Source organism: Gorilla gorilla, chromosome 6 (genome assembly GCF_029281585.2).
Source record: "Gorilla gorilla gorilla isolate KB3781 chromosome 6, NHGRI_mGorGor1-v2.1_pri, whole genome shotgun sequence".
NCBI lineage: Eukaryota > Metazoa > Chordata > Mammalia > Primates > Hominidae > Gorilla > Gorilla gorilla.
Window position 1 is genome coordinate 38,146,733 of NC_073230.2, and position 284,036 is coordinate 38,430,768.

At 49.1% G+C, this 284,036-nt stretch overlaps 4 protein-coding genes across 13 annotated transcripts; all 4 read left to right on the forward strand.

The window, feature by feature from the left end:
• The first annotated feature begins 44,283 nt into the window (after nucleotides 1–44,283).
• On the forward strand, nucleotides 44,284–49,727 carry INMT (indolethylamine N-methyltransferase). The gene is made up of 3 exons (XM_004045264.4): nucleotides 44,284–44,619; nucleotides 46,064–46,271; nucleotides 47,715–49,727. The coding sequence occupies exons 1-3, from the start codon at nucleotides 44,388–44,390 to the stop codon at nucleotides 48,142–48,144; spliced, it is 870 nt and encodes a 289-aa protein (XP_004045312.2). The 5' UTR covers nucleotides 44,284–44,387; the 3' UTR covers nucleotides 48,145–49,727.
• Nucleotides 49,728–63,656: 13,929 nt separating this feature from the next.
• On the forward strand, nucleotides 63,657–180,117 carry MINDY4 (MINDY lysine 48 deubiquitinase 4). Of its 5 annotated transcripts, XM_063708443.1 has the most exons (19): nucleotides 63,673–63,836; nucleotides 70,711–70,830; nucleotides 74,264–74,499; nucleotides 78,042–78,285; nucleotides 83,452–83,861; nucleotides 109,404–109,475; nucleotides 116,678–116,736; nucleotides 124,679–124,785; nucleotides 127,229–127,345; nucleotides 128,786–128,874; nucleotides 138,543–138,644; nucleotides 140,305–140,368; nucleotides 141,478–141,543; nucleotides 147,054–147,121; nucleotides 159,984–160,047; nucleotides 163,216–163,377; nucleotides 169,902–170,082; nucleotides 170,642–170,714; nucleotides 179,688–180,117. In XM_063708443.1, exons 1-19 carry the CDS (start codon nucleotides 63,774–63,776, stop codon nucleotides 179,734–179,736), a joined length of 2,346 nt encoding a protein of 781 aa, XP_063564513.1. In that variant the 5' UTR covers nucleotides 63,673–63,773; the 3' UTR covers nucleotides 179,737–180,117. The 5 variants fall into 5 exon arrangements, with proteins under 5 accessions (XP_004045311.3, XP_018886661.3, XP_063564513.1 ...); XM_004045263.5 differs by lacking the exon at nucleotides 109,404–109,475 and having other exon boundaries at nucleotides 63,657–63,836; XM_063708444.1 differs by lacking the exon at nucleotides 169,902–170,082.
• A 19,157-nt stretch (nucleotides 180,118–199,274) lies between these two features.
• On the forward strand, nucleotides 199,275–213,110 carry AQP1 (aquaporin 1 (Colton blood group)). Of its 3 annotated transcripts, XM_019031117.3 has the most exons (5): nucleotides 199,403–199,957; nucleotides 209,656–209,820; nucleotides 210,154–210,234; nucleotides 211,044–211,202; nucleotides 211,421–211,741. In XM_019031117.3, exons 1-5 carry the CDS (start codon nucleotides 199,574–199,576, stop codon nucleotides 211,601–211,603), a joined length of 972 nt encoding a protein of 323 aa, XP_018886662.1. In that variant the 5' UTR covers nucleotides 199,403–199,573; the 3' UTR covers nucleotides 211,604–211,741. The 3 variants fall into 3 exon arrangements, with proteins under 3 accessions (XP_004045314.2, XP_018886662.1, XP_055203268.1); XM_004045266.4 differs by having other exon boundaries at nucleotides 199,275–199,957; nucleotides 211,044–213,110; XM_055347293.2 differs by lacking the exon at nucleotides 199,403–199,957 and adding an exon at nucleotides 208,951–209,428 and having other exon boundaries at nucleotides 211,044–213,110.
• A 43,349-nt stretch (nucleotides 213,111–256,459) lies between these two features.
• GHRHR (growth hormone releasing hormone receptor) lies at nucleotides 256,460–272,996 on the forward strand. 4 transcript variants are annotated; one of them, XM_019031118.4, is made up of 12 exons: nucleotides 256,460–256,662; nucleotides 256,789–256,896; nucleotides 257,603–257,700; nucleotides 258,855–258,952; nucleotides 259,698–259,830; nucleotides 261,719–261,872; nucleotides 262,163–262,223; nucleotides 262,709–262,778; nucleotides 263,514–263,605; nucleotides 264,170–264,299; nucleotides 265,020–265,061; nucleotides 266,857–267,250. In XM_019031118.4, the coding sequence occupies exons 1-12, from the start codon at nucleotides 256,572–256,574 to the stop codon at nucleotides 266,980–266,982; spliced, it is 1,203 nt and encodes a 400-aa protein (XP_018886663.3). In that variant the 5' UTR covers nucleotides 256,460–256,571; the 3' UTR covers nucleotides 266,983–267,250. The 4 variants fall into 4 exon arrangements, 3 of the variants coding, with proteins under 3 accessions (XP_018886663.3, XP_018886664.3, XP_063564515.1); XM_019031119.4 differs by lacking the exons at nucleotides 256,460–256,662; nucleotides 256,789–256,896; nucleotides 266,857–267,250 and adding an exon at nucleotides 271,349–271,502 and having other exon boundaries at nucleotides 257,243–257,700; XM_063708445.1 differs by lacking the exons at nucleotides 256,460–256,662; nucleotides 256,789–256,896; nucleotides 265,020–265,061; nucleotides 266,857–267,250 and adding an exon at nucleotides 271,349–271,502 and having other exon boundaries at nucleotides 257,243–257,700.
• The last annotated feature ends 11,040 nt before the right edge of the window (nucleotides 272,997–284,036 follow it).

The following is a 284,036-nucleotide window of genomic DNA, read 5'->3' on the forward strand; positions in this document are numbered from 1 at the left end:
TGATCTGAGCAGGTTAATAACAACCTGCTCATTTATAAGCTTTGTGTTACTAAGGGTAGATTCCGTGTGGAAAGGAGGCTTTATATTTTTGAAAATGCCTTCATGGGCCTTTTTGGTGATGAAAGACAAACTCAGCATGATCTAAAAGAGAAGTGTGTGGAAAGAGACCTAACTAGCTTTGTAAAGCAAAGCTATTGAAATGACTAGATTGAGCATGGCATTCCAAGATGGAGAAGGTGTAGAAGGGCTAGGAGCTGGGCTCTAGAAAGGAGGAGGAAAAAGAAGAGGAGGCACGGACTGGCACAGGCCAGGTCGAAGCATGGATGAACCGGGAGCTTCCCTATGGTGGTGAATTGTCAATGAATGTTATGCCTCATCTTCAGAAAAGTCTACAATACACAACAGCCTGTGCCAGCAGTGAAGGAGGAGGTGCTGGGGCTTGTTGGATACAGGGTTAGGAGAGGTGAGAGGTTGCAGGAAGCGGGAGCTGAACTGGACATTTCTTTGTTTTGTCCCAAGATGGTACTGTCCTTCTGAGAAATGCTCCATCCTCTACTCCAACACTGCTCAGCCTTTTTTTTCCCATTATTATTTACAAGGAGGCTTTTTAGATATTTATTTTCCTAATTGCCTTCCCTCCTACCATGAAATTTTAATACCACAGACATACTGTATATGTGTCATGTACTTGCCTCTTTGGAGGGCCACAGACCATTCTCATATCAGATGGTTCTGCCTCCTAAGAACGGATTTTGTTCCCTTGGGAGCAAAGAACAGGCATGCTCTTTTCCAGCCACGTGATCAGGCTAGCAGCCAGCCACTGTGGATTGGCCAAATGCTATTGACCAAGCTGGACAATGAGAGTGTCTCACCCTGCTGACCATGGTTGGTTGGTACAGGAATGGACAGCTGATCTGAAATTACCCAATCATAGCCCTCCTCTGGGATTTTTATTTTTATTTTTTGAGACAGGGTCTTATGCTGTCGCCTAGGCTGGAGTACAGTGGCATGATCATGGCTCACTATAGCCTCTACCTTCCAGGATCAAGTGATCTTCACACCTCAGCCTTCTGAGTAGCTGGAACTACAGGCATGGGCCACCATGCCCAGCTAATTTTTAAAATGTTTTTTGTAGACACAGAGTCTCATGATGTTACCTAGGCTGGTCTCGAACTCCTGGGCTCAAGCGATCCTCCCATCTTGGCCTCCCAAAGTGCTGGGATTACAGGTATGAACCATCTTGCTCAGCTGGAATTTTTAAACTTTGTTCCAAAGAGAGAGCCTATTCCTTTCTCATGAAGAACCAGAGATGCCAAGTGTAGCGGCTTCATCGAGAGCCAAGCCAAGGGCATGGGCAGAGAAGAGAGGAGGAGAGAAGGGCCTGGTAGCCTTTAAGGCTTCAACTCCAGCTGGACCTGAGGCTAGCCTTGCCCCTGCCTCCAGTAAGGGAGCTTTCTAATAAACCTTCCTTTATGTTTAAAGTTTGTTTCTGTTGCTCACTACCCCTGGAATTCTGACCAACACAGAAGTATTCAGGAATTGAACAGGAGTAGACTTTAGAGTAAAAAGTGACCAGGAAAATATAAGACACCCCACCCACTTGCCTGGGAGCCAGCACTGTTGCAGGGAGCCTAGACCTTCTGTAAATCTAATAGGATGGGGTGGCTCGGTCATTGTATGTAGTTGTGAAAGGAAACGGTGACTTTGAAGGGCTGGAGGACTTAGGGACACATGTGTCCCTGAGCAGGGGAGGGGCAGGGGAGGGTCTGCGTTCTAGAAGGTTTGCTCAGGCAGCAGGGTAGTCTTGGGTTGGAGGTGGCAAGTCTGGAGTGAAGAAGTCAGTGTGGGCGAATGCAGCAGCCCAGGCAGGAAGGGATGAGCTGGTCCTCGCAGTCCAAGGAGGAGTCTAAGGAAAGCCAGCACCTGTCGAGAAAGGGACCTCTGCCCTGCCTTTGGGGCCACCACACAGACCACATCTCTGCCTGTGACTAAGACTGCTCAGACCCAGTGCCATAGGAGACGAGGTGCCTTGGGTCCCGCAGAGGGAGCTCCCGGCTCCACCCCAACCTTGTGGCCAGGTGACATTCCCCAGGTTTCTAATGCTGTCTCCTTAATTTAGCTGCGGTCACACCAATTTAGCCTCAAGCTGCAGACTCTGCTCTTGCCATGCAATTTCAGAACACAATTTTACAGCATTGTTGAAAGAACAGACATTGATTTGGGTCAGTTTTAATTTTCATTTTTACCCCATGGTTTCCATGGGATGTTACTTTGATTCCACTCTCTTTTTTGCCTCCCAAATCCTGGTTCAGGAAGGCCAGGGCAGAGCAGGAGTGACGATGCAGTTCTGTTGTCACTGGTCTCTAAAGAAAAACAGGTCACATTTGATTAATAGAGATTAAGTCAGCTCTGGTGGAGCTTCTACCTGCTCATGAACGAGCCCTGAACTTTGTGCCCGAGAACAGCTGTGGAGCCCGTGTCTTCGGGAATAGTGCAGGCTCCGGTGCCCAGTGGCATCAGGCCTGGCTCTGTTTGTCCTGTCTGTGGTTTCACAGCTGTGCCCTGTCCCATGTGCAGGCTCCTTCCAGGAGCAGGCGCCATGGGCTGTCCTGGGCAGAAACCCATGGAGGGGATCCCAGGTGGCACAGGGAGGCTGAGGCTGCCCTGGAGGGCTTGGCCTGTGCCAGGGTCTGGGCTCCACCCCCGCGGGGCCTGTCCCTGCCCCTGCTCCAGCATCTTTTGTGGCTCACGAGATGCCTAACTTGCTCTCTCCACTCTTTCCCCCTCGGTTCTCCTGCCTGTAAAACAAAATAATACCTGTCGTGGGTGGCCATTGTGAGGACCAAGTGAGGACCTGTATGGACAAACTCTGCCTAGAAATGTGAGAGGTTGCCGTTATTGTTATTTTGTTTCAAAGTCAACAAACGCTGAAGGCCTACTATGTGCAAGACCCTGTGCGATGCCTGACCATGGGTGCTTAGAACAAAGTAGATTATTAGATGTCAAGTGAACAAATGGACAGGGAGGACCCCGGGAGCCTCAGGGCAAGGGGCGTGGAGTGGTCAAGGGCAGGGTCACACAATGGGCAGGTTCTGGATGCCATTACCTATGCCTGACTTTCCTGGACCCCTACAAGAACACTGGGCCGGAAGGCAGAAGACAGTGTTTGATTTGAACTTCACACAATTTTATTTATTGAGCAACTATTAAGTGCAGGAGGCAGGGAGAGAAGACACAGTGGTTGCCCCAGCTTGGTGGGGTAGACAATAAGTAAACAGGCAAGGCCTATGGGGGGAGGGGTAAGCATCACCAACCCGTGCACCCCGCCAGTGGGGCTAGGGAAGGCAGCTTAAGGAATGAGGGGACCTCAGCTGGGTGAGGCTGGAGGTGTCAACAGCAAATGAGCGAGAACAAGGCAGGCCCACGGACCAGCATGTGGTTTGTATGGGTGGCATCTGTCATAGATGGGTGCCTGAGGGGATGTTTTAGCCAGTTTGGGCTGCGGAACAATACCATAGACTCAGCGGCTTATAGAAAATAGGACTTTATTTCTCACAGTTCTGGAGGCTGGGAAGTGCAAGATCAAGGTGCTGGCAGGTGGTGTCTGGTGTGGAACTACTTTCTGGCCTCCAGATGGCCATCTTCTCCTCATAGCCTTACAGGATGGCGACAGAGCAAGCTCTCCTGTCCCTTTATATGAGGACAAGAATCCCATCATGAAGGGTCTACCCTCCTGACTAGTCACCTCTCAGAGGTCACATTTCCTAAGACCGTCACAATGGGGGTTAGGATTTCATCATTTGGCTTTGGGGTGGGGGAGTGGTACACAAACATTCAGTCCATAACAGGGGGACTACTAGGGTGAGGCAGGGCCGTGGGCAGAGCGCAGGCGTGGGGCACGTGGGCTGGGTAAGGCAGCCTTTGGAGGTTTCCACCATGGGAGTGACAAGGGCTGGAACGTGGGAAGAATAGGGTGGAGGATGGCTTGGCTGGGACACGCCCATGGGCAGGGAGATCAGGCAGCAGACTCTGCAGGGACGTGGTGGTGGCCTGAGTCCTGGTCCAGATGCTGCTATCCAGAGAACACTGCAGCCAGAAGGGACCTTGACAGTCACTCAATTCATGCTTCCATCTCACAGGTGGAGAAACCAAGGCCCCATGAGGCCTGGGACCTGGCATTTTCAGGAAGGCCACCCCCGGGAAGGCTTCTTCCCCAGCCACTTAGCTGGCCCTCTCCCCAACCTTTTTCTGCCTGCTCAGTGAGATAAATCAATGGCACATGTCTCTTCCTCTTGTTCTGGGCCACGCTGCCTCTGCGGCAGGGTGATGTTGTGGGGCCTTGAGCTTGGGGCTCCCCAGAGGGCAAGAGCCTGAGACAGCAGGTCAATAAAAGGTGAGTGGTCGACGGGATTGGCAGATCCTGGACTCAGCCCTTCACTGGGCAAATGTCAGGCCCAGTTGCTGGGCAGCTTGGGGACATTTCCACCTGAATGCGGGGACAAGGCCACTGGCCAGTGGCATCAGACTGGCAAGGCGAGGAGGTGGCCTTTTGTAATGGAGTCACCTGTGTCCAGAACAGCTGTCCTCCCCTTGGGCCATGGGAGGACAAAGGAGTGAGCCAGAGGAAACCAGAGCGGAATGCCACATTGACCTCAGAGTGCTCTCCTGGTGGCTGGTGGGGCTGGGTGGGGTAGTGTGAGAGTGAAGCCAGCGGCCTGCAAGGTTTGTCTTCTGCCTAGTTCACTTGGCCTGGAGCCTGAACTGGGAGGGAGGATTCCAGTCTGGCTGTATGACTTACTGGCTGTGAGCCCTTGGAGAAAAGGGATTCATCTTCTGGACCTCAAGTTTCTCATCTGTGAAATGGAATCGTCTCCATGGCTGAGCTGCCTTACATTGCCCCTGGGTCATGTTTACGTTCTTAGGGGTCCAGCCTCCCTGCCAGGGGTTCCCTGGTCTCTGCTTGGCTACTCCCTGGGCTGGGGCTGATGGCCTCTCAGGCAGACACTCTGATCATCATCATAGCCTGCCGGTGAGTGATCTGAGCTAGCCTGTCAGTAGAGAAGGGTGGGATCCACTTCTTTCCACTCTGATCTCTTCTCCACAGCCCTCAGTTATTCCTGGAATTAGACAAAGCCCTGAAAAAATGTGAAGTAGGGGACGTGGAAGTATGATAGCTGCAACTAGCACCTCCTGGCTCACCCCTCCCGACTTCCCAAGATACACCGAAGTTATCAATAATGCTGAAGGCTAGAAATAAGCCAGAAGCAAGGGGAGATGTTTAACTAATTGAAGCCCAAAGAAAGGAGTGAAACAGAACAACACCGAAGCCACTGTTTGCCCTGCCTTCCGTCTGGGGAAAGGAGGAAAGCCGTGTTCCTACTGTGTGAGGGCTGCATTCTCCTTGGCCTCCCTCATCCATATCTCTTACCATGTGGTGACAGCTGTCCTTTGAGATTTAACTCAAGTTGCTGTGAACACGCTATCCTGCCTCCCTGAGGGGGTTCAGTGACCTCCATGGGCATGTATGTGTTCCAGGGAGCTCATGTTCTCATGGCCCCCTCCAGTCAGAGTCCCAGCTTCTTCTTTTTTTTTTTTTTTTGAGACAGAGTCTTGCTCTTGTTCCCAGGCTGAAGTGCAGTGGCATAATCATAGATCACTGCAGCCTCCACTTCCCAGGATCAAGCAATTCTCCCACCTCAGCCTCCCAAGTAGCTGGGACCAACCGTGCCCAGGTTTTTTTTTTTTTTTTTTTGGTAGGTAAAGGGTCTCACTATGTTGCCCAGGCTGGTCGCGAACTCCTGGACTCTGATTTCTTCTGTGGGCCCAGCTGTGTGCCAGCTCTGATCAGGAAATATGGGAAGAGGAGACCCAGGCCCATCCATGAAGATGAGATCGGGGGAGGAAGAGAAGCAGAGGAAAAATCCAGCCTCATTCTTGGGAGGCTGACTTACCCACAGTCAGGGAACAGCCTAGGCTGGGTGTGAGCTGGAGGCTGCGAGATTGTGCAAGAGGGATGGGAGGTCGCAGGGGCTGGAACCTGTGGCAAAGGATCCCAGGGGAATCAAAGGATGGAAACGATTGGGTGGTGGAGAAAAGGGAAAGAAACTCATTCCCATTGCGTCACGCTCCGGGAAGGCCATCACAATGCTATTCTTAGAAGGGAGCATATTTAATGGGAAAGTTAAATCCCACACCCATCTAAACCCTTGACTTCTGCATTTCCAAATACAGGGCTTGGTGAGTTACCTGAAACTGTATTAATAACAGCTAATGCATACATAGCCTTGGTCCCTGGTAGGCATAATTCTAATCCTTTCAGATATACCCTATAAATGTATATAATCCCTATATAAAACCATATTGTTATCTGTGTTTTAGGGACGAAGAAACTGAAGCACAGAGTGCTGAGGTCATGGGCCCAAGGTCACAGCGCTAATAATAAGCAGTGGATCTAGGAGTTGACCCAGCATTCTGGGTCAGGAGTCCATGCTCTTAACTACCATGCTATGGTGCCCTTCTGTGGGAAGGGCCACACAGCGCCTGCAGGTCCTTAGAAATACCTCTCTTGTTTTCCCAGGGCTTGCTATGAGAGTATCACTCTCCCATCCCCCGCCCCTAATCCTCCTGCTGAATTTCAGAGCCCATCTAGCCATCAACTACCCGCCCCTCCACTGCTCTTACCGGGAGGCTGTTTGTGAAGGCAGAATTGGAATTTTTGAGTAAAATTTTCCTTCTCTTTATTTAAGAAATATAGTTCTCTCAAACTGAGCACCAGAGCTATTGATTCAGCAATAATAGAAAGTATTTGTGTGGAGAACCATTCCTCCTTGCACAATCTGCTAATGTTCTCGTTGGCAGGTATGTAGAATATTGACAAAGGAAATTCAAGTTGTCCTGAATTTCCCCCAGCTTCTCAGGAAGAAGGGGAAATTAGTTTTGAACATGGCATAAATACCATCACAGTTGTCCCAAAATATTGATTCTTTGCAGTGTCTTTTATTATATGCACAAAATAGGAGCTCAATAGGAATTGACTAAAGCCAGATTGCCTGGTGAGAACTCTGTCTGCTGTGCTCTAGCTGTGTGACCTTGGGCGAGTGACTTCCGTTCTCTGGGTCACAATTCCCTTTGTAAAGTGGAGCTGACAATAGTACCTTTCATGGTACCTACCTCTTTGGATCATGGGGAACTACATGTATGAATCTAGGCCCAGTGGTTAAATCAGCGCCTGGCCCATCGTACACCCTCAGTCAAAGACTAGCTGCTACTGTGACAGGCTTCAAGTGGAAAAGTGAATGCAAAATATGGCTTGGATGGAAGAGGTCACCCTGGCCACCTTGCTCCTGATGAGTGGCACCAGAAGTGACTTTGATCTTTTACAGATATTTGCACTGTTGATGAAAATCTAGCAAGAACTGGCAAATTAATACAGTATACAAAAATAGAGAATTTTGCAAGTAACTTTAGAGAACATCTAGCTTAATTCCCCTCATTTTAGATGTGCAAAGTGAGGCCCAGAGAGGGGAAGGGCTTGCTCAGGCTTCTACAGTTGGTCCCTGTCAGAGCTGGGACTTAAGTCCCTCTAGGGAAGAGGCTATGCTGCTTCTCCAGGTTCATTTCTTTATCCATGGCTGTGACCAAATAAAAGATTCAAAGGTGAGAGAATCAACATACTGCCTTTGGGAAAAGAAATCACAGCTCCAGTTGGCACGTTTGGCGCTGAGGTACCAGCATACACTGCTAGGGAGGGACAGCAGCCATCAGTTTAATAACCTCTAAGCCATGTGAGTAGTTAACCAGGGAATTCTTTTTTTTTTTAAATTATTATTTTTTGAGATGGAATTTCATTCTCATTGCCCAGGCTGGAGTGCAATGGCGCAATCTCGGCTCACCGCAACCTCTGCCTCCCGGGTTCAAGTGATTTTCCTGCCTCAACCTCCTGAGTGGGACTACAGGCATGCGCCACCACGCCTGGCTAGTTTTGTATTTTTAGGAGAGACGGGGTTTCTCCATGTTAGTCAGGCTGGTCTCGAACTCCCGACCTCTGGTGATGCGTCCACCTCGGCCTCCCAAAGTGCTGGGATTACAGGCATGAGCCACCACACCCAGCCAACCAGGGGATTCTTTCTGAGAAGTTCTCACCATGATTTTCTTCCTGGTCATTGATGACTGATCCCATGGGTAATATGTGTTTCTAATCATTAGAACCATGGTGATGACATTGCAGGAACCAGAGATGCTTTTCTACCCAGTTCTCAGGGAGGATGCATGACACCCTGAGAAATATGATTTGTATCTTAGCTAGTTAGTGGTAGATTTAAAACCAGAACCCAGAACTGCTAACTTCCCAACTAGGAATCTAACTACAACAAAAGAGTACCTCTCTAAGCAAGCCTTCTGCCAGTGATTTTCTGCATTGCAGTGTTTTTATTTTTTATTTTTTGAGACAGAATCTTGCTCGTCACTCAGGCTGGAGTGCGGTGATGCGATCTTGGCTCACTGCAACCTCCGCCTCACAGGTTCAAGTGATTCTCATGCTTCAGGCACCCAAATATCTGGGACTAGAGGCATGAACCACCATGCCTGACTAATTTTTATATTTTTAGTGGAGACGGGGTTTTACCATGTTGGCCAGGCTGGTCTTGAACTCCTGGCCTCAAGTGATCCACCTATCTCGGCCTCCCAAAGTGTTGGGATTACAGGTGTGAGCTACTGTGCCTGGCCAGTGTTTTGTAAAATATTTCAGAAAATCCCCCAACTCTGGCCCTTATAAAGACAAACCCCATAGACACAGGGAAGAGGATTTGATGCCCATGTAGATTTGAGGCTGTAGATACAGATAGAGACGCAAGATATTACTCCCCTGGAGAAAGCTAGGTTAAGCCGTTGGTCATCTTTGACTTGTGACCGGCTCTGAGATTACAGAAGTTCTAACCTAGGACTACTCAAAAGAGGGTGCTCCTAGATGCTGCCAACTTGTGAAATTTTGGCCACTAGCCTTCAAGAAGTACAGAAATTGAGAGTAAGTCTTTAGAAACTTTTATGGCAAGTGATAGAGTAGTTTTGTGTTTGCTGAATCTAATAAGTACAATGTGAACATATATTTTGTAGATCTTTATGGTTTGTTTCATTTTTTTCTGAAGATCTGTTTTTGTTGTATTTCTCAGAAATATTCATCCACCATTGATTGACAATAATGAAAGAAAATTCTGGCCCTTCACCTTAGGTGAGGTTTGAGAAGCTCTGCTGTCTAGGTCTCTTCTCCAGAGATTCTGAGGCAGTTGGTCAAGGATGCAGGCTGAGAACCTGCTGGGGTCAGGGCTATCCAGGTGATTCCACTGTGCAGCCAGGATTGAGAAATTCTGCCATCCCAGATCAGCAGCAGCGGCATCACCCGGGAACATGCTAGAAATGCAGACTCTAGGGCCCACCTCAGAGTCACTGAATCAGAAGTTCTGGGGGTGGGGGAGCAGCAATCTGTGTTTTAAAAGTCCTCAAGTTTATTCTAATGCAAGCTGGCGTTTGAGAACTATTGCCCTGGACTAAGTTCCTGTCTCCCAGCATTGCTGTGGGTCTGGCCTGACAGGCAGAGATGTGCATATACTGATCCAGTGAACATCTAGAACTGAAGCACAAACATGCCCTCCAGCTGCCCAGAACCTTTCTCCTCCCTATACAAGTGTGCCACCCAAGATTCAGCCTGAAGAGCAGGGCGGAAATCTCTTCATATCCCTGAAGACGATCTCTTTCTTCTTTCTTCTCTCTGATGAGAAATCCAGAATTACCTATTTTTTACTTATTCATAACTCACTCATTCATTTACTGAATCATTTGTTGAACCAAAGATTTTTGAGTTCTCTCTGCATGCAGGTGTGATGTGGGTCTGGGATACAGAGTTGAAGGAAAGATATAGGTAGAAAGGATAGGTGCAGGGAGTAAGTGGATTTACCTGGCACCTGAGTAGTCCTGGTTCTGGCCCTGCTTCCTATGAGTAAGTCACGGCCCTGTTCTTATCTATAAAATGGGTGAAGTTTGGACTAGATGAACCCTTAGGGTCCTTCCATCTGTAGTGACCTGGGCCTCCAAAGGAGGGCTAGTGGCTGAGGCACAGCACTAGGCCCATAGCAAGAAGGCACATAGCAAGTTCTGAATCATCATTGGAGGAGTCAATGGATGGACGGGTGCCAAAATGGCTGGATGTTATGAAGACGAACATAAAGTCTTTCTGAGGGCAGAATAAGTCGTGTGTGTGTGTGTGTGTGTGTGTGTGTGTGTGTGTGTGTGTGTGTGCGCTCCTGAGCTGTTAGCAATGGTGACCCATCAAGTCCTGCATCCCTGCTGTCCTGGTCCTGGCTGCCTAGCTTCACAGGCAGAGCAACCCAAGCAATCAGAGCATGGGGGCGGCTAGGGGCAGGGCAAACTCTCCAAGGTTGCCCAATCCCATTTCCTGTCTGAGCCAGAGGCTCCCTATGCAGCTCCCCAGAAGCAAAGCACCCTGCTTAGGCTTGTACAGGTCCTCCTCATCAGCTACTCAGCTCCCACCAACATTTTGTTGGGGGGATGGTTCTCCTCCAGGCTGCCTTCCCTAACTGCGCCAGCCCTTGGTAATCTCCCAGCCCCGTGCTCCTATAGCCCCTGAAGTCTTGCTCTCCAGCCCTTGCTCTCTCCCTAGCCTGGACTCTTCTCAGCTGCCCCCACTATCTTGGAAGCTCCATGGACACTCATAAATACTTACTTCAAGAATTATTTTTAATAACATAAGAAATACATAAATACATTATCATTATTAAAAAATAGAAATAAGACAAATGTCCCCCTTGGCCCTCCCGATACCATCTGCCTCCCCTGAGAAGACTTCTTATCAGTTTCCTGAGTTTCTTTCCACACTTAAAATTTTGCATTTACATTTGAATTTTTGTATTTCCATTTATTGTGAGGGTGTTTACACAAATATACTTTATGGATGCTCTTTTCACTCAGCAATGTGTCTTAGAGACCTTTCCAAGCCAGTAGTTTTGTGCTATATATCACATGTGTGTCATCTATATGTTACCTATGTTATGGCATAAATATGGCATAAAATACCATTTATGTTAACAGCTGCCTTTTGTACCAGAGCAAGGATACATGCCGCTTATTAGTGGAGGTGTGGTACATTTTCAGTTTCACAGTGATGAACTCTGCTGCAGAGAACATTTTTCATGTGCCCCCTTGTGTAACATATGTAAATATTTCTCCAAGTTGTAAACTCAGAAGTGGAATTGCTGAATTGGAGGCTATGCACACTTTGTATTTCAATAATGCTGCTAAACTACCCTTCAAATTGCTTGCCTCCCAGCACCTGAGGCCCCCAATATGTCCCACCCCAGTCTATAACAACCCTCAATCTTCATTTTGCCAATCTGATAAGCAGGAAGGTGAATCTCATTCTTGCTTTAATTGGCATGTCTCTGCTTACTCATGAGGTAGAGCATATTTTCATATTGGCCGTTGGTAGAGGAACTGCTCGTGGAATAAATTAGGTGCTTAGTAAAGACACTGGTAAGGGAGGAGAAGAGTGGTGTGGCTCTGGGCAGGTTGTCTGTGAGGTTCCAGATCACTGACCTAGTCCAGGAGGGATGTTCATGGGACCAGGCTGGGGTGCAGGTGAGGAAGACATTTCTGACACATAGAATGACAGAGTGGCACAGCCAGAGACCAGGCTGGGGCCCTCACCTCACCTCCTAACTGGATGTCCCTCACTATCAGAACTGTCACTGTCTGAACTCAGGAGCCCAATAGATGTGCATAGTGAGGATTATAGTGTTTTTGACTACAACTTGCTTCAATTATTTATTGCCACATAACAAACTATCCCAAGATGTAGCGGTAAAAAAAAAAAAAGTTATTTGCTCATGTTTCTGCAATTTGAGGAGGGCTCAATGGGGGCAGCTCAGCTGTCAACGTGTTTCCGAATGTCAGGGGTTCAGCCTAGGTTGCTTGCTGCGCAGAAAGCCAATCACTGAGACACCAAGTATTGCCAGGAAAGAAAGGCTTTATTATGGGTGACATCCACCAGAAGATGGGATACAAGTCTCAAATCTGACTTTCTCGCTGACCAAAGTTAGGAGTTTGTAGAGCAGGGAAGGAAGAGGAGCTAGTGAACAGGCAACAGTTGGTCAGATGAGAAGTCTGGCCTCTCGTTGTCTGGATAAGGTGATCTGGAATGTATCAGTTTCTTGATCCTATCTGGGAGGCCTGATGGTCGATTTCCTGAGAAAGGAACTCATAAGACAAATGTAAGTTTCTCAAGCTTCAGTTCTATGGGAAAATTGGGCCAGTTTCAAATGGACAGTTCCATGAGTTGTCTGCTGGGGTTGGAACATTCAAGAAGGGTTCTTCATTTACTGTCTGGAAACTGGGCTGGGATGGCTGGACTAGCCAGGGACAACTCTCTGTATATGGTCTCTCCAAGTGGGTTAGCTCAGGCTTCCTCACAGCATAGTGGTTTCAGGGAAGTGACACTTTTTACATGGCAGCTGGCTCCTCCAAGAGTGCAAAAGTGGAAGCTGCCAGGTCTTCTTGATACCTGGACCAGGAATGCCCAGAATGTCATTGATGCTTCATTCATTGCAAACCAGCAACAGGACGGGTGGAGCGGAAATAGTTTCCACCTCTTTAGCAGAGAAGTGGCAAGGGCCCTTTGTAAAAGAGCATGTGGGCCCTACCCCACATGGAAACACACTTGAAATCTTTTCTAAGCAAACTGAGAAAAAAAGGAGAATGTATTATAAGGACATGGGGTGTCTCAGATAACCCTGGGCTGGAAATGCAGCCGTGGATTGGGAAGAGCCATCAGTAACCAAGGCTGCACCTCCCTCACCTCCCTGAGGGCACCCTGGTCTCCCTCAGGCGTCCTCCTCCTCTCCCTGTGAACCAGCTTTCTGTGCTTTTTCATGTCCATGGACTCCATAGGTTTCCCCAGAACTGCACCCTGAGCCCCCCAGTTTTCAAGTTTCTGAAAGTTTTTCTGAATCCCACTTCCAAACCCCAGATTGACCCAGCCTGGTCCAGTTGTTCTAGATGAGGAAAGTGAGGCTGAGAGACTTTGAAGGTATTGCCCAGCACAGCTCAGCGGCAAAGCTAGGTTCTGAATGTGGGTCCCCCATCTCACCCCAGAGTGAAGGCTCAGTGCAGGCTTAGCACTCACAGGGCCCTGCCCTTCTTCTTCCTGCAGCCCTTGTCAAGCTCAGATCTGTGGGGGCTGAGCAGAACTGGGTCTGCTAGGCCAGGCCTCTGCCTTCTTGGCAGCCTCCTTTGTGCCCTGCTTGGAGGGGGCAGCATCCTGCCATGTGGAAGAGGTGGGTCCATTTTGAGTGTAACTCTTCTAGAGGAAGGGCTTCACTCACCCCAACTGAATGCCTTCACTCTAGCTCCAGTGTGGGCTGGAGGTTCTGAGGCTCAATGAAGAAAGGGGCAGGCAGGAAAGCTCACTTCTGCATCTGCTCAGTGCAGGCCATCCTTCTTGCTGCCACGCTGATGGAAAGGCTAGCTGCACCTCTCTGGGTCTGCCTGCCTGGCTGGGATGAGACTCTCCAGGGCTGCCTCTGACCTGGCACTCTCCCCTACAGTCTGTGCAAAAACCTAGCTCATGGCACTACAGTCACCTGTACCACTTTCTAAGCTTTCTCCCTGAAACAAGGGTTGGCCTGTTTTAAGGGACCCCTGTGCTGCACATCATCTGACCCTTCCTCTTTGCAGGGCCTTGGCTGATGTCAGCCATAGCCTGGAATGTCCCCCACCCCCAGCTCTACCTAAGGACATCCTCTTCACCCTCTAAGACTCAAGGAAAAGGCTACCTCCTTCATGATGCCTCTCTAGGTTTCTGAGAACTGTTTCCACTTCCATTTGGATGTCTGCCTCCTTTCAACTTTGATTAGAGATTTTGGACATAGGCAGCAAGGCCTGGAATATCCTCACAATATATCATTTATTCATTCAACAACTATTTATTGAATGCCTACTCTGCGCAGGCACTGCTCTAGCACTGGGAAACAGAAGAGCTATAACTCACTGCCCTCATGGATCTGAGATTCTGCTATGGGAAGTTGACAATAAACAAGATGACTAAGTTAAGCGCATGGTGAGTCACATCTTGGTAGGTGCCATGGGGATAAAGTTAAGGCAGGAAGGGAGATTAGAGTGCCAGGGATAGGGCAGAATGGGCAATTTAAAAGGGGCGGGGGAAGACCTCACTGAGAAGGGGATATCAGAACAAAGACTTGAAGGAGGTGAGGGAGTGGGTCATGAGGCCCTCTGGAGGACGAGCCTGGTAGGGAGCAGTTGCCAAGAGCCTGAGCAGGAGCATGCCTGGCATGTTTGAAGCACAGTGTGGCAAGAGCAGAGAGGAAAAGAGGGAGGGAGATAGAAGGCAGGGCCGGACAAGACATGAGGCAAGGTCATGCAGGGCTCTGTGGGCCATTGTAAGGCCATTGACTCTAACACTGAAGGAAATTGGGCTACTGGGCAGTATCTCTGTTATCTTATTATTAATAATAAAGAAAAGGACACAGTAAGCAACCATGAAATTAATAGTGATTTATAATAATAATTAATATTATTTTTAGCTTTCTCTATCCACCAAGCACTGTGTTAAGCACTTAATATAAATAATCTAATTCTCGCAACCACCCTATGAGTTGGTACTCTCATTATTTCTGCTTTGCAAATGAAGAAATTGAGACTCAGGGAGGTTTAGCAACTTTCCCAAGGTAGAACAGCTAGGAAATCTTGGAATAGGAATTTGAATTCAGGCAGCCTGACTCCTGAAGCCACACCCTGGATCATCTCTTATGCTGCCTTGAATTAATGAATAGGGATTAATTGAATCCTTCCTAGCTGTCATACTGGGATGTTTAGTCCCAAGATGAGACAGTGTGGTGCATGCCATGACTGTATCAGAATCCTGTAGATGAGTGCCCATCTATTCATCCATCTGTAGGGAAAAGAAAGAGAGATCAGATTGTTACTGTGTCTATGTAGAAAGGGAAGACATAAGAAACTCCATTTTGACCTGTACCCTGAACAATTGCTTTGCCCTGAGATGCTGTTAATCTGTAACTTTGCCCCAACCTCTTTGCCAATTTTTTCCCAGTCTTTTAGATCTAAAGTTCCCTGTTCTGGAAACCATGAGCAGAATTGTTATATTGTTTGAAATAGCGTAATTAGATTTTCTGTAGAAGTTTTAACTCCCCCTCTTCCTAAGAGAATTTTAATGAAGCTGAGATAAGAGGCATATTTACTTTCAGTTTGCCCCATTGTTACCCTGGGTACCTCCGAGCACACAAGCTTACCGCAAGGCTGACCATAGACATACTCGGGAATCTCTCCTTGGCTGTCCTCAATGCTCACGTTCTTAGCGTACCTTCACCCTAGAGAAAGGCACCCATGTTGGGAGGCAAATGAAGGGGTGGCCTGCCCCTCCACACCTGTGGGTATATCTCGTCAGGTGGGATGAGAGACTGAGAAAAGAAATGAGACACAGAGACAAAGTATAGAGAAACAACAGTGGGTCCAGGAGACCGGCACTCAGCATACCAAGGGCCTGCACCAGCACCGGTCTCTGAGTTCCCTCAGTTTTTATTGATTATTATTTTCACTATCTCAGCAAGAGGAATGCAGTAGGAAAGCAGGGCGATAATAGAGAGAAGGTCAGCAAGAAAACATGTGAGCAAAAGAATCTGTGTCATAATTAAGTTCAAGGGGAGGTACTATGCCTGGATGTGCACGTAGGCCAGATTTATGTTTCTCTCCACCCAAACATCTCAGTGGAGTAAAGAATAACAAAGCAGCATTGCTGCCAACATGTCTCACCTCCCTCCATAGGGTGGTTTTTCTCCTATCTCAGAATTGAACAAATGTATAATGGGGTTTCATACCAAGACATTCAGTTCCCAGGGGCAGGCAGGAGACAGTTGCCTTCCTCTATCTCAACTGCAAGAGGCTTTCCTCTTTTACTAATCCACCTCAGCACAGACCCTTTACAGGTGTCGGGCTGGGGGATGGTCAGGTCTTTCTCATCCCACGAGGCCATATTTCAGACTATCACGTGGGGAGAAACCTTGGACAATACCCGGCTTTCCAGGGCAGAGGTCCCTGTGGCTTTCCGCAGTGCACTGTGCCCTTGATTTATCGAGACTTGAGAATGGCGATGAATTTTACCAAGCATGCTGCTTGTAAACATTTTGTTAACAAGTCACATCCTGCACAGCTGTAGATCCCTTAAACCTTGATTCCACGCAACATATGTTTTTGTGAGCTCAAGGTTGGGGCAAAGAGGTTGGGGCAAAGTTACAGATTAACAGCATCACAGGGCAAAGCAATTGTTCAAGGTACAGGTCAAAATGGAGTTTCTTATGTCTTCCCTTTCTTCATAGACATGGTAACAGTCTGATCTCTCTTTCTTTTCCCTACACCATCCATCCATCATCCATCCATTCATCCATTCATCCATCATCCATCCACCCATCATTCATGCATCCATCCATCCATCCATCCATTCATCCATTCATCCATTCATCCATCCATCCATCCTTCATCCATCCATCCATCCATCCATCCATCCATCCATCCATTCATCCATCCATCCATCCATCCATCCATCCATTTACTCTTTCTTCCCTCCATTTCTCCCTCCCTCCCTCCCTCTCTGTATCTATTCATGCATCAACTCACCCAACTATTTAGCATTCATTGAGGTTTCCTATGTACTCAGACCATGCTGGACCAGGGGTCCTCATCTGTTCCCTGTTGTTATTTTCTTATTCTGTAAAGGAGGGAAGAAGGAACTGAAGAGGAACTTCAGATTCCACCCCAGCTGTATCCTACCTAGCCCTGTGACCTCTCTGGGCCTCAGCCTCTCTGTCTTCAGGAGGGCTTTTTCTTATAGTTGTCAGTCCACTCTGATGTTTCCTGGCTATGGGGACTGCTCATTCGGGGCAGGGGAGCCCTGCCTGCATGCTGTTTCTGCTACCTGGATGTGGGGTCTCAGGAGAACCCTGGCTGCATACGTGCCTCAGCCTCCTTCTGGAGGCCAGGTGGGAGGTCTGCCCTTAGTGTGGGACACCATGAGCTTGCCCTTCCTTTTGTGTGAGCTCAGTGCTGTAGGAACCAGGCCTGGTGTGGTAAGAAATTTCATTTCCACCCTCTACCTCCATCCCTGCCTGGATAGCTCAGCCCTGCCCAGAGCCTGTGTGGCTATGGAGCTGCTCACCTAGGCAGAGGTGAGACCTGGGAGGGAGTAGGGATGGCCTCCAGCCAAAGTGGAGGCCTGCTTAGTGGGGACAGGATGATAGAGCCCAGCTCACTGCCCTGCCCTGCCTTTAAAGTCCTGCTCATATTTTACCTCCTTGGGGAAGTCTGATACGAGACAGTTGGAAGGGTAAGGAAGGATTATACATGCATGCACATACACAGGCATGTATGTGTGTGTGCACACATACAGAGATATACAGACAGATGGGACACACACAAGCAAACACACCCACACTTCCTCGGGCAGGGCATACCTGCTCGCTCAGCCAGTGTCTCTGAATCAGGCCATGTTGTTTGTCTTTCCTTGCCCATCCCTTCTGCTTGTCCTTCTTCTCTGGGCTGGTCTGGGTTCTGTCATCTCTCCTCTGCTCGAAAACAATCTCTTAGGCCTCTGGGCATCCATTGTGATAGGCAGAAGAATGGTTCCTGAAGAGGTCCACATCCTAATTCCAGAACCTGTGAACATTAGGTCACATGGCAAAGGGAAATTAAGGTTCACATGCAATTAAGATTTCAGTCTTAGTCTGTGTGTACTGCTGTAACAAAATACCTGAGACTGGATAACTTGTAAAGGACAGACATTTATTTCTTACAGTTCTGGAGGTTGGAAGTCCAAGATCAAGGCACGGGCTGGTTCACTGTCTCTGCCAGAAGCCCAGTCTCTGCTTCTAAGATGGTGCCTTGTTGCTGTGTCCTCTGGAGGAGACATACACTGAGTGCTCCCATGGCAGAGAAGCAAAGGGCTTAAACTAGTTTCCTCCAGCCCTTTTACAAGGCACGAATCCATGACTGAATCACTGCCCAAAAGGCCCCATCTCCCTCTCCCAATATCACCACCATGGGGATTAAACTTTAATACATGAATTTTTGGAGAAGACACATTTAAACCACAGCAGTTGCTAATCAGCTGACTTGAGATGGGGTAATTATCCTGGATTATCCAGATGGACCCATTGTAATCACAAGAATACTTACAAGTAGAAGAGGGGGGCAGGAGAATGAGAAGCAGAGAGACGGCAGTGTGGGAAAGACTTGGGGCAGTTTTGCTGGCTTTGATGCAGGAAGGGGCCATGAGGCAAGGAATGCAAGCAGATTCTACAGGCTGGAAAAGTCAAGGAAGCAGTTTGTCCCCTAGAACCTCCAGAAGGATTGCAGCCCTGCTGACACCTTGATTTTAGCTCCATGAAACCTATTTTGGACATCTGACTTTTAGAGTGGTGAGAGAATACATTTGTGGGTTTACGCCATTAAGTTCATGGTGATTTGTTACAGCAGCAATCAGAAATGAATACATTCATCCATTTAGCTGGTCTTTCTCTCACTTGACACTCTGATTTGTGTTACAGTTTCTTGTGACTGGCTGCAGGGACATTATTGTCCTGTTAGTTGACAACTTGCAAAACCATACACAATGGCTCTGACTGGCTGTGGGACTCTGGAAATGCCCCCCTTGCTCTCTTGTCCTCATCCCTCCATCTCTGCAGTTGGGGCTGGGTTAAGGGCCCTTCAGCTTCAACATCCTGGGTCTTGGAGTTTTCTATAAACTAGGCATGAGTTCCACTAGTATGTTGGAGGAAGGGAACCAGAAGCCACCAGAGTGACAGGTCAGCCTGGGGTTTGCCTCTCCAGTCTCAAGTGTAGGACCAGCCTGTCTCAAAACAGCCTCATTCTTGGGGAAACATCACTCCAGGGTCAGAGGCCACCAGGGTTGTTTCTTTCCTGCCTCAAACAAACTTTCTTGAGGCTGGAAGACTGTCTTCTGGATGTGAGCCTGGATGGTGCTATCATCTGAAAAGTGGGAAAACTTGAGGGCTTAATGCCATTGTCAGAAATCCACCAGAAGACTGGAAAATGCTCTGGACAGTTTTCCCTTCTGTTGCCATCTAACTCCCTGCAGCAGAGGCTGAAGTAGCTGCCCACATCTCCCTGGGCCCTTCACTTGTTGTGCTGTAAACATTTGCAACTCTTTGCCTACAGACTTATCCTGACAGCCAGAGTCTCCTCCCCACAAGCATGTCAGGCCAAGGGCTGGAGATTTAAAGGTTTCTGGAGCAGCCTTCAATCTATGACTGGCAGGCAACTACCTCCACTCCCTCGCCCCTCAGGTGGGATAACTGGAAGGCACGTGTCCTACACTGGCCCTCAGCATTCCCTGGCAGGAGGAAGCTCTACTTACTCAGAGGGACAATACTATTTATTGTGGGGCTATCCAAAATATAACCTTGGATCCTTGTTTCAGGATCTGCTTTTGGGGAATCCAAACCAAGATATCCACATTTCCTCACTACTTCCCCTTCCTCTAGTTTCTGCTCTGCCACTTACTTGCTGCTGGGGAGCCCTGAGCCAGGGTCCTCTGTGGAATGGGGCTTATGCTATCTATAGCTTGCCTGCCTATATTGCCTTCCCTAGTGCCCACCACCCTAGGGGAAGCCCCAGTCTGGAATCAAGAGGTGGTTGCCTGCACTCCTTTGGAGCTGAGGGCAGGGGGCCCTGTCTCAAGGCCATGATGGCATCAGAGGCCAGCATTCTCTGCTTGTGACCTGCTCAGCTTTGGGGGCCCAGACCTATCAGTCACTCACCTCTGAGATAGTGAATGAGCTCATCTGCCAAGTTCAGCCTCCTGGGAAGGACAAGGGAAGCAGAGGGGAAGGAGAGAAGGGGTGCAGGTGGAAATAAACAGTCTGGCTTTAGTCCTAGGACCAGACGGGGCAGGGAGGGCTGAGACACTAAGAAGGGTCAAGGCCTATGTGGCTTTGAACAGGAAGAACCTCACCCCTCCTAGAAGCCAAGGCCATCAACCATGGCCCGGATCCTCTTCTTTCTGTTTCAGAACATCATTTAAGCCCCTCTAGCTAGACCCATTGCCTTCATCTGAGCCCATCTTTTCATTCTGCCTCATTCTCAATCTATTCTCAACTGGACTCTCCCCAGATACATTCCACATTTCCCACCTGTAGGCTTGGGGGCAGCCAGGAGTCCTAAGCTGAGGGAAGAGTGCATACAAAGGCCCAACAATGAGGACAAGCATGGTGAATCCAGAGACCACTGGGCTGCAGTGCTTGACCCGCTGCATTGAGAAGTTTGGAATTATAAAAGCAATGGGGAGCCATGGAAGGCTTTATGGTTGGGGGGAGGAGATGGGGCTCAGCTTCTTTTCCATCAACTTGGGTCAGATCCATCCTTTAGGGATGGTGGCAGGCTCAAATGCTCACAAGTAATTTGGAACTTTCCACATCTCTTATCCTGGCCCCTAAATGCCAGTAGCACTCCATTGGCATTTTGATAATGGAAAATACCTCCCTGGAGAGGGCTATGCCCTCCCAAGTTGAGGACCACTGATGGGGAACCTCACTGGTACCCTGGGCAGTGGCTGGATGCATGGAGAGGCAGTGAGGGCAGGGGCTGGAAGGGTGGGCAGGACCCAGAACCGGGGCCTGGGAACCAGGGAAGGGGCTACCTCCTGCCTACCCAGTGCCCCTGAGTCCCAGAAGAAAAGCAGCAGCCTCATCAGCACCCTTGGGGCCGGGTTGGGCACAGGACTTTCCCTCTTCCCTTCAAGAGCTGCTCCCTCCACCCCCTGCTCCCCTCCCTCCCCTGCTGCTTCTACTGAGGGCTTAATACTGGGTGTCAGAAGGCAAGTTCCAGCCGATAGGAGAGGAAAGAGTGCGAGGACACCCAAGGACACTTGAAAGCCTGGCTACAGTGGTTGTTGCCTTCGGGTGCCTAGGGATCCTTTCTGCCTTGTAAATTTTGTTGCATGTTCATGTGTGACTTGTTTTATATTATTTAAAAAAAAAAGTAATTTCAAATGTCAGAAGAGTTGCAAGAAATGTACAAGGAACTCCCATCTACCCTTCACTCAGATTCATCGATTGTTGCCATTTTGCCATCTCTGTGTTAGCATCATTGCCCTGTGTATATGTATAAATATATACACTTAACAATATTCACAGCCATGCATACACATATATGTACATTATGCCTTAAATACTTCCTACTTCTGTGTGCATTTCCTAAAAACAAGGACATTCTTTTACATAACCACAGTACAGTAATCACAATCAGGAACTAGAACCCTGACATAGTACTATTAGCTAAGCCACATGGTCCATATTCAGATTTTGCCAGTGGTCCCAATAAAGTCCTTTCCAGTTGCGTTTTCCCTGTCCAGGATCCCCTCCAGGATCAGGTGTTGTGTTTACGGGTCCCATTTCTTTGTCCTCCTTTAATTGGGGGTGGTTCCTCAGCCTTCCCTTGTCTCTCATGACCTTGCCACTCTTGTTATTTGGTAGGGTGCCCCTCCATTCGGAATTGTCTGATGTTTCCTCATGATTAGCTTCAGAAAACAAGCAGTGTTTAAAAGTAACGATGAGGAGTTGTTGAAGCCTAGGAGCCCAAGAAATGGAGGAAGCCTCATGTAAGAGGTTTTGGAGGCTGGCAAGCCAGGTTTTGAAGCTCAATTTTGTCACAATTCATTCACCCATTCAGGAACGATCTATTGAACATGTTTGATGAATCTGGCACTGCTCTGGTGTCCTGGAATATATGAGTGAACAAAAACAAAACCTTCACCCTGTAGAGCGTTGTGGGTTGAAAAGTGATGCCCCTTCCCTGCAGCCTCACAGTGGGACCCTGTTTGGATACAGGGTCTTTGTAGATGTAATTAAGCAACGGATCTTGAGATCAACCTGGATTACTAGGATGGGTCCTTCTTCCAATAATGAGTGTCCTTATGAGAGACAGAAGACACAGACACACAGCGGGGAAGGACGCGTGGAGACGCAGGCAGAGGTTGGAATTAGGCTGTCACAAGCCATGGGTTGCCAGGAGCTACCAGAACCTGGATCCTCCTCTGGAGCTTTTGGAGGGAGCACGGCTCTGTCGGCACCTTGATTTTGGACTTCTGGCCTCCGCGACTGTGAGAGAATAAATCTCTGCTGTTTAAGCACCCTGGTCTGTGGTGCTTTGTTACAGCAGTACCAGGAAACCAATACCTGCAGGCTCCATTCTAGTGGGTGGTGTAGGGGCAGCCTACACCCCAGCAATGAGCTTCAGCAAATTTCTTTACTTCACCAACTTTTCATTGCCTTCGTTAAAAATCAGGATAATGGCACCTGACTCAAGTGGGGATTAATGGATAATGAAAAGCAAGCACCTAGAACATAGGAGGTGCTTTATAATTGACAGCAGTTACTACTGTAGCCTGCCAATACCTCCAACAAGAACCTAAAAGAAAAGTTTGCCCAGGCAATGCTCTTCTGGACAGGTAGCTGCAGAGCAACTTCATCTGATCAGATTCTAGCTCCCTAGGAGCCGGCAGGTGGTACAGAATTCTAGAGAGTTCTGTTCCTTTAAGCAGACACAAAGGGGATAAATCGGCCTCTGCAGCCTCCTGGCTCAGAACACCTAAACCAGCATGCTTTTATGCTTCCAGGCAGGCCGGGGTCTGCCACAGTCCATTGTCTCCTAAAGGGTTGATTAATTGGGAGCCGGTAATTGGTTTTGGCTGCCGGACTGGGGAGGTCACAGCCTCTCGGGGATGGACAGCTCTATGTGTGAAGACACATGGGGCAAGGTGGCTGGAGCCCAGAGCTGTGAGGGAAGAATGGGACTTCTTCCGTGTGTGTGTGTGTGTGTGTGTGTGTGTGTGTGTGTGTGTCTGAGGGAGAGAGAGAGAGAAATTGAGAATTATGACTCCTCTCTGAGCCTCTTTCAGGACAACATGTGGTGCAGTGATTTTTTTTTTGAGACTGAGTCCCACTCTGTCACCCAGGCTGGAGTGCAGTGGCATGATCTCGGTTCACTGCAACCTCTGCCTCCCTGGTTCAAGTGATTCTCCTGCCTCAGCCTCCCGAGTAGCTGGGATTACAGGTGCGCGACACCACACCTAGCTAATTTTGTGTTTTAGTAGAGATGGGGTTTCTCCATGTTGGCCAGGTTGGTCTCAAACTCCTGACCTCAGATGATCTCCCTGCCTTGGCTTCCCAAAGTGCTGAGATTACAAGTGTGAGCCACCGTGCCCGGCCGGGGTGCAGTGATGTTCAGCAAGTGAGGCTGCAGACCCCAGAGTAGTTATTCTGCGACCATCCCCTGGAGAGCCTGTAGGGGTTGAGAACTTGGAAACCTCCCCCTTGGCCTTCTAGGCCCCAAGAGTTTCCCTGGCCTCTTTCATGTAAAAGGTGTCCTAGCCATGGTGTAGGCGGTGATTGGGCCAGTGCCACTGTCACCAGCAGGTGGGGGCAGAGGCCACAGGGTCCTGTTCGAAGGTGCGGGCCTGGACCCCATAGCTTCTTGAAGGCTCTTCTGGGGCCAGGACTCCTGGTCCCACCAAAATGGCCCCATCTCCTGGAGAAAAAATGTCTGCTGAGTGGCAAGAAATGTGGGACTTCAGATGGTTTACCAGCTACCCAGAAGCAACAGCCTGGTGTCTGTTGATATTTTAGGTTACATAATGCAATTCCACCTTAAATTTGCATAGCCACTTTTTTTCCTGCTGAAGCCCTGTCACATCAATCCATTCAATGCCAGCACCTCTTCCTGCCGTGTAGATCAGCGAAAACCTCTTTCTGTTCCCCTAAATGGTAAACTGAGGCTCCACGAGGTAAAGGGCTTTCCCGTCACCACTCAGCAAGTCAGAGGAGCTTGAGAACTACTGAGTGATCCGTATAGACAGCCCCCCACCACCAACAGAGATGTGCCTCTTAGTGAAGGATGGGGACCTTATTACCTGGGAAATTCCCTTTGCCTCATCTGCATGGACAGCACTTAGGGTTCAAAGGTTGTTGAGCACAGAGCAGGGAGAGCCTCTGCAGCCAGAAGATAGAAGATGCCACACAGGGCGGCACCTCAGAGCAGCACATTTGTATAACCACACGACAGTCCACGGGCATCTTCTGCAAAGATCCTGGCAGCTTACACTGATAGCTTGAGTCATGCAAATTGCTAGATTTGGTTTCCATTTATTTGCAGATGAATATCCCTCCCCAGAGGCAGGAGGAGGGAGGAGAGCACTGTCTCTTTTTAATTATTCGGGGCATTATTTTCAAAGCCCTCTGAGCTGAGGCCCGGTACTGAGGGTGATTTTGATTCTCCAGTGAGTCCTGTTCTGACTGCTATTCACAATAACACGCCCTGTAAATCGTCCAGGACCCAGGCTGATCCTAACCACTTCCTCCCACCCCTAACTGCTGCCTCATCCCTCCCCTTCTCTTTGCAACCCCTGCCTCTTGCCTCAAGCAATAAAGCATTGGGAAGTACTGCTGCACACAGTCCTAGGTGTAGGTCGGTGGGGGGCCAGGGGTCAGCAGGCAGATGCCATGCAGAGGAGCAGGATCCCCTGGGGGAGCAGCTTCCACACTTGCTGCCTTTAGCCAGCCTTGAAGGATAAGTCAGATCAGGTCACTCCTCTGCTCAAGTGCCTTCAGTGGCTCCCACCTCACTCACAGCAAGAACCATGGGCCTTACAGTGGACCACAAGGCTCTCCACACCCATGAACTCCTGCCACCCTCTCCCTCTTTCACTCTCCTTCCATGGCACCAACCTCCTTGCTGTTCCTGGAACTTGCCGGGTGCTCTCCCATCTCAGGGCCTGTGCCCCAGCTGCTCCCTCCGCCCAGAAGGCACCATAGCATTGCCCTTGCAGAATGAAAGCTGCCTTGCCTAAGAGGTTCCTCTACCTTCCCCCTTCTGTCAGAGGTGTGTGAACCAGAGCAACTCCATCTTGAATAGGAGCTCGGTAAAATGAGGCTGAAACCTACTGGGCTGCTTTCCCAGATGGTTAAGGCATTCTAAGTCTTAGGATGAGACAGGAGGTTGGCTCAAGATACAGGTCATAAAGATCTTGCTGATAAAACAGGTTGCAGTAAAGAAGCCGGCTAAAACCCTCTAAAACCAAGATGGCCAAGAGAGTGACCCCTGGTCATCCTCATTGCTACACTCCCACCAGCGCCATGACAGTTTATGAATGTTATGACAATGTCGGGAAGTTACCCTATATGGTCTAAAAATGGGAGGCATGAATGATCCACCCCTTGTTTAGCATATCATCAAGAAATAAGCATAAAAATGAGCAACCAGCAGCCCTCAGTTCTTCTCTGTCTATGGAATAGTCATTCTTTTAATTTTTTCCTTTCTTAAAAAACTTGCTTTTACTTTACTTTATGGACTTGCCCTGAATTCTTGCTTGCATCAGATCCAAGAACCCTCTTTTGGATCTGGATCAGGGTCTGGATTGGGAACCCTTTCCTGTAACACTTCCACCTCTGGGCAGCTCACAACCACGGGCTCACAGACTCAGGGTTTCACAGGCTTCAAGTGGGGACTGAGTGCGTGCAATCCATGTCCTGGGGCTCCCCGTGGGACCAGACTGAAACTGACTCCAGTCCCTGCTCTGCTGCCCCCTGTTCTGCCCTGCTTCCTCGCTTCCTCACTTCCCTCAATACATCACGTGCCCAGATCCTCATCTCAGGCTCTGCTTCTAAGGAACTGGATGCAAGACTCGCATTATTTAAAATTGCAAACCGTATCTCTCACCTGCATCCCCTTCACTCCCTGCTTTATTTTTCCTAACTTATCATCTTCTAATACATACCTTCAGTTATTTCTTGGTTTTCTTCTTTTGCCCTGTGTAGCAGGTAAAGCCTTAGTTAGAAGGCAGGAATTTTGTCTGTTTTGTTGCCTTTGTTCACAGTCTGCAAACAGTAGCTGCTCAATAAATAGTTACTGCATGAATGTATGCATGGATTAAGCATTGCTATAGCTGTGAGTGCAGTGGGTACCTAAGGGCTGGGCTCAGGGAGTACTCCTGGGATGGACAGGATGGGGACTGGTATTGAAGTACTGGTGGGGACCAGCTACAGGAGGAGGAAGAGGAGGGAAGTCTGGGGAGGGCAGAAGAGTGGGACTGCAAGCAGGGCATTTGGGGTTCAGGGGGACGCCACGGAGGGCAGGCGAGGGAAGAGCTGCAAGGGTGTGCTAGACCTTTAGGCTCTGTCCTGCAGCAAAGTCCCTTATGCTAAAAGCACAGGCCGGGCACAGTGGCACAAGTCTCTAATCCCAGCACTTTGAGAGGCAGAGACAGGCGGATCACTTGAAGTCAGGAGTTTGAGACCAGCCTGGCTAACATGGCGAAACCCCGATTCTACTTTAAAAATACAAAAATTAGCCAGGTGTGGTGGCATGCACCTGTAGTCCCAGCTACTCAGGAGGCTGAGGCTGCAGTGAGCCGAGATCATATCACTGCCCTCCAGCCTGGGCAATAGAGAGAGACCTTGTCTCAAAAATTAAAAAATAAAACCACAGGATGCCTTTCTGAAAGGTCACCTCTCCTAATCATGGCAGCAGCAGAGGGGAGTTCCTAGAAGTGGGAGGAAATTTTCCTAGCACCATGCCAGCACCATGTCTGCCAGCACCATGTCTGCCAGCACCATGTCTGCCAGCACCATGTCTGCCAGCACCATGTCTGCCTCTGAGGTCTTTCCTCAGACCTAGGACAATCCTAGGAATGAGAGGCAGTTCTTGCTGAGATCCCTGCGGGCTAGGGCCCAGAACACACTTTTCCCCATAGCCCCTCATCTAATCCTTACCCAACCTAAGGGGGTGCTCTTAGGATCACCCAGTTTATACATGCAGAAACTGAAAGCTCAGCCATGATGCCTGCACACCAGAGCCAGGATTCAAGCCCAGTTCTGTTTGTCTGTCTGTCTGTCTGTCCATGGGGTTACGCAGACTCTGGGAGCACCTCTCTGGTTCCTTCACCCTGGTGCACAGAGCCCACCTGGTTACTGAGCACATGAACCAACTGCACTCACCCATCCACCCACTCTGCTTTGCAGCTGGGCACAGCTAGGATGGAAACTCAGCCTGCGCCTTGCTTACTGTGTGGCCCTAGGCAGATTCCTTAACCTTTCTGAGCCTCAGCTTTCACATCTGTAAAATAGGGATAGTTGCAATCACTCAGCAGGCACTGTGCTAGGCGTTGGGGATACAGCATCAAACATAGACAGTCTCTGCCCTTGTGTACTTATTAGACAAACTAGACAAACTCTTCCAAATAATTAAATGCCAAGCAAGAGCATAAAATACAGCACCTCACAGCCTGGTTTTATGGATCGCATGGCTTAGGAAAGGTGTACGTCTATCTCAGCAGAGGGACCTCAGTGCAAGTGAGGTGACTTCTCCTCTGCAAACCTGCCCCTGGAAATAGAGTGGAGCTGAGAAGCAAGTAAACGAAGGAGCAGGACCCAGAAGAAGCGAATAGTAGGGCCAGGAGGAACTGCTGGGGACAGCCCAGCTGAAAATGGCTAAAATCCTGCCTCCAACTTGGCACTTTGTTTCTGACTAAGCCTGGGCTTTTTCTTTTTTTATTTTTATTTTTTAATTTTTTTTTTATTTTTTATTTTTTATTGATCATTCTTGGGTGTTTCCCACAGAGGGGGATTTGGCAGGGTTACAGGACAATAGTGGAGGGAAGGTCAGCAGATAAGCAAGTGAACAAAGTTCTCTGGATTTCCTAGGCAGAGGACCCTGCGGCCTTCCGCAGTGTTTGTGTCCCTGGGTACTTGAGATTAGGGAGTGGTGATGGCTCTTAACGAGCATGCTGCCTTCAAGCATCTGTTTAACAAAGCACATCTTGCACCGCCCTTAATCCATTCAACCCTGAGTGGATACAGCACATGTTTCAGAGAGCACAGGGTTGGGGGTAGGGTCACAGATCAACAGGATCCCAAGGCAGAAGAATTTTTTCTTAGTACAGAACAAAATGAAAAGTCTCCCATGTCTACCTCTTTCTACACAGACACGGCAACCATCTGATTTCTCAATCTTTTCCCCACCTTTCCCCCCTTTCCATTCCACAAAACCGCCATTGTCATCATGGCCCTAAGCCTGGGCTTTTTCTAGCTTCCTGCCTCTTTTGCTTCTTTGGTGTGACCGGGGAAATTGAGGCGAGGAAAGTAGTCGGGACTTGCTGACCACATAGCTGCAGCCCTCGGTACCTGGCCCTCCTGCCGACATTTGCACAGCCATGGTGGCATCACACTGCTGATGCTCGTCCACCTCTCCTGCCCAAAGCCTTGAGATGAAAGCCTTTCTTGTGCAAGAGGGGCTGAGATGGAGAGGAGAAGCAGGGCTGAGAGGTCTGCAATCCTTGGAGGAGATCCTGGGCAACATCTTCCTGTAACCACTTAACCCATGGAGGGCATGTGAGCTCACCCAAGGCCACACAGCTGATGAGAGATGTGGCTGGGTCTAGAATCCAGGTGTCCCAACTGCAGGCCAAGACTCTGCTGCACATGGTAACCACCAAGCTTCAAACCCGCAGGCTGCTCCCTCCCTCTCTGAGCCTCAGTCTTCCCATCCATGAATTGGGCAGCTGACTCCCTGGTCCTCAAGTTTCTGTCTGCATGGGGACCCCTCCCCCTTTTTGCCAGCTGTTGGGAAGTTGAGGCAGTGGGCGGGCTCCACTCTGGGTGCCCTCCCTCCCCACGACTTTGGGGTTCCCAGCACACCTTTCTACTGTCATTCCCCCACGGCAAGGCAGGAGCGAGGGGCTTATCTGGCTGTCTGAAAGCCGAACGGCTGGCCTCTCTGACTGGGTTTTCAGAAGCTTTCTGCCTTTGCTGCCGCGGTAGAAAAGATGACTTCCTTTGCAGTACTGAAGGAAAAGCAAGCAGTTATGCCTTTTGAGGTCTAAAATGGGCATAGGACCCCAGGGGAGAGGCGGAGCAGGTATTTTGCTGGCTAGCAGAATGGACAGCTGACACCGTTCTTGGGATCTGGAAGTTATCATTACAAAGAAAAAAACACATTGCTTTCTTCTCAATGCGTCGGGTAGTCAGTTTGCAGTCTAACAGCGGGAAATGGATGGCTTGCTTAATTACAGGATGTGTGCTCGCTCTGTTTACAGCCACGTGGCCCGTCGGTCACAGCCATGCTGAACTCTTCAGCAGATGGTCAGCATCTGCCACCCTAGGTATTTTGAGGGGGTGTCCCCTCCACCCAGGCACGCTCCCGTCCTGCCTTCCTGATGCTGCTCACATCTTGCCTGCCCACTGAAGCTCAGGCCTACTGCTGCCGCCTCCATGAGAAAGTCTTCCATCGAGGAGTTCAGTGCACACTATGTCCCCCACTGCAAGACCCCAATTGCAGTGGTTAAAAAAAATCGATATATTTTTATTTTTAAAAAAATCATCCACCTTCCCAAGAACATGCTCCACCGTTCTCCAAAAACACAGAAAGTCATCTCCGCCTCTTTCCCAGGGAAGGAACACCAGGAACCCTGGCAGGGGAGGCTCTGCTAACTCTGACCCCATGCACTTCTTTTTTTTCTTTTTCTTTCTTTCTTTCTTTCTTTCTTTCTTTCTTTCTTTCTTTCTTTCTTTCTTTCCTTCCTTCCTTCCTTCCTTCCTTCCTTCCTTCCTTCCTTCCTCTTTCCTTCTTTCCTTTTCTTTCTTTTGAGACAGAGAGAGAGTCTTGCTCTGTCATCCAGGCTGGAGTGCGGTGGCACAATCTCAGCTCACGGCTCACTGCAACCTCCGCCTCCAGGGTTCAAGTGATTCTCCTGCCTCAGCCTCCTGAGTAGGTGGGACTATAGGCATGTGCCACACCTGGCTATTTTTTTAATTTATTTTATTTTATTTTTATTTTGAGTAGAGACAGGGTTTCGCCACGTTGCCCAGGCTGATCTTGAACTCCTGTCCTCAGGTGATCCACTCACCTCGGCCTCCCACAGTGCTCGGTGGCCCATGTACTTCTCCAGCTCTTGTCACTGTAGCTCATCTCACCAGCTGCCCTGCCTTCCTAAAGCTGTGCATGCCACTCCTGCCCACATCCCGCCACCTTTGATCACAGAAGTGCCTATGCCAGGACATCAGTTCCTCCCCACTGCCACCTTTTCCAGCCCCCAGCTCCTTGGCTGTCACCGCTCTGCCTGTGGAAGCCCGTCCCCAGCCCACATGGGCCTCTACAGGAGCCCTCAAGGACCCTCCGAGTGGCTGTGCTCCTCCGGTCTCTCCTGGTGCTTCTCCTGGCTGTGCCTCCTGCCAGAGGCAACCAGCCACACCCAGGCCACGTTCCCACCCTCTGCACAGGTGTTGAGCTCCTCAGGCCTAAAAGGAGGACCAGAAGTGATCTCCTGTAGACCAGCGTCCCACTGGGTGCTGGGCTGTGGGAGCCCTGCTTCACCATCCCAGCAGGAGCCCACTCAGCCTCTGCTTGCACACCCCATAGTAGTGGGGAACTCACTCCCTTTACATGCTCTGCTGGCTCCCCAGGCAGCCCTGCCACGTGGGGCAACTCTGTTGTCCTTCCTTGTGCTCAGCCCTCATCACCCTGCCTTGAGAGACCTCCCGACCCCTCAGATATCCCAACTTTGGTTTCTGTTGGGAGGTGGTTCCCATCTGCTGGGAGAGCAAGCTGGGCAGGAGGTCATGGCCTTCACGGCCACACTAGGCAGGGGTTCTGGGCGCATCTTCACCACCGCTGTCCTTCGCTCAGACCCTCCAACAGTGCATGTGGTCTGGGCCATAGGGAGCCTGGGGCCTCCCTGACTGCCCCTGTTGACTGTGCCCCACTGAGCCGGGGTGCAGGACCCACCTAGCACCATCCAGGGGCCCAGTGGCCTCACAGCCTGGCCTCACCCAGGTTCCTGCTTTCCTCAGAAGAATCTGAAAACCAGATTACTTTCTGGTCTTTTCCATACCAGGTTCCTACTACCCAGGCCAAATCTGGGAGAATCTGTTTGGCTTTGAACACCTCTGTCTTCTGGAGGTCTTTAGAACACTCAGCTTCGGTGAACATGCATGTTGGATTCTTGGACTCTGGAAATATTCATGCAGTATTTGACCCTCCCAGTCTGGATTCCAAATTCAGTCATTCCCAGAGCATACCCTCTTCTCCGGTTTTTGGCAAGTGGGCTGGGGAGCAGGTGCCAGGCTCCATCTCGCACATGCTGTGTGCATCCCCAGGGAAGTCAGTGGCTCCTGTGACGAGGGCAGTCATGAAGCAGGATCCCACGCCACCTGCACAATGCTGCCCACCACAGGACAGTTCACCTGCCAGCCTATCCATGCCCGCCACTGGACGGCTCACCCGCTGGCCCATCCATGCCCATCAGAGGACGGCTTGCCTGCCAGCCCATCCAGTCCACTCCACTGGCTGGCTCTGCCACCTCTCATGTCCCTGATTCCTCTCCTGTTATGCCCCATGAAGCCTGTGCCCCAGCTGGTCTCCTCACCCTCATACCCCAGGCACTTGCTCTCCTTCCTTGTGGTCATGCTTTTCTGGAAACCTCCAATGCTCACCTTGCCTTCCTTCTTCAGGGTCAAGCTCTGGGCCCTCCCCTTGCCTCCAGATGGGCTCCCCACACCCCACTGACCTTCTCAGGGATCCCTCAGGGATCCGCTGACCTCTTGGGGGCTCCCCAGTCCCCCTGACCTCCTCGGGGCTTCCTCTAGCCCACCTTCCAGCCCCGCTCTGATGGAGCCAGTGTGATCACAAGATTCCCCCCCAGGGTGGGGGCTCCTCCTCTGAGCTCACTGAATGTGTGCCGGATTTAGGGGAAAAGCCTCACACCGACAGCTAACACTGCATAGCACTTACCTTGGGCCAGGCCTGCTGCTGCATGCTTAATATGAACTCATTTCATCTCCCCCATTACCCTTGTTTTGCATGTGACGAAATAGAGGCTAAGAGAGGTTAGGTAACTTGCCCAGGATCAGAGCTGAGCATCAGGGTCAGGGTTGAAACCCAGGCAGGGATGTCTTTGACATTGCCTCTCCACTGTCCCCTGTGCTCTAGCAATGGGAAGGACAGGTGGCGGGGTCTCCAGGGGCCCTTTCTGGAGCAGGAGCACTGAGGTCAGTGAGCATTTGCTGGACAATGGCAGAGAGAAGCGCTCACTGGTGCAGCATTTTGTGTAAACACCCCCAGTGACACAAGCAGGGCCTGCCCCTCCCATTCCTAGCTCCCTCTGCTGCCTCAAGTCCCGGGCCTATCAAGACCTTAACTCTCACTGCCCTCTGGCCCGGGGGATGCCGGCAGAATGCAAGCTCTCCTGCTGCAGCTTCCCTGAGAGCAGAACCTGAGACCAGAGCTTGGGGAGAGGTGATGGTTTGGGGGGTGCCCCCAGGAGGCAAGGAAGCAGGAATGAGGGAGGAGGGAGAGCGAGACAGGCAGGGAGGAAGAGCTAGCACCAGCAGCCAGGTTTGTGTATCCTATTCTTGTTTCATGCATTAAACATCTTCTATCTCCCAGAGCATACTGATGATCCTTTACAGAAAGTTTTCTTCTCCCTGCACAATCTGTTTCTTCCAGGTTGCCTTTGTCTTGTTTCAGGCCAGGAGTTTGAGGCCAGCCTGGGCAACATCGTGAGACCCCTAATTCTACCAAAAAAAAAAAAAAAAAAAGGAAAAAGAAAGAAAAAGAAAATTATCTGGGTGTGGTGGTGCATGTCTGTGGTCTCAGCTACTCAGGAGGCTGAGGCAGGAGGATTGTTTGAGCCCAGGAGTTCAAGGTTACAGTAAGCTATGATGGGGCCACTACACTTCAGCCTGGGTGACAGAGCGAGACACTGTCTCTCTTAAAAAAACAAAAACAAAACCAAAAACAAGCAAACAAACAAAACCCAAAGAATTTGATCAGCCCAGGAGAAATGATCTAAGAAATCGACATCAGGGCTCTAGGGCCAGACTGGACCCCCAGTGAGTACTGAGCTTCTAATCTCCGTAGTGCCCCACTGCAAGTATGAGCAGGCAGCTGAGGATCGCCATACATGTGATGAAAGCCCAATAGCAGAGAAAACGAGTTCGAGACCAGCCTGGGCCATGTGCAGTGGTTCATGCCTGTAATCCCAGTGCCTCAGTCTCCCAAAGTGCTGGGATTACAGGCATGAACCACTGCACCTGGCCTAGTGCTGGTTATATTATCTAGAAAAGACTTTTCTGGTCTCCTGTGTAAGGATAGGACACCTAGAGTCCACCATCCTGAGAGTAGAGTGAGAGGGAAGAAGGCTGGGGCACCGGATGATGTTGATATCCAGCATATAAATCTTCAGCTAATCCTCTTATGTCAAGAACAGTGCTTCCAGCATCAACTGTGTCTGGTGGCCCTTGGCGCAGACACCCTCTGTTTTGCCTTCCCTAAGGAACAGGATTTTGGTCCTGGGTGTGGTGGGGCAAGGAGCACCAGCTGCTATGGGCTGACAGGCAGGGCATGAGAACTTCTTCCTACAAAGCATTCAACAGTCCACCTGCTGGGAGCCCACCTTCAGCCCACCCTCACCCTTTCCAGAAGTAGCCAGTCCATTCTCGCAACCTTCCTAGAGGAAGTCAAGTTGCTTACCAACTTACACCATGGCAAGCTTACGATGCAGCTTGCCCTGGCCTGGTAAGTTAAGGTACCTGCTCTTCAACCTGCTCCCCAGCTTCCAACATTGTGTTGCTGTTGTCTCCTCTCCCACTTGTCATTACCAGTTTATTGCTTTTAAATACTCTACTTATTGTCCATTTAGTGGGGTTTTAGGAAGGATGAGGCTCAAATGTGCTCAATCTGCTGTCCTTATCTGAAAAAGCTATCTGTATTTCAGTTATTTTTGTGTAGTGACAACTCACCTCAAAATAGAGGCTTAGTACATTTATGATTTCTCAGGATGCTGTGGGTTGGCTGGGCCATGCTGCGGTCAGGGCAGCACAGCGGTCAGGGCTGGTTGGGCTACTCTCTGCACTCAGCTGGAATCTTGGCTGGGGCTGGGGGTCTGCAATGCCCTCATTCACATGTCTGGCAGTGACTTGATGTTGGCTGGGGCAATGGCATGGCACAGCCCTCAGTGTCCAGCAGGCCAGTCTGGGTTTTCCCACATGCTGGGTGATATGGTTTGGCTGTGTCCCCACCCAAATCTCATCTTGAATTGTGGTTTTCATAATCCCCACAGGTCATGGGAGGGACTGGTGGGAGGTATTTGAATCATGGGAGCAGTTACCCTCATGCTGTTCTTCTGATACTGAGTTCTCACAAGATCTGATGGTTTTATAAGGGGCTTTTCCCCGTTTTGCTCAGCACTTCGCCTTGCTGCCATCATGTGAAGAAGGACGTGTTTACTTCCCCTCCTGCCATGATTGTAAGTTTCCTGAGGCCTCCCTAGCCATACTGAACTGTGAGTCAATTAAACTTCTTTTCTTTATAAATTACCCATTCTCAGGTATGTCTTTATTAGCAGCGTGAGAATGGACCAATACGCTGAGGGCCACAGGGTTCCTAAGAGCCGCAAGGAAGGGAACAAGTCCCACTGTGAAAGTGCTTATTTTTTAATAGAATTTGTTTTTTAGAGCAGTTTTAGGTTCACAGCAACACTGAGTGGAAAGTTCAGAGATTCCTCATATGTTCCCTGTCCCCACCCCCAACTATTCACATCCCCCACCAGAGTGGTACATTTGTTATAATCAATTAACCTATGTTGACACATCATTATGACCCAAACTCCATTGTCTACACTAGGGTCCACTCTTGGTGTTATTCATTCTATGGGTTTGGACAAATGTATAATGTCACATATCCACCATTGTAGTGTCATATAGGATAGTTTCACTGACCTAAAAATAAAAATCCTCTGTGCTCCACCTGATCATTCCTCCTTCCCCCAAACCCCTGGTAACTACTAATCTGTTACTGTCTCCATAGTTCTACCTTTTCCAGAATGTCATATAGTTGGAATCATAGAGTAAGCAGCCTTTTCAGATCAACTTCTTTCAATTAAGAAAGTTTGTTTCCTCTGTGTCTTTTCATGGCTTGATAGCTCATCATTTTTTTAGTCCTGAAAAATAACCCATTGTCTGGATGCACTATAGTTATGCATTTATCTGGACAGTCCCAGATATCCTGGTTGCTTCCAGGTTGTATCAATTCATAAATACAGATGCTATAGACATTTGTGCATGAATTTTTGTGTGGACATGAGTTTTCAACTTCTTTGGGTAAATACCAAGAAGGAAGAGAGGGGAAAAGTTCCAGTGTGTAAGCACTTTTCAAACCTCTGCTTGCATCACTTTTGCTAATGGCCAAAACAAGTCAAGTGGAAAAGTCCAGATTAGGAACAGGGAGATGGTGGAGAGAAATAGCTCTACCTCCTAATGGAAGAAGAGGCAAAGTCATATTGCAAAGACTTGTGCCCACTGGAAAGGGAAGAATCTGTGGTCATTTTTGCAATCGATCCCATTCTGGTACATGCTTGCTTTTTGAAGTCTTGATGTTCTGCTTAAAGCATCAAGTTGTTACATCATGGCCCATTTGTGATATAAAGAATAAAACAAAGCTATTGGACTAGATGGCTTCAGAAACTGCTTAGTTCAAAAGATGAAGTTTGCAGCAGCAGAAGTCCATAATAAGTTTCACGTATTCAATTTATTTATTCAACATGTACCATGTGCTAGGCACTAGGGATGCAACCACGAACAAGGGAGAGCAGTTTCCTGCCTCAGAATTTCTATGTCACTGAGAGACAGAAAATAGAATAACATGTGAGATGAAGGATATAAATGGGTGATGTGATAGTGAATGGAGAAAGAGAGGGGGAAACATCTACTCTATGTGGTAAGAGTAGGGATAGGTACCTTTTGAGCTGAGATATGGAATATGAGGAGGGAGCCAGGAATGGAGGCTGCTAAAAAGGACCTCCCTTCTTCTCTTCTGCTTTCTCTTTCCCTTCTTGTTTCCTGTCATCATCTCTCTATTTCTAGATCAGTGCTTCTCAGACTTTAATGTAGGTATGAATCACCTGGAGAGCTTGTTAAAATGCAGATCAGATTCAGCAGGTCTGGGCTGGGACCTGAGATGCTGCATTTCTAATAAGTTCCCTGGTGATGCTGCTGCTGCTGCTCCATGGACCACCCTTTACACAGCAAGAGCCTGGAGGTGGGGTAGGTGCTGAGGCGAGATAATAGAACCAGAATCAGGGCAGTGGCAGGGCGATGAGGGCCACTAGGTGGATTTGAGAGCTGTTTAGGAGGTAATGTCAAGGCCTGGGGAAGCTGGTGGTGCAGACCAACGGTGACAGAGGAAGAGGCTAGGGTGGCAGTCATGTGTCTGGCATGGATAAGGCTTGCACAGGAGTGTCCTTGCTGGGCTGGGGAGAGGGGAGGAGAAGCAGGGCTGGGGGACCGGGAGATGGGCAGTGTGCCTTTGGACCTGCTCAGTTTGAGGGCCCTCGGGCTAGGCCAGTAGAGGCAGCTGGATACTGTAGTGGTGGGGAGAGGACAGCAAGTAGGTCTGAAATACAGAGCTGCTCTATGGATGAACTTCTAGAAGGAGTGAGTGATTCTTGGATGCTCCCAATGACATATCAATAGAGGCAGCACAGATGGCTCTGTCATGGTTCAGAAGACCTTTTCGAATCATTCAGGAGCCTAGGCCCTGAAGGATCTAGGACATCAGGGATCATCGGTCTACACTCAGACCACCTTATCATACAGTCCTGCTTTACTAACAGTGTGAAGCCTGGGCTGGGGGTAGGTGGAAAGGAAGTACTTTGTGCTCTGTTCCCTTGGTACCCAGAATGGGTCTTGGATCAGCAACATCAGCATCCCTAGGGACATTTCAGAAATGCAAATTATTTGCCTCCCTCAGATCTGCAGATTCAGAATCTGCATTTTGACAGACTCCCAAGTAATTCGTGAGCTCAGTACAGTTTGAGAAGCACCAGCCCAGGCCAGCAGTTCTCAATCTTCCATACATTTGAATCACCAGGGGAGCTTTACAAGGTACTGATGCCTGGGTGGCATCTCCAAGAATTTCTGATCTAATTGGTCTGGAGTAAGGCCAAGGATTCAGGACTTTTACAGCTGCCTAGGTAAGTCTAATGCATATCCAGGGTGAAAACCCCTGCCCTGGCACCACCCAACCTTCTTTGACTGACTACAGCTGGGGATATTGAAGGTGAATGACATTGTAGAAGTAACTTTGCATCTTTGGGCCTCAAGTTGGAAACCTGCAACCCCTCTAACTACCCCCATCCCCATTCCCATGTGCCTGGTGGGAGCCTGGAGGAGGGCAGGCAATGTGGGAGGGTTCTGGGCAGTCCTAGAAACCTCAGCCGTAAAGAGCCAGGTGGTTCTTCACACAAGCAGCTGCAAGCCCCCCCACCAGGCCCCTACTGCCTGCCAGGCCAAGACAGGGAACTGCCAAGGTGAGGAATCTGGGAGGGCATCCTTAGTCCTTGCCCTGGGAAGTTCTAGCTGGCAGGGAAGACCTTCAAAGACCAAAGGGAAGAGAGCCCACCACGCCGGGGTAAGAGAAGGGGTAGGGATATTTTCTGGGTAGAGTGCCCAGGTCTTCCTCCCTCTCTCACCTGGAGAGAAAAGCTGGAGAAATTAGGTGCCAACTCTAGGATGTGCCCAGGAACCTCATTATTTCAGGGAAAATCAGATTTTAAGATGCATTCCTTTCTATTATTCCTTGCTACTCAAAGTGTGGTCCCTGGACCAGCAATGTCAGCGTCACTTGGGAGCTTGTTGGGAATACAGAATCTCAGCCCTACTGGCTCAGATGTACCGGATCAGAATTCAAAGTTTAGCAAGATCTCCAGGTGATGCACCGGCACATTAGTTTGGAAAACCTTGCCTCCTGGTCCCCAGCTGAAATACAGTGTCCAGGACCACGAGACAGGTGGGTCCAAGCTTCTTAGCGGCCCTGCCTGTTGAAAGGGTTCCAGGCTCCTCCCGGTGGGCCGGCTCATGTTTCCTCTGCCTGGTTAGGCCTGGCAGAACCTCCATGAATCAAAAGGTGGCAGGAAATGGACCTTTCTCTCCCAAGGAGGATCCAGACAGAATCTCCTTTCCAGCCTCCGCCTGCTGCTTCCTGCCCTGCACTGCCCTCTGGTGGCCATGGAAGCCATTGCCACCCGGCATTGCCCCCGTCTCCAGGAGATCCAGGACCCAGGGATGAAAGTCTGTTGCTTATGGTGGATGGATGAAGACTCGTCATTGTCCTCTGATATAAGGCTCAGGGACCCCAAAAACATGATGGAGGCAGTTTGAAAAGCACCGAGCTTCAGCAGCAGGATGGCAAATGTGCCTGGGGTGCTGGCTCAACCCTTCTCCCCATCACAGCTCTTTCCTGTACCACTTGCTGGAGTCTGTTCAGAGGTGGGGCATGGGCTAGAGAGGAGGGGAGGAGTTCTGTGTTGCAAGGACATGCAGGTAGGGGGTTGCCTGTAATCCCAGCACGTTTGGAGGCTGAGGTGGGAGAACTGCTTGAGCCCAGGAGTTTGAGACCAGGAAACCAGCCTGGGCAACACAGCAAGACCACACGTCTCTCTAAAAAAGAATAAATAAATAAATAAATAAATAAGCAGCTTGTCCTTAACTTGATTCACTATTCTCTGCTGACTTTAATCCTGTTTATTTACTTGCTTAATTAATCTCTTTTTTTGACTAGTGCAGAAGTAAACTTAGCCAGGGTCCATATGTTTGGACAAACCATTTATAAAGTGTTGCCATTCATGAACAGAACATGTGATAAAATTGCGAAGAACTTACTACACACCACACACAAACCCATCCACCCACACGCGTGCATGTGCACACATGCATGCCCACAGACACACAAATGAGGACAAGTAAAACTCAAGAAACCTGAATAAGATCAGTAGATTGTATCAATGTCAATATCCTGGTTGTGACAGTGTACTATCATTCTGATGTTATACTAGATGTTACCACTGGGGGAACCTGGGTAGGGGGTGCACTGGATCTCTCTGTATTATTTCTTACAGCTGCATATGAATCTACAATTATCTTGAAATAAAAAGTTTTATTAAAAGAGTGTTGCCAAAGCTCTTTCCAAAATTCACCTTATAGTGATTTCAGGCAGCAGACTGTCATGTCTTTTGCAAATGGGCAAGTCTGGGGCCTCAGCTGGTGATGAGCTGCCCCTCTGCAGATGCTGTAAGAGCAGATGAAGGGAGACACCTTGGAAGGTCCCTCACACTCACAGAGTACCTACTGTGTGCTGGGCATCACCTTGTCATCTTCACAACAATCTGCACAGTACGTGCTGATGCGCCCCCTTAGAGATGAGGAAGCTGAAGGTGACGTGCCTTACCCAGCAAAGGATGGAATTCAGATTCCAATTCAAGGCTCTATGCCCAAAGCCAAAATAAAGACGAACTCCAAGCCTCATCCTCACATTGCCCTCCTGTCTTCATATCTTCATAGAACTGCTTAAATGTTAGCATGCCTAGGAGTCACCTGGGAACTGGGTTATAATGCAGGCTCTAGTTCTGAGGTTCTGCATGTCTAATAAGCTCCCAGACACTACTGAGGCCACCACACTTTGAGCACTAAGGCCCCGTCCCACCACCCAGAATCAAAGATGGTCAATATTTTTTTTTTTTTTGAGGCAGGATCTCGCTCTGTCACTCAGGCTGGAGTACAATGGCACGACAACAGCTCACTGCAGCCTCGACCTCCTAGGCTCAAATGATCCTCCCACCTTAGCCTCCCAAGTAGCTGCGACTACAAGCATGCACCACCACACCTGGCTAATTTTTTTTTATTTTTTGTAAAGGTGGGGTCTCCCTATGTTGCCCAGGCTGGTCTTGAACTCCTGGGCTCAAGTGATCCTCCCACCTTGAGATCCCAAATTGCTAGGATTATAGGGGTGAGCCACCACGACTGGCCTTATTTTTTATTTCTTTAAGTTTTGAGTTCACGAGAAAACATTTCAACAGAGTGTAGATTTTAATCCATTTTTTAATCATAATTCTTATCATTTTATTGTGTTAAATGTAAATTTTCCTCTTTTCTAAAATTAACAGAGCTCATACTCTGTGGAATTTCAGTTCAGTGAGAAAAGTGTCAATTACATAATAAATGGTGATGGCATAACTACCTATCTGGTTGGAAGAAAATAAAATTAGATGTCTACCCAGTTTATTAAAAATGAATTTCAAGCCTGGGCAACATAGCGAGATCCTGCTTCTGTAAAAAAAATTAAAAATTAGCTGAGTGGGATGGCGTGTGCCTACAGTCCCAGCTACTCAGAAGGCTGAGTTAGGAGGATTGCTTGTACCCAGGAGTTCAAGGCTGCAGTGAGCTATGATCCCACCACTGCACCCCAGCTTGGGAAACCAAGCAAGATCCTGTCTCAAAAAAAAAAATTCATATTGAAATCCAATTAATGTGAATTCTAGGTGGGTTAAAATGATTGGTGACATTGAGGGTCTTATATTTGTCCCAGCATTTCTCATGTCAGAATTGGCCTCTGCCTCTGCACTCTTGCATCTGACAAGTCTTTGCAGGGCTGTGATCTCACTGTGTGTACCTATCTGGATCGCTTTGTTCTCCTAGCCCTGGGCCAAACTCACTTCTCCATGTCACCAGGAAGGCTCAGGAATGTCAGTTTTGGGGGCTGTGCAAGTAAGGTTGACTTCATTGCTCTCCAGTGCTTGGCAGGTAAGAGACTTGCAGGTTTTCCTTGCTGTAAATAATGTTGTAATTAATACCCCTGTACATTTGCTTTTTCTGTATTTGGATTATTTTTCTGTATTTCTGCATTCTGTATTTTTCTGTATTTTGGATTCCTATACGTAGGATTCCTTGGTCAGAGTTCTAAAAACTTTTAGTATAAATAATTTAGGCAAATAATCACCAAATTTTTTTCCAAAAGGAAAATAGTGTTTTTTCTTTTTAATTTTTTAGGAAAAATTTTTAATTTTTCTCTAACAAAATATGAGATAATGTAATATAATGTAAAATAATAAATGTGTTTTTTTTCTCTTCAGGCTTTCTTCAATCTAGATTTAGAAAATCCTCTCTTACCCAGAAGTTTGATAACAATTTGACCATGATAGCTTCTGTGGTTGATTTTTGGAAAGACATTTTAGCCTTTATTTTGGTGTTTTGTGTGAGACGAGGGTCTGAGTAGCTGCTTGCAACTCACCAGAGAAAACTGTCTCATTTACACTGGCAAGTTCCCTCTTTGGACTCATTTCTTCACCCCACAGAGCCAGGCAGGAAGAGAAGTAGCAAGGTATCAGGGAGCGTGGAATGCTGAGATGGTAGTTTCCCTAATCTTGAAAAGGAGCTTGATCCTTTTCTTATCTGCCTGACTTTTCAAGTGGTCTTAGTTTCTTGATAGGCAGTTTGAAATTTGCCCCTTTGCTTACTATTGCAACAGAAGTCCTCTTGAAAGGAAATTTCCTTGCTCTATTTAAAAAAAAATCACTGTATAGAAAGGTGCCTAAGATGAGGTGCACATTCTTAAAAGGGCCTGAAGCTTAGCCCTGTCATGAACAAAGTGTTGTCACATTGATGAAGGCAAACCTAAGGATAGTGGTTCTCAACCGGGGACAATTTTGCCTCCCAGGGGACATTTGACAATGTCTGGGGACATTTTTGGTTGTTGTAACTTCGGAGTGTACTGGCATCTAGGGGGTAGATGCCAGGGATGCTGCTAAAAATCCTATGACACAGTTCCGCACCCCCACCCAACAAGGAATTACCTGGCCTGAAGAGCAAATAGTACTGAGGTTGAGAAACTCATTCTTAGAATATATCTGTAAGAGGCTTCACTTTGAGAAGATTGCCATAGTGCTGTTAGGACCCTTGGTTAGGCCAGAGTCACGAGGCATGTAGGGACGGAGAAGGCCTGAGTGGTGGAGAAGCAGGTGGAAGCCAGAGGGTAGAGACTCTGAATGCCAAAGGGGAGTTTGGATTCATTCCTCTGGCAGCAGGAGGCACTGGAGGCCTTGCGTTAGGAGGGGCATCCTCTATCCATCCAAGGACATCCAATTGCAGCATGATGTGTAGTTCTGGGAAGGATGGTCTCTTCCCGCCCTGTACAGACCCCCTAGATGCTGACGTCCTGCTGCAGGGGCTCTGGGTAATCCCTGGATAGTACATGCATGTCCACAGTTCAACTCCTTAAGTGTTAATGCTGGGCATCTTCCATGTGCCTCTCCATTCTGCTTTCCATCCTCTCCAGGCTACTGCAAGTGCCAGGAAGCTGACATGTGCACTGTAGTCACCACTCCCTTCCCTCTAAATTTGGCAGGATATTGGAGGAAGGTAGGAGAAGGAGGTCTGGGTATTTATTCTTTAGCTACTCTATTAGTCCGTTTTCATACTGCTAATAAAGACATAACCAAGACTGGGTAATTTATGCAGGAAAAAGGTTTCATGGACTCACTGTTCCACATGGCTGGGGAGGCCTCACAATCACGGCTGAAGGCAAGGAGGAGCAAGTCATGTCTTACATGGATGTCAGCAGGCAAAAAGAGAGCTTGTGCAGGGAAAGTCCCCCTTATAATATGATCAGATTTCAAGAGACTTATTCAGTATCATGAGAACAGCATGGGAAAGACCTGCCCCAGTGGTTCAATTACTTCCCACCGGGTGCCTCCCACAACATGTGGGAATTGTGGGAGCTACAATTCAAGATGAGATTTGGGTGGAGACACAGCCAAATCATATCAGCTCTTTTGCTATTGGCTGCTGCAGGAGGCCCTCTTTGCACAGCTCTGTCTCAGTCTCGCTGGGATGATGGCTTCTCCGTGCTGCTAGCCCTCAGGTTCTGTGATGGTGCTTTCTATGAGTCAACTTGGCTAGGCCATGGTGCCCAAATAGGTGGTCAGTCATGATCCTGGCTGTTTGTGTGAGGGTGTTTTTGGATGAAATTCACATTTAAACTTTGAGTAAAGAAGATCGCCCTCCATAATGTGGGTGGGACTCATCCAATCAGCTGATGGCCCAAGTAGAACAAAAGACTGGCCTTCCCCGAGCAAGAGGGAATTCTGGCAGCAGCTGGTCTTTGGACTTGAACTGCAACATTGGCTTTTCCTGGTTCCACCCTTCAGAGTTTGGACTTACTGGCCTCCACAATTATACAAGCCAATTACTTAAAATAGATCTGATTCTCTCAGTGTACACAAGCTGGGTTCTCTTTCTCTGAAGAACCCTGACTAATAGAGGTACCATATGTTTTCCTTCCACCCTGCCCACAACTTAGTTAGCACCGTGCCTTTATTGCACACTCCTCCAATCATGTAATGCGAGCCCTGCAGTTTCCTGCCTGCTCTGTATGCCTTTTGCAGGCCAGCACGACAGCCGCAGGCCTCCCTGGAGGCTGCCCAGGCACCCGCCCCTTGGAAGCCAGGCCCTGGAAGCCAAGCTGGGTGTTCCTGCCTCTGTGGCATCCCCCGTCTATTGGGCCCTGTGGATTCAGAATTGTTTGTTTACTTAAAGCCAGAACAAGGCATTCCTGTCCTTCCCACTTTCAGGGCAAGAGGCCTGAACCTCCAGTGTAGCGGATTCATTTCTGTCTGGTTTGTGGCCAAGTCAGAGCCATTTCCTAGTGCCAAAAACAGAGACTGAGCTTTTTTCTGTCTGTGGGAGATTTTACAACCCAGTCCCATTTCAAAGAGAAGACTGAGGCCAGGAGTGTCTTACCTGGAGTAGCCTGGTGAGTCAGTGGCCAGGAAGCCAGGACCCCTCTGACAGTTTATGCTTTATGACCGGGCGCCTTTGTTCTCATTCATGGAGATTGACGACAATTTCTGCTCTTCTCCCACTGACCTGCACAGTGATGCCAAGTCAGCCATTCTGCTCTGCCTCCTGGGGTCTGAACTGTGTTCTCCAGCAGGGATGGGGGATGCATGAAGCTGCACCCACTGCCTGGCCTAGAGAGAGCCACTGGGCCCCAGTGACCACCAGGCGACAAGATGGGGATCTCACTGTGCGCTCAGGTCACAACACCTGTGACTTAGAGGAGTGACTTTGGTCCTTACAGTCAGTGAAGTGGGCACACAGGTGGGGAAACATAGGTCTGACACCTACTTGGAGGCCACACAGCAGCATGTGGCTGCCAGGGCTGAGAGTTGCACCCAGGGTTGGGCACCATCAATTGCCTTTGACGGACATGGGTTGGTCCCTAGAGGCAGCAGGGCCAGGGCGGCTGCAGCCCCAGCTGTCATAGCTCTGCGGTTGGGGAAACCTCAGGTGTGTCAGTGTGGCTGGGAGGTGGTGAGAGATGCACTGCCTTCTGCATCCCCCTAGAAGGAGAAGCTCAAGGAGAGGCATACTTGGGAGGAGCCATGGGATGAGGCTGGAATGCTGGGGGTGGAGCCTGGAGAGTTTGGAGCCCTCATAAGACCTGACAGCAAGGAGGGGGCACATTTCAGGGACACCATGAAGGGTGGCTTCACTGGGGGTGACGAGTACCAGAAGCACTTCCTGCCCAGGGACTACTTGGCTACTTACTACAGCTTCGATGGCAGCCCCTCACCCGAGGCCGAGATGCTGAAGTTTAACTTGGAATGTCTCCACAAGACCTTCGGCCCTGGTGAGCAGAGGGTGGCCCTTCCCCTCGAGCCTCTCTCCAAGGAACCTGGATGGGGATGGGGAGACGGTGTCCTTGGGGCAGTCTGGTCTCCTCTAGGGGTTTTTGAGGATGGGCTGGGGGAGCTTCTGGGGCCCTGCCCCTCTCTTTGGGCAGCTGTTATGCTGGAGGTTGAGTCTGTCTCCCCATGGCTCAGGAGCTCTGTGCCAGCTGAAGGATTAGGACCTATGGGAAGAGCACAGCCCCGTGCAGTTCCCACACTGCTCTCCATTAGCCCCCAGGTCTTTGGGGTGGAGCAGAAAAGGCTCTCCAGGTCATCATCAAGTTCAGTCCTGACCTTGCACAGCCAGGCCTCTGGGGCCCCCAGAAGGCCAAGGGCAAACAGCGGGGTTGCAGTGGGACGGGATCGCCTGTGCCTGGAGTGTGTAGCCTAGATGTGTCCGTGATGAGGACCTGGAAAAGCCCTGCCCTGGGACAAGGATTGCTAGGTGGGGTCTCAACCCTGAGCAAGGGGCTCAGACCCCAAGGACCTCAACTGAGCCATCTGCACGATGGATGGTGACTTCTGCCTGTCTCCCGATGATCACTGCCCTCCCCATGGTGACCCCATGATTTGATCATGTCTTCTAAACTCAAGCAGCCATGTCCTCACTTTGGGCACTTGACTGGGGAACAGTAAGGGTGAGTCTCCTGGTGGTCTGCGGGATAAGAGGGGGTTAAAAGGCTGCTGAGCCTGGAGGAGCAGGCCGGTGTGGGAGCCAGAAATCAGAGAACAGCCGGACTGGGTGTGACCAAGCTTGGAAGGCCAAGTGATGGCCCCACGCCAGGGCTCCAGACAGAATGTTGGAAGTCATGTTTCATTCCAGCTTCCAGGTGACCCTGGATTCACTCCTGGGGCCATCTTCCCAGATCATCTCCTTAGCCCCAGCTTCCTATTCCTGTATGCTTTCACCCCTCCCCCCTCCAAGGAACAAGAAACCCATCCAGGAAGGGCTGGACTTCCAGGGGAGGCTCCCAGCTCCCAGTCAGCCTGAAACTTAAAGGGCCACTGCCCCCAGCATGTCCTCTCTGAACTCTCCAGCCCGAATCTTCCCCAGAGCAGGGCTTGGGCCTCTGTTCTCTGTCCCAGAAATATTATACTCTTGGCTTATGTTCTTGACTGAAAGATACTGGGCTAATTGTTTAACCTTTTACAGACTCAGTTTTCTAATCTGTAAAATGAAAATAGTGATAGTAGTCACTACACAGGGTAGTTCTGAGGTGTAAGTGGAAATTAACGCATATAAAATATTTGGCATGAGGCTTGGCTTACAGGGAGCTGCCAATCCATGATAACCACCAAGCACGTTTGCCCCCTGGGTAAGACCAGGGTGTGTGTCCTCATCCCTGTGTCTGCCTTGGGTCTCGTTTCTTTTACCCATCCGTTACGAGTCTTTCCCTCCCACAGGAGGCCTCCAAGGGGACACGCTGATCGACATTGGCTCAGGTCCTACCATCTACCAAGTTCTCGCTGCCTGTGATTCCTTCCAAGACATCACTCTCTCCGACTTTACCGACCGCAACCGGGAGGAGCTGGAAAAGTGGCTGAAGAAGGAGCCGGGGGCCTATGACTGGACCCCAGCGGTGAAATTCGCCTGTGAGCTGGAAGGAAACAGGTAGGGGTGCAGAAGTTGGGGAGGGGGTTCCCAGTCAACCTTCTTTCTCAGAAGTCTCCCTGGCCTCTTTGTTGTCTCTGACATTTTCAGGACAGTAGGACCTTCAGGTATAGGACCAGTTGTCCTGTGGTGGGGATAGAGTAGATGGAGTCCCAAGTTTCAGGATTAAGCAGTTTTAGGGGCAAGTCTCTGATCACAGGACTATGTTGAGGTGTGGTACAGTCAAGTATGAACACTGAAAACCAGATGATTTTCATCTCTTCCTTCTTCTCTTCCTTCCTTACCCTCATCTATATATCTACCTCTCTATCTTCTATGTATCTAACTATCCATGCATATCCATCCATCTGTCCACCCACCGGTTCATCCATCCCATCCATCCATCCATCCATCCATATTCATGCATCCACCCACCCATCCATATCCATCCATCCATCCATCCAGCTAGCCGTTCACCTATCCATCCATCCATCTGTCCATTCATCCATCCATCAATATTCATCCATCTACCCACCCATCCATTCATCCATCCATATCCATCCATTCATCCATCCATCCATCCATCCATCCACCCATTCATATCCATCCATCCATCCATCCACATACATCCGCCCATCCATCCATCTATCCATCCATCCACCCATCCATCCATATCCATCTATACATCCATCAATCCATCCACCCATCCATCCATATCCATCTATCCATCCATCCATCCATCCACCCACCCATCCATCCATCTTTCCTTCTTCCCTCTATTGTCTGTACCTGTGTGACTGACTATATAATGTATAATGACGTGAACTCACCACCCAACCTGAGTACTCGAATATAATAAAGACTTACCTGTGCTTCTCTGTGACTCCTTGCCTCTGCCTTTCCCAACCTCAGGTAATCACTAATATGAATTTTATGCTTATCATTCCCTTTTCCAAAAAAATTTTTTCTTGCATACTTATGTATATCTAAACAATCTATAATTTAGTTTTAGTCGCCTTTGAGCTTTATAGCAGAGTAATTTGCTCTGTGTCATTTGCGATTTGCTTTTCATCACTCAAAATTATATTTTTAAGATAGCTATATTCATACATTATCTGTAGTAAATTCATTAATTCATTCATCCATCCATCCAATAATGTTTGTTAACTGCCCCATCTGTGCTTGGGGTGGCTTTGTCCATCCTGGGGATTAAGGGAAGGGGGCTCACATGGAATCAGAGAGAGAAAGTTTCCTATAATTGTTCTAGCCATTCTCCCTAACCATTTTTCTTTGGGAGAAACTGAGGCTCAGATTGAAGAAGAGCCTGCTGTCAGGTCACACAGGGACTCAGGGACAGCAATCCTTTGGGGATCCAGAGATCATCTCCATCTGCTGGTCACAGTGGACTGAGAGTTCCCTTCAGAACCTCAAAGGGACTCCCCGACTCCCTCTCTCTCTCTGCAGCGGCCGATGGGAGGAGAAGGAGGAGAAGCTGCGGGCAGTGGTGAAGCGGGTGCTCAAGTGCGATGTCCACCTGGGCAACCCGCTGGCCCCGGCTGTGTTGCCTCCCGCCGACTGTGTGCTCACCCTGCTGGCCATGGAGTGTGCCTGCTGTAGCCTTGATGCCTACCGCGCTGCCCTGTGCAACCTTGCCTCACTGCTCAAGCCGGGTGGCCACCTGGTGACCACTGTCACGCTTCGGCTCTCGTCCTACATGGTGGGGAAGCGTGAATTTTCCTGCGTGGCCCTGGAGAAGGAGGAGGTGGAGCAGGCTGTCCTGGATGCTGGCTTTGACATTAAACAGCTCCTACACAGTCCCCAGAGCTACTCTGTCACCAATGCTGCCAACAATGGGGTCTGCTTCATTGTGGCTCGCAAGAAGCCTGGGCCGTGAGCCAGGAGGGCCAGCCAGAGGTCTGGTCAGGCTGTGAGGCCTTGGCCATCTGTATGCTAGAGAGGGGTTAGGAATGGATACTGTCTAACAGTCTCTGATTTCAACACTAACATTCCATCTTCTGAAATTCTGAGATTCTAACATCCTTGTTTTAGAATTCTAAGTTTCCAACATTCCTCATTCTAGGATCCTAGGAGTGGAATTTTCCATTTTCTAATATACTAAGCCTTACAGCTATCTTAGATGCGATCTGACTCCTGTGTGACTGTGGAGCACCCAGGGACGTGGTTTCAGAGTCTACCTAATATGTTAAGGACAAGGAAACCTCTGAGTCTACCTAATATGTTAAGGACAAGGAAACCTCTGGACAGTGGTATATTGGGGAATGTTTTTTTTTTTTTTTTGAGACAGAGTCTGGCTCTGTCGCCCAGGCTAGAGTGCAATGGCGCGATCTCGGCTCACTGCAAGCTCCACGTCCTGGGTTGACGCCATTCTCCTGCCTCAGCCTCCCGAGTAGTTGGGACTACAGGAGCCCGCCACCACGCCCGGCTAATTTTTTTATGTTTTTAGTAGAGATGGGGTTTCACCGTGTTAGCCAGGATGGTCTTGATCTCCTGACCTGGTGATCCACCCATCTTGGCCTCCCAAAGTGCTGGGATTACAGGCATGAGCCACCGCACCTGGCCAGGGGGAATGTTCTATAACCAGCTCTGTAAAGGAAAAGCACTGATGTGTGGTAGTCACCAATTTCTGTGGCGTAAATACTCCCACCATGGTTGATTTCAAGCCACCGGTGGTTTAATAACCAGCTCATAAATCTCCTAAATATTTTACAGTTGATGCTCATGAGCTGATTGGAGTCAGCTGGAACATACCACTGCCTCTAGACTAAGGTCAGCAGATTTAGCAAATACAGACTGCCCCAGTTCATTGAATTTTAGATACATGAAATAAATCTATAAGGTTAAGTATGTCCCCAGAACTGCATGGAACATGCTTAATCTAAACAATGATTTGTTGTTCACCTGAAATTCAAATTTAGCTGGGTGTCCTGTATTTCATCTGGCAACCCTACTTCAGACCCAAGTGTAAGGTACATGCATATGCTTTGGTCAAGGAATAGGCCAAGGCAGAGATCCATGCCTGTATGACTCAGTGGGTTTGGTGCACGGGCACACACCTCCACTTGTTATATAACCTGTTTGTGTAAGTTCATACTTGGTCTGAGCCACTGTTGTCTGTAAAAGGTAATTGTCCTGCTAATGCTGTACAGGGGCTCTTGGGATTCGGCTCAGCTCAACATGGCTTGACATGGCGGGTGTGCTGGCGCCCAGTAAGAGAGAGAGAGAGCTAAAGCTGTCCGTTTTGCAGATGGACAGGAAGGAGCCAGGACACAGCTCAGCTTGCTCACGCCCAGAGAGAGAAAAAGTTAAGCTGCTGACCCTGAAGGCAAGGGAGAGCAGGCTGCACAGCTGTGTGTGGAAGCCACGGGCTCAAGCAGCCAAGACAGGGTGGACAGTGTGAGAGAGCTAGTGCAAGCTGTTGATGAGAGCTGTTGCTGAATAAAACCATATTCACCTGCCTATGGGCCCTGAGTGTTCTTTCTGTCCATCTACCCACTCCCCTCAGACTTTAGCATGGGCTGGACCTGGACCCCAGGACCTGACACCAAATGAGAAGAGGAGCAGCCCAGGGATCAAGGGTATTCCTCGTACATAAGGTGCCTTTGTGCAAATTAGGAAGAGGTGCTCCTGCAGATGGACACATTGCAGAAAGGAGTGTTCAGGGCTGATTAATTGAGGAAAGCTGTTCCATCTCCCTGTGGAAGGGCTATGAGAACAAGGTGCCTCTTCTGGGCAGACCAATTAGAGAAAGATGTCCCTTCCTTAAGGCTGATTGGGTCACACTACTGAGCACCTGTCAGCCTCCCTTTTCCCCTCAACCCCAATCTGTGCCTTTGTGTGGGTACACCCTGGGCACAGCAACCTTGATAAGAGCCAGGAGACCTGGAATCTACTCTCAGCCCTGCCACTAATTGTTTCACTTTTCTGGGCCTCGTATTCCTATCCATGAGATTTAATCTAATAATCTACAGGAACATCTAAGAACAGCAGGAAGTCATTGATGTGGAAGTGCTTTTTTTTTTTTTTTGAGACAGAGTCTCACTCCATCGCCCAGGCTGGAGTGCAGTGGCGTGATCTCGGCTCACTGCAAGCTCTGCCTCCCGGGTTCAGGCCATTCTCCTGCCTCAACCTCCCCAGTAGCTGGGACTACAGGTGCCCGTCACCACGCCCGGCTAATTTTTTGTATTTTTAGTAGAGACGACGTTTCACTGTGTTAGCCAGGATGGTGAAAGTGCTTTTTTTAAGGTGTAGTTTCACTCTTGTTGCCCAAGCTGGCGTGCAATGGTGTGATCTCAGCTCACTGCAAGCTCCGCCTCCTGGGTTCAAGTGATTCTCCTGCCTCAGCCTCCTGAGTAGCTGGGATTACAGGCATGCACCACCATGCCCAGCAAATTTTTGTGCTTTAAAAAGTAAAAGGTTTTGCACAAATTGACCCATTGATGTTATTCCCCCAGAGGGTCAGGGCTGAGATGGTCTTTCAAAATTACCCAGTCTAATCTCCGGGTTTTTTGTTTGTTTGTTTGTTTTGAGACAGAGTCACACTCTATCACCCAGGCTAGAGTGCAGTGGTGCAATCTCAGCTCACTGCAACCTCAGCTTCCCACGTTCAAGCGATTATCTTGCTGCAGCCTCCCAAGTCGCTGGGACTACAGGCGTGCACCACCACACTCAGCTAATTTTTTTATTTTTAGTATAGACAGGGTTTCACCATGTTGGCCACGCTGGTCTTGAACCTCTGACCTCAAGTAATCCTCCCTCCTCGGCCTCCCAAGGTGGTGGGATTACAGGCGTGAGCCACCATGCCCAGCCAAATCTCCATTTTTTTTATAGTCGGGGACGACGAGGTCCCAAGAGGGAAAGCGACTTGTCCAGAGACACACAGCAAGCTGGTGACAGAGCTGGAGTAAGAACTCAGGTGTTCTGACTCCTCGTTCACCCAGTGTACCCTCATTCCACTAGGTCTCCCCACCTGGCTTGGAAGGCCAGGGGGTCCTGCTTCCCTTTGGCTCTCTTTTAGCATAGACCCGTTTCTGTGATAACATCCCTGCCAGCAGTCCTTCCCTTCCTGGCTCATGCTTTACCCTAGAGAACATGTGGACCCCAGCTCTTCTCTCAGTACCACCCTCTCCGGCCTTGTCTGGAAAGGCATTGAATATGGGTAGTTTTATTTTTATTTTTATTTTTTTGAGACCTAGTTTCGCTCTTGTTGCCCAGACTGGAGTACAATGGCATGTTCTTGGCTCATTACAACCTCCGCCTCCTGGGTTCAAGTGATTCTCCTGCCTCAGCCTCCTGAGCAGCTGGAATTACAGGCGTCCACCACCATGCCTGGCTAATTTTTGTATTTTTAGTAGAGACAGGGTTTCACCATGTTGGCCAGGCTGGTCTCGAACTCCTGACGTCAGGTGATTTGCCCACCTTGGCCTGCCAAAGTGCTGGGATTACAGGTGTGAACCACTGTGCCTTGCTGAATATGGGTAGTTTTAGATATGCTCATGGCAGAATGATCAACAGGCGGAAGAAGCAGGAGGTCCAGCCAATGTGGATCCCTGAGAGCCCATGTCCACAAACAGGGGAAGAATAGTGGCTAAAATAGGTCTTGTAGGGAATTTTAAAGACAAGTGAAGTGTCTGTTGAGGCAGCCAAAAAGGGGCCGGCTTCTGCCAGGTGGCAGCCAGGCAATGTCCAGGAGAGGAGATTGCCAAGGAAAGGAGGCTACAAATGCCCGCTCCTTGTGATGTCAGGACCTCCCTTAGCAAGCGATCTGGCCAAGACACAGGGAAAAGACACAGGATCCAGACCCAGGGCTCTGCTCCTTGGACAGCTCAGTGCAGAGAGTCAGCGGGCTGCCTAGAAGGAGAGAGTGGGCAAGGGTGTGAGGGAATCTTTGGGGGCTGTGGAAGCTGTTCTACCTTATGAAACGGGGCTGGGATGGACTGAGTGACTATGCTGTGCTCTGTCATTTGTCCATAAGTACTCTCTACATGCTCTAATAAAACATTTTGTTTTACTCTATCCAGTGGGCAGAACCTGTGATATTCTGTCAAGACTATGGGGGAAGGACTCTTTAGGGAAGAAAACCCTATTGTGACTAAAAGAAGGAACCTTCTGTTTGGGGCAGAGAGGCAGACTTGTAAGTCATGACCATTGGTCCACAGAACTGTTTCATCATGCAACAGTGAAACTCTGTACCCGTTAGACGGTAACTCCTGTTCTCCCTTCCCCTCGCCCCCAGCAACCGCCATTCTACTGTGTCTTTATGAATGTGACTACCCTAAGTACCTCATATAAGTGGAATCATACAGTATTTGTCCATTTGTGACTGGCTTATTTCACTTAGCATAATGTCTTCAGGTTCATCCATGTTGCACTGTGTCAGAATTTCCTTCCTTTTCAAGGTTGAGTAACATACCATCGTATGGATATGCCACATTTTGTTTATCCATTCATCCACTGATGGACACTTGGTGGTGTTTGTGTTTGGGCTATTGTGAATAATGCCGTTATGAGGCCAGCCACAGGTAAAACTCACTGAATTCTCACAACAGCTCATGTGGACAGTATTATTTTGAAATTCCATTTTACAGGTGAGGAAACTGAGGCACAGACCTTCTCAAAGTAGCTATTAAGTAGAGAGCTGGGCTTATGAACCCAAGCACTGTCATTCCAGAGCCTGAGCTTAACCTGGACCCCACACTGTCATCTCACAGGGGTGCAGAAGAACATCTAACTAGGCTTGGGGGAAGTCCAGGAAGCCACGGAGGTGATCTGTGAGCTGAGAGTGAAGAGTGAATAGTTCACTGATGGCTGATGGAGAGAAGGGCTAGCCATTCCCAGCAGAGGGAAAACCTGTGTGTTGCGGCTAATTACACAAAAACCCATCTCCACTCCTAAGTCATGGCCCCTGTGGTCCTGAAGTAACATGAATTTGAAAACAGAAGACACAGGAGATTTATTATCTGTGTGGTACCCCCTGCTTCCTACCTATCCACCTCCACCACATCATAGGAATCAAGTAGCAAGGCCAAGCCAGACTTGGAGAGATGCCAGCAGAAGCATTTCATAGGCTCAAAAGGACGTACATTTCCCAGTCTCTTCCTGACCTATTTCTAACTCCCGTATCCTTATGGGGGTGGAGCTGGAGGTTGAAGGGTCTGTGGGGGAGGTGGGGAAGAGGAGGATGAAACCCCCACAGCTCTTTTGCCCTCTGCCTGTAAGTTCAGCTTATCTTATCCTAATGCATTCTTGGCTCCTTGCTGAGAAATGCTGCTTATCTTTCGACTCCATTCTAGTCTCAAAAACCCTGCATTTATTCTTTTTCCTAGAACTCTGAAAAAAACCAAGCTCGGGGAACATGGTTGTTTACCAGAGTCATTTTAACTGCTTATCTAGAAAGGAAAGGAACAAAAGTTGGCCATTCTGGTCATCTCAGCTTAGGCAGCACAGAGGTCATGGAGAAATTTTCATAGGCAACTGCCTCTACTTACGGGAAAAGCTATAAAAACATACAGTTGTGTACAAGCACAGAAGTGAGACAGGCCCAGGCTCGTGTGGAGATCAAGGACTGCAGGACTTGAGTTCTGAGATCCTGCACATGTGGGCATGTTATATGTACAATAAGCGTGTGGGGTGTCATGAACTGAGATCCTAAGAAAAAGAACCAGAGGTATAGAAACATGACATCTTGAAACAAAAGAACGCCAATGTTCCAGAGATTGCTAGTTGTTCTCCCGTGCCCACTATGCCCATTAACTTCTTCAGAGTAATAGATTTTTTAGCTGGACTCCATTTAGTTGGGCAAGGCTGCCTTAAACAAAGACTATATTTCCTAGTCCCCTTTGTAGCTTTGTGCGGTCAAGTGAGTGAGTTCTGACCGAAGGGATTTGAGCAGAAGTGTCGTACCAGCTTCTGGAAGCCTTCCTTAAGATGTTGTAAACCTAGACTCTGCTATTTACTCTTCATCCTTTACCCCGTCCTGTGATCTGGAATGTGGCTGCTGGCATCTTTGTTTAGGAGGTCAAGGCCACACATGGCGGAGAAACAAGACAGAGGGAAACTGGGAAACTAATAATGTGAAGCACTCGTGAGCCCTGGGTTTTTATGTGAAAGACAAATAGACTTTCATCTTGTTTAAGTCACTGATATTATTGTTACCCTTATTATTATTATGGCAGAAATGCCAGAGAAGTGGTGTTGTGTCTCTTTCAGTGCATAAGGAGGTATGTAACATTGATAGTCCTCCGGCTGGGGACAATAACTTTGATCACTTGGTTAATGGGTTGGCCAACTTCTCCATCATAAAGTGAACATTTTTCCCTTTGTAATTAAGCAGTATCTTATGAAGAGATTCTTTGAGATGACAGAAATATCCTGTATCCACCAGTTTTAGCATCCATTGATGATTCTTGTCTGAATGAATTATTATCATTATCCTGGTTGCCAAATGATGACTGGCAAATTCTGTCATCCTTTCTACATTTATGAGTTCACATTCAAATGTAAGTAGAGGCTTTCCCTTCTCCTTTATATATATATATATATATAAACATGGACTCATGGGTTCTTATTTTATTCAGTTGGTTATAATCTGTGACTATCATAACTTACTCTGATATACAGATTTAGCCAGTAGGACCCCTTTTAAGCTGGGTGGTTTGTTCTTCTGACATGATTCCCTTATTTTTTTGAGTACTTCCTTACTAAGTTACTCTTATTTTGAGTTTTTCTGTCACTCTGAATGGAAATGGGTACTAACCATTATAATCAGGCATAGGAGTAAAAGAAATGGATGAGGGCTCTGGGGCTGCCTCCTTCAGCTCTGGACCTAGAGGCCCAGCACTTGGCATGCCGGGGACAGGAAGGGGTTCACAAAGCAGCCACCCTTCAGCTAGAGTTGAGCTGGGAAGGCACTAGTTGCTGCTTGCTCCAAACATCCTTGTTTTTGTGAAGGACTCAAGCCAGGAAACCTGGGATAGTCACAGAGAAGAAACCCTGTGACTATCCTCAAGGCCTGCCTTAAAGCTGAGGATATATCATGGTCTCTGCATAGAGACTGAAGTAGAAGGGAAAAATCCCTACAACCATCAGCCCAGGTGCATGGAGTTCAAATATGCAGGTAACCAACCTAGAGGAAGGTGCTCCAATTGAACCATCAGAGCAAGGGAGCCAGGTTTGTAAAGAGCTGTAGACTAAGAAGTCAGAGAACCAGGGGAGAGGGAGAGCAAGAGGCAGAAGATTAAAAATTGTGAGCAGCAGGAGGCATCTCCAGGGCACATATAGAAAATCATATTTGTACAGCCTGAGATAAATGGAGAAGACTGTTCATGGTAGTAATGGCCTATGGTATCTGGCCAGATAGGCTCCATTTAGCTGTCCTGAGGCCTGAGGAGATTGTGACTCCAGCATCCCTATAATCAATTTGTGATACATCAGTATGGACAATCCCTGTGGGAATATCTGGTCTAGCAAACCCTGGAGAAAGAGACCACTGCCCCACAACTGATTGAGCTTTTACTCATTCTTAGAGATTCATAGTATTTAGGTTGAAAAGATAAGCTGCTTTAACAAAAGACTCCTTAATCCCCACTTCCAAAAATAGAAAAAAAAGTAAAAAAAATAAAAACACTAAGCTCAAACCAGATGAAAGTGTATTTCTCTCACCTGTAACCATCTGAAGTCCATGTCACCATGTGACTGCTCCATGCAGTCATTCAGGGAACCAGGTTCCTTCTATCTTATTTCTGCCATCCCCCAGGATAGCACACTTAAACTTGAGTGAGCATCAGAAGTACCTGGAAGTCTTATAAACACAGATTGCTGGGCCCCATCCTCAGAGTTTCTGATTCAGCACATCTGATGTAGGGACTGAGAATTTGCATTTCTAGTTTTCAAGTGGTGCTGATGCTGGTGGTTGGCGGGCAGCTACACTTTAGAGAATCACTGTTCCTAGGTGTTGCTTTTGTCTTTAGGGTCACAGCACATACTCATTGTTGCAGCTGGCGCTCTGGCTTACAGGAGAGAAAAGAGGATGAAAGAGATAGGGCCTGGTTTTAAGGTGCCGGCCCTCTTATTCTGCTGGTGACAAACTTAGTTCCATGGCTGCCTCTGACTTCAAGAAAGGCTGGGAAATACCACGTGGCTTGGAAGTCTTTTGCCCAGCTCCAAACATATAACCATGCATGAAGGAAATAATGGATTCTGTTGGGCTACTAGCAGATTTCACACAGGACTTCACCACTTTGGGAGCAGTTTCAATTCATTTACTCAGACTAGAATTTTTATGCCGAATCCTACTTCGGAGGAGACTATGTTATGATTTCCAAAGAATGTCTGCACTATTTCAACAGGAATTTTTCACAGGGAGGCACTGACAGCTATGTCTGAAGGTTTGGGGTCTATACTTGCTGGTGAAAACATTAGAATGTCAAGCAACTGCCAAAAGTCTCTGCTTGGCCCCAGAGAAGGCACATTTATCTGGACAGCATCCAAGGAGCTTTGATCAAGAATTTCCCAGGGCCATTCCAGGGCAAGTGCGCAGCAAAGTAAGTTGGGTTTATATTATCCAGGGGTGTGTGTGTGTGTGTGTGTGTGTGTGTGTGTGTGTGTGTGTTGTGTGACCTAACTGGTTCTTTTTCTCTGGGGACAACCTTCTTCCTCCCTTGATTTATTTTAAGGAATTGGCTCACATGATTGTGGGGACTGGCAAGTCTGAAACCTGCAAGGCAGGCTGGCAGGTTGGAGACCCAGGGAAGAGTTGATATTGCAGCTTGAGTCCAAAGGCAGGCTGAAGACAGAACACTCTCTTCCTTGGGGAACCTTAGTCTTTTGCTTTTAAGGCAATCAACTTATTGGATGAGGCCCACCCACACTATGAAGGATAAGCTGCTTTACTCAGAGTCTACACACAGCAACATCCAGGCTGGCATTTGACCAAAGAGCAGGGTATCATGACCTAGCCAAGTTGACACATGAAATTAACTATCACATTGGTGGAGAATTATACATTCTTCTTGATTAAAATGGACATTTTCTCAAAACCCCATGGGATACCTCTGCTATCTTCTTTTCTCTCCCCAGTCAGTCCCCGTGCACAGACCTGCACAAATGGCTGAGCCTCATCATTCCTGACAGCGAGGAGATCTTGGATGTGCCAGGCCTAGTGAAAGACCAACAATCTCACTGCAGGGGTGGCTGTCCCATCTCCTCCTACTGGAGCCTGGCTGGGGCCTGGGTCCCCCCTCCATCTCCAGTCTCATGTTGGCGACCATGTGGATACAGCCTGGGAGCAGAGATTGGGATGTGGTGGATAAGACAGAACTATGGGGGGAGTGTGCAAATAAACTGTTTCTTCATATTGCCAAGGACAGTGGCCTGGGCTGGACCCCCGTCCTGATCTTTGGGGATGGTGGCCAGACAGCTGGGAAGGTCTGAGAGTCACATCATTAGAAGGAGTTTCACAATGTTCTTCCAACCCCCCTAGTCCAGACATGTTGCATTTGGTCAGATCCCTGTTCCCAGCCCCCAACCCTGACAGCCAGTCCCTGGGAGGACATGGTTATGGGGACAAGCATGTATGCTTCTATTCTCTGGAACCCCCTGATCCAAGCCCTCCAGACACTCAAGGAGCCCTTGGTTGGGGAGGGATTCATTCGGTCAGTCACCTCCCTGGAGCATCCTGGAGGAGGCAATGCTTGATCCTCACAGTCTTGCAAAACATCTGGCCCCCATGTAGTAGGCCTCACCTTCCTGCTCCAAGTCTCACAACACACCGGATGCATCCTGCTGCCAGAACCAAACAGGGCACCAGACAGAATTCAGGGAGTCCAGAAATTCCTGTGGGTAAACTCATACAAATGCAGGAGCTTGTCGACTCAGAGATGCACAGAGCCACAGCTGTATGTGATGGATATGATTTCACACACACACACACACACACACACACACACACACACACACACACACCTTTCTTCTCTGTGTGACAGATGTGTTATGAGGCAAGGCCATCTAAATTGTCCCTCCAGTGTAAAGTCCATTGAATTTTTCTCCCTCCCTTTCTTTTCTACCTCAGAGACATGGAGTTAATTAATAACACGACTCTTGTCAATTCATGACATCCTGCCATCACTGGTCCTTGAGAGGCCATCTTTTATTAACTAATGAATCAATACAAATAATATAAAAGATGCTTAAGAAACAAATACACTCATGACACCCAGAGCACTGACGGATACTTATCATTACCTGCGTTGTTCTCATCTGCCATGTCCTTGACCTTCCCTTTCCCAGGTAACTGCTGACCTGAATCATAGCTTCATTTTCTTGCTTTTACTTTTATAAAGCTTTACCAAAGCTCTATTTTCCTACCAAAAATTATAACTTCTTGGTTTAAGTTGTTTTTAAGCTTATACAAAGATTTTATGCTATCTGTCATCTTTTGGGAGTTAACCTTTGCACTCATATTCCCATTGTTAAGATTTCATGTGTAGGCCGGGCGCGGTGGCTCACGCCTGTAATCCCAGCACTTTGGGAGGCTGAGGCGGGCGGATCACGAGGTCAGGAGATCGAGACCATCTTGGCTAACACGGTGAAACCCCTTCTCTACTAAAAATACAAAAAATTAGCCGGGCGAGGTGGCGGGCGCCTGTAGTCCCAGCTATTCGGGAGGCTGAGGCAGGAGAATGGCGTAAACCCCGGGGGGCGGAGCCTGCAGTGAGCCGAGATCGCGCCACTGCACTCCAGCCTGGGCGACAGAGCAAGACTCCGTCTCAAAAAAAAAAAAAAAAAAAAAAGATTTCATGTGTAGTCCATTGCATTGTTGAGAAGGTGAATGAAATGATTGCCCATCACTAATGAGGTGCATGCTCATCTTGGCTAAATCTGGCTTTAGGTCAGTGAGTAACACAGAGAAATTATTACTTTCTGGGTACCGGGCAAGCGTGTTTTATAGTTCTTGCTTATTTAGCAGGCTTTGTGGGTTTATCCCTATTTTATGAAACCTGGAAAAGCATTTTCTTTTCTTTTTAAGTGATTGTAGATATTTACAATGATTGGGTCCTTATTTTGATGGCATTGCTGTTTTTATCTCCAGCATGTTTTTTTAATAAGAAGACCTCAATTACCATTCATGTTCAGGCAGGACAGCAGGGCTCCCTTAGGTTTGTGAGAATGTTCCAGCTCACAGGAACACAATGTAGAGAAATGAGGATTCCTTGTGGAGGATTGGTGGGAAAGAATGGGACACATGATGTGATCTAGTCTTTCCCAGATGTCTGGTAGCACACCCTCTGCCCTTCCAGGATGACCAGATTGCCCCTTTTACTTGTCACCTTAAGGTTGTGTTAAGGTTCTTTTATTCCCAGGAGCCAGCTATGTGCCTGGAAAAAGAATGCATTCCTGCACTTCTCTTGCTTAACCTTTCATTCCAATGTGAAAAAAGAGTTTCAGGGCCAGGAAAGTGACAGACACACACACACACACACACATACACACACACACACACATGCACTTAACCATGTCTAGCCTAAGTTTTACCTGGACCACTGATTGATGCAGTTGTCTCCCAGCTAGTCTCCCTGCTTCCATACAGTAAGTCCTAATTTAGCATCATCCATAGGTTTTTGGAAATTGCAGCTTTCAGTGAAATGACATATAACAAAACCAGTGTTACCATAGGCTAATTGCTATAAACAAGAGTTGAGTTCCTGGCATATTTCTGGTCCCAAAAATATCACCAATCTTTACCCGCTTATTCCAGTTCAGGATCATGAGTGGTCAGGGCAAAAGGCCTGCCCTGGACAGGACAACATTCCATCACAGGAAGCACTCACACCCACACCCACACCCACATCCACAATCACTCACACTGGGACCATGTAGACACACACATTCACCCAACGTGCACACCTTTGGGATGATGGAGGAAACCCGTGCAGACATGGGGAGGACACGCAAACTCCACACAGACAGTAGCCCCAGCTGGGAACTGATTTTTTTTTCTTTTCAACGTCATGGTGAAACAATGTTGAAGGAAGCAATGTTTTTTGAGGATCCATTGTACTTGCCCTTAATCTACAATCTATTCTCAAAACAAAAGCCAAAGAGATCCTGTCAAAACCTAAGTCAGATCCTGTCTCTCCTCTGCCCAAAATTCTCCAAAGGATTCCCCATTCAGAGGAAAAGCCAAGCCCTTCTGATGGCCCTATACCACCAGGTCCCTGTTTCTGTCTTCTCTCTGCTCCCTGTGGCCTCAAAATTTCACAAGCACTCAGGTTGGTCGCCCTTGCAGGGCCTCTGCATTTGCGTTTCTTCTGCCTGCAGTGCTCTCCCTCCAAGTCTCTGCATAGCTCACATCCTCTCTTCCTTGCTGAAGTTCTACCATCGAAGTGATGTTATCCAGTCAACTTTTAAAAATTATAATTTCTGCTTGCCTTAAAAAGTCCTCCTATACTCCTTCCATGCTTTTTTTCCTCTTTAAATCTATGATTTTTGGGGGTCAGCTGCAGTGACTCACTCCTGCAATCTCAGCACTTTGGGAAGCTGCATATCTTCAAGCCATCCTCCAGACAGGAGGATAGCTTGAGGCCAGGAGTTGAAGACCAGCCTGGGCAACATAGTGAGACCCTATCTCTATAAATAAATAAACAAACAAACCAGGTAGGGTGGGGCATGCCAGTAGTCCTAGCTCCTTGGGAGGTTAGGCAGGAGGATCATTTGAGCTCAAAGATTTGAGCTTACAGTGAGCTATGATTGTGCCACTGAACCCCGCTTAGGTGACAGAATGAGATGCTGCCTCTAAAATACATACACACATACATCTATGATACCCTTTAAATCATCTGCAGTGCTCTGTGTTTTGTATGCATTTATAAATTTTTTTTTCTGTCCCTCTCCCCATTTCCATCTTTCCCCATTCTCTCTTCAAGAAGGCATATATTTTACAGTGTTAAATTTGCAGCACCCATACACCTGGCACGTGGTAAGGGCTCAACAAATATTTTTAAAGGAGTAAATGAATGGAGGAATGAATGATGTTTTCTCTTTTCACCTTCGTCTGCCTCCACGGGGGAAATCTCTCTTTCTTCTGACCTACTATATAACACCTCCTATCTGTGATACACAACAGTAGTCCTCAACATTTTTGGCACCAGGGACCAGTTTCGTGGAAGACAGTTTTTGCATGGGAGGTGGGGGATGGTTTTGGGATGAAACTGTTCCACCTCAGATCATCAGGCATTAGAGTCTCATAAGGAGTGCGCAACCTAGGTCCCTCGCATGTGCAGTTCACAATAGGGTTCGTGATTCTATGAGAAGCTAATGCTGTGGCTGATTGGACAGGAGGTGGAGCTCAGGTGGTAATGCTCCTTTGCAGCTACTCACCTCCTGCTGTGTGACCTGGTTCCTAACAGGCCACAGACCCATACTGGTCCACAGCCCGGGGGGTTGGGGACCCCTGATACACAATCTCTTATGGAGCATAAATCTCTCTCATGTTATTCTTTCATTATTACACATCATCCATCAGTATGTCTTCACAGCTGGAACACGAGGGCCCCTGGACCAAGCATCACACTGTCTCCTGCAACTCTGCCCTTCTCTGTCTACATATAAGAGCATATGGCTCTTTCTCACATAGCACAACATGTTCAAAAGAGGCTTCTCAAAGAACCGTCGCACGTTGAGAGGGGAAATTGCCTGGAGATTATGGTGCAATCTGCCACATTAAAGCTACGTCCTACGGAGACTCTATAGGGTGAGATAGTTGCTTCCCAAGTGTGGTACATGTGCCAGTGGTGGTTGTAAGGTGATTTAGGTGAATGCATACCTTTCTGGTTTTGTGTTTGTTTTAATGTGTATTAGAGATTTAATAAGCACATAAAACCCAAGATCTTGTGGCTATTACTGCTTGGGAACACTTTCCTTTTAAAATAAATTGTAAAACATGTATGTGGATTTAAAGAAAATAATACATAAGTAACAGTATAGGGGTTAAGGGCTGAATTGTGTCTTTCAAAACTCCTGTGTTGGGCCGGGTGCGGTGGCTCACGCCTGTAATCCCAGCACTTTGGGAGGCTGAGGTGGGTGGACTGCCTGAGGTCAGGAGTTCAAGACCAGCCTGGCAACATGGTGAAACCCCGTCTCTACTAAAAGTACAAATATTAGCTGGGCACGGTGGCGGGCGCCTGAAATCCCAGCTACTCAGGAGGCTGAGGGAGGAGAATGGCTTGAATCCGGGAGGTGGATGTTCACTTGGCAGTGAGCCGAGATTGTGCCACTGCACTCCAGCCTGGGCGCCTGAGCGGGACTCTGTCTCAAAAAAAAAAAAAAAATTCCCGTGTTGAAGTCCTAATGCCTGGTACCCCAGAATGTGACTGTGTTGGATAGGGTCTTTAAAGAGGTAATGAAGTGGAAATGCAGTCATTAGGGTGGACCCTATTCCAATACAACTGATGTCTTTATAAGAAGAGATTAGGACACAGGCACACACGGACGGCTAGCCACGTGAAGACACTGGGAGAAGGTGGCCATCTATAATAGAGGCCAGGGAGAGAGGCCTCAGGAGAAACCATCCAGCTGACACCTCGATCTTGGTCTGTAGCCCTCAGAACTGGGAGACAATAAATGTGTTGTTTAAGCCACATGGTCTGTGGTACTTTGTATGGCAGCCCAAGCAAAGGAATACAATAGGTAACATGCGGAAGTGGCAAAGATTGTGAAGGTGGAACCCAGGTGACTAAGTTCGGGGAAAATGTACTGGGCTTGGTTAGAAACCCAACTTTCCCAGTACCCAGCTGTGTGGGCCTCAGCAAAATCTTAGCCTTTCTGAATCTCAGTGTCCCGTTTTAAAGAATGGGGCCAACAGTAACCACCTAGCCAGGAAGTTGTAAGGATTAAAAGTGCAGTCGTGAGTTAAGAGCTTGGTGATCAACAAATGGCAGTCTCATTACGGGAAAGCAGGCACCAAGGGGGCGAGGAACATGTCCTTTAATTTCGGTGCCCAAGAAGCAGAATCCTGGGCTTCCTTGCCCCCACAGTCAAGGCCCGCCAAGGTCAGTAGCGTTGGTGGCCCCAGAGGGGGCCGTGGTGCTGAGGGTGGACCTGAGGGGGTCACTTCCCTGTGAGTTTAGTCCTCCAGAAACAAGGAGGCAGGCATTCTTCCCATTTTATGTCTAGGAAAATGGAGCCTCGGAGCGGAGCGGTAATTTGTCCCAGGCCTCTCAGATGACCAGGGCCAGGGTCAGAGTGAGGCCCTAAGTCCGGAGCCGTGGACGTGGCCCTAGACGACACCAGTGCGCCCTGACCGCGGCCTCTCACTCCGAGACGCGAGTTTGCAGGACGCTCCACCCCTTCCCTCCAGCCCCAGCCCGCCAGCCCCAGGGAAGGGGAGGAGTTCTCGCCGCGCCGACGCCGCCGTCGCCACGGCAACGCGGCCATACTGCGCCGGACAGACCCAGCTGGCTGGTGCTGCGGCCCGGCGTGGGCCTCGTGGGCAGAGCCAGAGCCAGAGCAATGGACAGCCTCTTCGTGGAGGAGGTGGCCGCCTCCTTGGTCAGGGAGTTCCTCAGCAGAAAGGTAACGGCTCGCCCCCTCCAAAGCCCAGGAAGTGGCTCTAATTTGGGGGGATCATCGGGGTCTCCCCTGAAGGCTTTGCACCTTCTGGGAGGGCGCCCGTTCCCTGCCTACTGCCTGCTCCAGAGATGCCCCAGAAGAGCGCCGCTTTCCCGGGACAGGGGAAACTACATTTCCCACGAGGCGTTTCTGCCGTCGTCACCGGGCGCTTCCGCAAGGCAGGGTTTGGGCCCCGTCCGCTGCCCTCCTGGGGCATCCGCGCTCCGGGGCGGCGGCAGCTGGGGAGGGGGCCCGGGGGCCGCGCCAAGCAATCCTAGCGCGGGCGCACAGCGGGCAGGCCTGCGCCCCAGCCTGGCTGCCGGCCTCCGTGCGCGACTCACGCAAGTCAGGGTCCCACTCGGAAAGAACTTCTCCCAGAGGGAACCCCAAAAGCCCAGAAAAGTTCTTGACGGTCAAACCCTTAGTCATTTAGTCAACAGTGGGAATTCCAGTGGTTGCTTTAATTTTTGTAAGTTTTCCTATTGTCTTGTCCCAGGAGAGTTTTTGCAGTGTTCACAAGCTTGGAAGGTCCTTAGCTGTCATCTGGCCTCAGGGTGGAGATGGAGACCTCGGTGGGGAAGGAGCTCGCCGGGGGGTCTTGGGCGTGGTAGTGGAGGGGGACATACATTAGCTCATTCAACACATGGTGACTGAGGGCTGCACTCTGTGTGTTTTGTCTGTCCTTGCAGTGTCATACTGGGCTAGGGCGATGGGCACTTGTCTGGTATGAAAACACATACACGTAATTTTTTGAATGGAGGAAAGGGGAAGGACTTTGAAGTCAGACGGAGACGATTCAAATATTTGCTACTAGTTTGCAGTGTGAACCTCAGTACTTTACTCACTGCCTCAATTTCGTTATCTGTAAAACAGGAAAATAAGACCTACTCTTTGCAAATTTATAATGAGGATTAATATTAACGTATGGGCAGCTCCCAAGCATTGGATCTGACATATAGATACAATGTGCACGTAGGTGTTCAACTTTATACCTCCTCCCACCCTCACTGTTTCTGACACCAAACAGGTGTTTCTGAAGTGCACCTGTTTGGAAAGTGTCTTTGTGTGTTTTTTATGATTTATTTTTATTTGAAAAAATTTTAAATGCATTTGGCTTTGTCGCATCTGCCCTGTCTTTATGGCTAATTGACCTGCCATCACCTGTCCTGGCTGCATGTTGGATATCAATTGACACACCCTGGAAAGCTGACTGTTAACATCATTTCTTTTAAGTCTGGGTCACTGAAAAAAACTCTTAGAGAGGGCTTCCTCGTGTTCTTTCTTGAGTACAAATGAAATCCAGTGTCCTCACTGACATCCAAGCCTGCCCTGTAGCTTGACCCCAGCTTACCATCTCAATTTCATTTCTAGCCTCTCCCACATCCCTCCCCACCACCCCCTACTTGACATGGCCAAGTTCCCCTGGTCTCCTCTCCCTCGCATGTTTTATCTGGGCACACTAAGGCCCTAAGAGTAGAAAGGAGTTGCCCACAGTTACTCAGAAGGTCACAGTGAGCTGGGACTGCAGCCCAGGTATGCTGCTTTCTCATCGCCTTCTGCTCCAGGGCAGAGACCACGTGCTCCCCACAGGATTTTGCACAGACAGTCATTGCACCCAGCAGTCGTAACCAAGAGAGCTGCCAGGTACCTAGAAGGTGCTAGTTTGTTGTCTCAGATCCTCGTAACAGTCCTGAAAGATAGGTATAAGTATTCCCTTTCACATAAGATTATTGTGAGACCAGGAGGCCAAGAAACTTGCCCAGGGTGAGCAGGTCAGACCATGTAATTCCCCTGCTCAAACCCCTCTACTGGCTTCCCATCATAATTAGACTTCAAGTCTCTCCATTACTTGGCTCTGGCTACCCTCAGACCTCATCTTCCATGACTGCTTGCTCCGCCCTCTACCCTTCAGCCACTTTGGCCTACTTGAACTCACCAAGTGTGGTCTTCCCTCAGGGGGAGTCATGATAGTCTCCTGGAGATGGCAGGGTCTGCTGAGGTGACTCTTCTGCTGCCCCAGCTTCTTGAGTCTGTGGCTCCGCTCCTGCAGTGACTGTGCCATCCTCCCTCTGCCACTCTGCCCCATGGTCATGAGCTGGGCTTGTTGTTACCAGTACTGCGCCCTTTCTGTAATCTCAATTCCAAGCTTCCCACCTGTCAAAATTTCTAGCTTGTTCCCCATCATAGCCCCACGTAAACTCTTCTCCAGCCTCACCACATCTATATTGCATTGTTCCTGCCAACTTTTCACAGTCCCTCGGGCCTACCATAACCCGCCTACTTCTCACCCACCCATCCTTATAATTGCACCCTCCATAACAGGTGCAGCTCTTTTGCGCTTCTCTCCCTTCATCATTCTCTTCTGACAGTAAAATTCCACTCGTCCTGCTCCACACTTGCACCCATAGAGCTGAATGAGATTGGAGAGAAACACACACCACTATGCTGATGGTATCACTCTAAATCCATGGCCACTCACCCTTATGGTGCCTTATGGGTGCCTGCCCACATGGTTGCAACTCTCCAGCCTGTTTACCCTCTCAAACCCTGGATGACCATTTCATACCTTCTCTGTCTTCAAACCCTGAAGCTCCTTCCCCATCTAATGTCACTGAGAAAACAGAAGTGTTGAGAGAAGTCCAGCAGGCTCCCACTACCACACTTACTCACCTTCCTGGGCTGCACCATTCACTCTGCTCTCTCTGGTGTTCTTGTGGGTGAATTCTCCATACCCCTGGTTAGGCCCACCCCTCCATGTGTGCATGCTCTCTCTTGTGTGCTCAGGGATGTCGCTGTCTCCTGCACCTTGCATTTCCCTCCTCTACTAGGTTACTCCTATCAGCACATGTCGTGCTCCTGCAGAATCCCATCTTGACCCCCAAACCCTAGCTACTGGTTTATTATTTCCTCCCTTTCTATAGAAACCCCATAAAGGAGCTGTGTCTACTTTCATTTTAATTCTTTTCTCTGCTTTCTCGAACCCATTTTAATCAGACTTTTGTCCCCACCATTGCATGGAAATAGCTCTTCTTAGGGCCATTATTAACCTGGAATTTTTAGTCCTCGCCCTTCTTGATCTAATGATTATGTTTGTCACAGTTGATTGTGTCCTTCTGCTTGTCTTCTAGGAGACTGTCCCTCTTAGCTTTCCTCCTACTCCTCTGGGTGCTCCCTTCAGGGTCTTCGCTGGTCCCCCTAGTTTCTCTGTCCTGTGCACTCTGGTGGGCTCAAGGACTTAGTTTATGGCTCTCTTCTCTTCTTCTGTCCGTTCACTCTCAAGACATCTCAGCCAGTTTTGTGGATTCCCATACCATCTATATGCTGACAATTCCCAAATGTCTATCTCTAGCTGAGACCTCTCCTTGAACTCTTGAATTCTTACAACTGCTTATTCTACATATCTACTGGGATGGCTAACAAGCATCTCAACATGTCTCTGATAGTGTTTCTGCTCACACTTCAGACACCAAATGTATGGGGGATTTTTCCTCCATACAAACTAAATCTCCAACTCTCCAGACACCAATTGGGTGTCGTACAATTCAAATCAGTCCTGACACTACCAAGAGTTAGTGCAGACCCTGCAGGTTAAGTCAGGCTCATGACTGCCCCCACTTCAGATGCTAGTCAGAAGTCCCAAGTTGCCACCTGAACTTCTGACCAACTAGCTATAAATTGAGGGTTCCCACAACCCCCTCCACAGTTTTAATAATGTGCTAGAATGGCTCACAGAACTCGGAGAAACACTTTACTTACATTTACCAGTTTACTATAAAAGACACAATTCAGGAACAGCCAGATGGAAGAGATGCATAGGGCAAGGTGTGGGTGGAGGGTCATGGAACTTCCGTGCCCTCTTCAGCATGCTGCCCTCCCAGCACCAACCTGGGAACTGCCTGAACCCCATCATTCGGGAGATTTTATGTCGATTCTGTTATATAGGAATGTTTGATTAAATCATTGACCATTGGTGGTTAGCTCAATCTATAGCTTCTCTTCCCTCTCTGGGAGATTGGGAGGTAGGGCTGAAAGTTCCAGCCCTCTAATCAAGGTTTGCTCTTTCTGGTGACTCAGCCCCCATCCTGAAGCTATCTAGGGGTCCCCAGCCACTAGTCATCACATTAGCATACAGAAGACATTCTTATCACCTTGGAGATTCCAAGGATTTTAGAATCAATGTGCCGGGAACCTGGGACAAAGAACAAATATATATTTATCATAATGTCCAAAACTCAATTTCTGATTTCCTGTTCCTCCTGCAACTGTGCCCATTGGAATAAATGGCATCTCTGTCCTTCTGATTGCCTGGGCCCAAAACTTTGGAATTATTCTTGGCTTGTTCCTTTCTTGTGCACCTCATATCCAGTCCATCAGCAAATCTGTTGGCTTTATCATCAGAGCACATACAGAATGTAGCCACTTCTTACCACTTCTGTTGCAAACACCTTGCTCCAAGCCACCCTTTGTTTCATGTGATTTGTGAATTGTTCAATAGCCTCCTAAATGGTTTCTCCTTAATCTCCTGCTTCCTACAGTTTATTTTCAACCTAGCAGCCAAGTGATCTTTCAAAAATATGTCAGTTCAAAATAGTAGCCTTCCCATTTCATAAAAGCCCACAAGACCTTTCCTTATGAGTCTCTGGGTGACTTCTGACTTCCTTACCTCCTTTCCCCTGCCATGCAGCTCTAGATGCACTGGCCTTTTGCAACTGGCTCAGGGCCTTTGCACTTACTGTTCCTTGCCTGGAACACTTTTCTCCCAAGTGTCTGTGTGGCCTGCTTTTTTCATTCCCTCATCAATCAGTGATGCCTTTCTTGACCACCTTTGATAAAGTAGCAGCCCATCCCCACACCCACCCTAGCCCTCTCTGTCTCCTTATCCTACTTTGTATGTTTTTTCCCCATATCATACTATACTTGTTGTCTCTCCCCCTATAGAGTGCAAGCTCCCTGAGGACTGGGACTTTCATCTGTTCACTGCTCTGCCTCTAGCAACTGGACTTATGGACTAGTGGTCTGTTCCCTTCGTTTCACAGATAGGGAAACTGGGACAGGAGTGAGCATGTGGATGATGCTGAACAAATAGCTGACCATCTAAAACAGTGGCCTTCATCCTTGTCTTCCCTCTCCCTGCTTTGTCTCCCTAGTAGTGCATATTAGCAGCTGCCACACTATACATTTATGGTCTGCTTTCCCAACAGAACATCAGCTCTTATTCCTTCTGTCTCTCCTGCATCTAGAACAGAGCCTGGCACATAGGAGGTGCATGACAGGTGTTTGTTGGGCGAATGAAGTTTGAATGGGCTGGATGGGACTGAGGACTGGCTGACTCCCAAGGGCACCCTTGTCCTCTACCCCAATGGTATTTCTTTTCTTTTCTTTTTTCTTTTCTTTCCTTTTCTTCTTTCTTTTTCTTTTTCTTTTTTTTTTTAGAGATAGGTTCTCACTCTTTCATCCAGGATAGAGTGCAGTGGTGTAATCATAGCTCACTGTGGCCTTGAAGTCATGAGCTCAAAGATTCCTCCTGCCTCCGCCTCTCAAAGTTCAGGGACTGCAGGCCTATGGCACCATGCCCAGGCCCCCGGTGGTTTTCAAATGCTGGTGTGCATCACACTCTAGAGCCAGGGTAGGGGTGAGGTTTGTTAAATGTACAGGGCTTGCTGATTTGAACTGTTGACAGACATAAAGAATTATCCATCAGAGAGAGACCCTCGTTATAGCATGTTCCACATCACTTTGACTGGAGGGAAAGCCATGGTTAAGCCCAGATGAAATGCGGGTGGTTGGTTTTGAACCCCACCTCTCCTTCAAATGGACTCTTCCTGATGCACCTAATCCACCTTTTTTCTGACACATATATCCATTTCTTTCCATTTCCCTTCCCTACAGCCTCCTCTTTCCTCGGTTTGTTTCAAGATTGTGTTCTTTTAGTTTCCCAAATTGACCTTCTTAGCTAAATTCATGGTGGGCATGGGTTTTGTCATGTTTCCCCAGCAGCTACAGCCTCTGTAAAATTCTGAACACAAAGGCTCTGGGAGAAGCTGAAGCCTGTGTAGCACTGGGGGTCTGGAATCCATTAAGAACAAGGAACACCCCTAACACCAGGCTGAGCTGTTGGTGAGGCATGTTCTCAGCCTCCAGCCATTTGACAATCACCATGGCCTAGTGAGGTGGGCAGAAAGCAACTGCTGTGGTTGTTTTTCAAATAGAGAAGCCAGGCGCTTGTGAACAGGACCCTCACTTCGCCAACCCCAGATTTTCCATTGCTAGAGCATGTCTCAGCTGGGCCTTGAACCTTGGTCTTCTGGCAGTTCAGGGTGGGATGATGGAAAGTGGCTTTCCTCATGACTTAGCATTTACCAAGAGCTTCTCATGGGCCTGGGTCCCAGAGTCACGGACTCACAGTTTGGGATGGTTACAGCCCCCACCTGTGATGTGATTCCATTGTGTTACGTTGGGCAAGTCAACCCCATCTCCTGGTTTCCCCATCTGAGAGTGAAGGGAATGAATATTAGCCTTTTGTTTACGTTTTTTCTTTTGTTTAATTTTAAAGCTTCATATACTATGGTTCCAAATCTAGGGCCAAACCCGGGACTCCTGTGCGCGAGTCCTGAACTCACTGCTTATCTGCGAAATGGCCTGAAAACTTCAGCCTTCACTTAGCCCATGGGGCTGTTGTAAGAATCAGAATAATATTAATTATTGCAAAGGTGATGTCAAGTGTAAAGGTTATATGAGAATTATCTTGGTGAACATCAGGAATCGTTTGCTTGTGCTTTATGAGAACAGCGGGTTTTGATTTAAGATGGTAAACAGCGATTCAGCTTTCTTCCCTCAGGGCTTAAAGAAGACATGTGTGACCATGGACCAGGAACGCCCACGCTCTGACCTCAGCATAAACAACAGAAATGATCTTCGAAAGGTTTTGCATCTTGAATTTCTCTATAAGGAGAACAAGGTATGTGCTTTCTAAGGTGTGGTGTGGAGTCTTGGAACTGAGTTTGGCACTGCCAAAGCACTCACGGGCCCTGCCAGTGACAGGAGAGGCTTGAGGTGCTCCTGGCCTGTCACACTTGTGGTCAGAGAGAAACCGACCCCCCAAATGTGGACAGATCCCCAGCGGGAGTGGGTTTTCCATCTTGGTCAGCTGGTGCTGCCCATTGGCATGTTGTGTGTGTGTGGTTGTCGGGCTCATTTTGAACAGAGCCTGTGGCAGTGCTCAGCCTCCCACAGTTATTCCCTGTGCTCCCTCCTCCCAACATGAGGCTATTTTTAGTAAGACTGTACTTAAGAATATCGTATCCAGTTATACTAAAATTTTCCATTCCCTGCTTATGTAAGAGTTTCCTTCTTCAGTTCTGAGTAATACCTTAGTCTTGAGTCTCCTGTGACATATAATTTAGGTAGAGGAGGGAATTGGGTTCAGCTAACCCAGGTGCATTAGAGTTGGAAAAGCAAATGGAACTGTGTTTTCCTGGGCGGGAAGGGGGCTTCTCTGATCCCCCAGACTTGATCTCCCCCAACCTGCTATTATAGGCTTTCATGGCACCCTCTAGTTTTCCTGTTTTTGTGTTTATCACATTGGCAATAGAATATTTATGTGATTTTAAAATTAGTATCTGCCTCCCCCAATACCTTGGACACAGCAGAAGCCAGAAATGCAGTCTTTTTTGTTCACTATTTTATCCCCAAACATAAAGTGTTGTCCGACGGCATAGTGAATAGTCAGTATCTATTTGTGGAATAAATGAATGAATGACTATACGAATGAATGAAACTACACTTTCTACTTAAAATTTTAATCTGTTATGAAGACAGAAAAAGAATGGGCTGTCCAGCAAATGTTGCTGTGTGGCTGGGCATAGTGTCAGAGTCAAAAAGAAATGATATAGTTCAGCATTTATCACAATTTTTTAAAAAAGCAATAAAATGATATCTCATGTGGAAGTCCAATATGCAAAGCAAAGAAGGGAAAATGCCCTATTTGAAGTTGGGAAAAGGAGGTCTTGCTTTATCGTCTAGCCTCTCAGCGTCCAGCTTTAAGCCACTGATCAATTCCCTTCTCTCAGGAGGGGGAGCTGTGAGCCCGAGAGAGTTGGCTATCCAAGGTCTCACAGTCAGTTACCAGGTAGGAATGAGGCTAGAACCAGGTGTTTTGATTCCCAGTCCTATTGTAGGAGTGATGATCAAGCATATTTTAATTGTAATCCTTTTTTCAAATGAGACTTCAGCAGATTGGATTCGTATGGTGGTAGGACCAAGGCTGTTTTTTAAGACACCCAGAAGATCCACTGAACCACTTGAGAACTATGCAAGTACATGTCATAGGCCAGGGAGGAACCTATGCCAGGCATCTCTCAATAAAGTAAAGGATGGAATTTCAGGCAGACATATAAACTAAAAACAACTGGCACCTACAGGAGCACTCAGGTTGCCAGAAATTCTCTTGCTCCCCTTTGAGGAGAAGTAGGCAATGGCAGCCCCGTGTAGTCTATCAGAGGCTCAGTAAAGACATCAAATAGAAGGCCTTTGTCCTCTGGGTCCTGGGGTGACATGCAGGCACCTCTGTCTCCTGTCCTGTAGCAAGTACTTTCTAAGTCCTGTGGAAAGACTGGTGACCCAGGCAGCAGATGCTCTGCAATCCTCCGTCTGCTGTATTCTAAGGCAGGAGAGTGGACTGTACACTTTAGGAGAATTTTGCACAGAGAGTGAGACAACTACCCAGAAAATTCAGTTAACCATTCTGGTTACATTGGGCTTTTAACGTAAATGTACCTTACCTAATTTCCCAAAAGTGTCTTTGACATTCAAGCTATTTTTATTCCCTCATTGTAATATAGTCTCCCTAAAGTAGTTGTTATCTTAAGATACTTAAGATATTTTCATGAGATACTGATAAGTGCCCTGATATATACAGCAGTTATTAGCTGTTATACAATGAATCGGAGTGTATATTTTACAGGAAAATTACTCATTAATATCTACTACATAATAATTTTGACATTCATTCAGCACAAAGCTAGCCCGATTCCAGGAAAGCCCTGCAATTTAATGTTAATATTTCCAGTAACTTGTTCTAACCTCTTAGGTATAGGATAGATAAAAATGCCTATGTAAATTGAGATTTTGAAAAACAATATCTAGATTCATATAAAGGCTGTGTCTGTTGTGAGCCAAGTGATGTGAAAAAGCATAAGGGATAATCAGGCAATTCAGGGGCTTAAGTCTCTCTTACTGAGAGAAAAGAAGGCTACAATAAATATAGGATCTTTCCCCTAACTCTCTTTATTGTAAGCTTCATTTAATCTTAGACAAAATAGTTTTTGTTTTTAATCTCTTACTGAAAAGAATAGTAAGACTGTCCCGGGTTTTGTCTGATGAATCTGTTGAGTTTGGTTGTAGTCCATGGGCTGTGGGTCTTAGTCCTGGAGTCCTGCTGCATGGATGAGAGGAGTAGGAAGGGGGAGGACTTGGCATGCCCTGAGGGCCTGCTCTGCCAGACTCCTTGTCAGGTGCTTGGCTAGTCTGCAAAATCACAGAGAGTGCCCCATGTCCAGCCACGGCTCGACAAGACCTGGGTGTCACTGGGAGAGTGGGTTGGGGACTGACACATGGCTGGGTCCCTGAGGCCAGCCTGCATATTGCTGCATGAATAGCTGTGTTTATCCAAATTACTTAGGGGAATTTAAATCCTTGCTGTTGTGGTGTAGTAAGTGTCAGTAGGGTGAGAGAATCTGTATTTTTAAAAAACGTCCAAAGGGAATATTTGGTATAGGCAAGGATGGAAAATACTGGTATCGTTTAATTCCAAAACCTACTACTGAAGACTTTCATTTGCCTTTTGTTTTTAAGGTTGGGGTGTAAAGTGAGTCAGTCCTGACTGCCTCTCTGTGCTCTTCACGTTAACCTTCTGCTGCAGTTGTCTCTATCATCGCTGGTGTCAGTGTTAGATGCAGAGCTTACAAGCTAAAAAAATATTCAGGCTGCAAATACTTATGAATCTGTAGGGTTAGTGTTCCCTATAGACTCCGTTTTTTAAATGAAGGGATATATATTTTATAAAGTTATTCCTTGGAGCAAAAAATCAAGAGGAAATTTGCTTAGGCATGCCTCTATTCCTATCACATTTTATTCTAGTTGTTTATTGAATCACCTGCCTCATGCGTTGGATGCTAGTTCTTTTAGGGTAGAGATTTTGTTTTTGTCTCTGTGTCCCTACCCAACATAGTACCTGACAAATATAATATGTGGCCAGTAAATGTTGGCTGAAAGCTTGTATGAATGAGTGAGAAGTTGATAAACTTAGTCAAAGAAGTGGAATAGTTGTCTTTTCCACTCTTCCCTGAAGCTGTATATAAATTAATGATTTTTTTTTTCTCTCCCAATGATAGGCAAAGGAAAATCCTCTAAAAACAAGCCTTGAACTCATCACCAGATACTTTCTGGATCACTTTGGAAATACGGCTAACAATTTCACTCAAGATACCCCAATCCCTGCACTCTCAGTTCCAAAGAAAAATAACAAAGTGCCATCGAGATGCTCAGAGACTACACTGATAAATATATATGACCTTTCAGATGAAGATGCAGGATGGAGAACATCATTGTCAGAAACAAGCAAAGCCAGGTATCTTTTCCCATTATTATGTTTATTAGTTTCCTATTGCTGCCATAACAAATTACTATGTACTTCATGGCTGTTTCAGTCAGTATTCTCCAGAGGAACAGAATCAATATGGTCTCTGTGTGTGTGTGTTTGTGTGTGTGTGTGTGTGTGTGTGTGTGCGTGCATGTATCTATATGCATATGTACCTGTATGTATACATAAAGAAGTTTGGCCAGGTGCAGTGGCTCACGCCTGTAATCCCAGCACTTTGGGAGGCCAAGACAGGAGGATCATTTGAGGCTGGGAGTTTGAGTTCAGCCTGGATAACATAGAGAGACCCTGTCTCTACAACAACAACAAAAAATTAGCTAGAGGTGGCAGTGTGCACATATAGTCCCAGCTACTTAGGAGGCTGAGGCGGGAAGATCACCTGAGCCCAGGAGTTCAAGGCTGCAGTGAGTTACGATCACATCACTGCACGGTAGCTTGGGAGATGGAGTGAGACCCTGTCTCTTAAAAAAGAAAAAAAAAGTTTATTTTAAGGAGCTGGCTGATGGGACTGTAAGGGCTGGCAAGTCTGAAATCTGTAGGGCAGGCTGGAAATCTGGAAACTCAGACAGGATTTTTATGTTACAATCTTGAGCAAGAATTTATTTGAGAAACATCAGATTTTGCTCTTAAGGCCTTCACCTGATAGGATGTGGCCCACCCACATCATTGGGGATAATCTGCCTTACTTAAAGTCAACTGATTGTAAATGTTAATCACATTTACAAAATGCCTTCACAGCAACAGCTAGATTGATACTTGACTAAACAATTGGGTACCATAGCCTAGCCATATTGGCATATAAATTTAATCCTCACAGTAGTTAAAGCAATACCAATTTATTCTCTTTCAGTTCTGGAGGTCTGAAGTGTCAAATCAGTCTCACTAGACTAAAGGCAAGGTGTTAGCAGGCCTGGTTCTGTCTGGAGGTTCTGAGGGGAAAATCCATTTTCTTTTCTTTTTTAGCTTCTAGAGGCCACCTATGTTCCTTGACTCTTGGCCCCTTCTTCCATTTTGAAGGACATCACTCCAGCCTCTGCTTGTGTTGTTACATCTCCTAACTTTACTGCCTTTGATCCTCATGTCTCCTTCTAAGAAGGACCCCTGTGATTACATTGGGCCCACCAGATAATCCCATTTTAAGACTCTGAATTTAATCACATCTGCAAAATCCTTTTTACTGTGTAGCTAGCCCACTTACATAGTTAACCAAAAGTGGGTTAGCCCACTTATGCCTAGTGTTCCATTATTGGAACACTAAGCATGAGGGAGTTATTGATATCCTACTGCTCAAGGTCATTGCCAAGGTCTGATTTTTCACTCATGCAAAAATTTAAAAAATTGCAACCTCTGGCATAAATGAATTAATAGATTCTGGGGATCAGGATGTGAAAATCTTTGGGGGGGTCACTGTTCAGCTTCCCACACTTTGTGTTTTCAAAATCTCTGCTGTGAAGTGCTGTTATTTTCCTGTTGAGGCTGTGAGAATGGACTACTTTGTGATGAAGAGTAGTTACAATTCACTGTTTATTTTAAATTCCATGATCGTAAGGTTCAAGCACTTGCTTTATTTGATTTTCTTAAAAACAGGGGTATGGTATTCTAAAAGGCAACAGAACACTGTAGAGATGGGAAAAATCTGGAAAATAAGCTCTTTTAAAAATCTTATAAAGAAAATGAATTGGCATTCTTGATTGAACCTCTATTATCTGGAAAACAATGACATTAAATTATGACCTTAAGACACTGCAGTCCCCAGTAGTGAGCTTAACTTCCTGGGAATGGGTGCTTTCTTCTGGTTCCATTGAAAAGCACTTCCTTTCCTGAGGGTCGCTGAAGCTCAGGGTATGGGTGTCGAGCTGCCAAAAGGTGGCACCATGACAAGCAGTTAGCACAAGGATTCAGAGGTGGAGGGTCATAAGGGGCTATGAAGAAGCTCTTCCTCCAAGGCACTTACTACCTGGCTGGGAAGTGAGATACTTCTGGTACAATAAAAAGGCAACTAGGAATTTGAAGCTCCTGAGTCCCACCTATTACCCAAGCCAAAAATTTGGGTGTTCTTGCCTCCGCCTCGTCTGTCATCTTCTGCATCTGTGAGTCCTGTGAGCTCTTCACCCAGAGTGATAGTAGGCACTTTCCTTCTTTCCTCCTTTCTCTGCCCACCGGCGAGGGCCTCAGTTCACACTCCCATCCTCTTTTCCTGGTTAATTCCCACAGCCCCTCACTGGTCCCCAGGGCTCTAGTGATCTTCCCCTCAAATCCACCCTTGCCCTAAGATAGCGTGAGCTTTCCACGAAAAGAGTCTGGCCATGCCGCTATCCTGCTGAAGGGCTTCAGACGTTCCCTGCAGCTTTCATGGCAAACTCCTTAGAATACCAGCCCCGGCTGCTCCCCTGAGCACATTGTGCCTTAGAGGCCTGCGTGCTGGGGCTGGGCCTTCTGGGGACCTCTTGCTGCCTGGTTCTCTCAGACTCAGGTGCTGCCTTCTCTGGGAGCCCTTCGGAATTTCCCCAGGCTGGTTCCAGCCTCTTCCTCTGCCTGACATGCCGCAATCACAAGGCTGGTTCCAGCCTCTTCCTCTGCCTGACATGCCACAATCATAGCACACATGACTGCCCCTCCCACATGTGACCCAGTGCCTGGTAAGCAGCTTGGCATAGGGTAGGGGGCAATACCCATTTATGGCAGAGCCCAGTGGTAGAAAATAGCTGAGCCTGTGTCACAGGAGTGCTGGCTTCTGGGTGATCAGAGGTAAGATTCCCCTTTGCCTAGGTCTCTCACTTTGTCTCGTGGGCTCTCTCACTCTTGTTCTTTCTCACTCTGTGCTTATTCTCACTGTCTCTTGCCTTCTTTTTTTTTTTTTTTTTTATTGATCCACACTTTATTCAATGCTGTGCCCAACACAGTCTCAGAGACAAAGAGCAGTCTGAAATTTCCAGATGCTTTGGTAGGTCAGAAGCACATGCCATCCACCCTCTTACACTCTGCTCAACTCCCCTCACCTTCTTTTGTTCTTTCTTGCTCTCTTACTTCCTCTCTCTCTCTCTGACACACACACACACACACACCCATTGGCACACCTGACTTCAGCTTTAGCTGAACAGTGGGGAATGCCAAGTTTGCTATGGGTCTTCTCCACGCCTCTCAGTGGTGTGCGGCAAGGCTGGGCTTCGCATACCGCATGACTGTACTGAAAGGTTATAGTTTTCCTTAATCATTCAGGTCTGGAAGACTAAGGATGCTCTTTAGTCTTAAGGACTTGAGGGGTCCTGTTATGGATCATCATCTCTGAATTTGTTTGCTTGTTTACTGGTCTTATTTTGTAGGGCAGACTTGCCTTGATACCAGAGTATTTTCTGTTCCTTGTCTTTCATGATAACGCACTGGCTGGTTAGAAGTCATCATAGATTTATTAATGGGCTTGCTTTGAATGCACATTGAATGTGGAATTTGCTATCTTTCTTACTGATTCCTTTTGGGGAGTCTGTTTTAATGGAAATATTCCTTTTTCACAGACATGACAATCTTGATGGAGATGTACTTGGTAATTTTGTATCATCTAAAAGGCCCCCGCACAAAAGTAAGCCCATGCAGACAGTCCCGGGTGAAACTCCTGTGTTGACTTCTGCATGGGAGAAGATGGACAAGCTTCACTCGGAGCCTTCCTTGGATGTGAAGAGGATGGGAGAGAATTCCAGGCCAAAGTCTGGTCTGATTGTGCGAGGCATGATGTGTGGGCCCATCGCCAGCTCCCCACAGGTGGGGCTGTTGCTCTTTCTGTTGTTATGGGTCTGGAGGCTGAGAACTGGGCTGGGCTTAAGGCACGCCTGGGTTTATTTGGGGTACCCCACAGGGCAGTCCAAGAAGAGGGTCTGTGTGTGGGGTGGGAAGAACAGTGCCTCTGTTTTCTCCCTGGCTCTACTGTCAATGACACATGGGGCCTTGAGCAGGTCTCCTTTCCTGCCCTTAGCTTACCCATTTTGTTTGTGAGGTGGATGCCATGGTTTTCTGTTCCTCTGCTGGGTAAGAATACCTACTCAGCTTTGTCTTTGCAGTTCAGGAGTGGAGAACCTATCCAGGTTCAGAGAGCATCTTTAGGCTGAGTGTGGTGGCTTACACCTGTAATCCCAATGCTTTGGGAGGCCAAGGTGGAAGAATTGCTTGAGCCTAGGAATTTGAGACCAGCCTGGGCAACATAAGGAGACACTTGTCCCACCGCCCCATCTCTACAAAAAATCAAAAAGTTAGGCAGGTGGGGTGATGTGCATCTGTAGTCCTAGCTACTCAGGAGGCTGAGTGGGGAGGATTGCTTGAACCTGGGAGGTTGAGGCTACAGTGAGCTGTGATCATGTGACTGTACTCTGGCCTGGGCAAGACTGAGACCCTGTCTCAAAAAGAAAAAAAAAAAAAAAAGGAAAAAACAGCATCTTTTAAAATAAATCTAAAACACAATAGTTAAAAGGGACTAAACCCCCCAAGCCTTATAGTTTCATTTATTCTGCTTTTATTTTTTTCTCTTTCAAAGAAAGATTCTAAAAATTTCACATTATTGTTTTATAGTCTCTCTTACAGGGTGACCATGGTAGAATTCCATTAGGCAGAGAGACAAAACAAAATGAGAGACAAATGTAAAAGAAGTTTGTAAAACAACAATCAGAAAAGCAAAACAAAAGCAAACACCAAACTCAAAGTGCCATATCAGTCAAATCAGGGAGTCTGAGCCAATCAAAAACAGGGTGTCTGTGTCCACCTGCACTCTCACTTACCTGCTGTATGTTTAGGTGTGGGTGTAGGTGCTGGCACTGTTCTCCCAATTCATTTGGAATTAGGATGGAAAGAAGTGAGTCCTCTCCCTGCCCCTGGCTCTATCTTATGGGATCTTTGGTCAGGGTTTTTATTTCTCTTGGCTGCAGTCTCTTCTATTAGACCAGCTGTCTAAGGCCCCTTAGGGCTCTGGGATTTCATTGCTGTCAAGATCATGCAGTCTTGGGGTCCAGATCAAGGAAGAGCCTTCCCGCCACTGTGTAGTTCAGGCCACATCTTGATGTCATACCCCATTCTAGGCCTTCTTGTTGGAGAAGGACATTCATAAACTGAACCCTGTCCAGGGGAAAGGGGCTAGAATGGTGAACAGTTTGGAGGAAATTAAAAGATTTGGAGATGTTTAATCTTGTGGGAGGTTGGCAGAATGTAAGAGATTTCTTCGAATATGGAGGTTGGAATAGCCCATCTCCATGTGAGATAAACTCTATTTGCAATCTTGAGCTTAGTCTGTAAGCCTCCTGAGAGCAGGACACTGTTGTGTTTCTGTGTAGTGCATCATGTGTGCTTGCTGGCACCATTATTGGGTTGAGTGGTGTAGCCTTGCCTAGTAGCTCCAGACAGCACAGCTGGCACCAGCGGATGGAGGTTGGTATGGGAGCCTTCCATTAGTCAGAGCCACCTCAGCAGTGGAAAAGGTTGTTTTGGAAGGGACTCGGCTAGTTGTGTAAAACGGAAGTTAGGTAACCCATCTGCTGGGGACACTGTGGAAGGAGCCCTGCCTGGGTGACAGTTTAGACCACATCAGTGGTTCTTAGACTTTTAGCCTCAGGCTCTCTTTATACTCTTAAAATTATTGTGGAGTGCAAAGAGCTTTTGTTTATGTGGGTGTGTCTATTGCTATTTACTATATTTGAAATTAAAAGTGAGAAGTTAAAAATATTTACCTACAAAAATCATTAAAAATAACAGTAGTAAACCTGTTACATGTAACATGGTATATTTTAATGAAAAAATAACTATTTTTCAAAACAAAAAATTAGTGACATGAGTAGCATTTTTTTGCAAATCTCTTTAACGTCTTGTTTAGTAGAAGACAATTCAAGCCTCATATTTGCTTTTGCATTCAGTGCGTTGCAATATGGTGTTTTGGTTGAAGTGTATGAAGAAAATCTAGCCTCACACAGATAAGCAGCTGGAAAAGGGAAAGTATTTTAATAGTCTTTTCAGAAAACGGAGATATTTTTCTTTGATACTACACCGAAACTAGACAAGTTGTAGTTTCTTACTATGAAATCTTAAACCATATCAGTGAACTTTTTGTACCTTATTAGTTTCCCTTGGTATGTCTTGCACTTTGAACTTTTTACCCCTGAATGATTTAGTAACATAATATATTGGCTATTTGGAAAATATTGGTTAGTGAGTTATATAGATCTTCCAAATGTGGACACATCTCATTAGACAATAAGAAAATCACACCAAAAAATTTCATTCATTGATGTCACCCCAAGCTCATCCAAGAAGTTTTTAAGTATTGCAAAGCTCTCAAGCTCATGGTGTCAGATAGAAGTTTTCCAAAATTCTAATTTTTACCTGACAGCTTGTGTTTTATCACTGACAAAAATACACTATTTGTTTCCCTTGAGGTGACAGGCTCAATTGATTTTCAAGAAAATGCCTGCCAAATACCCACGCTTGAGTAACCATAGTTTGTCTGTCAGTGGTTCCATGAAAAAACCAGCAAGTTCACTCGCAGCCTAGATGGTTGTGCAGTGCCAGCTGCCATCCTCCATGGTCAGCGGAATGCCTGCATGTCCCTCCCACTGTGTCACTCAGGGTGTTGAAGAGGTGTGTGCTGGAGAGTCTAAGGGCATAAAATGAATAATTTTTGTGTCAGCATGGACATTCCTCGGTGAAGTCAGCACTTTATTCACCTATTTTCATTGTGAGTGTGTTGGTGGTAAAGAGGGCCTTGGGCACTAGTGGAGTTTGTTGCCACTGCCTTGATTCATGCCTGGGGCCAGCAGTTTTTCCCACTGTTGCTTTGTGCACAAAGTCAACACAGTGGAAAAAGGCAAATTGTGTCATCTTACTACTATGAAAATAGTTTTGAATTCCCTAAAAGGATCTGGGGACTCTTAGGGGTTGGTGGACTACTCTGAGGACCGGTGAACCAGAGGAGCACCAGGGTCCTGTCTTAGCATGACGTCCTGATCATCAAGTGTGTCCAATGGAGACCCCCTTTATACCTGTGGTGTGAGGGAGATGGCTTGGACCTGCTTTGCTGCCAAGTGCATTGCTGCAAACTTCTCCTTTTGGTAATTGTTTTGGGATGTGGTATCTGAAACCCACAAAGGATGTTGAAGGATGGGTTGCTATAGAATTTCGCCAGATTCTCTAGAAAGGACATTGTGGCCTTTGAGTACCTTGGCCATACTTATTGGTTGCTCAGGAGAAAAGCTCCAAAGATTGTTGGGTATTTCATCATATTTACTACATCACTTCTGTATTTAAGAATGACTTAAGAGGCTGGGCTCCCTGCAGCAGCTCCAGCTCCCTTCAGCCAGAATTTTGAGTCTCCTCGGGAATGGTGACTAATGTCTTCCTCACTTTGTGGAGGGTATGTCCTGAGTGGCTTTGGGAGGAGGTTTATAGTGCTTAGTAATGTCTGCTTAGCCAGAACACTACAAAATTAAGGTTTCCTTATTCCAGCCCAGGCTTTACTATTTGGTCTTGGATTATTTCTGGAAATATTGAGAGGTTCAGAATTTTAAACCAAGGAAAAGCCTGGTAGGTCTGTTTTTGTCTCCCCACCCTCCCATTAATAACAACGTGAGTTCCCATTTCCTCCACTCATCTTTGACGGTAAGGGAGGATATTTGGATATTTCAATTGACTCCTCTAGAATTCGTTCATTTCAAAAACTAAGCAAATCTTGAGTGCCTATTAGGTATAGGCTGCTGAGCTGTGTGCTCTGTGAACACCAGAGGCAAATTAAGAATGACCTCTGCCATCAGGAGGGGGTTGAGACCATATGTAAGTGGGCACAGGGCAAATACGCATAGGAGTAGTGAGCGTTTGCTGACTGCTGCAATACGTCTGGCTCTGTGCTAGTGCCTTGCACAGGTCTCATTTCATCCTCCCTACAGTCTTGTTGGGGAGAAGTAATACAGGTGCCTCATCCCTCATCCAAAACCTTTGGGCTGGATGTCTTTTGGAATTTATAATTTTTTTTGTAATTTTGGAAAGGAAGTACAGTGCATGAGCCACATAGCACATACTGCCTTTACTAGGGTTTGTGGTAGCACCCATAAGCAAAAAACATGACCATTTCAGCAACTCCATGTATGAATATTCACACTTTAAAAAGACTGTAAGCAGCCTCACAACAGTTAAGAATTTACCACAGGATTTTAAAAAACCTTTCATTTTCAGAGGTTTTGGGATTTATTTATTTATTTTTTTGAGATGGTGTCTTGCTGGCCCAGGCTGGAGTACAGTAGTGTGATCTCGGCTCACTGCAATCTCTGCCTCCTGGGTTTAAGTGGTTCTGCTTCCACCTCCCGAGTAGCTGAGATTACAGTCATGCACCACCAAGCCTGGCTATTTTTTTGTATTTTTAGTAGATATGGGGTTTCACCACATTGGCCAGGCTGGTCTTGAATTCCTGACCTAAAGTGATCCACCCGCCTTGGCCTCCCAAAGTGCTAGGATTACAGGCATGAGCCACCATGCCCAGCCTGGTTTTGGGATTTAGAAGTGACAGGTAGTGGATTGTGGACTAGTTATATTACAGGTGAGGAAATCAGGGACAGAGAAGTTAAGCAGCTTGCCACAGGTGACACAGCTGGTAGGTGGTGATGCAGACTGGAGCGATGGCTTCACCTGCTGCATGAACCTGCTCTCTGTAAGGGCTGCGAGACAAAGGCCCAGGCCTGCTCTGAGGTTCCAGCAGGCGGGGTGTGCATCACTGAAAGCCCAGAGGTGGGAGCATTTGAGTAGCTCCTTAAATAATAGGCAAGATTTTAAGGGAAAGAGTCCGAGGTGGGAAAAGACATTCCTGGGAGAGACATCACATCATGGGCAAATGCTTGAAGTGGGATCTTTGTTTTCCAGCTCCCCTCAAAGGGTCCTCACTGCTTTTGTCCTTACTCCCTTTAGGATTCTTTTCACAGACACTCTCTGAGACGGTCCTCACCGTCAAGCAGCTCCACCCAACCCCAAGAAGAGAGCCGGAAGGTCCCTGAGCTCTTTGTCTGCACCCAACAGGACATTCTGGCTTCGAGCAACAGCTCCCCCTCCAGGAACTCCCTGGGTCAGCTTAGTGAACTGACCGTAGAAAGGCAGAAAACCACTGCCAGCAGCCCTCCCCATCTGCCCAGCAAACGGCTGCCCCCACGGGACAGGGCCAGGCCGAGGGATCCCTCCGAGGACACCCCAGCAGTGGACAGCAGCACAGACATGGACAGGATGCCCTTGAAGCTCTACTTGCCTGGTGGTAATTCCAGGATGACCCAGGAGAGGCTGGAAAGAGCGTTCAAACGGCAGGGCAGCCAGCCCGTACCTGTCAGGTGAGTGTGCTATGCAAAGGTGACGGCTTTTCAAAAAGAAGCTCCACCTCTTACATGTTGTCTAGTCCCTAATGGCTCCGAAGGGAACTTCTTAGTCTCCTTGGTCTCAGAACAAGCCTGCGAAGTAACCGGCAAGGTAGAGTTTGTTATGGTCAACCAGGAAGAAAACTCAGCCAGAGCTCACATACCTGGAAAGCTGAAGAATGCTCTAGACAGGGGTGTCCACCCTTTTGGCTTCCCTGGGCCACATTGGAAGAACAATTGTCTTGTGCCACTCATAAAATATACTAACAATAGTTGATGAGCTAAAAAAAAATTGCAAAAAAACTTCAATGTTTTAAGAAAGTTTATGAATTTGTGTTGGGCTGCATTCAAAGCCATCCTGGGCTGCATGTGGGCTGCGGGTTGGACAAGCTTACTTTAGCAGATGGTCCCAAAACATACCTGCAGCAACATGGCCAGGCAGATGTGGCTAAGAGTTTCTTGTGGGAAGCCAGAGATACAGTGATGAATCAGCTCCCACAAGGCTCCCTTTGGGCATTATTTCTATTTTATTTTATTTTTCATCCTATCCTTCCTTTTATTCTTTACAATAAGCCTTAATGATTCCTACATTGATTGATTTTTGAATGTTAGGCCAACCTTACATCCTAAGAATAAATCCCACTTGGCTATGATATATTATCTTTTTATATATCACTGGATTTGACTTACTAATATTTCGTGTAGGGGTTTTGTGTATAGGTTTATGAAGAAGATTGGCTGGCAGATTTCCTTTCTTGCAACAGCTTTGTCAGATGCTGATACCTACATTATGCTAGAAGTGGTCCCTCTTTTTCTATCCCCTTGAAGAGTGAGTGTAAGATTGATGTGATTTCTTTCTTAAATATTTGGGAGAATTTACTGGAGAAATTTTCTGTGCATTAAGTTGAAAGGTTTTAAATTATGTGTTCAATTAAAAACTTTTTAATTCAAATTTCAACTTTCTTCTTGTGTAAGTTTTGGCAAGTTGTATTTTTTCAAAGAGTTTGGCCACTTTATATGTGTGTTTTAAATTTATTGGTATAAAATTATATAATTATATTATCCTCTTATTATCACTTTGAAGTTTGTGAGATCTGTAGTTATGTCTTTGTTTCATTCCTGTGATTGGTAATTTATGTTCTTTCTCTCTTAACTAGTCTCACTGGGAATTTATCATTTGTGTAATATACTCAAAGAAAACTTTTGGCTTTATGTTTGTTTTCTCTTTCATTGACCTCTGCTCTTATTTTTATTATTTTCTTCATTCTGTTCTCTCTTGAGTTTAATTTGCTATTATTTTCTAGTTTACTGATTCTCAGCCTTCTTCTTTTGTAATATGTTTTAAAGCTGCAAATTTCTCTGTAAGTAATGTTTTGTCTGTATTCCGTAAGTTAATATGTTACATATTCATATAACTTAGTTAATATATTTTCTAATTCCCATCATGGTTTCTTTTTTTTTTAACCCATGGGTTATTTAGGCATGTACTACTAATTTCATACATTTAGGGTTTTTTTTGTTTATATTTATATATATATTATATATATTGTTTATTTTTTGTTTATATAATTGTTTATGTATTATTCTTTATGATTGCAATCCTTTGATATTTGCTGAGATTTCCTTCTAGTATATAGTTAAAGCCTATCTCTGATAAACAGCATGTATTTGGAACTTTAAATCCAGTCGATAATTTTTTATTCTAGTTGGAATAATTATGGCATTTATATTTTCTTTTTACTCGAATAACTTCCTTTAGTATTTTTTTTTAGCAGGTATGTTAAATTTTTTTTTCTAGTTTTTATTTGGAAATGTCTTTGGTTTGCTTTTTTTTTTTGGAGACAGGGTCTCACTCTGTCACCTAGGATGGAGCACAGTGGCGCAATCACAACTCACTGCAGCCTTGACCTTCCACGCTCAGGCAATCCTCCCACCTTAGCTTCCTAAGTACGTGGGACCACAGATGCACTTATTTCCACACACCTGGCTAATATTTTGTATTTTTTGTAGAGACGGGGTTTTGTTATGTTGCCCAGGCTGGTTATGAACTCCTGGGCTCAAGCGAACCTCCCATCGTGGGCCCAGGGCAGGTATTCTCATATAATACATGGTGGGGAGGGGCTGCCTGTGGAAGAGCAGCCCACTTCTAAGAGGAAAAAGGGCAAAGCTGAGCCTAAATGCCTTTTATTTTTTATGGAATTTATCAGTCATATAATTCACACTTCCTCCCTTAGGGTGGAGTGATTAAAGAGGGGAAGAATGGCCAGGTGGGCCAGACCAGCAGAGCCTTCTTCAAACTTCTAGAAAACACTGGGAGTTGAGAAAAAGCATCCTTCAACCCAGCAGTTATTATCCCCATTTCACAGATGAGGAAACTGAGGCACAGAGAATCCAAGGAACCTGACAAGGTTCTGGGTGGGTGCAGATCCAAGGGCGCACAGACTGGCAAATGGAATATGGGCTGGATTTCAGCTCTCTCTCACTGCCTCAGCGAGGCGTCTTTGTGTAGTGCACATACTACACAACTCTACACAGTGCTCTTGATTTGAAACCAGGGCCAAAGTAATCCCAATGGTAAATATATCTGCATCCCCTGCCCTTCCCAACTCCCCTCCATCGGTGCCCCCTTCCCCTTGTTCTTTGTTTAATTCAGTTTGGTAAACATGGGTCTCAGTCCTAGTGTGTACCAGGTCCTGTGAGTTCCTCAAGGGGAGACACACATGTGCACATATAATTCTTCTAAAGCGTGGGAAAGTGCAGTGAGATGGCATCAGAGCTGGCCATATGCACAGAGCCAGCTCCACCGCTCTGTCCTAAGGAAGCTGGAGGAGAGGGAGCTACTTCGGGCCCTTTTTGGGCCTCCAAACATCAGGTTCAGAAAAATCCATGGAAGTCACACCTAGGGGCACAGGTGGGGTTAGGGGGCAGGTGGAGGATGCAACCTGCTGAGATGTTAGGGGGTGTGAGTATCTGTGCAGTCAGGCCCTCCTAACTCTGACACTCCTCAGATCTGACCCGGGGAGCTGAAGGGACTATTTTCTGGTTTATTTTTTGTTTTTCTTCTGTGCCCTTTGATATCAAGAGATGCTTGGAAAATATGTCACCTGGAGTCCCATTGTGGGGGTTGTGGCTGTTTGGGGCCACCTGTCACTTGTCGCTGGCTTGTCAGGGCTGCCCTTGTTGGGTTCCTTTCACCATCACTCAGAACCATGGGGACTCTGGCCCTGACTGGGCAGTCCTCTAACCCTCGCCTCTCTCTCCCTCTCGCTAGAGTGCTGTGTTGCGGGCAGGGGCCTTTCTCTACACATTTATGGCTCTTGCTGTCACCCACACACCTGACCTGAGTAGACTCTCAGGAAACTTCAGATGTAGTACGGAGCATGGGAGAGGAAATTTTTACTTACAACCCCCCAGGGCTAGGTCTTCCAAGCCTTTTGGCTCCTCAGGGGCACTTTGTGAAGGTGGGTTCTTTGGAGGCACCTCACTTGTGTTGCTCACAGCCCTCCATTGGGGTGTGCTGGCCTATGATTTGTCTGAGGGTACCTCAGAGTGAGTTTCTGGACCTGCAGATGGCCACATGGACACTCCTACAGTTGGCTTTCTGCAGATTAACTCAAAACACACCATGCTGGGCATCTAGCAATAGGTGTAGGCATAGGCTGCACAAGTTCCAGCCACTTAACTTGCTCAGTCAGTTTCAGAAACCTGGGTGTAACTGTGGTCATGAATTGAGAAGAGTTTTATCCTCCCTTAGGAATTCAACCCACAGCAGTTGCCACAGCACTGACATCTAAGGGTCAGGGCTGGTGAGCAAATGTATGCCCTGTCACATGGCTTCAACCATGGAGCCGTGGGATCCAGGGGTACCAAGACATGAAGGCCTATGGTATAAATGAGGGTGCTGAGGCCCAGAGAGGGGCACAGACCTCTCCAGGGTCACACAGGCCATCAGGATCAGGGACCAGATGACCTGACAGTATAGGCAAATAGAGGGGTGCATGTGTTTCCTGTTGCTGGTGTAGCATTACCATAAGCTTAGTGGCTTGAGGACAAACACAGATTGATGGTTCTGGAGGTCAGAGGTCTGAAGGATGTCTCACTGGTCTGCAATCCAGGTGTCAGCAGGCTGCATTCCTTCTGGAGCCTCTAGGGGAGAATCTGTTTCTTTGCCTTTTCCAGGTTTAAGAGGCCACCTGAATTCCTTGGCTCCCTTCCTTCACCTTTGAAGCCAGTGACATTGGCTGCATCCTGCTCAGGCTGCCTTCTTTCTGCTTTTCCCCTTCCTGCTCCCTCTTCTGCTTTTGAGGACCTTTGTGATTACCTTGGACCCACCTGGTTGATCCAGAACACTCAGCACATCTCAAGGTCAGCTGATCAGCAACCTTGATTTCATCTGCAATCTTAATCCCCCCTTGCCATGTAACCTAACACATTCAGGGGGTCTGGGATTAGGATGTGGACATAGTTGAGGGAGGGAGTCATTTTTATGCCTGCCACAGAGGGCAGCTGTTTGTTGGAGCACTGTACGTTTTTTTTTTTTTGTCTAACTACGGTTTTTAAAATATTCATCTACTCTCTCAATCTCCCTTCTGACCACTCTCAAAAGATTTTTTTGTGTTTTTCACATTTCCCCCTGTCTCACTGTCACATCTGTCTCTGTTTTATCTGGGCCTTGTGTGGAAAAGGCAACAGGAAACCCACAGCCATGCCATCCCCAGAAGCAGCAGGCTTAGGAGGAGAGGATGTCTAGCTTTGGGGCCTGCTGTGGCGGGTCCATGGAGCTTAGGGTCGTCATTAATTTCACGAAATGGATTTTGTCCTGGAGAAAGTGAGTATCTTCCCAGAATACAACCTTGAAGTATGATATAGTCCATGCAATTGAAGTCTAATTTAGACTTTTAAAAAAGGTTTTAAATTAAGCATTTTAAAAAGCAGGGTGGAATACATGCATCTTTAGGACTTGTTTACATTCTTAACTTCATAGACTGTCAGTGCTGGAAAGATCCTTAGAATCCAAACCCTTTATTTGGCAGGCGGGGAAAATAGAGCCCCAGAGAACAGAAAGGAAATGACTCACTTGAGCTTTTGCAGGTGTAGCAAAGTTTTTTTCATAAACTCTGTTTTCCCTTTGCAGTTAATGTTTAAACTTTCTTTTTAAATAGGCATGCTCCTCCTGTATTCACTTAAAGCCTCCATCACAGATGTCACTAACCAACATATGATGTCTTGCTCTTCATGTTACAGATCCTTTGGTTTTGGGTAGACTTGATTTCAGACTCTGAATTCCTGGAGTCGTACCCTCTAAAAAACAAAAAGACCCTGTCAATTCACAGACATACTCATTTATTCAGTTAATTTATTCAACAACTATTTAGCAAGGACCAGCAGTATGTTAAAGATGGCTTGTACTGGCTTCGAATGCTGATTTTTAGTGCCCCTTCTTAACTTTGCGTTCAGTGACATCACATTGGTAGCTTGGAATTGGTCATGGTTAGAATATTTATACCATGGAGATTGGCAAATGCAGCAAATCAAGGTCCCCATCCCTGGAGAGCCAGTTGTTAACATTTACCAGCACACCACCTGCGATGGCCTACTGTGTGCCAGACCCACTAGCCAGTCAGCTGTGAACAAAGCAGATTGAGTCCCTGCCCTCTTGGAGCTTCCACTTCCAGTGAGACGAGGCAGCCCACAATAACACCAAAACAAGGAAATATATAACATATCTGAGGATTACAAGTGCTAAGGGGAAAAATAAATCATGGAAGAGTGACAGGGAGCCCTGGGGACAGAGCTGCTATTTTATAAAGAGGTAGCCAGGAAAACCTACCGGAGAGGGTTACACTTGAGAGGAGGCCAGAAAGGAGACAGGGAACACGCACTTTGATATCTGGACATAAATGCCGAGAGCAGTTGTGCGCAGGCCCTGCAGTGGGAGCATGTTATTGATTGAGGCTGGACCACATGAGGGAGAGAGGAAAAAAAGCAAGAAAGGAAGCAAGGGCTTGGTCATGTGGGGCCTGGAAGCTGCTGAATGCATTGGCTTTTACTTTGGATACTCCTGTATCTAGGAGATATGGGAGCCTTTGGAGGTCGAGCAGAGACATGCTGTGATCTCACTTGTGTTTTAATAGGGTCCCTCTGGCTGCTGTGTTGAATAGATTCAAGTGTGGAAGGAGGAAGACAAGTGTGGAGGCAGGGAGACCAGTTAGGCAACTGCAGTAGTAGAAGAGAGCTGATGGTGGCTTGCATCAGGGAAATGGCAGTGAAGGTGGTGAGACATGGGCTAGAATATGCGTGTGTACATATATACAGATATACATCAGCAGGGCTACGTTCTGAGAAGTGCGTTTTCAGAAGCGCATCCAAATCTGTGGGCCCCTGGAGGCACTGAAGGACCTGGGAGAGTTTGGGGTGCACCTGTCTCTCTCGAGACTGCTGAAGTGGAAACATCATAGAGTGTACTTACACTGACCTGGATGGTGCAGCCTACTACACACCTAGGCTAAATGGCTTAGCCTGTTGCTCCTAGTATACACACCTGGACAGCATGTTGCTTTATTGAATGCTATAGGCAATTGTAACACAATGGGAAGTATTTGTTTATCTAAACACATCTAAATTTAGGAAAGGTACAGTAACAATATGATACTATAATCTTATGGAACCACTGTCATATATGTGGTCTGATATTGACCGAAACCACATATCTCATTGGGATTTGTGTATGGATTTGATGTGCTGTGTTAGAGAAAGAAAGGAGGCAAGGATAACTGCAAAGATTTTGCTGAACAACTGTAAGAGGGGGGTTGCCGTTCCCTGAAATGAAGACTGTGGGAGAAGCAGGTTTAGGTCATGGTCATTGGGCCATAATTTATACCTCTGGTCTGCATGTTACTTTCTTTTTTTTTTTTTTTTTTTTGAGACAGAGTCTCGCTCTGTCACCCAGGCTGGAGTGCAGTGGCGTGATCTTGGCTCACTGCAAGCTCCGCCTCCTGGGTTCACGCCATTCTCCTGCCTCAGCCTCCCGAGTAGCTGGGACTGCAGTCGCCCGCCACCACGCCTGGCTAATTTTTTTTGCATTTTTAGTAGAGACTGGGTTTCACCATGTCAGCCAGGATGGTCTCAATCTCTTGACCTTGTGATCCGCCCGCCTCGGCCTCCCAAAGTGCTGGGATTACAGGCATGAGCCACTGCGCCCAGCCCTGCATGTTACTTTCTATCAGGCCAGTGGTGTTTCTTTGTGAACTGGCCTTCCTGTGGCCTTAGTTCAGGGTCCATGTGCTTGCAGTCCACACATGTGAGCAGTGAGCTGTCCTGTTACTGTTGTGCTGTGACATTTCTCCTCTGGCACTGGGGTTTTATTGAAGCTGTTAAGAGGCTTCCACACCAGGACTATTACTAGAGCCCAAGTTAGTAGGATTGCTCACAGCTACTGTCTGAGGACAGTAAAAGCAAGTCCCCATCTTGCCTTTATGTCATGCACTTCTTTGTCTTGTGCTTGTAGGTTGCAGTCTGCTGAGCAGACCTCCAGGCCTCTCTGGGCCTCTGTGCTCCTGTCTGTAAATGAAGGGGTCGGATGGGCTGCTCTGTAATGGCTCCCCACTTCTACCCTCTACACATGCCTAGACCAGACTCCTGACTTCTTTTGTAATCTCTGAATCACCTTGATTCAGTTGACCTCTAAGGCTCATCTTATGTAAATAATGAGCCTGTAAACCAGGGTCCTGTGACTTTGGAGTCCTTCCTAGACTGTGGGCTCCTCTGAGCACCTATGGGTATATAGTAAATGGATTTAGGACACAGCAACCTGGAATCACTCCCAGCCCTGAGTATGAGCATCTGTCACTGGAGGCCTGTTCCAGGCTGTTCCTGGCTGCAGCATTTTGAGCTGAAGGCAGGCTGACTAGGGCAAGGTTAAATTCCACCATCCCTAACCCCTTTGCCTATTACTTGTTGAGTGGTTTCTCAGGTTAGGTTCCTAAGAACAATGGTTCTTAAACTGTGACCTCTGGACTGGCAGCATCTGCATCATCTGGGAACTTGTTAGAAACAGCTTGTCTGACCCACTGAGTCAGAAGTTTGGGGGTGGAGCCCAGGAATCTGGGTTTTAACAAGCTTTTTTGGTGATGTCATGCGTGTCAAGCTTTGGGAAGCAATGCCCTAGGGGCCAAGCCTGAGTCAGATTCCAGTACATGTAATTTATTGGGGGCATGCTCTCAGGAGGAAGTGGGGTGAGGAAAGTGGAACTGGGCAGGGGAAGGAGCTCAGCAAAGGTGTGAGGGCTAAGGGCTCAGGCTGATCCCCTGGGGAGATGTGGAGCATGAATTGACTCAGAGTTAGTCCCATGTTTAAGCAAGGGAGTGAGCTTTTGTGCCCCTCTTAGTCATTGGTTGTGGGCTGCCCATCCTGGAGTGGGGCGGGCAGTGTGCAGCCTCCTAGATGAGTTTGGCAAAGGACAATTCTCCAGAAAAGGATGCAGCTGTGAACCCTTAGCAGCTGGGAAGTATTTACCTGTCTGAGGCAGCTGGGCGGGACACCTGTGGCCTCCATGTCAGTTCTCATGGCTCCTTCTGCATTCACCCAACCCCTAGGTATTACAGTAAAGATAAACTGCAAAGCCTGTCCCTGGATATCACCTTAGGGTGCATTGGATGCCCTGGTGAGGTGGGCCAAGCAGGGATCTTTTACAGGTTAGGATACAGACTCCAGAAGGGGAGACTGAAACGAAACTGTTTCCAGGCTCAGACAGCCTTTCCCATCATGACATCTGCAGCCCTCTGCAAGAGCATCATATTGCTCATTACTGGCTTTGTGGCTGGGTCACGTCCTTTTGTCTTAATGAGTTGAGAGGTGTCATAGCTCAGGTAGGCACTGGGGATGCCAATGCATGATATGGTTCCCTGCCTCCAGAAGCCCAGGGTGCACTGGGATGCCCTGTGTAATTGGGTGCTAAATTGTGGCCCTCACAAAGGAGTGGAAGTTCAGGGAGCAGTTAAGGGACGCCATTGAGGGGGCAGGAGGGCCCTGGGCTTGGAGAGGCAGTGTTTAATGCAAAAGACTTCCTGGTAAACCAGTAACATTGGAGAAGGAATGGCTGTACTTTTAATTCACAGATCCAGGGGAAGATTAACCTGCCTTGTTCTGCTGTGGGTCTCTGCAGCCTTGATACAGCCAAGGCCCCAAAGCCTCAGTGTTTCTGCCTTTGCATTGAAACACTCCTCTGACATTGGGGATGCCTGGCAGTTTTTCAGGTTTTGCAGAAGAATGGACAGTAGATGGCAGCAGATCTTCATCAATCCTCCCAACCCCAGCGATTTAGTCTCGTTGCCCTTGTTGCATAATTTAATTCAGTGGACACTTACCAGGCTCTACCAGACCTTTCTTAAGCAGTCCAGGGGGAGAGAGACAAGTGCATCCCAAACTCTCCCAGGTCCTCTAGTGCCTCTGGAGGCCCCCAGATCTGGAGTGAAAGCCACGGGCGCACAGATGCCTCTCTGTGTCCTGAGGGGGAATGAATTGTGCCAGCCGGGACTTGGAGGAGGCTTCACAGAGGATATGGCATTTGCGGTTCATTGACTGTTCCCTGCTTCTGAGCATCCCAGCTCTGAAAACATCTGCACCTCATGGGATGAGTAATGGGGAGAATTTTCATTTTAATTTGTCTTTATGCATTATTTGGACTTCACATCAGACTATTAAGGTTCAAAATCTGACTCTTGAGACACACAATACCTAGTTCCTTTCTAGCATGCCGGTCATCCTATGTGGATAGTGGCCTGCTTGGGCTCTTGCACTGGTTCAGCCTCACCTTCTTAACCTGTTCTGGGGACCTCTCTTCTGTGGTGGATACAGCTGTCCTCCACACCTGCCATTGATGCCTGATGCTCAGCCACTTCTCCCCACTTCTCAGCCTGTTGATCACATTTTACCCTATACATGTGCCCCCAGTCCACAGTGGAACACCATTTCTCTCTCCTGATTGCTGGCCTCCTGAAAGTAGGCACAGGAGATTAAACATGAGAAACAGCTCCAGTGCATGTTACAGGCCACTGTGAGCCCTCCAAAAATGGGGTTGATGACCCCTAAACCTTGTGTGGTTATTATAACCCCAAGGTACCTTCAGTTCCATGGTTTCCAAGTCTCTGACCTGATGCATCTGTCAGAGGAAAGAGATTTCCCTTGACTCAGATTTCCTTTGAGATCCAGAAAGTGCAGCTAAAGAAGTGAGAGAGTGGCCACACATCTCCCTGGAAGGGAAAATGAGTGATCTTATATTGTCCGTCTGTGGACATCAGCATGGCAGCTCTGAGATCTCCCTTGGACCACACCTGGGCCCTTGCCAGCTCCATCCTAGGTTCTGAGTCCTGGGATACAGGCTGGGAAGATGTTCCATGCAGGAGAAGTGGCAGCTGTTAGATGGAAGGAAGTTGTTGAGGCTCTGAGATAATATTTGGGAGATGAGTGTGAGAGAGTAGGAGTGGTATTATGGAGAATCTTTCCTGTATTCCTTTTTTTCTCACTCCAAGATGCTTTTGTGCTGCTCTGTTAGCTATGTTCCAGCAGTTCCTGGCTACCACAACCCCAAATAAAGGCCCACATAGAGGTTAATAGGACCTGGACAAGGCTGAGTGAGGTGAAGCATCCAGGATGCAAAATGTAAGGAGCTGCTCACTCTCACAGTTGTTCAGCTGCAGTCTGGACACCTGCATGAACCTGAGAGGGAAGGTATCTTAAAATTTTGCACCTTAGGCTTCTTGATTATCTCACCCTAATCCTATCCTGGTTAGCAGAGTCTGGCTGCTTTCTTTCGTTCCCTCAGTATCTTGGACAACCCTCAGTATAGAACAATGATTTGATAACTCATATTTATATTCATGAACTTTTTGAGGCCTGGAATGGGGCCTTATTTCTCTGTCTTTACTTAGCCATGTCTCTGGACCTGGCAATAATAAGTGCCAAGCAAATGAGAGAGTGCACTTAGCAAGGAGAATGGAAGGGAAAGTTATGCTAATCTGTCTGGGATAGTATCATGAAACTTAAAAGTGGTAAGTCTTTCATATAATTGAAACAATTTGAACTTTAGTTTGCCTGTTGGCATTCATTAATTTACTCAGTAATTTTTTTGTTCATACAAAACTAGTTACATGACTGCCTGATCACCCAACAATCTATCTAGCAAACCAAACAACTAACCAGCCATCTGACCACTCAACCAACCAACCATCCCAACCGACCAACCAAACCAACCAACCAACCCAACCAACCATCCAACCATCCATTCATCCAACAAACCATTCCACCCATCCAATCATCTCACCCACCCAACCAACCAACCTAACCAACACAACCAACCAACCATCTAGTCAGCCAACAAACTATCCAAACATCCATTCCATCCAACCAACCAACCAACCCACCCAATCAAACCAGCCAACTCACTGTCCCAACTGTGATGCCCCATCTTTAAGTCGTCTGGAATGTTGCCTTCTTCAAGAAGCCTTTCCTGATCTCTTCACTGTACCTATACTTGGACATGATCTGTTTCTCAGACCTCTCATGGCACATGTCACGCTGGAGAGAGTTGACAGCTACTTTGTTCCTCCTGCTGGACTGTCAGCTGCTTGAGTATAGGGGTGACTTGTCTGTGTCCCTACCTTTTTGAGTTTTGCTCAGAATTATTCCAATAAATAAGAATTGAGATGGATTCTTGACTTTGCTTGGAATTTGGGAAGGGAGAATGAAGTATGAGGTCTTTCCTTAACTCAAGAAGTTCATAGAAGAGCAGAATTAGTGACTTAGCACACAGAAAAAGTCAACTAAAAATAGCAGGCAGATCTGTTTCAGGGTCAGATGGATGGTGCTAATTGAGATGCCATAGGAGCTTAGAGGAGAGGGAGGGGGTTTTCTGGATGAAGCAGGGCTAAGCTGAGCCTTGAAGGCTGAGTGGGTTTGAATAACCCAGTTTTGTGTGGCAGGGGGCAGTCTTATTCTTCAGGCCTTATTGCTGTGCCTGGAACGTATTCATCACTCTTCTCTGCCTTGCTCTAAGCCTGAGGTTTTGTTTTTGGGGTAGGGGGGAAAGTTTGCTGGTATCCCTGGGGTCTCATTCCTAAAGACTGAAGCAGCTCTCTTGTTCTTCCCCAGCGTGTTTTTCTACGGCCTGCATTGGGTTTTGCTGCATTTGCAGACATTTTTGGATAATGTACACTTATGGTGGGTCATGGAGAAAACCTAAGCTCATAGCTCCACCTAAGGATCATGGCATTTATTTAGGGAAAAGATAGGCATCCTTGTTCCTACCCTGTGATAGGCTGGATGCCTTGGGGCCTGACATAGAGAGAGCCAAAGTCGTTCCTTTGCCAAATCCCATTCAGTCCTGCTGGAGTACTGGGTGTATGCCTTCCCTCATGACTCTTGGGCTGGTTTTCTCAAATGGTGGCTGAGGGATGGAATTCTGCTGTGACTGTCAGAGCTGGTGTCTCCATTTCGGAAAGATGGCCCCTGATGCTGAGTTATGTTAGGGGCATATTGGGCAGAGTTCCTCAAATCACAAAGATGATCTGCCAGGGCAGCTTCCTGTATGGCTAGATTCCATGTGTGTGCCTCATTCCAGAAAATTCTACTTTGTTTTCTCTACTCATTCCACAAGAAGTTAGTAAAGCCATGGGATTTCTTTCATTTCCTGTTGAGGCCAGTTTTGTGGTCATAGGTCCCTCAGAAGTGGGGCCTTTTCCCAATAAAGTAAACAGTTTTTGATCTCAATCTAAATACATGGTATTTAATTTTATTCAACAAAGCATTTATAGAGTGCCTCTTGCTTGTTCGAATGGTGTTGGGGAGAGAAATGCTGAAGATGAGGTTCCTGCTCCCAAGAGGCTGAGACATCCCGACAAATATGTACTACAGGATTAAGAAAAAGATGGGTGTGATAAGGGATCTGGCAGAGTTCCACAGAGATAGAGTCTGGATAGTTTCAGGGATAATTATGCTGTCGATATCTGTTGAGTCCTCACTATCTGACTGGCCCTCTTATAGGAGCTTTGGATGTATTACTTCGTTTAATCCTGACAGCAACTTTACATATTTACAAGTGGGGAAACTGAGGCACAAAATGACCAAGCAGTCTGAGTTCATGCAGGTTTTCTGGCTCTTGGGGCCTTAGTCTTAATCATTATCCTTGGCCCTGACCTGGGGGAAGAGGACTGTTGAGAGCTGGCATTAGCAAGGACATAGAGGGCAGGTCTGGCATTTCAGAGAGTGGAAGAATCCCAAGCCCAGGGGATGCTGTGAGCAAAGAGGTGGGCAAGTTGGTGTAGCTGGAGCCCAGGGGATGTGTGAGTGGTGGGAAGAGGGTAGACTGCAGGCCTGACAGGTGCCCCAAGAGCCAGACCTTCTTCTCTAGGCAATAGAGAGGGATAGAAAGTTCTCTTGTGTTTTGGGTTCTGTTGTTTTTTAACCAGGAAGATGTGCCGCAAGGTGAGTCTAGGGGTGCAGCAGGTCTGAGCAAGGTGACTGGCAGCAGGGCCCCTGCCAGGAAGGCAAGTGGGCTCTGGCCTGGATGTGCCAGAGGGGTGAGGAGCCAGGGAGCTGAGGAGGAGAATCCAGAGGACGAGGCAGTCAAGGAGGACTGTGGGCCTGGAGGAAGGGGAGGCTGGGCAGGCAGTTAGCAGGAGTAGGGGCACCTGAAGGGGAGGTGCTGCTTGAGTCAGGAAGAAGATGAGTTGTTTCTGGATATGTCCAGTGGAGCTTTTGTTTCCACAGTCAAGAGTGGGGTAGAAACGCAGATCCCAGGGAATGTTGGGAGGAGCTGGCATGGGCTGAAAGCTGAATTCCTTGGAGGGTGGACATTGCCAAGGTCAGTATCTTGCAGTGGAGACCACGTGCTTGGTGTGGGGCAGGGCAAGAAAAGGGAGTGGTCAGAGCAGAGCCCCACCCAAGGCAAGGGAAGAGCCAGTCTCCTGGAGGCAGGAGGTTGCATTTTCGGACCCTTAGGAGAGGTTGGGAGGTCACTGGGCCTGGTGATGGCAGTTCCCAGGTGGCTTTGGAGAGAGCACCTTGAGCAAAGTGCTCGGGGGCAGAAAGTCAACTGTCGTGTATTGAGGAATGGGAGGAGATGAGGACATGTGTGGAGAGCCTTTGTGAAAGAAGTTTAGAGATGAAGGGTACACAGGGACAGGGTGGCAGCTCAAGAAAGAAGAAGGTTAAGGAATAGGGCCGTTTATTCAGGACAAGAGAGATGTGTGCATGTTTGTGAGCCATGTTTGCACCAGCAGCAGAGACAAGAAATTCACCATTCACAGAGGCAGGGTGCACGTGCTTGGGTGGGGCCCGGAAGGGGACAGTGCTGACAATACCAGAGTCATTTTCTGTTACGCTCAGTAACGATAATTGATGTCTGTAATGATGGGCCCAGGGCATTACAAGTTCCTGAAGTGCCTTTTAAATCTCTAATGAAAGAGTCAATTCTACTCAGCAGAGTTGTTGAGTTACTTGAAATTTATTCCAGTTAAGCAAAGCTTTGTTAAGTTGTTGAGATCTGCTATTTGGGAAACATTGCATTGTATTGTATTCTGAGACTTTGAAACTTGGCTTGCCATCTTTCACATATTTAGTAACTTGGCATGGTGAGGTTGAAAGGGCCCCGCTTTAGAATTGAACAGATTTGGGTGCAAATCCTAGCTCTGCCATATACTAACAGGGCAAAGGCAAAAACTTTTTAGCCTGTTTTAACTTTTTTAGGATTGTCATAAGGAATAAGTAGAATAAAATATATCAAATATTTGGCCCACAATGGTTATTTTAATAAATATTAGCTTCCCCCCACTCTAGCTATTTGGTTAGCCAAAACACCCATTTAAAAAAAAAACAGATGGATATATTCCTGAATAGATGGGGATTTTGTGGGAAGGGTGGAAAGTGAGGTTGGAGTCAGATTATGGAAGATTGTGATGGTCAAAAGAGAGATGTTCAGGTTAGTTGTGAGAGCCATGGCCAAGGGCTCCTGTGCCCTTGGGCATGTCTTTCCCCTGGGGTCAGGCATATAGCAGGCTTTTGGAAAAGTTTGTGGATTGAATGAATTTGCCTGCCTTGAGGCATTTCCTTCTTTTTTTATTGAAGGCTAGGGGAAGGTGGGTCTGTTTGAAAGCTCTGGAGGGTGAGGCAGATGTGTCTTCCTACCCTCTTCTCTTCTAGAAGGTTTTCCCAGGTCAGGTCTGGACAATGGGCTGGCACAATTGGCTCCACTTGCCTAGGCCCATGTGGCTGTGGTCCTCCATGTCCCTGCTTCTGCCTTGAGCCCAGGGTTTCACTCAATTGTTTGAAGGGTCAAGATGCATGGAAAGTCTAAGGGAGGACAGTGGCATTTCTATAACTGATGTTGCTTCCTTTGGTCCCAGTGTCACTTTGTTTAGCCTTTCTTCTTTAAATAAAATTTCTTTTGAATGAGAAGAAAAGGAAATCATGTAAACTGAAAAAGTCCCAGATGGAAACCGAGACCAAGTACTTTGCCACCATCTGAGGATTAGAGGCTGTTTGGCAAGGCTGAGAGCCACGTCCATTATTTCATGTCCACCTCCTCATGGAGCAATGGCACACTGAGTGGCCGTATTCCAGAAGCTGCTGTATGGAGGGCAAATGATCTTATAAGGGCATTTTGACAGGTATCTGGGAATCAACCCCTGGATCTGCCAAAGAAACCCATCCACACAGAATTCTCCCACCCATAGTCTCCCTCTGCCCCTGCTCAGCTCCCTAACAGATCTCAAGTCACTTTGTAGCCTTGACATGGAAGATCAGATATCTTTAAAATTCAACACACTCCTAGGAGTATATTAAAAGAAGAAAAGAGAAGTTGAAAGTATCCATTTTAGATTTAAAAAAAAAAAAGCCGGTCTGGTCTAAGGGAGGAGACCACCACTCATGTTGTCTTATGCCCAATTTCTGCCTCCAAAGAAAGAAGAAGTAAAAACTAAAAGGCAGAAATGAAATCCACAGGCAGACAGCCTGGTGCCACACCCTGGCTCTGGTAGTTAAAGATCGACCCCTGACCTAATCAGTTATGTTATCTATACATTACAGACATTGTATAGAAAAGCACTGTGAAAATCCCTGTCCTGTTCTGTTCCGTTCTAATTACTGGTATATGCAGCCCCCAGTCACATACCCCTTGCTTGCTCAATCGATCACAACCCTCTCATGCGGACTCCCTTAGAGTTGTGAGCCCTTAAAAGGGACAGGAATTGCTCACTCGGGGAGCTCAGTTGTTGGAGACGTGAGTCTTGCCAAAGCTCCTGGCCGAATAAAGCCCTTCCTTCTTTAACTCAATGTCTGAGGGGTTTTGTCTGTGGCTTGTCCTGCTACAGTCCATTTAATATTTAATAAAGACATTACTGCTGATTTATTATTCTTCTTTTTAAAGAAAATAACTACAAAAGGGCACGTGTACCAGATGCAAGGATCTGGGAGAACTTAGACAAGGATCCTGGTTTTAAAAAGTGTTGTCGTACAAACAAACCCCAAGTGGATTTGGCAGGAGAGCGTCCTTATTCTAAGGAGATGCAGGCTGAAATATTTAGGGATGGTATATCATGATGTCCACAACTGGCTTTCAAATCGTTCAGCAAAAAGAAAAATAATGTGTGTGTGTGTTGAGTCGGGGGGTGGTGTATGTATGTATGCATTGAGAGAAAAAAAAAGTAAGGCAAATGTTAACAATTTGTCACTATAAGTGAAGGGTACATGCTGGTGTGTGTTTTATTTTTCATTCAGTTTTCCTGTTAGTCTAATATTTTTCAAAATAAAAAAAGAGAATTAAAAAACACATGGAATAGATAGGAAAAATGATTAGTTAATAGGATCTATCTCTTATCTCTGGGTAATGATCATAAAGAAGTGGAACCAGGTTTGTTATTCAATGCTGGAATCTGGGTGAGGTGATGGTATAAAACCCAAGGCTAGCCCAAAACACGCTGAGGGAGCAGCTGATGAATTTCTTGTTACATGGGCATCCACAAGCTCTTGCACTCCAAGGAATCAGTGGGTACAGAAACAACAGCTCACACATGTTTTTCCAGGTGCATAGCAAACAGGCTTTTTCATGTAGGTCTGCTGAGCCCTGGGAAGCTGATTCCCACCCCCCTTTTCCAGACCAATCTTGCCCCCTCTAACCAGCTGGGGCTGGAATCCTCACCCAGCCTTCTGGTTGTTTTGTCAAAACTTCTGGACCTTTGATTCCACCCCCATCCTGAGGCTCAACATGACATTTCCAACAGGAGATTGCCTAGAATGGGTCCAGCTGCTTCCGATGGTTTTCCATTTGTTCTGGAAAAAGCTCCAGATACCTTTGGTCAGCGCTCTTCCCAGCCGTCTGCCTTGCTGGGGCCATTTCTTGCCCACACCATCCGGAAGGGGTTGCTGTCTGTAGGTACCTGCACATCTGTCCCACTGGGGAGGAAGACGATGGTGGGAGAGTGCAGCTTGGAGAACCAAGGACACGGGATTTTGGAGGGGGTACTTTCAGCCTCATGCTTGCATTAGATTCAGATCCTTAAAAACCAGAGAACCAGAGCCCTGCCAGAGGGCTTCATTCCGCCTCTGTAGAAGTTTCATTGTCAGGAGAAAAGGGATTGTGATGCTTCGATTTTTTCTTTTCTACTTCTACAAACTCATGTGAATTATTGTTACCTTTTAAGGATCTGGGAGGGAAACTTGCCCTGTGTTAAAGTGTTCAATCCCCAGGTCCTGAATTCTGTGTGAGGCAGGCCTTGTGCTCCCGTGCTGTGGGGTTCATGGAAAGTTTCAGTACAGCCTTTCCACCCTTGAGTGGCTGGATTCTCAGCCATGTCCAGCCCCTCAGTGAATGCCCTCACCTGCTGGGCTTTCCATTCACAGCCACCTGTGCTGAACAGCTGAGGAACCTCAGCAGAGGCAAGAGGCAGTAACCCCAGAGTGGGGGCAGGGAGGAATGGGACCCACGGTTTGCTACCCAAGGACACTCACAACCCATTTCCAGGGAAGATGACTGCCAGGAGAGGCACGGGGGGCTGGGAGGCTGGCTCAGGGACACAGCTAATTTTAGCCCAGGGTGTACTTGTCCGAACTGGGGCTGGCTCCCTCATGGAAATTCCACAGCTCTCTGGTTTTATGTGTATGAGTGGTGTAATGCTCAAAATTTGCAAAGCTAACTTGGGTTTAAAGCAACATGTTTCTTTCTCCTTCTTCTAAAAATGCCCAGAAAACAGTCATTTCTCTGTGCTTTGGGTGTAGGTCAAAATTTCCTGGAGGTTCTTTTTTCATGATGGGGCAGTGTGGGGTGGAAGGAAGCGTAGCTCTAGGAACCAGTCTTGACTTGATCTTGCTCTGGCCAAACCAGGGCAGGACAGAGAATCACAGTCTCTGTGCCCAAGGAGACCTTTGGGTCATCCATTTGGTGCAGTCAGTAAAATAAATTACTTTAAAAAATACTGGAGGACCAGCGTCAGGTTCAGAAGCAGAGTCAGACATTGTGGGCCTGAAACTTACACAATCTGAGTGACCTCTTTAAGAGAAAGAATATGAAAGTATTTAATTTTCGCAAATTTTCCAAAAATACAAGACCGTGTGAACACACATTTCTAGGGCCTCTTAGAAAGGTCCCTGAAGCTTAAGCTTCATTAGCTTGATGGTAAATCAAATGCTATTTGGGTTGTTGTTACTATTTTTTTCTGACCAAGTAAGGACATTGAAACAATTTCATAAAATTTTACCAGTTGAAGTAGACATAATCTTATTTCAAGATTATGTCAACCTTTAGAATGAACAAATTAAGCTTTGTGAAACATTTCGCTGCATTGTTTTTTATTTTTGTCACGTCGCCATGGACCTGTGTGTCCTGGACAGTTGGTAATTTTCCAAGCCTCAGTGTCTTCATTTGTAAAAAAATAGGGCTAGAAAGTTCTTATGCTGCTTTCTACACAGGACTTTCGTGAGAATTAAATTTTAAAACGTGCTTAGCAAGTGCTAGGAAAAGTAGAAGGTGCTGCTTAGATAAGCAATTATTATTGTAAGGGCAAAGCTATAGAACATTTAACACCCTTAGAAGGTCACAGAAAGGTAAATCAAAGCCCAGGGAAGGTGAATATTTGCCCAGGGTCGCTTGGAGAAAGGCATGAGCTCCAAAAATAAGTGTTATTTAAGTGTAAGCCTCTTCACCTTTCTAAAAGTAAATGAACTCAAATCTTTCTTTTCAAATGGCTATGAGGTCAACCTTGGACCCAGTCAGAGCCGTTTCGAACATGTGGCTCACAGCTCTTATATAAATGCTTACGTAGGGGAATGCCTTATAAGTTTGAAAGGAAAATACTTCATCCTAGAAGTTGTTTTAAGCCATGCTTTGACATATTTAACCAAACAGAGCCTAAGTGAGTTTAGTGTTTTGTGGGACTCAGCCTCTCGTTGGTGCAGCTTACTTCCCTGACACGTTGGTTGGCCTTTATTAGGACAGTCATGGGCAGGATTGGTGCCCCAGAGTGGCTTCTCCTAGCAGCTAACTAAACATCTCCACACAGCTTTTCAGTCCACTGTGGAAACTGGCAGCAACTCCTTCAGGCAGCCACTCCTTCAGGCAGCCTGTCAGAACCTTCCCTTTTGTCATGCCAAGGATGACTTTAGACCTCCCTGGGACAGGGCCAAGGCTGTAGAGGCAATCCTTTCCATCCTGGGCCCTTACACCATCCTTGGGAGGCAGCCTCAGAGACCACTGGGGAGGGAGGCTGGGCTGCCAGGAAGCCCTAATCAGAGGCAGCCTTAGTGGCCCCGCCCGCTGGGTGTGCAGCCTGTGGCCCACCCACACCTGGGACACCTCATGCTGTGGGCCAGGCACCCCATCACATCTCTAGCACTGGCCCTGGTCACTGGTCTCATCCAGCATCTCATGATGGGTGGGCTTGGTCAAGTCCAGTAGCCATGGGCTAGTGTGCAGAGGGGTGGAGGTGAGACCAAGATGAAGGGAGATCATGGGCTAGCAACATTTTGCTTGGTGAACTGCATACCCCAGGCCAGAGTGGTTACTCAGTGAATTTGAGTGTGTTCCAGAGACATGCTTCATAGAGATCACTTTTCCTTCGAGAAGATATTTTTCTCTCCCTGGGGTAACATCACATCTACCCACCCTTTCACTGCCTGTTGAGCAACTCCTGCCTCTTGTACCAGTCACCTTTTGGAGGTGACTTCAGCCGTGCCCAGGAAACCAGCCTGAGAGAAGGGCAGGGAGGTGTGAACTGGGAGGGCCACAAAGTCCTGGTGTGTGTCTCCCCAAGGGAAGAGCAATCAGTCCTAATGCATTTTTGGGTCTTAAGAAAATGAAGGCAGTGCCTCAAATATCCAGCATGGGATAGATTAAAATAAACCAAGATGAGAGTCAGGAGCTTAAAACTTATTTCTGCCTACTAACCAGGGGCCTTGGGAAAGCTCTGTCCTTGACTCCCACCTCCAGCAGGGCTGCAGGATTAGACTAGATGGTCTGGATTAGCCTTTTCAGCCCTTCCAGCTGGATGAGCTGTATCTAGGTGATCTCTGAGTACTCCTCAGCTTCCAGAGGGAGCATCCATTGAATACCAATTGCGTGCCCGGGTCTCGTATGCCAAATTGGAAGAATAGGGAAATAATATGAGGGAAGGTCACATCTTTGTACAGTTTTGTTTTGCAAACTGTATGCCCTTGAAGAAAACTTCTGAGTCTGAGACTGTGGTAAATTTCTTCTCCGTTCCTGGAATGTTCCAGAATCCAGCCTGACTCAAGGAACAGAGATACAGGAAGGAGAAATGTTGGAACTGATTTCAAATCTTGCTCTGGCTCTGCGTACTTCTTGTGAAGGACGTGTGCCAAGGCCTGTCGGGAGGGACACATACGGAAAGAGAGTTAAGCTGAGAAACCATCACCCCGACAGAACAATGGCTTAGGAGGCTGGAGTACAGCATGTGTTCTCTGCAGCCAAACAGCCTGGGCCCGATGGCTTTTCCAGGAGGATGCGGGGCCATCCGTTTCTCCCTCCCTCCTGCCCCCCTGCCTCCCAAATCTGTCCTCACTGGGCGATCCCTATCTTTGTCCACCTTTGTCATCATGGACCCAGATGAGAGAGACTTGGGTATGCAGCCCAGTTCCCAATTAAGGGATTCACTGGTTTCAGGAAGATAATTTATTTGAGCTGAATTGTTAAGGCAGATTGTTTTCACAGGATTCCAAGCAGAGAGCTTTTCTCACAGGAAATGTCAGGCCAGCAATTCTAGTCAGGTTTTCCACATCCTTAAGAGGAAAGAAAAGACAGAGAGAAAAAAATATTCCTTTTATATGTTGTAGGTCAACCGTTTGAGAACTGGCAACTGCAGGGTATAAACTTAAGATCTGTTAAAATAGCTACACATTGTGATAGTTAGTGCACGCGATGACTTCTCGATAACCCAACCCTTCATGAGACCTCATGTTCTTTATGGCTTAATTTGAAAAATGCATGTGAATATCCAGTGGCCAAGGGAGGTAGAGGAAGCACCTCCAGAGGCTCAGAGTCCCACTGAGCTCCCAGGAGATGAAGACACTGAAGAACTCCCATCCTCTCCCTGGAGCTTGGTTTCCTTGTCTGTAACACCAAAGGTCATGCCAGGTGACGTCTAAGTGCCATCCAGCTCTAACCACAATTCTGTACTCCACCTATACCTAGAGGAGCTTGGCTGAGGAGCTACAGGAAACCAAAGAAAAAAGGAGAGCAGGAAAGTGAAAGGAAAAAAGCTTTTCTTCCATGGAGAACTTGGGTTTGTCTTTTTTTTTTTTTTTTTTTTTTTTTAGCATTCTACATTAAAAAAATTTTTGTTTAGTCTTTTTATATCAACTTGCCCTCAGGGATCTGACTCACAAAAACTTACTGCTTCTCCAGCAGTTCAGTCATTCATGAGAGCTGTTGAAGTGATGGGGGTTATACAGAGTCACTGATGGAAGCGAGGAAGGAGTACAGCACCGCAGTCCCTGGTGGGCACCTCCAGTGTTTGCTGTGTACATACATGGCCAAGAAGTGCTTGCAGGTGGGGAGGGGCTGGGTCTGAAAAGCAGAAGCCCGGGTTCCCGAAGTTTTGTGGTTCTTATAGCCCCTCAAAGACAACTCCGGCAAAAGGGAGGCTGAGACTAGAGGCAATGCGTCTGTTGCCAGGTGATGCCAGTCTTACCTAGCATGTGCATGTCCATCTAGTTCCTATATGTCTGTCCATGTCTGAACAACTCTCTCATTCATTATAATCTAACCCTCTTGTTCATTGCAAAATGATGTTCTGTTTCACATGGGAGAGTGGTAGGAGTGCCGAATTTGTATTCAGGAAACCTGGACTCTGGTCCTGGGGTTTTCAGTTTCACTCGCCTTGTTGCTTGGCCTCTAGTATGTATACCACCAGCATATTGGGTATGTGTGGGATGCTGGACATCCTCATCTTGTTACTGACTCTAGCAGGTATGCTTCCAATGCCTCAGCGTTAGGTAGGATGTTCTTTAGGGTTCAAATAAAACCCTTTCCTTCCCTTGAGCATGCTAAGAATTATTTTTAAAGAAACATATATGGATATTTATCTTTATCAAGTGCTTTTTCTGCATCTATTTAGATTATTTTATATTTTTTAAATCTCTTGATATGAATTACATTATTAGATTTTCTACTGTTAAAATAGTGTTGCATTTCTATTTGGTCATAATTTCTCTCAAACTCATGGCTGATACAGTTGTCTATTTTATTTTGTATTTTTGTATTTTATGTTTACAGGTATTAGATTTTTAGAATCAAGGTTGTGGTAACCTCATTAATCATCATTATCTCAACTAACACGTAGCAATTTCTGTATGTAGGGTGCTATTCCTAGTACTTGATGTATTAACTCATTTAATTCTCACAACAATCTTTTGAGGGAAGACTATTATTAGCCCCATTAGATGAAGAATAAAGAATAGATGAAGAATCTGAAGCCCAGAGAAGCTGGACACTTGCCTCTCCTGCACAGACTTTTAGTGTGTCAGTGAGATTCATAGCTGGGATGGGTGGTTCCAGAGTCCGAGTGCACTCTATTTGGGAATGTAAACTGGGGAGATTTTCTTATATTTGGTGGAACACATCAGTAAAACTCTTCGTGTATATGTTGGGGCTGGAAATGGGGGTGAATTTTAAATTAATGATTTAAGAAAATGATTATAGGTAGTTTCAGATTTTCTGTTCATTTTTTCGTCAGTTTTGTGATTTTTCTAGAAAATGGTCCCATCTGTCAGTTTTCAGATGTATTGGTTTGAACTTATTCATACTAGTTTCTTCTTACTGAAAAGCTCCTATTGATAATGTTTAGTTTTATCCTTCCTTTTCACTCTTAGTATTGTTTATTTATACTCTCTTCTCTTTATCAATCTTGCCAAAGGTTTGCCTTTTTACTAATCTTTTAAAAGAATCGGTTTTGAAGGTTTTTGAATCTATTATTTTTTATTTCATTAACTTTTTCATCTTGCATTTATTTTTCCTCCTTCCTACTCTCTTTTGGTCTATTCTGTTGTTCTCTTTTGCTGGGGGATGCTTACTTTGCTTTCCACTGTTCCACAATAATAGGTGCCTTTATGCTATACACTGCCCTCTCCATATTACTTTAACTGCTTCCCGTAAGACTTTATAAGTTGTGTTTTTAATGTTAACCATTTTGAAATATTTTCTGCCATTATTTCTTTAAAATTTTCTAATGCATGGGTTATTTTGGGGGAGTGTAGAGGAGCTCTTTATCATTGAATTCTTTTTTTATTTCTTTGTAATCAGAAACACAGTTTGGAATTTTTTGAGACATAATATGTGGACTGCTGTATGGTCAATATTTATACATTTGTGCTTGACAAGAATATATTATTTAACAGTTGGATGTTTTGGATCAAACATGTTATTTTAATGTTCAAATAGTCTTTATTCTTATTAATGTTATTTTTCTGCTTGATCTGTTAGTTGCTGGGAGAGATGTGTTAAAATTTTCTATTATGCTCACGGATTGAAGAGTTTCTCCTCGTAGTTCTGTCAAATTTTTGATAATATGTTTTGAAGCTTTGTTGGTAGCAGCATAGAGTTTCATGATGGCTACATTTTTCTGTTGAATTTTTTCTTTTATTATTCTCTAATAAGTAAGTTTATCACTAATAACACTTTTTATCCCAAAATCTGTTTTTATCTGATAGCATTTAGCTACATCACCTTTTAAATGGCTAGTATACAAGTGGTATATTTTTGCCACGCTTTACTGTTAAGCTTTTGTATCATGTGTCTTAAAACAGCATATAGATAATTTTTAAAAGTAAAATTCAATCTGTGTCTCTTTTAACTGGCAAGTTTAATTTTTTTTGCCTTTAGTATAATTGCTGATTTACTGGAATTTATTTGTCCTGTTATATTTCATACTTCCCTTTTGCCACATTTTTTCTTTATATAATTTCTCCTCTTTTCTTGCTTTCTTATTTTTTAAGTTAACTATTTGAAAGTGAACAATTCAGTGGCATTTAGTACATTCACAGTGTTGTATAACCACCACCTCTGTCTAGTTCTAGAACGTCTTCATTTCTTCAAAGTAAAATCCCTTATGCATTAAGCAGTTTTTCTCCATTCTTCCCCCAATCCCCAGTCTCTGGCAACTACCGATCTGTGATATTTCACATAAGTGGAATCATATAATATATAAGCTTCCGTGTCAGGCTTCTTTCACTTAACATGTTTTTGAGGTTCATCCATATTGTAGCATGTATCCGTACCTCATTCCTTTTGATGGCAGAATAATATTCCATTGTATGGATATATAACATTTTATTTATTTACTCATTTGTTGATTGACATTTGGGTTGTCTCCACCTTTTGGTTATTGTAAATAGTGCTGCCGTGAACATTTACACACATGTATTTGTTTGAGTCCCTGTTTTCAGTTCTTTGGGGGTGCATACTGAAAAATGGAATTGCAGAATAATTCTATTTTTAACTTCTTGAGGAACTCCCAGGCTGTTTTCCACAGTGGCACTTACTTGTGAATTAACTGAAATGTATTTTTTTTCTACTCTTTTCACATTTAGAAATTATACACTATGTTTTTACTGTTCTAGTGGTTACTTCTAAATTTTTAATCTTAATTGACTTTAATCAATCCCTCTACCCCCTCAAAAAAATGTGAGATTTTAGGAAGCTTTAACTCTGATGATTGTTTCCCATTCCCATGCTCCTGTTTATTATGTCTGGTGTTTTAGTTTCACTTTGTTTTTAACTATTCTTAAATTAGTTGCTATTGTTATTATTTTAATTGTTTTTATTGTCGGTTCTCATTTAGGTTTATCTAAATGCTTGCTGATTTCTTTTCTTCCTGGTATGAGTCCTTAATTGTTCATTCAGTGAAGGTCTGTGATAGTAAACTGTTTTAATCCTTGACTGAAAATGTCTTAATTTTGTTCTTACTTTTAGTGATGTTTTAGTTGGGAATTTCAAAGTTGACAGTTTTTTTCTTTCAGCTTTGAAGATGTTATTTTATTGTCTTATGCCCTTGCCATTGCTATTGAGAAGTCTGCTGTAACTGTTTACAGGTAATCTGCCTTTTCTCTAAGATTTTTCTCATTGTCTTTTGTATTCCAGTAGTTTTAAAATGACATGTCTAGGTATGCATTTATTTTTACATGTCCATTTGAATCTCATGTTTCTATGAGAATGCATGTCTGGAAAGTTCTTAGCAATTACCTTTTCAGGTATTTCTCTTCCTAAATTCTCTTTATTCTTTCATTCTGGAGCTTCTTTTATATGTATGTTGGACTTTAGAAGTTTTTCCTCCATTTCTCTTATTTATTTGCTCCTTCATGCAGTTTATCTCTCTCCTGATTGGTGATATTCTGAATAATATCATCTGATAGCTCTTAGTAGTTAATGATGTCTTCACTAATCTACTGTTTATGTTTACCAAAAGATTTTTCCAAATTTTAAAGAAGTTCAAACCTGTAAAAAGCTTGAAAGAAGAGTACAATGAATATCTGTAGACTTTTCACTTAAATTCAGCAATTGGTATGATTTTGTCACATTTGTTCTTTCTCTCTCTTTCTCTCATCTCCTCCTCCCCAATATATATTAATTGTATTTATATATACACGTATTTTTCTGATGATTCATTCTAAAGTAAAATACAGATATCCTGACATTTCACTTGTAAATATTTCAGCATGCGTCTCCTAAGGGCAAGAACATTTTCCTCCACAACCACAGTACCCACAAAATTTCTTTCTTTCTTTCTTTTTTTTCTTTTGAGACAGAATCTTGCTCTGACACCCAGACTGGAGTGCAGTGGTGTGATCTTGGCTCACTGTCACCTCCATCTCCCAGATTCAAGGGATCCTCCCACAGTCCTGTAGATGGGACTACAGGCTCATACCACCAAGCCTGGGTAATTTTTGTGTTTTTAGTAGAGACAGGGTTTTGCCATGTTGCCCAGGCTGGTCTCAAACTCCTGGGCTCAAGTGATCCTCCTGCCTCAGCCTCCTAAAGTGTTGGGATTACAGGTGTGAACCACTGTACCTGGCCCAATAAATTTCATAGTGATTCAATAACATTATCTGACATGTAGCCCATAATCAAATCTCTCTCAAGTGTTCCCCAGATATTCTTTTAGGCTTTATTTTTTTTTCAATCCAGGATCCATTCGAGGTTTGCGCATTGTCTTGGTTGACGTGCCTGTCTATTTTATTTATTTATTTATTTATTTATTTATTTATTTATTTATTTTCAGACAAGGTTTCACTCTTGCTAGGCTGGAGTGCAGTGGCATGACCACAGCTCACTGCAGTCTTGGCTTCCCAGGCTCAAGTGATCCTCCCACCTGAAGCCTCCCGAGCAGCTAGGACTATAGGCATGCACCACTACACTTGGCTAATTTTTGAATTTTTTTTTTTTGCAGAGATGGGGTATCACTATGTTGCCCAGACTGTTCTCCGACTTCTGGGCTCAAGCAGTCTGCCCACCTTGGCCTCCCAAAGTGCTGAGATTACAGGTGTGAGCCACTGTGCCCAGCCTCTAGTCTATTTTAATCTCAGTTTTAGTTTTTCTTGAAGAGAATGGGCTTGTTGTCCTAAGAACACCCATATTCTAGATTTGTTGGTTTGTTTCATTATTAGGTTTACATTAAGCATTTTTTTTTTTTGGCAGGGACAATACATAAGTGATGTTGTATATTTCCTGTTACATCACATCAGGACCACATTAATGTCAGTTTGTTTTATTTTGATGATGCTAAGTTGGATCACTCTGTTAAGGTGGTGTATGTCACTCTGTCTATCATTGTAAAGATAACTTTCCCTTTTGCAATTAATAAGTAATCTGAAAGTTTTAGACCATATGAATATCCTGTTCCTCAAAAACCTTCCATCCAGTTGTATTGGCATCTACTGATGACCCTTTCCCATATAAATGATTAAATTGGAGTATGTAAAATGATGGTTTTCTAATTTTATAATTCCTTCTACATTCATTGACGGTATTCTGTAGAAAAGAGCTTGTCCATCTTCTCTCTCTTTTCCTTGCACTCCCCCCCACCTTCTTCCTTCTTGTCCTTCATTCCTTCCTCCTTCAGTAGCAGACTCATGAATTTTTTTCAATATTTAATGTATCATCTATCAACGTTGTTATATGCCCATTATTTCAATAACTGCATTTACTCTTCAAAACTGCCTATTCTTTTTTCATAATGTCTAGCTCTTTTCTTATGATTTCCATTCCTGTTTTTAAAAAGTTTCTCTAATCTTTCTAATTTACAGCCTCTCTAAGATTTTTGCTCCATCTTGAGTCTTTGGGAGTCCTATTTGCTGTGTCTGTTGGCTTTCACTCATGGTACATCATTTCTCATGTGTTTAAGAGTTTTTTGTTTTGAGCATATTTTAGTAGGACTTAAAAAAACAAATAAAAAAACAAAAAACTTCTCTCTTCTAGGGAATCTTGTTTGAACTGGTTTGTAGGAATGCTCTTCCAGATAATTTTACATTGCTTTGGTTAGGTGTGCTGGGGTATCACTGACTTGGGAAAAATTTATGTTAATTTCTTATATTCTAGATTCTTGTGCCATATAAATGGGGTCAATCTGAACTCCATTGACACTGGGTTCTGATATTTCATCAAATATATAGCAAATGTCTTAGTCTGTTTTCTGTAGCATATAACAGAAAACCTGAAACTGAGTAGTTTGTAAGGAAACAAAATTTGTGTCCTACAGTTCTGGGGGTTGGAAAGTCCGAGGATGGGAGGTCACATCTAGTGAGGGCCTTCTTACTAGTGGGGGCTCTCTGCAGAGTGCTGAGGTAGCTCAAGGCATCACATGATGGGGAGGCTGAGTGTGCTAATTCAGGTCTGTCTTCCTCTTCTTAGAAAGTCACCAATCCCACTCCCATAACAACTTGTTAATTTATGAACCCATTAATGCATTCATGAGGGCAAAGCACTCATGACTCAATCATCTCCTGAATGCCCCACCTCTCAATACGGCCACACTGGGGATTAAATTTCAACATGAGTTTTAGAGGGGTCAGATATTCAAACCATAGCAGTAAGTGATCAGTATCTTTATTTTCATGAGATGCCTTTCTTTTAGAACCCATAACTAATTTAGCCAAGAATCTAGTAACAAACACAGAGGAATAAGCATCTCCTCTTCTCAGTTTTTATTTTTTTGCTATTTATTTTTATTTTTATTTTTTAGAGGTAGCGGCTTGCATGATCATAGCTCACTGCAGCCTTAAACTCCTGGGCTCCAGCGATCCTCCCATTTCAGCCTCCTGAGTAGTTGGGACTACAGGTGCGTGACACCATGCTCAACTAATTTATTTATTTTTTGTAGAGAGAGGGTCTTGATATGTTGCCCAGGCTGGCCTCAAGTGATCATCCCGCCTCCACCTCCCAGAATGCTGGGACTATAGGCATGAGCCACCACACCTTGCTTCTTCTCTGTTATTATGTGAGAGCGGCTCTTTCCACCAAGCCAAGGATTCAGTTATTCAGAGATTGAGTCCTGGTCCCATGGAGCCCAGAACACCAGCAGTGATCCAGCTCGTGCCTCTCTCTGGGGGGTCATAAGAGGACCTGTGGTGGGAGGTGGAGGCCTTAGCAGAGGGGCGAGCCGAGTTCTGCCACTTGGCCCCCATGAATTTATTAGTTGCATGCTTTGATACATGTCTCCGGGTTATCAGCACAATCACACTTTGAAAAAGTGTTTTGAGTCCCTTGATTTATCTTTTTGTCATTGTTGTTCAGAATAGTTTTCACTCAAAGGCAAGAACATGCTTTTAAACTGACCTTTTAAACTTTGTAAAGCTTATGCCACAAAGAGACACATGAAAGGAACAATAAGCACATTCTCTATGTGGAAGCATAATTGAAGTCTCCTCTGGTGATGAGATCTATGGGAACCCGGCACAAAGCATCTGAGCTGGGCTCTTGTGCTGATGGATGGCCCTCTGGGTGGAAGTCCCATGACCAGAGAGAGAGGCCAAGCTGTACCCTACCCAGTGGAAACATTATTCCCACCATCTCAGCGGGCTCATGGCCACCTGCCTACCCTCAGGAGCCAAGGGAACCACTTGGGAGATTTGGCCCTTGTCCTGTGGTCTGCAGGAAGCCATGGAAGTTTCTGAGCAGGGGAAGGATGTGGAAAATAGAGGCAAGAGCAAAGTAGAGCATTTGAAGCCAGCAGCCTGGGTTTGAATCCTGACTCTGGCACTTCTAAGTTGTGTGACCTTGTGTAAGCCACCTAGCTTCTGTGAGAATCATCTGGCATTGAGCACCCATTTATGGAGCACTGGCTACATGCTGGACACCTGGGATCCAGAGGAGACCAAGAGAATACTGCAGTCGTTTCTTCTTCCTTGCTTATAACTGTTACCATGTGTATTAGTTTACCATTGCTGCCATAACAAATTACCACAAAGTGGCTTCAAACAACATGAATTTATTATCTCATAGTTCTGGAGGGCTGAATTTCCACTGAGCTAAAGTCAAGGTGTTGAAAGGGCTGGTTGTTTCTTGAGGATCCAGGGGAGAATTTGTTTCCTTGCCCTTTTCACCTTCTAGTACCCACCTGGATTCCTTGGCTTGTAGCTCCTTCCTGTCTGCAAAGTAAATCACTCCAATCTCTGCTTCCATGTTCACATCGCCTTCTCTTCTCCCTTTACCTCTTTATGATAAGGATTCTTATAATTACATTGGTCCCATTTAGGTAATATAGTATAATTTCCTCGTCTAAAGATCCTTCACTTATTCTTATTTGCAGAATCTCTTTTGCCGTGTAAAGTAACATTCAGGGATTAGGATGTGGATATAATTGAGGGCCGTTATTCAGCCTATGACACCACGTGACATTGCATTTAGCGTCTGTTCATTTTACGTATCTGTGTTATGTGTTTCTTCTGGGCAGTGAGGTAGGCCTGCCAGATAGCCTCACATGTGTGCTGGGTGAGTGAGTGAATAAATGAATGAATGTGTTCTTTGGAGCTGAGAAGAAGCTGATGTTCCACTTGGGCTTTAGAGGATTAATGTGAGTTTGTTTGCCAGAGTATTCTAGATGGAATGAGCAGCTTATGAAAAGATATAGAGACATGAGCTGAGACGTTCAGCTTGGAGGAAATGCAGGCAGAGTGTGATGGCCCAGAGTGAGACGAGGCTGGGCAGTAGGTGGCCAGATCATGGAGAGCCTTGCAGGATACCTTCATGGGCCTGGATTTTATTTTTATAAGGAAGCAGTAAATGTAGTTATTGCCCTTGTCTTTGGAGTTATCGCCTGGGTTTAAATTCCTGTGCTGCCACGGGATAGGGTTACTTGCTGTGTAACCCTAGGAAAATTACTAAACATCTTTGAGGCTCAGTGAAATAAGTGCTTCATAAACCTGTTCTGAGAAGCAGATGACTTTTGAGGCTTGCAAAGCACTTAGCACAGTGTGTGGAATGGTCAAGGGAGCCTTTAGGAATGTATTGGCATTCTTGCTGTTATTTTAATACATGTGATTATTGTTATTATTGATGGTGATGATGGGGACTCTTTGAAGAATTTCAGCCAGGCTTCAGTGTCGTGGTCAGATTTGCTTTCTAGGAAGATGACTTTGGCAGCCACATAAAGATGTCAGGGGCCACGGGTGGGTGACACTAAGGGTCGGGAAACCAGTTCAGAGCCTATTAAAATAATCTAGGTGAGAGGTGAAGAGGCAGAGAGCAGAGGTGGGGGTTCAAGAGAGATGTTATCGGATGCAGGATGTTGGAGAGATGTCTTTGCTGCTGCTGTTCCCTGCTTGAAATGGTTCAAGGAGGATTTTAGAGGCTTAGTACCAATGCCTTAGTCCTTGATTTTCAGAAAGGGACACTGAGGCACAGCAAGGGGAGGATGCCTTGCCTTCATCTCCAGATGAAACAGTGACAGACGGGATAGGCAGGGTAGAACCGAGGTCCTCAGCCCTTTGTTGCAGAGCAGGCGGAGGTGGGAGAAGTGTGGCTGGAAGAGGCTTCTGATGGAAGTGCAGTTCTTCATGGGTGGGGGTGCTCTGACACAAACTCAGTGTCGACTGCCCCTTCCACATCCCTCTAACCACCCCTCTATGCCTTAACTCCTCTTTCCAGCTCATTCTTCCACCAGTCCCCACAAGAATGCCTGTAGAATCCTGGTGGTGTTGGGCAGAGGGGTTTTGTGGTTTTGAATTAAGGCAAATGACTTGACTGAGTTGAGGAGGACACATGGAGGATGAGGACTGCCTGGGAGGGGGGGTGAGGGAGTTCTGTGTTCTAGTGCCAGTGAAAGAAACCTGGAGTCTGAAGAAGTGTGTACTCAGGGATTTGGTACTGTGCGTCCTCTAGCTCTTCCATTCACGCCCCTTCATACATCTTCAGGAGGAAACCAATTCAATGGAGTGCACCAGGGCAAGATTACGATTGTTACTTCAATCATATCTTACCCTGCAAGGATGTTGAAGGAAAATATATTTCAATGCCACACTCAAAAGAGCTGTCACTTTTTAACATAGTAAATGGGTTTTCAGAGAGTGATGTAATATTGTTATTTTTAATACATTCTGTTTAGAAATGATTTTACTTTAGTTCAGGTCAATGTATGCTGGAGAACAGAAAAATCTAAAGGGAGCTTTAGAAAATGCTCCCTCAAAGGGTCCACCTTTTAAGGGTGGACCCTTTTAAGAAAGCTCTGTGTGCACATACCTGAATTTACAAATCAGAATCACAGGGCAACCTTTTAAGTAACAGGAAGATACAGGAGGGTTCCTTTAAACACTTTGGTGCATGTCAGAGGTTTCTTATAGATAGCTGCTGATGGCTTTACAAGAAAGCTAGGAGAGAGGAAACAAACAAACAAAAAACATAGAGATGAGATGAACAAATTCTGGGCAATGATGACAAGAACTCGATTTGTTTGTGTGTGTGTGTGTGTGTGTTTCCCAGAAGTATTGCAGTGAAATTGGCGAGATAGCCTACATGCAGTGCTTGGCAAATGCCAACCTACAGAGCTGACCATCCTGTATTGGCTGGTGTATGAGTCTCTTTGTGAGAACACAGAATCGACAAGCATCATGGGGGCTATTTGGTCCCATCCCATGTGGAACCTGTGGCTGAGAGAGGGGGAGTATTCAAGGCACACAGAGGCAAGGCCAAGACTAGAGAGACTTGTCTCCTGAATGCCTGTCCATCGCTCTTAACAGTCTTCTCTGCCATTTACATTTCTCTGTCAGTCTCCTCTGGTACATTGATATTTTCTATTTTCCAGGAAAAATCAGTTGCTGCCGTCTGACAAGGTGGATGGTGAGCTGGGTGCCCTGCGGCTCGGTAGGTGCAGCGGGTGCCTCTGTGCTGTGCCCATCAGGGCCCAAGGGGTCCTCGTTGGCTCTGTCTGGGAGATGGGTGGTCGGGGGCCCCTTTTCTTCCACCTGACCTCAGCAAGTGGGGCCGGTCAAGTGAGTAGAGCAGACTACTCTCTCTCTGATTGATGTCTTCTACTGCTTGCCCTTCTCTCCTGGGGACATCCTTGTAAGAAGACCAGTCATTTCTGGATCTACACTGTGGGGCCAGAGAAGCTCTTTCTGCTTTTGGTATTTTTTTAGGGCCATTCAGTAATGGCCTCTTAGTAAGTTAACTAAGGTCTCCAGAAAACAGTTCTCATTCAAAGTATCAGTATAGCTCTGGCTGGGAAGGCCCATCCTTTTTAAAAGTTTATCAGTGTATTATGGAGGCATAAGACACAAACAGTGAAGGCATTAAGTGTATAACCTTAAGTGCCCTGGTCTGCATCTTCACTTCTGTGTACATCTGTGTAACTGCTCTCTAAGATCAATATAGAGCACATTTCCTTCCACTCTTTAGTTTTGAAGCAAACTTTTTTTCTCTCTCTTTCTGTAATTCCCTACTCTCCAAAGACATGCATTTGCAGGGTTTTGCAGAAGCAGCTAGAGACTGAGGATGTTGAGACCAAGGACTGGCCGTGAGAGGATGAGGCTTGAGTGCTGCCAACATTTGCTCCTTTTCTGGAGCCAACAGTTTACCTATTGCACCATTTGGGCAGACAAGAGCTGTTCACATGCTCTTCATCTCCCTTTTGAACTCTCCCTTTTAAACTGAAGGAAGAAAGCAGTGCCCCTATTTAGAACTCTCTTGTGTGAGACGTGTAGTCTGACAGTTTGCTTTGATGAGATTGAAAGAAAGGTGCAGGCCTCTGAGCTGCGGAGGTGGAGGTGGGGGTTTGTTTACTCTGCCTAACTGATCCTAGAAGTAGCAGATCCTCAGAGCTCCCCAGATGGGGTAGATGTCTGTGCATGGCTATGCAGAGTACAGCATGGAGTCAGGAGGTGCTGGCATCCAAATCCTTTTTGTGCACCACTGCACTTTAAGATTTTGCAGTGAAAGCTGCTTGTGTTTGGACACAAGAAAAGCGGTTCCTGGTCTTCAGAACCCAGAGAGCTTCTACTGGAAGGAAGGCTGTTAGCAATTCTCAGAAGCAGCTGTTTGAAGTGTGTGTGTGCATGTTTTCTGGAGGGAGGCCGACCCCTCTTTGCTAATGGCTCAGCTAATGATTTAGGAAAGAAGAAGGTGAAGGATAGGAGGCCATGGAACCCAGTCACGGAGAGAGTTCATGAAAGGAAAGGAAGGAGAAGTCTTGTGGGGGCCAGGGGGTTGGGGGTTGAACAGTTCAGAAACAAAAATCAAATTTGGTTAGAGGAACAACACTCCTCCTCCACCCCAGTTCATTTTACTTTGGTTCGATTCAGTAAACTCTTGTCAGCAATTACCTGCCAGCGCATATGCAAGGCTCGGTAGAAGGCAGACCAAGGTGAATAAAAGGTGGCCTTGCCTTTCTGGAGGGTGGGGTGGGTAGGACAAAGGAAGAGAGGTATCTTCCCATAGCAACACATGAAGCAGATGCCCAGCAGTGCTTAAGTGCTTTAATAAGCCAAGTTCTATGATGGGTTTCTGTATTAGTCTATTCTCATGCTGCTAATAAAGACATACCAGAAACTGAGTAATTTATAAAGGAAAGAGGTTTAATTGACTCACAGTTCAGCATGGCTGGGGAGGCCTCAGGAAACTTACAATTGTGGCAGAAGGGGAAGCAAACATGTCCTTCTTCACATGGTGGCAGGAAGGAGAAGTCCCCAGCAAAAGGGGGAAAAGTCCCTTATAAAACCATCAAATCTCATGAGAACTCAGTATTACAAGAATAGCATGAGGGTAACCGCCCCCATGATTCAATTACCTCCCATCAGTTCCCTCCTATGACATGTGGGGATGATGGGAACTACAATTCAAGATGAGATTTGGGTGGGGACACAGCCAAACCATATCAGTTCTGGAAGCTTCCATAGTGTGTAGGTATTTAGTCTGGACTCTGAAGAATGGGTAAGGTCTTGTCAAATAGCGATGTGGAAGGAGCCACATGGGCAAATGCCTGGTGTATATATGAGAAAGATTGGCTGGAGGTAATGGCCCTGTCGGGGAGGATGTGGGGGTCAGTGTGAGATGAGGCTGAAATGAAGACTGGGCTGGGCAAGATGATTTTGAGTGCTGTGCTAAAGAGCTGGACAGCAAGTCATTGGGCAGAGATTCTGTGCTAGTGAGATACCTAGGGCTGCGCATTTGGGGGCTATATCTGGACTTAGGTGTAGAATAGACTTTAGGGATACAAGCTTAGATGTTGGGATACTGGTGAGGGGCTCTTGGCATAGTCCAGAGAAGAGGTAATGAGACCCCTCTTACCTGGGAAATCCAATGGGTATTTCAGGACCTGCCCGAATTTCACCTGTTATAGGAAGTTTCCCTGAGCATTTATAGCAGAATTAATTGCCTCCCTCTCTGCTCTGAAAACCCTTGCACTCGTTCCTTTTTCAGCACTTACTAGGTTATGTTGTAATTTTTCAGGGGGCTCTATCTCTCCCTTGTCAGGGAGCTGCTTGAATGAAGGGGTGGGGCCTTAGTCATCTCTTACCTCTGTCCCACATCATCCCTAGTACATCATGGGTGCCAAAGAATGCACTTGCTGAGCAAATAGAAAGATAAGGACATATTCCTGTAACCGTGGAGAGAGAAAGGCAACAGGGGGGCAGGATATGAGACATTCTGGAGGCAGAGTGATCCAGAGGCTGGACGGGCATGGTGGGTGAGAGAGGGTGGAGGGTTCAGCCTGGGGCTCTGGTAGAAGGGTAGAGGAGAGATGGGGTCTTTTATTGAAACTGAAGCCAGGAAGGGTTCTGAGTTTCTGGTGTTGGGACACTTCCAGAAGATATCTTGTAGTCAGTAGGAAATTCTGCACAGGCTCCCAGAAAAAAGCTGTGTGGCCCATTCTCCCTATGGAATCTTCCTATGAACATCATTCCCCTTGGTATCTTTGACTCCCTATGGAAATAAAATCCAATTACTTTATACCTACGTACATGTATCCTACAAAAAGCACATAAAATAGTATGGGAAACAAAACCCCTTGCTTCTTTTCAATCGGACATTTAAACCAGGACCTTAGAAATAGCATTCTCAAACCACTGACATTTACAGATGGCTTTGTCTCCCTGGCCAACATGTCGTTCTGGAGTGTGTTGTTTTTCCCTTGCATGGCATTCCCACCACATCTGGGCCCGAGGCCTGCTATATGGTCCTAAACCAACTCCCTGCACTTGGGCCAATTCCTCCCTGTAGAAGCCAAAGGAGTTTGCCTTTTCCAAGGGGCTTACTCTGGCCTATGCTCCATTGGCGTCTGCTTTTCCTGGGCCCCCAGCCTTCATTCCCAGATTTACTCCATGGGACCCAGGCAGAGCATGTTTCATGCCTGGCTCCCTCCCTGACAACCTCAGATTAAATAGAAACCTCTAAATAGGCTTAAATACTGTCACTTTGTGCCTCCAGGAAACAATCTGGCTCAAGGCATTGCAAGAAGCCCTTCAGGGTCAGTCCTCCAGTAATCTGGAATCACTCAGGTTATCCTGCCCCTTTGTCTGGGGCCTCAGATGTCTAAGGTGGAATTAATCACACATCTCTTTTCCTCCAGAGAACATTCTCAGTGTTGGTCTTTGCAAAGCCTGCCTATCAGTCTTCTTCCCTTTCTTCCTTCCCACCCTTTTTTTTGAGATGGAGTCTTGCTCTGTTGCCCACGCTGGAGTGCAGTGGTGTAATCTCAGCTTACTGCACCCTCCGCCCTCTGTTTCCTGGGTTCAAGTGATTCTCAGGCCTCAGCCTCCTGACTAACTGGGATTACAGGCCCGTGCCACCATGCCTGGCTAATTTTTGTATTTTTAGTAGAGATGGGGTTTCGCCATGTTGGCTAGGCTGCTCTTAAACTCGACCTCAGGTGATCCACCCACCTCGGCCTCCCAAAGTGTTGGGATTACAGGCATGAGCCACTGTGCCTGGCCCCCTTCCCTCCCTTTTACATTTCCCTCTCTCCTTCCCTTTCTCCCCCTTAACTTTCTTTCCTTATTTATCTTTAGCCCTACCCCTTATACTCTTATTACCTTCCTTTCCCATAAGCAACCATTCTCTTATGCTGAATCTATATCTTTTTCTTGTGTATGTTCTTGCAAAATCTATACTGTTTTGTATGCATCATTTTTACTTGACATAGATAGCATTGTGTTATATATCTCATTTGGTTTCTTACTTTCTCTACCCAGCACCATGTTTTTAAGTCCCATTCTTGTTGCTGGGTAGACATCTGATCTTTGTTTTAGGTTATTTATGTAAGGCCATGGTCATAGGGTAGCTTTTCAGAGACCCTAACTAAGAAACTGTATTAGTCCATTTTCATGCTGCTGATAAAAACATACCCGAGATTGGGCAATTTTCAAAGGAAACAAGTTTAATAGAGAACTCACAGTTCCACGTTGCTGGGGAAGCCTCACAATCATGGTGGAAGGCAAGGAGGAGCAAGTCACATCTTATGTGGATGGTGGCAGGCAAAGAGAGAGCCTGTGTAGGCAAGCTTCTGTTTTTAAAAGCCATTCGATGTCATGAGACTTATTCACTATCACAAGACCAGCACAGAAAAGAGCCACCTCCATGATTCGGTTATCTCCCACAGTGTCCTTCCCACAACATGTGGGAATTATGGGAGCTACAAGATGAGATTTGGGTGGGGACACAGAGCCAAGCCATATCAATCTGCCCCTAGCCCCTCCTAAGTCTCATGTCTTCACATTTCGAAACCAATCATGCCTTCCCAACAGTCCCCCAAAGTCTTAACTCATTTCAGCATTAACCTAAAAGTCCACAGTTTAAAGTCTCATTTGAGACAAGGCAAGTCCCTTCCACCTAATAGCCAGTAAAATCAAAAGCAAGTTAGTTACTTCCTAGATACAATGGGGGTACAGGCGGTGGGAAAATGCAGCTGTTCCAAATGGGAGAAATTGGCCAAAACAAAGGGGCCCAGGCCCTACGCAAGTCCAAAATCCAGCAGGGCAGTCAAATCTTAAAGCTCCAAAGTGATCTCCTTTGACTCCATGTCTCACATCTAGGTCATGCTGATGCAAGAGGTGGGTTCCCATGGTCTTGGGCAGCTCTGCCCCTGTGGCTTTGCAGGATACGGCCTCCCTCCCAGTTGCTTTCATGGGCTGGTGTTGAGTGTCTGTGGCTTTTCCAGGCACATGGTGCAAGTTGTTGGTGAATCTACCATTCTGGGGTCTGGAGGACAGTAGCTCTCTTCTCACAGCTCCACTAGGTGGTGCCCCCATAGGGATTCTTTGTGGAGCCTCCATCCCCACATTTCCTTTCTGCACTGCCCTAGCAGAGGTTCTCCATGAGGGCCCCACCCCTGTAGCAAACTTCTGCCTGGACATCCAGGTGTTTCCATACATCCTCTGAAATCTAGGCGGAGGTTCCCAAACCTCAGTTCTTGACTTCTGTGCACCTGCAGGCTCAACACCACATGGTAGCTGCCAAAGCTTAGGCCTTGCACCTTTGAAGCCACAGCCTGAGCTGTACATTGGCCCCTTTTAGTCATCACTAGAGTGGCTAGGATGTAGGGCACCAAGTCCTTATGCTGTACACAGCACAGGGACCCTGGGCCCAGCCCATGAGACCATTTTTTCCTCCTAGGCCTCCGGGTCTGTGATGGGAGGGCCTGCCATGAAGACCTCTGACATGCCCTGGAGACGTTTTCCCCATTGTCTTGTGGATTAACATTTGGCTTCTGGCTACCTATGCAAATTTCTGCAGCCAGCTTGAATTTCTCTTCAGAAAATGGGATTTTCTTTTCTATTACATTTCTTTTCTGTTGCAAGTTTTCTGAGCTTTTATGCTCTGTTTCCCTTATAAAACCAGATGCCTTTAACAGCACTCAAGTCACCTCTTGAATGCTTTGCTGCTTAGAAATTTCTTCCACCAGATACCCTAAATCATCTCTCTCAAGTTTAAAGTTCTGCAAATCTCTAGGGCAGAGGCAAAATGCTGCCAATCTCTGCTAGAACACAACAAGAGTCACCTTTGCTCCAATTCCCAACAAGTTCCCCCTCTCCATCTGAGACCTTATTGTTCATACTACTATCCGCATTTTTGTCAAAGCCATTCAACATGTCTCTAGGAAGTTCCAAACTTTCCCACATTTTCCTGTCTTCTTCTGAGCCCTCCAAACTGTTCCAGCTTCTGCCTGTTACTCAGTTGCAAAGTCACTTCCACATTTTCGGGTATCTTTTCAGCAGTGCCCCACTTTACTGGTACCAATTTACTGTATTAGTCTGTTTTCATGCTGCTGATAAAGATACTCCTGAGACCGGGCAATTTACAAAAGAAAGAAGTTTATTGGACTTTAAGTTGCACATGGCTGGGGAGGCCTCACAATCATGGCAGAAGGCAAGGAGGAGCAAGTCACATCTTATGTGGATGGCAGCAGGCAAAGAGAGCTTGTTCAGGCAAACTCCTGTTTTTTAAAGCCATCAGATGTTGTGAGACTTATTCACTATCATGAGAACGGCACAGGAAAGACCCACTCCCATGATTCGGTTATCTCTCACTGGGTCCCTCACACAGCACATGGGAATTATGGGAGTTACAAAATGAAATTTGGGTGGGGACACAGAGCCAAACCATATCAGAAGCATTCTCATCTAAGTTCAGATTCATATTTAAATTCCAGACTATTTTCCCCCAGCCCAGCGGTAGAATCTATCTGCTTGTTCAGTGGCCTGAGTCTCTAGGAGTTCCCCTTGTGCTGTGGCTGGGTTGCCCTGGGGAGAAAGGAGGCTGTAGCATAAGATGTAAGCTGTGTGTCCTGGGAATGGTGGCCTTTGATACCACCCCCGCCCACACAGGCCCACTCTGGCAGGCCCCTCTAGGGAGCTGGATTCACAGAGCCAAGCCCTCAGCTACCCTCTGGAGTTCACTCTGCTCAGCCTTGCCGGCACCATTGCCTTGGCATTGTTTCTCCCTGGGTCCTTTATCACTGTGTTCTGGTGAATGCAGCGGCAGCAGGTGTAATGACAAGGGGGCCTTAGCTAACTGGGAAGTCACAGCTGGTGCTACCAGAGACCCAGGTGGGACCCTCTCTAGGCCTCAGTTGTCCCACTATGAGAAAACAATATCTGGAATATGGCTTACGGTCCCTGCTGGAGGTCCAGGACAGTGGGATGGTAGAGTTACTAGGAGTCACTCTCTCTGCCACTTTCCATTTGACTGATTTGGGGCCAGTTACTTAACTCCTCTAAGCCTCAGTTTCCTCATCTATAAGTGGGGGTAATGATAATTACTTTCTCATAAGGCTGTTGTGGAAGAAGTTGATCAAATTCAAGCAGTCAACAAATGCAAGTTACAATAGTGATTATCTGCAATAATTATTTTATCAGCAGTGGTTCCATTTTCTTTCCCAGTCCTGTCCTCTTCACCTTTGTCCTTGGGGGAATGATCTTTCGAGTCATGCCCACCTTTTGTAAGAAATGTGTCAGAGCTAGGCTTTCCTGGTCCTGGTTCGATGGCTTAGGACCCAGTCACTTGTTCCACTGTATGTCCATGCGTGGAACTTTCTAGTGGACCAGTAGCTAAGTCTCACTCGGCAACATCCTCGTGGTATGAACAGAGCAGGGTTGTGACAAGGAGCATGGACTCTCTTGATCTGGTTGCTTTCCTTCCGCTGAGGGTCTGGGAACTTCAAAACAGAGCTGGGGTGAATGAATGCAGGGAGGAACCCTCCTTTCACTCAAACCTTCTACAAACTTAGCAATGTCTGTGGTGTTCAGTGACTTCATGTTCTGTTCTCCGTGAGTCATAACGAGGGGCTCACATGGCCATGGTTTTCTTTCAGAGGATGTGGAGGATGAGTTGATAAGGGAAGAGGTCATCCTGTCGCCAGTCCCATCAGTGCTCAAGTTGCAGACAGCATCAAAACCAATTGACCTCTCAGTAGCAAAGGTAAGTGTAAGGAGACTCCTGGGTTAAATGTGTCTTGATTTGAATGGATATGGATGGCGTGATTTTGGTGTTTCTGCCCCAATCCAGCTCATTGTAATCTCTTGGTCATTGTTGAAATGGAAATTTGGGTGTGATATAGAAGAAAATGTGAACCTAGAGTCAGGAAAACTGCAGTCTAGTCCTGACAGCTCTCATTCCCTCTCCAAGACAAAAGGTGAGGGAGGAGGTTATGTCCTCCCCTCCAAATACCGTGGGAATAGAGCTGCTTCATCATGTCCCTGTGGGCACTGTTAGGGTGTGATGGAAATGGTCCAGTTGTCCCCATTAGAGCAGCGTTGCTCCTGTACTGGTCTCCTAAGCCCTGGCCAGGTTGCAGTGATGGAAGGACAGGGAGGTGTTAACAATTCTTCAGCACTGTTCAGGTGCACTCCCTTGGCCACTTAAAGGGCCCCGTGGTCACAGGGGACCAGGAGCAGGTTCCTGGCCACAGCAGCCTCCTCTGCAGGGGTGTCTGGGATTGCTCACCATGCTCGGCTACCAGGGTGGCCTCACCACTCCCGTGACCAGAGGCTCCTGCAGGATGGAATGTCATTCCCGCTGTCCTCTTCTGGCCTTTCACCAAGATCCAGGAGGGAAAAACAAAACTCCTAGGGACACAGCTGACTTCCTTCTCTTCCTACTTACTACATATTTACTCAGCATACAAATCAAAGAGCAAAGTATTTTTCTAGAGGTTTTGTCCTTTCGTTTCCTTCCCCTCTCCTCCCCTCTCCCCTTCTCTCTCATATCTCCCCCTTCTTCCATTCTCTCTTTTGAAGCTTCAGAGGGTCAGATACACTTAAGTGGCCCCAAACCTGGGAGGAGGTTCTCTGTCATCTGTCACCATGCAATGAGTCTTTGGGTCTTTGCAGAGCGCACTTATGCTTGGGGCAGACCCCTCAGGCTCCTAAAGACTACGCAGCAGTAGCGTCTCCAAAAGCAGCTGGAAAAAGTGAGGCCTGCAGAGAGAACAAGAAGGCCCAGGGCACGTGGCCTCTGGAAAGCAGAGTCCAGGTTCCCAGGCTCTGTTGACCACACTGTGCCTAGCGGGAGCTGTCATTCTGAGCCCTGACAGATGAATCCACACATCCTTTCTCCTGTGTGCCACCAGCCCACATTTGATGACATGTGGACAAATGCTTCTGTCAAAGAGATTTTTCCTTATATTTAATGAAAAGGAAAAAAAGAGCTGATTCTGGTGGAAAATAATGAGTCTGTAGGAAAGGTCTGACCCAGAGAGGGGGTGCAGGGGAGTGGCTGTAGAATCCACCTGCTGGTCTTGGGGCTCACTCAAGGCTTCAGAGACCCCCTCAGATGTAAAACCATGGCAGAGAGAGGGCGGGCCCATCATGAGGGGAGTGGGCGGGGACATGCTGCCTTTCTCATCTGAGGGCCTGTCCATGGGGAAGGGATTGACCATTCTGGGGGCTCTGGAGGGTGATGCGTGGGTTGATGGGAAATGAACAGTGAACTCATTATCAGCCAGAAGTCTGGAGAAGACAGCCGTGAGAAAGTAGAGGGGCTGCCTTGAGAGGTGGTGGGAACCCCTTCACTGGGGGGTTGGGATGGTTCAAGCAGAGTTCACGGGGGACCACTCATGGGCGGCATCACAGAGGAGGTTCTTACACATGGTAGAGAGTTGTACTAGACCAGGAGTTGGCAGGTGTTTTCTGTAAAGGGCTCAATAGTGTATTTTTGGTTTTGCTGGCCGTGTGATCTCTGCTGCACCTATTCAACTTTGCCATCATGGTATGAACGCAGCCATGGATGGTATGGAAACAAATGGGCTTTGCTGTGTGCCAGTAGAACATTATTTACAAACAGGTGGTGGGGGCAGATTTAGCCTGTGGGTCACAGTTTAGTAACCCTGCACTAGAGCACTGGCTCTCAAACCCGGCGCACTGTGGAATCACCTGGGGGAATCTTAAAACTACTGATACTGGAGTCTCACCCTCAGCAACTGGGGTTTAATTGGCTGGTGTGTTTTCTGAACATCAAGATTGTTTTTAGGAACTTCGTATCCTAGATGGTTCTAATGTGAGGTCGAGTTTGAAAACCCCTAGTCTTGCCTGTGGAAGATCAGTGGACCTCCAAGATCTCTTGCAAATCTAAAATTTTGTTTCGCAAGGCCCCTGTAAGGAGCTTACAAAGATTTTGGCCCATGTCAGCACAGGCTAGCTTGGTTTAAAGATGTTCCAGAGGTAAGACCCTCAGGACTGAGTTTCTCTTTCATCAAATATAAGAAGAATGAGCTTGAAAAATAAAAAGAAAAGAGATGAACCATGCTAGAAAATGGACTTCCCTGCTAGAATTCAAGAACAACTTCTGCAGGAATATGCACACTGAACATCGTATTGTTGCTTGCTTTTAAAACAACCAGTAAAACTCTCTCTTCTTTTTATAGGAAATAAAGACCCTTCTGTTTGGTTCCAGCTTTTGCTGTTTCAATGAAGAATGGAAACTTCAGAGTTTTTCCTTTAGTAACACAGCCTCATTAAAATACGGCATAGTGCAGAACAAGGCAGGTTGCTCCTAGGTTTCCTTGGGACCTTTCTGCTGGGCCATCATGCATAGGGGTGGGTGTACCTCCCAGTTTTGGTTAATCCTGTGAGCGTTAGCTGGGCTATTCTGGACCAGCCAGCCCCACATGTGCTGAGTTGTCACTTGGTGCAGGCACTTCAGATGTGGCTGGTGCAGCAAGAGCTGGGGAATAAGACCCTCTGCTTTGGAGATGTTCAAATTGAACATGGATTTAAGGAGCACTTGCTGTGAGTGGTGCAGGTGCTGGGATCCTCAGCAGGAGAGAGAGCAATAGGAGGCCTTCAGTCTGCTTGGGGCCACTAGAGGGGCCTTCTTAGGCTGATCATTGAGAGATTCACAGGATTTTGCAGATAGAGCTGGAGAAAGGGCACTCCAGGCAGGTGGCAGCATTAATGAAGGGGAGGCGGTTTGAAAGTCTAGGGGCTGCATGAAAAGGCAGAGGGATCAAGTGTGCAGAGCAAGTGCTTGAAGAGAAGGATGTAATAGAAACTGGGCCAGTGGAGGCCAATGGTTGCAGGCCTAGAACATGGCTTATGCCCAGTTCCCACATTATACTCATGGGCAGAAAATAAGCTAAACCCAGGATCAAGAATCAGCAGATGAGCAGGGCAGCTTGGTCCGGTTCAGTTTCTTAAGCCCCAGGAACCTCCCCTGCCCCACACTGCCTGATGTCGAGCCCCAGGACCACCAGCTTCTGTCCCTCCCTCTTGTGGCCAAACTCAGCTGGTCTTCATGAGCACCCCAACCTGCCATTCAGACAATCCTTAAACCTGGATGAGGTCTGTTTGTGTTGTTCAGTCCCACTAGCCTTTGCCAATGTGTCCCAGGAGTCAGATCCTGTGCTAAGCCCCGTGATGCCTATAGAGATGAGCTCCTCAAGAAGCCTCTGCACCACAGGGTGGGAAAGGACAAAGATACACCTAATGTGCTGAAGCAGGCCACAAGTGGGGCAGAAGAGAGCGCAGAGCTCACGTAACCACAGGCTGTTGAAGGGGCTCACTGCCAGCCGAGATGGTCAGGAAAGGCTTCTTGGAGGAGGAGGACTTTAGGATGGGCCTTGAAGGCTGGGTAGACAATTAACACCCTCAACCTGTAGACACAGAAACATTTCCCTAGATGATAGAAAACCTATGGTGATGTCCTTGGCTTCACAGCTGACTGGTTATGAAGAGTCACTTTCCTCCCGTGACACACTGCCAACTGGCCCCTTCCCCTAGGAGTGGACACAGGGTCTTGTCACTCCCTCTCTGTGGCCCAAGGTTAGTGTGTTGTAGAAGCAGTTGCCACATCAGAGGCCCTTCTGTTGCAGAAGGCAGGGCCCCTTTACTCTATCAGGTGGGTTCTGGGGTGGGTTTGGGTGAAACCAAAAACTCTGCCCCAGGCCAGTTCTCACTGGCAGCAATGGTCTCATTCTTTGCAGGGTGGTCCTTGCGGAGTCCTGGCAGCTGTCCAAGGCTGTGTCCTACAGAAACTCCTGTTTGAAGGAGATAGCAAAGCCGACTGTGCTCGGTAAGTCAGTGCTCTTTCTGGCAATATCTTATTTTCCCAAGTCTTCCCCAGAGTGTCCAGAAAAAACAAGCAAGGAAGCATGTGTGTTCCCTGATATTTCCTGTCTTCTGCAGGTCAAGAAAGGAGAGGTTAATGGCAGCTAGCTGACAAGGCCTGCGCAGACCAGTGTTAAGGGGACTTGTGCGCGTTTGTTTCTGAAAGCGGGGAGGGTTCTCAGTGGTGCTCCACCTGGGAAGGGGCTGCAGGAACGACATCAAAACCAATTTCCCCTCCTCAGATGGCAAGCTGCCCGAATCCCTTCCACCCACCAGGTCGACCTGCTGACCTTTTGACTGAGTCCAGGCCTCCCTTCCCTCCCCACGCTATCTCCCCTCTGCCAACATTCATAACCACACATTCCAGGCCTCCCCACAGATCATCACTTCCACTCCCTGCAGCCGTTCAGTTTCCATTTCACACATTAAGTGTTTGCACATGAGCACCTTATTCTCATTCATTCAGCACACATTCCTGGAACATCTCTGTGCAGGCACAAATGATACAGGGGAGAATTAGATGAGTTCTGTCCTCTCCAGAAATGCTCCATGAGGCTGAGAGGCAGATAGAAAACCCCAATCCCATACCATCGTTGGTGCCAAGATGAAAGGATTGGCAGGGCAATGGTGGGGCTGGAGGCGAGGCCTCCTTGAGGAAGTGACCTGCCTCTCCTTCCCTCCCTGCAGGCCCGGTTACCAGCTTGTACCGAGTCACCCTCAGAGCTACAGAACTTCTGGCAATTGGCCTTTAAAAAAAAAAAATTTAGTTAAAATATAACATATACACAGTAGTTATACTATATGTGTTCTGCTCAATGAATTATCACAAAACCGCACACCCATGAACACATTGTCTAGATTAAGAAAAAATATTTCTAGTACTCCAGAAGCATCCTCTGGTACCCAGCAGGTACCCCTATTCTCCTGAAGTTATATTAATAATTAAATAGATTTTAAAACCATAGCTTAATCTTGCCAGTTCCTGAACTTTATTGAAAGGTACTTGTTCTTTGAAATAAGCATTTGAGAATCTTTTTTAAAAAAGCCTAGGTGTTACCCAGACAACAAGACCCATTTCCCATGCATTCCTGGGAAAGACACTGTTCACTAGGAGAGCCATCCAGCCAAGCTTGGTACTCCAATGAAACACATTTCACCAGCACGGATGATTTTTCCTTAGATAGGGTTCAAGTGAAGGTGGCTTTTCATGCTTGGCATCTTAAAATTTTTTCCAGTGGTTTTGCACAGTAATAATTGAGGTGTTTCCTCTCCAACCAAAAATGCTAATCAGAAGCACAGCAATGTAACACTTCCGTGGCAAGATCTCACCTGTCCTTGTTCTTCTCTCTGCTTCCCCTCCCCTTTGCTCTCCGGTCTATCCTTCGTGGCTCTTGTCTATACAGGATCATGCCCCACTGACTGCTCTGGAAGTTCAGCCCCACAAAGGGCTGGGAGGTTTGAATGTCATAGGCAGAGACCCTGCCATCAGCTCTCCCTGGTGGGCTCAACACAGTCCTGTATGCTCAGGAATGCTCCTAACTGGGTGGAACTTTGCTAAGTGAGAACCGCTGGCTGCCCTCAGAGGGTACAGGGATACTGAGCACATATGCACCTACCTACCTACCTACCTTCCTTCCTTGCACTGAAAAAAATGTGCAGAGTGTGCTTAGCAGGTCCTTAGCAGGGATACAGGGCTGAACAAGACACATACAGGTGCCCTCATGGCACCTATGATTGAACAGGAGAGCCAGACAGGAACAGGTGGTTACAGGGGACATGCACGGTGCTAAGGGTTCATCTGGACATGAAGTGGCTCAGGGCGGGCAGCCTGGTGGACTGACATTTTCATCTTACAGAGATAGGAAGGATGGACAGAACCCCTGATTCACCTTCATTTGCATCCTTGCACACTCTTATTCCCCCTCAAATTGTTTTCACCTTCCCGGCAAATATTCTCAAACACCTTCCTGAGCCCTCAGGCTCTGTGCTTAGGCACTGTGCCTGCTGGCTCCTCTCATTGCACAGAGGCCACATCTTTGTGGAGGCCTCCTGGGACCTCCCCCATTAAGATAAAACCAGGCCCTGCCTCTAATAACTCCACTGCCAGTTGGTGCTCTTGCTCATCGATGTGGTTACCTGTCCACATCTGCTGCCACCTACTACTGCCCACCCCACTCCAGAACACAAGCCCCATGAGAACAGGGACCTTCCTGAGCTGGTTCACAGCCAGGGCCCTGGCATCCAGCCCTGTGCCTGGTCCACAGAAGAGGCCCTCAGAATTTTTGTTGAGAGAACACATGGACAAATGAATGAGTTATCCAAACAGGGAGGGGAGGCAGAATGGTATTCCAGTAAAGAGAACAAGATGTGCAAAGCCTGTGGGCAGTGAGAGGAGTGGAGGAGTCACTGGGGGTGGTTAGGGCAGCATTTGGAGGAGGAGGGTGGGAGCTGGGGTAGTGGCAGGTCAGCGCCAGGCTGCCAGAGGGGCCTTGGGTGCTGCCAGCTGCTTGGATCAAGCCTTGGCCCTTGCAGGAGATTGTCTCTAAACTCATTTCAGCCTAGTGCTCCTTCAGAGTTGCTTTTGAACTTCAACGTGGGCTTCTGGGGGAACTTGTGGATGGTTTCCCAACAGTCAGGACAAGGCATTTAAGCATGTTCCAGGAAGAGCCAACTCTGCTCAGGGCACAAGGCAGACTTGGTTTTTGTTACCCCACCCCCATCCCACTAAGGGGATGCGAGAGCTTCTATATCCCCCAGGCCACATCCATGGGGTGGAAGCCCACTGCTGTCCACACCAGGGAGGGAAGCCAACCCTTAGAAGGCAAAAGCCATCCAGGTTGGGATCCCAAGGGGGTGTCTGGGTAGAAAGAAAACTGCTAAGCTGGAGGAGTGAGGTTTTCTATCTGTCATTGCCGGCCAGGCAGGTACCTCCTAGCTGCAGGCCAAGGATGGTGCAGCCCAGCGGGTCCTGGGGCTGTGGGGGTGGGCAGAGGAGGAGGGAAGAAGGAGCTGCTGGCCTGTTGGGGGTCATGATGTGTGGAGGTGTGCCAGGTGCCAAGGAGCCAGACCTTATGGGGGGGCCTGCCTGGCTGGACTAGAGGAGGTCTGTGCCATGCAGCTAGGAGAGCATGGCCTGCTGGCCAGGGCCACCTTCTCCAGCGAGCCTGGAAGGATTCATGGTGTAGGAGAGTGACCTCGCCTTTGTTTGGAGCCCTGCAACTCTGGGTGCTGCTTGTAGCCAACCCCCTGGACTGGGTGCTGCTTGTAGCCCACCCCTACCGGCTGCTGCCCCATCACAGAGGTGCTGTGCTATGCAGGTTGAGTGAAGCGGTCTGACTTCCTGCTCCCACAGACCTCCTAGCAGGCCTCAGGGGACATTCTTCAGACTCCCCTGAGAGGGAGAAGTGGAGAGCCTGGCTTAGTTATGGAGCTCGCTGAAAAAGCCTCAGGGGACTCAGGCAGAGTTGTCACAGGGAGACAAGCTGGGGAGGCCCAGAGACCGTCTCCCCTGACCCCAGCAAGGACTCGCCTCCTCCTGGTGATGGGCCCTGGGCAGCAGGCACCAGATGCCCTCCCCAGCCCTCCCACCCCAGTCTCCTCCCACTCTCCTGCACTGGTCCTGCCTCAGGTCGCAGGTAGATAGGGGTTGGGGAGGAAGAACCCTCCTGAGGACAGGTTAGGGCTTCTGTCAAGTGAAGATCTGGAAGACCAGGGAGTGAGGGCCTGCTGTTGGGGGCCTGGAGAAGAGAAGGGAGGTGGAGTCCATGTCACTGCTTTGCCAAGGCCCTGAAGGTCAGAGGCTACAGAAGGTCGTCCTTGCCAAGTGGGTGGGTGTCTAGCCTGTAGATGTTGGTGCCCAGGCTGGGAGGGGGAATGCCTGGCTTTGTGCCCCTCAGCCACCCTGGGAGAGGGGAAGGGTGCTGAAGAGGGTACCAGACCGGGTCAGGACCTGGATTATGGTTGTGTGGAAACAGGGCATCCCTTTCTCCGTTTGTGAACTAGGAATAGTCATCTCTGGCTTGCCTAAATTGGACTCAGTAAGAAAATGCAAAGTCCTTTGTAAATCTTCAAGGACTCTACAAGTGAGTAGGGCCATTGAACTCAGCCTGCCATGGTACAGATGGGGAAACTGAGGCCCAGAGAGGGAAAGATGGTTGTTCAGGGTCACATCTGGCATCCTGGCAGAACCAAGAGTGGCACCTGGTGCCCCTATGTCACACTGTGCTGCTGTGCCCTGCAAGAGGCACGGAGCAGTGGGGGCCCAGAGAGGCCAGGAGGGAGGCTGAGGGCTCTTGAGTTTTAGACTTCCATCGCTGGACACCCACACAGACTCCTAGGGACCAAGGGGTGGCTCTGTTCATGAATGGCTTCACGGTGGAACCTCCCCTTTGGCTTTAAGTTAGAAAAGATGAACACAGAAGAGTACAGAGAGCAACATAGCAAACACCTACAGAGCCCCTGCCCCACACGAGCAAAGGGAAACACTGGGTCACGTGGGCAGGAACCGCTCTCAGTCCTCAGCTCCTCGGTTTCTTTGACTTATATAGTTTTCACATTGATTGATTGTGTTATTGATGTTCCTTCAAAAGCCATGTGTGAATGGTTGGGTGTGAGGCCTCAGCACTCCCTTTTGACTCTGAAATTCTAGGATTTCAGACATGATCCAGCTTAAAAAAAAAAAAAAAAAAAAAGGCAAGCTCTTCTGTTCTCTTCAGGAACACCATGATGACCTGCCATCAGCTGCCATCTGCTCTGCGGCTCTGGGGAGCTCAGGCCCTGTGGACCCAGAGGCAGCCCCTGCACTTTCCTGCCTGTGTGCAGGGTCTGCCTTGGCCCTGGAGGCCCCCACCTCAGATGTTGCCCACCACCACTGGTGGGGAAATGGTTCTGTGAAAGCAGATGGAGGATGGGATCGCACCCTCCAGGGAAGTCACGCTGAAATAAAGGCATCTTGGCAGTGGTGGTGTTTTTTCTGCAGGACTGTCTGGCTTCATTACGACTCATTCCATCAGGCCGGCAGCCGGCCTCTCCTCAGTCGGGAAGGATGGAGCTGGGCGGCAGGACTTGGTGTTTTTCCACTTGAGAAGATGCTGTGCCGGCTTGGCTCACAGAAAGAGATGAAGAGCTCTTGATCCCCCTGAAGGCCTGGAGAGAGCCACAGGCCAGGAACGCCCCTCAGAGGCGGGTGCAGATCTGAGAGTCGGGGAATCCAGGAAGTCCTCCTCTCACTTCCACTTCCCCTCTGAAGTTGGGGAATTCGAGGCCCAGATAAGGAGAGGTGCTTGCCCAAGGCCTCTGTGGACATTGGTAGCAGAACCCATGGTCCTGCAGCCGCAGGCCAGCCTTTCTACCCCCCATTGCAGCTTTTGACCCTGAGAGGGAGCAGACAGGGAGCTCCCCCAAATTGTCTATAGACTCTGTACATGGCTCCATGGGCACGTCACAGTGGACAGGTGAGGCTATTTTGAGAAAGTTAGGGTAGAAACATCTCTTTCATCTGAAACACTTGGGTAATTTAGGTAAAAGCAGGATGTAGTATTCCCTCAAGATCATTTAGTTTCCCTATCTCTAGATAAATGTCTTTTTCCTGCACTTCACCTGTGAGGAATTCGACTCTTAAAGAAACTTCTCTTGGTTTAAGAGCCTGGCCAGGTGCCAGCCTCCTGGGAGGAGTCTGACTGATCAGGAAATGCAGACCTGTTTGTCACCCGGGTTCTGCCAGTGAAGGCGTGCGCTGAGCTATCTGGTAAAGGCCTGGGTGATTCAGACGCAGCACCTTTCCCTGTCATCATCTGTGGGTGCGGGTTCTCACGCAGGCACATACAGCCCTGGCTAATCTGGGGTGGGTTAAATCCACGGTCCCCAGCCTTTTTGGCACCAGGGACTGGTTTTGTGGAAGACAGTTTTTCCATGGACTGGAGGTGGGGGTGGGATGGTTTCGGTATGATTCAAGTGCATTACATTTATCATTAGATTCTCATAAGGAGTGCGCAACCTAGATCCCTGGCATGCACAATTCACAGTAGGGTTCCTGCCCCCATGAGAGTCTTATGCCACTGCTGATCTGACAGCAGGCAGAACGCAGCTTCACTGGCTCGTCCGCTGCTCACCTTCTGCTGTGCGGCCTGGTTCCTAACAGGCCACAGACCAGTGCCAGTCTGTGGCCTGGGGGTTGGGAACTCCTGGGTTAAAGACAGAATGGCAGTGTTGGAATGATGCTTTGGGGGCATCTGGCCCAGTGTCTGCATTTGTAGGTGGGCAGGGAAACAAAGGCCAGGGAGGGCAATGGTTTCACCAGAACCTGTGAGCCAGGAATCCAGCCCAAGCCTCTTACCTGTCTGATCACTGTACTTTTTCCAACTCTGCTGTGTTTTCTAGAAAACTGTGTCTCAAAAGAGAAAGATGGAGAAGGCCCAGGGAAGAATAGAGAGACTGGCAGAGTTACTAACTGGAAGCCAATGAAAAGAATGAGAACTTGTGCTTGGAGACATGGTGGTTCAAAGGGGCTGTAAGCAGAGCCTGTAGGATCAGGGGACAGGCCCTGCCCAAGAGCAAGATCTCTTGATTGTGTTACATGGTGCTGAAAAGACAGGGTCAAAGGCAAAGGAGGCTGGTTCCTGAAACCAGGTGCCCACGGCAGTTGGTTCTACTTACCCAAGCTCTCCTTCCTTCCTCGTGTTTATTTTTTCCAGTTTTTACTAACTATCTGATCTGAGTAAATCACTGTGTCTCCATGGCTCAGTTTTCCCATTTTACAAAGAGGATATAATAGTACCTCCCTCATAGGGTTGCTTTAACAATTTGATGAAATAACATGGAAAGAGTTTATAACAGTGTCTGGCACATGATAAATACTCTATATATGTGTGTGTGTTTTTTGTTGTTTGTTCGTTTTTGTTTTTGTTTTTGTTTTTTAGAGACGGTATCACTCTGTCACCTAGGCTAGAATGCAGTGGCACGATCATGGCCCACTGCAGCCTCCAACTCCTGGGCTCAAGCAATCCTCCTGCCTCAGCCTCCTGAGTAGCTGGGACTGCACATGCCACCACACCTGGCTGATTTTTTTATTTTTCTAGACAGAGTCTCGCTATGTCGCCTGGGCTGTTCTCAAACTCCTGGCCTCAAGCGATCCTCCCACCTGGGGCTTCCCAAAGTGCTGGGATTACAGACATGAACCACTGCACCTGGCCACTGTTGGCTTTTAAAATCTTATTTGTTGCTACACTGAGAAGCTTCCAACTGAGAATTACCTGCTTCAGTAAGTTAGTGTAGAAGTGTTTGACAGGGGGTCTCCTTACTTCCAGATATGGAGTTTTTCCAGCGTAGGTGTTCTAGGCAGAAAGTACACTCCAGGCACGATTTTGTGTAACGTCTATCCATGTTGGGGAACACTGGTCACACCTGTGTTGTAGGAAGACACGCCCCCACCCCCACCCCATGTGTATGTGCAATGGTGATTGGACGGTGGGGTGAGATGGAGCAAAACTGCTGGTGGGGCACTGGCTGTAACAGCTGAACTGAGGGCAGAACGCCCTGGCCTGGGCCACACAGCAGGGGAAGGGTGGGCATGAGGTACTCAGGATGTGCAGTTGACAGTACATGGCCATCATTTGTATGAGAGCAGGGCATGAAGCAGGAGCTGTGGGGGTGATGGAGTCACATTTGCGGGTTCTGAGTCCAGTCCTTTCTCCTTTTTCTAATAAAGCTCTGCTTTCCAGGGCCCCCTTAGTCCTTGGTCAGGGCCCCCTTAGTCCTTGGTGTGGGCTCTCCTGAAACCTAGAGCAATGTTTTCTCGTGGTTGTTTTCATAGTGAACCGTGACCTGGGCCAGTGCTCCCAGCAGCTGGGGCATCCGGTTCGGTGAATGCTTGGTAACTATTTCCTCCAAGGAACATGATGGGCTTCCTGAGGCCAAAGAAGTGTCAGGCAGTAGCTGTTTTATTTTCTTAAGTGCTTGAGTGCTTGTTGCTTGTCTCATTGGATTTGAAGGATTTCCAGTGTCAGAGGCTTGGTGTCACTTTCATATTAGATGTTGGAAATCCACTTTCCCCTTGTCGTGGCCCAAGTGGGGACTTAATGGTTTCATAAAGACAATAGTCATACGCGCCATTGATTGAATAGTCACCACGTGCCAGCCACTGGTCCATGGACCTTACAAACATCTCCTTTAAAGCCACGAGGGAGATGCAGCGGTCATTGCCAGTTTATGGATGAGGAAACTGAGGGGCCGCTGTGTTCTGTCACCTTTTAAAGTAATTGGACCACAGCAGCCTAGGTGTAGGTCACTGGCTATGTGTCCCAGGCACCGGGCAGTGACCACATGCTGCCCACTGTGGTGGGCTGGGTTCTGGTCTGGTTTCTTTTCTCCTGTCCTGGAAAAGAGGGACAAACTTCAATATTCTTCCTCCCCAGCACAGTTCCGCATGGAGCTCAGGAATTATTTGGTGACTGAAGGCAGAGAACCCCCTCCTCTGTATTCTTTTGAGCCCTAGCAGGCTCTTCATCAAGTCCTTTTGTTTGTTAGGGAGAGACCAGCTAGCTTCCGTATGAGTTTTTTAAAAATTTGCAGAATCCAAGAGAAGCCTAGAAGTACACCTCAAAGGAGTCCTGGGAATGTGAAATGGAAAGAAATATGTATATTCGGCTGTTTCCCTTCCCTCTCATTCAGTTCAGGCACCAGGGACCTCTTAGTTACCATTTTTATTATAGAGAGGTCTCTGCCATGTTTGATACAGCTGACTGCCTGTCCATTTGATCCTATGACTGTGTTGTGGCACTCTCTCCTCATTCTGCCCCTCTGACCCTTCTTCCTGTACCTCCGCTGATTCCTTAGAGTTCCACAGGGTTCCACCCTTGGCCACGGTCTCTGTTTTTCCTCATTCTGTCTCTGGGAAATCTGTGCCCAGCCCCAGCTGCTCTCTTGGGCTTTCTACATGTCTGACAGCCTTATCTAAAGATCTGAGTGCATCTCAAACTCAGTAAGTCTGAAGTGTGACTCATTATCTACTATCTCCAGCTACCTCTTCCCAGCCACATTGTCCTTATTTTGCTTGATGGCACCACCATGTGCCCACTCAAAACACAGAGCTCATCCTTGAATCTGTCCTGCCACTCATCCCCCACTCTCTGTGTCTAAATGTCCAGCAAGTGAGGCTGCTGTCCCCTTGGCCCTGGCAGTGAAGAGCACCTGCCTGTACATGCTACTGACTCCAGGGGCTTGGAGGTGGGCATGGCCAGGGCCAGGGCAGGGTCTTGAGATGGCAGTCATTCCCGAGCACTGCTGGCTGGGCCTCCCAGTCCCTGCCAGAGCTCATAGCACTTTCTCTCACACACTTCTGGGCCCCACCAAGCCTGCAGAGCCCTCTTTGCTCCTGTGGGCCCTTTCCTCTGCCTCCTCCTTCACCAGCCCCACCCAGGGCCTCCCACTTGAAGGCACCTCCTTTGGCCCTCAGCTGTGGAGACCCCTCTTTCCTGGGCTTTGCCTTGGGGCTCCTGGGCTGCAGGTGGCCCCTCTGCAGGCCAGAGAAAGAACAGGCCATCTGCGGAGGGGGCTGCCTGACCACACTAAGTAGAGCTGCACCATCTCAACCTTGTGTCCACATGGGCATAAATGCCTTCCTTTTCTTGTCCGCAGGGGACTGCAGCCTTCAGATGCCCACCGGACCCGCTGCCTCGTCCTGGCCCTCGCAGACATTGTGTGGCGGGCAGGGGGCCGAGAGAGAGCCGTTGTTGCACTGTAAGTGGTTCCGAGGTCTGTGTTGCCATGGCTCATCGTCTGCTGGCAGCTGCCGGCAAGCTGGCTGTGTATGCTCCTATCCTTGGGTTCTTCCGTTACCCACCCTGTGCCACATGCTGGGATGAGCCCTGCAAGCCAGCCTGATGTGCTGAGCAGCCGCAGACTCAGGGAGAGCCCTGGCCTTCCATGCAGCCCTGCGATGCCCTCTCTGGGCTCCAGTTCTCATGTTGGAAGGCGTGGTCTGTCTGCCCTGCCTTCCTCCTGAGGAGCTCTGGGGTGACCCCTCAGAGGAAGCCTCTGACCCCTGCAGCCAGCTCCTCTCTATAGTTCTCTGATCTGGAGGCCTCAGGAAATAGCCCCTCAGGTCGAGTCAGTCCTGACCCCACTGTACTGCTCTTCCCAGTCCCCAAAGCACACTGCCATTTGCTCTGTCACTTGGGTCCCCATCCCATAAAGACTCAGGGAGGTGAGGTGGAGCCCAGGCCCTGGACCCAGTTATCCTGACCTGCATCGTCTCTTCACCGCTGGCCCCATTCTACTGCATATAACCCACATGCAAGTTTTGCTGGGTCTTCAGCCTGATCCGTCAGAGTGGAAGCATCGCCATCCCAGCTGTGAGGCTAAGCGGTAGTATAAGGAGATCACTTTTGGGGCCAAGGACCATACTCTGGGGGCACGTTGGTCACTGTAGCATATTGCTTCAGAGAAAGGACTCTTAGGTCAGACTCCCAATGCTGTTGCTTATTGGCTGTGTGACGTTGGGCAATTGATGTAATCGCTCTGTTTACTCATCTGGAAAATGGGGATGATTATAACAATTACTTACATGGATGGCTGTGAGACCTAAATGAGTCAGTATAAAGAAATGATATAAATATGATTATCAGTTTAAATCATTTTATCAATATGAATAGCTGATAAATAATAATAATTGCGAAGTGCTTAGGACAGTGTCTGGCACATACTAAGCACCACGTTTTAGATATTCTTATTTGTTTTTGTTATTATTACTGTCACTTGTCTTTGGTACTCACCTTCCAGTTAACTTATTAACCCCGGCCCTTAGGATCTGCAGGGCAGCCCTGAGAACAGATGGGGCAGGAATTCAATTTCTCCCTGTTTTACAGATTAGGAAACAGAAGCCCAGAGAGGGAGGGTGGCTGGTCCAAGGCTACACAGCCACTAAAGGAGCACAGGGCCCCAAACCCGGCTCCAATTCCCGGACGTCTTGGGCTGCACACCCCTGGGGACTGCACACCCAGGGGGAGCCTCAGAGAGGATGGAGGTGGAGTTCCTCCATCAGTGAAAACAAAGGGCAAGTCAGCATTCCGCAGTCTGGAAACACATTTGTCAGTTGTGGGTGAGAGTCAGACTTCCTACTGCCAGGGCTTGGGTTTGGGTTTGGTTATTCCAAGCTCTCCCTTTGCAGTCTTTTTTCCATTTCTTTTTTTTTTCTTTTAAATCCTGCTATTGGAGTTCTCTGGGCCCAGCCTAGTGGGTGAGTTCAAAGTGGGGAAAAATGAGAAACTCTTGGCTCCATTTTCTCTCTGGAGCCACCTTCTTATTTGTCCTTATTTAATGACACATGTGGTTTCGCCCCGGCTGGAGGGCACGCCTTCTCTCCACTCAGAGGACTCATGCACCTTCCTTTCCTTTTTAGGGCTTCGAGAACACAGCAGTTCAGTCCAACAGGGAAATACAAAGCAGATGGAGTCTTAGAAACAGTACGACTTTCTGGAAAATTATCACGCAAACTTTGGCTTTGTTTGGGGACTGTCTCCTTTCATATAAGTAAATCCTTCCTCAGCTGGGGACAGGCTGGCCTTCCGCAGCCCAGGTCCCAGGAATCCTCATCCTGGGATTAGGGTGGGGACAGACGTGGGGTGGCTTTGGGGATGCCTGCTAGAGCTGGCTTTACGGCCAAAAGGCTGACTGGCTTCCTGTCCCATCGAGGGTGTGCAGAGCTGAAGTCTGTATGGAATGCCTTTTGGTGAAGCCCTGGGCTTCCCTGTGTCTTCTTCCTCTTTCTTTAGCATCTGCTCCAGGATTGTTGTGGGAGGGGGTGGGGCAGGGGTGGTAAGGAGAGGGAGAGAAAGTTAGAATGTGGGGAGGAACTTTAATAGCATGGAACACCAGCCATAAAGCCAGATCTAAGTCATACACAATCGGGGAAATAATGGAAGACATACATTTTTGTATTTTGTAAAATTTAAGAACAGTGAGGTTTTTCAGCTACCTCTTGCCAGCCTCTTCACTGAGAATTTTTGTTTTAACAAATTAGTTTCATTTGACCTCGGTTTGGGCACGTGTTGCCCTGTGACCCTAATTGAGGGTCTCGCATTGTTGAATGTTTTCTCTTGAAGTGTTTTTTCCTGGCCTGCCTGAAAAAGCAAAGGAGACTCCTAAGGGCTGCTTCCTGCTGAACTCAGGACACGGCCTGTTGGCTTCCACCTGGCCTGGCTATTGTGATTTGGATATGGCCCCTGCCTCATCCACCTCCCTGCCAGCCTCCTCTCTGATATCAGTGATTCGCCCATGGGGTGCAGCCCTCCTCTGTTTGGGCCACACAGGATGCTGGAATTCTGGGGTCTCAGGCCCAGAGCTGCCGTAGGGCCACCTGAACCCTGACGACTCCAGCGGTACCGGCCAGCCTTTCACTCACATACAGGTATGGCCGTGCCTCTCAGCCCTGACTTGGAGATGCTGCTCTCTGACGCAGGGACATTCCCAGGTTGGATTTTGTAGCTACTAAAGCCAGGGAGCAGAAGCTAATTCAGGATGGGGTACTGCGCGGGGCTTGGGCCACTCATCCTGAGTGTTTGTGTCTTCTCAGCTTACGCTTCACAGTTTGACCTGCTATGAGGACCTGGTGACTTTTCTTCAACAAAGCATTCATCAGGTATGAAGCATGCCTTACTCCTGTGGGATGTGCGTCACTAAGCCTTCTGATTTCATTGTGGGAACAATGCTGTGAACTGGAGTTGTTCTCCCTGTCGCCCCACCCTGGGATGGCGAGGAAGCTGGGAAGGAGTGATGCTGGCCCCTCGTTGGGGGCTGAGGAGAATGGACTTGGGGTGAGGGATCTGGCTCCTGCCATTGCATCCTCAAGAGCTGGTCCTGGAGGCAGGGCACAGGTAGCAGCCACAGCCGGGACTACCGACAGCAGAGCTGGACGGGTGGGGTCAGGACACAGGAAGCAGCTGTTAGATGGAGGTCACCAGAGCTTTCTCTCTGTCTGAGTGGAAGCAGCCGCCACTGGAATACAGGAACTCTTTGTCAGTGGATTGGGTCCTGGGGCCAGCTGGTGAGGTAACCAGAAAGCGGCTTCTTGGGTGGGTTGGAGGGCTTAGCAGTGTGATACACACCTTGATTAGTATCCCTGGGGTGGCAGGGCTGCTCTGGGTGGGGGCTCTGGAGCCCCCCAGCCTGCCAGAGGAGAGTTGTACATCCACTCCTGGCCATGAGCTGGGCAGGACATGGCCACGGCCAGACAGCAGCAGATCGCAGGGCTCCGGGAAGTCATGGCAGAGCTGTGGTATCACAGGCTCTGTGGGGAGGGGCTACATACTCCAGGGGTAAAGAACGCGGTCTCTGGAGCCAGTTGGCCTGGCTTTGAATCTAGATTCACCCTTCAGTAGCTCCCTGACCTCAGGCAACTTTCTGAATCCTTCTGTACCTTACTTTCCTCATTTGTAAAATGTGGGTCAAAAGAACAGTGCCTGCCTCAGAGCATCGTGCAGAGAGCCTAGGGCAGCTGGGCTGTGCTTGATGTTCTCAGTAGTTGTTAGGTTCTGTTGTTGACATTAGGATTGCCATTGTAATGATGCTCTAAGGGCAGCCTTGAGATGGGTTCCTTGTAGACATGTAGAAATGAGAGGGAAGCATTACAGAAGGCAGGTGTGGCCTGAGCTAAGGCCAGCGGACCCGCGACCTCTGAGACCCCCACTACGAAGCCTCACAATTCTGACATCTGTGTGTCAGGACTGAAGCAGAGGAAGAACACAGACCTTTCTCTCCTGGTGTGCTGGCTGGTCCCTGAGCCTCACCTTGCCTTCCCTTTGACCTTCTGGATGTGGGATCCATTCTTTTCGGCCCCACAGAAGGCACTGGAGGGTTTGGTGGTAAGCCGGAGAGTGGGAGAACTTGCTGGAAATGGGACCAGGACTAAAGCTCCTGCTGTCAGACTGCCTTCCGCAGAACTTTCCCAAAGACCCTGAAGGCCTGGGCACAGCCCTGGGAAATGATCAGGCCCTGGCAGCACCAGATGTCCCTTGGGTAGGCAATGGGGCCTACCCTAGGAACAAAAGGAGGCAGGTGAGGTCACCGGAGGGGCAATCCACCTGAAGTGCTTTCACCCCTCAGCCCGGGGAGAGGCCTCAGGGCCTGTCCCAAAAGCATGGATTAGGATGGCTCCCTTTCTACGTGGGTGGAGAAGGAGTGCTGGCCGGGGCATCGGGAGCCCCAGGCTGTCTGTCCTTTGCTGCCTGTCCCCAGCTCTGGTTTTTCACTGGAGTCATCCAGTAGGCCATCTGCCGATGCGGTGCATCCACCGCCTGGCCTGGGCAGAGGAGGCCTGGAGCAGGGGCCTGGGGGCCTCCTCTGGCTTATTCCTTAGTCATATGTAGCCTTGGGAAAGTCACTGGGTCTCAGTTTCCTCATCTGGAAAATGGAAGATGGAGCAGTTATCAGGTAGCTTCCAGCTCTTCATCATCTAAGGGTGGTCCTCAAAGGAGAACCTTAAACACGTGGGGAAGGGTGTCTTCCAAATGCAGTGCTAGGCAGTCTGAAGGAGCAGAAAGGAGACCTGCTGTTGATCCGGAGTGTCGTGAGAGTGCAGCAGTCACAGGAGAGACGAGCAGAGCCTGATGGCATACGTGTGTGGGATCTGGTCAGGGTGGCCAGGAATGGGATCACCTGGTCACACTCCCAGCTGAAGCAGAACGTGGAGCCACCAGAGCCAGGAAAAGGAAGTGACTGGTGAGGCTTCAGGGGCTAAGGTGGAGCCTGAGGGTGATTGCTCAAATGACCACAGATCCTGAGGCTTGTAGCTGCCCACTGATGGACTGGGGTGGCCCCTCAGCACCAGGACCTCTGCATCCTTGTCTATGAGATGGAGCCTCCCCCTCAGCCTGTACCCCAGGGCTTTGATGAAGCCTAACCAAGACAGGGACTGTGGAAGGGGTTCAGAGAGTGGGATTTGTTCCAGGCGAGGGGGCCTCCTTTCAGTGATGCCTCTGGACTCAAAGCAATCGCTTCCTCGCCTGGCTTTGGTCCTTGGTACAGGCGGTCAATATTCAGCCCTCCTCACTCTGGAAGGCAGCTCTCCCCCTGCAGTTTAATTCATGTTTTTGCTGGAAGCAGTTGAGCTGCCTCAGCACTGCTCTCACCAAATTCATTTTTCATGGCCTGGGCCTAAGAGGGGTTCCTCGTGCCAGGCCTGGAAATGTATACCAAGCCATCTTTGCCCAAAATAAATAGCCTCCTTGCTATGTTTTCATTACTGCTCACCCTCTGGGCAAGGTGTCTGGCAGGCTCCTGGCCAGCTGGAGGATGCCCCCACCTCTGCCTCCCATTGGAGTTCCTTGGTAGACTCAGGTCTCTATGGAGTGCAGAGCAGCACTGGAAGAATAGCCCCTTCTTCCCAAGTGGCACCACTTTCTAGACCCTGATGGCAGTTCTCAGGCCAGTCGCCTTGCCTGACCTCGCCTTTCAATGCAGGCGTGTTGCCCTGTGGCCTCCCATGTCTTGGCAGCTTGAATTTGATGAGATAATTGTAATAAAAGTTTTAAAAAACAAAATGGAATATTGATGCCATTTAGTTGTGTTCCAGCAAGGGCAAGAAGCCTCAAGCAGGGTTCTTCCCCACCCACTGCAGAGAGGCATGTCCAGGGCTCAAGGGATCCCCTTGAGGGTGTTCCTAGGACTGGGGGCAACGCTGGCATAAATGTAATAATAGTTCCCCAAATTTACACAGAGTTGGGGTTTACAGTGGGCTTCTGTGTCTGTTACTTCACTGCAGGTAGGTAGGCATTACAGGCATTGGCGGAAGGGGAAACAGACCACAGACCAAGAAAGTACTGCAGCTGCCCCAGACTGCATGTATGTCCATGGCAGAAGTAGGCAAGAGTTCTAGAAGGAGAAGCTGAGACCAAGAACACTTTGTGACTGTCCAAGGGGAGATGGAAATTTGTGGCAGATTAGGTAGGCTTTCTATGGAAAGGGACACCGAGACCAAGAGCTTCGTGACTTCCCTAGGCAGCATGCAGAGCTGGGACAAGGGGCTGGTGACCCAAGTCCTCCTGAGCCTGCGTCCTCCTGTGCAGGGGGAGACATCAGCATTACTCTTTGCCATTGTCAGAGCACTTCCACAGACATTGTCTCAAGAATGTGCACCATAAGCCAAGGAAATAGGCCAGGTGGGTCTTCATTATTCTTATTTTGCAAAGAGGAAACTGAGGGCAGCATAAATGAAGTGGCTGGCCTGAGATCACAGAGTGAAGACGAGGTTGATTTAACATTGTTGTTGATTCATTCATTCCATTCCTACTTCCAAAAAAAGATTGGAAGTTGCTTTTAAAAGAAAATGATGTCCTCAGGGCTCTGCTGTGCCCCCGCATAGTCAGCTTGCCCTCTCTTGCCTGTGGACCTTTGCACGTGCTTCTCGTTTTGGAGCAACGTTCACTTTTCTGATTCCTTACTGTCCCTTAGGTTTCTGTTCAGACATCGCTTTCTCCAAAAACACTTCCTTGATACTCCCTCCCGGAGCTTGAAGTCTGTGTTGAGCCCTTCCTGTGTGTTTTTGAAGGAGCCTGCATTTCTGTCATGGCAGAACCCCTTCTCCCGGCCTTTTCAAGTTGCTTATTGTTTTTTCTTCCCTAAGTTACTTCCCCAAGAGGAGAGATCCATATCCACCTTGTTAACAAGTACAGCCTTAGCCAGGAGCATCCTCTTGGCACAGAAATTTCACCAATACAATTTTTTTAAAAAGACTGATTGACCAAGTGAATTCTTGGATGACAATAAAGAGTATATTTTGAGGAAAAGAAAAGGTAATTTTATCAGAAGCTTGAGCTGCAATAGTTACCATAGTAGAGCACCATATTTGGCTCTGAGCTTCCTGGCAGCCAAGGCAAAAATGTAAACATGGTAAGTTTTATAATTTTCATTGTCTGTTCCAGGAGAAACAAGTTGGGATTTTTTTTTTTCTAATTTTAAGTCCAAAATGTGATTACACATAAGGAACACTGACTATTATAACAGGCGGTGTCTTCAGTCACAGTTCATGGTTTCCAAAGTGGAATGAGTGAGGCCTTCACACTGACTTGCAGGTGGGGATGGTGTTTCTCTGGGGAGCAGAAGTGACATGGCCGATGCCAGTAGGCTGTGGCCCACTGGGCTTACTGGACAGATGGGCAGGGCAGAGCCAGCTTTGTTTTAACAGCTAACATAGGTGCCAGGCCCTGTTTGAATTGCTTTATAAGGATTAACTCACGTAATTTTCACAACTTGATAAGGGTAGGTGCTGTGATTATTACCCTCTTTTTACAGATGAGAAGACTGAGGATAGAGGAGTCCCGGAGTGTTTCCATGGTCACATAGCAAGGAGTGGCAGAGCGAGGATTTAAATTAGGCGGACAGGCCCTGGGACACCAGCTCCAAACCAGAGTTGGGAGGAGGACTCACTTTGGATGCAAAATCTAAGGGGGTGCCAAAAATGTCAGAAATTAGCAAAACCTATCTTTTTTAAAAATCAGAGTTAATCAGAAAAATCCACAATGAACAAAATACCAAAATGTTGATGTTTTGAAATATATATATATATATAAATTTAAGACATGCATCTACATGGCTGCCTCCTTCGCCTCACCAGATCCTGACTCTGCTCCAAACCTGCTCTCTGCTGCTCTCAGCACAGCACAGTTCTTCTGAGTAAGGGATCTGGAATTAGAGGTCCCTGGAGTCCCAGTGTGCTGCTGACAAGCTGTGTGGCCTTGAACTGGTCACTCAGTTTCTGAGCCTCAGTTGCACATATGCTAGAGGGCAGTAATCATAGTACTGTCCCCAGGACTGTTAGAGTGTTCGGGGTGATAATGCCCATTAGATGCTTGCACCATAATGGAGCTGGCCATGACTGTTGCTGTCTTGTGAGTTTTGAGGACTCTGAGGTCACTGATGCTCTCTGTGGTGGCCCCTGCATCACCCTCGCTCTGCTGTCATTGTCATTCAGGCTGTTCCAATGTCCCGTCCTTTAGGAGGTCAGCCTTCGGGCCACCCAGCAACCCCAGGGCTGGGCTGGAGGCAGTTGGCTCAGGGCAGGCTGCTCCCTGGGGTGTGGCTCCCACAGAGGTGTGGGGCTGGGAAGAGGGAGGTGCAAATGGGATGGAGCTCATTTTTCTCTCCCCCTCCCAGTTTGAAGTGGGCCCCTATGGCTGCATCCTGCTCACCCTTTCTGCCATCCTGTCCAGGTCTACAGAGCTGTGAGTATCTTTCTCCCTCAACTCCCTGGGGCTGGGCTGGTCTGTCTTATTCACTGCTGCCTCCCTAGAGCCCAGGATGGTGCTTGGCACATGTTGAGGGCTCTGTGAGTGTTGTGGAAAGGACGAATGAAGCAGTGGAGTAGGGGAAGGTCTGCTGGTAAAGGAGAGAAAGTAGTTGCATTCTACATATACACATGTTCAGGGCTACCATGTGTGTGGCGGACAACCTGAAAGACACGCCACCAGCCCTTGAGGAGCTTGCCTGGAACTGCAGTGCGTGCACACTTGAGCACTCAGGGGGATGCCCCTGGCACTTGTGCAGGGGATGGACAATTGAGGCTGAGACCCAGGAGATGGCTGAGGGCCCTCTAGAGCTCAGGACAGGAAGGCCTCGCTGTAGACCAAGGCAGCCCTGCAGTCGCGTGGACAAGGCTGGCATCCTGGGTGGTGAATGGGTGGTGGCCAGGAGGCCCTGGAGGCAGGGAGAGGTGGCAGGGCGGCTTGTCCTAATCTCCCCTGCCTGACCCCTTTCGGCAGGGTCTCTATGCTGACTCTGTATCAGGTGGAACATGGTCCCCAGCCTGCTCCACAGCCGGAGTTTCCCCATGAAGCTCATTTGCTAGGAGCTTTTTAGGCCTCTTTGTCTGTATTTGTCACCTGGGCATGTCACCAGGAAGTGTAGCAGATTAATAGCGCATGAACGGTTGTGGAAAGTACAGTCAATTGCCCCATTCACTTTCAAGCAGAGGACAGAGCCCTGGGGGCCTGGAGTCCTGGGAGAGTGAATCTTACTTTGAGGGATGCAGGCGGGGGAGGACTTGGGAACAGCTCTCAGCAGGTGGGCCCTGGGAAGTGGGGAGGCAGGGTGAGTAGCCTTGTGGTGCCCAGGGGCGGGAGGTCACAGCAGGAGACACTTCTTTCCCAGCCTGGTTGGGTCTGGTCGGCGCCCTCCCTGTTTCCAGGGGCCTCTGCTGTGGATTCGGGGGAGGACAGTGGGGGCTCTGTGGCCTCGTGCACCAGGCTGCCTGCTGCTTGCTGCTTCTGACCTTATTAAATGCGTGTGAGTGCACAGCGCTTTCCAACTTCTAATCCTGCCATAATGATATGATTCATTCCTGGCGTGGACTCACGTGCATGGAGACCATAAGCTGCACCACCTTCTCCCCAGGACTGGGTTGCTCCTGGTTTGGCTCATTTCTGGGCTGACGGGTTGGGTGGGAGTCTCCAGATCTCCCTGAGGGGAAGCTGCACTCTCAGGAGGGCCAGGCTCAATGATGCCAGTCTCAGCGCCCCCATCCATGTGGGGGCCCTCTGGCTCTGGGAGTCTAGGGCTCTGTGCTCGAGTGTGTCAGTTCTGGTGGTCACCGGGAGTGGGCGCCTTGTTACATGCATGCTCCTGCATGTAGCCCTGTCCATCTGAAAGGGGCTTCAGGGTTCCATGCCCAGGCCAGTCTTCATGTTGTGCACAGCTGGGGGACTAGGGCTGCTTCTTCCCCCTCCCTACCCTTTCCAATCAAGCTGGGCACCTGTGGGGAATTAGTGTGGGGAATGCTGCCCTGCTGGACCTGCACAGCCTCATGCTTATGGGCCTGAAGTCACACCCCTGCCAACACACATACACAAAGACAAACATGGATACACACAGATATACAGATGCACATACATGGCCACACACAGAGACACACACACACAGACACACGAAAATTCACAAAGACATGGACACACACACATAGTCCAGCTGTTCCTCCAGGACATCTGAGGCCCTTCCCTGGGTCCTGCAGGCAGATGGTCAAGGCCCCTGGGGCAGTACAGGCCTCTGCCTCCCAGAGGGCCCAAATAGAGCCCTGCTATGGTGTTCGGGCCAGGCAGGCAGGCATGGATTGGGCTTTGTCTTACACTGTGGCCTCCCCTTCCCCTCACCTAAGACGACAGTGTGTAGGCAGGTCTCATTGCCAGTGGTAAGGATAGCATCTGTGAAGCTTGCCGTGTGCCAGGCCCCTTGCCTTAACATTTTGCACATGAACGCATCGAGTCCACAGCAGCCCTGTTAGGTGGGCGCTGCTGTGAGTGCTGTCACCATCCCTGTTTTTCAGAGGAGGAAGCAAGGCTGAGGGAGGTGAGTAGGCTTCAAGATTATACAGCAAGTAAAACTGGTGGCCTTGGGCCCCACCCAGGCCATCTGGCCCTAGAGCTGGCTTTTTGGGTTTGCTGTTTGAAAATCTGAACTTTGGAAAAAGTTGGTTGGTTTTAGACCTGACTCTCTACTCCTCTGAATAGAGCTGGAGTTTCTTCCTCTAAAGTGGGAGTGGGAATTCCTGCCTCATAAGATGTAGCTGTGCTTAGCACAGCTCCTAGTGGGTACAAGCCGGGAATAATGGCCACGGCTGGTCCAACCGTATCCCAGGAGCTCAGATGGCTCTGTGTGTCTTCTTGTGTTTCCTTGCCTGCAGCCTTGGCCTGGGGCCCTGTGGTGGAGGCCGTGCTGCCATCTCAGTAGGCACAGCCACAGGGATGTCCAGCAATTCCTGATGGGGCTTCTGTGGTGACACTCACCCTTGGCAGGCATGTCCAGAGCAACCGAGAGCATCTTGTGCTGAGTGCCACTGGGGGGGTGAGGAGGGGCCATGGGACCAAGCCCCGCCCAGGGGTATGCAGTTCAGAGGTGTACTTGAGAAGACACCCAGCTCTCTCTGATTTGTTCAAGTTCAAAAGAACTTTACTTAAGCTTGTAGTTAAACTGAGGGCTTCAAGTGAGGAACAGGGCAGGCCTTGGGCAGCCTGTGCTGCCTGGGGGCTCCTCTAGTGCTCCCTCCTGACTGTTGCATGCTTCCCCCGAGGGGCTGCAGGAGATGTGGGCATCTGAGTGGAGCTAACCCTCCCACCCCACCTGGAGCCCAGGGGAGACTCCTGAAGAGGAAAGACGGGAATGCCAGCAAGGATGGGAATAGCCCGGGCAGTCGTGGCACTGCTCAGATCCCATGAGACAGCCACACTGAAATTATTTCAGATGATGTGCTAGCATTCCTGCATGTGGGAGTGCGCCCGTGAATAAGCCATTCTCTGGCCTTCCAGAGAGTAGTCCCCAGAACAGCCTGCTCCTCTCACGTGCCAGGCACACTGCACTCCAGCGGCGCTCCCTGCATCCCGGCACCTCCAGCCTTGGCTCTCTGAGGGATACCAGGCTCTGCTGAAGGTTTGCGGTGATTTGCAGGGCAATGATAACAGTTCTGGGGCTGGAATCCCACCTCTGCCTGCTGCCTCCGGGGCTAGCAGCCGGCAAAGGCCTTTCTCTACAGACATTTGGACACTTGGGTGCAAATGTCACCCACCTCAGGCTCCATTAGGTTTGTCCAGGGAAGCCCAGTGGGGTGGCAAGTCACAGGAAAGCACTCACTTCTTGACCACAAGAAGAGCACCAGGATACCTAGGTCCTCAGCGCAGCTCAGTCACCCACAGCCGTGTGGCTGACCCAGCCTGTGCCTTAGGTTCTTTATCTAACAGGAGGGGTTAGGCTGGTGCTTTTTTAAACTATGTTTGTAATGAAAACAAAATCTGATTGTTTTACCCAAATAAGTTTATTTTCAAGCTCACTGTGTGAAGCAGATGCAGCGGAATGACTTTGATTAGAGTGGCAGAGGTGGGAGGGAGAGGCCCCTGCTGCCCCCCTCCCCAGCCTGCCAATCCAGCACCAACCCCTGCTCTCCAGCCACTGTCCCTGAGACCCCCCTTTGGAGAAACCCCAGCTCTGCATACACAGCTTAAAAACCTTGGGACCAGATGATCGCCGAGGGCCTTCCTGTTCTGGGGTTCACATTCAGCTTTGCCAAAGAATCCTCTGATGCCATTTCAGGGCAATCTGTTACCACTTTGGGCAATTGAAAACATGTCCTGGTAGCAAAAAGAGACAGCTGAGTCTCCAGGACCAACTGCAGTTCAGCTCGAGAGAAGCAGAGTGGTGGGCTGGGAAAACCCAGCCAGTTCTTTACAAATACAGCGTGTGTATGTGTACATTTGTGGTGGTGTGATAGTGTGTGTGCGGATGGGAGAGATTGGTGACACTGTATGGCCAGGTGTGAGATGACATGGGTGTTGGTGGTTGTGTTGGAGATTGTGTGAAGGGTGACTTGATTGTGTACATGTGCATGTGATTGTGATGTGTGTTGGAGAGGGCATAGTCGTCCCTCCCTCCTGGTGAGGGTTCTCTGACTCATGCCTGGGCACTGGAGGCTTCTCTTCTTTGGCCCTTGCACCAAAGTCAGTGCCTCCTGTCTGTTGGCCATTCCTAACCCAGACCAGAGCCAGGGTGAGGACATCATGGACAGATGTAAACCTAGCCGAGTGCTGCCGACCACTGCCTGCCTGGCCACTTCATTGTCAGAGGCCCCAAGAAGAGTCGAGAAACAGACCTTTGAGGTTTGTTTATCCCAGGCTGTGCTAAGCCTTGTGAAGGTTTTTTTTCCACTTGATTTCAAGCCGTTTATTTTCTTTTCTAAGATCTCGAATTGCTTCCGGTAAATCTCATGCAGGATTTCATGCTTGCCAAGCTTTGCTGCTTTTCAAACCACATGGCTAGAACTTTTCCCCAGGGAGCTCTCACAAGCCCCAAGGATGCTCAGGGTCCTGGGGTCAGGACCAGCTCTGAACCATACCTGGGCAGCACTGAGCATGGGCTGCTCTGGTGCCTCAGTGGAGCACAGACCTGGCCAGGTCATTGAGGCCCTGAGAAGGTCCAGTGGGGGTGAAAACCTTTTCATGCAGTAGATTCTTGGCCTTCATTACAGCAGCAAGTTCAGCTGCCCAAAGGCAGTCTTGAAAGTCTGGAAGAGGTGTTAGCTTCTCATTTGCTGAAACAGTTTCAGAACAGCACAAGCTAGGTGCTGAGGGTGAGGGATGACACTGGGCAGGACCCACACCATGTCACTCTGTGGCTCTTTGTAACTCTCCTCAAGAGATTAAAAGCAATGGCAGCAACAAAATAGTTGATTCCTTTGTGCAAATAGTCCTGAAACAAAAGCCAACTGTGAGTGTTGGTTGGAAAGACAGTGACAGAAGCTCAATTCCCAGCCAGTGTAAGCAGAAACAAAGCTACTGACTGATTCCTATCAGAAGCCCAGGCTTTAAGAGGGGCTGGATCCAGGAACCCAGACATTGTCTTTGGGAATTGGTGTCTGTTCTTTTGTCTCTTCACTTTTGGCTCCTCTGTCCCAACTGCATTCTCAGGAAGGTCCTCCTGCACGGTGGGCTCAAGGGAGCCCTTCTCCAGCAGCTCCTCAGCCTGCTGGGTGCTGGGTGCCATTCCTGGTGTGATTGCCGTGGCCAGGCCTGGGCTGCACCATCACATATGTATGGACATGGGGTATCCCCAAAAGGCAGTCACCGCTCAGAGAAGGCCACCACATCCGCTAGCAAAGGGATAGGGCAGAGTCAGGAAACAGGTATCTGAGAACAGGAGAGCAGATGTGGGTTTGGGGTGGGCTGAGCCTTCATGGAGGCCCCCAGGCTCCTCTCAGTAATGGAGAAAAGAGATCACCAAGCTTTCTGTTCCAGCAAGTGCGGGCAGTGCTCACCCCGTCAAAGACCCTCTGGGGGGAATCACGGGGGTGGGTGGTTCGTGGGGTGAGATGTGAACAGGGGCTGTTCCCCTTGAGAATCACGGGCTCTTGGAGGTTTAAATGTGCTGTTCTGAATGGGAAGGGTCCATGGGATGCTCGTCAGCTTACCTGGGACTCTGCTGAGCCTCTGCCAGCCCAGAATAATGAATAATGAGGTGTGAACAGAGCCACCCAGACCAGGAGCCTGACCCCTGGGCTCCCGTCTCTGCACAGACACCCTGGCTTTGTGGCTCACTTGCCCTCTCTCACCTGAATCTTCCCCCAGGTCACATGTGAGGCAGGGTGGGTTGGGTAAGTGTCCTTCCTACCCAGCATGCTAAGACCTTTTGAAGCTTAGCTGGGAAACAGGAGAAGAGGAACTTCCTCAAACTCCAGCCGAACTTTGACACTGATTCAGATTAGGGCAGAGGCCCCACTAATGAAGATTTTCAGCAATGTCTCAAGAGACCAAGGTGACAATGGAAGGTGGACCCACGGGGGCATGGATGCCAGTGTCATGGAAATAGTGGGCCCACCACTGAGACTCCACTTCCTTCCACTGACTCTGTCTCTCTCCCTGGTCCCGTCCCTGGGAGCCACCTGCTTCTTTGTCCACAGGCCCCTTTACAGGGAACCAAATTCTGTCCTGTAGATCTCTGCCTCGCTTCCTCTGGAGACCCTGTGCAGACACCTGAATCTGGAGGCTTAGCCTCAGTGGGAGCTGGAGGTGGAGGAGAGAGGGAAAGGGCCCTTGCTGCCATCTTAGGCCTTTGTTGTCTTGTGGCAACCCAAGGGATGGGCCCACGGGCTGGAACCCTTTTCTCATTTACAGGTGTGGGAACTTTGAGAAGTGAAGGGTCAGTTAATGGCACAGTTGGCAGCATCACCTGAGGCTCCTGGCTCTCAGTCGAAGACCCTGTGCCTGCATCGTCTTCCCTGGACTGTGGGAGGGGTAACAGGAGCTGCTCAGCTGTGTCTGCTGACTTAGAAAGAGAGGTGGCAAATGAGGCCCTAGATAGGCCCATACCAGCTGGGTGCTTGACTACCTGCTGTCCTCTCGCAGTGCAGCTGGCATGGGCTGGGCTAAAGCAAGCCAACTGTGCCTGGGCCAGACCCCTAAGCTGCTGAGATGGCAAGTCACAGCCACTGAGCTGAGGACAGTCATTCTGTCATGGACACCAAGCCTGAGAGCTGGGTGGGAGGGGTCCACCTGGCACAGCTGAGAAGGGGGGCCACACCCAGGCCGCTGAAGAGCTGGGAGGTCTCAAGACCCTCGGTCCTGTGTGCATTTCCTGCCCCTACCCACTCACCCAGGGACCTTACGTGTTCACGAAGGGCCAGGTGCACAGAGAAAGAGGACAGGCCTCAGAAGGAGGGAGAGGTAATTAACCTGCTGAAAGGGTCTCCTGTGCCAGACCAGCCTCAACTGTGTGGGTAGGGTGCTCACTTCCACCTGCCTCTTCCAGCTCCTGGAAGCTGTTCACCAGGGCCTTTCTCACATGCAGTGTCACCTGGGGTAGGTGTGGGTAGGCTCATGTCATTTAGGGGCACAGTTGCTGTGCACCTGCAGGGTCTGGAGACCAGTTCTAGCCCTCAAAGTCCTTGCCACCTGGAAAGGCAAGACGGGTGTGTGAAAAGCAGTTGGTGGGTACCCTTAGGAAGCAGAGGAGAGATGGGGCATTTCTGTCCCTGGGTTGAGTGAGATTTTAGAGGAGGTGACATTTAGCAGGGCTCTGAGGGATAAGTGGGAAGGGTTTTGGCAGGCAGCAAGAACAAAGTAGGCAAAGGCCACTGGTGGGGGTTTGCAGGGATCAGTTGCAGAGGGTCTAGTTGGGAGGAAAGGAGCTGGACATGATGGGTGGGAAGAGGTGGGTGGCAGAAGGCAGCTTGGGAAGGGCTTTGGCCAGCTGCTGATGAGTCTGGGCCCCTGCTTTCCCTTCTTCCTCCTTGCAGGTCCCTCTTTTTCCGTCCTGCAGAGCCTTCCACCAACTCTCCCCCTGCCTCCTGGGCTCCCATTCTAGCCCTCTCCTCTTACTGCTTTGAGAATGGAAACAATTTTGACCCTCTAGCCTGTGGGGCGCTCTGCAATTTGCAAGACCTGATATGGTCTAGTCCCTTATTGCAACAGCCCTTTGAGGTAATTATTGTTATCCCTGTCAGGATGACACACCGGCGGCTCAGAAATGGAAAGCGATTTACCAAAGGTCACGCAGTGCAGGTGGCAGAAGGGGCCTGACACCCATTGGTTCTGACTCATTGTCTACTCCCTCTTGGCCGTCCTGGGAAAACAGTTGATATCCGCTGTATCCAAATCCTCTTCAGATATTCACAGCTCCATTTCAGCTGCTCGGAGGTCTCGGTTTAATCTGGGTTCTTGGCTGCGATATGAGTGGTTGAGATGGCAGGAATCATGACCTCTTGGTTATTGTTTTTTGTTTTGTTTTGTTTTTTGTTATTCTGGTTGTTATAGTAGGAAAAAGGAAGTGACATTTACCGAATGCCAAATGCTTTATATAGTTCATCTCATTCAGTTCTCACAGCAGTCTTTAATAGAAGGAGGCATCATTGTACCTGTATTGCAAATGGGGAGACTGAGGCTCAGAGAGGGAAATAACTGATAAGTGGCAGTAATTGGATTTGACCAGGGCCCTCTGACTTTAGAGCCCAAGTTCTCTTGGTTGTACCACAGCTGCCCTTACACTATTGATGTTGTCCTTAAAAGTCAATATAAACCCCACGAAAGGGCTGTTATCTCTGGAGGTCACTGCTGGTGGGTGGGGGAAGTGTGATCAAGGGTCAGTTTCTGGGAGTGGCAAGCAGGAGCTGGCCTGGTAGGACAGGGATCCTCCAGGGCCTGGTGCCCTAGTGGTCAGGTGGAGGGGGGATAGCTGGTTGGGTCTCCCCAGGGTAAGTACTGCCTACTTCAGGCTTGGTGTTTTCAATAGAGTCATGGACCAGGCACACTTGTGCACATCCTAGGAGGCCCCTAGAGATTTCTTGCTCCAGTCCTCTGGGTTTCTAAGTGAAGACTGAGAGAGAGGTCAGGACATGCCTGAGGTCACTCACCCAGTCAGGGGCCGAGTGGACGCTGGTGTTAGGTGAATGGCTATGATTGTAGGCTGGGACCTGGTCTCTAGGCCACTTGGACTTACTTTCCTTCTTATTCGGAAACTTTTATACCACATGCCCAGATTCACACAGGGAGGCTTTTAGATGAAGGGACAAGCTGTGCCTGAGCCAGCAATGGTGGGGGCTAGGGGTAGGGCTTTGGGACTCTAGGGCTTGCTTGGAGCTGGCTGATCTGGCTGATCATCCCATATTTCAGGCCACAACAGACACTGTGATGTTGGTACTAGGGACAGAGTCCTAGTCCTGCCTACTCTGTATGACCACAAAACCACGAGTCCTTTTTACTGACTGGACCTCAGTTTCCCCATCAGTAAAACAGAGATGGTGGTCTTACCCTCCTGGCCTTACAAGGCTTTTGAGAGAAAGATGCATTTGAAGGTGCCTGAGACTATGCAGATTCAAGGCCCATGCATTGTGCAGCCTGCTCAGTGGCAGAGCCTCTTCCCCTTCCGGGATGTATGGACAGAGGGCAGGTGGAGAAGGGAAGGAGAGAGCCCTGAGTCTGGGCTGACATGTGTCACTAACTCAGGGCCAGTTCTGTACTCTCTCTGGGCATTCATCTTACCTTCTGCAAAATTCTGAGCCTTGCAAACTCTCCCAGCCCTGATCTTCCCTTTGTTCTGTTTCTTGATACAGCATAGTATCTCAGGGACCTTCTGATGGTGGACAGAGTTGGGAGGTTTGGTCCTTGCTGGCATCCTGGGCAAAGCTCTCTATTCCTCCTTCTCTGTCTTTGGGTGATACAGGCATCCCTGGAGGCTGGGTCATCACCCCAGACCCTTGGTTCAGGGTTCTGACCCTTCGCTGCCAGAATGCTGCAGAGGTTGGTGTCAGGGCAGCCAGGGCCAAGCCTATTCTGTGAGTTTTCACCCCCTGGTCAAGCCCATCTCTCCTTTGTGCTTATTGGATTGAAATCCCAGCAAGCTCTGCTCCCTGGAGGGGCCCCCAGTGCAGGACAGCTTCCATTTTGTCTGGTCCTGGGCCCTCCTGGCTCCTGTCATCCAGCTTGGTGCCTGGTTCCTCAGGCTGTGCAGAATTCTCTGAGGGCCCAGGGTCATCCAGCCCCCAGGAGGACATGGAGGAGACAGCTGCTCATTAGACTGGATGGTTAAGTCAGTCTTTGGTAAGGGACAGTCACAGCTGTGGCTCAGGTGGCTCCTGCTCCTAGGATGCTGTGTGTTCTTCGAGATCCAGGGGCTGATAGAGGAGGAGAAGGATGGGACAAGCCTCCACACTGCCTTCAGCCCGTATGTTTCATATAATGGGCTTCTGCCTGTAGTATTGCATTTGAAGAAAGGGCTCTGAATCTAAAAAGATGTTGGAGGCTACTTGTGTTGGTTTCTAGGGCTGCCATAATGACAGACATTCGTGTCTTACAGCCCTGGAGGTGAGAAGTCCAAGATCAAGGTGCCAGAGGGTTGGTACCTTGTCAGACCTCTCTCCTGGGCTCGCAGGTGGCCACTTTCTCACTGAGTCCTCACTTCATCTTTTCCTTGTGAGTGTGCATCTTTGGTGTCCCTCTGTGTGTCCAGATTTCCTCTTCTTCCAAGTCAGATTGCATTAGGGCCTACCCTAATGGCCTCATTTTAAGTTAGTCACCCCTTGAAAGGCTCTATTTCCAAATACACATTCTCAGGTGCCGGAGGTTAGGACTTCAACATATGAATTTTAAGGGGACACAGTTCATCCCATTACACCTCTCATCTTGTCCAGGCCCCTCGTGCTGCAGGAGGGGAGACCGAGGCCACACAGCAGGCTGGGACTAGCCATGTGGATTACCTTCTCTCTGGGGCAGTGCTGAGGCTGTTGTTCTTCTGCTCAAGGACTCCTCACACTCAGCTCTCCAGAGAATTCCCCTATTCCCCTAGAGGGAGGTCTGGGCATCTAGATTTGTAGATTTGCCAAAGTTATAAATCTCTTAAACCATAAGCCACTCCTTGGCATCTCTCTCTCTCGAATGCCCTGATATGAAATGCAGATGTTCCTCCCTTTTAAGATCTCAGCGCACTGCTGAATTTCCCATCGTGTTTGCACCTAAGGATGCAATTACCATTTCCTCCCATTGTCCTTTCTGCCTGTCCCCCTGCTCCCAGCTGACGCAGGCTCTCGAGCCCGCTGGGTGAACACGAGGCAATGAGCTTATGAAGATTGGACTGCTTCTAAAAGCTCCGGGTGGCATGGGGCCAGTGATGCTTATCGGCCCCCCCTCAGGACCCTTTTGAGGTTATTTTCTTCTCTTCAGAAGATGCTTGTATATGCTGCAGAGAGCATTTCCATCAATTCTTCTGCCTGAGCTAGCGCCAGCCAAGTGCTATGCTCTGCCATGAGTCACTCGCAGCTGGCTCCTTCCCAGGCCTGCTGGGCTATCTGTGGTGGGTGAGCCTCAACCACCCTTCCCAGAAGACCCCCAAGCCTTAGTGGTTCTCTGCAAGCTCCTGCAAGGGTAACCCCAGCTCATCTTCTCATGTGGACCATAAACCTTCCGTGTTTGGCCATGGTTATTAAAAACCACAAGCAAGTGTTTTCCCTAAGTATTGTGGAGCTGGAATTTCTAAACTTGTTTTGGAAGCAGACAGAGACCCAGGCATGTATTTTAGGCTTGTGGGCTTATGGCAGATCTTAGATTTAAAGCATAAATTGAGACCAAGTTTATCTTCTCCTCTACTGAAAGGAAAAAATAAATGCTCTGATTGCTAAGCCCTTCCTACCAGTGGGTCTCCTCTCTAAATCTTATACCTGGCCTCTCTCTTTGGGGTGTGGTTGAAGGAAGGGGGCCAGGCCCTGAACACAGTGCTGGGTGGCTGTGTGTGCCCCCCCAGGGCCATGTGTGCCCCCCAGGGTCGTGTGTGCCTCCCAGAGTCAAGTGTGCCTCTCAGGGTCATGTGTGTCCCCCAGGGTCCAGTGTGACCCCCAGGGCTGTGTGTGCCCCCAGGGTTGTGTGTACCCCCCTGGGTCGTGTGTACCCCCAAGGGCTGCATGTGACCGCCAGGTTCAATTGTGACTCCCAGGGTCGTGTGTGCCCCCAGGGCTGTGTGTTCCCCCCAGGGTCATGTGCAGAAGTTGGGGGGACAGGCCTGGGACCCAGGCTTCCTGGTCTCACCTTGCCCCCCAGAGCCAGCTTATCTGTGCTTCTTCCCACATCTTTAAAATAGAGACAGGAATTCCTACTTCACTCGGGGCTGGGGGTTGCAATTGCCACCTGCTGAGCACAGTGAGTAGATAGCAGCTCCTTCCCTGTGTGCTCCTTACAGGGCTCTGTTCAACAGAGTTTTCATCTCTCAGAGGGAGTTACATTGGGGTGGCTAAAAGGAACCATGTCCTAATGGCAGGCTTCCTAGCAGGACAGCAAGCCGGGAAGGAGGATGGAGACTTGGGAGGGTTTTCTGCCTCACATGTGGCACACCTCTGCTTACCGGGATACTGAATTGTTCTGGTTCCTAGCGGGGCTCAGCCCATTACTTTCAGTTTGGGGAATGTCTTCAGCAAAGTAGGTTTTCACCTTGCATCTTTTGAAGGACTCCATTCTGAGGGTGGAACCACAGTGGTACCAGGGGGTGGGGGCACAGGCCTCAGAGCTGGGCACCCTTGAGCAAGACATCCCTTTTCTGAGGCTTGGTTTTCTCAAAGGGTTTTAGGGAATAATGTGCGTACAGTGCCTGGTGCAGGAGCAGGTGGTGGTGACTGTTACTCTGTAACTCAAGGAAACATTAGAGTCCATTCCTCCCATTTTACAGGCTGGCAGACTGAGGCTCAGAGGTGGAAGAGGGTTCCTCAGTCTACACCATTGGTAGTGACAGTTGGGACGTGAATTCAGGACACTGGATTCCAAACCCAGGGTCCTCTCTACTGTGTCACGCTTCAGTCGCTGTTCTCTGGTGTAGGCAGAGCCCTGGTGCGGCTGGAGTGGAGGCCATTGACCAGAGAACGCAGTGAGCTCTACTCTAGGAGGCCTGGACTCTAGCCCCATCCCTTCTGGGTGGGAGCCTCCTCCATGGAGGGCACAGAACAGAGTGCTCAGGTTCCCACCAAATCTGGAATTCTGGGTCTTAGCCTGGAACCTAAGGGGAGCGCCTGGTCACCTAGCGAGGTTTGCAACCTGGGTCAGGCAGAGCTGTGCTAACAATGCTTCTTGTGTTTTCCAGCATCCGCCAGGACTTTGATGTCCCCACCAGCCACCTGATTGGAGCACATGGCTACTGTACACAGGTCAGGGGGCACTGTGGGGCCCAGGTGGTCCTTCCCTCTCCTCTGTCCCTCAGAGAGGGAGATGTCCTCCTCCCTCCTCTTGCCCAAGAAAAAGGCAAGTCTTTCTTGCCTCTGCCAACACTCTTCAAGCAGCTTTCACGTGCCCGCCTCTGCTGGGTTTCACTGTCATGTCATGGAGACCTAGAAAGAGAGCTCAGTTTAGCTTCTGTTTCTGGACAGCTTTCTGTGCACTGATCTATGTGCTCAGAGCTGCAGAGGATGCAAAAGAGGCTGAACTCAGACCAAAGTGCTACACAGCCCGGAGCCCAGGACACAGGGAGTGATGTCTCAGGCATGGGCCAGGGGACCCTGGGTCCAGCTGGGGAGATGATGGCCCTGGCCTCTTCTACGTTTGCACAAGGTATTGTCTTTATAGCCACCCTTCCCTTTGCATCTTTACAGAGGGGCCCTCAATGGACCTCACAGGGGCAAAGAAGACCCTGAGCACAGTTGCTTGTCATCAGTCCTCTCAGTCACCCAGGTGACACCAGGGAAGGGACCTTTTCAAGATGTTACCTAGTAAGCATCAAAACTGGGAGCTCAGCTCTACACCTGGCTTCTATCCATGCCTTTCTCCCCATGATGAGGCCTCCCAGAGCGGCCACACAGGCCACAGTGAAATCTGGCTCTCAGCACATGGGGGGCCACAATGTGTAGCATGGACGGGCTGGACAGAGCTGCACATCTTCTGGGCCCAACTGAGGACTCAGTTGTCCTGGGGGTCCTGGTTCACTTGCGCCCAGCTCTGGAAACCTACCTGGGCACCATACAAGGCAAGCTTGGGGCCTGTGGTTTGTCCAGGGCACCCACAGAGGGACCGTGGGGTTGGCTGCTGCCCACCACCCTAGAGGAAGGCCTCACGGGGAGTGGCTACTCTTCTGGCTGCCCGGGGTGGCCTCACTCTCACTCCAGGCATCTGCCTGCCCCATGGGAGCTTTCCCTTTTCTGGGGCAGAGAAGGATGCTGCCCAGGTGTGGGCAGTCAAGCAGGGTGCAGAGGAGCCCAGATCAGAGTCTGGGGCTGGGTCCCAAGCCCTGTTCTCTGTTTCACTCACAATATGAGCTGGGGCAGTCTTTTTCCCCTCCTGTGTGTCAGTTTCCTCATTTGTACAAGAGGCATTTGGACTGGACCAGGGCTGCTTACACTTTGAATGAATCCCCTAGGGGTCTTGTTGAAGAGCAGGCTCAGATTCAGTGGGTCTGGGCTGGGGCCTAGGATTCTCAATTTCTATCAGGCTCCCCAGGGAGGGTGATTCTGCTGGTCCATGGACCACACTGAGTAGAAAGGGTGTGACTTTGGAGTCTAGGAGCAGGGAGAGGCCTGATGCCCCTTCTTCACCATCTCAAGAAGGCTTCCTGCTATGAGGAAGGTTTTAGACACAGATCAGGGAGCAGGGGCTTTTATCCCTCTTGAAAAACCAGATGGGAAGACTCGAACTTGCCTGAAAAAGGCTGTGCCTGTCTCAGCAACTGCTGCCCCTGAGGTGCATTATTTTACAGCAGACATTTCCTCCAAATTCTTGTGTCTCATTTCCTCTACAAGGACACAATAAGTCCCCTTTGGTATCTCCCTCCAGTGGGGGTCCCTCTGCGGCCATCAGAGGAGGCCTCTTTTACTGTCACTGGGGCAGGGTTATTGGTGTTAACTGAGGGATTTATTAACCCCCGATGTCATTTTCGTGATTCAGGGGAAAACACCTCTATAAACTCTGCCATTCAGAGTTTACACTGGTCAAGGGCCGTTCTGGCCATTCCTACGTGCTCCACTGTGGGAGTGATGCCTGCCTTCTTGCGTCACAGGCAGCGCCAGCTGTGGCAGAAGGTGGATGAGACAGAGAGACCTGCCTGCCCTAGTGCTGGGGCTGGGCTCGCTCAAATTCCTCCTCAGCAGGCCCTTAGAGGCCACCCTTCATCTTGAATCTGTGCCCAGGCAGATAGTACCATGAGGGTAACAGGGTTGGGGGAAGAGGGAAGTCACATGGGACAGAGAGAGCCAGATGTGGGTGGAAGCTCAGCTCTGGCCCTAATGGGCTGTGTGGCTTGGGTAACCCGCCTGTGAGCCCCAGTTTCTCCATTCCTAACAGGAGGTTGGACCCCTGGTTACCCTGCATAAGGAAGGGACCTTCCAGCTATATTGGTACACCAAAATGTGGGAGGCATGGGTTGCAGGTGACTGCTGGAGGAATGTTGCTCCACACGTCACTGTCTCCAAGTTCCAGGGTTGGCATGCTTGTTGGCTTGCCAGGTGTGTAGCTTGAGTCACAGGACCACCCAATGCCTCATGCCACGTAGCAAGACAACAGCAGAGGCAGAGCTAGAACTCATACTTGGGCTTCCTACTCCCACCTCTCTGCTTCTGTTCTTGCTGCCTACTGAAGTCCCTTCCTTGGCTTTCCCTGCCCTGTTAAAACCCCACCGTCACTAATGAAGTTCAAACAAGGCCTGGAGTTTAGTTATTGGTACTGCACCATGGTCAGTTTCCTGGTTGAGATAATGGGCTCTGGTTATGTAAGATGTTATCGTTGGGGGAAGCTGGGTGAAGGGTACACAGGAACTCTCTGTACTATTTTTACAACTTCTTTTGAATCTAAAATTATTTCAAAATAAAAAGGTTTCTTTAAAAAATAACATCATTTAAGACTCACCCAAATGTCACTTCTCCTTAAAGCTGCCCTGACTCAGTCATGTGGCCTCGTGTTCATCTGGCTCCAGAATACTCCATGCACACATTTTTACAGCCCCAGCCACATCCTGCATTGAGTCAATGTGCAGACATGCACCTGACTCCACAGTCTAGACCCAAAGCACATGTCAAGAGCCATGTCTCACCCTCTCACCCGTGCCCCCAGTAGCCTACAGCATAGGACAGGGTCCTGTGAATGGTTGGTACTCAGTGAGTGCTTGTGGAATAAAGGTGGATGGGTGCCTGGAGTTACCTTGATGAGAAAAGTTGGTGCCTTTCCCACAGGACTTGTGGGAGAATTGAAGTCACAGCCTCCTCTGCTCTCAGGCTCTCTCCCTCCTTGCTTTCCTTCCTTCTGCACCCTTTTTCTCTTTCCCCAGTCTCCTCTCCACTCTTTCAGTAACTGATTCAGACTTGATGAGTCTTTCCCCTTTCTCTCATCTGCAGGAACTTGTCAATCTGCTCCTGACTGGGAAAGCTGTGTCCAACGTTTTCAACGATGTGGTTGAGCTGGATTCTGGGGATGGGAACATCACACTTCTCAGAGGCATTGCTGCACGCAGTGATATTGGCTTCTTATCTCTCTTTGAGCATTACAACGTGTGCCAGGTACCCACATGCTCACGTTCACCACAAGTAGGGGAGCCTGACTCTCTGGAGCAATGAGGAGGGAAGGGGGGAAGGAAAGCTGGACTCCACTTCTCAGAGCTGGCTGAAATTCGGGTCCAGTTGGAATCACAGAGGGCTTGGGAAGAAGTACAGCTTCTCTGCTGTGGCTACAGGCCTATAATTCAGACCCAAAGCCAGCTGATACCGTGTTCTGGGGAAGATGGTTTGAAAAGGACTTCGAGGGATTTCTGCCGTGATTGTGGGTCACAGTGGCTGCAGCTGGTGTCTGTGTGGTGGGGGAGCCTTCTCAAGGGACAGGAACTTGAGGTGTTAGGCCTCGTGTTAGTTTCCTAGTGCTGCCTAACAAAGTACCACAGACTGGGTGGCTTGAAACAACAGAAACTTAACTGTCTCACAGTTCTGGAGGCTGGAAGTCCAAGATCAAGGTATCAGAAAGGCCATGCTCCCTCTGAAACCCATAAAGAGAATCCTTCCTTGTCTCTTCTAGCTCTCGGTGTTTTCTGGCAATCCTTGGCATTCCTTGACCATATAGTGATGCTTCTATAGATGTATCACTCCAGTCTCTGCCTCCATCCATCATCACAGGGCCACCTTCTCCCTTTGTGTCTTTTCTTACACAGACCTCAGTCATATTGGATTAAGGGCCCACCGTACTCCAGTATGACCTCGTCTTAACTAATTGTGCCTGCAACAACCCTGTGTCCAAATACAGTCACATTCTGAGGTACTAGGGGCTAGGATTCAACATATCTTTTTGGAGGCACAGTTCAACCCATAGTAGGCCTCACACATCCTGTTTGTTGGCATGTGGTCCCTCTGCATCCTGTGTCACTGCAGCCAGGGGCTCAGAAAGGGCTGGGCCCCCAGGTAAAGCTGGATAGGGCATGGGTGACTGTACCTCTGGAGAATGTGGCCAGGTGCTGAGGGGGCTGGGCAGAGGAGCACTGGACCCTGCCTTCTTGTTCCAGCTGCCATGGAACATTTTTCTGAGCATTGCTTTCCATGGCTTCAGAGAGTCCATTGTTCTGTGGTTGATTAAATGGGAAGGGTTGTCCTGAGGGGCAGCAGGAGCGCTTTTCACAGTGGCCACCCCCTGCAAAGATTCTTGGAGGGTCTGGATGAGGCCTCATTCACCACCTATCCTCAGAACCAGGACACAGAGATTGACTCAGCAGGGCCATGCAGATAGCGCCAGGCGATTCCACCCTGGATTTTCAGGGTGGAAAAAGACTAGGGTTTTAAGCCAGGGCTCAGTTTTACCCACCCTTCCCACATGACCACATGTTGGGGTGTGCTGTGTCTTGCTAATGACCCATGTGGTGCAGCCCCCTCCCCAGATCCCCTCTCTGGATGATACCCCCAGCATGCCAAAAGCAGACTTCTGGGTCCCAAAGACTTGGGGGAAAAAAGAATGAGAGTAGCTGCTTCCTGGCTGTGCTGGTGTTAGGAGGGAGCCCAGGAATGTGGCTGGTGAGAAGCACCAGGGCTCTCGAGCACCAGACCCTGGGTGTGCTCCGAAAGTATTCAGCTCAAAATTCCATGGGCCAAGAGAGGTAACCTTGGCTAGGCTCATGGAATTCCCAGGCTCACCATGAGCTCTGGTTTCATTCTTGGGTCGAGGGCGTTGGTCAGAGAGTAAACTATTTTCCTGTGGTCTGTGGAGGGTACTTGATGGGAAAACCAGTTGGGGTCATCCTTCCCTTGTAATAAAATTGAAGAAATTCAGGCCCTACAACCATCTCCCCTCCTCGTGGGCTTCTTGGATCCGCATAGACCCTCTGCTGTTCTGTGCTCAGCTGAGGACTGGGAGTTTTGTTTCCCTGCAGTAGGTGGATGCTTCCTTCCTCTGCCTTGCAACTGCAAGCTCACTAAGGAAGGAGCCCTGGCCTCCTCTCCTCCTCCATGAGCTCACCGAGGGCTGGGCCTCAACCCCTGCCTTCCACTGAAGACTCAGGGCCCAGCAGCTCAGACAAAGCCCTTCCCTCTTCTTCTTCTTCTTTTTTTCTTTTTCTGAGACAAGGTCTCACTCTGTCACCCATGCTGGAGTGATCTCAGCTCACTGCAACCTCTGCCTCCTCTGTTCAAGCAATTCTTCTGCCTCAGCCTTCTGAGTAGCTGGGATTACAGGGGCATGCTTTTTTTTTTTTTTTTTTAAGTAGAGATGGGGTTTCACCATATTGGCCAGGCTGGTCTTGAACTCCTGACCTCAAGTGATCCACCCACCTCAGCCTTACAAAGTGCTAGGATTACAGGTGTGAGCCACTGCACCCGGCCCCTTCCCTCTTCTTTAACACCACCTTCCATCCCTTCTGTCCCCAAGTCCCTCGGGCCCTACACAGTTAGCCACATTGGACATAGAAGGAGTCCAAGGGGGTCCAGCACCCAAGCCTGGACCTGGACTCAGAGCCAGGGCCCCTGCTCTGGCCTGGCCTGGCCCTCTCCTCAGGCAGCACAGACACAGCCATGGGAAGACTGGCATTTGGAACAGCCTGGGCCATGACGTCCACAGCGTTCACTCACTAGCAGGTGAAGCCTCTCACTTGCAGCTTGTCTCCAGGCTTCTCCCTGCAGCCTGGGGTTCTGGGGCCCTCACTGGGTATGTGGGAGGAGGAGGTCCTACCTAAAAGTGAGCTACCCAGATGACCCATACTCAGGGTGTACCTGGGGTAAACGGATGAAACTCTGGGCTGGAGAAACTCACCCCCTGCCATAAGTAACTGGCCCGGCCTGGCTGTGTCCTGCAGGACCTCCATGGGCTATCTGTGACCCCACCAGCTGGTCTTGCCCATCTGACTTCCAGCTGGGTCACTCAGTCCCACACCTGGCCCAGGACAAGGCTCACCGGTAAGGGGTGGACTGCATTCTAGGCTGCAGTTGGAGGCCAAGCCCCTCCAGGCTGATGGTCATGGTGGTGATGGGGGACTGACAGTCCAGGAGGGATGGGGTGGGACAGGGAGTTTAGCCTCAGCACTTCTTTCATGGACTGCGAGGCATGTTCATTGCCATCTTCATGAAGGGACCCACAAAGGAAAACAGCTTGACAGGCAAGAGTTCTGAAAGCTCCATCCTCCTCCCATCCTCCCCAGCTCAAAGATGGCCACCATCCACCCATTTACTCAACCAGGAGCACGTCCTCTCCATCAGGAGGACATGTGCCTCCCCCTGAGGTTGTTTCTCAAGCCCATCCACTTTCACCAGGTCAGAGCCACCAGCATCGCTGATTTTGACACCTGTGACAGCCTAGCCAAATTCAGCTCCTGTCTCCATCACTTTCCCCCTTTCCAATCCTGTCCCTTCACTGAAGCCAGTGTGATCTTTAAAAATATACACACGATCATATCATTCCTTTTCTCTGGACCCTCAGTGGTTTTCCAGTCCTCTGAGACTGTTGTGAGCTGAACTATGTCTCCCCAAAATTCCTATGTTGAAATGCTGACCCCCAGTACCTCAGAATGTATTAATAACTGTATTTGGAGAAAGGGCCTTTAAGGAAATGATTAAGGTAAAATGAGGTCACTAGGGTGGGTCCCAATCCAGTATGGCTGGTATCCTCCTAAGCAGAGGAGGTTAGGACACAGGTCACACAGCAGAAAGTCCTTCTGAAGGTACGGACAAGGCAACCATCTACAAGCTCAGGGGCACAGCCTTCAGAAACAACCCTAGTGACATCTCAGACCTCCAGCCTCCGGAACTCTGAGATAATAAACGTCTGCTGTCTGAGCCATCCAGTCCATGGTATTTGTTATGGCAGCCCGAGCAGACTAATGCAGAAACTAAAATCCAAAACTTCTCACCACCCCCAATGCCCTGCCAGACCTGCACCTGCCTTCCTCTCCCACCTCAGCCCGCACCACTCTCTCCCGCAGGCTGGGGCTTCTCTCGGGCTCTCTCCCACCTCCTGGCCTTTGTGCACACTGCACCCTCCACCTGCCCAGCTTTTCCCTGTTATCGTTTTGACTTAAATGTTACTTCCTAAAAGGCAGCCTTTCCTGCCCTCATAACCCCATCTAAGTAGGGGGTCCTTCTCATTGTCCCCTCCATACCTTGTCAATCACCATCAGGGTATCTTAATTCTTTCCTTCATAGGGCCTCTTCTGGATTTTAAGCATCGCATTTCATCGCCTTTAAGATGCAAACTTGCCCACATTTGAGCACTTCTGAAATTCTGACGCATTATTACAGTTGATGGTGTGTCAGACTTTGACACACCTGCTTTTTCTTACTTAGTGATACAAAAAATAATGGCGAATCTGAGGGCATCCTGGATTCACTGAAGTGCAGTGGAAATGTGTGGGTTTGATTATTTAATTAATGTGTCATCCCCATCAATCTGGTAAGCTCCGTAAGGACAGCACTGTTCTTATTGTCTCGAGCACTATGTCCCCATTGCTGTTCCTTAGAAATGACACACCATAACTCTGTCCTTAGAAATGCCACACCATAACTCTACGCAAGTAAATGCTGATCCTTTTAAGTGAGTGCTTCTAACCTGGCTGTCCATGGATGGCTTTAGGCCATTCACAACCCCTGCCCTAGAAGATTAAGTAATCCCTAATTGTGCTACATATTCCCCCACCAGGACAAAGTCCCAGACTGTGCTGTAGGAAATGTGGCCCTCCCCCGCACCCCCACCCCCACCCCCGACTGCGGCCTTGCCCCAAGCCTTTGGTTACCCAAGAATTTAAAGGAAGTGAATTTCATCTCTGGAAAATGTCACCCACTTGGAAAGAGGCTCCTGAATGAGGAAACTCATTTATAAAGTCTATGGGCAGCTTTTTTCCCTTAATCTCTCGACTGTTATTTCTGCATGGCAAGCTGCGCTTTTGTCTCTCCGTTGGAAAATTCAGGGTGGCTGATTATGCAAAGGCCTGCTCCCTGGTTGGCTTCGGGACTCTCTCCCTGCCATGAATGAATGCTGGGTCCCTGTGTCAGGGTTCCCTGTTCCTGGCGATGCCCTCACCAGAAAAGCCTCTTTGAAGCATGGAATGGAAGCCAAGTTTACGTGCGGTTTAGACACGTCCAGCCACGTCCTGTAAGACATCTAATTCCCCCACACTTCACTAAGGAATGAGCTCTGCAGTCCACTTGAATGGCACACAGGGCTGGGGTGAGGCTTCGGTGTGGGGGGAGGGGACACTTGAACCGTAAGAAAGGATGAGTGCATTGTAAAGACTGTCCCCCTACCTTCTGGAGGAGGCAGCTTTAAATGTGCAGGAATTTCACTGGGGACCTGGTTCAGGACCTTCAGAGCACAGCCCCTCTGTCAGAGACATCCCAGACCAAGATGGGAGCTGCTCACCCACTCTCCTGTAAAGGGTTCTGGAAAAAGTATGCCCTTCTCCCCACTGGAAAAATAATTCCCATTCTTTCTTTAATCCACAGGCTGTAGCTGTAAATACCTGAGCATGCAAACATCTCCCTGGGGCTGGTAGGGATTAGGCCAGAATCAGCCTGGCCCGTGGCACGTACATAGCTGGATAAACCAGGGCCCAGGGTCAGGAGAGGCGCTGCCCAAGAAGTGTCAGGGGCTGGGGGAAAGTGCATGGAGGCCAGGCATTCAGGGGCTTCACAGGGGGCCCTTGTCACTTCTCTTCCCATTGCAGTCAAAATGCTAGCAACGTGCTGAGGGCCCTGGTGCTTATTCCTCTGTGTCTTCTTCCACAAACATTTCCACCATGAAATTCCCCTGCTTGGAATGCTCCTTATCCAAGTGTTGCTGCAACCTCAGTGCCCTGCTGCACCCTGAATTTCTCTGGCCCTCCATTCCTGGCACCCCCACAGACTTCTCACTCAGACCTTTCCCTCCTGGCTCCCCAGGGCTCCATTCCTACTTGTCTTTACCGTGCAGTTCTAGTTCAAGTCCTGCGTCATCCATGAGGAATTTCATTCACCCGACATTTACTTACCCCGGGCTCCTGGAACTTAAGGGTATGATCTGTCGAGCATGAGGCAGAGGTGCTGCGGCTGAGGTGGGTGGGCACCTAGTGATGTGCTCCCTGGGAGCTGGAAGGAGGAAACTATTTCTGCTCCAACAAGGGATTTGGGAGATGCAGGCTGTCCAACGGTAAGCAAGCTCTAGGCTAGTGGACAAGCTGAATTTGTTTGAGGGGTGTGGGAAGAATTGGTTAGGAGGTCACTGCCGTGGTGCAGGTTGGAGGCTGAGTAGATCTCAGGAGGAAAGGCTGGCAGTGGGGGAGCTCTTGGATGCAGAATGAGCAGTACTGAAAACCATTAGATGTGGGGGATGAGGGGGCAAGTGATACCGGGTCTCAGGTCTGTATGGCAGAGGCCCTGCGAGCAGCAGCAGGTGGGCTGGCAGGGCAGGGATGGCCCTGGGAAACAGCCCGGTGGCCTGAGCAGCGTGAGGGGCTCCCAGCATCAGACACAAACGTGATCTTCAGCAGGGCCTCTCTGAGGTCAGCCCTGCCTTGAGTCAGACAGAAAAATGCCCGGACCCCTTTCCCTGGGGACGGCATTTCACATCAGGCCTCTCCCTCATCCAGGTTGGCTGCTTCCTGAAGACCCCGAGGTTCCCCATCTGGGTGGTTTGCAGTGAGAGCCACTTCAGCATCCTCTTTAGCCTGCAGCCGGGGCTCCTGCGTGACTGGAGGACTGAGAGGCTCTTTGACTTGTACTACTACGATGGCCTGGCCAACCAGCAGGAGCAGATCCGGCTGACCATTGGTGCGGGCCCTCACCCCCCCACCCACCCAACCCTGTCACCAAGGAGCCTCCAGGCTGGTCACAGAAACCAGCCTTCCTATCCACCACCAACCCCCATGACAGAGAGCAGTGCAGACTCCAGCATCCAGACTGGGGGATCAGAGAGCCAATGCCAGCAGGGCCTCCCTGCAGGAGGTGGCCAGAGCTGGGCCTTGAGCAGTGAGTGGCATTAAGGGCGTTGGGTAAAGCCTACACCACATGGTAAAGAGCCCTGAATACTATGCTGACAAGTTTGGATGTATTCTTCAGGCAGTGGGGAGCCATGGAAGGTTTTGGAATCAGGGTGGTGAGATCAGAAGTGTTTTTAGAAAGAGTATTGCGGTAGCTAAAGTGGGACACGGGTGGGGACCAGTGAGTTGTGCAGGTGAGAATGGATGTCAGGGATGAGGGTGGGTCCAGTTGAGATGGAGAGGAGGGGACAGGGACTAGAAGGGGGCGGGTCCCGGGAGTGGTCAGCGCTGACCTCAGGGTGAGTGCAGGGCCCTGGGTGACATGTGTGTGCCTCTCTCCTCCTTCCCAGACACCACCGAAACCATCTCTGAGGACACAGACAATGACCTTGTCCCACCCCTGGAGCTCTGCATCAGAACCAAGTGAGTCAAGCCCCTCTCTGGCTTTGAGCCTCACCCTGAATAGCTTTGAGGAGCCATGGTTGGGGGTGTTCAGGCCTGCAGGAAGGCAGATAGGTTCCTGGACCACCCTGATTCAAAGAGGTGTGGTGATTGGAAAGACACAGGTTTCTCCACTCGTGGTCACTGGGGCCCAGGTTCAGGAGTGTGTGGTCTGCGGTGGTGATGCGTCTTTAGACAGCTTCTGAGACTGCCTTTGTGGTTGGGGGTGGAGGCTAAATGGGCACCTCTTGAAGCCCCTCCTCCCTCAAGGCAGCAGCAGCCAGATGTGGCAAGTACCGTTAGGCCCGAAGGAGGCAGGACAGGGGTGCTTACCTGAGGGTGGGGGAGGCTTGAGCAGGATAGGAAGCTGGGAGGCCTGGCCCAGCCTGGGGGTGGCAGGAGGCGCTGCCTGGAGCGGCACCCTCTGCTTGCGGAGGAGCCGGAGGAGCAGCTCCCCCACTCTGAACACTGAGCAGTGTGCCTGTGGCCTCAGAGGCAGGTGGGACCTTCAACTCCTCTGACCCAGCCCCTCTGTATTTAAGGGGAGGCTGAGGATCAGGCCAGGGGAGGGGAATGTTCAGTAACTGGGGTGAGTTGGGGCTCACCTCCTTGCTGTGTTCTCTGAGTGGGCCCCTGGGCTGGTGGGGCTGTAGCTGTCAGAAATGCTCCCCTTGCCCTGGCAGGCCCTTCACAAAGCCCTTGGGGAATGACCCAGAGGCCTCAGCGTGCATGAGAGGAGCAGCCCGGGAGGGAGAGGCCTGGATCCTAGTCCCTTCTGGGGGAGCAGTGGAACTGGTAACCTTTATGAGTGTGGGCTCTGGAGAGAAGTTGCCTGGGTTCCAGCCCTGGTGTTGCTGCTTCTTGGTGTGAGCCACTGGACCTCACACCTTCCTGTACCCCACTTTGTCATCTGTAAAATGGGGGTGATGCATACCTTGCTCACTGGACCTTGTGAAGAGTGTCTGGGACGTTACTAAGTGCTCCATGGTGTTTGTGCTCACGATGATGACCTCAGCCACTCCTGATTTGGTGTGATCTCAGAGAATCTCCATTTCTCTGCCTGTGAAATGGTTGGGGTTGTGACAGGGGGATGCAAAATGGTGAGGCCCTGCAATGCTTACTGCCTGAGATCCAGGGGGCACAGCGAGCTTAGGGTTGATGCCCACCACAGGCAAGCGAGCCCTTGAGAGGAGCTGCAGAGAAAGAGAAATGTTCACATGGTGGAAACACCAGGAAGGGGAAATGGGAGGAGCGCCAAGACATCCTCGACATGCTTTGTCCGTCGGTCCGTCCATCCGTTCGTCCATCCACCTGCCCGCCCCCTGAGCCAGGGATGAAGCATTCTTGCAGGGTCATGTGCTGGTGCTTCTTTTGTCGGGAGGATTAAGGGCACCTGCAGGTCGCTTTCCTTTCATGTACAAAGGGCCAGTCATTCAAAGTGATGAGAGAAAGGCAGCAGTGGGGACAGGAGGTGACACCAGCCTTGGCATCTGTACAGGACAGCGTGGGAGGCCACAGGGCATCCTTCCTGCAGGTGGGCCTGTTGAGCAGGGCTCCAACACCCTGGACACAGCCGCAGCTTGCCTCTGGACTCCTGGAACCCTCTCTGAAGGCCTCCATCTGACTCTGTGTCTCTCTACCCCTCCCAGGGGGTGGCCCACCACCTGAAACCTCTCCACTGCCTCTTCTGGAGTAACTCCTTTTTCCCCAGAAATTATTCCGCTGCATGACTCACCAAGCACCTCCCAGCGTGGGCCCAGGATTGGACTTCTTGGGCTCAGCTCTAATTGACAATTGTTTGAGATCGACTTGGGGCTTTGGCCTGCATGGAGCTTAGTCCATGCAGAGTGAGAGTCTTAGTGTGTGGACATGGGCCTGAACCTCCTTTTCCTCTTCTACTGGCTGCCTTCATCTCCCAGGACTTCCTTCCCCTGCCCCTTGTTCACTTGCAAGCAGGTGACAGTGAGGTTATGTGGGAAGCAGAGAGGCTGCATGATTTGGGCCAGGGCCCTGCCCTTCTCTGCCCTCACATCTGCTTAGTGTTGTGTGAGCTTGGACAAGGCTGAGCCCCACCATCTCCTTGAGCAGTCATGGATGGAAAATAATTCTATTTGTGTAGCACACAGGGGCTAAGGGGAGCCCATATGCATTTGTGGCTCAAGCTTGGGGAAAGCTTGCTCCAGAGCAGTGGACTTCAAGCTTCAGGGGCATCAGAGTCACCTGGAGAATATGTTAAAACACAGATCACCACCTATAATCCCAGCACTTTGGAAGGCCGAGACAGGCAGATCACCTGAGGTCGGGAGTTTGAGACCAGCCTAACCAACATGGAGAAACCCCATCTCTATTAAAAATACAAAATTAGCTGGGCATGGTGGCACACGCCTATAATCTCAGCTACTCGGAAGGCTGAGGCAGGAGAATCGCTTGAACCTGGGAGGCGAAGATTGCAGTGAGCTGAGATCATGCCATTGCTCTCCAGCCTGGGCAACAAGAGGGAAACTCCGTCTCAAACAAACAAACAAACAAAAAACCCAAAACCAAAAAACACAAAGCGCCGTGCCCCACACCAAAGGTTTCTGAGCTTTTTATTCAGTAGGTCCAGGGTAGGGCCCAATAATTTGCATTTTTAAGGAGTCCTCGAGTGATGCTGATGCTGCTGGTCCCAGGACCACACTTTGAGAACCAGGTAAGGGCAGTGCCCACCCCCCCCCCCAACCCTGCTGCCTTGTGAGAGTTGGGTATCAAGTGAGGCATTGATTCTCTGGCCCGCCATAGGCACTGGGCCAGGGGAACCTTCTTCCTGGCTCCATTAGCTATCGCCTCATCCCCAGGTCTGTGTTCCATGTCTGCTAGAACTTTGCTGACACCAGCTGCCTGCCTGTTCCACTTCCCCCATCAATCCCCCATCATGGTGGGTCCACCTTGGCAGTTATTCCTAGAAAAGCTGAGTGGGTGAGTGGAGAGTGGGAACACTGCCCCCATACCCACCAGGTGACATACCACTGCAATGGGAAACAGCAGGCTTAGGGGAAAGTCCTGCTGTCTGTAGGAAGGCCCCACCGTGTCAGGAAGGGGATACACGTGACATCGTGGCATGAGCTCAGGTCATTTCAAAGGCTGCAGTGAGAGCCCAAGCTCCTGATAAGATGCAGCTGTGTGCCCACAGCATCTTGTCTGTCTTGCTCGGTAGGTGGGGCTGCAGGGTAGGCCAGTCTGGTGGGCAGGTAGAATTCCCCCACATCAGGTCAACCCTCATAGAACCCCTGGGCTGGACACCATGGAAGAAACAGCTGAGTAAGACTTGGCTCCTGCTCTCAGAGAGTTTGCCGTCAGCCAAAAGTCAAGTTTGGAATCAACCCTGTTACCAGTCCAGGGAAAGATGCACCACCCACCCTTAAACCCAGCTCTGTTGCCCTGCAAGAACCCCCAAGCCACACAGCTGGCTGTCTGGCAGCTTGCTTGGCTCTACAGAAAGGCCTTTGGGCACCCCCTGTTATCACCTCTTCTTTTACAGACAGGGAGATGGGGGCCTCCAGAATGGAGGTCCGTGTCCCAGCCACACTTTGAGTCACAAGCTCCAGGGACTATGGCTTATGCTTTTGCTGTCCCAGCCCATTGGAAGGTCACTGAGTGGGCAGTGACTTCCCACCACCTGGCTTTGTTGCCTCAGTGACATTGCACAAGCCCAGACTGCTGGTTTCGCCTTCAGAGAAGAGCATCCTAATTCAAACCATCCCAGACCCCATGTGTCTCTGCGCTTTGCTGTGACGCAAACCTCGGCCTGAGAGAGTCTCCTGTTACCTTTGCTTGTGTCAGGAATGTGGGATCTGTCCCCTGCCCTCTCCCCCTGTTATACTGTAACCATCTCAGCAAAAAAACAGGCTAATTTATTATGGTCATTTCCAAATGAGACACACACAGTGACCTCTCTCATGCTTCCAGCCTGGCTAGAGTGAGAAAAATGAAACGGTTGTCAACAGTCCAGAGAAAAGAGGAAAGAACTCATAACCGGAGCCTGGGGCTGGGGCACAGATGTTTCTGTTCGGAGGTGCAGACAAGAAATTGAAAATGTAATTCCAGCTGGGTATGATGCCTTCGAAGGGCAGAGGCAGAGCCCCCCCCTCCCTCAGCTACCCCCACTCCCTGCGGAACCTCCCGTTCAGCTTCCATGCTGACCGTTTTGCCCAGGCTCCCTGTCCATAGTGCCTCCCACCCATCGAAGGAGCATTCTCTGGGCGCTGTCACTCCCCACTGTCCATGCCAGCCCTCTTCTGATGCCCTGCCCCCCACACACACCTGCCCTGTGCTGGCTCTGCAGTCATCAAGCTGTGTGAGCTCCAGAAGGTCTGGTTCTGCTCCCAGCCTTAGTTTCCCCATCTGTCCCTGGGGTCTAAGGATCCCTCTCCTGAGCTGCTGTGAGGTTGAGAGAAGAGCTGTGGAAGCACTGCCTTTCCTGTGAACCGCAATGGCCTCTGGGCATGCATTGGGGAGGAGGAGGAATCAGGTGGTGGCAAGTTGGGCCAGGGCTCAGGAGCAGGCAGAGAGGAGAGTGCAAGGCAGGGCTTTGAAGCATGAGCCAGCGAGGACCATGGTTTCCCTGCTGAGTGCCTGGGAGGGCGGGGCCGCTCCCTAAGCAGGGGTCCAGGAGGAACAGCTGGCCTGGGGGGGTCGTGTTCATGCAGCAGCACCCCCACCTGCCACCTCCACCTGGAGCCCAGGCTTCAGGCACTGGTGAAACCAGCTTTGCCTTGGAGCCTGGCCTCGGTGCTGATGCGTGCGGGTGGCCTGGCAGTCAGAGAACACTTCTGCAAAGAGGAATCTGGATACTGATCCTGCAGGATGGCGGAGTGGGCAGGGCCCAGCAGGGGTTAAGGCCCAGGGGTGAGGGATACCCACGTGGCTCATCCTAGAGCTGCTCCTCATTCCGAATGGCTGGAGTACAGGAACAGAAACTTTCACACAGGCCTATTTGTCTGGAGATTTAAAGCATACAAGAGGCATCCCTGGATGCTTTTCTACCAGTCAGGAGCTTTGAACTCAGGCCTGCTGTCTTGTCCTGGCTGACACAGGCTCTATCAGGCATCTTTTTCCCCATGAAAAACACTGGGTCCATCAACGTTGAAAAGCAGTTAAGGCAGGTAACCACCGCTCTGTTGCAGTGATGCCTCTGGGGGGACAGGGCCTTATTTTCCACCATGAAGTGCCTTTCTCTGTGATTTTAAGTTGACTTGAGCACCAGGGACCATGGTGTTTTTACGGAGCGAGTGGTCTCAACGGGACAATTTTGTGCCCCTGGGGTTATTTGCCAATGTCTGAGGACATTTTTAGTCGTCACAGCCCTGGGAGAGGATGCTAAACATTTCACAATGCACACCACGGTCTCCACAACAAAGAATTACCCAGCCAAAATGCCTTAGGTACCAAGGATGAGAGACCCGGCTATAAACTGGCTGGCTGTCAGCCGCCTCCTGCATTAGCACTGATGAATGAGTCTGGAACTTTGATTCTGTCTCTTCTGCTCCTCAGAGGTGTTTCCATTTCATCCCTCCCCTTTCTGTGCCTGTCCGCAGTTGTTGGTTGCATATGCAGAGCCCTTCTTACTTGTCCTTGTAATTGACTCACAAGCTTTCAGAACCATTCCAATCGGGGAACGATTCGATTCGTCCCCTACACTAGCACAACATGCATCATGGCTCAGCCCTTTCAATTTTTAAAATGTCTCTGCTTTGATTTTCTATTGTAATTGCAAACTGCTTCCCTCTGGTGTTTCCAGTACTCTCCCTGCATTTGCACCTGTTGGCTGGATGGAGCGGGTTGGTTATGTCTGTAGAAAGCCTCAAAACCAAGCTCAAACTCAACAGCCTGATAGTAAGACTCAGCCACTGTGGTGACACAGATGTTGTCTAGTGGTAGATGAGTGTGACTCACCCCTGCACTGAAGCAGCTTGCCAGGATTCAAGGAATTTGTAACTTGGGAGCTCATACGAGGTACTTCAATCTTTCTGAGTGGGGAGGGTAAAGGCTTGAAAAGATAGAGAGGGGCGGGGTGAAGGGGCCTGGGGACCAGGCTGAGAGCAGGCATGTTGCTCTCCTTCCTGCCTCCCTTCTGCCACCCTCTGGGAGTCTGGATTCAGGATGTGTTCCTTAGTGTCCAAGATTTCAATGCTTACCCACAAATCTTAATAGAACAATAAAAGCTTTTTAATGACACACTCCAAACTGCAAAGATGATGAACAGAACAAGAAAATTGAAAATCTCAAATGCTCATTGTGTTGCTGCAGATTGCTAAGGTGCTTTTAACCCAGCAGATGTAATAGATGAACTCAGTACCCAGGAACTGGGGTCAGCACAGTGCCTTCCCAGCCTGCTTACCTCCAGAACCTGCTCAGTTGTATAAGCCAGAGCAGTGGCCATTTTCCTGCTGGTTGGACCTATATTAGCCAGTATAGGACATCATCAGACTCCACCCCCAAATAGTATCAGCAATGGGCACTCACTGCCGAGGAGAAGCCTGACTTCACCAAGCCAAGCCAGTTTGTCTCCAAATACGGCACCAGTGTCTCTTATTTGAGCAGTGAAGATGAGCGCTCTGATGTGGATAAATTCCATCAAAGTGGCTCAACCCCAAAACCCAATAGACTCCTCTGGATCTGCTTGACACACAGAAGCCCAGTAAATAGTCTGAAGCACTTGGATAGCATAGAAGCACTTAATTCTTCCACATCCAGTGGCGCAAGTGATGATGCTGGCATTTTCACTTCAAAACGATTGATGAAGGGGAGGTGGGGTTGTGGATGAACGTGAAAGTGTCATCATATACCTCTTGTCACAGGTTAGACTGGGAATGGATCTCACTAAGGTAGTTCTTTCAGTACTTATTCTTGAAATATCTTTTAAAAATGTATGCAGATATTTTTGCACATCCAGATCTGTTTCTAAGCATTTATGACCAGAAGGATCCCAGGAACCAAATGGTTCAGGTGATAAAAGGGTACCTCTCAGCCTTTCATGCAGACAGAAAAGGATTGATTGCCAAAAGGCCATACAACCTGATTTTGGGTGAGATCTTTCAGCATCGCTGAACATCACCAAATGACACGGAGGAGGACGCAGAGAAAGTTTTGGACACAGTTGCCCCAAACAGTGTAACATTCCTGGCTGAGCGTGTTTTCCAGCATCCACCTGTTTCAACCTTTTATGCCGAGTGTTTTAACAAGAAGATACAATTCAGCGTTCCTATTTGGACAAATAAAAATTTCTTGGGTTGTTGACTAGGGAGCACAACGTAGGGCAGGACTGCGTCTTGTGTCTAGACTAGGATGAACGTGACATCATTACATTCCCCGATGGTATGCACGATCTATCCTCACAGTGCCCTGGGCAGAGCTAGGAGGAGAATGCAATATTAATTGTTCCCAAATGGGCTGTATGCAAATAACTTCCACACCAAACCTTTCTATAGGAGCAAGAAGCACAAAATTGCCATTAAGATTTTTTTCTCCAAATGACAAGAAATCTTTCTGCTCATTCAAAGGGAAATGGAATGGTGTAAAGTATTCAAAATATGCAAGGGGAAATTTCAGTCTTTACAGATACCAAGAGGGAAGTGAGTTGGAAGAACAGAGTGAGTATGAACCTTGCTGCCTTTGGAAGGGACACTTTCAACCTAAAAATTAGAGACTTTGATGCAGCAATTGAAGGAAAGCACTGACTTGAAGAAAGACGAAGAGCCGAAGCCTAGGAAAGAAAGAAAGAGATTCAGTGGAAGTTTAGGCTATGTCATAAACATGGGGAACAGTGGGTTGAGGATGAACCATTGACTGAAACCTCTTGGTGGTTCCAAGCCTTCTGTTGGAAAATGCAACTGTGTTACTTTGGGAGAACCTGTTCCCACCTTTCTCATCGCAGTTCCAATGTCAGGAATCCTCGACTTTCTGGATGTAGATGTACAATTCAGTTGAAGTGAGAAAAGCTTCCCCTTTTTCTTCCTCCATGGCAGTTAGATTTTCTTCAATTCTGAAGAAAATCTTCAGGTTTTGAAAACAAGATGTCTGTTCCCTGCCCAAACCTCATACTTTGAAAAGCATTTATGAATTCCAGCCTCAAACTCTGCACTGTAGAACTGCTGTGAGATATTCAACATCTGTTTCCTAGTTCATATATAGTCTTAGGATATCTGTATATGTATAATATACCTAGTGCCAGATTTTACGTAAACACTCCATCTGCTATAAATTTGATTCTTCTGAGTGTTTTTAGAAAATTAGCACCATGTGTTAAAATCAAGTGCTAGGAAATGTCATGGTCTCACCTACAGTAACTTTCATTTTGCAACTGAACTGTTATTCAGTTGTCTCTAACCCTGGACCACAATTTAGTTATACTCCATGCTTCTTCAGGTTAAAAAACAAAACAAAACAAAAAACTGTCGTGTTACTGCAGTGCTCACAGCCATTCACTACCTTTCTGTGGCTCTCAGTAAAGCCCAGAACCCCTACAAGGTCCTGCCAGCTTCCCGCCCCTCCCCACCCTCTGTCCCCATCGTTTCGCACTCAGCCATATCTAGGACTGCACAGGTGCCTCTAAAGTGCCAACCATTGGGCCCTACTGGAGAGCGGCTGGTCCAGATGTGTGTGGATCATTCATGTCAGTGGAGGGCCTCAGTGGAGGGCCCAGCAGTGCCAGGCGCAAAGTAGGTTGTGGCACAAAAGAATGCATCACCTGCCGCCTGGCCTCTCCATTGCTCTCTGGGGTCCTAGGTGTATTTGTGTTTCGTAAGAGACTGGTGTGTGGGTTTGTGTGAATTTGGAGGGGTGAGATGAGCAGGATGGAAACCGAACTATTCAAAGCCTCCAAGACAAAACCTTCAGGAAGTGGAGGCAAGAGATGGGCTCTCGTCTGGGACCCTGAAGCTTGATCTCTCTTTGTCTCTCTCCTCACTCTACGCTTAGGTGGAAGGGGGCATCAGTGAACTGGAACGGCTCAGACCCCATCCTGTGACCGTTGGATGTGGGTAAACCCTGTGGTCCACCACTCATCACCTCATCACCCGGGATGACAGCTGAACCCCAAGCCTCTGGGTCAAGTCTCATGCACCCCAACCTGGGTCAGCATGGCTGCAGAAGCATCCAGAGCCTCCCTGCCCCTTCCATGAAGGGCCCACCCAAGACTGTGCTGGGGACCCAGTGTGTTGCTGGGTCCCCTCCCAGCTGAGCTGTGACTGCTGAGTACTGGAAGGAGGTTGCCAGGGTCTCTGCTACCTTTGTCTGCATCCCTCCCTTGCTCCCTGCTGGGTGGTCCCTCACCCAGGCCTCCAATGTGGTTGGCCCTGGGGACTCATTACTTCTGGTAGCTGGCTTCCTATAAAATGAGTCAAACCCATGTCAAGGGCCCAGGCTCATTTGTTCTACAGCTGCAAAGAGTGTGATGTGCACTGTCTGTGCTGATCATGGCTGGTATGGGGAATGTGGTAGGGTGATTTGCCCCAGAGCCCTTGTGAGGCCCCAGGAGAATGGAGGTGGACCTGGAGGGTAGGCTGGACCTGGCCAAGTAGATGTGGGAAAAGAGCCTTCCAAGGAGGAGGGACCTCTTGGCCATGGGGGGACAATAGGACGGGGATAAACAGAGGGACTGGGGACTAGGTGAGGTCCTTGGTACCTGTAGGGGAGCATGTGGGGAGAGGGCTGTCTGAAAACCTGGATGGGCAGAGCCTGCGGAGCCCTCACATTCCAGAACAAAGATGGCAAAGTTGAAATAGGAAAAGTGCGATAATCACTCATGAAGGGGATATAGTAGTCTGAGCCTTGTTTGTTCCATTCATTGATATCCCACCAGTTTCAAAAAGAAGATGAGAACATGCAGAAGTGCGGTGGCCTGCTGATGAAGAAGGGGGTGAGGAGAGAGGTTGTGTGAAAAGCACAGTGAAGGACTCCTCTGCATTGGTTTACAAGAACAGGATGGATGCAGGAGCCCAGGGGCAGAACACTAGCCTCTCAGGGTTTCTGTCACATGGCTGCCCATATGAAGGCTGCTGTCCCTGTACCCCACCCTGTCTGTGCCCAGTGAGTGCTGCAGTTGGGACTGTGAGGGGGCTGTGTAGAGGTGGGTGTGTACGCACAGGAACCAGGGGATGCACCCCTGCTGTGTCTACTCTGGCCCAGGGAGAAGCCTAGGAGAGCCACCAGCACCGGACAGCAGCTTGTCCCCAGCTTCCATGTGCGCCTGGGGCTCAGGACACAAGCAGCTCAGGAGCTGTGTCTCTCTGCAGTACTGGCTACAGGAGACCCCTTTTATTTTAGGTGCCAGGCATGTCAGGGGTAAAACTGGCATTTGGTGGTGACAGCAAAAGCACTTGTCTTGTGTTGTTGTGGATGGGGCATGTGTAGAGGCCTGACTGTTGGTCTTTGGGGAGAGGCAGGCGGAGAGCCAGTCAGGCTGGGAGGGAAGTGGGAGGGTAGGGACTGCTCTGTCCAGGCTGTGCCGAGGCCCCGGTGGGGTTTGCTATGTAAACTCCAGCAGCCATTCACAGCAGGCTTCCAGCAGAAATGCTTCCTATATATCCCTGAAATGTTTATGCATTTGTTTTCCTTGGCCAGGGATAGGGCGCTCCAGCTGAGCACCCGGGCAGAGGAAATCGGTTTCCCAGCAGCAGCCTTGTTTATCAGCCTGGGAAGGAAAAGTGTGTCTTTTCAATGAAACTCACTTAACCTCCTGACCAAGGTCCCTTTGGCAGCACTGGAGAAAACAAACTATTCCCAATGTTGCTGGACAAGACCATTTCCAACAAATTACAAACCTGCTTCTCTAGAAGCCAGGTACATTGTGCAGTTTGATATTCCTTGCCTAGGTTTTCCTGGAATGGAAGATGAGCACAACCCAGCACCACCCTCCCCCAGACCCAGACACTGGGACAAGTCCATGGTGCTGCCACCAAGCCTGCAGGAATGAAATACAGGCCCCTGACTCCTCACCCATGGGCGATCTCCATCCAAGGGGCAGAGTTTTCTAGGGAGACTGTGGGTGGGCTTCAGAGAGTCCAGAGCTGCCCAGATTATGTGAAAGTTTCCCCTTCCCTTGCAGTGGTCATTTTGGGAGAGGGAGTTGTGGTTAGCTTCTGTCACCTTTCCACCTTGCCCTTGGAGTCCTCCCCAGATGCCCAAGCTGGCTGTGGCTCCTTCAGGGAGGAGGGGCAGGGCAGCAAGGTCTTAACCTGTCCTGCAGCAGTGCTGGGTGTTGCTGTGGGCCCTCTGATGAGCACATAGGAAGTGCTGGCCTCCTCTTTTGTGAGGGGGCTTCCCGCTGCTAAGGACTGCCCCACGTCAGCTGATCCCCCCTCCAACTGCTGCTATGGCAGCTCTCCAGCCCCTCTGCCAGAGCCAACCTCTCCTCCACCACCTTTATGGAAGACCCGAGTCTTCCTTCTGCAGGATCCACACTTGAACTGTGCAAAGCACCAACATATCATTGCCTCCCAAATCCTGGAGATCAGACCTTCCCCACTCACCCCATCTCCTGCCCCACCATCTGTCGGGAGCTCATCACCTTTAACCTTCCCCACTCCATGCGAGTGTCCCACATCGTGGGGACACACATCAAGCTTTCAGGCAGTCTCCTTGAAGCCTCCCTCACTTGACTTTAGGAGTGGAGATTCACCCTCTCTGCTCCCCATGGCTAGGGAAAGGGGACCCAGGGACCCAAGCACACTGATGCTTCTCTCCAGAGACATCCTCACTAGCCCCTGACCTCTTCGACTGCCAGCCCAATACTTTCTTCATCCTCTCTCGTGGTGGGAGGACCATTCACAGCACTCTCCCTGTTAGTTCTACATAGAGGGAGCACCTGTCAGAAGAGCGGTTTCCAGAGCTGCAAGAATTCCCTGGGGGTCAGAGCTGGGCCAGGGCTTGGAGGGGTGTTGGAGGCTGTCCTAAGGCAAGCTTTGTCCAGACTCCACCTGACTGCTCCCCAGGGTCTCCGTGTCTGAGCCCAAAGGGAACACAGCGTTGGGGGCAGGACCCAGCCCATCCAGAACACCAGCCGTGGAAGAGGAGCAGCAGCGCTCCCGCCTGCCGTGAGGGCCGGGGCTGGTGAAGTCTCAGAGAGGCTTCCACAGGCCCTAGGCTCTGCTAAGCAAGGGTGGCACAGCAGGGCGTCTCTGCCCTAGTCCGGATTCACCACTCAAAGTGCTATCCTCAGACCAGCAGCAGCAGCATCGCCTGATGTCCAGGCTTAGAAATGCGGACTCAGGCTGTGCCCAGAACTAGTGGATCAGAGTCTGTGCTTTCACTTAAAGCCTGCTCTGGAGGTTGTGATTTTGTGGGGAGACAGTGTGAAATGCACAAGTAGCCCCCAAAATGAAGTACTGAAGGCATGTGTGGGAGGCGCTCATGAGCACATGAGGAAGAAGCTGCATCAGATCCCAGGCCTGAGTGCAGCCCTGACTCCACTGCTTCCTGCCTCTGGGGCCTTGAGCACTTGACTCGAGCTCACTGGGCCTCAGTTTCCTCATCTGTAGAATTACAACCTCCTAGGGCTGGGTTGAGGATTAAGTGAGTTACTGCATGGTGCAGTGCTTAGAACAGGGCCTGGCACAGCATCAGGACTCGGTAAATGTTGGCTCCTAATACTTCCAGTGAGATAGGAGGTGGTATCTCATCCGGGTGTTGGAGGATGAGCAGGGTTTTAACAAGTGGCGAAGTAGATGGAAGATCATTCCAGCTGAGAGGAACAGTGAAAGCAGAGACCAGGGAAGTCCTTGATGTCTGCGGGTCTCCTCTGGGGTGACCACAGTGTGGGAGGCCCAGAGCAGTAGGAGTGGAGGCAAAGAGCAGGAGAGGGCCTCAGACAATGGTCTGGGGCTGGGGCGTTTCCCTGGGAGAGGAGAACTTCTCAGCGTGCTGCTTCAGACCTCCCTCTCCCTGGCAGGAGAGTGGGGTGTGGGGCAGAGGCTGGGAGCACATTGAGGGGATGGAAGTGAAAGATGGCTGGTGGCCTTTGCTACTGGAGGCCCAGTGGACCATCCTTACGTGGCCACTGAGCTCTTAGGGGATCCTAAAATTTGCAGGAGGCAGTCAGGTTGCCAAGTCTATTTGCAGGTATTTCTCCACCCACCACAGTCCGCCCTACTCCCTAATCATGCACTAATCCTCATGGGGCTGTGGGAGCTTTAATTACCAGGCAAAAATGCCAGGCATTTGCGATAATAGAGATTGCTTAATGCAAACTCCAGCATGAGGGGGTGGACTGATAGGTGGGTGGGGGAGGGGCCAGGCAGAACACGGCTATAGTGCCTGCGCGTGTGCTCCCGGCAGACCTGTTATGCACAGAGAGGGATCAGGACTCTGCTGGTCAAGGGCCAGTGGCTACCAACGCCTGTGGGTGGCCTTTCCTGCCCTTCCTTTTCACGCCATCTCCCAGACTGCGGCGCTTCCTTCCATTCTCCTGCTCACCTTCCCACGAAATACCCATCCTGTGTCCTGTTCCTCCAAGAAGTCACGGAAGGCCTTCTCCATACAGATGGGGAAACCGAGACCCAGACAGGAATCATTAGTTAAGAGTCCTCCTGGGCATTTCTTTTCCACAGGGGTCTCTTGGAGACCAGACCACCAGATGGTCTTGGGGCTGGATGGAATAAATCTGATGGGGGGTGGGGGTGATTCCAACCTGCCTCCTTTTGCCTCCCCTCTTGCTTCCCCCTCCAGCCCCACACCTCACCCACCACAGACCCCAGCAGCCTCTTCCCCAACTGCCCCTGGCTGCCTGCAGCCTTCCCTGGTGTTCTTTGATTCACCTGGGTCCTTGCCCTCTGGCTCCCCATGTCCATCTGTCAAATCCTACCCATGCCACAAGGCCAGCTCCAAGGCCCCTCCTCTAAGAAGCCCTCCTGGATTACCCAGCCGACAGTTCAAGTCCTCCCCTCTGAGTGCTCACAGGACTCAATCACCTCCTCTTTCACAAGCCTAGGTCTTAATAGTTACAGGGTGTCGGTCACCTGGCCACAGGTTCCTCTGTTGTCACATATGCACAAGCAAACACATAAGCACATGCACACACACCCCTGTACACCTCTAGTGCTGTTTCCTTACCCCTGGGCCCGGGGCTCCTTCCTCTCTGCCTCCTTCCCTCCCCCAGGTACCTGTCCCACCCTGGAGGACAAGCCCAAAGCTCCTTCTGCCCACTTTGAGGCCCCTCCCCTGCTCACACCCACTCCAGGCAGAAAGCCTCGGCAGCTGGGTGTCAGGGCGGGAAGGTGCTGCCTGAGGCTCCAAACCGTTGGTTCCAGGTGTGGCTTTGAGATTAAACCTGGCGCCTTTCCTGTGGTCCTTGATAAGGGTGATCCTGGGTGTTTATCTGGCATTTTCTGTTTAAGGCCTGTCTGAGGTTCAGCAAAGTCCCACCTCCCCACGGAGCCCTCGGAGCCCTCCATGATAAGCACAGCACTCGTGGGTCCACCTCCCTGTGGCCTGCTCTGTGGGGAGCCCAGGGTTGGCACCATTCCTGGGCCCTGCCCCTCCCCTCCCCTCCCCAGCACAAGGACTGACCCTGAGGAGTGCTATTAATAATTATATCAGGACAGTTTCGTAATCAGGAACTGCCGTGCACGGGAACTGTAGTCTGCGGGAGGATTGTTCTGTTACTGATTGATCTCCCACCACCCTGCCCTTCAAACTCCGGGTTCAGATCCTTGGATTGTATTTGGGGGATGGAGCTCAGATGAGGGGAATCCTCTTGGTGGGCTGGAGCAGTCGAAAGCTTCTTGAAGGGGGAGGATTGAAACTGGACCCTGAAGGAAAGTGGGTGGGAGGAGGGGCAGAGAGCATTCCAGATAAGCAGAGGGTCTGGGTTGTCAGGGGCAAGGGGCCTGGGGAGTCTGGGGGTGGTGGGAAGGTTAAGGATGTCAGGGCTGGATCCTGAAGGGCTTTGAATGTCAGGTTAAGGAGCTTGAGCTGTGAGCACTAGGGAGCCATGGAGGGTTTCAGAGCAGGACAGTGATGGGTCCAAGCTGTTTGGGAAGACTGATATGGCAACAATGTGGAGGACAGATCAGAAGGAAGACGCTAACTTCTTAGCTGGGGCCATGGAGAGGAGGATCCGGTGTGAGAGAGCCTGCTTTTTTTTTTTTTCTTTCTTTTTTTTGAGACAGGGTCATCCAGGCTGGAGGTGAAGTGGCACAATCACAGCTCACTGCAGCCTTGATCTCCTGGGCTCAAGCAATCCTCCTAAATCAGCTTCCCAAGTAGCTGGGACCACAGGTGTGTGCCACCATGCCTGGCTAATTTTTTAATTTATTTTAGTAGAGACAAGGTCTTTCTGTGTTGCCCAGACTGTTCTCGAGCTCCTGAGCTCAAGCAATCCTCCTGTGCAGGCCTCCCAGAGACATCCTGCCTTTTAGTGCTTCAGCCAAAGGAGCAAGGTGGTGGGCCCATGGACCCGTACACAAGTCCCCGCTCTCTTCCCTGCTTCCTGGCAGGCAGATCTCGCCTCCAGCAGCGGTTCCCTCTGCTTGCTTCTCTGTCAGCACTGGTGGCTGCAGCTGTCCCGAGAGCATCTTTGCAAAACATCCCTGCCACATGATGACGGAAGGCTTCCTCTGCCCCCCTGCCTTGGCAAACCATGAAGGAGGGGGCCTCAATTCGAGGAAGTGCCCAGGGCTTTGTTCTGGCTCCCGCCATGGCTGGACCCACTGTCTATTGTTTTCCATGCCGTTGGTGACCTTGGGCCAGCTGGACTGGCTGGCTCCCACCTCCAAGTCCATTGCGGAAGGCAGCCAGGCTGGCAGGATGATTTTCAGTCCCTAGGTGGTCTTGAGTAGGTCCCCTGCCCATGGAGAGACTTAGTTTCCCCAGCTCTTGGGGGTCCCAGTTGGCATTATGGAGACTGTTTATCTCCTAAGGACCAGGAATCTCTTATTAGGCAGGAAAGTGAGTTCCCAGCCCCAGAACAGAGACCCATACCTCCTCCTGTGTCTGCTGTTGTTGGGGGCCCTTGTCCTGGACTTGTGGATCAGAGGCCCAAGTCTGTCTGCCATTCCCTCTCTCTTGGTTTTGGGGATCCTTGCTGCACCTACCACAGGGTGTGGGCTGTGAGGAAAGGGGCTTGGGTTGGATGATGGAGTGGTTACAAGCTTGTACTGGAATTTGGACCACCTGAGTTTAGATCTTAGCTCCAACCTCTCAGTTGTGTCACCGTAGCTAAGTTACAAAACACGCACGCACACACACACACACAAAGTGACCTTTCTGAGCCTCAGTTTCCCTGTCTGTAAAATGGGAATGATAACAGCGTAAACTATATAAGATTGGTGTGAGGATTAAGTGTAAGGTGCCTAGAAGAGCGCCTGGCGCCTAGTAGGTGCCCAGTAAATGTTGGCTCTTTTGCCATGAGCTGATAGGAGGGTGTGGGGGTTGGGGCAAGTTCACCTCACTGAGATTCAGGAAGGGTGACCGTATGAGATGCTGTGATGTAGTGAGGTCTGCTGGACATTGTCTCTGTGGACTGATCCCTGGAAATCAGTCCCTCCCTGTACCTTTCCAAACCCAGCCCTGAAAGGCAAGGCCCTCCTCTCCTTTCCCTGGCTCTCCAGGCCCCATAGCTGCTCCTGGGCCAGCTGGATAAATGGCTTCGTCTCTGCTTGCCCCCTTAAGGCTGTTCCTCCCTGCTCTGGGCTTTGGTTCCCTGCTTGTGAAAGGAGGTGATTGGATGAGGAGGCCCTGCACAGCGACTGAGCCAGCATTCCCAGCAGTGACCACTCCCAAGACTGAGATTGAGGGCAACAGGGGCAGACACTGTGTACAGCCCCTAACAAGCCTGGCACTCACACCTCCCTGGTGACAGATAAACTGAGGCTCAGCCAGCCAGGTGCTGGCTCAGGGCCTGAGGCTAACAGATGGCAGGTGCCCAAGCTCTCCCTGCTCGTTCCTCGCCTCCCAGAGGATTTGCTGGGATTCTGGAAGGCCCCCAAGCAGGGCAGAGGAGAGGGTGGGGCTTCCTGGAGCCCCTCCTCTCCTATCTTCCTTTATTTCCTGAGACTTATTTTGGGGACTCTGGAAAAATCTGTGAGTGTCTTGGTTTCTATACCCGTGTGCTATTGTGTGAGAACCCAGCCTTTCCTTCAATTCAGACCCCTCCCCTCACCCCTCACAAGCAGTCCGGAGGGAGAGATGGGCCAGTGCCCCTGTCTGGCCCACCTAGAAGGCAGCCAGCCCGGGGACGTGACGCAGCCCCAGTGCCTCCTGCAAAACCCACTTCCTATCGCCTCTAGGCCACCACAGAAAACGCCAAGCACTTTTTCCTTCTTCCCAGCTAAGGCAGACACACCTTGGGTTTATTTATCTAAGGATTTTCCATTTCCTTTTCTGGAAAGTCGTTTGGGTCCTGCACGTTGCTGTCTCCACAAAGGAGGCTGGGAAGAGAGGCACGTGTCCCCAAGAAGTGAGAGTGGGGAAGGCTGAGAACCCAAGACCTGTGGGACTCAGCAGTGCTCACGCTGACACCTGCCTGAGGCCGTGATGATGCCCAAGGCCTCTTGGGGTGGCCTGTCATAGGGATAAACCTGTTTTAGGAGTGAACAACCCAGGCCAGAGCAGTGACTTCCCCAGGGCCTCATGGCACGAGGCTGCCAGGCCTCCCCTGCTCGTGACTGTGCTCACAGTTGTCTTCAGAGGCCCTAATTAAGCTTCTCGTTCAGCCCTGGCTCCCACTTGGATGGACTTGGGTGGTGTAGGACTCCCTGAGGGCAGAGCCCCTACATCTTTACCTCTCCATCCCAGCCTGGGTGCTCCCGAGGCACAGTCTGTCCTCCTCGTCTGCACCAACCCAGCAGTGGGAAGCAGAGCATCCCCATGGCTCCAATTCAGGCTATGGAGAGAAGACAGGCTCACGTGGCCACATCCTAGCGGCAGCATGCCATCCCCGCTCCACCAGCTCCTCCCTGAGAGTCAGAGCCGACCGTGGGGAGAGGGGCAGTGAGGGAACCTCCCTTGCTCCTGCCATGGCTAGAAGCCCACCCCTCCTGGCCCTCTTTCTGCTTGGACCTTCCTCTCCCCAAACCACCTCCCTTCCTTTACACAAACAAATCTGTCTGCCATGTTCCCTACTCCAGGAAGCCTTTCCCGATTACTGGAAAGAGGTGGGGCTCTTCCGCTGCCCAGAGATCCACCTCACCCCTTCCTGTGGCTCAGGCCTGGTCCCAGCTGCCCACCCCTACACACCAGGGCAGCATGGTAGAGCATCACAGCTCCAGGGTTCCTCCATTGGCAGGGGCGTTTGAGTCCACTAGTGGCTGAGCCAGGAAGTGATGGAAGGATGGTTTCCTGTGGGCATTGACCCTGGCACTAGCTCAGGCTGGGCACCGGGGCACTGTGTTATCAGAACCATGATGACTCCGCATCAGGGATTCACCCTACTGAGGTGCCGGTCTGAGTCCTTTCCATCAAAAGCCCTGCTACAGCCTGCTTTTCAAATCTCCTGATAGGAAGATCTGCTTGATCAATTCCCTGGACGGCCAGAATTGGGGAAAAGACTTCCTATTGGTGACAGGCAGCTGTCTCTGTTATCATAGAGTAAGAGTTGGTAAATACTTCTTTCCTTTCTTGCCATGACTTCCAGGAAGCGCAGATGGAAAGTGATGCTGAATGGCAATCTGTCTGTGATGCCACGAGCAGCTTCCTTCCTCTCTTTGGTTTTATTTTCACTAGATTGTTGTTAGGAGTTTTTCTTGTAATTCAGTCCCTTAGTGTTCAAAGTGTGGTTCTGGGACCAGCAGCATTGGCATCGCCTGAGCGTTTGTTAGAAATACATAATCTCAGGCCCCACACGGCCCTACTAAATCAGAATCTGCATTTTAACAATACCCCCAGGTGTTTACGCTCACATTATAGTCTGAGAAGCACTGATGGAATCCCAAAAGACTTTTTTAAATCAAAGTTGCATGAACTAAGACCTGTGATTCGTCTTCCCCTTTCCTATCCCAATTTCCCTACCAGGGGCCTCCCACGAAGCCCTGTCCAAGCCCAACCACACTCCATTCAAGCCCCACCCCTTCCAAGCCCCACCCCTTCCAAGCCCCACCCCTTCCAAGCCCCATCCCTTCCAAACCAGCCCTTGTTCTGATTTTGCTTCTCATTCTGCTCCCTGGCGGGGTCAGTTACTGAAGGCTGTGGGAGCAGACCCTCTGTGTTGTGGTCTGTAGGGATGAGGAAGATAGCGAGCTTGTGCCCCAGGATCGGGACCCTCCAGAAGCTGGCTGATCCCTCACAGACTAAGTGGACCCTCCTATGGCACTGGGCCCTCAGGGTTCTGCTCCTGGGCCAGGAGGGAACACGAGACTGTTCCAGGCAGGGCAACTGTTTCTTCAGATGCCTTGTCTGTGCATGCACACGTGTGGTGCACTCCTGGTGAATGGGACATCACAGGTGGTCACACTGGGCCCAGGTACTGTCGCCAGGACGAGGCAGGAGCAAGGAGGGCCTGAGAGACCTGGGAGTGGTTGGCCTGAGGAGCTGCAGCCCCAGGGAGTGGGTCCTTAGTCCCGCTTCTGCTCCAAGAGCTGTCACTAGGTGGAGGGTGCAGGAAGTGTTGGATCTGCGGCCTGCAGGGCAGCACTGGGACAGGGGGCTGAGTTCCCGGAAGCCACATGTAAGGAGCAGCCTTCGGAGCTGGCCCACGGTGGGACCAGCTGCCCAGGAAAATGGCCAGGGCCCCACCAGGGGAGCACCCACGTGGGGGTTAGTGGCCCTCCAGCAGGGATTCCTCCAGGGGATTCCAGAGTCTGAACATGTGTGCTCCCAGGCTGCCTTTGCGAGGCCTTCAGATCCCCAGGCTCCATGAGTCCAAGCTCTGCCTCCTGCTGGAAGGCTTTGTGACTTCTGCCCTCCTGATCAGCTTCTCCCCCACCACTCCAGGTGTTTGTGAGTCTGGGCACCCTTCCAGCCTTCGAACCCAGGGCCTGGACCTCCTCTGTCCACCCATCCTCAGGCTCAGCGGGTAGAGAAGGGCAGGAGACAAAGGCAGACCCATGATGCAGGCCTGGCAGGCCCCTCCATCTTGGCTAGCCCTGAAAAATGGCCACTTCCAAAGCCTCTGGTTCTCGAACACCAAGGCCTTGGGGAAGGACCCTCATCCCCCACACCCGGGTGGCTGCTAGTGCTGCTGTATTTAGCCTTCTTCACAGGCCTGGGCCTGGCGTGGGGACCCAGGCTTCCTGAGTTCCAGGCCCTGCAGCCCTAACCACATCTGGCCCTGGCTCTTCAAAGGCCCCCGTGATGCCAGCCTCGAGTGGGGTGTTCAGGGAGGAAGTGGGGACACGGGTCCTGCCTCGGTCATGAGGCAAGTCCTCTGCTCTGCTGCATGCCCTGCCGGGGGCCACTTTGCTGTTTATGGGGCTGGGGAGGAGTAGGTCGAGACTGGTTCGCTGTGTATGACATTGGGGAAGTTACCTGAGCCCATGGCCTCAGTTTATTTTGGTGCTATGGGGTTGTAATGGCCTGCAGATCCTGCTACTGTGATGTTCCAACGCTCTGGTGACAGGAGGGCCTGGAGGATGTGGCATGGGGGGCCTGTGAGGTGGCTTCCCAGGACCTGTGTAGCTGTAGAGCAACATCATAAAGCAGGAGGTCTGTGTGCTGGGGTGAGGCTGGGGAGCTGGGAGCTGACTGAGACGGGGCCAGGGCAGGGGACCATGTCATCATTTTCTCATTAGGTGAGACAGTGATCTGTCCATGTGAGATGATCTTGCTGGCCCTGTGAGCTCCAGGAATGTTGGCTTCACATGAATAGATTTACCAGATGGACCTCAGAGGGAGGGGGATCTCTGGGTGGGCGGGGGCAACGGTAGGCCCTGCCCACCCTTCCTTCCACCCTTCCAGGCCTCACCCACCGCAGCCCCTGCCCACAGCATCCTAGGGGAGAAAGACCAAAGGAGTGTTGCCCCACAGGTGGCCCTGCCCCATCCCTGCTCTTGGTGGCCCAGCGTACCTTCCTAACAGTGCCTGGTGGGCTGGCAGATGGCAGGTCCCGTTCAGCTTTGAACACCTTCCCAAGCTGCCTGAACACGGAGCCTGCTCCCCACCTGGCTGTGCATAGAGAACTGGGTCAGGCCTAGTCTCTGCCCTTCTCAGGGTTTGGGGTACCGTCTGGAGATAGAGACCAGGACACATATATCAAAGTAGAGTGTCCCCAAGAGGGGGCCCAGGAAGCAATGCAGTCACAGAAACACCCATAGCTTCTCTGTTCTGCCATTTAAACTCAGCTCTCGGTGAGGACAGGAGGTGAGGGAGGTCCCTGGATGAGGGGCAGCACAGGTGGCAACAGCTGTGAGCACTCAGAGGGGCCAGAGAGACAGGCTCAGGGCTGCAGGTGGTGGAGGCCACAGTGTACATGGCACAGGGCTTCAGAGGTGGCAGGGTGATAGTGACCACAGTGTGCATTGCTCCATGTGTGTGCATGTATGCACATGCGTGTCCTCACGTGTATGTTCAGGCACACACATTTGTGTGTGTGTGCACACATGTACGGGTGTGAAACGTACATTGCGTGTGTGCAGATGTGTGTTGTCTGTGCGCGTGCATGTGTGTGTACAAGTATGTGTGTGTGTACATGAAGCCCATGCACTGTCAGAGGTGGAGGAAGGGTTAACCAGGCCTATTGCCAGGTCTGTTGCCTGGTTGTGACTTGGCAGGGCCTGCGGCAGGGACTGCGGACCCATCCTGAGGGAGGAGAGGGTTAGGGACCCACCTTCCACCTGGAGCTTGTTGCATGGTCCATGTGAGCACGGCTGGAGTGTGCCCACCTCCAGCCCCGCCCTGTGTGCTGCTGGCTGGTGGTGGTGGTGGCAGCGGTGGTGTCAGGGCCACATTATGACTTTTGTGTGCCAGGGTTCTTTGGCCTTCATGGGCCCTTTCCTCCAGACATTAAGATATTAGAAATTCAATTTTACAATTGCGTTGGCATTAAGATGAATACATGAGTCCTGGTGGTGAGGCCTGTTTGAACAGCCCTGAGTGCAGTGAAGAAGGAATTTCACCAAAGCTCTGGGGCCACCTGCATCTAGGCCGTTCCACCATTGGGCCCAGGAGGGAACATGAGACTGTTCCAGGCAGGGCATCTGTTTCTTCAGCTGAAACTCACTGAGCTTTGCATGCTGGGAACACCGAAGAAGCCAGGGAAGCTTTGGCCTTTGAACCAGCTGGCTTGAACCCAGAAGCTCCCAGAAGATCAGACTGGGCCAGGAGGCGGTGGGAGCAGTGTCAGTGGTCACGGCGCTCTCAGGAGGAGACAGAGCCAAGGAAGATGCAGTGAGAGGTGGCAGAGGCAGCAGCCACCAATGACAGGGTGGGACTCACGCCAGGGGGACAGATGTCATGGGAGCCTCCAGGAGAGACAGAAGTGGACAGAGAGTCCAGCACCCAGAGACTCCCTGTGGAGACACCTGGCTGGAGGTGCGGGGTGGGAGGGGGTGGGGAAGGGGAGCATGAGAACAGCAAAAGGCCAGCAGATGGCCCAGAGCCATGAGGCAGTGGCTGCTGACTCTTCAGGGACTGTGGTGTCAATGGGGGGCGGGGGGAGGGGTTGACAGGCCTCTATCTTGGCTGAGGCCCTGGTTGGAGATGCAAAAACGTCAGGTCCTGGGGGGCTGGGAGAGTAAAAGGCAGGGTCTCCTGTGGATTCCTTTTGCTGCCCAGGCCTCTTGGTTCCTGGTCAGGGAGGGCACTTTTCTGAGTCCTTGCTGCAGCCTGAGGAGGAGGTGGCCTCTTGTTAAGCAGAGAAGGGAGGAGGAAGAGGCTGGGTGTGGCAAGCAGAACAGGCCAGGCAGGACTGGAGACCTGGGGTTCCAGCCTAGCTCCACTCTGCCCCACCAGAAAACCCTCTGAGCCTCAGTTTCCCATGCACCAGAGGAGGGCGTCAGATCCGGTGCTATCTGACCCCCTCTCCCAATCCTGGTGCTTTGTAATCTAACAAGCCAATGTGGGAGACTTCTGAGGGAGCCCAGGTCGGGAGGAGCAGGATGGGAGTCTGCTGGGGCCTAGGAGAGAGGAGGAGCTCGGCGTAAGGATGTGCTCCAAAGCCACTTACACACATGACACTTCCTTCCAGGGCCCCACAGCGCCGAGGCCACTCCAGGCAGAGGCCCTTGTTTGCTCTGCCCTCCCTAAGGGTGTGGGCTGGCAGCCTGGCACAGATGCCACCCCCAGCTTTTTCTGCAAGTGAGGAATGCCTGCCCTTTCGGGCCAGCAGGGATTCCTCACCCTCAGGGCAGGGCTGGGGAAAATGTGACTTCACCCCTTCCTGGACTTCCTTCCCACAGAGTTGGGGTGGAAGTAGGGCCCAGCCTCCTCAGGGCACCCTCATTCTGAGCGTTCAGTTTCACTCTCAAATCTCTGCCCCTATCCCTGAATGCAGCACCTCAAGCCCTCATGGACCCCAGCCTGGCTGATGGCAACTTTTTCCCATCCTGTCTCTGTGGCTCATCCTCTATGGCATGAAGCAGGGACCATTGCTGGAGAGTTGATGGTAAAACATCAGAAAACCATGCTTTCCAGAAAGAAATGAGTGCAGCATTAGCCCTGCACCCCCAGGACAGTAAGCCTGGCCAGCGCTCAGGGCAGGCAGCGGCAGGGGTGAGGAGCGGGTGGGGGCAGGGAGAGAAGTGCATAGGAGGCAGTAGCCTAGAAAATTACTAAATTGTTCCAGCTCTGGTGAATCACTGGTGGCCCGCTAAATCCGCTTTTGATTTAAGAGAGATCGTGTGACACCTAAATGTTCAGGAATTATCTGTCAGACAGGGAGGAATTCACAGGCTTTGAGAGGTGGGTGCCTATCTCTTCCCTTGGGGGATTGAGATAGTCAGCAGATGCCACCAGGACCAGCCCCCACATGCCCAGCCCTGTGCTCAGCTCTGCAGCGGGGCATGGTGGGCAGAGACACAGAGGCCCAGGCCCTACTTCGGGGACGGTGGGCCTGGGATGAGCATGGCCTTGGCCTTCGCCGAGAGTTCTCTTGTGAAGGAGGGGTCAGGAGGGGCTGCTGCAGCTGGGGAGGAGGGCGATGGCACTGTGGCAGAAGGAAGAGTGTGGGTGCCAGCACCCAGGCACGGCCAGCCTGGGGTATGGAGCCGGGGCCTCTGTCTAGAGCAGGAAGGTATGGTGAGGACCTCAAAAGGACAGCCAGTGGACAGCTACAGGCAGAGGAACTTGAGAGGCCCTGGGACCATCCTGTCTCTTTTCTGGGTCTGTGTGCTCTGGGCCTGGGCCCTTCCTCTGCTCCCCCGCGCTTGGAGAGGGCTGGCCTTGCCTCGTGCAAAGGACCACTCTAGACGGGTACCAAGTCTGGCCCATGGCCTCCTGTGGGTGCAGGCCTGTGCGGGTGACCTGAGAGCCAGGGCCGGCAGGTCAGAGTCAGGAGAGGGATGGCAGTGGATGCCCTGTGCAGGATCTTTAAGCAGAGCCAGGAGCCACTGGTCAGTTGGGATGGATTCACTGGGAGGAGCATTTTCTGATTTTTCACCGCCTCCTTTCTTAGCAGCCTCAGGGGCTGGGTCCTTTCTTCCCACCCTCCATCAGGGTTCTCTGCCCCAATTCAGGAAAGCCTGAATGATTCTGGAAAATTCATCCAAGCTGTGGGCAAGCTGATGGTGACTAGATGGTCAGGACCAGTCTGCTGTCTGAGTCCCCTCCTACCCCAAACTCCATCTTCCTGGTGGCCCTCCTGGAGGGAATGAAGTCACTGTTTCCCCTAGCCAGGCTTGTGGGTGGGAAATCCCTGCTGGCCCCAGAGGAATGGTCCATCCTGCCTCAGCCCCTCTGCCCTGCACTTAGCAGAAGCTTCTGGCCAGTGATAGCCTCAGCCACACCCAAGGTCTGGACCCTCAGCCAACATCCGAGGCTCCGTCCACTCTCCTCCGGATGAAGCCCAAGGCTCTCCCACCGGGAGACGGGGCCCAGACAGTCCTGGGAACAGCCAGCTCTGGCTGGAACGTGGGTCTCCCAGGCATGTCAGGAATGAGGCACATCTGGAAAAGCCTTTGCCGAGACCATTGCTGTCAGCAGGGCCAGGCAGTGCCCAGCTTCAGTGGCCTCAAGCCCCGCCCAGGGTTCAGAAGTGGGGGTGGGGGCTGCCCCTTTATTAGCTTGTCTCGGGCCCGAGTCCATGGGAGGACCCAGGAGCCAGCAGAGGGCGAGGGGACAGCACCTGCTAAGTCAGGAAGTCCTGGAAGAGAGCTGGGCTGCACACAGTACCTGCCCTGGAGCCCAGCCTCCTAGGGCTCACTGGGACCACAGGGGTGGCTCTGGCTGCCCTTAGCTCCTCTGTTGCCCACTCTTAGCCCGGTGCTTCCATTCCCACCCCACCACCCTAATTATACAGGGTTGTTGGAGGCTGTCCCCTCCCTCCCTCCCCACCCCCAACCCATCCTGGCACCTCTCTGGGCCTGCAGCCCCCAGATTTTGTACTGGGATTTCTGTCTGGTAACCAGGTCATCGGAGGCCCTTCCTGACAGGTGTGCAGAGAACTGCATTTGGGCTCTGGGATGGGGGCGTCCTGAGTTTTAGTGCCAGCTCTGCCTTTCCTTGGCAAGTCACTTACAATCTGAGCTTTCCGGGGTTGCAGGAAACAGGCCCCAGCTGGACACTGTGTCCTTTCTTCCTTCCTTCTCTGGTTGGCCTGGATTTGTGGCAGATCAGGGAGAAGGAGGCGGAGGGGTTGGAGACGTCCCTGGGCCTGGGGCTCCAGCAGCAAGCCTTTCCCCTTTTTAGCCACATGGCCAGGTAACAGCCACAGGGCCCCTTGGAGGTGGTGGGCACATGAGCTCTGTATTGGCATTCCTGGCCGTGCCTGCATTCTGGTGGCGCCTCCTGGCGACAGCCATGCCTTCCTCCAAAAGATTGGAGCCATAATGGTGGTATTAAAGGCAGAGGCCACACTCACAAGGGGGAGAGGGTGGGAGATGCAAGAGGTGGTGGAGTGACACCCTGAGGACCCGCATAGCCTCCTGAGATTGGTGGGCACCTACCTGCCTGGACAGAAGTGCTTTGCCTGACCACTTCCCCCTGGTCCCCCTGGCCTCCTGCCCCAATGCAGAACAGGGGCTTCTGCTGAGCACACACCACACACACACACACACACACACTCCGCAATACCTCGATCATCAGCCACCGTGTCCTCACCTAACCTGCGGGCCCTCACACCAAGATGGAAACTGCATGTGAACAGGAGCTGGTCTGTCTGGCTCGTGGCTGTCTCCCCTGTACACAGAGCAATGTCTGGCATGTGACACACACTAAACATTTATCCAACTATATGTTGGATACATTAGTAAGTTCCAGATGACTCTCACCCACATGGGCCCCCTGGAGAATCATGGGTCCTCGGCTGCACAGATGCTGACCCAGCCACGGACACCATCATGGACACACGGGACATGCCTGGGTCCATGCAGGCCCGTTTTCCTGTCTCTGCCACTCTGCATGGCCACACTGGCCTGAGTTCAGTGGCTCCTTGTGGCCTGGTGCCTACTCTGCCCCTGCTTCTTTCCTCAAGTCTTCTTGGCTGGGTCCCAGCACCCGACAGCCTCAGAACATAGCAGGGCAGGGACAGGTGAGGGGAGGAGGAGGTGTGTATGTCCCTCAGTAGACATGGTCTACGGGAGATGCCCAGGAGCCTGTGGCCTGAAGGGAAATGGCCATGTTCCAGAGGACCCTGGTCTAAGGGGTGCCACCCCTGCTCTCAGGAGCCAGGTCTGCAGGAGAAACAGTTTGCCCTCCAAAACTTCAAGGTGAGGGGATCCTAGCCCTGCAGAGACAGCTCTGGTTGGACACCCCTGAAACTGACCAGAGAGCTCCTCATGTGGGTCAGTGTCCCTGCCAGGGCATGGGGCCAGGGGCCAGGGGCCAGGGGCATGAGGGAGCCTCCCAGAGACTGGAGTGCTGAGCCAGGGCTCCTCAGAGTAAAGGATGTAGAGGAAGGCCCAGGAAGTAGCCCAGTGGGGCCAGTTCCCTCTCCTGGACAGCTAAGAAAGTACTTATGACCTTCGGCCACGTGAGCTGTCTGAGCAGGCAGGGCCTGCTGGCCACCACCGTCCTGTACAGGCACTTAGGGGAATGAATCTTCCCCACCTGCAGCCCCAGCAAACACACACCAGGCTGGTCCCTGGCAATTCACCCCAAGAGCCAGGCCACAGCTGGGCAGGGGGTGGCCAGTAACAGCTGGTGTCATTCTCTGCAGGATAGCCCCTGGACAAGAGGCATAAGACCCACTCATCCTTGCCCTGCCCCAGGCACACTTAGAAAACTCCTCTCACCGGGCCTCAGTTTCCCACCTATAAATGGGAAGATGCCAACACTCCCGAGTGGGACTGTGGTGGGGCAGGCAGGAGGTGGGAGGAGAGCCCAGATCATCCCAGGCCCTCCCTAGGGGACGCAGGGGGACCCTCCCTTCTGGGCCTGGTTCTTCCAGCACGTTCCATGCAGCAGGCAAGAGGGCCAGGCCCAGGGGTTCCTGACAGCTTGCTGGCCCTGGAGTCCAGATTCTTGTCTGTTGGCTGGCGCTAGGCCTCTGGATTGGAGATGCCCGGGGCACAGGCGGCCCATGGGGATCTGCAGCAGGGCCTCGGCCCCTCCCTCTGCAGGGGCTCGTCTGGTCCCTCCCGCTTTCTGCCTCTCCTCATTTATCTCTCCCTTTCTGCTTCTTGGCTCTGGGTCCAGTCCTATCTCCCCTGTTTCAGTTTGTCTTTTCCTAGCCCTCTGTGCTCTCTCTCAGCCCTGCTTGTCTCACTGTCTCTGGCTGGGGGATCTGTCTCTTTCACTTCCACTTTTGCTCTATTTCCCTGCTACTGTCTTTCCTTTCTCCTTGTCTGTCTCTTCTCCTCCCCTCAGCCAGCATCTCTCTGTCTCTCCCTTTCTCTCCTGCTCCCTCCCTCCCTCCTCTCCAGCACCTTCCAATGCCAGGTGGGGCTGCCATTCCTTCCACCTTCCCAGTGACCCACCAGTGTGACTGCCTTGAGAGGAAAGTCCTAAACTGTCCCCATCTTCACCTACCTGCCCTCAAATCATTGGTTCAAATCGCTCTCGAGAAGTTTGGGAGCTCCCAGGGTGGGGGCTTTCTAACAGCTCTGCCTAGCTCAGGCCTGCCCTCAACCGCAGCATGCAGGGCAGCCACAGACAACCTCTCTGCAACTTCTGATGCCTCCGTGCCCCCATCCACAGAGCCCTGGCTCTGGGAGACTGGGGACTCTGGGACATCCCTAACATGGCATGCAGTGGCCGTGCGGGAGGACCTGACTGCCCCTCTGGAGCCCTGGGCCCAGGGACTCCAGGCCAGTGCCTCTCTGGGTCGGGATGGGGATGTCAGGCCAGCAGGATCATGGTACCTGCCTCCAGGGAGGGCAACGTCCACCCACTGAGTCCAGCCCGCCCACCCCACCCACTCCGGAGCACCTGGCTCTGCCCTCAGGAACTCCCTGAGCTTTGCACACAGGGCCGAGACACCTGGATTTCTCTGGTTCCCTGAGTGGGGCCAGCTTGGAAGAATTTCCCAAAGCCTATTAGAGCAACAGCTGCCTCCTGCCTGCCTCCTTGGGCTGGGCAGGGCTGAGGGCGGAGGGAGAGAGAGAGAGAGGGAGGGGGAGAGGAGGAAGGAAAAAGTTGGCAGGCCGACAGCACAGCCGTGTCTGCATCCATCCAGAGGAGGTCTGTGTGGTGTGGGGCGGGCCAGGAGCGAAGAGAGGCCTTCCTCCCTTTGTGCTCCCCCCGCCCCCCGGCCCTATAAATAGGCCCAGCCCAGGCTGTGGCTCAGCTCTCAGAGGGAATTGAGCACCCGGCAGCGGTCTCAGGCCAAGCCCCCTGCCAGCATGGCCAGCGAGTTCAAGAAGAAGCTCTTCTGGAGGGCAGTGGTGGCCGAGTTCCTGGCCACGACCCTCTTTGTCTTCATCAGCATCGGTTCTGCCCTGGGCTTCAAATACCCGGTGGGGAACAACCAGACGGCGGTCCAGGACAACGTGAAGGTGTCGCTGGCCTTCGGGCTGAGCATCGCCACGCTGGCGCAGAGTGTGGGCCACATCAGCGGCGCCCACCTCAACCCGGCTGTCACACTGGGGCTGCTGCTCAGCTGTCAGATCAGCATCTTCCGTGCCCTCATGTACATCATCGCCCAGTGTGTGGGGGCCATCGTCGCCACCGCCATCCTCTCAGGCATCACCTCCTCCCTGACTGGGAACTCGCTTGGCCGCAATGACGTGAGTGGGGTGTCCCTGGGCTTGGGGGGTTCTAGAATGATGCTGAAAGGCACCGGTTCCATCCTCTGCCCATTGTGCAGATGGGGACACTGAGGAACGGAGAGGACAAGAGGTTGCTGGAGGTCACGTAGAGAGCTGGGGGGAAGAGCTGGGGCTGGAACTCAGCTATGCATGCCTCCCAAAGCCTGTTTTCTGCCAGGCACTGTGGGAAGCTGAGATCCAGAGAATAATGGTCTTGCCAATGTCCCCTGCAGGGCATCTATTATGGGGAGTAAGCTTGGCCAGCAGTTCCTCGCCCCTTGGCTGTAGCTTTCTGGCCCTTCTCAGTCCTGCCTGTGCCGCCAGCTCCCTCCTCCTGCAGCCCTGCACCCCGGGGAAACTTTGCCCGCTGTCCCCAGCCACCCTGAACCAAATGCCCAGCCTGTCTGCAGCTGTCTCTGCAAGTGTGTGAGCAGGACTCCCTCAGGGAGCCCCCCATATTCACACTAGTTTCCAAATAAACCACCTCTAGGAATCAATAGAAAGGCCCTCTTCCACTCTTTTGCCCCTGAGAATTAGACAAAGATAAGGCAGTGAAAACACTCTCTGGGGCTGTTTGAAGGCAGTTTTCCTGGATTACAGTATGGGCTGGGGGGCAAGCGCTGGGCTCCATGGTCTCCAGGCACTGAGAGGTGTGGCGTGTGTGTGTATGTGCGTGTGTGTGTGTGTGTGAAGGTGTGTATGTGTGCATGTGTTTGCCAGCATGAGTCTCTGTGCTTGTGTCAACTGTGCGCATGTTTGTGCTGCTGTGTAAGGGTGTGTGGGGATGAGTTTGCAACACGTGCCCATGGCTCCTGGCTTGAATGGGGTCTGGACTGGGGTCACTAATGACAAGCAGATGCTGGTGACTGGGTGGCAGCTGTGGAAAAGAATGTCTCCTGGGCTGCTTAGCATGGCAAATTGGCCCTGGTGGCAGCTGCCTGCTGTCCCAGACACGGCCTTTCCCAGCTCCTCAGACAAGTGCAAACTCAGGCCGGGCTTGGGCCACAGCAGGGGACGATTTGGCCCGAGAGACTGAGGAAGGCTTGGAGGATGTCTCTGAGGGCCCAAGGGACAGGTGAGCAGGCTTGGGGTGCCCTTACAGGGAGGGAGAGAAGCTAAGGAGCAGAGAGGAGGACTCGTCTAGAGAGATGAGGCTGGCGGGGCTGTGGGCAGGGCATGTGGGTGTGGGGACGGTGTGGGCCATCTCTGAGGGCGCCTCAGAGATGGCAGATAGTGATTACAGCAAAAGTTCAGATCCTGCGGCTGGCAGCTCAGGAGAGGCTAGGTGAAGGTCTGGTGCAGAGGGCAGCTGGCTCAGCCTGGCCATGGGGGGCTTAGCACTTTTGTGTCACGGTGACACCTCACCCAACCTCCTCTGCAGCCAACCTCTGCTTGGCCCAAGATTGAAGATTAGCTCCATGGGCTGGAGTTTAGACTTTAGCCAGTTTAGACGTGGCCACGGGGGATGTACAGGACAGAGCTCAGGCAGGCCACATCAAGCTCTGCTCCCCCAGGCCTCAGTTGCCAGTGGGGGCAGAGCTTGTGGCCTCAGGGAGTTCTGCTGGGTAGGGTCAAGCTCACTCTGAAGCTTGGCTGGGTATGATGGGGTGGGGGAGCGTCCCTGTAGGGGAGTGGATGTGATTCCCAGGCTTTCTGGCCCCATCTCTTCCCTCCCATCTCACAGGGCAGAGCCTCTGCACCTGCTGGCGAAGGCTTCACCCTCTAGTATGCGCATCCGAGGCAGAGGCGGGAGGGTGGGCCCCTTCTGTGCCATCTGGAACAGAGGCCACACCCGACTCCCATGCCCCATTCCCTCCCTGGCCTTCATTTTTTATAGTCACCCCAATACTTGGGCTGGGCGTGTTGCAAATGGGAGAGAAAGAGGAGCAGCCTAGTGTGGGGGCCGGCCCTGGGCTGAGAGGCAGACACCTGGGTTCAAGACCTGTCCGCTGCTAACTTGTTGAGCTTCTTTGGAGCTGCAGACCCTGACCCTCGAGAGGGGACTTAGGTCTTGTGACCTCACAGCCACACCCAGACAGCCAGCTCACTTCATTGCTTTGAGCTTATCACCCATCCCACGAAAGCTGGCTAAAAGCAGCCCAGCAGGGGCAGTGCTGAACATAAGGGCGCTTAGCATGATGGTGGGGGCTCAGGCGCTGTCCTGTCCCAACAGTGGAAGGGTGGGGTTCAGGACCTCAACTCTGGGCCTAGAAATAGAGAAGGTACCCCTCTAAGGGCTCCCGTCAGACACTGGCCCTGGAACTGGAGGGGCCTCAGGGGTGGCCTGGATGCCTCAAGAGGAGCAGGGAACAGTCTGGGCAGCAGGTGACACACTCTCCTTCATGACCTGGGGTAGGCTCCTGCAGCCTCTCTGGCCCTGAGCCCCAGCCCAGCCAAAACCTGGGTGGGGCAAGTGGTTGGCATGGAGATTTCCAAGGAAAACAGAGAAAGATGTGGCAGGAAGTGGTTGGGGTGAGTCAGGGGGTGTCCCTTCGGGACATGCTGGGGACAACTTTCTCCTGACTGAGTCAGGGCTCAGGATATGCCCTAGAGAGACCGTGGGCCTCTGTCCAGCCTGCAAGGTCCCGGCTGGTTCTAAGAGCCAAATACCAATTTTGGCCAAGGGTGAGAGGCTCTGAGGCTGGGGTGGACACTCTCGCCTGTCCCTGTCCTAGCTCAGCCACTAACACCATGTGGCATCACACAACAGACTGGCCTGTGTGGCCCTAGTTCCTGTCTATGAGATAGGGACATAGCAGGGTGTGGCTGGGCTCTGAGAAGTAGGAGATGCTGGTGGACTCAGGATTCCTGGCATTTGCTGGCTTTTTTCATTCTTCTGCTGTCTGGTCTGCTCAGCCGGCTCCCTGCAAGCATGACCAGGGACTGCTGGGTGCTCAATGCAGGGCTGGGTTAGCCCGGCTCCCTCCCCAGAGAAGCCCACAGCCCTAGGTCAAGATAAGCCAGTGCCCAGCTGCCTGTGATATGAAGCAGGAGGCAGATGCGATAAGAGGTGTCAGGGCGGGCCCGGGAACTTTTGAACTTCAGGGGTGGGAGGGCCAGGAAGGCATCAGGGAGGAGGTTTCGTAGGAGCCTGAATGTGGAGACACTGCAGAGGGAAGGGGCAGAGGGACTGTGTGAGCAAGCACAGGCTAGGAGGAGGTGGGGGCCGTGGTGCGGGAGTTGTTGGGTATGGTCAGGCTGGGGGTGCATGGGAGGAGGGTGGTGAGGGCTCAGGATTCGGGCCAGGGGCTGCATCCGGGGGAAGGGGTCTGTATTCCCAGAGCCTGTGATTTCAGCCCGCTGGGCTCAGGCAGAGGGCAAAGCTACCCTCTTTGGGGTCTTCTCCCAGCCCTGCTAATTCCGGGCCTGACTGCTCAAGAAGTGTTTCTACCTGCAGCATCAGGGGCCTGACTGAAGCCCTAAGTTCTCCCCTTTATCCCGTTTTTCTGGGCTTCAGTTTCCCCAGTCATAGAGTGAGAGGCCCCTTCATGCCACCAGTTCTCCCGGGGATGCTGCTGCCTCCTCCAGAGCTCAGGGGAGGGATGGGGAAAGGAAGGCAGAGTTTCCATGTCCCTGCCCAGCCCGTCCTGCCCAGGGAGGGGCTGGGGGCTGGGTGGTGATGCCACATCTGGGACATATAATTACTGTTTCCGCCAGCCCCAGATGAGGGGGAGGGCACAGAGATGGGGCGGGAGCTTTGTGGTGGAGACTTCCCTCACCATGGAAAATCCTGACGCTGCTTCCCCTTTAGGGACCTCGGAACAGCCCAGCCGGTCCCAGTGTTGCCCACCCTGATGCTTGGCCCTGACTGGGATTTGCCCTGGGAACTCTGAAGGGGCCATGCTTTGAGAGGGGACACGGCCCCCTGGGATACCTGTCTGAGGGGCTCATCCCCTGCTCACCACTCCCAGGCCACAGCCTCCTGTCACACCTTGCCTTCCCTTCTCCACCCCAGGCAACCTTCTAGCAGCGTGAAGTGGCCATTAGCTCACTGCAAGCCAATTCCAGATGGTACCCCCACTTAGTCTAGGGCCTCCACCCAGCAGGGGCCATGGCCCTTACCTTCTGGAAGCACCAATGAGTCTGGAGTCTCCTGAATGGCTGGGATCTGAGCCCTCACACCGGGAGGTGAAGGCAGGAAAATGCTGTCGGCGAGGCCCTGCAAATGGCCAGGATCCCCTCAGTCAGGGCTTCCCCCTGGGGATGAGAGGGGCTCCTTGCCCACGTGGAATGGTGCCCAGGGGGATCATGAGGGGCTGTCTTCACTCAGCCAGGAGCTACAGTTCTGTGGGGTGGGCAGACTCTGAGGCTGAAATCTCCAACTTAAAAGATATCCGGAAAGGCCGGAAAATGCCCCCGGCCCTTCCAGCAGCTCCTTTCAGTGCCTGCAATCTCGCTGTCAGGGCCCCTTGGAAGGCAGATTTCTACTCAGTGTAAAGAAGGTTGTTGTTGATATTGTTGTTGACATGAAGAAGGGGCTGCCTCTAAGTCAATAAGCTCCCTGCCATTAGGGGTGTGCAAGTAGATGCTTTCTGGTGGGGAGGCTGCTTTGGGGGTGCCAGTCTATGCGGGGGTCCAGTGGGGTGAGTGACAGGTTCTGCAACATAGGCTTTGTGTCATGCTGAGATCAGCAATTCTGATGGCCTGCGGGAGATCCTGTGCTTAGGTTTCTGGATCTGGGGCTGGAGAGTGACCACCCCGATGTGAGGCAGGAGGCACTTTTGGAGACTGCCTGGGGCTCGAATCTGGGCCAAGGCCTCCGTTTTACTGATGGGGAAGCCCACAGAGGCATGGAGACTTGTCAAGGTGGCACTGCCTCCTAGCCCTTGGTTATTCCTGCTGCTCCAAAGTGTACACACATGGCAGAAACACAAACATGCACACACATGTGCTCTCACGTGGGGGACACACACACATGGTACACAAAGCACATTCTCAAGACTGGGTGGTCCCACTCAGACTCTGGGACCCAAGGAGGGTTGGGCGGGGGTTCCTCAATGGAGCCTTTTCCTCTCCCTGCCCTGGAGTTAGGAAAAGAAGGAGGGAGGGAGGGAGGAAGCCATTGCTTTGTGTATTGTTTCTTGTCAGGAAGATGAAATGGCTTCTGGGAGCAAATAAAGGCCTTGTTGAGACCTGCTGCTTTCTCACATGGGGGGCTCATTTTTTTCTCTTCTCTTCCCTCTCTAGCTGGTAGTGGCAGCTGTGTGGGTGTGTGACACAGGGAGACAGTGAGGCACCCAGAAGTGCCATCAGACATACCAGTGCAAACACACAGCATGGCCTCCAGGACCTCATGTCCTGCAGAGATGCCTGTATGATATAGCTGTTCCCAGGGAGGCCAAGGCACTTGGTCAGTACCTCATCAGTTGATGAAAAAGAGTGTGCATTCTCTAATTCAGGGGTACAGGGTTTTCATATTTTTCTGAAGTCAAGCTTGTTAATTATGGGGTTCAAACCCTCCCTGATCATGTTATTGGTAGTTTTTGGCTGCTTCATTTATTCTATACATTTCTAATAGAAGATTGTTAACATTTTTCACTCTGGTGGTAGAGTGATCCAGTCCTCCTTGTAATTTTGTCAATTTTCCCCTCATTTATTTTTAGGCTATGTTGTTTGGTGCATACAAGTGGGGGATTTTTGTAGTTTTTTATAGTTTTTTTTTTTTTTTTTTTTTGAGACGGAGTCTCACTCTGTCGCCCAGGCTGGAGTGCAGTGGCACCATCTCGGCTCACTGCAAGTTCTGCCTCCCGGGTTTATGCCATTCTCCCACCTCAGCCTCCCGAGTAGCTGGGACCACAGGCCACCACACCCGGCTAATTTTGTTTTTGTATTTTTAGTAGAGACGGGGTTTAACCATGTTAGCCAGGATGGTCTCGATCTCCTGACCTTGTGATCCACCCGCCTCGGCTTCTCAGAGTGCTGGGATTACAGGCATGAGCCCGGCCAGTTCTTTTATAGATTTTTAAAATGTAATTATTGTGTAAGAAACCATTTACAATCTAACAAAAAAGAGAAAGAGAGAGTCAGCCCTGGACACATGTGGTCATCACAGACACAGCAGACACTTATCTACAAAGACACACAGAGGCACACAAAACCAGGAATACCCCCATGTCCACGTGTGAACACCCATGGAGGAGTGACACTCTGGAGCCCACATAGGTCCCCTCATTGCCCAGTGCTGACTCTTGGAGGCACTGGGGTGGGCAGGGCAGGCCTCAATGTCTCCTGTCCCTTGAGAACGAATGCTCAGAGCCTCAGTCAGGCCTGGCTCTGGAGCCTGCTCTTCCCCAAGGCCAGGGCACCAGGGTGCCTTGGAAGCCACCCTGGTTGGCCTGTCTATGGGTAGCAGGGAGGACTTAGAGCACATTGCCTGGAGAGATCATCCCTGGGCTGCCCTAGAGCCAGGACACACTGGCAGCCACAGAACCACCTTCTGCCAGCTCCCAAGTCCAAGCTGGGAATAGCCAGGTCCCTTGACTGGGCCTAGGAGTGGCCAGCCCATTGACCTGTGAGTGTAGGGTGGCACAGACTATGGGGCAAGGATCCTGGCTTTGCTGCATCCTCCCTAGGCCTCAGCCTCCGCATCGTCATCTCACTGAGCCATCGCACAGGCTGCCCTCTAGGGCTCCCAGAGGCTAATGATTGGCCCATTGTTTCCCAGCTAGAAAGTGAAGAAGACAGCCCTGGGTCCGGAGAGCATCTCTGGAGCCAGGCTGCCCCTAGCAAGGGCGGGCGTTCTAGAAAATTAGCATTCTCTGCCACTTCTATCAGCACACAGTAAGCCTCCCCTCAGAGGTGTGGGCAGAGAAATGGCAGAGGTCCCCCACTCTGTCCTCACCAAGCTCCCAGGCCGGGAGGAGATGCACCCACATAGGCTGCAGGAAGATTGATTTCCTACAAGATGCACAGAGAATTCAGTGAGGGCATGGTGGGTGGGAGCAGAAGTCAATTCCAGCCAGGGATCTGGGAAGGCTTCTAGGAGCTGGTGGGGTCTGAACTGGGCCTTGAGTAGTGGGCTTACAAGGGCTTAGCACAAAATGGAGAGCTTGTATCTTTCTGACACTTCAGAAGAAATGTGTGGATTATTCTTTTGGTAATACTTGCATTCACAAAACCCAGGGCTGCAGACAAAAGCGGGAAGACAATTGAGAATTGTTCTGATTCTTACTTTTTTTTTTTTTTGCCTTAATAAGACCTGGGCCAGGCAAAACTACCTGGGGATGTGCAAATATATATGTACATATATATAAAACAAGTGACTACAATGGGAACTGTCCTTGTTTAAGCAAGTTTTCAAATTTAATGGGTTGTAAACAGTAACGTACATTTGAAGTATTTTACCTGCTCTTTCCTGGACATTGAGTTTCAACAGGACTTTGAGTGCCCCTTCCAATTCTGAATTATCAAGTGTTTCCAGATGTAAATAATGCAAGTGTATTAGATAGTTGAAGGAAGGTTGTCAGTAGATGTTGAAGCAATCAGGGGAGGCTTCATGGTGGTAGTGGTAGTGGGTATTGGAGAGGAAGGCTGTCAGCCCATGTGGTTCTCAGCAGTCAGGAAGGCACATTCCAGAATTCCCAGGGCAGGTGGCTGACCCCTCCCCTTCCCAAGGACTCAGAGTACAAGGCCTGGAACTATCACCCTCTGCTCTGCCCACTTTGCATGAAAAGCATGTTGTCTTTGGGTAGGGGCTGGGGCTCTCGCACCTGGTTAAGAACCAGAGGAGATGAGCTCTTTCTGGTCACATCTGTGAGGGATGGGGCTGGGAGGGTTCTCCAAGGCAGGAGCCACTTACAGCGATGACTCCATTAATCATCGGGGAAGGGCTAGTTTCAGGACTTCTGCCAGCTAGCAATTAGGCCAACCCTGGAGAGCAGAAGAGAGAGGAATAGAAGGAGCCACGAGCTTCCTGAGGGCTCAGATACAGAGGGACAGGGGCCTAACAGGTGCAAGTGTGGGTGGGCATCAGGACTAGCCGGGCTGGCCTCACCAGCCTCAACCCCATTCAGCCTGTCCTAACTCTGGGCAGGCTTCTGCCAGCAGCTCCACCCGCCGTCACTCCTTCTGCCTGTCCCCAGATCCTGCACACACAATGAGAAGAACCCAAACAAGAGTCACTACCACTGCCCCATCCCTCCTGCATCGACAACTCTTTCCAAAAGCCCTGAGACGGCCCCTTTGGCCTTTGAACCTCCCAGCTGCTCTGGAGAGCAGGCATGGACAATGAGATCCATTTTGCAGATGGGAAGACTGAAGACCAGAGGGAATAGGCCATGCTCATGGTGCCAGAAAGTAGAAGAGTCAGAACCTGAACACAGGGCTTCTGCCTCTTTGGCCCAACCTTGGGACAGAAAGGGAACTGGGCATTGGCCAGAGGGCTGGCGGACCTAAGGGATGTAGCCCTGGGGTCCGCCAGGAAAGGCCCAAAGCTGGGGCTGCAAGGCAGGGGAGGGGATGTGAGTCATTCCCTGTAACCCAGGGCTGCAGACAAAGGCGGGAAGAGAATTGTTCTTGTAGGATGGCCTCAGGGTGGGGCTGGGAAAACCTCCAAGGTGTGCCCCCCTACCTTGGATTTTGCAAAATTCTCTATGGCCTTGGACACACTCCCATATCCTGAGGATGGGAGCTGGGTAGTTTGTCTCCCAGCTGGGAAGTGTTTGGGTGCACCAGGCCTGCCTGGGAGAAGGCAGCCTAAGTGGCCTCATGTGGGCATCTTTGCAAGTGAGCCTTTGCTGATGTGGTCCAGCTCCCCTGTGTGAGTGCACTTAGCCCCTGGGACGGCCACAAAGCATAGTGGAAGGTGCTGGGGCTTCCTGGGGAGGGGTCCTCCGGGGGCAGCTGCATGGGGAGGGCCTTCATGACCTCACAGCAGCTTCCATTCCCTTCTCTTTCCATGAGTCATGTTTCTAAAAGTGGCCCAGGAGTAAGTGGCAGCCAGACGGTGGTGGCGGGGCCTATCTAGCCAGGCAGAGGGAGGGTGAGGCTGGGGCCAGCAGTGGGGAGGAAGAAGAGAGAAGGAGAGACAGGGAGGGCAGGGCCAGAAGCAATGGGAGACAGGCCTTGGACCAAGGAAAGAGACGGGGTGGAGAAGGAGAGAGAGAGGGTGGAGACAATAAGGGAGGCAGGCACAGAGGAGAAAGAGGGGTGGAGGGAGCCAGGACCTCACTGAAGGCCTCCTCAGCCCTGGAATTTAGATGCAGTCGGGCATGGGGTGGAATGTTCTGGACTTTTGGGTATGAAGCCGCGTCCCCTGCTGGGCCTTCCCACCTTTTTGCATCTCTTCTCCTAGGAGTGCTCCTGACCATCACCTTCATGCCTGGGGCTCGCCCCTTGCCTCTGGTCTTGGTACCCCAGAATACCCTGGCCTGGATGCAGCTGGATGCAAAGGCCCCAGCTCACCCCAGGCCTCTCCAGCTTCTAGGCAGAGTGGGGCCTGGGTCTAGGCAGGTATTAGGGGCTGGGCTGGAGTTCCATTAACACAGGGGGTGGGTTCAAGGCCTGATTTCCACTACCTGCTGTGTAGCCTTGCCTGGGACCCTGTGATGGGCTCTGAAGGCCCATATGAGGGTCCGCCCTTCATGCCTGGGCCTGGGAGGCCTGGGTATCCTTGGGGTCCTGGGACACAGTCCCTGCCTACCCTCCTCACCAGTCCTCACCACCTCTCTCCCCTGCAGCTGGCTGATGGTGTGAACTCGGGCCAGGGCCTGGGCATCGAGATCATCGGGACCCTCCAGCTGGTGCTGTGCGTGCTGGCTACTACCGACCGGAGGCGCCGCGACCTTGGTGGCTCAGCCCCCCTTGCCATCGGCCTCTCTGTAGCCCTTGGACACCTCCTGGCTGTGAGTTAGGGGCCCTCCCAGATGGAGGTGGGGGAAGGGAGGGTGGGGGCTGGTGGGGTGCCCTGCCATGGGCAGCCAGTGGGACTCCCGACAGGGCTGTTGCCATTGGGTGGAGGATGGCGGGTCAGCGCTGGGGGCTGGGGGCAGGGTCCTGCCCTGGAGAGGAGCACAGGGACCTCCCGCCCAGCTTGGGGTCAGCACTCCTCTTTCCCTGGGTCTCATTGTCCCCCACCCTGATTGTTCTCTTTCTCCCTCCAACCTCTCCCTCCTCTCACTCTCTCTTCACCTATGATTCTCTGCCTTCGGCCCTCCCTCTGTCTCTTTCCCTCACAGATTGACTACACTGGCTGTGGGATTAACCCTGCTCGGTCCTTCGGCTCCGCGGTGATCACACACAACTTCAGCAACCACTGGGTAGGAGACCCATGGGGGGTGGGGTGGGACGCTTTGGTGTCCCATGGTAAGCCTGACCCCACCCTCACAGTGTCCCTTCCTGTTCTGGAGGCTCTGGGAGACAGCCAGAGGACAGGAAATCAGGAAACTGAGGCCTGCCATGTAGAGGCAGGCTGGGGTCACACTGCGAGCAGTTTCAGGCCTAGTCTCTGCCCTCCCAGCTTGGCCCTGCCCCATGCTGCCTGGCCTCCAGGTCATCCCAGCTGCGTGGTTGAAAGTGGGGCTCCAAAAAAATCCTGGCTCAGCCACTTTCGGGTTCAGCATGACCTTGCGCAGTGTGCTTGAGCTTTGGTTTCCTGAGCTGCGGAGGGGGATATGGTGGTGCCCACCTCTCAGGGTGGCCAAGAAGAGGAAAGGGCTCACTCCCCATCTGTAAACTGAGCTCAACACAGACGAGGCGCTCAGTGGATTTTAGCTCTTATGGTTATGGATGTGGATGTGCTAGGCCAGCTTTGCATTAGACAGTGGTCTCTGGGGCCCTTCCAAAGCTGGGAGTGTGGGGCCAGTGGCCTTCCTCAAGAAGGGGCTGCTACTGCCCATGCCTGAGCTGGGCCCCACAGAGGCAAGGAGGTGACCCTACCACGTACTCTGGCCTGGGCCAGTTCTGAGGGGCACTGGAATGAGGATGTTAGGATTTGGCTCTCCTACCTGCCTCCATCCCAGGTGGGAGATAACCTGTCCAACGGGGTGGTGGGCTGTGGGGTAACCCAGGGAACGCTTCCCAGGGGCTTTTGAGTGGAGCCCTCTGAACACACCTGCTCTGTTCCTAGATTTTCTGGGTGGGGCCATTCATCGGGGGAGCCCTGGCTGTACTCATCTACGACTTCATCCTGGCTCCACGCAGCAGTGACCTCACAGACCGCGTGAAGGTGTGGACCAGCGGCCAGGTGGAGGAGTATGACCTGGATGCCGACGACATCAACTCCAGGGTGGAGATGAAGCCCAAATAGAAGGGGTCTGGCCCGGGCATCCACGTAGGGGGCAGGGGCAGGGGCGGGCGGAGGGAGGGGAGGGGTGAAATCCATACTGTAGACACTCTGACAAGCTGGCCAAAGTCACTTCCCCAAGATCTGCCAGACCTGCATGGTCAAGCCTCTTATGGGGGTGTTTCTATCTCTTTCTTTCTCTTTCTGTTTCCTGGCCTCAGAGCTTCCTGGGGACCAAGATTTACCAATTCACCCACTCCCTTGAAGTTATGGAGGAGGTGAAAGAAAGGGACCCACCTGCTAGTCGCCCCTCAGAGCCTGATGGGAGGTGTGCCAGAAAGTCCCCCCTCGCCCCAAAGTTGCTCACCGACTCACCTGCGCAAGTGCCTGGGATTCTACCGTAATTGCTTTGTGCCTTTGGGCACGGCCCTCCTTCTTTTCCTAACATGCACCTTGCTCCCAGTGGTGCTTGGAGGGGGAAGAGATCCCAGGAGGTGCAGTGGAGGGGGCAAGCTTTGCTCCTTCAGTTCTGCTTGCTCCCAAGCCCCCAACCCGCTCGGACTTACTGCCTGACCTTGGAATCGTCCCTATATCAGGGCCTCAGTGACCTCCTTCTGCAAAGTGGCAGGGACCGGCAGAGCTCTACAGGCCTGCAGCCCCTAAGTGCAGACACAGCATGGGTCCAGAAGACGTGGTCTAGACCAGGGCTGCTCTTTCCACTTGCCCTGTGTTCTTTCCCCAGGGGCATGACTGTCGCCACACGCCTCTGTGTACATGTGTGCAGAGCAGACAGGCTACAAAGCAGAGATCGACAGACAGCCAGGTAGTTGGAACTTTCTGTTCCCTATGGAGAGGCTTCCCTACACAGGGCCTGCTATTGCAGAATGAAGCCATTTAGAGGGTGAAGGAGAAATACCCATGTTACTTCTCTGAGTTTTAGTTGGTCTTTCCATCTATCACTGCATTATCTTGCTCATTCTTCAGTTCTCTACTCTCTCTTGTCAGTGTAGACACAGGTCACCATTATGCTGGTGTATGTTTATCAAAGAGCACTTGAGCTGTCTGAAGCCCAAAGCCTGAGGACAGAAAGACCCTAATGCAGGTCAGCCCATGGAGGCAGATGCCCTTGCTGGGCCTGGGGATTTTCCAGGCCCTCAGCTGGTCCTGACCAGGATGGAGCAAGCTCTTCTCTTGCTCATGAGCTCCTGATCAGAGGCATTTGAGCAGCTGAATAACCTGCACAGGCTTGCTGTATGACCCCTGGCCACAGCCTTCCCTCTGCATTGACCTGGAGGGGAGAGGTCAGCCTTGACCTAATGAGGTAGCTATAGTTGCAGCCCAAGGACAGTTCAGAGATCAGGATCAGCTTTGAAGGCTGAATTCTATCTACATAAGTCCTTTCAATTCCACCAGGGCCAGAGCAGCTCCACCACTGTGCACTTAGCCATGATGGCAACAGAAACCAAGAGACACAATTACGCAGGTATTTGGAAGCAGAGGGACAACCAGAAGGCCCTTAACTATCACCAGTGCATTGCATCTGCACACTCTCTTCTCCATTCCCTAGCAGGAACTTCTAGCTCATTTAACAGATAAAGAAACTGAGGCCCACGGTTTCAGCTAGACAATGATTTGGCCAGGCCTAGTAACCAAGGCCCTGTCTCTGGCTACTCCCTGGACCACGAGGCTGATTCCTCTCATTTCCAGCTTCTCGGTTTCTGCCTGGGCAATGGCCAGGGGCCAGGAGTGGGGAGAGTTGTGATGGAGGGGAGAGGGGGCACACCCACCCCCTGCCTGGTTCTAGGCTGCTGCACACCAAGGCCCTGCATCTGTCTGCTCTGCATATATGTCTCTTTGGAGTTGGAATTTCATTATATGTTAAGAAAATAAAGGAAAATGACTTGTAAGGTCCTTCAGGCTTCCTGTAGTTTTTCTTCTTTTGATGCTGTGTCCCCACAAATGTTTCTGGATTACTCCACAAGGAAATCAGGCCACTGCTAGAGACCCAGTCTGAGGAGGAGCCACTGCCTCCCCTTCTGCCTTCAAGACCGCTGATCTCAGGCGATGGATACAGCCACACCACAGAACCCCATCTGAGGGACACAGGGTCCTGCCCCTAGTAGGAGACTTCCAGAGCCCAGTGGGATGACTTTGGAGACCTGGGGGCAGGGAAAAGGGGCAGGCTTCTGATCAGTTTAAATGGACCGATGGGAGCCATTTCTGATTCCGGAGTATGGAAGGGATGGGGGAAAGCAGGGCTGAAGTCTAACAGCCCCCTCATCCCCTCTACCCTCCACAGAGCAGGGCCCAGGGAACACTAGGGATTGCTCCACCTTCCCCCCTCCCTCCACTCACATTTGCAACCCATCTGACCTGGGCTGGGCGTCTCATGGGAGACAGACTCGCTCATCAGAGCCCAGTCCAGTTAGGGCTACTTCAGGCTGAGACTGGGACCCTGGCTCCTGACCCTCCCGACGTGCACACACACTTAGTAGTGCCTGATAATAGGGAACAGGTATCACCATGGCAGTGGGCTGAGGCAGGAAATAGTGTATGGACAGGTCCTGGAGCCCCAGCACTGCTCCTGGGAGACACATGGTTCCTGTCCCCTCTGTGGAATGCCTGGCTGATGGTGATATAAGGGGGGCTGGGTCTCAGGGAGCCAGAGGCTAGGCACCCGCAATGAAGACTGAGGCCGTGTTGATGGAACAGGGTTTCTAATTTAAGTGTGCCCTGGGTCACTAGGCTGTCTCAGTCCCTGCAAATCAGTGCATCACATCTGCACACTCTTTTCCGTTCCCTTGCAAGAACTTCTAGCCCATTTAATAGATAAGGAAACTTATCTCCCAGCTTAAGAGGGGCATATAAATGGCAGAGTGCCAGCCAAGCTATGGGAATTGGGTATGGGCCAGCCCGCTGCATCCCTGGCCTGCCTGTGAGGGTGTGCCGAGGCTATCTCTCACAGCCCTTCTCGGCTTGTCTCCTTAATTTGTCCCATTCTTCTTGGCCTGAAGCCCTCCCAATCACCACTATGGGCCCAGCCACCCCACCTCAACTCCTACTCATTCACTTCTACCCCCACCCCCATTTCACCCCTGCTCCATGGCACAGCCTTCTTTAGTGTATTGCTTAGATATGACTTTTAGAATCCTAGAGCCACGAGGCAGGGCCTGAATAAGCCATTAGGGAACTGGTATTTCTTGAGCACTTACCATGTGTGAAGAATCTCTCTGAGATTTTGCATACATTCGCTCTAATCTTTACAACATCCTTAGAAGGTAGAGATACGTGTCCCCATTTGTAGAAGATGCCAGGGCCCCTGAAGATGAAATGATTTGCCGTAGGCCACACAGCAGGTTGGTGGCAGAATTGGGATTTGAACCTATTCTGCTTGGCTTCAAAGATCAGGCTCTTTGCACAATGTGGTCTGGGCCAGTTTTGTCATGATTCCTGCTAAGTTAAGCTCTGGGCTAGCCAGGAAGCCGGACTGCATGAAGAAGGCAGCCACTCCTGCAGAGTGGGCATGGGGAGGGGGAAGGGAGGAGAAGGGCTAGCCTCAGAGCCATTTGGCATCTGGAGAAGCCTGTTCATTCCAGGGCTAACTGGACGTGGTGTCACCCAAACCTCCCTGCTGCCTTCCATGGCCTGACTGTCCCTCTCCTTGGGAGGAAAGTGTCTGAGGACCATGTTCACCCAGCAGAGTAGCTGAGAAGGGGAAGGGCAATGCTGCACCATGAGGGATAATAATGCACTAAGACAGGCCCTCAGCTACCCATCAGGCCAGGGGGCAACAGTTTTGGGCTAAAGGGATCCTAGACTCCTCCTCATCTTCCAGCCTGTGGGTTTAGTGCTCCAGGCACCCCATCTCTTTGGGGCTACCCCTGACTCTGATCTTCTCATCTTCTATACAGCCCAACACAGGGAGAGGTTTGAGGAAATAACAGATGAAGTGGGGCTCCTTGGGCAGCTGAGACCTTGTCTGTTTGTTCATCAGACTTTAATGGAGGTAGTAAATTTCCTGAAAACTCCCAGGATTCAATCTTTTTCCTCAGGCTGTTGAACATTCAGGCAACTGCACATGTGATGTGACTTGGTGAGGGGCACCTGTCACGCATCTCTGACTGGGTCCCTGATGAGACCAGACAACAGGTCACTATCTGCATCAGACACCCTCCTGGCCCTCCCCTTGAGACTTGCACATGGAATGGCTCAGCTGGCTTGGAAGGTCATGCCCTCTGCACCTGGCCCAGAAGGAAGCAGGATGTAATCCAGCAGCCACTGAATCCTAGAATAATTTGTCTTTCCATTAAACTCACAAGAGCAAAAAGTTATGGTTCTGCAATTGCTCCATTTATTCTGAGGCCCCCTAGGAACCCTAGGAAGATCAGGTCAGCCAGAGCCCGGCAGTGAATGTTCACTTCAGCCACACATATTTATGATCTCAAGCATCGGATCAACCTCTTCTGGGTTTCTAAACATTTAGGAGTCTGAGATCCTTACAGATCCATATTTTCTTTTTGACATTTCACTTTCTCCTCCAGAATCAAGGGGATTCATCTTTCCTGGCCCTGGAGGGGTGTTGAGAGGTTATAGGGACAAGACTTGATTTCTGAAATACCGTGGACTAGGATTCATCCACTCGTCAGAGATGTGGTGAAGCTTCAGCGGGGTTAGTGGCCCATAGCCCTGGCCCTGCTCCCAGCACCGTCATCCATCTCAAAGCTCCTGTGGGCTCCGAGGGCCCAAGTGGAAGGGTGTGGGTGGCTCAAGGCCACTTGACCACAAGGACCACGGCACTCTTGGGGGATGCGGTAGATGCAAGGAGGGTTCTCTCTCTTTCGGGATTCTTAGGTGGTCCTCAGTATCCCTGGAACCCAAGCCAGGAGTCTGAAAAAGCACTGGAGGAACTGGTGCCGGGGCCCCCACCCATGGCGTGGCCAGGCCATGTGCTGGCCCACTGGGATTTTTCCATCACTCCTGTAGGTCATGCCTTCATTGGTCAGAAGCCTCTCTAGGAGGGGACAGTGATTAATGTTTCATGGAGGAACTGCTGGGCATGACACCTTGTTTTCTTTAGGTTAAGAATACAATGAGGACGATGAGTGGAATTTGCTGCTGAGCTGGGGGCCAGGATGGGGCCCAAAGACCCAAAGGTAGTGATGTTTACTGTCCTTACTGCCAAAAAGGGGGCAATTGTGTAGGTAGGGAAGGCAGGTGAAGCCCGTGCTTACAGGGGTGTCTTCCCTAGCCCTCAAGAGCCCACTAGTCCCCACTGATACCTTGGGTCCTGGTGTGCAGAGAGACCTATGGCGAAGGGTATCCAGCAATTTTAATGAGCTCATCCTGCTTAGGTGATTCTGCTTCATTCCAATAAAGCCATGTTCTCTGCATGTAGGATTTTGCTTATTTTTCTGTTCTTTCCAGCGCATCAATCTGGAACTGGGTGAGAGCACAACTGATCTTCAGCCATACGGGCTAGTACAGATTCACCTGTTTTTTTTTGAGCTGAAGTCTCCCTCTGTTGCCCAGGCTGAAGTGCAGTGGTGCGATCTCAGCTCACTGCAACCTCTGCCTCCCGGGTTCAAGTGATTGTCCTGCCTCAGCCTCCCGAGTAGCTGGGATTACAGGCGTGTGCCACCACACTTGGCTAATTTTTGTATTTTTAGTAGAGACGGGGTTTCATCATGTTGGCCAGGCTGGTCTTAAACTCCTGACCTCAGGTGATCCACCCACTTTAGCCTCCCAAATTGCTGGGATTACAGGCATGAGCCACCGTGCCCAGCTCACCTGCTCTTAAAATATTAAAATATTTTCAACTGTTTTGAGCTATCCAAGTAACATCCTCCCATCCCTGCTCTCTCACCTTCCTAGCTTCCTGGCCTCTCTCTATTCTCCCCCAGACCTCCCCACAATCCAGCACTCTATGGGTTAAGGGGGCCCCTCGGACCCTGTCCAGTACTAAAGTTGTGGGATAGTTCTGATGGATTGGTGTCCCCACAATACCAGGATGGTATATATTTTACGCATCAACCCTGGGTGGGAAGCAGTAAGAGGTGTCTATCCAGCAAGGTCCAAGTTAGAAAAAAAGTGTGTGTATGTGCATGTGTGTGTGTGTCAGCAGATTGGGGCACATAGTCCAAGGCTCCTGCCCTCTCTGGTCCTCAGTCTCCCCACCCATAAGGAGAGTGGGTGAAGTCGTCCCTTCTCTGTGATGTCTGTGGTGTCCCAGTCCCTCCCTGACCTGGAGGTGGTGCTTTGCTTCATCTGGAATGCCCAGGGAGTGAGGCCAGGTGGGACAGTGACAGTGCGTGTGTGGGGTGCAGCTGGGACCTGGGGGGCATCTTTCCCCCAGGATGCTCCCATTGTGCTCTGACGGCTCTGCTCCCTCTGTGCCTTGAGTTATGTGGAACTCAAGAGACGTGTTCTTCCTAACAGATGTCACCACCAGGTACTAGACTCAGTTTGCCTAGAGCCAGCATGCTCTCCAGGTAGAATATTGGTTTGAGAAGGCTGGCCTGGCTTGTGTTCATTAAGGGTGAATTGGCATACATTTCTCAATAAGATTAAGTAGGTAAGTAGATATATAATTTGTAGAAGAGTATTATCCTTTCTCCCTCTGAAATAGTAATATGAGGGAAGCTGATTCAACAAAAGAGTCCAATCCAAAAAAAGCAAATCAGAGAATCAGTACAGATGAAAAAGTTCTTAAGGATTGAAGCTTACGATTCACAGCAGTCTTGAACACTCTGAAAGGGGTCAAAGTGTCCCTGGTGCCTTATTTCATATGAGTGTTTTTTTTTAAACTTAGCTTATATTTTTCATAATGCAACTTAAATAGATGTAATAACTTATGCCTTTAAGGAACTCAAATAGGAAACCAAAACAAATCAAACCAATGAAACTAAGAAAATTTATTTTAATCATGTACGTGTAAAGTTGGTGGCTGGGGGTGGTGCTTATGGCACACAGGGTGTTAATATATTTGGAATATCACTTTGGGGGTGTGTGTGTGTGTGTGCACGTGCATAGGAGGTTCAATTCTTCGGAGAGTCATGTCAGGCCTGTCAGCAGGAATGCCCACGCTGCATCTGTGCACGTCTGCGAGCTGCCTGTGGGCCCAGCTGCAGGGTCTTCTGGACTGTGTCAGGCTACTGCCTGCCAGGGGATGACAGGATTCATGTGGACTCCAAGGAAACCTTTAAATCTAGCTGTTGAACAATATGAGGGCAACTTATCCAGACCCAGTCGCAGAATAGAGGCACATTGCCGAGTTCTGGGCAGCTGATGTTGTTTTTTCCTGCTGGGAAGAGCAAGTTCCTGGGGGTCTGGTGGGAGTCTGGGCTCCCCTTCCTCACTTGCCAAACCAGGCTGGCAGGACCAATGCTCTCATCCATCTTCTTTGCCAGATCCAACGTCTAACCTTGGACTGATTATACACAAAATATTTTTTTGGGTCAGTGAACTTTTTTTTTTCAATAAGAAATGTATAATAAATTCGAAATGTGATGAGAGTGTCAGTAACCTTTATATTCATTGATCACATTTCCTCAGCTGACATTCCTTGTGAAGTCAGGCACTGGGAGGTGAATTCCATATTTAAGACGGCATAGCGTGGCCAGAGCTAGTTTCATGTCCCAGTGAAATCATTGACAGAGGCAGGTTGTGGAGGCTGGTCACAGGGGATGTGGCCCCATAGTTCCAACAGGCCACCTTGCGCGTGCCAATGCCAAGTACATGCCAACGCCAAGCACGTGCCGCAGCTCTGAAATACACCTCAGGGTGCCCTTTCCTAGCGTTCTGTGCTTTCACCCTGTGTCTGGGTCTCAGCAGCGAGGAGATGGACTCAGGGATCTCCTCGCCCTCCCTATGCCTGTACCTTTTTCTGTCCTGCCTTGCTTTACCCGCCCCCCCTCTCCCATCTGTGTCTCTGCAGACCTAAAGAGGAGTCTCCACTCCACGCCCTGCGGGAGGATTCCTGGGCCCTTGGGTGGGAGTGACTCTGCTAAACTATTAGTGAAGTTCCCTGGAACTGGTGAGCCGCTACTGCGCCTGGATTGTAGCTGACGGGCCGGTGGCAGCTTCCATCCGAGACGAACTCCAAGAATTTCCGCTGCTGGCAGTGACCTCCAGGGCTGGGAGGAACAGCTGCATCTGCCTCCAGGAATGTGAGGTCTGAGACACCATGCCCAGGAATGCCTCCATGGGCTTGCAGTTTTGATTCCAGAAAATTCCGAGGACTCCAGACCCCTGCCCCTTTCCTTCTTTCTCCCTAAGTGTGAAGCTACCCAGGCCGCCCTCGGGAAGATTTTTCTGGGGGGAAATATCCTGGAGAGTTGGATTTGAAACACCTTAGCAGCCAGAGGGACTTTACCAATAGGTGCCACCCATGCTCCTGGCTAAGGCCTGAGTGGAGTGGCTTGGGGAAGTCACCTGCCCTCTGTGGTCCTCGCCCCGTGAGGGTCCCAGCTCTTGGAGCTATCGACTGATTTTCACGGGTGGCGAGGTAAGTTTGGAAACCACATCACCCTCTTGGAGCCTCACCATTCAAGTCAACAGAGCAGAGACTCTGACAAGTTCTTCAATAAGAACTCATTTTATTTAAGCCAGTGTTTACCAAACTTGTTTGTCCACATAACCTTCTTTCGGAAGTAACATGGATTACCATTTCAGACAACTGGATTTCTACAAAACACCCATTGTAAATGCTGGCCTGGGTGTTTTCTCTGAGGGCCCCTTAGCTTTCAGATTGCCCTGTATAAAGCCTCAGGGTGGCTTAGTCTATCAAAACCTCTCCTGAGGGCAGGTGTGTGAGAAGAAGGAGGAAAGTGAGGTTTAGAGTTCCCAGTGATGCTGCTGGTGAGGTAGTGGGGAGAGGGGGCAGGTATGGGGTGGGCCAGAGAGACAGAGAGAGAGAGAAGCCGGGAGAAAGAGAAGGAGAGAGGAAGAGATTGTGACCCTCCCACACTCTCCCTCCAGGCCCATCACTGATTAATCCCTGTGCTGCTCTGCTGGGGTACCTTGTACAGGAGCCAGCAGCTTCTCCTGGGGGAGAAGGTCCCCAGGAACGAAGCCTCCATGAATCATTGACTGTCCTTCTATTGTGCTGGAACCAGCTGGGGCTGGTGTCCGTGCCAAGCTCCTGGAGCTGTGGGCAAAGGTGGTGCAGGCTGGGGGTGAGCCCAGGCAGAGCTACAGCCTCATCCAGACGCTTCCAAAATAGGCCAATCCCAGCCCATCTGGATGGGCTCTGCACACCGAGACTCCCTTGCTCCTGAGCCACTGCAGCCAGTAGAAGTAGAGTGAGCACTGGGCTAGGAGTCGGGGCCCAGAGTTCCAGGCTCCCCTCTGCTACTGACTCACCATGGCACCTTGAAGGAGCCCCTTCTCCTTTCTCGGCCTCAGTGTCTCCATGTAGACATGGGGATTGAATTTGAGAGTCCTGAAAGACACTCCCGGCAGTCTACGTGTTGGCCCTGGGGCCTTATTATTGAGACCCCAGCTGATATCCTGCAGCTCTGCCCTAAATCACACCTCACGGGCTCCACGCTTGCTCAGCTTCACTATCAGGGATACACAGAGGGACGGGGGTCTGGGGACCTTTCTCAGAGGCTCCGGCATCCCAGCAACCAGCGTTAGGTGGGGCCACTGTGACGGTCCACTTGTAAAAGGGGTAGGCCTGAACTCACCCGAGGGGACCTGCTGCCCCTGCCGCTGCCTTGCTGTGTGACCCTGGGCAGCCTCTCCCTGTGCTGAGGCCCCCATAACACAGCCCTGAGAGGAAGGCCTGAGGTGGCTGCTGTGTGCTCTCACTGTGGCGGGGCATCTCTCTGGCCCTGCTGCAGGAGCCAAGAGCCAGTCCTGCCTGCCCACCTGTGGGAGGAGGAAGGCTGTGCGACCCTCACAGGCCTGGCTCTCATTCCATACACTCTGGGGCTTATCCGGGTGGAAACATCACCCAGGCACCTCAGCCCAACTCTTGGGGAAGCTGCCAGAGAGGCCCCTTTCCCGGGTCCTCCCAGGGGAACCATTTTCAAAGCTGAGAGCTTAGCACTCCCAGGGAGACCGTCTTCAAAGCCCTGCCCACGTGCCCACACCGCCCCTACCCTCTGCTGCTGGACGCTAATCCTTCGGGGACCCCTGCAGGGCAGGTTCTGGGGCTTAATGCATTGAGGAGGGAGTTAGGCTCCTTAGCAGGTGGGGCTGAGGCAGAAGCTTCCTGTTGGCGTGGTTGTCCTGGGACCGCTGTGTCTGCCTGTGGGGATACTCGGGTTCATGATAAGAGAAAGCCAGATGAGAGCTGGAGGTGATGGGGTTTGACCAAAGCCCCGACGCCTGCATCATCATAGAGCTGGGAACACTGAGGCCAGAGAGATGGGACCTTCCCCAAGTCACCTCTGGGCTCAGTCGCAGAGATGGGACTGGAGCTCTTTCTGCTGCCCTGAGCTAGCGTTGGCCCTCACCTCTGATTGCCTTTTACTGTGACCATTTCTCATTTCTGCTTTTCTCTGTCCATGGGGAACAGTCCTACACCATCCCTGCCAAGGCCTTTACAGCCCCCCAAATGGTCCTAAGCACAGGCACGATCGCCAGCTCACCTGTCCTTGCTCTGAGCACCGCCATCCCTGCTGGCCTCTCTTCCACTGTGAGTCCCAGGAGACAGTTCCAGGGGCAAAGAAACATTCTCTGAACAAAGAAGAGGAGAAAACAGTGTTCAGGGGGCCCGGGCCTTGTAGGCTGGGCATTCTGGCCAGGCCAGGGGCACTGGTTCCCCAGACGCCTAGTAGAAGGCCTGTGGTGTAGGAGCAGAGGCCAGAGGAGCTGCTGGGGAGGAGGCTGGCCTGGGGGAACTGAGCAAACTCATGAGACTCAGAGCTCTGGGTGCCTGTGATTTCAGGATACAGTCTGGGCTTTGGAGATCAGGGGTCCCTGACTTGGGTCAGAGGGGAGGCTAGAATCCTCAGCGTGGTCAGCGAGGTGGCAAAAGGAGCACCGTTTGCAAAGTCCCTGTCATGTATTTGGCACCACGCAGGAACTTCATTTCATATTTACTGCTTGGCTTGATACTCACAAATGAGCTGAGAGTTAGGGATTACTCATTCATTCATCCAAGAAATATTTATCAAGCCCTTACTATTTGTCAAGCACCATTCTGGGTGCTGGGTATTGAAGAAAACAGACAATGTTTGCATTTTATAGATGAAGAAACTCTAAATCAGAGAGGTTAGGCAAGCACCCAAAGTCACACAGCTGGAAAGGTCTGGGACTAAGTTCTTTGCCTTTGTCTATAATGATTGGGCAGAAAGGCAGGGCGGTGGAGTAGAGAGGGCCCGATGGCCTTGCTATGTGAGCAAGAGCAAGTCACTTCCCCTCCCTGGACCTGAATTTCCTCAGTAGACTTTGAGGCCTTTGGCCAAGCAGTCTGGAATAGCTCCTGTGGGCAAAAACTGAAATTAAAATTTTACATGGGATAGCTACTGATTTTTGAGCATGTTCTGTGCATCAGATTCTGGAGTGTCTATGGGGAGCCATTGAAGGTTCCTGAGCAGGGGTTGGGGGAGCATCCCTGAACTACTCTTGCCCTTGGGCCCTTCCCAGTTCTCCAGGACCTCTCGTCCTAGGGTTATCAGGGGAAGCAGCTGAAGCTTTGGACAAACAGTAGGGGCAGGCAGGGACACAGGGACATATGGTTTATAAATAAGGGAGCTGGGTGGGGCAGGGATGGATTGGGTGGGAAGGGTGACGATTGAGCTGCAGGGAGAGGCCAGGAGAAGGCCTCAGGAGACGTCCATCTGCTCCTGGTACTCACCACCCCCCGCCACCCTGGGGGCAGCCCCCTCCTCTGATCAGAGCTAACTCCTGCATCCCCTGTGTCCAGCCCCAGGCTCAGCATCTCTGAAGGGGGCACCAGGGGCCGGAGCTCTGGCCTAGCCCTCCAGGTCCTCCCAGAGGGTACCAGGGCTGCTTCCTCCATGAAGTCTTCCATGCTGAGTCCAGCTTATCTTGACCACACTAGTACACATCACCAGGCCACCCAGGTTTGTAAACAAAAGCACAGGATCATCAGCCCTCGGTGCTCAGAGAAGAGGGGTCAGCAATGAGGGAGGCTATTGCGGGAAGAGGGGCCTTGAAGAAAGGGTAGAGGCTGGGCAGTTGGAGGGGAGGGTGAGGGAGGGGAGGAATTTAACCTGGGGAAGGGGAGGGTTGGTGGGGGATTTTCTCTCCATCTCAGGCCTTGCCCCTCTTGCCTGTGATACAGTGGTTACCTCCTTTCCTGCCTCTCCCAGTACACTTTAAATTTTTTATTTGATTAAAATAATAAAACTTTTGTTACTTATACAATAATACATGGAACTTAGTAGAATGGTTTAGACCACAGGCTCTGGAATCAGGTTGCCTGGGTCAGAATCTGGGGCCAGATATCAGGCGTGGGAACTCCAACAAATCACTGGTGCCTCAGTTTCCTCATCTGGAAAATGACCCACCTCATGAGGTTGGTGTGAAGATTAAATGAGCTAATATACATAAAGTGATTATTAAAGGGCCTGGCCCATAGTAAGCGCTAAATGAGTATGAATTATTAGAGATGTAAATTATAATGTTTAATAACATAATAAACACTCATGACCCCAGCACTCAATTCAGGAACTGGAACATTTCCAAAATTTGCATCTAGCTTTTATGTCTCTCCCGCTCCCCTAGCATCCCTTAAAGGTGTCTACTATCCTGAATTTTGTGTTTGTCATTCCTTTGCTTAAAAAGAAAACATTTGTATTCATGCCTGTACACCTGATCAATAATTTGTTCCTTGATTTTTGAGCTTTATAAAAATGGGAGCATACTGTAGGTAGCCTCTGGGCTGTCCACTCAATCTTCAGTTTCTGGGAGATGCATCAATGCTGTGCCTGTGGCAGTGGTTCATTGTTTTGGGGAACTCACCACCCTTGATTTCTTCCCGGCCACTGTTTCCCACTCCTGACCACAGGGAGAGCACAAAGCCCACTGTGTCTGCCCCAGCCTCCAGGCCCTCAAACTCCCTCTCCTGCAGCAGTCCAGCTGGCCCCTTCCTCAGCACTCTAGCCCTAGCTGTCTAGCTCTGTCCCTACCCAGACCTGGGGCCACATTTTTAGACACTGCCTCTTCTCCCATCTGTATGTTGCTCTGCAGGGAGTGACTGGCCAGGGGCACCAACCTGGGCCTGAGTCCTTGCTTTGCTTCTAATTGGCTGTGTGACCCTGGGTGGGCCTCCTGCCCTCTCTTGTCCTCAGTCTCTCCACCTGTAAGGAGAGTGGGTGAAGTGGTCCTTTCTCTGGAATGTCTGTGGTGTCCCAGTCCCTCCCGGCCTGGAGGTGGTGCTTTGCCTCATCTGGAATGCCCGGGGAGTGGGGCCAGGTGGGACAGTGCGTGTGTGGGGTGTAGCTGGGGCCTGGGAGGCACCTTTCCCCAGGATGCTCCCACCGTGCTCTGGGGGCTCTGCTTCCTCTGTGCCTTGAGTTAGTGTGTAATAACCACTTCAAACCAAAATAGGCACATTGAAATTTTGAATCAAAGCCTCGAGGGGAGTTACAGCATGCAACTTGGGCTGCAGACAGCACCCAAGGCTGGGAAGCTAGGGGCCTGAGTCCAAGTCCCAGCTCAGAGAACAATTTCCTGTGAGACCCTGGGTACTTCACTTTCTCCTTTTGCAAAATGAGGCCAATTCTCCATGCTGGGCACATGCGAGGAACAGTTGGGTCTGTGTATCTCACAGGTGTATATATCTCACCTCTCTAGCCCCACTCCCCTCACAGGGCTGGATAGAGAAAGCCTGCTCCAGGAGAAACAGGGCAAAGTCTGCAGTGAAGTTTAAAGTTTATAAAGAAATGAGTTATCCATGCACAAATCAAACCACCGTCTTCGGTTGGAGGAAAACAAAGTGTCACATTGTTCTCACATTGTCTGGCTGAAGGCCAGTGTTTCTTCCACACCCCTGCCTGCCCACACCTCGCCCTCACCCCTCCCCCTAACAGGTGCTACCTCTTTTGCCTGCTTTCTCCCCATTTTTCCCTATTTTTAATGATTTTGATGTGGAAACTTCCAGACATTAAAAAACTCTCATATACACAAATATAGTTTTTTTTTAATGGAAAAAATCCCCCACATTCTGCCACTTGCTTTTTCTACTAAAAATCTTTATATTTTAATCAGCTTTATTGAGGAATAATTTACACACAACAAAATTCAGCAAGTTTATGTGTACACTTTGGTGATTTTTAACAAACGTGGACCATAGGGTGACAATCATCATGATCCCTGGATAGGACACTTTTGGACATTCCTAAATGACTGCAGGGGTTGAGTCTGCTGCTGGGAGAAGGAGACAGAGGCATCTGAGGAAGGAGCCACGGCCTGTGGGGGAGTGGGGCTAGGCAGGCCCTTAAGGATGGTGCCTCTGCCCCAGTGGGGGATAAGGGATTCCCTTCCTGAGTTCCATCATTTCTGTTCAGCAGCAAATTCACTTTGGAACTGCAAAGTTGACTTAAAATTCTTTTTTTCTTTTATTTTTAATTAATTAAAATTTTTTTTTTAGAGGCGAGGTCCGCTGTGTTGCCCAGGCTGGTCTCGAACTCCTGGCCTCAAGTGATCCTCCCACCTCAGCTTCCTGAGTCTCTGGGATTACAGGCGTGAGCCACTGCGCCCGGCTCTTGACTTAAAAGTCTTAAAAACCTAAAGCATCTAAGTGTCATTATTAAGGGTGTCCCCAGGACTCTCAGCCCTGGTCCTTGTCCTGCACCTGACCCTGGCCAGAGCCTAGCCCTGGCAGTCCTGACTGCAGCCCTGTTTAGAGCTGGGTCTCTCAGGGGATCACGTGAGAGCGGCAGATGGCTCCAGGCCGCCAAGCCCCTGCAGCCCTGCAGAGCCACAGCTAAGTGAGGGCTGGGGCTGGCGGCTCCTGTCTGCGGGGATCCGTTCTGAAGTCCCAGGCCCCTGTGTCTCTGCAGGACTGCTGCCTGCGCCTGAAGGAAGGACAGCATGGGGCGCAGGAGAGGGGCTACACCCCAGCCAAAGGAGTCGCTTCCAGGTCCCCCAGCAAGGGAGATTTGGGCCAAATATCCAGAAACTGCTGATCCCCAAGGCCCATCCACCAGCTCCAAGCCCCCGGCCCCAGCTCTGGGCGCCCTTCAGCCTGCGCATGCCTGGCGCCATCCTGAGACCGGGAGCTGCTTGTCGCCGTCGGGAAGAGGCGGCAGTTGCGCGTCATCACCACCAGGGGGCACCAGTACAGGCGGGACTAAACCCTGGGAGTTTCACCATCCACCAGACGCGCTCTCTGAGAACTTGTCAGTCCCCGCGGTCAAGGAGTCCATCTGCTAATGGGATAGACAGGCCAGCTTAAAATCTCGGCTGATATCTCTCATATCCGCCAAGATTACATGGAAAAACCATAACATCAGCTACCCCCTATATTAAATTTAAATAATTTTAATTGTGCAAGTAGTGAGGGTACAAATAAATTTTTCTTAACAATTGAAATACTGAAATTAAAGATCATGTTCCATTTGAGCATCCCCCCACATCCCATCCCTTTCCTCTTTTCCCTATTTTTATAGTTCTAGACATTAAAATATACGCAAATATAGGGTTTTTTAAATTCAAAAAGCACATACATTCTACAACTTGCTTTTTTCTGCTAAAAATCTATAAATGTTAATCAGCTTTATTGAGGAATAAATTTAGGTATTATAAAAATCGCCAATTTTATGTGTTCAATTGGATGAATTTTAACAAATGTGTCCAATAGTGTAACCACCATCATGGTCACTGTATAGATTTCTGACATTCCTGAAATATTCTCTCTTAACTCTTTCCAGTCAATTCATAACCTCACCTCTGCGCCCTGGCATCCTCTCATCTGCTTTCAGTTGCTATAGTTTTACTTTCTATAGAATTTCATATAGATGCAATCGTCCTGCATGGAGTTTTTGAGTCTGATGTCTTTCACTTAGCTTTTATAATGCTTTTGAGATTCATTTATATAGCTGTGTGTAAGTAGTTTGTTTCTTTTTATTACTAAGTAATATTCCACTGTATGCACATACCATAATTTACTTATCCATTCATGAGTGATGAACATTTGGGAGTGTTCCCAGGTTTTGTCCACTATGAATGAAGCTCCTATGAACGTTCTAGTACAAGTCCTTGCGTGAACGTATACTTTTGTTTTTCTTGGGGAAATACTTGGAAGGATTGTTGCGTGGTATAAGTGTATGTTTAGCTTTATGTTCATCTGTTAAATGGTTTTCTACAGAAGCTGTACCATTTTGCATTCCTACCAGCAACGTAAGAGAGTTTTAGTTGCTCCACATCCTTGCCAAGACTTGTGTTGTCAGGTTTTTACTTTAAGCCATTCTAGTAGGTGTGTAGTAGGATCTTACGATGAAATTTATATTTCTCTAATGGTTTATGGTGTTGAATATCTTTAAATGTGCTTATTTTCCATTCACATCTTCTTTGGTTAAGTGTCTATTCAAATCTTGTCCACTCATTTAAAATCAATTATCTCCTTATTATTAAGTTGTAGGAATATTGTATGTAGTCTGGGTATGAGTCCTTTGTAAGACATATATTTTAGAAATATTTTTCCTCTTTCAGTGTTTTGTCTTTTCATCTTCTTAATGTAACTATGTCTCTTTAACTTTTTATTTTGAAATAATTTTAGACTTACAGAACAATTGCAAAGATGGTACAAAAGTTCCTTTAATGGCAACATCTCACATAACCACAGTGCAATTATCAAAACTAAGAAATTAACATTAGTATGATATTATACCTAAACCACAGACCTTATTCAGATTCCACTAATGTTCTTTTTCTGTTCCAGGATTTGACCATGTCCTCTTGGTTTCCTCTGTCTGTGACAGTCAAGTATTTTGTTCAGTGTCCCTCAACTTGGATTTGTCAGATGTTTTCTCATTATTGCATTGAGGTTGTGGATTTGGGGGAAGAATACGAAATGTCCTTCTGGTTACATCATTTCATGAGGCACATGATAGGAATAGGACACCATCGCTGGTAATGGTAACCTTCATCACTTGGTGTCTAATGGGTTTCTTCACTAAAAAGTTATAAATTTTTTCCCTTTGCATTTAGTTTGAAAGTTTGAGGGAGATACTTTGAGACCAAACAACTATCCTTTCTTTCCTTAAACCTTTACTTTCCTCAATCCTGTAATGCCAGCACTTTGGGAGGCCAAGGTGGAAAGATCGCTTGAGGCCAGGGGTTTAAGACCAGCTTTGGGAACAAAGCAAGCCCTCATCTCAAAAAAAAAAAAAAAAATTAGACAAGCATAGTGCATAGTGGCATGTGCTTGTAGTCCCAGCTACTCAGGAGGCTGAAGCAGGAGGATGGCTTGAGCCCAGGAGTTAGAAACTGCAGTGAGCTATGATCATGCCACTGCACTCCAGCCTGGGCAACAGAGTGAGATGCATTCCCCAAAACAAAAACCAAAAACAAACAAAATAAAAGAAACAAACAAATCTTTTGCATTCATTGGTGAGTTTGCCTGCAGCAATTATTACTATGGTGTTCTAATGGCAATTTTCTATGCTTCTCATTCCAGCTACCTTTATTAACTGGAATCCTTCTGCAAGAGTTTTCTCTTCTCCATCATTTATTTATTATGTGTGAACTGATGGCTATTTATTTTACTCCTTGGATTGTAATCCATTCCTATTTGGTTGCTCAGATGGCCAGCCTTGGCTGTTGGGAGCTCCTCTAGGTTTGCTCCTGTGTTCTTTTGCTCCTGCCAGCCTCCCTCCTCTGCCTTCTTTTCTTTCTTTCTTTCTTTTTTTTTTTTTTTTTTTAGCATTCTCCATCTTTCTGGAACCATGAGATGCTCCAGGATTATCTTGAACTATTTTTGTCCCAGACCTGGAATCAACTTCGTCAAGCAATCTTAGTTTTTTTAATTGGAGAATGGTAAATATCATTAATACATATCAAGATCTGTGTGCCAGCTTCTATGCAGGTAGCTCTCTCATCAGACAGAGCTAGGAAGTATATGAATGTGTACTAATTCATTTGTATGCAAATTGTCTATCTATTAATTGATCAATCGACCAATCCTCCAATTTATTGATCCATCATCTATCTATTAAAGATAAGCATGACTTTACACTGACACTTGTGACTGCAATCCAGCACAATGTGTTCATTCTGGCATTTTCCCTTTACTTATTTGTAACTTTAGCTCTCATTAACTACAATCTTTCTTTGGATCTTATTATCTACAGTATATTTACTTATTTGCCCTGTTCTACTATACAAGTAAAATATTTTTTGACTTGTTACCTCATACTTTTGTGAAAAACAAACTTGTCAAATAGAGTACAGTGTTTATAGACCATTCTTTTAATCTTTAATCTCACAGCATCCAGGCAAAATGCTTAGATCCAATCCTTTCTTTTTCATCTCCAGGGTAATTGTGTCATATGTTTGCAATACAGTCAGTTTCATTGTCACAATCTGCATTCCACCTTGGGAACCCCTGACGTCCTGTTTTGTTTTGTTTTTTTTTTTAACTATTTGCATACAGTAATATTCACTCTTTGAGGTGTACAGGTCTATGGGTTTTGGCAAATGCATGGAATCTTATATCCAAAACCACTTTATATACAGAAGAGTTTGTTAACCCTCCCAATTCCCTCATGCTCTACTCTTGTAGTCAAACCTTTCCCCCACTCCTGACCCTAGGCAATTACTTATCTGCTTTCTGTCTCTACAGTTTTTGTCTTTCCTAGAGTGTCACGTAAACTGAATAATACAGTATGTAGCCTTCGGGGTTTGGTTTCTTTCTTTCACCTACCAAAGTGGATTTAAGATTCATTTACATTGTCGCATAAATCAATAGTCTATTACTCTTTATTGATTTGTCATATTATATTGTGTCACTGTTCCACAGTCTGTTTAACCATTCATCTGTTGAAAGAAAGGTGATTTACAGTTTTTAATAATTATGAATAAAGCTACTATAAACATCTGTGTAAAGGTAAGCATAAATGTTTGATTCACTTAGGTAAATACCCAGGAGAAGGATTGATAATAAGTATATATTTAACTTTAAAATAAACTGCTAAAGTGTTTTGTAAATTGGTTGTACTATTTTACATTCTCGTTGGAGTTCTCAGAGAGTTCCAGTTGCTTTGCATCTTGGCAAACACTTGGTTTTGTCCATTTTTAAATTTTAGCCATCCTAGTAGGTGTATAGTTTGTGGTTTGTAGCTTGTGGCTTTCATTTGCATTTCCCTAATGAAATATGACGTTGAGCATCTTTTAGATGTTACTTACCATCTGTGCATCTTTCTTGATGAAGTGACTCTTCAATTCTTTTGTTGATTTAAAAAATTGCATTGTCTTTCTTAATGTTGAGTTTTGATGTTCTTTATGTATTCTACATACAAGTTCCTTTTTGGGCATTTAATTTGCAAATATTTTCTCTCAGCCCGTTGCTTGTCTTTTTCTTCTCTTTGCAAAGCAAAAGTTTGTAGAATTTTGTTAAAGTCTAATTTATCAAGCTTTTTTCTCACATGGATTCTGGTTTTAGTATTGTATCTAACAAGTCTTTCCCAAGCCCAAGAACATGCAGATTTTTTCCATATTTTCTTCTAGGTCATTTATTATTTTATGTTTAAATTTAGGTCTATGATCCATTTTGACTTAAGTCTGTAAAAGTTGTGAGGTATGGATTGAAGTTCATTTTTGCTTTTCCAAACAAATGTTCAGTTGTTCCAGCACCATGTGTTGAAAATACTGTACTTTCTCCACTAAATTGACTTTGCACCTTTATTTAAAAATCAGTTAACTGTATTTGTGTGGGTCTATTTCTGGGCTTTCTATTTTGTTCCATTCATCTATGTGCCTATCCTTTTGCCAATACCACACTCTCATGATTCCTGTAGCTATGTAGTAGGTGTTAAGATTGGATAGTGTGTCCTTAACTTTTTCCCACAATTCCCAGAATTGTGTTATCTATTTTAGTTTCTTTGTTTATCCATTCAAATATTAGAATCAGCTCAATTATATCTATGAAAACAGCTAACTGGGATTATGTTGAATCTATAGATCAAACAGGATAATTTGCATCTTAGTGATATTGGATCTTTTAATCCATGAACACAATATAACTCTCTATTTTTTTCAGGTTTTTATTTCTTTCACTTATGTTTTGTAGTTTTCAGCATATTTTGTTATATTTATCTATAAGTATTTTATTTTATGAAGCTATTATATGTAGCACTTTTAAAAGTTTGATTTCTGATTGTTAATTGCAAATACGTGGAAATATAATTGATTTTGTAACATTGGATCTTGCAACATTGCTAAATCTACTTATTAGTTCCAGGATCTTTTTCTGTAGATTTATTTGGATTTTCTACATAAATTAGGGTTTCAACCAAAACAGCCAGTTTTATTTTTTCGTTGAAATCTGTATACCTCTTATTTCTATTTTCTGGCTTCTAACTTGATGTTGAATAGGAGTAGTGAAAGAAAACATTTTTCTTTTGTTCCCTGTTTTAGAAGGAAAGCATCACTCTTTCATCATTTAACATAATGGCTGTAGGTGTTTTACAGGTGCTCCTTTGCCAGGTAAAGGAAGTTTCTTTTTATTCCTAGTTCACTGAGAGTTTTTGTCATGAACAGTTGTAAAATTTTGTCAAAAGCTTTCTTCTACATATCTAGAGATAATAATATGGTTTTTCTTCTTTTGTTTGTTAATATAGTGAATTATATTGATTGGACCTTGAATTTTGAGCCAGAAATATATATGTATGTATTTCTGGATTCAAGTTGCAAATACTTTGTTGAAGGTTATTTTGTGTATGTTTTTAAGAGGTGTTGGTCTGCAATTTTCTTCTGTTGGAATGTCTGGTTTTAGTATCAGAGCAATGCTGACTTCATTGGCTGACTTGGGAAAGCACCCCTTCCTCGTTTTTTCTGGGAGAGATTGTAAAAAAAAAATGGATATTATTTCTTCTTTAAATGTTTGCGAAAATTCACCAGTGAAAGCTTCTAATGTTGAAGTTTACTTATTTGAAAGATTTTTTAAAAGACAAATGAGATTTCTTAATTATGCATGTCTATTCAGATTATAATTTTTTTCTTGAGTTTTATTAAAGTCTTTCACATAATTAGTCTATTTCATGTATGTTGTTGAATTAATGATGTACAATTGTTCATAATATTCCTTTATTATTCTTTCAACATTCATAGGATTTATAGTGATAACATTTTTTTCCTTCCTGAAATTGGTAATCTGTCTTTCTTTTCCCCTGAGGAGTTTTTCCAGATATTTATTAACTTCAATGATCTTTCTAAAAAACCAGGCTTGGTTTCATTTGCTTTCTTTGTTGTTTTTCTTTTTCCTATTTCATTGATTTATGCTATCTTTATTATATCCTTTCTTATGCTTGTTTTGTACATAAGTTGTCCTTTTCTGTTATTTTTGTGGTGGAACATTAGGTCATTGGTTGCGATATTTCTTCCTTTTAAATGTAAGCATTTGGTGCTACAAATTTCCCTCTAAGCACTGCTTTAGCTGCACCCCATAGATTTTGATGCATTATATTTTTCTTATCAATCAGTTCAAAATATCTACTAATGTCCCTTGTGATTTCTTCTCCAACCAATATAGTATTTAGAGTATACAGTTCAACTTCCAGATATTTGGGGATTTTCTAGACATCTTTTTATTAGTGATATATGGTGTAATTCTATTATGGTCAGAGAAATACTTTGCATGATTTCAATTCTTATCAATTGATTGAGACTTGTTTTGTAGCCCAGAATATGCTCTATCATGGTTAATGTTCTGTGTGTACTTGAGAAGAATGTGTATTCTCTTGTACAAAATACTAGATAAAAGTTTTATTAGATAAAATATTTATAAAAGTTTTTCTATATGTGTTAATTTGTTCAAATTGGTTGTGTTGTTCAAATTATCTATATCCTTACTTACTTTTTAAAATGAACTGTTATATTTAAAATGAACTCTTAGTTTTAGAATAGTTTTAGATTTATGGAAAAATTGCAAAGGTAGTACAGAAAGTTGCCATCTACTTCACACCCAGTTTCCCCTATTTTTAACATCTTATAATAGTGTGATACCTTTGTTGCAACTAATGAACAAATGTTGATACATTATTATTAATTAAAGTCTATACTTTATTCAAATTTCTTTAGTTTTTAATGTAATGTCCTTTTTCTGTTTCAGGATTCCATCTAGGGCAGTACATTATATTTACTCTTCGTATTTCCTCAGTCTCCTTTGGGTTATGACAGTTTTTCAGATTTTCCTTGTTATCGATGACCTTGACGGTTTTAGGGAATATTGGTCTAGTATGTTGTACAATGCTCTTCTAATGATGTGGTGGGATGAATGTTTGTCATTCCCCCCAGATTCATATGTTTCTGAAATCCTAACCCTCAATGTGATGATATTAGGAGGTGGGGCCTTTGGGAGATGATTAGGCCATGAGAGTGGAGCTCTCATGAACAGGATTAATGTCGTTATAAAAGAGACCCCAGAGAGCTAACTTGTCCTTTCCACCAAGAAGATGGCTGTCTATGAACCAAAAAGAGGGTACCCACCAGACACCGAATCTGCTGACACCTTGATCTTGGACTTCCCAGCCTCCAGAGAAATAAATGTTTATTGTTAAAACCCCCCAGCCTATGGTATTTTTGTTTTGAAAGCTTGAACAGACTAAGACAAATGGGATTTGTCTGATGTTTTCCTCATACTTAGACTGGATTTGTGGGAGAAAGACCACAGAGGTAAAGTGCAGTTGTTATCATACCATATCAAGAGCATGTACTATCAGTATAGTTTATCGTAGTTAATATTAACCTTAATCAGTTGGCTGATACAGTGTTTGTAAATTTTCTCCGGTGTAAAGTTTTTTCCTCCTTCCCATTTGTGCTCTTTGGAAGGAAGTTGGTAAGGGAAGCCTATGCTTAAGGCATGGAGAGTTATGCTCCACTTTTTGAGGCTGGAGTAGCTACATAAATTATTTGGAAGTCTGCATAGGCCATTAGTCTATTCTTCCCTTTTATCTATTTATCTAATTGTTTATTCATATAAGTTTGGATTCATGGATATATATTTGATACTTTGGGTTATAATATAATATTATTTAATTAATTTTGTTGCTCATATTGTTTCAGCTTTGGCCACTGGGAGCTCTTTCTGTTGGCTCCTGTGTCCCTCTGATATAATCCCATTATTGTGGAACTTTTGAGTGCTTCCTTACTTCCTGTAACTATAAGAAGTTCCAGATTCATCCTGTATATTTCCTGCCCCAGAGTTAAATTTGGTCATTTTTTAAAGGATTCCTGATTCCTTTTATTGTGGAATGACATTACACACCAAGATCTGGGCATTAGGTATGCTCATTGCTACTGGGGTGCCATTGCTTCTATGGTCTTATATTTGCTTTATTAATTACCCAGGAGTACTGAAACCTCAGACTATAATTTTGGATTTGTCTATTTCTTTTTTAAAAAAAATTCCTTCTGTGCTTTCTTCATACATTTTAAAGTTTTGTTATTAGGTACACACACATTTAGGGTTGTTATGACCTCTTGATAGGTTGATTCCGTTATCATTATGGAATGTCCATATTTATCCTTGCTACTATTTCTTGTTTACTGAAATTTACTTTGTCTGATATTAACATAGTCACTTTAACTTTCTTTCAGTTACGTTTGTGTGGTCTGTTTCCTTTGTTTAACTTTCAACCTATCTTTGCTTTATATTTAAAATGGGTTTCTTGGAGGCAGCATGTAGTTGGGTCTTGATTTTGTTTTCCATCTGACAATCTCTTTAACTGGAGTAATGTCATTTACATGTAATTTATTGATTGATGTTCTTTGATTTATTCCTACAACTTTGCTATTTGCCCTTTATTTGTCTCATCAGCTTTCTGTTTTGTCTTGCTTCTTTTCCTTTTTTTGATTAATCATTTTTATAAGATTTATCTTATCTCTACTATTGACTAATTAATCATATCTCTTTGTTTTATTTTGTTAAAAGTAGAACCTCACATATTTCAAATATACATAACAGTTTACCTTCAAATTATATTATACTGCTTTATATAGAATAAAAACTTTACAATCATATCCTTCTCTTTTCCTCCTTCAATCCTTTTTGCCATGTTTTCATACTTTTTACTTCTGCCTAGGCCACAAACTCCACAACATTAACTGTTAGTTGTGCTTTAAGCAATCAATCAACTCTTTTTTTCACTTTTAAAATTGTGGTTAAAATATACATGACATAATTTACCACTTTAGCCATTTAAAAATGTACGGTTTAGTGGCATTAAATACATTCATAATGTTGTGGAAACATCTTCACCATCTAACTTTTAATCATATCGAACAGAAACTCTGTACTCATTAAAGCAACAACTCCTCATTATCTCATTTCTCCAGACTTTGGTGATTTATATTCTATTTTCTATGTCTATAAATTTGTCAATTCTAGATACCTCATATAAATGGAATTATACAGTCTTTGTCCTTTTGTGATTGCCTTATGTCGTTTAGCATAATGTGTTCAAGGTTCATCCATGTTGTGGCATATATCAGAACTTCATTCCTTTTTATGGTTAAATAATATTCCATTGTAGGTATAATAAATCACATTTTGTTTATTCATTCATTTGTTGATGGTCACCCGCCTTTGGCTATCGTAAATAATGTTGCTATAAATATTGGTGTACAAATATCTGTTGGCATCTCTCCTTTAAATTTCATTCATATATACGTGTATGTGTGTTTGTGTGTGTGTGTACATATATATATATGTGTATATGTGTGTGTGTGTGTATATATATATATATATATATATATATATATATATATGAGTGGAATTGCTGGGTCATATGGTAGTTCAATGTCTACCTTTTTGAGAAACTGACAAACTGTTTTCCACAGCAGCTGTGCTGTGTATATATATATGTGTGTGTGTATATATATATATATATGTGTGTGTATATATATATGTGTGTGTGTGTATATATATATGTGTGTGTATATATATATATATATATATATATATATATGAGTGGAATTGCTGGGTCATAAGGTAGTTCAATGTTTACCTTTTTGAGAAACTGACAAACTGTTTTCCACAGCAGCTGTGCATTTACATTTCCACTAACAATGCCTGAGAGTTCTGATTTCTCAGCATCCTCATCAACACTTGGTATTTTCCTTAATTTTTTTTAAAAAAATAACTGCCCTAGTGGATATAAAATTGCCATTGTTAGGTTCGTTTGACCCTTCCAAATTTCATGTGGAAATCTGATCCCCAATGTTGGAGATGGGGCCTAATGGGAGGTATTTGGGTCATGAGGGCAGATCCCTCATGGAGGACATATTAATGTCCTCCCTTTAGGGGTGGTGGGTGAGTACTCACTCTGTTAGTTCCTGTGAGAGCTGGTTATTTAAAAGAGCCTAGCCCCTTCGCTTCTTGCTTCCTCTTCCACTCCGTGATCCCTGCACATGTTAGATCCCATTCACCTTCTGCCATGAGTGGAAGCAGTCTGAAGCCCTCACTAGGTGCCTATGCTGGTGCTGTGATTCTTGTACAGCCTGAAGAACCATTAACCAAAGAAACCTCTTTTGTTTATAGATTACCCAGCTTCAGGTATTTCTTTATAGCAGCACAAATGAACTAAGGCAGAAAATTGGTTACGGAGGAGTGGGATGTTGCTATAAAGATACCTAAAAATGTGGAAACAGCTTTGGAACTGGGTAATGGGCAGAAGTTGGGAGAGTTTGGAGGGCTCAGAAGAAGACAAAAATATCAGGAAAAGTTTGAAACTTCTTCAAGATTTGTTAAGTGGTGGTTTCAAAAATGCTGATAGAAATATAGATGGTAAAGGCCAGGCTAATAAGGTCTCAGACAGAAATGAAGAACTTATTGGGAACTGGAGCAAAGGTCATCCTTGTTAAAGAACTTGTCAATGCCTAGGGCATTGTGTCCATGCCCTAGGATTTGTGGATGACCAAACTTAAGAATAATGTTCTAGGGTATCTAGTGGAAGAAATGTCTAAGTGGCAAAGCATTCAAGAAGTGCCAGGGTTGCTTTTAGTGGCTTATGATCAGATGTGGGAGCAAAGAAATGACCTAAAAGTTGAATTTATGATTACAAGGGAATCAGATCAGAAAAATGTGGAAAATTCTCAGCCTGGCCATGTGGTAGGGAAGGAAAGAGCATTTTCAGGAGAGAAATCCAAGGGTGCTGCAAAGCAACCTCTTGCTAGAGAGATTAGCATAGATAAAAGGGAATCTATAACTTAAAAAAATGGTAGCCAGGTGCTAATAGTCAAGACAATGGAAAAAAGTTCCTGAACGCATTTCAGAAATCTTCAAGGTGCACCTCTCAGCATAGGCTCAGAGACCAAAAAGGACAGAATAATTTTGGGGAAGAGGTCTGTGGCACTGTTGCCCTATGCTGCCTGAGGATACTGCTTCCTGCATCCCAGCCACTCTGACTCCAGCTGAGGGTCAAATGGCTTCAGGTACTCTTTGAGGTGCTTCTCTGAAGGGTGCAGCTATAAACCTTCATGGCTTCCATGTGGTGTTACGTCTGCAGGTGCACAGAATGCCAGAGCAGTGGAGGCTTGGCAGCTTTCACTTACATTTCACAGAATGTATCTGAAAGCCAGGATGCCTGCTAAAGGAGTAGAACCCCAACAGAATGACTCTACTAAGGCAATGCTACTTGGAAATATAAAGTTGGAACCCCTGCAGAGAGTCCCCACTTGGGCACTGCCTAGTGGCTATGTGGAAGCAGGACTGCTGTCCTCCAGACCTGAGAATTATTGATCCACCAGCAGCATGACACCTCAGCCTGGAAAAGCCACAGGCATTCAAGTCCAACCCATGGTGGAAGCCACAGGGCTGTTTACAGAAAAGCCATGAGGGTGTGGCTGCCCAAGGCTTTGAGATTTCACTCCTTGAACCAGTGGGGCTAGGATGTAGGACTGGAGTCAAAGGAGAATTTTTTTTAGCTTTAAAATTTCATGTATGCCCTGCTGAGTTTTGAACTTGCATAGGGACTGTTACCCCTTGCTTTTGTCTAATTTCTCCTTTTTGGAATGGAAATGTTTGCCCAGTATTTGCTCTGTCATTGTATCTTGGAAGTAAATAACTTGCTTTTGATTTTATGGGATCATATCTGCAAGAAACCCGCTTTGAGTCTCAGATGAGATTTTGGACTTTGGACTTTAAAGTTGGTGTGAAACAAGTTAAGACTTTTGAAGACTATTGGGAAGGAATGATTATATTCTCTACATGAGAAAGACATGAGATTTGGGGGTCCAGGTATGGAATACTATAGTTTGTTTGAATCCTCCAAACCTCAAGTTAAAATCGGATTCCCCATGTTAAAGGTGGGGCCTAATGGTCCAGTGGTTTGGGTCATGGGAGCAGATCCCTCATGAATAGATCAATGCCCTCCCTGGTGGGGGTGGGTGAACTGGTTCTCACTTTATTAGTTTCCACAAAAGTTGGTTGTTTAAAAGAGCCTGGCACATTCTCCCCTTGCTTCTTCTCTTACTTTGTGATCTCTGCACATGCCAGCTCCCATTCACCTTCTGTTATGAGTGGAAGCAGTTTGAGGCCCTCACAAGATGCTGGTGCCATGTTTCTTATACAGCCTTCAGAACTGTGAATGAAATAAACCTCTTTTCTGTATAGATTGCCCAAGCTCAGTTATTCTTTATAGCAATATCAAACAGAGTAGTTCTATCTCATTCTGGTTTTGATTTGTATTTCCCTAATGACTAATAATGTTAAGCATTTTTTCAGTGGTGTAATCTTCGGAGAAATGTCTTTCAGGTCCTTTGCCTATTTTTGAATTGGATTGTTTAGTTTCTTATTGTTGAGTTGCATGTTCTTGCCTTAGTCTATTCTCACACTGCTTTAAAGACATACTCAAGACTGAGTAATTTATAAAAAAAAAGAGATTTAATTGACTCACAGTTCCTCATGGTGGGGGAGACCTCAGGAAACTTACAATCATGTTGGAAGGGGAAGCAGGCACATCTTACATGGCAGCAGGCAAGAGAGAGCATGTGTCAGCACAGGAAAAACTAACATTTATAAAACCATCAGATCTTGAGAGAATTCACTCATTATCATGGGAACAGCATAATAATCACCCTCATAATTCACCTTCATAATAAAATCACTTCCCACAAGCTCTCTCCCTACCTGGGGATTACAATTCATGATGAGATATGGGTCGGGACACAAAGCCTAACCATATCATTTCACCTTGGCCTCTCCCCTCTCAAATCCCATGTTCTCACATTTCAAAATCAATCATGCCTTCCCAACAGTCCCCCAAAGTCTTGACTCATTTTAGCATTAACTAAATAGTCCAAGTCCAAAGTCTTATGTGAGACAAGGCCCAGGAGCCTGTAAAATCAAACTCAGTTTATTTACTTCCAAGATACAATGGAGGTACAGACATTGGATAAATGCTTCAATTCCAAATGGGAGAAATTGGCCAAAACAAAAGGGTCACAGGCCTCATGCAAGTCCAATATCCAACAGGGCAGTCATTAAATCCTAAAGCTCCAAAATAATCTCCTTTGACTCCATGTCTCACATCCAGGGAATGGTGGTTCAAAAAGTGGGCTCCTATGGCCTTGGGGAGCTCTGCCTCTGTGGCTTTGCAGGGTACAGTCCCCCATTCCAGCTGCTTTCATGGCTGGCATTGAGTGTCTGCAGCTTTTCCAGGCACACAGTGCAAGCTGTTGGTGGATCTATCATTCTGGGGTCTGAAGGATGGTGGCCTTCTTCTCATAGCCCCACTAGGCAGTGCCCCAGTGGGGACTCTGTGTGGGAGCTCCAATCCCACATTTCCCCCTTGTACTGTCCTAGCAGAGGGTCTCCATGAGGGTTTCACCCCTGCAACAGACCTCTGCTGGACATCCAGGCATTTCCATACTTCCTCTGAAATCTAGGTGGAGTTTTCCAAAACCTCAATTCTTGACTCCTGCAGGCCCAACACCATGTGGAAGCTGCCAAGGCTTGGGGCTTACATCCTCTGAAGCAACGGTGGGACTATATGTTGGCACCTTTAAGCCACGGCTGGGATACAGGGCACCAAATCTTGAGGCTGCACAGAGCAGGAGTGGGGACCGTGGGTCTGACCCATGAACCCATTTTTTCCTTCTAGGCCCCTGGGTCTGTGAAGGGAGGAGCTGCCATGAAAGTCTCTGACATGCCCTGGAGACATTTTCCCCATTGTCTTGGTTCTTAACATTGCTCCTCATTACTTATGCAAATTTTTGTCGCCAGCTTGAATTTCTCTCCAGAAAAATAGGTTATTTTTTTTCTATTGTATTGTCAGGCTGCAAATTTTCCAAACTTTAATGCTCTGCTTCCCTTTTAAACATAAGTTCCAATTTCATATAATCTCTCTCAAGTTCAAAGTTCCACAGATCTCTAGGGCAGGGGCAAAATGTCCCATTCTCTTTGCTAAAGCATAGCAAGAGTGACCTTTGCTCCAGTTCCCAAGAAGTTCCTCATCTCCATCTGATTCCACCTCAGCCTGGACTTCATTGTCCACATCATTATCAGCATTTTGGTCAAAACCATTCAACTAGTCTCTAGAAAGTTTCAAACTTTCCCACATATTCCTGTCTTCTTCCAAGTCTTCCAAACTGTTCCAACCTCTGCCTGTTACCCAGTTCCAAAGTCACTTCCATATTTTCAAGTATCTTTATAGCAGTGTCCCACTCCTGGTACCAAAATCTGTTTTAGTCAGGGTTCTCTAGAGGGCCAAAACTAATACAATATATGTATATATGAAAGGGAGTTTATTAAGGAGAATTGACTCACATGATCACAAGGTGAAGTCCCACAATAGACCGTCTGCAAGTTGAGGGGCAAGGAAGCCGGTAGTGGCTCAGTCCAAGACCGAAAACTTCGAAAGTAGGGAAGTCAACAGTGCAGCCTTCATTCTGTGGCCAAGGCTTGAGAGCTTGTGGCAAACCATTAGTGTAAGTCCAAGAGTCCAAAGTCATCTCTCTCCAATGCTGGATGCCTCCTGTCCTCAGACATAAGACTTCGAGTTCTGATGTTCGAGGGGAGGAAGCATCCATCATGGGTGAAAGATGAAGACTGGAAGACTCATCAACTCAACTTTTTCCATTTTCTTCTGCTTGCTTTTTCTAGCCATGCTGGCAGCTGTTTGGATGGTGCCCGTCCACAGTGTGGGTGGATCTTGCTGAGGGTGAGTCTTCCTCTCCCAGTCCACTGACTCAAATGTTAACCTCTTCTGGAAACACCCAGAAACATCCAGATACACCCAGAAACAATACTTTGCATCCTTCAATCCAATCAAGTTGACACTTAATATTAACCATCACAGTGCTCTTTATATATCCTGGATATTAATGCTTTATCAGATATATTATTTGCAAACATTTTCTCCAATTCTGTGGATTGTCTTTTCACTCTCTTGATTATGTTCTTAGATTCCCATAAGTTTTTAATTTTGGCAATGCCCAATTTATCTATTTTTTCTTTTGTTGCCTATACTTTTGGTATCATACTTAATTAACCATTGCTAAACACAAGGTAATGAAGATTTTCCCTTATGTTTTCATTTAACAGTTTTGGCTCTTAAATTTAGATCTTTATCCATTTATTTTGAGTTACATTTTGTATAGGGTGTAAAGTAAAGGTCTAACTTCATTCTTTTGCATATGAGCATCCAGTTTTCTCAACATTGTTTGTTGAAAAGACTGACTTTTCCCCACTGAACGACCTTCACAGCCTTGTCAAAAATAAATTGGCCATATATGTGAGGGTTTATGTCTGGCTCTGTATTCCATTCATTGGTCTATATATCCATCTTTGTGCCAGCACTACATTGTTTTGATTACCATAGCTTTGTAGATTTGAATTTGAGAAATGTGAGACTTCCAGCTTACTTCCAGTTTTGGCTTTGTTACAAGATTGTTTTTACTTTTTGGGGTCTGTTGAAACTCCATATAAATTTTTGTATGGAGTTTTCTATATCTGAAAACAATGGCTATAAAGTTTTTTACAGATATTGCATTGAATCCATATACTACTTTGGGTGATATTGTCCTCTTAACAATATTATGTCATCCAATCCATGAACAGAGGATGCATTTCCCTTGCTTTAGATCTCTAATTTCTTTCAACAGTTGTGTAGTTTGCTATGTAAAAGTATTTCACTTCTTTGATTAAATTGATTCCAAACTATTTTATTCTTTTTGATGCTACTGTAAACAGAATAATTTTCTTAATTTGCTTTTCAGAGCACTCATTGTTAATGTACAGTAATACAACTAAGTTTGCATGTTAATTTTGTATTCTTAAACTTTTCTGAATTTGTTTTTTAATGAATAAAAAGAAATATTATAGTCTAAATTTTATCCTCAGCAACCACAAAAATGATTTTGAATTCTGAAAAAACAAAAAAAGCTTTAAGACAGTCCAAGTTTTTATTTCACACAGACATAGTTGGCATTTACATATAGCAAATGCTTGGGGAGTACAGCACTAGCCAAGGAAGTTTACATGATTTACATAGTAGTTGGTGTTCTGCACCACTCCTACCCTTTTTGTTATCACGGGTGCTTAACATGTATGGTTTCCAACTCCCTGCTTGGCTCAGCTCCTTTCCGGAGAGACTATTTTATTTGTTACTTAGTCTGGGTGCCTGAGTCATCATAGTACTTGTCTGGTATTAGAGTTTCAATATCATTACCAAAATAAAGCCATCTAGACAAAATTTTAAAGTTAAATTCTAGTATAAGAAATTTCAAATACTTTTTCTAAGACACTTACGTCAAAAAGAAGCAGTAAGACGTGACATAACAGCAAACATATGTGCTTTATGTGCCCGTGACTAGTTGATTAACACCTTTATATGAATCAATTTATTTCATCCCCAAATAGAACCTTTTAGATTATCTTGTTATCCCCATTTTAGAGAAGGAAAAACTGAAGCACAGAGTGATTAAGATAGTAATAGGCAGATGCAGGATTTGAACTAATGCAGGTAAGTGTATGGCCCTGAATTTTTTTTATTAATTCTAACAGTTTTTTTGTGGATTCTTTAGGGTTTTCTACATATAAGATCTTGTCATCTGCAAACAAATAATTTTATTTTTTCCTTTCTAATTTGGATGTTTTTTCTTTTTCTTTTTTTTTTTTGCCTAATTACTCCGGCTAGTACCTCTAATACTATGTTGAATAAAAGTGGTGAAAGCAAGAAGTCTGTCTTGTTCCTGATCTCGGTGAGGGCAGGGGGGATTTTCAGTCTTTCACTGAGTGTAACTGAGTGCAAACTGTGGGTTTTTTTTTCATTTATGGCCTTCATTATGTTAGGGAAGCACCCTTCTATTCCTAATATACTGAGTGTTTCTAATCTTGAAATGGTGTTGGATTTTGTCACATACTTAATCTGCATCATTTGAGATTATCTTTTTCAAAAAATTTATTCTATTAACATGGTGTATTAATACATTGATTAATTTTCAAATATTGAGCTACCCTTGAATTGTTGGGATAAATTCCACTTGGCCATGTTGTATAATCCTCTTAATATGTGGTTACATTTGTTTTGCTAGTATTTTGTTGAGTATTTTAGCATCTATATTCATAAAGATCAATCATCTTCTAAACAGTGTAAAATGAGAAAGAAGACCTTTTATTTTCAGTTTTATTCACATTTCTAGTCTCTGCTTCCCTTCCCTTCTCTTCCCTCATCTCCCCTCCCCTCACCTCCTCTCCTCTTTTGTTTTTTCCTTTTCTTTTCTTTTTGAGATGGGGTCTCACTCTGTCACCCAGGCTGGAGTGCAGTAGCACAATCATAGCTCACTGCAGCCTTGGACTCTTGGGCTCAAGTAATCTTCATGCCTTAGCCTCTTCAGTAGCTGGGACTACAGATGCGTGCCACCATAGCTGGCTAATTAATACTTTTCTTTCTTTCTTTTTTTTTTTTGGTAGAGAAGGGGGTCTCGCTTACATTTCCCGGGCTGGTCTTGAGCTCCTGGCCTCAAGCAATCTTCCCTTTTCAGCCTCCCAAAGTACTGGGATTACAGGCATGAGCTACTGTGCCTGGCCATTTTTCATTCTTTAGTGTAGCTACAAATTTTCATTTGTTCTCATTTTCATTTTGGCTTGAAAAAGTTCCTTAGGCATTTCCTGTAGTGCAGCTCTGCTGAAAATGAATTATCTCATCTTTGATTTCTCTTTAAAATCTTTGCCCCCCATATTTGAAAGATATTTTCATTAATAAATAGATACAGTTTGAAAGTTTTTTTCTGTCAGTGCTTTAAAAATATCTCTCCACTGTCTTCTGATTTGCATAGTTTCTGATGAGAATCTGTGGTCATTCTTATTTTTGTTCTGCTGTACACAATTTGTCTTTTCCCCTTTGGTGGCTGATAAGATTTTCTCTTCATTACTGTTTTCAGTAATTTATAATAATTATCATGTGCCTTGGAGTGTTTTTAGTTTATTGCTTATATTGTTCATTGAACTCCTTGAATCCTTGATATATATTTTTTTATCAACTTTGGTAAAGCTCAGCCATTTTGTTATTCAAATATTTTTCTGAACCTCCCTTCCTTCTGTGACTTTAGTTCCATATATATTTGACCCCTTGATATTGTTCCATAATTAATTTACACTCTGTTATTTTTTAAAATTTTCCAGTTTTTACCCAGTCTTTTCTTCCTCTTTGCATTTCATTCCGCATAGTTTAAATGAGTTGTCTTCAAGCTTATTGCTCTTCATTCTGCAGTGTCTAATCTGCTATTAGTTGCAACCAGTGTATTATTTTTTCATTTCAGATATTGTATGTTTTATTTTAATAAATTGAATTTTGGTCTTTTAAAAATATCTTCCTCCTCTATTTACTATGACCATGTTTTACTCTTTGTAAAACATATGAGGCTTATTTGTAATAATTGTTTTAACATCTGTGGCTGCTAATTTCACCATCTTTGTCAGACCTGGATCTGTTTCTATTGATTTATTTTTCCCTTGGTTATGAATTATAGTTTTTTACTTCCTTGCCTGCTTGATAAATTTTTTATTGGATGTCAGACATTGTGAATTTTACATCGTTGATTTCTATATTTTATTTTGTTTATTTAAGTGGTGTTGGATTTTTTTTTCAGTGAAGTTATATTTTGGATCTTTTTAAGGTTTGCACTTAAGCTTTGTTAGAATGGGTCCAGAGCAACCTTATGCTAAGGTTAATTTCATCACACTACTAAGTCATTACTATTGTACATTCATGCCCTGTGTGTTACACGTCTTATTTTTTCCACTTGGGCTAATGATAGCACAGACTATTTTTAATCCTATGTGAGTTTTGAGCATTTTCTGCCTACTCCATTCCTGTTATTCTTTCTCCAGCCTTAGTTTCTTCTCACACATTCTCAGATAGGTATCCAGCCAAAGACTGCAAGGTGAAAACATTGGGAGGACCTGTTTTCACAACTGTGGAACTCTGTCTCTGTGTCATGGTTCTCTCTCCAGTGCTCCGCTTCAAAAATTTCACCAAGCTTGACTTTCTGTCGCTGATCTTTATTTCCTTTATCTATAAAAATCACCAGACTATGTCTGGGTTTCTCTTCTTGAGCTGTGGCCTGGAAATTGCCTCTAGGGAAAAACAAAGAACAAAAAACTGGCTTGTAGGGATCAGCTTGTCAACTAATGTCTAAAAGTAAAAGGTTTTGTATATTTTGGTTGAAATTTTTGTTGTTAAGGTAGGAGGGTAACAGTTCCTGTTACTCCATCTTGGCTGGAAGCAGTTCCTCAATATATATTTTTAAGACATCTCCATGTTGATGTGAGGGGTCTCCAGAAAGCTCATGGAAAATAAATATGAAAAAACTATGCATAGGTTTCAAAATTTTTTAGCACTGAAAAAACTGGTACTAACTTATTATAATGTGTCTGAACAGGATCTAGTTGGAGGCACTAAGAAGGGTAAGACATAAGTTTGAAAAGAGCTCTTATCAGAGCAGGCCAGGTGTGGTGGCTCATGCCTGTAATCCCAGCACTTTCAGAGGCCAAAGTGGGCAGATCACCTAAGGGCAGGAGTTCAAGACCAGCCTGGCCAACATGGTGAAACCCAGTCTCTACTAAAAATTCAAAAATTAGCCAGGTGTGGTGAGAGGCACCAGTAATCCCAGCTACTCAGGAGGCTGAGGCAGAGAATCACTTGAACCTGGGAGGCAGAGGTTGCAGTGAGCTGAGATCGCATCACTGCGCTCCAGGCTGGGTGACAGAGTGAGACTCCATCTCAAAAAAAAAAAAAAAAAAGCTGTTTTCAGAGCAAAATAAATTATGCTTTAATTGCAGCAAGAACTGATATCAAATTATGATGAAGCTTGGGTGGAAGAATGGTGAAATAATTGATACTTTATGAAAAGTTTAGGGAGACAATGCCCCAAATAAATTAGCAGTTTACAAGTGGATAATACCTTTTAAGAAAGGATGAGATGACGTTAAAGATAAAGCCTCTAAGGCCGAGGCGGGCGGATCATCAGGTCAGGAGATCGAGACCATCCTGGCTAACACTGTGAAACCCGTCTCTACTAAAAATACAAAAAATTAGCCAGGCGTGGTGGTGGGCGCCTGTAGTCCCAGCTACTCAGGAGGCTGAGGCAGGAGAATGGCATGAACCCGGGAGGCGGAGCTTACAGTGAGTCGAGATCGCGCCACTGCACTCCAGCCTGGGCAACAGAGCAAGACTCCGTCGCAAAAAAAAAAAAAAAAAAAAAAGGCCTGTAGCAGCAGACCATCCACATCAATTTGTGAGGAAAATAATTAATTTGGTCATTCCCTAATTAAAGAGGACTGATGATTAATGGCAGAAACAATAGCCAACACCGTAGACATCTCAATCAGTTCACTCTACACAATTCCAGCAGAAAAATTAAAGTTGGGCAAACTTCCCAATTGATGGTTGCCAAAAGCATTGCACCCAGATCAACTGGAGACAAGAGCAGAGATTTCAGCAGAAATTTTAAACAAGTAGGTCAAGATCCTGAAACATTTCTTCAAAGATTTGTAAGAAAAGATGAAGGATGGCTTTGCCAGTACAATGTTGAAGACAAAGCATGATCAAAGCAATGACTACAAAGAGGTAGAAGTGGTCCTGTCAAAGCAAAAGCAGACCGGTCAAGAGCAAAATTCATGATGAAAACAGTTTTGGGGATGCTTGAGGTATTTTGCAGGTTGACTTTCTGGGGAGCCAAAGAACGATAACCTCTGCTTATTATGAAAATGTTTTGAGATAGCCAAAGCTTTAGCAGAAAAATGCCCAGGAAACCTTCACTAGAGAATCCTTCTCCACCACCACAATACTCCTGTTCATTCTTCTCATCAAACAAGGCCAGTTTTGCTAGAGTTTTGATAGGAAATCATTGCACATCCACCTCACAGCCATGATTTGGCTTTTCATGATGTCTTTTTGTTTTCTAATCTTAAAAAATCTTTTAAGGGCACTCATTTTTCTTTAGGTAGTAATGTAAAAAAGACTGCATTGACATGGCTAAATTCCCAGGACTCTCAGTGTTTTAGGGATGAATTACGTGGTTGGTATCGTTGCTTACAAAAGTGTCTTGAAAGCTTATGTTGAGAAATAAAGTTTATATTTTTTATTTTTTAATTCCATATTTCCATGAACTTTGTGAAGTCCTCTTGTACAAATAGATTGAGTTCATACCTTTTAACCACTCAGTAGTATTCCATTGTATGAATAGATCACGTTTTGTTTAGCTATTCCTTTCTCATTGGACAATTGTGTTGTTTTCTGGTTTTTACTACATGTTATAAACAACACCGAACTCAGAACGCAAATACCCAGAACTGGAATTTCTGGCTTATAGGGTATGTTCATTCTTAAATTCATTAGATAATATCAAATTGTTTTTCAAAGTGGTTATACAAAATTCACTCTCATCTGCAGTTTATGAATGCTCCCATTTCTTTACATTATCTTCCAGACACTGTGTTATCAGACATTAAAGTTTTAGGCAATGTATTAGGTGAAAATGGGTAGCTTATTATTATTTTTATTTTCATATTCTTTAGTATTAGTAATGTTAAACATTTCTTCATCTGTTCATTGGCCTGTATATTTCACTTCTTTTCTGAATTGTCTATTTATATCATTTGCTCACTTTTCTGAGTTATTTTTATCTTTCTTACTGATTTTTTTTCTTTTCTTTCTTTTTTTTTTTTTTTTTTGTGACATAGTCTCACTCTGTTGCCCAGGCTGGAGTGCAGTGGCATGATCTTGGCTTACTGCAGCCTCCACCTCCCAGGTTCAAGGGATTCTCCTGCCTCAGCCTCCCGAGTAGCTGGAACTACAGTTGTGCACCACCAGGCCCGGCTAATTTTTGTGTTTTCAGTACAGACAAGGTTTCACCATATTGGCCAGGCTGGTCTCAAACTCCTGACCTGGTGGTCCGCCCGCCTTGGCCTCCCAAAGTGCTGGGATTACTGGCGTGAGCCACCATGACCAGCTGATTTTTAGATATTTTTAAAATACATTTCTGATACTACAGATTTGTTTGTCAGGATTGGTTGCAAATATTTCTTTCAGTTTGTAGCAGAAAAATGCTTTTAGTTTTCATCTATGGCATACTCTCTTGAACATATATTTTAAAATGTTAATGTGGTCACGCTTGATTTTTTTCTTTACGATTTTTATTTTATATGACACTCTCCTTTATTCTAAGGCCATAAAAATGAATTTCTATTTTTTGAAGCATTTTTATGATTTTGTTGTTTTATAGTTAGGATTTTTAACCTAGAATCTATATTTTGTAAATGTGAGCTAGAGATTCAATCTTATTTTTTCGTACAAAGAATCAGCTGTTCCAATCTTACTTGCTGTTAGTCCATCTTTGTTATATGCTGTCATAAATGATTGTCCACTGGATCTAGGCTCTGTATGAGGTTCTTTATAGTACACGGCTTTCCTTGTCCACTTATCCCACCAATCCTATAAAGAAAGTGTTAGTATCATCCCCACTTTTCAGATGGGAAAACAGAGGCTCATATGGTTTGAATGTTTTGTTCTCTCCAAATCTTATGTTGAAATAGACCTGCATTGTTGGAGGTGGGGCCTGGTGGGAGGTATTTGGGTCATGGGGGTGGATCCCTCATGAATGGCTTGGTGCCCTCCCCATGGTAATGAGTGAGTTCTCGCTCTGCTAGTTCATGCAAGAGTTAGTAGTTTAAAGAGCCAGACATCTCCCTTGCTCTCTTGCTTCCTCTCTCGCCATGTGATACACCAGGGGTTCCCCCTTCACCTTCCACCATGAATGGAAGCTTCTTGAGGCCCTCACCAGAAGCAGATGCCAGTGCCATGCTTCCTGTGCAGTCTGCAGAACTGTGAGCTGCAATAAACCTCTTTTTAAAAATATAATACCAAGCCTTGGGTATTCCCTTATAGCAATACAAATGGACTAACACAGAGGTTCAGAAAGGCTAAATGACTTGCCAAATGTATGACAGCTAGCAAGTGATGGAGGCAGAATTTGAATCCTGAGTGTATACAGAATTAGCTAGAGAAGACAGCTCCATGAAGAAACAGGCCTGCAGGGATCCTTGGGGAACATGTACAGTTAGAGCAGGGTTTCTCAGCCTTGGTCTTATTGATCTTTGGGACTGGATAATTCTTTATATGATCAAGGGTGGGGGCATCCTGTGCATTGTAGATGCTTAATAGCATCCCTGGTCTCTACTCATTAGATACCAGGGGCAACTCACCACCCCACTCCTCACCCCAAATCCTAGTTTTTATTTTGATAACAAAAAATGTCTCCAGACATTGCCAAATGTCCCCTAGGGAAGCAAAATTGCTCCAGGTTAGGAACCACTCGTTTAGATAGTAATAACTATTATTAATTATCACTATCAACCTCAATAATTAGCCATCATTAATGCTAATGATATTGATGCTAATTATCAACAGTGATTAATCGTAAGACTTTTTTTTCCTGGTGCTATTGCTTCTTTGTAGCTGAGGAACAGAAGGTTCTAGCTTTCCCTTCAAGTTATACCTTTTCAGCACTCTGCTTTTCCAACCCGTGAGCTCTCAGCCTGCCAAGAGAGGAGCTCTGCTCTCCCCTAAAAGTGTAAAAGTGTGCAGAGCTCTGTGTGGCATGCTGCTTGCACCCGTTTCACAGTTAAGCTCATGAAAACACTTGCACAGGGTAGGAGGGTTTTGGAGCTTGGGGTGGTTCATGTTTTCTTTTCAAAATATTTTTTTTTTCAGTATTTTGTTGACAATGAAGAAAAATGGAAAAATAAACCCCTGCTGATGTCAAAATAAGCCCTAAATCCAGATGTAGCGGGGGCGAGGAGCCTTCAACATTCATGATGTGATCGGGCTGTAAACATGTCTGGTGTTCTAGCACGCAGCCCAGCAGCTTCTGTGAGTGGAGACGTGCACACAAACATCAGGACCTGTCGGCTACTGGGATATTCAGGTCTTTCAGAGGTGACATCTTTGACATTTCAAAATGCTGTGCAAGATCCAGGGGCATTTAGAACACTGTCTTTAGCCTGGCCAATGGAGACCCTGCATTTTAAAGTCTAAAACTATAATAAAAGTGACCAGGCAATGAATGTTCAATATAGTTTGCTGTGTAAGTCTTCTCATTTCTGCTACCGATGAGAGTTGTCCTCCCCCTATTCAAGATGGCTTGACCCATGAATCCTTCACAAGGCTTCCAACCAACCTCATTTTCCCCTTTTGCCGTGAGAGTTTTGGAGAGACTTTGATAAGCCCCCATGTGAAATCCAGAGCCTTGATGCTTGCAGCTTCAGCTCACCATCCAGGCCAGAGTCCTTGCCCAGTAAAGGACCCAGGTCTTGCTGAAATGACACATTCCTGGCCAGCCCATGCCAGTGCTTACAGATCATACTTCCTTTCCTAAGACCATTCCAACCCTCCATCTCCACTAATACCATACCCTTCCCCTTCCCCACCAGTTCCACACAGCTCTGACCTCACTCTCCAGCCCTATGGATGAGGCTAGGAGCACACATCAAATAACCTGGGAGCTTCCCAAGGGCAGGCCCAGGTCCCCTTCCTATTCTTTAAGATCCCATCAATCTGAGGGGTCACTCCAATGATGGCCACCAGAGACCTGGGCTTAGAGAAGAAAGTGGTAGAGAATATTGACCAAGTGACCTGTGGCTGTCACCTCTCTGGGCCCTTGCTATCAGGACAGACATGCAAGCAGACTTATAGCCAGAGTAGAAGGTGATGAAGGTGGGGGCTCAGCCCCTGCCTGCTGGAAACAGTCCCACCTCAGGGTCAATGCTGAGCTGGGCAGGTGTCCTGCAATCCTGGTGAATATTCAGCAGTCTGTGTCCCCTTGGCTAGCTCCTGCCTATGCAAACAGCCACCTGAGAAGGGGAAGCAGAGGGTGTGGTGGAAGCGGCTGTGTCAGGGGACAGCAGGGGAAGGAAGATAGCCAAGGCTTACTGAGGCTGGTGGAGGGAGCCACTGCTGGGCTCACCATGGACCGCCGGATGTGGGGGGCCCACGTCTTCTGCGTGTTGAGCCCGTTACCGACCGTGAGTAGCCAGCTGAGACCCTCTGGCCTCTGCCACTGGGCTCCAGATTTGGGAGCCACAGGGCCAACTGGAGCCTGGCGGAGACCCTACTGCCCTTCTTCCACTCTAGAGTCCCTCCCTGTGAGCAGGTGGCAGGCTGTGGCTTGGAGAGTCCCTGACACTGGGGCTCCCTCCCTCATCTCCCTCTGCCCAGCAGTCTGTAGTGACTCTGGGTAGTGCTATTAACATGTCCTTCCAGGGGCTGAGCTGAGCTCACCTTCTTGTTGCTTCCCCCAGGGCCTGGCTGTGCCCTCTGGGGGCCACAAAGACTCTGTCTGCCCCAAGACAGTGCCTCAGAATTGGTGAGGCAAAGTCAGGCTCCCCTCTTAGTCCCCGCAGTTTGCTCTTTCTCTCAGCTGTGCACCTGTGATGCTTCCACACGCTCCCATGATAAGCTTTCTGGACCCTTCCTTAGCCCCATGACTCCCTGAGCCACTCTCCAGTTTGGTGGTGTCCTTTGAAGAGGGTGTGGCCAGGGAAGGAGTGGAACCTAAGGAGTTGGTGGAGACCAGCTGCTTCTGCTCCAGCAGTTAGGGGATCCATCATCTTCTCATGATGCCGAGGGCTGGAGAGGCTTTTGGCAACCAAATTGTACTCCATGGGCTAGAGCGCTGGAGCACGGGGCATCAGGAGAGAGGGCCCTTCCTGAATGGGCTGCAGTTTCCCAGTAACTTTCCAGGAGGTTACTGCAAGTGACAGCAGGGACCAGGCTGGGAGTCACAAGGTTCTGGGATGGTGAGGGCCTGAAGCATTCTTCCTCCGCTGCCTTATTGGAGGGTGCTGCCCCTCCTGAGCACCTTGCTGCACTTGCTCCTAAGTGCACAGGCTTTGGGCTTGAATCCTGGACGCATGAAACTAGCCGAGTGAACTGCAAGTTCCTCGGCCTTCCTGAGCCTTGCTTTTATCTCTTTCTTTAAAAGAGAAAATACCCGCTGGCCCGGGTCACTGTGCATTGAGTGGAATCTGATTTGTCAAGGGCTGGGCATAGGGGTGCAACACAGGAAACTTCGACTGCCCCCCTGTCTGCCATCTGTGTGCACTCTACAGCAAAAGCTTTATTTTTAGTAGGGGTACCCAAGACCTGGTGGTGGCCATTCAGCAGATGGTGCTAGTACCAAAGCTAGAACTCAATCACTGTTTGCCAGTGTGGGTACCATCCCCTGCAGATACCAGGAAGAGCAGCAGGCATAGATGCAAGGCCTGGGGGTCCAGGGCAATGGAGCCTCCCCTCAGGGGGTGGGTGGGGTCCACGATGTGTGTGGGGGTGACTGGGAGCCCCAGGATGTGTTTCGCCAGTCCTAATTCAGCAGGAGCATTTGGATAAATCTTAGAACGATCTATCCTTCCACTCCCACCACTTCCCTCCCTAGAATCTCTCCTTACATCTGGCCCTGTGACCACACATCCTGAGTCATTAGTGGGGCTTCTCTGAATTTCCCTCCTTCTCTTAGAGGTGTGGGCACTGTCTGTTCATCCTTTTGGCATGAGGCTGCTCTCCTGGCATCCTTTGCCCTCAGTTGCTTCCCCAAATTGGCCCTGAAAAGTTTCCCAGGCAGGGTTGGGGCTTGCCAGACTGTGCAGTAGGCAGAAGGATAGGCAGAGACCACAGCTCTTCCAGCAGCCCAGGGTCAATGTCAGGCTGATGGTGTGAGAAAGTCCCATACAGGCCTGTCTGCCCTCCTGCTCTTCCTTCCCCGCTTTGTGCGCTCAGTCTGTTGGGAGATATAGGGGAGACGCAACGGGGCTCTGCCCTGAGATGGACCTGAGGTTACTGAGTCCTCGGGAGGAAGCCAAGAGCTGAGTCTGGGGCACCCACCAAAATGAGACCTGGAGCCTGGGTAGTGGGTGACATCTGCACCCTGGGGCCTTGCAGGGCCAGGCAGGAGATGGCAGAGCTGCGTCCAAGCCATGGACCCATGGGGTCAGCAGGGTGGGACAGGAGTGACTTCTCCTGCCAGGGTAGCACTGGTGGGGGTGACCCTCCTTACTGGGCTGGCTCTCCAGATTTTCTCCTAGCCCACAAATCTGCGGCAGAGCTCTCGGGTCTCTCCACGTGGTCACCCACCATTTATTGTCCCCACTCTGGTGGTCAAAGTCTCTACTCTCTGACCCCAGCCCTGGTCTTACATCTGCTACACTATTTGCTGTGCCTGCATTTCTCCCAAAGAACACTAGCTGTTAATTAAACATTTGCTGACATGGATCCTGCTAGACATTAAGGGTATGTGTGTGTGGGGTGGGGGCGGGGGCCATGGGGAGAGAAACATTAGTCCTGAGCTGATACTTCCCAAATACATCTTTTCCCACTTCCCGTGTCCTTGCACATGCTGTGCTTTCTGTTCCAGATGCTCTTCTCCCCACTGTGTGTGTCTGGCTCTAAAAAATGCTCCCTTGTCCCCAGGTCCAGCTCAAATGCCACCTCCCCAATCCCTGTGAGAGGGACACTCCCTCCCATGGTACCTGTCTTGCTTCTTTTTGTTTTTTTTTTTGTTTTTCTGAGATGGAGTCTCACTTTATCGCCCAGGCTGGGGTACAGTGGCACAATCTCAGCTCACTGTAACCTCCGCCTCCTGGGTTCAAGCGATTCTCCTGCCTCAGCCTCCTGAGTAGCTGGGATTACAGGAGCGTGTCATCACACCCGGCTAATTTTTGTATTTTTGTAGAGGTGGTGTTTTGCCACATTGGTCAGGCTGGTGTTTAACTCGTGACGTCAGGTGATCTGCCTACCTTGGCCTCCCAAAGTGCTGGGATTACAGGCATGAGCCACTGCGCCCGGCCCCTGTCCTGCTTCTGATCACAGTTTGCACAGGGTCTATTAAGATCCAGCGCTTCTCCCTTCCCCAGCCCCTCCTCTCCTGTGAAAGCCTGGGGGAACAGACATCTACACTGGTTGACTTGGATGTGTGTTTTATACAAAAATGTGTATGCTGTATACCCAGTTCACAGTGCAGAAAGTATGTTTTGTAAACTTGGCTTCCCTTGTATGTATCTGTTTGGGCTCTGGCCTGCTGGGCGATCAGTTTTGGTTTTCCTTCAGTTTGGGGCGGTGGGAGGGAGAAGTGCTAGAAATTCCTGCTGTTCACTTCCAGTTTCCTGGAGAACTTGTTAAAATACAAAGCGCTGGATCCACCCTAGATCTCTACATATTCCTGCTTCCATCCCAGTGGATCTCTAGCTGGTTCTTGAGGCACACTTTCAGAAGTACTGCTAGAAGATTCCCAAAAAAACCCCAACTTGTTTCCAGCTTCCAGAGATCATTTCTCATGGCCACTGTAGCACAAGATCTGGGAGGCTCCTAAAACTATAATCTTTCAGGGTTGCACAGCCATCAAGGTTATGATCCTTTCATCTACACATCCATGAAGCCACACATCCATCCTTACACAGCTCTCTCACTCATCCACCATGCACCCATCCATGCAGCCAGTCATCTATCCATCCATCCGTCCAAATCCATCCATCCACCTCCCCAGCCATATATTTGTCTGTCTGTCTGTATACTCATCCATTCCACCAGCCTTCCTTCCTTCTTTTCTGCCTTCCTGCCTTCCTGCCTTCCTTCCCTCCTTCCTTTTTTTATGCAGCCTTCACCTCATTCATGTGCTCACTCATCCATGTGCTCATTCATTCATCCATCTTCTCTCTCACTTACTAAGCTACCCATTTGCTCATATGTTCCTGCCTGTGTGCACCCCTAAAAGCAGAGACTGAGACAAAGGTCAGAAATTTAAAATGGTTTCCAGTGGGGTAAATCCAAAGTATTGGCAGAGCTGCATTCCTCCTGGAGACTGTAGAGAATAATCCATTTCCTTGCCTTTTCCTTGGGTTCATGCCCTTTCTCCATCTTCAGACCAGCAGTGTGGCATCTTTAAATCTCAGTTCCCACGGCACACATCCTCATGTCACCTCCTCTGATTCTGACTCTCTTGCCTACTGCCCATCCTATAAGGAGCCTTATGATTACATCGGGCCTACTCAGATAATCAAGGATGAGCTTTGCATCTCAAGATCCTGAACTCAATCACATCTGCAAAGTCCTTTTGCCGTTTAAGGTAACATATTCACAGGTTCCACGGATTAGGATGTGGACATCTTTGGGGGCCATTATTCTGTCTACCATTATTATGCAGAACTGCTTCCAGGGAGCAGGAGTGGACAGTGGAGAGCAAGGAGAGTGACACAGGGAAGGAGGAAAGGCCCTGATGAGAATGGAGTTGGCCATCCCTGTGAGATCTTCAGAAGCACATTGTCTAATGTGTCTCAGAACTTACTTACATGAGACAGAATGGAGAAACATCCATCCAAACCTAGGCAGACCTAGGTTTGTATACCAACTTCCTCTCTTCCGGGGTGACTTTGGGCAAGTCAGTCAACCCTAACCTCTGCTTCCTGAGCTGTGAAATGGAAAGAACAAGAGCATTAACTGCACAAGAGAGGATTAGACCTTCTGTTCCTCCCTCTCTCCCTCCCTCCCTCCCTCCCTTCCTTCCTTCCATCTGAACGTCTACCAAACACACCTGAAACTACTGTGAGCAGGTCTTTGCCTAGGATTAGGGCACAGAAATGAATAAGGCCTTGTCCCTGTTCTCAGGTCATGTGGACCACAGCGCCCAGAAAGATACCCAACTGGCTTGGCTCATCCTGTTCACTGTTTCCAGCAGGTATTGGGCCACATGCACCCAGAATGTGACTTCATCACCCAGCTGAGAGAGGATGAGAGTGCCTGTCTACAAGCAGCAGAGGAGATGCCCAACACTACCCTGGGTATGGGGCCTAGGAGGCAGGTGGTGGCTTCTCTGATTCCCTTATATCCTCCAGCCTCACCCCTCGGATTATTGGGACAGCCCGGCACCTGGGCTGAGTCTCCGCTGCTCCCGGCTCTCTATCCAGGCTGCCCTAGGACCTGGGATGGGCTGCTGTGCTGGCCAACGGCAGGCTCTGGCGAGTGGGTCACCCTCCCCTGCCCGGATTTCTTCTCTCACTTCAGCTCAGAGTCAGGTGAGGGGTGCTGGGTGTGGCGGTGGGAAAGGGAGGTGCTTTCATCTGGAAGTGGCAGAATCTGGCAGACACATCACTGGATTTGGGGGCAGGCTGACCTGGGTTTGTATACCAACTTCCCCTCTTCTGGGGTGACCTCGGGCCAGTCAGTCAATCCTGATCTCTGCTTCCTGAGCTGTGACCTGGGGAGAACAAGAGCATTAACTGTGCAGGAAAGTATTAGAGTGCAGAACCTGTAAGTGCTGGACCTGGATGCCCTCCAGGTGTTAGCAGGAGGCTGGCTGCAAGGGTGGAGGAGGGCAGGCCTGCCTGACTGCCAAGACACCACCAACTGCCCAGGATGGAGAGGGTGGGGCACTCTGCTGTTCTGCTTCACCTCCCTGGCCTAGGTGCCGGGACAGTGAGGGCCTCTTTTCTCTCTACTGCCCTTAGGATGCTGGCAGCCCCGCTCACCACTCCTCACCCCTCAGGGGAATAATCCTCTCTGTGAAGAGATGGCGCCTTTGAAGCCAGAGATGAAAGGCCCCATAGTGTGTCCCTGGGCAGGCTAGACCTGGGCCCCAGGCCTCTGGAGCCACCCTCTCTGTTGCTCAGAGGAGCTGTCCATGCAAACCCTGCCAGGGTCACTCGATGGTCCCCGGCACCCCCAGCCCCCTCCTGGGGAGAGGGAAGGAGTTGTGGCTAGAGAGTCTTGCTTGCCTCCCAGGGGCTGTGAAACGGGATTGTACTATCACTGGCTGGTCTGAGCCCTTTCCACCTTACCCTGTGGCCTGCCCTGTGCCTCTGGAGCTGCTGGCTGAGGAGGTAAGAGTCTCCTGGCATCTTGGAGGAAGGACTGCCATGGACATTTGTATGGGTGGGTGCACAACTGTAGGGGCTGCCATTCTCTAGCCTGCAGGTTGGAATACTACTTACAGCAGTTTTCCAGCAGACAGCAGTGAAGTGTCTGGAGGAGAGGGGGTCTTTTGCTAAGTTACTCAAGGGTGACCCACGGGCCAAGTTACTTGGAGGGAGAAGCGGGGCAGAGGGCAGGTGGGAGATCTGCCGGCTGCTGTCTTGGTTCTGTGTCCAGGCCTCCAGGGCAGGGAGCTTAAAGTGGTTCCAGAGGAAACAAGGCTCCTGGCAGCCCTGGGAATCTCCTTTCCTTCTCTGGTCCTCAGTCTGTGGAGCAGTGTGCATGGTTGTGGTGTGGGCAAGTGAGGGAAACTCAAGCCCAGGGTGATTGCAGAGAGCTCCTAACACCAGCCAGCACACCGCACACTTGTGTATCCAGCAGGGCCTTTGCAAGGCACTCCCAAACCCATCATCCCATTTCTCTGTCCCCTTGATCTCTGAGAGGTAAAGCATGACTGTAACCATTTTTCAGATGGAAAGACTGAGTCAGGGACAGGAAGTGATTGCCTGGACCCCACAGGAGAGCTGGGATTGGGGCCAGTGCCCAGGCCCCTGCTCCCTTCCCTTGCCTGCACCCTCTATCTTCAGGGCCAGGCTGGACTCTGACTGATCCAAACACTTGGCCACGGAAACCTTTTGCCTGCCTGCCTGTGGCTGTCCCCAGGTGTCCCTGGCTATCTCCTTTATTTGGATACATTGTGTTCCCAAGCTGGTGAGCAAGCTGGATGTCAATAAACAAGCTGATTTCCTCTTGGGCTTTTGTCATTCCCCAGGGACATGTAGTTTCTGCGGCTGCCTCTCCTCACCCCCAGAGCATCATTAATGTTAAGCATCTCCACTCCTCGCTACTGCTCCTCCCTCACCCGCAGGTCAGGTGGAAGGCAGGCTGTAAACTAAAGCTCCAGTGCACAGGGGGAGCTTTCCATGGTACCCGCGGACACCTCTGCCTCCAGATGGGGAGTGTTGGGGTGGAATGGCAAAGGCTTCACCTGCTTGATTGCCAAGCCTCTCTTTCCTCCAAAGGCCCAGAAGCTGAGACTTTCTTCTGTCTCTGCCCTTCCCAGGAATCTTACTTCTCCACAGTGAAGATTATCTACACCATGGGCCATAGCATCTCTATTGTAGCCCTCTTCGTGGCCATCACCATCCTGGTTGCTCTCAGGTTTGTCATCCCATCACCAGCTCAAGAACCTTCCTTGGCTCCTTATTTCCCAGAGGGTCAAGTCTGCTTCCTTGCCTACATAGCCATGAACTTCCCAGATCTAGGCACCATACCCATGTCTAACTTTCCCTTCCCTTTTCCCCACCATGTAGACCCATCTCTTCAAACACCAGAACTCATTCCTACCTCTGCCCCTTTGCTCACGTGGCGCTCATTCTATTTGCTTGGAATTCCTCATTGTTCTCAGTGTATTTATATCTGAGAAAGCCCAGCTCCTATCTGCATCTGACAGTCCTCTGCCTCCTGCCCAGAGCCCCTCTTGACTGTTATAACTCTCTGACCACTGTCCCTTTTAAGACCCCACCCCCTCCTCCAGCCTTCAAAGTCTGAGCACTGCATCTGGCCTGTGCTGTTCTTGGTCTCATGGGGATGAGTGTCTCTGATCATCCAGGGGGCTCCCATGGGCAGTACCTGCCATTTCTGCCTCTGTTCCCTGAGACTGTGAGCACCCTCGAGGCAGGGACCAGATATTCCTCTGTTTCCACACTTACCCTGAGCACAGGAATGGTTGCTCAGCTGTCCTGCAAGGGTTAAACTGAAGCCTCAAGTTCAGCTCAATTCAATTCAGTTTGATTGCATCCAATTTGATTCGATTCACCTCCTGCCCTGTTCAGCACAGTTGCAGCACACCAGAATCCCCTCTCCCTGCTTGCTTCTTGTTCCTCATTTCTCCCATTACCCCCAGGAGGCTCCACTGCCCCCGGAACTATGTCCACACCCAGCTGTTCGCCACTTTTATCCTCAAGGCGGGAGCTGTGTTCCTGAAGGATGCTGCCCTTTTCCACAGCGACGACACTGACCACTGCAGCTTCTCCACTGTAATGGCCATGGGTGAAGGGGCTGGGCAGGTGGGGGAGAGAGGAGGTAGGATTACAGACCCAGATGTGCCTGCGCCAGGCTTCCCTGCCCTGTGGGCTGACCCTGGGGCTCCCGCATGGCCAATTACAGAACAGGAAAATGCTCCTTTCCCATGTCACCCCCTAAGTCCTCACGCCTTTCCTGGACTGTGGTGTCGATCCATGTCATTTCCCATATTGCATGCTCTACTCCGCATTCTGTAGTCCAACCTAGACCACGTTTCACTATGCACAGCCTTTTCCTTTCCTTTCATCCCTCCCTGAGCACTCATTGGTCTGTGCTGGGGGTGTGTAAGCAAGGGGCTGGGAGGAGCTGGGTCTCTCCTTCAGGAAGAGCCCATGGGACAGAATGCACACAGATTAGGGGACTCCCAAGTGGAGGAAGCTGAGAGCTAGGAGAGAACGAGAGGGGGCTTCAGGGAGGAGAGGACCCTGGAGCTGTATTGGCAGCAACAATAGGGAGATGGGGAAGGAGAACATTTCAAGAAGAGGGACCAGGGTGAACAAACTCTCAAAGACAGGAGGACCTGGGCCATGTCCAAGAAACTGGGAAGGCACCTTGGGAGAGATGGGGTGGAGACAATAAGAGGCAATTGAAATTAAAGAGAAGTTGGGCAGAATGTGGAGACCCAGCACCTGCTAGATCCTCTACAAGTGTGCTGGAAATGAACAGCGAAATCAGGGAGCAAACTAACACATGACCTCAGTTAACTGATGAAAGAATTAATCATACTTCATACTGAGCACTTATTTTGTGCCAGGCATTGCACTAAGTGCTTTACATATGTAGTTGTCCCTTGAACAATGTGGGTTTAGTGGTGTTGACCCCCCCTTTCAGCTGAAAATTCAAGTATAACTTTTGTCTCCCCCAAACTTAACTATTGATTGCCTACTGTTGACCTGAAGCCTTACCAATAATATAAATGACCGATTAACACATATTTGTCTGTTACACGTGTTATATACTGTATTCTTACAATAAAGTAAGCTAGAGAAAAAATTTTAAGAAAATCGTAGAGAAAATAAATTGGCTGTTTTTAAATGGAAGTGGATCATCATGAAGGTCTTCATCCTCATCATCTTTATGTTGAGTAGCCTGACGGGGAGGAGGAAGAGAAGTTGATCTTGCTGTCTTAGGGGTGACAGAGATGGAAGAAAATCTATGTGTAAATGGACTTCAGCAGTTCACACCTTTGTTGTTCAAGAGTCAGCTGGCATTATCTCTTGAATTTTTAAAACAGGTTGAAGAAGAAAGCATCACTTTAATCCCATTTTGTAGAGGAGAGACAGTTGGCAAGGTCACCCAGTGGCACACAGGTGGGGCTGGGATCAAACCTGGGCCAACTGAACTCAGAGGTGGTCCTGCTCCCCTGCCGGCAGGTGATCAAGTCATGCAGTGAGTGAGTGAATGCACGGGTGCCTGTGTGTGTTTTTTGCAAGACAGAGCTATGGCTGAATAAGTCACAGCTCTAGGGATTGACTTCAGCTCAGGAAGGATGGGCGTAAGTGAAAATAGAAGCAAGTCTTAGGCAGTTTCCATTTAATCCTTATGACGAGGACTTGATCTAGGTATTGGAGGTTTTTCCTTTTACAGATGAAAAGCTAAGGTGTGAGGAGATTTGCACAGGAAATAGATAGTAAATTAGAAGCCAGGCTGTCCAGATACCAAATCTGTGCTCTTAACCCTCACTGTATATCACCACATCCCCTCTTGGGTGGCCCAAGGAGCTGCAGGTCCCAGCCTAACGTGGAGGGGCCTGGAGGTTCTGTATCTGAGTAGGGTAGAGGAGACTGGGATGGGGCTCCAGTGGGTGTCCCAGCTCTGAAGCACCCAGGTCCCGGCCCCCAGGTTCTATGCAAGGTCTCTGTGGCCGCCTCCCATTTCGCCACCATGACCAACTTCAGCTGGCTGTTGGCAGAAGCCATCTACCTGACCTGCCTCCTGGCCTCCACCTCCCCCAGCTCAAGGAGAGCCTTCTGGTGGCTGGTTCTCGCTGGCTGGGGTGAGCACTGAGGGCGGGTTGGGCACCATGGGAAGGTAAAGGGCTGGAAAGGCCCAGGGAGTTTACATAAAGGCCCCTCCACCTCACTCTGAGGCCCAGAGAAGGAGAGGGACAGGCCACAGTCTGGCAGCAAGTGTTGGAGGGTGGGACCAGGGCCCTGGCTCTGGGGTCCTGCCTGGCCCTGCCTTTGCAGTGCCCTACGTGGCTGATGGTGGTGGTGGGAGGTGGCGCCAGATCTCAGAGTCAAGGATGCAGACCCCCTCGCTTGTGTCTCCCCTGTACTCCTGCAGGGCTGCCCGTGCTCTTCACTGGCACATGGGTGAGCTGCAAACTGGCTTTCGAGGACATCGCGTGAGTCGGAGCGGCCACCTTGTCATACCCGCTGGTCCTACATGGGGTGTGGAGTGGACAGTCAGGCCATGGGCTGTTCTCCAGGCTGGGAAGAGGAGGAGAAGGGACTGCCCAGCTAGGATGCGGGGTGGGTGGGAGAACAGTCTGTGAGTAGCACAGAAGGGGCATGAGCCAGGCAGGAGAGTGGAGCTCAGATTCCCAGGGATGTGGGGCTGGGGGAAGGTGGAGTGAGGGAGCTGCCAGGGGGCCAGCAAGGAGGCATTGAACAGAGTTCAGAAACGTTTGTCCATCTAGGTGGATAGAAAGGGTGATCCCAGCCTGGATTGGGGTGCCCCTTTGGGTGAGACCCTAACTGGCTAAGACAGGAGAAAAGGCTGGAGGGGAGGTGGGTGAGACCAGGAGGCATGAATGCCTGAGAGGGACGTGCCTGCGTCACCACAGTGAAGGGGACTTTCCAACAACGGCCTTCTTTCCTCTCTCCCCAGGTGCTGGGACCTGGACGACACCTCCCCCTACTGGTGGATCATCAAAGGGCCCATTGTCCTCTCGGTTGGGGTCAGTCCCTGGGCCAGTGCCCTTTGCTTTATTCAGTCAACTTCCCTGGAACTACTGACGGGCTGTGCACAGCAGGAAATGCAACTCCAGGCTGGGTGTCTTGAAAACTGGGCTCCAGCCTTGCTCTGCCACTGATTCTCTGTGAGGCCCTCTCTGGGCCTCAGTATCCCACTGGTAAAACTAGAGGGGTGGTGGTCTCCATCAGCATGCAGGCTGTTCCAGCTCAATTTTGATGAGCCTAATGTGCTGGTTGCAGATCATTTACCACTGCAGTGAGAGACTAGGGGTGCCGGGTGGGGGCAGTAAATGGAGTCTGCAGCTAAACCCCTCTCCTCCCTCTGCTCTCACACACAACACAGAGGCAGCAAAGACTGCTTTGCATGGCTTTGGTAAATGTACAAATGTTTTGCAACTTAGCAACTGTGCAAAGTGAGGGACATCTGCTTTGTGCTAGAGAAGAGCCTGGGAGGTGGCTGGAGGCAGGTGGCAAGGCCTGATCGCCCCCCTTGATCCCAGGACTTGGTCCTTCTCTGTCCAGTGCTCAAATGTGGGACCCCCCCCCCCCATCTCCAGGCTACCAGTTCTGGAGCAATGATCTGTGCATTCATTCACCTGCACATTCTCACGTCTCAAGGATTTAAATTTTCTAGTCCCCAAATGGGCTGGGGCTCACCCCAGCCATCCAAGGCTACCCCCTGACCCTTGTCTTCCACCTTCCTATGCCTCTATTTCCAGGTGAACTTTGGGCTTTTTCTCAATATTATCCGCATCCTGGTGAGGAAACTGGAGCCAGCTCAGGGCAGCCTCCATACCCAGTCTCAGTATTGGTACTGTGTGTTTGTGTCTGGGGATACTGGGAAAGGGTAACTGGAGGGGGATTCAATGTGGTGGTTCTGTCTCATCCAACAAGCATTCGTGACCTCAGCCCCATACTCTTTCTTCCCTATGTTCCCAGAGACAGAATAGACCTGGCCCCTTCCTTCTAGGGGATCACAATATTGGAAGGATGAGGACTCCAAACAGCCAGCTCCCATGCCAAATAGAACGATGAGTGCTGGGATCAATTTCTATGGGAGCCTGGGGAGAGGGATCCTTTCTAGTTGAAGGGTGGTGTGATCAAGGAAGACTTCCTGGAGGAAGTGGTTTTGATCCACACTTTGAAAGATGCATAGACTTTGGGATAAACTGGGGCAAGAACAGTTGGTAGGGGAATCAGCAGGATCCAGCGCCCAGAAATAAAAAAGCCCAGGGTGATTGTGGGGAAGGGCGTTTCCCAAGGTGGCTGGTCCACAGAGTGGATATAGGGAGGTGGTAGGAAGTGAGAGGAGATGAAGTGCACACGACAGTTTCTAATCCCAGCCTTGGGAGCCTAGGATTTGTCTTTCCTGCAGGCGTCTCTCCAAGTCGACACTTTTCCTGATCCCACTCTTTGGAATTCACTACATCATCTTCAACTTCCTGCCAGACAATGCTGGCCTGGGCATCCGCCTCCCCCTGGAGCTGGGACTGGGTTCCTTCCAGGTGAGGGCCCCCGCAGGCACTCTTTCTTTCCATTGGGGGTGCTGGAGGGAGGTGCTGTTGCCCACGGGCCTTGGCTGAGTTCATGACAGGGTGAGGGCTATTTTTTTCATCCATCTATTCAAATATCTGTCTGTCTGTCCATCTTCCAGCCACCCATCTATCTATATATTCAACTACCCATGCATTCTTCCTTCCATCCATCCATCCATCCATCCATCCATCCATCCATCCATACATCCATCTACCCACCCACCAACCCATCCATCCATCCATCCATCCACTCACCTAACTACCTACCCACCCACCCATCCACCCACCCATTCATCCACCCACCCACCCATCTATACATCCATCCACCCACCCACCCATCTATCCATCCATCTATCCATCCATCCATCCATCCATCCACCCATCCATCCAATCTATTCGACTCTTACTGATCCCCTATTATGTGCCAAGTGTTGTGCTCATTCACAAGGGATGCAGAAATAGTCAGAGAAATGGGGCCAACAGTACAGCCCTGGCAGGCTTGCTATGACAATTCTATGACAATATGCCTGGCACATAGTAAGTAATGAATGCATTTAAATTCCCCTTTCAATCAAACCTGGCCCAAGCCATAGCCTGGGGATGAGTAGGGAAAAGGTAGCAGAAAGATGGTGGACACCTTCAGGCCAGGCCAAAGGGTTCTGATGGGGTCTTTCTTCTTTGGCCCCACAGGGCTTCATCGTTGCCATCCTCTACTGCTTCCTCAACCAAGAGGTGTGTGATTTTTGAGGCTATCCCTCATGGAGTCCCCCTCCCACCAGACCTAAGGCCCCTCCTCCTCTCTCTCACTCAGGCCCTGTAAACCCCAGCTCAGGCCACACCTTGACTCTTGTGAGCTTTTGTGGTAGTCTGTCCTGAGCTTCTGGATCAAGCTGAACCGGAATGTTTCCTGTAAACATCTCTTATCCATCCTTCCTCTGAGCTGGGCCAAGTTCTACTAGCTACTCTTCGGGAGGTGGAGGAGGCCTTTCAGGGATAAGGAGGGGGATTAGGGTAGGGAGTCAGAAGGAATCCCCCAATTCTGTGTTCCTAAAATTGAACAAAAAGGAGAGTTGGGGAGGGGGTACACCAGCTGAGGGAGAGACAATCAGAGAGAACAGATAGAGGAGCCAAGAAAGTCAGAGGTAGACATACAGGGAACTAGGAAAATAATCAGATGCAGAGACAAAGAGGAAGATCCGGAGCCCAAGAAACAGAGAGAGCACCTAAAGGAAACAGACACACAAAGAGAGTTGACAGAAGGGGAGATAGACATGAAAAGACAGAACAGATGGTGCTGCTGCACATGTGGAAACGTGGGGACACGACAGAGACTGACACAAAGTGAATTCCACCCAGGAGACACTGAATTTCCCCCTTAGGACAGTCCTGCTCTGGGGAGAGAGGCGGAGGAGAATTGATCTCAATGCCCCGGACTCCCAAGCTCCACCTTTGTGCACCTGCAGGGCCATGCACTCCCTCTGCTGGCCATGGATTTGCCATGGGCTCTGCATTCTGTGAGAGTTGGCTGCAGATGCCCTGTCCCCTTCCCTGTGGAGTATCGCTCCCATCTCATCTGCCACCTCTGTCCCTTACTGCTCCTTCCACTCTCCCTCTCTTTATTCCTCACCTGACCTCTCTAAGTCCCATGCAGCCTTATCTGGTGTCTGGCTGTAGCAGACCATGGGCCCTCGGGGTCCTGGGAGGGGCAAGAAGCATCCCAGGCTGAGGCTGGTGGGGTGTGGAAAAAGTGTTTCCACAGAGAGTTGTGAAGGGAGCTGTCTCGGGAAGCAGTGCTGGAGACCAGGTGGTTACACACCTCTGGTGACAGTGAGCTTACAACCTCCCAATAGCTCTTTCTGTTGTCAGGCAGCTGTGGAAAGATCATCTTTATATTGAACAGATATCTGATTCCTTTTATCTTTCACCACAACCCCAGTTCAGCTCTACTGCATGAGGCACATTCTCTCAGCACCCTATGCCCCTGAAAGCCCTTGGAGAAGTGAAGATACAGACAGCACCCCCACCCCCCAATCCCACCCTTCCACCTCGCCCCAGGCTACTTTTCTTTTACTTACTTTCAGTTTCCTCAACTGCAACCCCTCAGACAGAGTTCTGAATCCTCTCTCCCTTCAGGTCATGTCCTCTGGACAGATTTCCAGTGGACAGAGTTGAGCTCACAAAATTGAACCCCAGAGCAAGGAGTGGTCTAAGTGATTAAGAGAGAACAGGGTGGTTATTTGGCCAGGAACTCGAGAAAGCACCTATAAATGTCTTTAACTGAGCTCAGACAAAGGCAGGGCTAAGAGGCAGAGAAAGGAGCTAAAAGAATGGTGAGAAATACTCACAGGAAGGAAAAAGTAGTATCCTCCAGAGGTAGTACTTAGCAGTACCTGTTGCCAAGCATGACTTTTCCTGCCCCATGTCTCTGTTTCTCTTACACGGCCTCTCCCTGCACCTTAGTCTCATTGGGGTTGAGTAGCAAAGCCACAGGGGGACCTTCCTAACGTCCTCTTCCCTGTCCCTGGAGGTGAGGACTGAGATCTCACGGAAGTGGCATGGCCATGACCCTGAGCTTCTGCCAGCCTGGAGGACCCGTGCTAAGTGGACCACGCCTTCCCGCTCGGCGGCAAAGGTGCTGACATCTATGTGCTAGGCTGCCTTATCACACCACTGGAGTCCACACTTGAACTTGGGCAGCTACCATGGGTCTGCCATGCTCTGGAGGAGCAAGGGGGCCACATCCCCACCCCAGCTGTTACCCAGCCCGGGGCAGGTGCAGCCCTTCCTCCCTGTCTCTGCATCTGACTCTCTTTTGAGGTCCCTGTATGTCTGCCTCTGACTTCTGTGGTCCCTCTGTGTCTGCTCTCATCCATTCCTCTTCCTGGGGCCTGGGGCTCTAGCCCGAGGCTCAGAGGAGCCAATAAACCTGTAAATGAATAGACGCATGTTTGAGTGAGTAAATGGGCCTCTAAAGGGGAGCACACCTGCGTTCTTTATTTAGACGTCTGGTGCTGAGTTGCGTTCATCATTCCTCAGTTCATGCTACATTATGATTATTTATCTGTGCAAGGGGCCTCTTGTTTTATTTATTCTTAAAATGTACTCTCTTTTGTCTTCACCACTCCCATTCGCCTCCTCTTACAGGCAAACAAGTGAGCACGCTTAATGTGAATACTTGTGTTTCTGTGTGTCTTGCAAAATACGTGGTGTTTTGTGTGTCTGTACTTTAATTTACATAAATGCTGTTGGTCATATGCCTCATTCTGCTTCTAACATTTCCCCCTCAGCACTTTGCTTTTAAGAGATGCTCCCAGGGGTGGGCGCGGTGGCTCATGCCTGTAATCCCAGCACTTTGGGAGGCTGAGGAGGGCAGATCACCTGAGGTCAGGAGTTCGAGACCAGCCTGGCCAACATATCGAAACCCTGTCTCTACTAAAAATGCAAAAAATTAGCTGGGTGTGGTGGTGGGTGCCTGTAGTCCCAGCTACTTGGTAGGCTGAGGCAGGAGAATTGCTTGAACCCGGGAGACGGAGGTTGCAGTGAGCCGAAATCATGCCCCTGCATTCTAGCCTGGGCGACAAGAGCGAAACTCTGTCTTAAAAAAAAAAGAAAAAAAAAAAAAAAGAGAGAGAGATGCTCCCGTGTTTCCCTGCATACATCTGGTCCGTCGTTTTGGCTGTACGTGGTGCTGTGTAGAGTCATCGCCCACATGTTACTGTCCTGTCGTGTCTCCCCTGCACTCTAGTGAACATGCACATGCCGGTCCCCTCCAGGATCTGTGAGAGTGAGCCTCTGTCCGGGACTCACACCCAGGAGCAGCAGTGCTGGGCATCCATTATGCCACCTGTTGATGTGACTCGGAGGTGCCAGATTGCATGCTTCAGTTCTGCACTTCCACTAGCAGCTCTTGAGGTCCCTAAGTCCCACAGCCCCACCAACACTTGGCATTACCCAGCTTTGTAATGTTCACCAGCCAAATGGGTGTAAAGTGCCATGGCACTGTTGTCCTAATTTGCATCTCCCTGATATCTAATGGGTGTAAACATCTCTTGCTGTACCCGCTTGCCTTTTGGGTTTCTTCTTCTGGAAATTGCTTGAGTCTCTTTCCCTATTTTCCTCTGGAGTGGAGATGCCTCAACTCCAGGTCTTTCTCTTATGTCATCCCCATTGTGTGTCCTCCTGGGTCCCAGCATACTGCCTGCTGTTCCCCACCCAACTGAGGACTCCCTTAATGTAACACGTCTACATAGTCTGTCCCTCTTCCAACCTCCTTCTTGGCAGTGGGGAGGAGAAGGAGACCCAGGCTCTGTCCGTGGGGACCTATTTATTGACTGACAATGGTGGAGGGAGATTCCAGTACAGAGAATAGGCCTACTCGGGCTGATCGCCAGGTGCCATTTGCCTTGTCCTGGTCCTTGCCTGGGCACCTCCCTTCTCTGTGATCCCCTGCGTGGTGGCCCTCTCCTCTGCACGGAGGATCTAGCTTGTCCTCCTTGGCCTGCCTGGACCAGGTATCTTTTCTCATGCACTGGGAACAGAAGGAGTAGGCATCCTTTACCTGTGCTGGCTCACAAGTGTGTATCTGGTGGATGCAGCGGATGGACATCCTCCTTCCTTACAGTCGTGAGAGTTCCAGGGAATGGAGACACAGCTACATGAAGCCCAAGGCCACACTGTTGCCCATGACGCCCGGCTGCCTGGCACCTTCCTGGTCAGACAAATGTCAAAGTGCGGGCCCAGTCTGAAAACCCATCATATTCAGTCTCAAATCATAAAAGTAATTCATATTCATTGCAGGCATTTAGGAGATACAGAAGGATTTTTTAAAAAATCAATCATCATCTTATTACCAAGACATTCACCATTGATACTTTTGTATGTTTCCAGAAAGATTTTTTTTCTGTGTTTTGGAAGTATCTTGAGATTATATTATATTTGTAAAATTGCATATGATTTTTATGCATTAAAACAATATACATTATATATAGATGGCCAATAATCACTTGAAAAGATGTTCAATATCATTAGTCATTAGGAAAATGTAAATCAAAACCACAATGCAATATTGTTTCATGTCCATGAGGATGGCTAAAAGGAAAACAAAATAGCCAATAACAAATATTGGCAAGAATGTGTAGAAATTGGAACCCTCATGCATTGCTGGTGGGACCAGAGAATTGTCAGGTGCTTTGGTAAAAAGTTGCACAGTTGCTCACAAAGTCAAACACTGAATTATTCAGAAAATCCACTCCTAGGTATATAGGAAGGGAATTGAAGATGTATGTCTACACAAAACTTGTACATGAATATTTATAACATCATTATTCATAGTAGCCAAGAAGTAGAAACAACCTAAACATCCATCAACTTATGAATGAATTAACAAAATGTGGAATATCCATACGATGGGATATTAGCTCCATTATTTCTGTTTGAGGTAATGAAAAGTTCTAAAATTAGATCGTGATGATGGTTGCAAACTCTGAGAATACACGAAAACCACTGAATTGTACACTTTAAAATGGTGAATGTTATGGTATGTGAATTCTATCTCAATAAAGCAGTTATTAAAAATGAGTAAATGAGTGTTTGCTGGAGAACACTTGCAGACAATTTTTCCGCTACCTAATTTGAAAAGTGTATATAATATTATTTATTTAGCCAATAGTTATTTAACATATTTTATTCATGAAAGTTTCTGTCGATTTTAAAAATAAATATTTATTACAAAAATATTAGCTAGGCGTGGTGGCGGGCACCTGTAGTCCCAACTACTCGGGAGGCTGAGGCAGGAGAATGGCGTGAACCTGGGAGGCAGAGCTTGCAGTGAGCTGAGATCACACCACTGCACTCCAGCCTGGGCGACAGAGCGAGACTCAGTCTCAAAAAAAAAAAAAAAATTGTGATGATAAACTAAAAAAAAATTGTGATGATAAACTTCCTTGCATGCATTTTTTTTCACGTATACTTCAAAAAGACAAAAACTTAAACTCCTAGACCTTCAGAATAAATTATCCTAATGTGGAAGAATGTTTGAACCAATGCAATGCACATGATAAGTCTTTTAGTACCTGTTGGCAAATTGCCTCCCAGAAAATTGGTCTAGAGAATTCTTGCACAAACAATATAAGTGTTACAGTTTTTCTGCATTGTTATTATTTTTTGAGACAGGGTCTCACCTGTAGACCAGGCTGGAGTGTAGTAAAGCGATCACAGCTCACTGCTGCCTCAACCTTCTGGGCTCAAGTGATCCTCTCGCTTCAGCCTTCCCAAGTAGCTGAAACTACAGGCATGCACCACCATACTGGCTAATTTTAAAATGTTTTTGTAGAGACAGGGTCTCAGTACATATTGCCCAGTCTGGTCTCAAACTTCTGGGGCTCAAGCAATCCTCCTGCCTTGGTCTCCCAAGTGCTGGAATTACAGGTGTGAGCCAGTGTGCCTGGCTGGCATCATTATATGTTTCTCTGAGTTTTAACTGGTGTTAGCAGTGTTAGTAATGGTGTTAGCATAGTGGTGATAGTAGTTAGTGTTAGTTAGCTTGGTTAGTGCTCTTTAATATTAGTTGTGACTAATTTTAGTGGTTAGCAGTTGGTAGAGTTAGTGGCTAGTTAGTGGTTAGCATTAGTTAATGTTAGTGGTTAGTGTTGGTGATTAGTTACCAGTTAGTTTAGCAGCTAGCTGTTAGTGTTAGTTAATGTTATTTAGTGGTTAGTGTTACTGGTTAGTTAGCAGTGAGTAGTTAGTGGCTAGTTAGTGTTGGTGGTTCATTAGTGATTAGTGTTAGTGGCTGGTTAGCAGTGAGTGGTTAGTGTTAGTTAATGTTAGTTGGTGGTTAGTTAGCCATTAGTGTCAGCAGTGAGTGTATGATATTGGCAGTGGGGAGAAGCAGCTCACTCTGTGAACTGTCCATCCCTCGCCTACAGGTTTCACAATGGCTGCAAGTTCACCACTTTTTCCCTTTTAGTTTCAACTGGAGCCTCAAATTCCTATCACTTCTCTTGTCTCTTTCATGACAGGGATTCGCAGACTGGGCCTACGATGCAGATTCCTGGGCAGATCCTTTGACTGGCAAGCTCTTCCTCTCTCAGGACTCCAGCTTCCACAACTGAGCGGAGGGGTGGGGGGAGTTGCTCAGGAGATGATGTCTGAGGAAGTCTCACCAGGGACACTGGATGGCAAGCAACGAGCTAGGCTGAGAAGCGCAATGATCATCCTGGCCACCAGGTGGCAGTCTAACTGCAGCCAAGAGCCCTGGCTGGGCCGACGGTGCTGCCTGCCTGAGCTGACGCTGGAGATGGACGCAGGACCCCTGCGGCCTGACTGGAGCTCAGCGAGCCGAAGGGGCTGGTGGAGAAGGGGCTGCTGGTCTGGGCAGCCTAGGTTGGGAGGGAGGGTCATGGCGGGAGTGTGGAGGAGCAAGACATCCCCCACGCCCCCCGCCCCCTGCCCCAGACCCCAGTGTTGATGAATAAGAAGCGGATTAAGAAGAGTGAGAGCTGAAGAGACAGGAGAATCAGGGACCACGAGATCCCGTGCAAGATCCGGAGCACAGGGGCTTCCCTGGGTCCCAGGCTTTCTGCAGGACTCACCCCCAACTACCCCGGTGTCCTCCTTCCAGCCAGCCTCCCCGCGGGTCCTGAGAGGAGAGTTTCCTAAAGAGAAGGAAGAAACTCGGACTTCCCTCCTGTTATGTTCGGGCTCCTCTGTGAGAAAGAGGAGGAGAGAGGAAAATGAAGGGCCCCTTCTCTGTCCCCAGAGAGCCCCCAGGAATGTTGGGAAGATCTGCAAGGATGAGCCTGAACCTAGAGGTGAGAACTGGTGTGCCGGGCTCAGACTCTCTGGGATGTGGGAGCTCCGAGGACTGCGTGTGAGTGTGGGCAGGAGCAGTCAGGGAAGGCTTCCTGGATGAGGGGACTCAGGCAGGGAGTGTAGACCCTAGAGCCCCACCAGGCCAGGCTGCGCAGTGGTCCCTTTATACCGTTTGCTGGGCAGGAAGCGGAATGGGGCTGATCTCAGTTTAGAGAGCAATACTTGGAGGAAAGTTCCGGTAGGAGGGTGGTATCGGGCCCAGGCTTCGTTCTCCCCAGGGACTTTCATGACATTCCTGCTAGGGCTCTGGGTCTGCTGGGCACACATTTATCCATGTGGTGAGTGTTCACTGAGTATCTGGGGAACACGCACCTTGCTAGAGTCTGAAAATACAGCTACAAGCAACCCCCAAATGTTCCCCTACGCAAGGGGCTTAGGGTCTGGTTGGCAATGGCCAATTTTACATGTCAATATGACTTGGCCACAGGATGCCTGGGTATCCGATTAGTCATTGTTTGTGGGTGTGTCTGTGGCGGTGTTTCTGGAAGGGTTTAGCATTTGAATTGGCAGACTGAGTAAAGCCATGGCCCTCCCCAGTGAGCAGGCACCAGCCAACCCTTGAAGTTCTGAATAGAAAAAAAAAAAAAAAAAAAAAAAGGCAGAGGAAGGTTGAACTTGAGCTTTCTCTGCCTGGCTGTTGAGCTGGAACATCTATCTTCTGCCCTCCAGGATCCTGGTTCTTAGGCCTTCGAATATACCACCCGCCCTCTGGGGTCTCTGGCTTGCAGAGGGCAGATTGACTTCTCAGCCTCCATAATTGCATGAGTCAATACCATACAATAAAGCTCTTTCTACACTGTGTGTGTGTGTGTGTGTGTGTGTGTGTGTGTGTATGTGTGAGGGGTGTATATATAAAATGTTGGTTTTATTCTCTGGAGAATCCTGACTGATACAGAAGGCATTATTTAGGGCTCTCTGTTGCAGACAACAAGACCCACTCTGGCTGAGTTAAGCAAAAACATGACAAGTTTAAGGACATCAGGTAGCTCCCCTGTCTCTAGGAGGGCCTGAGCTCAGGCCCAGAGGCAGTGCCCATCCCACACCAGGGGGCCACTGTGGCAAATTCCTCATTTCACCACTTTTGGTCATGGACACAGCTGCTCACACCACCAACACCAGGGACAGAATGCCAGAACCACCACATGGCTCTCCTGAAAAGCCAAACTCCTTCCCTGCCACGCTGGCCAAAAATTTGATTCCACCTGGCACCAACTTCCTCTTATTGCTCTCTTCTGGATCTAAGTCCCACAGAGTTACCCCTGATGGCACAGTCTAGTGACCCTGCCCACTAGCTGCAAGGAAGGCTAGTACAGCAAGCTCAGACCTCTAGCTTGGAGAGGGCCCTCCTACTGTGGCAAGGTTCTCAGGCACAAGAAGGGCGTTCAGAATATGCTGGCTGGTCACAAGCATGACAGATGTGTGGCACCAAGAGGCAAGCACACCATTCAAGCAATCACATAATAACGGTGACAGATGCAGAAAGAACAGCAAAGTGTTGGGAGAACAAATATCTAGATGACCAAACCTAGACCGGAAGTGTAAAAAATAAAAAGGCTTCCTGGAGGAAGTGACAGCTAAGCTGAGATTGGAACCATGAGAATGAGTTGGCCAGGAAAAGAAGTGGATTAAAAAAAAAAAAAAAACCAGGTAGAGGAAACAGCACGTGTGAAGGCCCAGAGGTGGGAAGGAGCCTGGCGTGGGAAGAGATGCAAGTTAGCTACTGTGGTTGGATCTTAGTGAGAAAAGGGGAGCGTAGGGCGGGCGGCACCCAGATCACGCAGGGTCAGGAAAGCTATGTTAAAGTTTCATTCCAAGAGGTACTGAAGTGTGTGATGTGACGAGGCTTAGGTGTTTTAAATGATCGCTCTGGCTGGTATACGAAGACTGAATTTCAGGCAGAGACCTCCGCTGGAAGCAGGGAGGCTGGAAATGGAGACACGTACTAGGGTGATAGTGATGGAAAAGATAAGGACCAAGTCCAAAGCTGTCTAACTCAGGGGTGAAACTGTGTGAGAGCAAGAAGACGGACGGAGGCGTCCCACAAGCCTACTGGAATGAGGAGAGACAGACAGGAGCAAGCTTTTGGGGGAAGAGCAGGAGCTCAGTTTGGGCACATTGGGTTTGGGGTGCACTGAGACAGCCAGCAGGATGCCAAGGAGCAGGCTGGAGTGAGGAGCGAGGCCCAGCTCAGAAGTGGAGATCATGAGTGGCCGGTATATTGGTGGCGTTTGATGCCAAGGGCATAGGTGGGGCCACCCCGCAGTGAGAGTGAGGAGCAGGATGAGAAGGGGACTGAGAGCTGAGCCTGGAGGGATCCACACATTCACAATCCCACGGGGGAGCAGGAGCCCCCAAAGGAGGCGGAGCAGGGGAAGGAGTGCTCAGAGAGGTGGGAGGAGAACTGGATGAATGTGGGATCCTGGGGCCCCAACAAAGATTGTCCCAGCGAGGGGCTGCTGAGCCGGCCGAGTGCTGCTGAGCCGCCTTTGTGAGAGGATTTGGAGGTGCAGCTCACAGCGAGAGCGGATTTGGCAGAGGATGGACTCGGAGGCTGGGCTCAGGGGTGCTGAGAGGGAGCGGCTGGGGCAGCCCAGGAGAACAACCCTTTACCGAGGCTCCTCTGGGAGGGCGGGGGGAGCCAGAAGGGAGCGGGAGGAGTCATTTGGTTTTGTTGTAAGAGGACAGCCTGGAAAAATGCCACGAAGTGGATATGGGAGTCACTGAAAAACGGGGGGCACGTCATGGAGCGGGGTGGTTGAGAAGGAGTGAGAAGGCAGGTCCTGAACCCAGTGCGGGGGGCCTTGGCTGAGAAAGGGGACTCTGCCCCAGAGGCTGGCAGGGGGGTGTGTGGCCTGGGGGTGGGCAGGAGAGGGAGGCCAACTGCTGGCTCCTGCATTCGTCATGAAGTTGAGGTTCCTGGCCTGCTGGGGGTGGGCGCCAACGGGGTGGGAGTGGAGAGTGGGTGGGTCTTGAGAGTGCAGAAGACGGAAGCAGCTGCGGCAGAGGTGGGAGGACAAGCCGGTAAGGAAGAATATGCAGTTGCCAGGCCATGCGGGCGGGCCAGCTCCCCCAGGAGCGGAAACTTGGAGTGAGACCACTTTTTCTGGGTGGAATATCTGGTACAGACAAAAGTGACTTGGGCTTATTCAGGGTGGGGTTTTGCCCCAAAGGCTGAGGCACCAGGGACTTCTAGGTGTTTGTCAGAGAGCATTTGCACAATGCCACAGGGTCCCTGCTGGAGGGTCTGCTGGAAGGGAGTGGAGTATTCGGTGATAGGGCTGGGTGGGGGTGCAGAGGAAGAGTTCTAGGAGGACAGAAGGGTGTGGTCAGAACAGGATGCTTTGCAGCACAGCTGGTGTGACTTCCAGCAGTAGCATGGGCTCCATGTTGGTGTGGGAGGGGGTGTCTGCTGGGGGTCAAGAAGGTCCCTGAGAGAAGGAAGGGCAGGGACTGTGAGGTCAGTGGGTGACAGACCATCAGCTTGGGCACTGCTGTCACTCAAGACAAAGGCTGGGGTTGAAGGGCAAGGATGACTTTCGAGCCAGAGCCTCCAGCCATGAAGGTGGGGAAGGGGCTGCAGGAGCCTGGGGGTTGCAAAGAGGAGGCTGGGGCAGAGGTGGGATGCAGGGAGTGAGGAGGGGCAGACCAGAGGGAGAGTCCAGACAGGGCGGGGTGGAGAGGACTCAGGGTGCGGAGCAGGAACCGAAACCCCCAGGCACTGGTCCCCTGCCCTCCGGAGCCTGGGCAACCAGTCCAGCCATCCTGCTATGGCTTCACCCTCCCAGCTTTGGGGCTGCCAGAGGCCCTGGCCCTGGAACTGTTAGGAACAGGGCTGCCTTTGGGGCAGATCCAGGCTTTGGAAACCAACAGGAAACTGCAGATATTATTATTATTTTTTTTTTCTGACACTCTGTTCTGCCTCATCTGTGTGACTCTCTCGTGTGGATTTTTCTCTTCTGGCTTGCTCTTGCACACTCTCTGTCTCTCTGCATCTTTCTCTTTTTGAGGCCCCAGATTTTAGCTGTGGGGAAGCAACAGAGCAGCCCATCAGGCAGCTGCCCCATCTCCATGATACCAACATCTGAGTCCCGGGGCTGGCTGGAGGTGGCCGGAGCTTTCCGCCGGCATGCAGATGGCCAGCTAGCCCCATCTGTCAGAATTCTCCTCCGGAGTGCTCTCTGCCCATCCCCCACAACATCCCTCCCTCTCTCCCTAACTCTCCTGTCTTCCCCTCATGGCTGTCCCCTCCCAGGTAGAGTGTTGTGCATGTGAGGGAGGGCTGTGTGACCTTCAGCCTGCCACTCCCTTCCCTGGGGAACTTGCTTGGGCTCCAGCTTCCCCGCAGGCGTCCCTGGGAGTAGGTCAGGGCCTGCGAGTCTCCCTCCCTCAGAGGCGTTGCATAATCAGCCCGAGGCCCTGTGCACATTCCCATGGTTACGGGACTGGGGAAGGCTGGCAGTGGTGGCATTGCCATGGCACCGGCGTGGCCCTTGGCTCTGCTGGGCGTGGCGCAGGCACGGAGGGGCTCTGGGCTCTGGCTGCTGGAGAGATTGTTGCGGGGGACGACCTTCCTCTTGACTCTTTGCAGAGCACCTCAGCTCAGCGGCCATGGTGACCTGGGAGCAAACCCTTGGCACACTGGCTGGCTCAACACAGACCAGACTTGGAGTTGTGGTCTCAGCCCCAGCCTGACCCCAGACCCGGCCTGCAGCCCGTGTCCTTTGCAGCCCCTTACTCAGTCCTAACCTGGGCCCAGTTGGAGCCCTCGTGGAGCACAGCTAGGCCCTCCCCCTAGGCCCTGCGGGCATTTCCATCTGCACTCTGCCTGCACTCTGGCCATGGCCTCAGTCCTCCGATCCCCTGCACACCCCCACTCCCCCAACCCCTTAGTTCAATGTTAAGGAATCAATAATACATATTAAACAAGCTGTCTGTAAACAGAAACAGACATAAAACAAGGTTATGTATCAATCAGTTGACAAAAATGTTGTGACCACAGGCTCACAGAGCCTGTCTGGGTTTTTTCCCAGTCGCTGTGGCCGCCTAGTGAGGTAGTCTGTGAAGAGTCAGGAGGAGGGCCGTCCCCGCAGTGATCTCTCTGGCAGCCAGAGCCCAGAGCCCCTCAGTGCCCACACCACACCCAGCAGAGCCACGGGCCATGCTGGTGCCATGGCGATGCCACCACTGCCAGTGCTGTACCCGCCACAACCAGTGCTGTGCCCGGGGGCCCTCACAGGGTGGAGGGGAAGAGTGGCAGACCCAAGCCTCACTTTTGGGGGCAGACAACAGAGGTGTGTGTGTGACTCAGGCCATCAGAGCTGTGCGGGTTCAAAAGTCACAGGTCAGTTGACAGTTGGGGGTCAGAGCAGGCAGGAAGTCCTCCTGGGGGAGGCAATGGTGGGTGTGTGGGGCTGGAAAGGCTGGATAGAATTTGAGGAAGGGAAACGCCAGGGAGGTGGAACAGCTGCCATGAAGGTGGAGAGTCCAGAGCTCAGAGTGCAGGACCCACTGGATGGAATTTGATCTCTCAAAGATAGACCGTGTGCTTGTGTAGAAGCTTCTCCAGGCTCACCTCTGCACAGAGCTCAGGGAAGGATCTGATGGCTGGGAGCAAACCCTTGGCTCACTGGCTGGCTCAACACAGACCAGACTTGGAGCTGTGGGTTCACAGGGCTCAGGGAGACCCCCAGAGGCAACCTCAGCAGGAAGAGCTTCACGCAAGGCACACGAGAGACCCCCACGCATAGCCCCTCCTGAGCCCAGAACCCTTTGTCCAGCTGCTGCTTTGGCTGCCCCTTGAGCTCCACGGCAGACCTCTCATCACAGCCCTCTTGGCCCTCACAGGGTACAGCCCATACAGTAGAGACAAAACAGATCCCATCACTCCCTGCTTTCTGATTTGACCAGGGAAAAATAAATCCAAGTTCCTTTCTGCAGCCTGCAAGGCCCTGGGTGTCCTGGGCCAGTCCAGCTCTCCAACCTCAGCTTCTTTTGCCTTCCTTCCCTGTGCTCCGCTCTGGCCACACTGGCCTTCCTGCTGTCTTCTGATCCCCTGAGCTTGTGTTCATTTCAGCTCAGCTGCTGCTTGGAACACTCTCTCCCTAATGCCTCCCATGGCTGCCTTCTTCCATATAGCCCCCATTCAGTGCCAATATCACCTCCCCAGAGAGGCCTGTCCTGGCTGCCTAGTGACATCACTCACTTTCACCATTGCATTTCCTTGTTTTATTTTCTTCATGGCACTTAGCAGTAATTACAGACAATGCTCATTATTTGTGGTAGTTACGTTCCATAAAGTCACCACCAACACTGAGTTAGCAAACATGGAACCATTGCTCCTAGGGGATAGGCTCCTGTGAACCTGTGGTCACATTTTTGTCAACTGATCGATACAATCGATACATAACCTTGTTTCATGTCTGTTTCTGTTTACAGATAGCTTATTTAATATGTATTATTGATTCATTAACATTGAACTAATGGCCAACAGCACTGTGACTCATGTCTGAGTGAAGCTTCTCTGGCACACGTTTTCCTCGTAAGGCACATCACAGCCCTCTTGCACATAGGAATGCTGGACAGCACTCCAGCCTACACTCGGGGGTCACTTGAAATAGTGAAATCATCAACAAAAAGCACAAAAATGTGAAACACATGACACTAAATACCACTTGGTGACAGTATGTAAACAAGGGAAGCGACCCTTGTTTATAGTCTGAGCTGCAACAAGAAGTCAGAGCATCCCCTGCTTGGGCTGTGCTGGGAGGTGTGCATTGGGCCACTCAAGCTTTTCTCCACTCTGCGAGTGTTCAAGAATGATGGTGGAAGCGCTGCCAGTGTTGACACTGGGGTTAGAGAGCAGGCAAATTTACAGATATGGAATGTGCAAGTAATGAGGGTCAAGTGTGTGTCATTTACATATTTGTGTGTTATTGTTGGTCTTCCCATTGTCTTACTGCTGCATCCACAGCACCTGAAACAGGTCATGGTCAAGATTCAGTAGATGTCTTTATTATTTTTAAATTATTATTATTATTTTTTGAGACGGAATCTCACTCTGTTGACCAGGCTGGAGTGCAGTGGTGTGATCTCGGCCCACTGCAACCTCCACCTCCTAGGTTCAAGCGATTCTCCGGCCTCAGTATCCCGAGTAGCTGGGACTACTACAGCCGTGCACAACCACACCCAGCTAATGTTTTGTATTTTTAGTAGAGATGGGATTTCGCCACGTTGGCCAGGCTGGTCTTGAACTCCTGGCCTCAAGTGATGTGCCTGCCTCGGCCTCCCAAAGTGCTGGGATTACAGGTGTGAGCCACCGTGCCTGGCCCTATTTTTAAATTTTTTTGAGACGGGGGTCTCTCAGTATCAAGCTGCACACAGGCTGGGACTTGGAGTGACTTCTCAGCACCCAGTCCGGGCTGGAGTGTGGTGGTGTGATCACAGTTCACTGCAGCCTTGACCTCCCTACCTTGAGCAATTCTTCTGCTTCAGCCTCCAGAGTAGCTGGGATTTCGGGTAGGTGCCACCACACCTGGCTATTTTTTTATTTGTTTTGCAGAGACGGGGTCTTGTCATGCTGCCCAGGCTGGTCTCAAACCCCTAGACTTAAGTGATCCTCCTGCCTCAGCCTTCCAAAGTGCTGGGATTACAGGACTGAGCCACCGCGTCCAGTCTCACAGATGTCTAATGAGTATTTATCAACGGACTGCCCTGGCCCCGCCCCCAACACACACACACACACACACACACACACACACACACACACACACACACACACAATCCTTAGGACTTCTCAGAGCGAAAAAGACACGGAGTGTCACTTCCTCTGGTGCTTCTCTTCTGGGCACCACAGGCAAGGGAGAGGAGAAAGATTCTGGAAGAAAAGCGGGGGTAAGTGAGAGCCCTTGTCCTAAAGCGTTCTCATCCCCATTCTCCCTCTCCTTATGGTCAGACCTGTCGCTCAACACAGGGAAGCCTGGTGTGCACATGTGATTATGTCCACTTCCCCGTGGTAAGTGTCACCAGGGGCACAGGCAGTACGTGTCCAGCTTGGCCGAGGTTGCCACTCCTGGTCCTGCGGGAATGGTGTGCATGCCTGAACGCACGCATGTGTGTGCGCACAGGAGCATGTGTGCTGAGGGTGCAGGCACGTGCCTGAGCTTGTGCCTGGGCATGTGCCCGGCTCTGCCCTGATAAAGCCTGCCGGCTCCCTAGCAGCTGGAGCACCCGCTGTGCTGACAGGGCCTGCAATCACGGGAAATTACCAAACCCAGAACTAAAATTAAGGCTGCTGCTGCTGCTGCTGCTGCCGCCGCCGCAGAGCCTGTTTATGAGCCAAACGCCTGGAAGAGGCCTCGGGAGGAGGCACTGTGAGGAACTCGGAGGACAGGGATGAAGACTGGGCAGGGAGGCCGCAGAGGAGGAACCCCAGCTTCCATTTGGCAAGTGCCTATGGAGTGAAATGTCAGGTGCTGTGCTGGTGAATTTCCACGCTTTATTTAGCCATCACAATAGATAGGTATGGCCCCCCTTTGACCAACAGAGAAGCTGGGTGTCACAGAAGTTAAGGCTCTTAGCTAGTAGAGCTGGGATTTGAAGGTGGGGCTGTCTGACACAGGGACTGGGACAGATCTCTGGACCTTGTGAGGTTAAGGGGAAATGTACCCCACAAAAGTCATTCTGGTTTTTAGTATGGTATTTGATGTAAGGAACATCTAAAAGAAGCCTCTGAGTTTGTAATAGCCCTCCTCCTCCCTACAGCGTGACCTGTAGTTGGACCCTGTGGGAACTCACACGTGCCTCCAGGAAGGACAGTGAGCGGAGCATACACACCAATTCTACTGAACTCGTTCCCATGCACAGTCCCCCCAACGCCGTGGCTCTAGAACTGGTGGGTTCTTGATCTCGCTGACTTCAAGCATGAAGCCATGAACCTTCACTGTGAGTATTACAGTTCTTAAGGATGGTGTGTCCCGAGTTTGTTCCTTCTGATGTTCCAATGTGTCCAGAGTTTCTTACTACTGCTGGGTTCGTGGTCTGACTTCAGGGGTGAATGTGCAAGACATTTGCAGTGAGCGTCACAGCTCTTAAGGGCGGTGTGTCTGGAGTTACCCATTCCTCCTGGGGAGTTCATAGCCTCACTGGCTTCAGGACTGAAGCTGCAGACCATCCTGGTGAGTGTGACAGTTCATAAAAACTGCAAGCACCCAAAGAGAGAACAACAACAAAATTTATTACAATGAGGAAAAACACAGACATCCCAAAACAGGGAAACAGAACGCACCACATTGCCACTGCCGACTCAGGTAGCCCTCTTTTATTCCCTTATCTGGCCCCAACCACATCCTGCTGATTGGTCCATTTTACAGAGAGCTGATTGGTACATTTTACAGAGAGCTGATTGGTCCATTTTGACAGAGTGCTGATTGGTGCGTTTACAAACCTTTAGCTAAACACAGAGTGCTGATTGGTGCATTTACAAACCTTTAGCTAGACAGAGAGTGCTGATTGGTGCGTTTACAATCCTTTAGCTAGACACAAAAGTTTTCCAAGTCCCCAGCCGTCACAGAAGCCCAGTCATCTTCAGTTCTCACTGGCAACTGCTGCAGGAGTTTGCAGCACCTAGCTTGGGCACTCCGGCAGCCCAGAGGAAGTTCCTAGACAACCGAGAAGAAAAGAGGGGAAGCGAGAAAGACACTGAGACTAGCCATGGTGACCAATGACCCCGCGAAGAGGGAACGGGGTCCATGCACGGGACCCAGCCTCCTATGAAGCCCAGCAGGTGCCCGCGTGCCGAGCCCGCGCCCACCCGGAACCAGCCTCGGCCCACGAGCGCCGAGCGCAGCCCTGGCTCCCACCTGCGCCTCTCCCTCCACACCTCCTCGCGAGCAGAGGGAGTGGACTCCAGCCTCGGCCAGCCCCAAAGAGGGGCCTCCACACCGCAGCGCGGGCTGAAGGGCTCCTCCAGCACGGCCAGAGCGGACGCTGAGGCCGAGGAGGTGCCGAGAACGAGCGAGGGCTGCTAGCACGTTGTCACCTCTCACCAGCATCACTAGCTCGAGGCTCCATAGTGTTTATATGGGGGCCTAGGGGGGGCGCAGTATCAAGCTGCACGCAGGCTGGGACTTGGAGTGATTTCCCAGCACCCTGTGGCCCTGAAAGGCCCCTGGCCCCAGAAGGACCCACCTGTGATCTAGAGAACGAATCTCCTCCCCTTCACCGCTTACCCTGGCCAGCAAGCAAATGATGAATGAACCGTGGGGAATGTCTGTCGAGGGGCCCTGGCTGAGGGCAGCGGCAGGTGGGCACATACCCATGCTGCTCCCACCCCCGCCAATCTCAAGGAGAACCTGGCTCACCGGTTGGAGGCTGTGGAGAGAGAAAGCTGGGCCCCGAAGCCATATGGCATTTGTTGGCACACAACCTGGCTGGCCTCCAGCCAGTCAGCGCCTTCATCTGACTTGGCATAAAAATGACAACAGCACCAAGCACTGTTCTAGGATGCACACATCCATACACAGTCCTTACAGGGCTCTTTGAGGAAGGATCGTCATCTCCACTTTACAAGTGAGAAAACTAGGGCATAGAGAGGTAAATGATTTGCCCTCAGCCGCCTAGCTGGGAGGCCATGGCGCCAGGACATGGACCATTGGCTTGGGCAGCCTGGTAGTAGAAGCTCTGTGCTGACCACCATGCTACATGGCCTCTCTCAGGTCCTCCAGGCCCTTGGCCCTTCCCAGGTCAGGTTCACATTGTGCAGGTGGCCTGGTGGATGGCCCTCTAGCCTCTGCCTGAAGACAGCCAGCGTGGGTGCCCACTCCACAGCCCCTGACCTGGCTCTGTGGGGCAGAAGGCCGTCCTGGACAGGGTCTGAAGCAGTTCTTCAGGGCGTCGTCTGCCCACTCAGCCTCTGCTGCCTCCTGCCCCTTGTGCCTCTTGGTGGCCTTCTGGAGACTTGAAGAGAATAGTCACAATGCCTGTGGACCTGCTCACCCATCGGTCCACACAGCCCTGGCCCAGACTGAGAGGGGCCAGTCGTGAGACCAACTGTGTTCCATGCCCAGGCTTGGACTTTTCGTTAGCTTTAAAAATCTTTCTTGTGTTTGGGTTCTGACTAGCATTTAATATTTTTTGATGGAATAGAAGAGAATAGAAGCTAGAGCATGAGTCAGTATTGCTTCTTGAAGCTTTTAACTCCATGTTACATACATGCATGTGTTTATGCTGAGTCAGAGTGAAAAATGAACTTCTCACTATGGGAAAGTGAACAAGTTTGAAGGACACTCAGTCCTGTAGATTGCCTTCTCCTTTCTTGCATCCTATTTTGGTTCCTGCATTGACCCCCAGCCAGCCCAGGCCTCCCCTCAGGCTGAGCTCAGAAGCCTCCCGCTCCCAGCCCTGCTGAGCCATGTCAAGATCTGGGCACACAGGGAGACAGGAAGCCTTGTGGACTGGGCGATGAGAAAAGGAACTGCTGCATAACGTACGCTCACCATGTGCCAGGCTCTGTGCTGAATGCTCCATTTCCATCGTCTGTTAAGTCTCATGAAGTAGGTGGCGTGTTCGCTCCGTTCCGCAGATGAGGAAACAGGCGCGGGCTCTTCACCTTCTTGCTCAGTCGTGACACTCATGGAAACGTCATAACTGAGTTTAAATCTGGGTCTTGGAGCTTCCTGGGTCACTCTCTTCACACCGGCCTGCAGCACTGCTTGGGAGCGGTGAGCACCCAGGCAAGCAGTGATTAGGTGCTTGCCTGATCCTCCCACCTCACCTCCCTGATCACCTCCTCCTCTTTCTCCCTACACCCAGAGCAATGGCTCCTGTCAAGTTCCTCCC

What these genes read in the sequence shown, in the direction of transcription:
- INMT (XM_004045264.4), top strand. Translation starts at nt 44,388, where the DNA reads ATGCTGGGGGTGGAGCCTGGAGAGTTTGGAGCCCTCATAAGACCTGAC. An exon ending in CCACAAGACCTTCGGCCCTG is followed by an intron (nt 44,620 to 46,063) that starts GTGAGCAGAGGG and finishes TCCCTCCCACAG; the next exon opens with GAGGCCTCCAAGGGGACACG. An exon ending in TGTGAGCTGGAAGGAAACAG is followed by an intron (nt 46,272 to 47,714) that starts GTAGGGGTGCAG and finishes CTCTCTCTGCAG; the next exon opens with CGGCCGATGGGAGGAGAAGG.
- MINDY4 (XM_055347292.2), top strand. Translation starts at nt 63,774, where the DNA reads ATGGACAGCCTCTTCGTGGAGGAGGTGGCCGCCTCCTTGGTCAGGGAG. An exon ending in TTGACCTCTCAGTAGCAAAG is followed by an intron (nt 124,786 to 127,228) that starts GTAAGTGTAAGG and finishes TTCTTTTTATAG; the next exon opens with GAAATAAAGACCCTTCTGTT. An exon ending in CACATGGCTACTGTACACAG is followed by an intron (nt 160,048 to 163,215) that starts GTCAGGGGGCAC and finishes TCTCATCTGCAG; the next exon opens with GAACTTGTCAATCTGCTCCT.
- AQP1 (XM_019031117.3), top strand. Translation starts at nt 199,574, where the DNA reads ATGGCCAGCGAGTTCAAGAAGAAGCTCTTCTGGAGGGCAGTGGTGGCC. An exon ending in ACTCGCTTGGCCGCAATGAC is followed by an intron (nt 199,958 to 209,655) that starts GTGAGTGGGGTG and finishes TCTCCCCTGCAG; the next exon opens with CTGGCTGATGGTGTGAACTC. An exon ending in CCGACGACATCAACTCCAGG is followed by an intron (nt 211,203 to 211,420) that starts GTGGAGATGAAG and finishes TCCTGGCCTCAG; the next exon opens with AGCTTCCTGGGGACCAAGAT.
- GHRHR (XM_019031118.4), top strand. Translation starts at nt 256,572, where the DNA reads ATGCACCCAGAATGTGACTTCATCACCCAGCTGAGAGAGGATGAGAGT. An exon ending in CTGGCTTTCGAGGACATCGC is followed by an intron (nt 262,224 to 262,708) that starts GTGAGTCGGAGC and finishes CTCTCTCCCCAG; the next exon opens with GTGCTGGGACCTGGACGACA. An exon ending in ACTGCTTCCTCAACCAAGAG is followed by an intron (nt 265,062 to 266,856) that starts GTGTGTGATTTT and finishes CTGTCCCTGGAG; the next exon opens with GTGAGGACTGAGATCTCACG.